General features: G+C 41.1%; 4 protein-coding genes across 5 annotated transcripts; 1 reads left to right on the top strand and 3 right to left on the bottom strand.

The window, feature by feature from the left end:
• Positions 1-7448: 7448 nt before the first annotated feature.
• Positions 7449-10595, bottom strand: CDX2 (caudal type homeobox 2). The gene is made up of 3 exons (XM_021541875.2): positions 10094-10595; positions 7810-7955; positions 7449-7616 (listed from the first exon to the last, which is right to left on the bottom strand). Exons 1-3 carry the CDS (start codon positions 10593-10595, stop codon positions 7449-7451), a joined length of 816 nt encoding a protein of 271 aa, XP_021397550.1.
• A 9933-nt stretch (positions 10596-20528) lies between these two features.
• Positions 20529-62583, bottom strand: FLT3 (fms related receptor tyrosine kinase 3). Its single transcript, XM_031506476.2, has 24 exons — positions 62454-62583; positions 49780-49904; positions 48060-48262; positions 47159-47274; positions 44833-44950; positions 43316-43452; positions 42605-42744; positions 42370-42523; positions 38723-38888; positions 34639-34745; positions 33310-33421; positions 31612-31790; positions 29183-29295; positions 28944-29076; positions 28750-28854; positions 26996-27106; positions 24997-25150; positions 24521-24651; positions 24008-24132; positions 23547-23669; positions 22776-22887; positions 22593-22692; positions 21175-21280; positions 20529-20765 (listed from the first exon to the last, which is right to left on the bottom strand). Exons 1-24 carry the CDS (start codon positions 62506-62508, stop codon positions 20631-20633), a joined length of 3060 nt encoding a protein of 1019 aa, XP_031362336.2. The 5' UTR covers positions 62509-62583; the 3' UTR covers positions 20529-20630.
• Positions 62584-70308: 7725 nt separating this feature from the next.
• On the top strand, positions 70309-150338 carry PAN3 (poly(A) specific ribonuclease subunit PAN3). Of its 2 annotated transcripts, none has more exons than XM_077781452.1 (20): positions 70309-70738; positions 83097-83218; positions 92060-92126; positions 94118-94188; positions 96266-96328; positions 104598-104759; positions 112775-112925; positions 120826-121073; positions 121509-121613; positions 122256-122313; positions 123405-123563; positions 123725-123841; positions 123949-124050; positions 132412-132577; positions 132993-133080; positions 138947-139086; positions 139837-139966; positions 143521-143585; positions 144297-144435; positions 147393-150338. In XM_077781452.1, the coding sequence occupies exons 1-20, from the start codon at positions 70309-70311 to the stop codon at positions 147531-147533; spliced, it is 2724 nt and encodes a 907-aa protein (XP_077637578.1). In that variant the 3' UTR covers positions 147534-150338. The 2 variants fall into 2 exon arrangements, with proteins under 2 accessions (XP_077637578.1, XP_021397660.3); XM_021541985.3 differs by having other exon boundaries at positions 123402-123563.
• A 2225-nt stretch (positions 150339-152563) lies between these two features.
• Positions 152564-267102, bottom strand: FLT1 (fms related receptor tyrosine kinase 1). Its single transcript, XM_021541982.3, has 30 exons — positions 266801-267102; positions 251962-252058; positions 251448-251668; positions 242510-242634; positions 236787-236949; positions 236564-236700; positions 234860-235034; positions 232787-232904; positions 230728-230897; positions 230171-230330; positions 208580-208694; positions 199930-200038; positions 192394-192684; positions 187466-187612; positions 185498-185629; positions 179262-179368; positions 175831-175969; positions 170825-170929; positions 168236-168349; positions 167372-167460; positions 165457-165610; positions 164942-165039; positions 164293-164415; positions 163091-163202; positions 161420-161519; positions 160003-160108; positions 159779-159909; positions 159305-159389; positions 158374-158465; positions 152564-153630 (listed from the first exon to the last, which is right to left on the bottom strand). The coding sequence occupies exons 1-30, from the start codon at positions 266856-266858 to the stop codon at positions 153426-153428; spliced, it is 3978 nt and encodes a 1325-aa protein (XP_021397657.2). The 5' UTR covers positions 266859-267102; the 3' UTR covers positions 152564-153425.
• Positions 267103-288358: the final 21256 nt, after the last annotated feature.

Raw genomic sequence — 288358 nt, 5'->3', positions numbered from 1 at the left:
CAGGCTCTCCCTTTGCTCTGGACCTCAGAGCTTATCCCAGACCACAGGAACCTCACAGGGACCTCACAAGCAGCTGCCAGGTCAGGGTGAGGGGCACTGCTGCCAACAGTAGCTGTGCCTGGGCTCCCTCTCAGCAGGGAGGCAGCAGGTACCACTGAGGGCATCCCCTGCCTCCAGGAGCACTTGGCACTGCGACCCCAACTCTTTCTCTTACCATGGCAGAAATAATTTCCTTATGTCTGAGACAGGAAAATTCCTTCCTTTCTTTTTCTTTTTCTTTTTTTTTTTTTTTTTTTTTTTTTTTTGTGCTGTCTCTTGCATAAGGTGGCAGCACCAGGGTGTTTGTGTGACAGCAGCTCCCAGCCCACAGACCATATAGGAGCACTTTCCTACACCAAGAGGGAAGGAGGCAGGTTTCCAGGTGTCCTTGGCAGTATGCCTGAGTAGGGATGTGCATTGGAGGAGGCTGAATCCCTCCAGACTCTGGACCACCACAGACTCTGGTGGGCTGCTGGCCCCTCGCCATGCCAGCCCCATCTACCCCCGCTTGAGCAGCTGCTTTCCTTGGGCCAGTGTCGGTGTTTTCCTGCTCCAATTCAGGAACGTGTGCCCACAGGCAAAGAGATAACAAAGGGCACGTTTTACCGGCAGCAGCCGTCAGCAGAGACCAACCCGCCGAGGATGGAAAACACCTTTGGAGCTACGATAGGAGATTGGTGAGGGAGTGACTGAGAATGAAAGAGTAAGTCCAAAGTGTTGCTCTGGCCTTGGAAGAGCAGGATGTCGTTACTGGGAACAGAAAAAGGATCATGTTTCTGGATTGAAGTCCTTGAGGAAGAAACACACTCCTGATAAGAGAAAGTCTCTTTTTCTTCTGAGTCACTACATTCCTAGAAACAGTTGCGCAAGATGTTTTCAGAGACCCCTTTTCAGACCTCCGTGGTTAGCTCTATCTCCACCTCTATGGATACATATAAGCTTCTTGATGGGGAGGAAAGAAGATCTAAAAAAATGAACATAATTTCCAGAAAAACAACATACACTTATATACTTAATATATATGAAAAATTAGTGGTATGATTATTCTTCAAATAGCACATTTGTATTTTAAACTGGAAAAAAGTTCTTTGGTATTATGGATTAAAAAGGATTCTCACTAATGTAAATTGCATCTCACCTGAAATTTTACAAATAGCAAAAAAACCCAAAAACACTCTAGATCAGATGAGGACTGGAATTTCCCTAAAATGCAATCAAAACCTCGAGTTATCTTTAAAGAGACCTCAGTAGTTAACTGTTGTACAGCTCTTTATATGACTTCCAACAATCTCCGTGACAAAATTGGCTCATTTTCAAACTGTGGAAAAAGGAATAAAAATCTTGGGTACTTATGCCTCTTGTATCTTGCTTGGTTTAGGAGTTTCAATGCCTTTGAAACTCAGAAGGCCTCTTGGTGTCCATGTTTTGCCCATGATGCACTCGGGGTGCTGAAAAGCAGAATTGTGATCTTAAAAATCCTGAGACCCACCTGATTGTGGAGTGCCCTGAATCATGCACCTGGTTTCCTTTTGAGTTCTGCATCAAGATGTTCTCCAAGGACTTAATTGCAAGGAAGCCTTTGTTGAAAACCCTTACTGGTGACACTCAGGGAGGGAAGAGACCAAGCAAGCCTTGGTTTTGCAGCCCTAAGTGATCTTCCTGTCTGCATGGTCACACCATGGCATGGAAAAATTAGATCACAAGCAATCTCAGTTTCCTGGGCTGAAAGTTTGCTTTGAATGCCAGCAGAGTAAGGGACAGAACAGTGAGGAGCATCCCTTTCCAAAGAATGCAGGAGATAAGGCAGCTTTTCTCTCCTGAAGGTCTTTGGGTCTATGCAAGTTATCTGTAAGACAGGCTGCAACTTTTTGGAAGGCAGCAAGACGTGTCAGGGGAACAGGATCTGACTCAAAAGCAAAACTGCATGAGCTTGCGACAGCTGCCCAAAAATACCTGAGTGACTAAGGGGAGAAGAACGCTGAAAGCAGGGAAGCTCCATGAGTTCTCTTTGGCTCATTCTCTCCTTTTGGAATAGCACTAAAAGCAGTGGTTTTCCCCCCAGTCCTGCCTGTTGCAGCTGGGTGTAGGGGCACTGAGGGACAGATGTTACATTTGGCATCTTTCTAATTTTCTTCAGTCCAGCTCAAGTGCTAGGGATCAGCAGGTTGGAAATGAACTGACAGAAATTTAAACTAAAGGGCCCTGGATTTAGACTAGATATAAAGAAGAAATGTTTACAATGGGGGTGGTGAAACACTGGAACATGTTTCCCAGAGAAGGCATGAAGAGCATGGATTGCCTAGAGAGGTGGTAGATGTCCCATCCCTGGGAACATTCAAGGTCAGGTTGGACGGGGCTCTGAGCCACCTGATCCATTTGAAGATGTTCATTGCAGGGCAGAAGGACCTAGGTGAGTTTAAAAGGTCCATTCCAGCCCACACCATTATATGACTCAATGATGCACACTTAAGAAAGGTAATGATGAACTTCCCTCAGTTTGAAAAATTGAATCAAACCACCTACCTGGACCAATAGGTTAGATATTACATGGAATAGATTATCTATAATACAGATTGCATTAGATAATTAGGTTAGTTAGTGTTTTAGTTAGAGGAAATTAGGAGCAATGAGAAAATTATTAATGTTATTTACCAGTGGCTAACTGGTCTGGAGTCTAATGAATGCCACAGATTGGTATCTAGACATCTGTGTGACTGTGTATTGAGAATCATCCATGAGTTTTCACCCTGAATTTTTCTGTACCTACTTTGAAGCAGGGGGATCCAGTGGGTGTCATCCCAAAATAGGTGATACCTCAATTTAGAAATACAGGGCTTGAAAGGGATTCCTAAGTCTCTAATTCCAATCTCCTGGCAACAAACTGTTTGCTTTTGTGAATAGCTGAAATTTTTCCAGTTTCTTCGCAAGTGACATTCTGTTGCCCTCTTTTACTCCTGAAAGTGTCAAAAACTACAAATGGAACGGGGGCATTGCAGGAGCTGAGACTTTAATTAGGAGAAACTGTCTGTGTTCACCTGAGTCACAGCGTGTCAGAACATGCAGGTGAGAAGGAAGCAGCCCCTCCTCATCAGCAAGGAGAACAGGAACATCCTGCTCCCTCAAAGAGCTGTTCTGGAGCAAAGCCCAGAAGGCTGCTAAGGCTTCTGGGAGAGTTTGTTCCCATCTGTCCCCAGAGGTTTCTGACACTTCCCTGCCATGGCTTTCTGACAGTGACCAGAGCTGTTTTGCTAGGGAGGTTCCTAGCATGCACCTCCGTGGCGCTGTACTCTGCTGCATCAGGCCACCCATCCCATGGCCTCGTTCTCTTGCTGAGCTAGCCCTGCAGCAGGACTGCCCTCAACAGACTTGTGTCCTGATGACTTTTGTTAGCATTTACAAGCTCTTTGCTTCCTGGAAGGCCTCCAGTGCTGCTTCTCTGGCATCAATTCAAGATTTGCTTTCAGCTCTAGCTGCTCTAAACTTCAGCACACAGTTCCATTACTTGCGTGGGACGGAGAGGAAGTATTTGGTCATGAATTTTGGCTATGACGAGCTGTGTCAACAGAATTGTAAGCTCCATTATTGCCTTTTCCACACCAGCTGCTAATGGAATAGCAAGGAGAAACCTATGGCCCCACACAGTCCTCTGGAGCCATGATTTCTGTCACCCATAACAAACCCCCACCTCAGTTTCTGAAGTATGGGCTCTGCCCTATGTTAGATAGCTGGGATATGTGCTTCTAACCCCTGCTTCATCCCCAGATGGAAACAGCCTGGACAGAGGTCACTTGTGTGGGAAAAATACTGGATGGAGAGTATGTCTCAAGTTGTTGCTTACTCCTAATGCAAGATCTTTATTTTTTTTTTCTTCTTATAAAAGCTTCCTGTCTTCATTCTGCACATCCAGAGTACTCAGCCATCAGACTGAGGACCCAAAAAGTGCCCCTAAAAGATACTTCAGATCAGAGCAAGCAGACAGTTGCTCTAGATGCCATCCAAGGCCTCTAAGGACCTTACTCTTCTTCCTATGATGGGCTATGACACATGTTGTCGCTTGCCCCAAACTCAAAGATCTTTCTTGTGAAACTGGTATTTGCCTAAGAGTTAATCCAAGAGAAGGGATACCAATTGGTTTGTTATTGTACAGTGATAGGAGCAGGAAAATCTGACAAGAGAGGGAGAGCAAGGGACTTCCATCTTGTAACTTTGGGGTCAAACCTTCTGATTTTCTGGATTTTTCTTTTCATGGACTCCTGCTCCAGCCCCTGTCAGGCAAGCAAGGTGCAGCAGCTCTGACCTGTTGAGCCCTACCAATCTGGGTTGTCTTGCTGCTGAAGGACTGCATGGAGCTCTGTGAGAATTGAAAACACGCATGGGTTGCTCAGGAGGTCACCACAACCAGCTGACCTCTGGCAAACAGAGCTTCTCATTCAATGTCATAATTCAGCTATGGACTGATCCAGGTGCCTGTAAATATCCACTCAAATAAGCTAGATACCCAGTTTGTTCCTTTTTACACTCCTTTACGGTGCATGAGGAATATAAAGAATGGTAACTTGATGGTTTGCTTGCTTGGGGATAGGAAAGAGAACATATTTTAAATTGGAGTGGATATGATTTGCTTGGTTACTTGCCTTATAGACTCAGACATCTGAGTTCTGTGTTGCTAGAGTAAAGAATTTGAGGAGAGCTCAGAAAATGAATGCTTGCTAATAGAGATCAAGAGATCCAGAATGGGGATGTTTAAAATGTGTCAGGTTTGTTGATGTATCTCTAATGAGCTTTTTGGAGAAAAAAACTTCAGTGAACATTAAACAGTTCACCTCAATAAGGGCAACTGTCTTTCTCAAAATCCTACAGGTGAGAAAGAAATTTTCACACTTTCAGCATTAAAAAACCCCCAACCCACAAAGCACAGGACTGAGAGATTACAGGGACTGTCCAAAATATTGACATGCCTGGGCTGGTCCAGAGGCAACTGGTGTGCCACCACTGTAGTAAGGAGTCCTGGATTCTGCCAGTCCCGTGTCACTCCAGCCCCATGGGCATGGGTAAATGCCAGCAAAACCACAGCAAACAGCGCCTCTTAAACCCTCAAATCCTTTGTGATTAATTTACTTATTGATGGTCTTTCATAACTCCGTGGTCATCTTTTTTCTCACTGCTATTAATTATTCCTGGAAGCAAATAAAAGGGCCCACCGATATCTCTCCCTCCCACTCAGCACAGCCAGCTTTTCCTTAGGGAGAAAAAACTTGTGCTCATTTGCAGTGGGACAATGCCGACTTTTGAACCTCTAACCACTAAACAAACAAACCTTGCGCTCTGCTCCACAATCCAAACAGGGTTTATTGACAGGCGTATCGCAGCAACGCGCAGCAGCCCCGGCAGCAGCGGGCTGGGATCAATGCTGGGGGCGGCCCCGGGCGCCGCAGGACAGCAGGACATCCTCGGAGGGGCGGCCCCGCCCGGGGCTGCTCCGCCCGAGACCCTCGTGCCCGGGCACAGCGCAGAGGGAGGAGCGGGACATGATGCCTGCAAAGCCCTTCTAGCTCCGAGAGCCCTGGCACAACTGCTCTGCACTGGTTGGGGGCTGGTGCTGCAGAGGCAAGACACTCGGTCTGGGTGCTGCTCAGCTTTGGCTGGCCCCAGCAGCTCCTCCAGAATGATTCAAGGACCCTTCAGGGTCACAGGAGGATGAATCCGGCTCTTGCCTCCCTCTGATCAGGAACAAACCATGGACATTGGACCCAGCAGGACGTGCTCTGTGTCAAGCCCGTGTGCAATGAGCATTACTGCTTTGGGACTGCACCCGTGTTTCCTGGCCAGGCCCACTTCAGAGATCACGTATGCAGCAGAAAATGAAGCAGGTTCCTTGCACTGGAGCTGCTGCCTCCCACCACGGTCTTCTCCTGGGAACAGGAACCCTGGATCATGTTTTTATGGCCACTTGTCCCCTCTTGAACTGCTAGCCCTGGCCCTGCAAGGCATGGAGCTACATGCAGACAAAATGCAGTGCAGAGGCTTTGGGGCTGAGGCTTTCTGTTTCCCCAAGTTCCCTCAGGCAGAGAGAGCTGACTCCTCAGGAGGGTCAGTCCCTGACCAGACCATTCTCCCCAGGCAGTTCTGTAGATGCTGCTAGCATGTGGCTTTGGCTTTTAGCAAAAAGATAAGAAAAGTTTCAACAAGGAAGAAACCAAAAGAAGGCAAATGGAGTAACTTAAATAAACTTGATGACCAAAACTGAACAGCATGGGGCTAAATCCTGGGGAAGTCAATAAGCCACATAAGATGTTTGGGGCTGGACAGTGGTCCCATCATCCCTGCTGGGCCCAGGCCCACATGAGCTGGCTTTGCACCCAGCCAAGGGCACTGACTGCAGCGTGGCTGCTCCAGCCTGGCCTCAATTCACAGTTGGACTTCTCCCGTCTCGAAATAAGAAGTACATGTGGCAAACAGCCAGGGTGATTCAGCCAAATCAGCTGGACATTTCTAGTTTTCATCTCTGCCTAAGTGAGCCTTTTGGCCTTTCCACCCTGATCCCCTCCATCTAGCCAGCCTGTGGAAATGGGCCACAGCCTGTGCAAAGTAGGCTCTGATAGAGCACCACGCTCTTCCAAGGATTTCTGCTTCTGATGGAGCTGTGATGATGCCTACATAAAGCTGATAAAATCAAGGGAACTTCGGAAAATCAACTGAGACAGACCCTCACACCTCCACCCACACAGAAATTGTAAGGATGTGAGAAACAGCACACAGTTTAACCAAAGGGACATTGCACATGCAAACAAGGCTCCTCACTTCAGCATGACAGGACACCTTTTTCAGAAGAGACTAAATTCTTTCAATTTCTCTGCACTGCAGCTAATAAAACAGGATGGATGACTATCTGCACTGGATTTATGGGCTCTTTTACAAGTGCCTAACATTAAGCAATTCACTTCTGGACGTTTAAACAGTGCCTTATCTTGTCTGCTCTGACCCTCAGGGCAGAATGAACATTTTGCATATTCATGGTTGCAATAAGAAAATAAAATAAAATAAAATATAAAATAAAAAAAATGTGCTTTAATTTTTTTTCCTGCTAAAATTCATCATTAGCCCAACAACATTGCAAAGGTCTTTTGGACCGATCCCTGAGATATACCGGGGGTTGACTGGCAGGCAGCGCCCCCACTTTATCTAACAAATTCCAGGGTAAAAAAAACCCACCCAAACACAATAATAATATTAATAAAGCGATGGACACGCTTTCCCCGGACGACGAGACACATACACTGTACACCTGTACACACGGCCGGCCCCGCGGGGCGGTGTAGTGCATCGGGGGGCCGCTCCTGCCGTGCCCCCGGCCCGGCCCGATCCGCTGCGCCCTCCAGCAGTCCCTGCGCCGCCGTCCCCGGCCGCTGTCACTGCGGGGCGGCGGGGCCCAGCCCGGCGCCGGCCGCCCCCGCCGCCGCACCCTGCAAGGAGGCGCTGGGGCTCAGGGGCTCCGCGCCGCCGGGCTGCGCCTGCTGCAGCTTCTTCTTGTTGATCTTCCTCTCCTTCGCCCGCCTGTTCTGGAACCAGATTTTCACCTGCCAGGAGGAGGACAGTGGAGTGAGGGGGGACAGTCCGCCGGGGATCTATGCCCCTCTCAGGGGCTCTCACCGAGAGCGCATCCCACCCCCGCGCATCCACCCCCGGGTATCCCTGCCCCCGCGCATCCCTGCCCCCGCGCAGCCCGGCCACACGTGGCGTGCATAGGGAGCGCCACTTTTTGGGACAGACCTGCCTCTCCGATAGCCCCAGGTTGGAGGCCAGCTCCGCTTTTCTCCTGATGGTGATGTAGCGGCTGTAGTGAAACTCCTTCTCCAGCTCCAGCCGCTGATGGTCGGTGTACACGACGCGGTACTTGTCTTTCGTCCTGGTTTTAACTGCGGAGCACAAAGCCAGGGTTGAGAAAGTCAAAGCCAAAGGGCAGAGCTGAGCGCAGCCATTCTGTCTGCGGTGCAGAGCGATCAGGAGCAGTCCTATCCCCACCTCCCGGGCTTGCTGCTCGCCTCCCCCTGCCCTGGGAACGTTCTGCTGAGCGCAGCAGAGGAGAGGAGACGTTCCACAGCTCCTTGGGGACATGAGACATCATTGCCAGGCATGCAGAAGCTCCCAGCCCCGGCCCTACCGCACACCCTTGCCTTGCACGGGGACAACCTTCACTGTGCACTTGTTGGCTTTTAGGTGTTTTTTTTTTTTTTTTTTTTTTTTTTTTTTTTTTTTTGCTTTCCCTAGCGACAACAAACTTCTTATAGAGAAAGAGGAAAAGGGAAAGAAAGAAAAGGCCCGTTCAGGGCACGGTGATTTCGTTTCTAAATGAGAAACAGACATCTAAGGGCGGAGAATCGGGAGCGGCCGCGGGGAACCACTCGTGAAGTGGCCAGCTCCCCCTTTTCTGTTACGGCACAGGGCCTAAAGGGATTTCTTGGGAAGCCTGGAAGTGTGACGTGCAACTTCAGAGCTAAAAAAATCCTAACAACAACAACCCAAGCCAAGAAACAAAAAACCAAAAAAACCCCAAACCAAACCAAACACCGAAAACCCAACGGAATCCGAAGGCGAAAGCGGGCTTGCAGCCATTGAGTGTGTATCGCCGCAGCCGCTGACCTCCTTTTTCCCGAGGGTTTCTTGTTTAACTGGTTGTGTCCCCTGCCCAGCCGTTCCCCAGGGAGCCGAGGCGGGGAGTCTCTGCCCCCAAGGTGCTTAATGGCTAGCAGGCTGACTTTGTTCAGGTAAACTTTCTGCAAACCACAACAAAAGCACCCTGTAAAGATACAAGCCTGATCAGAGAAAACTCCCCAGAGTTAGTGAATAGGGAACACAATCCCAAACAATGCAGGACAAGGAGATCTTATCAAAGAAAAACCCTTCTCAAAGCCTTAATGACAGCCACATTCTGTTTGAATTACCACTACTGAACAAATGGCGGCAGGCGCTTTCATCCCCCCAGCTCTGCACATTAACATAAACACTGGCTCCAAAGGCAGAATTTGAATGGAGACAAGGGACAGGCCACCACCGCACAAGCCCAAACTGTGGGAACACCACGGGCTGCTGTGGGAAGCGCGGTGAGCCCGTCGGTTCCACCGCCAACGGCGCCCGGGACGCGGCGGTACCGGGGCTCGTAGGCTTTTCCCCCGGGGCGCGGCGGCCGCTGCCGTAGCCGGGACTCCCGCTCCGCTCCGCTCCGACCCGACCGGGGTACCCGCACCGGCCCTGCTGTCGGTCACGCAAGGCAGAGGATGAGAGGGGAATGCCATAAGTCACTATTCACTGCGAAAGTCGTCGTCTTTTTTTAAAAAAAGAAAGAAAAATGAAAAGAGGAGATAGTAGACGTGGAAGGCGTATATCAAAGCGCGGGACACGCATGTCCCCTGGCAGATGCACGGTGGGAATGAAAGAGAGGGTCTGCGGGGGTATTAACATCACAAGGGAGCGAGGCGCCGGGAGGGCACGCCCTCGCACGGCCGGCCCGGTCCGGCCGGGGCACGGCCCGGCTCGCAGGGATCGAGCTGGCAAGTGGCCGCCGCTGTCGCTCGGGAGGCCTGGCCGCGCGGAGACCTTAATAAAGGGCAGGCGGCCAGTGACTCAGAAACAAATGCGGAGCGACACCGGCCGATGATTTATATGACTATAATTGGTTATAAAAATCTTCTAAGTGGCTATAAGCAGGAGAGCGGAGCAGTGGGAGGAAGAGCGAGCGTTTCCTCGGGATCCAGACCATTCCATCCTCCTCCGCCGGAGCGCAGCCCCGGTCACCGGGGCTGGCAGCGGCTGCTCACCGGCCGAGCGCCGCTCCTGCCGCTGCCGGGCCCGGCACTCGGCAGTGAGTGCGGACGGGCTGTTGGTAGCGCCTGGCAGCCCTGCTCGCCCGAGGATCGATCCTCGGAGGAGTTTGTTTCGGGGAGCTCTCCCCGAAAAAATGTTTTGTCGGGCTGCCCGGCTCAACGGGGAGCCGGTGGCGCCCCGGGGGAGTCGTCGGCGGGGCAGCCCCCGCCCGCTGGCCCCGGCCCGCACTTACCCTGGCTGCTGAGCGGGGGCTGCGCCGGCTTCCTCATCCACTCGCAGAGGCCGCGGCGCTGCCCACCGGGGGAGAGCGGCTCGGGGGCGGCGCTGGCGGCGGCGCTGGCGGCGTTGAGGGGCTGCATGACCCCGGCGGAGCAGTGGGGCGCGGGGCCGGCGTGGTGGTGGGCGTGCGGGTGGTGGTGGTGGTGGTGGTAGTCGGCGGGGCTGTAGGCCATGGGGGCGGCGGGGGAGCCCCCGTTGAGGCCGTGGACGGCGCCGGCGGCCGGCGGTGCCCCTTGGCCATAGGTGCCCCAGTCGTCGCGGAGCGGGGCGGCGTAGGGCGCGGGCCAGGCGGGCCCCGGGGACTGGGCGCCGTCGAGGTTCACATGGTACCCGCCGTAGTCCGCGTACTGCGGGGCACCAACGAAGTTCTGCGCCGCCAGGTTAAGCCCCCCCGAGTGCCGCACCGGGCCGGGGTACATGGGCCCGTCCTTCTCCAGGAGGTAGCTCACGTACATGCTGGCGGGGCCCCGGCGGCGGCTCTCCACATGCTGCTCGGGGCTCTCGCCGCGGCGCGCCTGCTGCTGCCTGGGGCCGGGCTGCCCGGGGCGGGGAGGGGGCAGGCGGAGGGGCCGCGGCCCCGCGCTGCGCTCCGCGCTCCTCCGCGCTCCCGGTCCGAATCCAATGGCCGGCAGTCCTTACATGATTAACGATTGTTTACAAGGCTCTATTAGTAATGGCCCAGACACACCAAAGGCAGGTGACGTGGAGAGGCGCTGGGTATATAGCTACTACCCCTAAAAGACGATTTGCATTTAAAAAGATAAGGAGAGGGCAGCGACCTGATCACAGCTAAATATTCAAGCCTTTATTGTTTAAGAGCTTCCTCCTTCCATTGCAACCTGGTGCACTTTAACCTCCAATCACAGGTTCAAAGGATGAAATCAAGAGACTTGCAAAAGACAGCGAGGGAGATCTAAGGGCGAGGGTGGGAATATGGGAGCCGTGTATCACGGCCGATCTGTGGGCAGCACTTTAGCCAGCTCTTCTCTGTGCTTTGGGACTGGGGGGTGGGCGGGGGGGGGGGGGAAGGGGCGGAAGAGGAGGGAGTTTTGATTAAAAATCCACAAAGCCATTTTGTAGTGGTTGTTTTGAGCAACAAACCCCATCGCGACGGCCTACTGCTTTTTGTAAAATGCTTCCCACCCGCTCCTGCTCCCGCTCGGTCATGGGCGATGAAGGCGAGGTAAGAGGAGAAATTCCCCCCTCCAAGGGCGCTGTCTCCTTCCTCCGCGTGTGCCTGCAGAACTTCGAGGTCGGGCGCGCCAGCAGGTCCGGGAAAGGACGAGGATTAGGGGTGCCTTAGTCTAAAACACCCTCTACCCTCAGACCCTCCACTGGAAGAGGCCGAATAATCCTGCCGCTCGGGGAGGCCTTGGGACTGAGGGAGGGGATGGTTCTCCTAAGGAGGGAACCATCAACCTCCTCCCGGAGCCTGTCACCTCATTGGGCGATTCCCCCGCTCTAGCGCAGCTGAGCCCGCGGGGAAGCCGACGGCTTGTCGCTCCAGGCACACTCACTTCTTCCCTCCCCAGCTCCTTGGAAACCCTCTGGAAATGCTGGCTCTGGAAGGGCGGCTCCCAGGCAAGCGGCAGCCGGCTCCCCCAGCCCAGCCAGTCCCCTTTGAAGAAGCGACCCCCTCTCAGCTTCCCCCCGCCGCTTTTATGCTTTTAACTTTTCACCCTGAGCGGGGACAATGCGAGACGATGTTTGCATATTCGCATCTTTTCCCATGACACAGCGAAGAAACCTTTCACCCGCCGAGAAAAAATGGATGGGGACGGGAATGTCCCCCCATTTTCCCAGCAATTTTCGCCGGAGCAGCGCAGCACCGTCTCAGCCATTCTCATCGGCTTTCCCGGTCCCTTGGGGCGGCTGCGGCTCGGTCCTACCGGGGCTCCCCAGACGGGCCCCGCGCTGTCCCGGACCCTCATGTCCCGGGTATTACATACGGAGATCCACGTGGTCGTGTCCCAAGGGTGCTTTTCCTTCCACGTGGGTGGCTGTTCTGCACACCGAGGAGTGTCACTGAGATTGGGTGTCTTGCAGCTGAGGGCATATTTCAGCTCTGCAAAGGCAGATATCCCGAACCCACTGTCTAAAAACCTCCCTCTCCTTCCCCTCATTCTATCGTTCCTTTGGTACTGAGCGTGGGGCTGACGCGGAGCCATGCTTTAACGCCAGCGCGGGTAATTCAGTGACCTCTCTCAAAATGTCCCAAGGGATCTAGTGTCAGTGTCTCTGGAAGACTGGGATGCTCAAGTAGGAAAGAATGGAGCATCTTTCCTTGGGAAGAGGCCACAGACGACCCTCTCGGACTCGCTGCGGGTGGCTTGGATGCGAGAAATGGGATATCCCCACCCCGCACATAGCCAGGAATGCTTGTGCCCACACCGTCACTTGTTCGCAGGTTGCCGCGGTTGCGACCCTAAGATAACAGCAGCACAACAGCAGGAATGCAGAGATGCTTGCCCGACGCTTTCTCGGGAGGGAATTTCTCTCTCTGTTGCTTATTCCCACCGTGATACTTTCCCCCCCTTCCCCGCCCCGACGGTGGGGTAACAAGGAGACGGGAGCGGAGCTTGGAGCTCCCAACGCTGTCTGAGCAGGAGGCTGAAATGTCACTCTGGAAAGGAAATGCTGTGACTCTTCAATGTAATCGCCTCCCCCGATAAGCGCCGACAGAGCCGATCTATGCAGATGTGAATTTGATGATGCCATAAATGGAGAAAGGGGCTATTAAAACGACAAAACTCTGGACATATTGTAATAAAACGCACTACAACCCTGAAACAGTGTCTAAGGCTCTATAAGTGCATCCCTGGCGGCCAGGTGGAAGCGTTTTGGGGTGAGACCCGACGGCAGTCCGAGCTGACAGGGCTGGAGGCCGCTGGCTGCGGGATCAAATGAGAGTCTCGCGGCTCCGGTGAAGGAGCAGGATAAGGCTCCAAGGAAGCCCCGCGAACACCTAGAATGGCAGCCAGAGCGCTGCTCCGCTACTTTGCCATTCTGACAGTGATTCCATTTGTCCCCCAGTACGGGGAGGACTTGGGAAGACCGGGCCCAACCAGCCGTACCCTAACTGGAGTCGGCGGCGAGATGGGGACAAGTCCCGCTTCCCCCGCGGATAAATGCTTTGAAGCATCCTCCGCCGCGCAGCTCCTCCCCGGACGCGACCCAAGGCAGCTGCTGGGAATGGGAATACGCTGCCCTGGGCCACTCTTGTCTTAAAATAAGAGGGATCCCCATCCACTCCTAGATTCCTTTGCGGCCCTTCGGGCTTCTTTCCATTGTGACTGGCACAGGATTTGTCCCCTGTCCGGCCCTACCCAGCTATCGGGGCTTCTCAAGGAGGCTGGGGAGAAAGGATATCTCTCTTGGCCGGTTTTCAACACCTTTTCTCCCCTCCATTCTACCTGCTCCCTCTCCTCTTCCATCTCGGGTTTTCTCGCCGGTTCCGGCCCAGAGCTGCAGATCCGGGAGAGGAGTAGGGACCCTGGGACCAGATCCCCACACGGGAGCCTGGGCGAAGGCCTGATCTCTCCCTTCTCGCTTCCTCCGTTTTTTTTCTTATTTGTTAGATTCTGAGCGAGGAATTGAGACCCAGCGCCTCTCAAGCTGAAAGTGCCTGATGGGGGACACGGTTCGCAGGGAAATATCTTCCCCCTCCCCTTCACGTTGACCTCGATATTCTCCCCGTAGGGCTTTTTCACCCAGGGCTGCCTCCTGGGCAGATGCTGGGCTCCCCGTCCTCCTCCTTCAGCCTCAACCTTACTTCTTGATCGGAAAAAAAATTGCCGTCATTTTTCCGGGGGGTAGCCAGGGCATCGTCGTGGCCGCGGGGAGGTGCCGGGGGCAGGGCTGCTGCCCGCTGCCCGCTGCCGGCCCTCGGACCCCGGGCAGGCGGTGCTCGGAACCGGAGCGAACCCCGCGCTTCGGGGCCGACGCTCATCGTCGCCTCGGCTACGGGGCTGGCGTGGATTGGGGGATAATGGGTCGAGCAGCACAGCCCGAGGATTCTCATCCCAGGTCAGAGACGTCCCCTAAGTCCCGGGAAAGGCTGAGCGCTGCGCAGCACCCGCGATCCCTCCTCCATAGACTGCTCCCACTCGGCGGGACAGCTGTGGGGACGCAGATTCACCGTCTTTATTTCTGCTTGCCGTGTGGTATAACTCCTTTTTCTGTGATTTAGGAGAATCTCAGGGTGGGGTGGGGGGAATCTTTCCGTCTCCCTCCACCTTAACGACACGGAACCAGGAACGTTGTTTACAAGGTAAAGAAAAAAAAAAAAAAAACCGCTTGAAAGCCCTTTGGCGGCCATGGAGAGAGAAGGGAAGGAGGAATCGTGTGTTAGTTAGTCCGACCTGTGGAATTTATGACTCCCCTAAGCACAGACATGATAAGGACTTAGAAAACATCTTGGATCTTTTCAAGCCGGCAGCCCCCGAGGCTTTGATGTAGATTACATTGCAGAATAACCCAATACTTTTATCGTGGGGTTGATACTCGTCTTGTTTAAGCGCATGCCTCTAGGAGGGGGTTAGATGCTGAACGCTCGCTCCCCAGCGGATTCGCTTTGCTGGGAAGAAAGCAGACGGGGAGGGAAGGTGGCACCTGGTGCCTGGCTGGGGCACAGCCACCCATACCAGCACCGCCACGGGCCGGCCCTGCCTCTTTGCACAGGTGCTGCCAGGCCTGAATTCTCATGGCCCTTTTCTCCTTCAAGAAACGGGAACGTAAACAGAGAAGAAGGAGAAAAAAAGTGGTGTGATACACCAGAGGCCTCTGCCAGCCAGAGGCTGGTGAGGGTGTTCCCAGCCTCTCAGGTCCAGTGGCTGGCATACCTCTGCTAAACCAAGGAAATACCCTTGGTTCGATTTTATTCTATTAATTTGTTTTACTTGACTTTACCTTACTTTGTTATCTTTTTAAAATGTCCCAGAGGAAGAAGGCCGCACCAGGGCGCCCCGGCTGCCCGCAGAGCGCTTGTGCCCGGCCCCTGCTGGCATGTCCCGCTGGGAGGGCCGGGGCCCGATCCGGTCACGGGAGCCGTGAGCCACCGCACCCGCACCGCAGCCCCGACGGCGCGGCCGGGCGGCGGCGGGGGCGCTCCCTCTCACGGCAGGGGAAGCCCAGGGCTCGGCTGTTGTCGCCCCTGCCCCCAAGGACACTCCCCGCCCACCCACGGACACTCCCCGCAGCACGCAGGGCCCGGGCAGCGCCCGGCACGGGATGCAGCGGGAGCGCGGTGCTCCCCAGCCTCACGCTTTGCGGCGAGGCACGGCCGGCACGGGAGACCCAGGCAGAGGTTGCCCCCGGTCTCCCAGACCGCAAGTCCCGGCCCAGCTGGTGGGATGGGGCCACAGACACGAGTGTCGTCTCCCGTGCCAAGCAAAACACTGAATATGACCTGTAAAATGGTTTGCACACATTTGCCAGCAGTGTGCCAGCCCCCGTGCTATCTCCCTCTCCCAAGGGCAATCTGAAGGCTGATGCCCTCACTGTTTTCCTCACTGATTAATCTTCTACATTTCTCAGCTCTGAAACCTTAGCAGGGAGGTGATGCATGCCCCTTCGGTGTGTAGTCCCCATCTCCACAACACATGCTAGCCTTGCCCATTTTTCTCCACTATTCCCTTTGCTCCAAGCCCTTCCATGGCAAGACACTATGGGCTGGTTGTCCCATACTACTGTCTCCCTCAGCCTTGTGTCCCACAGCAAACCCATTCCTACAAACTCATTCAGTGGGCAGAGGCACAGGGTGTTGCTGACCCATACAGATGGTCTGCTGTTTGCAAGATCATCATTGTACAGATCCCTGAAGGACCATGGTGCTTTATCGATAATATTTAGTGCTAGCAAATCTAGGAGCCCAAAGGAGAGAAATGTCAAGTGCTTCTTTGGCCTGGTAGGGAGCAGGCCAAGGCTCCCATGTGGGACCTTTCCTTATGATGGGGTTGTAGGAAGGCAGAAGACTCATCTTTCTCCCTGGACAAACCTTTACCCTCCAACCCAAACCCTTAGTTCTTCTGGCTCCAAGGAGAAATTGGTACCTCACTGCTCTCCACCATCTCACATTTGCTCCCAGCTATTTAAGGAGTCTCGCTACGTTTTGTTTCTGGTCTGAAAAGAAGCCCCAAAAGGAGCTGAAGGTAGGGCTAGGTAGACCCAGAGCCAGCTTCCCAGCTGAGGCCCACATTCCCCCGTGCCCCAGGCTCTCCTCCATGACTCAGCTCCCAGGGACCAACCCAGGCCTTCTTCAGTTTATCTTCACAGCCCCTCCTCACCCAGGGTAACTCTACACACAGGAGGCTTTTACAAAGGAGAACCCAGTACACATCACATAGTTACTTCTCCAAGAGAAGTATTTTGGAAACTTGAGCTAGGCATCAATTTCTTTTTATGATATGAAGCCTCCGAGCCTCTGAAGACAGGACAGTCACGGTCCTGGTGGGACTGGAGGGCTGTCATTAGAAGTAACTTCTGAGTCTTCTTCAGCCAGCGTATGCATAGAGCAAGGAGGGAGAGGAACCCTAGTGTACTTGGAAAGAGGCAGCCAAAACTAAGTGTCAAAGCTTAGCTGTGGTGCAAAGCATTGTGAGTAGGTGTAGGCAATGCATGCCAGCAGAAGTACGTCACTGTCGGGATCTCCTGTCTGTTTTCATCCAAGCTAAGCAGTGTTTAAATGAACTGGATCCCACACCAGTCTTTCTGTGCATCTGTGGAGGCAATCACAGGAGCACCACCACTTTTCCACCTCTCTCCACAATCAGGTCTTCAGAATTCCTTCTCAGCTGAGATCTGAACCAAACTGTGCCCCAGGGCACCCACACATCTTTAAGGAGTGTTACTCTATCAGTTTTCTGGCACAGCCTTAAACATGTAAATTTTAATCTGTCGGTAAGCAGCTGCATTATTTATCTCATTACTAAACATTTCAGGAAGCATGAATCTAGTCCAGGACTCAGAAAACTTGCCTGAAAGGACTCCTGCTGGGCCATTCCATAGTGCTAGGATGCTCACCAAGGTTGAGAAGGAGCTAGGCTCAGGCCATTTGAGGCCTTCTCAACTACAGATCTGGGTGGGTCTTTTTGTCTTTTTGTGGTTCTTTTTTTTAAAGGTGTTTTTCTTTGCATTGTCTAATTAATTAGCCATTGATGCAGGATGGAAGCCTGAGCCCTTGAGCACTTGATCTGTTTCTGTGTCTTGGAGAAGGGTGCTGAGATTTGGTGTATCCAGCTCTATGAGATCCACTAATCTTCAGTAAACTTCTATTTTTTTTGCCCCTGAAATAATTCCCAGCAGAAGTTCTGACTCTTAAAATACAACATGTCTGCAAATAGTTCTGGAGCAACTATGACTCTGGATTTCTTCATCGCCTTTCACAGTGCCCTCCATGAATATGTGGACTGGAAACTACTGCTAGCATGCATGGCAAGGTCGCTTCTGCTCTTCTCTTCGGGTTTAAGGCACGGCTAATTCCAGCTTCTCTCATAGGGGCCCCTACAGAGCCCATCCCAGGTATCCTAAACCCAAAAGCATGACGTATTGGAGAAGCACCTCCAATTTCGATCGGGACAGAGAAGGGTCTCTTGCCTTTTTGGTCCCTGCTGCCTGTGGGACAGGGACATGGTTGTTTGCGGGGGTGGTGGGGCGGAGTGGTTTGTGCTGGCACTGGGTTTGTCCCATCGGTGCTACGAGGTCCTGGCTACCGACACGCTCACCCCAGCCGCTCTCTCCGGGTGTGCAGCTCTGGTGCAGACGCGGCGGCTGTCCCGAGCCCTGTGCCGAGCCAGCCCCGCTCCGTCCCCGCCGTCACCCCGGGCGCCGTCCGGCCGCACGGCGGGGCCGGAGCTCCCCCTAGCGGCGCCGCGGCGGCGGAGCGGGGCCGGTGTGCCCGGCGTCCCGCGGGGAGCGCTCCGGGCGCAGCGCTGCCCGCTCCGGGCGCGCTCCTGCGAGTGGAGGGGAAAGAAATTCGGGCAGGTTCCCCAGCGCCATCCTGCCTTTCAGCTTGGGCTGTCGGATTATCTTTCTCCTTATTTCTCTTACTCTTGCGAGGAAGAGCTCAAATGTCCTTTGCCCTTCAGTGCTTTTAATTGAACTCAACCCTCCTATTGCTCTTCTTCCGGGATTAATGATTACTTTGTCAGTCTGTGCCTAACTTAAGGCATCCACCTTAGGCTGAAGGCATCTGTGCTGGAGGTCTTCAAACAAGCTTAACTCTCTTCATTCACTACAGGGGGCAATTCATCACTTTCTCCTGACAATGAACTTCTGGAGGCACAGAGTATGGGTCCGGATCCTAATGAAAGAAATGTGGGCATTTCCCTTCAAAAATCACAAAACTGATCCCTAACCATCACTGTCTGTGGCTCTGCACTAGCCTCAGGAGTGGACCAACACTTTGCTAAGTTGTGTTGGAAGCATCGTGGAAAGAAAATGTCCTAAAAGAAATTCTTTTTCACTCAGTACCTCCTGTAGCTTTGTTCCATCCATCTCTTCTGGGTGGAGAAGCAGATCATAACTTCCCACATGTTCAGCCCATACAGGAGGGTTTTTCTCCTGATTGCTCTTCCTCACAGAGTGCTGTGTTGCCTGAACTGCTTTTCATGGGTGAACCATGAGAAGTTGTACTTGCTCCAAGGTTCTCTATTTGCCTTTATATTCCCAAGTCTCAGCTCAGTAGTGATGATGGGGCCAGATGAGCTATGTCCAGTTCTTTTCAAGTCTTGTGGATAAACATGTGACATAACTTCCTGGCATGTTTTTAGGTACATGGGATTCCCATCTGCTCCTCTTTGAGCCAAGTTCACATCTGCTTAGTTTCTAGGGCCATCCGGGCTTGCAAGTGAGCAATTCAGCATTATGTTTCTCTAAATTTGAAGGCTGAAAACTCCTGCCTTCACAAGATGCTCAACTCCTACTGTCCAGCCACTGCAGGCTGTGTGCTATCACTGCTAAACATCTTGAAGAGGAACACTTTCAAACCATTATGGGTGTGTTAAAAATAATATACATTTTCCAGAGAATGTGACGTTAAAATTTATTTCTGTCTAAATATCTCCAAATTGCTCTCCAGTGGTTTGTATCTGATTAACAAAATTGATGATTCATTGATAATTGTTAATAACATTAACAAAAATATACAAATCATAATCACTGTATTACAACATTATTTTCAGACAGTGTTAGTAAAGAGCAGCTCAATTTCTATAATAGTATATTATATGCAAGTTACTATTTTATAAGACCTGCCTCTGAAAAATCCTAACTGAACTTAGCACCTTGTAAAATGTAAAAGAGAAAAAACCTATTTATCAATATATTTTCATCTTGATCCACTGTGATGTAGACAAATGTATCATATTAGTCATGATGAAAGTTGCATTTAGAAATTCCTAAACCTCATAGTGAAAATAGCTGTCTTTTTAAGTATACTGAAAATGCATCAAGCCTCTAGGTATTTTCCTGGGAGTCTGTGAGAAAATTAAAGAGGCATACCTTCATTTTAGTGCATCAGTGTTCATACACCCAAGCTGAATTCTGTGATTTGGAGTGATGATACTACACTCCTAAATTACAGAATGCAATTTTTTCAAAATTAAATATTTTTTTTTGCTATTGAAACACAAAATTCCCATGAATGGAATTCACATTCTCATGAATGGAATTAGCTGTAACTCAGCTGAAGTGAGACTTAGAGCTGGAGACTGCCACCTGGATTTTCCAAACCAGGGAGGTAGAAGGTTATCTCTGAATATCACTCTTCCTGGTTACTTTTTATGTTTATTTTAGGTAGAAGGGAATCCCTCCTCTGAGTGTCTATCTCTGATCAGCAGATTCAGAATGTAACCTGGCTGAGTAGAGGCCACATGAGTAACTAAATTGTGATAAAATGAACTCATCTGAACTGAACACCCACCACCCATACTTCACAAGCACAAAGATGTTCAGGGTAAGACAGTTACACTGAATCAAATTAAGAGCTCCTTGTAAAAGAAGACTGATGGAACTGTAAAATTTGGACATCTAAAATTGGTGACTCCTCTGGCTTTTTTCCCCCAACACTCCCTGACATCTGGAGATGAAGATGTGAAAAACACTTCTGGAAATCATACCAGCTCTCTTTACCTGCATAGTTGATACTTGTAAACATTGACTAAAAAAAAAAAGTGGATTCTGTCATGTTTGCTTGCAATGTGGCAAGAACAATATGAATTCAATACGTTGATTGGGCACTGTTTGCATAACACCAGGAAAAGAGGTACTCAGTTGCAGAGCGGCTGCAAAAAACCCTGTCTTGCTATAGATGTGTTTGCTGAACTCAAACAAATGAATTACACCTTCCTCTCAAAAAGTCCCATAAGTACTGACTGGCCCACAAGAAATACACAGTGCAGCAGTTGGTAACAATTTCCTCTCTTAGAGATGATATAAGGCACTTATCTCACACAGAGTGTGTAACAATACTGAGACCAAATCCACAACCCAGATTATTTTTCAATTTGAGGGTCTTCATGCTGGAGCACAACTGAGGACAGCAAAGATTCCTCATCCCTGCTTACATGAGGTTTAGTTTTGATGCTGGAATGGTGTGTAGCAAGGTTTTTCTTTGTATTATGGTAAACCTAGAATTGGGAAGAGGAAATAAAAGGTATCTTCTGTTATTATTTATTGTATTCGGAAAACTACTGTTCTCCCCAAGAAGCAGGCACTGTGTGTTTAGTCCAGAGTGGATACCCAAGTAGCAATTGGTAATATAGAGAGGAATTGTTTATGCTCCCTGAAGAGGAGACAATCATCTGGTATGGATAGAACAGGACTTCCTCAGATCATCTTTATTATTTTGACCTTTAAGAATGACACACAACATTGTGAGGACATGGCATGGTGATTCCTCATGAGACCCTGGCCCCAGGCGCAGTCTCAGGCTATCCCTCAGCTCATTGTGATCTGTGGAGCTACATATAAACCCCACAAAAACCCAAACCTAAACCCAGACATTGTTCACGTGTTCATTTCACTGCATTTACTTACTGCTCCTTCTGCGTCAGCCAGCTGACAGGCCAGAGAGGAAACCAGGTAAGAAAAAGAGGGTCTTTTCCTGGAGTCAAGAGCCCAACAGGACCGCATCATGCGATAGCTGCAGAAGGAAAGGCATGGCACAGAAAACATGTTAGCTCTTGGACTCTCTGCAAGTGACTATATGGAATTGCAGGACTTGAATGGGGAATCATGGGAATCAGAATGATTTTACAGAACGAGGCCAGAATTACAGTGTTGCATCAGAGGAAAAGAAGCAGAAGGATAAAGATAAAGGGTGAAATAAAATTACAGTGGCTTAATCAGAGTGCTTAATAATACCTTCATTGTGGTATGACACATAATAACATAATATTTGTTTTCCAGCTTCCATTGAGAAAAATATTAGGAAGACAATGCCTGTCTGTCATAAGGACTAAACCTGCTCCTTGTGGACAATGTAACCTTAAGTAAACTTTTCACACAGCAAGTCTTTTAATGTAATTTGACATCACAAAAATCTTTCTGAAATTGAAACATCATGTTAGAAATATTGCGGCTTCATCAGGCATCAGTGCAGTGCCTGACTGCTAAAGTCCCTTGCAAAGTTACTGGGACAATAAGCTCTCTGATATTTAACCACCCCCTGCCCCCAGCAATCTTTCATGCATTAATCTTTCAGATTCCCCAGTAATTTTAATGCCATTACAGCCTTTATGTGGTGAGGATAAGAACAGTGCAGTGTCGTAGCAAGGCACCCGTCCCTAGAGCATCTATGAAACGTCTGCCAGAAGAGCTCAGCCAGCCCAAAGTCCTTCCCTTTCCTCCATGTTCCAGATCTCATAATTCTCTGTCACCTTCTCTTTTTTTATTCCCTGGGACCCACCTCTAGGCAGAGTCCACCTAGGCACAGAGGCACAGGCTGAAAATTATGTGCTGAGAGCACAGAATTAACTTCCCCCCAACTCTTCCTTAGCAGGGTTTTTATCTAAGAGTGTCCCTAGCCACCTGGAACTGAAACAAACCTGGTAAAGCTCGATTAAATAATAAAATTTAGGAAACAACCCATCAAAAATTTAGTTAATATGGAAAACATAGCCATAGGGAAAAAAAAAAAAAAAAAAAAAAAAGAAAACCAAAAGAAAAGGGGGGAAACTCTGTAGTCAAATAACAAGAATTTCTCTGGGGAAAGAAGGCACAACTAAATAAATATAATAAATTAGTAATGTCAAATACACATAACTATAGTGTTGATAATTTCTGCTTTAGAACAAAACCTGCAGAATCAGGCAGCCTTTATTAGATTTAGAGGCATATCTCATTTTTGCAACTAATTTTATGTAAGATATAGTGTATAATAATAAAAGACCATTCAAACAGTGACCTAGTAAGTATAAATTCTCATGCTGTGCATCACTTGGAAATACACTTACACATCTTTTGTAGCATAATATGGTTGGTCCATTTTAAATCCACTCTGTATTAATTTGTAGAAATTTGTGTCAACCTGAATACCAGGGTAAGGATTTACACCTGTGGAAATTATCGGAGAATATGTGTTAATTCAGAAGCTGCCAAAACCAAACACTGCTCTTTTTTCCCACTGCAAAACATACCCAAGGAGAATATTTCCCACAGCAGTATTCCATACGACCAGACATCGCTCTTCATGGTGTATGTCCTCTCAAACAAGCTCTCGGGAGCCATCCATTTGACTGGCAGTCGAGCCTGTGCAGACAAGGGGATGGAGGCCAGCTCAGGCTGTGACACAGGCTGTGACACAGGCTGTGACACAGGCTTTCTTGGTGACTCACTGTGCTTCGCACTGCCAGCGTGATCGATTCATGTTTGCTGTGTGCAAACCTGTGTCTCTGTCAGCAGTCCCTGGGCATTCCCATTCAGAGAGAAACAGACACTCCTAATGAGCCAGAGAGTTAATCTCATCCATTTTAGATGAGTATTTAAGGAAGAGAGGAGTTCAGTCCTGGAAGAGCCACCTTCCTTCCTCTGACTTCAAACATAGAGTGGCCCAGATGGAGATGTCCACATTGTACTTCTTCATGAAGCCAGAGGCTCTGGCACATCTCCACACACAGGCTGTTGTCCTACACTGTCACTGCCCACAACAGTAAACAACTCCCAGTGCTTCCATCAATGGGTGCTTTAGAAACAGCACGGGTACCATCTCATTTACAGAACCAGCTTGATTATTTTAATTATAATCTAAGAATTTGCTTTTGCCAAGGGCAGGAAAAACTGAGATTTCTGCATTGTCCATACAGATATGCACAAAGCTAACAAGGAATTAAACAATTTAAAACTTTTCTTTCTTAGTTCCTTATAATTCTTACAATGCTGTGAGAACCAGAGAGCTCTCATGAACTTACATTGCCCCTGACGATGTAGTTGGAATCGTTCATTACATCTCTGGCAAGGCCAAAGTCACATATTTTCACCACCTTCCCATGGGTCACCAGTATGTTCCGGGCAGCGAGGTCTCTGTGAATGCACTTAGAAGGAAAGGAATGATTAACAATCTGCAGAATTTGGTATCAATGGTGGACAATTCCCTGCCCTCTGAGTTGGCACCTCCTTCCACTTCAGCAGTTTGGAGAATGGCTAAGCTGGACACTCCCTGGCTGCTGGTGCCAAGGAGACAAGGCCGGAGCAGGCACAAATGTGCCATGCAGTTGCTTCTTACTCAGGGTGATGCCTAAAACTGCAACCCAGTCTTTGCTGTTAAACCAGGGAAGGAGGTATAGTTCAAGCTTGCCACTGAGTGACTCTGTTCCTCAACTTGCCTTTTATGAACTGACCCATCTGAAAAATTTGCTACCTTTCACCATACCGATTTGGACTCCAGAAATTCCATTCCTTTGGCAACTTGATAAGAAAAGCAAAGAAGGTCTTCAAAAGTGAGCACATTAAAGTCCTCTTCTTCATCCATTGGTGTGCTTGCATCCTTAATTTTGCCTGTAAAAAATAATCAACAGTATGAGTTTTCCATGGACTTCCTCACTCTGATTAAATCCACTCACTGTTGTAAAGGATTTTCACAGGCTTCTACCAAGAACAATATCACAAAGGGTATTCTTCTTTTTTATCCTTTACTCAGATACAAAATAAAGGTGAGTATTTTTGTATTCAAATACTATGCTTTTAGCATGAGCGGGAACATAAGATCTCTGATCTCAACTGTTGTTGAATCCTCCTCCAGCAAAATTCCTGCCAGGACTGAAGAGAAACATGGTAGAAAGAGACCTTTTTTGTAATGGAATTTAGTCTACATCTGGTTGTATTAATAATACAAAAAATACAATAATAACAGAATTCCTGAAGATATAATAAATTAATCTCTTACCTTCCTCAGAAAACAACACAATCCCATTTGATCCCAGTGTCACATTTATGTTTTGGCTTCTTTCCATGGTTTCGCATTCATCCTCTCTGCACAGAGCTGTGTTCACACTGTACCTCAGGTGAGTCCCTGTCCTGGAGTAGGCAACACATTTTCAAAGGTTTCACACAGTGCATCACATAATCTTCTACACATAAACTCTTTTGCAGTGAAAAACATGAACAGTTACTACTGCTAAAAATCTGGACACAGACATGACTCTTCTCAAAACCAGGAAGAGAAACAAGAGGTTGTTTGTCTTTTGCAGTCTCCATAAGGAGAATCAAATCTCAGTTCCTCCCAAGGCACTGCTTATTCAAGTATGTGAAGGCACATTCTCAAGAATTCAATAATTTCACCAGTGAACAGCATAGGTGAGAATGCAGCTTAAAAAGCAATAGCAGTTTTTAAAAGTATCAAACTGGTACTAAATTCTTTACCTAGAGTTTTGGTCCTGATGGATATTGTGGTAAAAGCTGAAGTTTTGCTGTTTAAAAATATCTGTCAGTGTCCAGTGAAACTTTTCTCTCTTGCTCCTTAAGTAGTTCAGAAGGTCACCATAGCAACAGTATTCAAATATCAAGTAGATTGGTCCTGAAATAGTTGGAAATGTAAATGCCTGCTGCCATTTATAGAACCCTCCCCATTAAAGCCCTAATGCTGCTTCATTTTCTCTCAGGATTAATCTGTATTAAAACATCCCAAGCATTTTCCATTCCCAGGTAGATAAGCCGTACTGATAGGTGAGTAATGAGAGTGTGTTTACTGACTATAATGTGCCTTATAGTCTGTGTGACGTTGTTGTTGTGGTTCATCTCTCAAGGTATTGAAAACTCCTTATAGAAACAAAAATCCTTGCCTGTCCAATGGCATTGTGGAGGACAGTACAGACTATAAGGATGCAGCATATTTTCTAAACCATGTAGGGTTCAAGCAAAAGATGACTCCTGCTAATTATCTGGATAGTGTGCATTTGCATCCTTTAATGTACATTCTTCCATCTATCTGTGCAATTTCATGCTCTGGAAAGATCCTTTTTATTTTTCCCCAAGAAGACCACCTAAAACCCAAAAGTATTTGCTGAGGGGACCTTAATGAGGGATACCCCTTTCAAGGGGAGGTGTCTAGGTAGAGCACTGGTCAGGACACTTTCTCAATAAAGGAAAAATACATCCAATTCCTGACCCAGGCAGGCTTGGATAAAAACCATGACCAGCCAGCAGGAGCTCAGAGTGGTCACACATCACCCTGCAAAGCCTCACACTGCCACCACTACTTCTGGCCCAGAAAGACTGACCATGAATCTGTGGATATTTCTGTCACGAGGCCACTGTCAAGCAAGGTAGGGCACACTGGGAAAAGCTGTAAAGTCTCTCAGAGGATGGATGGGAAAGCCTTGAGAGCCATGCTCTGAAAATGGCACTTGGATAAGGCTGAAGTGTTCCTGCCCTACCCTATCAGACTAAGCAGGTCTTCCTGCAGCTCTCCTGCCTACACCATCACATCCTGCCTACTGTTCCAGAAGGCAGTGGCAGTATTTTTAAATCAGCTGAAGCTACTAAGAACAATCTATTTCTCTGCTTTCCTCTTACTCCTCACAAGTCTGTGCATGACAGCATTGCTGCTGATGTGAACTGAGGAAACAAAAGTTAACTGTTGTGTTTGGTCTTTGTGACTAATAAATAACCATGATGGAAAATCTGTCAAGCTTTTCAGTATCAGGTGTTACAGTTCATGATACAGACCTACACTGGGTGAAATCCTGGCATTTCCCCAAACTGATCTGTTCTTTACCCTCTCTTCACCCACTGTTGTTTACCAATGAACTGGCCGGAGAAGCAGTTCTTTGGACAAGGATAGCTGTGTAAATTACCTCAGTGATGACATGAGCCACACAATAATTAATGAGTGATAATATCTCACTACTTTCATCTTAGCCCACCCTTGCTTATTTTTTTCATTCTTCAGTTTTGTTTTTACATGTGGTCTTTTGAAAGGTTGTCACTCTTTCCATTATTTACTTCTCTCATTTCTTTTTTTTGATGTCCCTCCTACCCTGTTATTTTTCAATCTCTTTTGTTTCCTGTTTATATTTTTATCCATTCATTGGTGAGCCACATGAATTAAAAAAAACCAAAAACCTATGTGAAGATAATAATGTGTATACAAATGTCCCTGGCACCAGATAAATTTTTCTTTTTCACTTAATAAACTGTCTCATACCTGTGCCATCACCACCATAACAGGAAATCTTATTCTGCAGAAGTGTTGTATCACTTCCTGCCAGTATAATCAGAAACAACCTTTTCTGTACACGTGCATAGCTTTAAATTTGCTTTCAGTTCATCTTCATCTTATTTTGGGCTACCACAGAACAGAAAAATTAGTCCTCATTATTCTGGTGGTTTTAATTGGTACTTTTCCACAATTTCTATTTACCTGACAAAGTACAAGCTCCTAGTAGGTTCACGATATTTTCGTGGCTTCCGATATGAGTCATCATTTTCAGCTCAGACATTAGAGCATCTTTTTCTGCAGCATCAGGTTTTTCTGTGAAAGTAATAACACAAATTTGGAAATCTCTCGCAAAGAAATGAAAATTTAAATGGTTGTGATGCTTTGTCACATGCAAATCTTCATTTAAAATTAATTTCAAATTCATTGGATGCTTTGTCATGTGCAAATCTTCATTTGAAATTCATTGGACAGTACATTTGGGAACATCTTAAAAAAAACCTTTCCAAAGTATAAAAAGATTAAGTCAAAGGTGGAAACTAAATTTGAGTGTGAGTGCAGATCATTTGCAAGCTTGGAAAGCAGTCATTAAATGTCAGCATTTGTCATTCTTGGGCTGGCAAGGAATGACAGTAATAAATTAAAGTGTTCCCAGGCACAGAAAAAATGGCAGACAAGCCTGTTGCAGAGAAATGTTAAGAGAGGAAAATGGCAGCCATATAGCAAACAACCAGCTGCAATCCAGCAGCTGAAAAGGCCACCCTATATTTCAGTAACAGCTTTAGTCTTGTTTTTCAGTGAGCTTTTGCTGCTCATGATTTCAGTGAATTGGGTATGTGAACCAAAATGATCAAGTCGAGCTTTCACAAAGACAACCACAAAGGAGTGAAACAAGGAAGCATAAAACTGATGCTTATGTGGAAATGGGGGATGAAACCCTGAATGGCAGTGCAGGCAGGAAGGGGCTGTGTGGGCACACAGGTGGACAGGTTGCTGGTATCAGTGTGAAGCTCATTATAATATATATAAAAAAGTGGGCGGGGTGGATACCAGTCTCTTTTTCCAAGTAACAAGTTAAAGGAGAAGCATTTCCTCAAGGAGAGGAAATGCTTCAGTTTGTGCCAGGGCAGGATTAGATTGGATATTCAGAAAAATGTCTTCACCAAAAGGGTTGTCAAGCACTGGAGCAGGCTGCCCAGGGAAGTGGTTGAGTCACCATCCCTGAATGTATTTAAAAGATGTGTCACTGGTGTAGTGGTGGACTTGACAGTGATGGTTAACAGTGGGACTCCATGATCCTACAGATCTTTTCCAGTGCCAAGTATTCCAACATTCTGTGAACACGGACAGATCAGCTGGGACACAGTGAGCCCTCCTCTACTTGTTGCCAGGGAGGCTCACTCCTGGACACTGCTTTTGTGAGGACTCAAGACAGCTCAGAGAAAGGCCTGATCATAGCAGAAAGGACTATTCGAGGTTTGGTATCCTTATTCATAAGGAGGGATGGAAAGAAACTGTTTTTTGTCATCATCAAGAAAAAAGACTACAGGAAATTTTGCTGGAAGTTTTGGAAACAAGCTAGCTCAGACACAGCAGGCAAAGGGCTTGTCACAGCTAGGCAGCATTACAAGGAAAAGAGGCCTTATGCCAAAGGTCATATCACCAATATAGCCAGTAGGATAATCTGTGCTGGGGGTTTGCATTTATCCTCTTTAGCAGCTCCATACTTCTCCACAAAACACAGACCTTCTGCAGTGTGTGAGGCAAAATGCACTTCAGCAATACCTTTCCAAACTGAAATAGGGTATTGAAAGCACTTTGAAAGGATTTTGAAGCCAAGCATTTGTGAGCTGTAACTGCTGAAAGTTTTCTGTATAAGGGGAATTTCTAATGCCTCTTCTACTTTGGAGATACTGGAATACATCACTGCTTGTGGAAGGCACCAGAGTTTATCATACCTTTTAGCATTTTCACTGCGACCTGGACTGAATCTCCTGCACTGTTAATTCCATAAGCTGTTGCAGTCACTACTTTCCCAAAGGCCCCAGAACCAAGAACCTGTCCTACAAGACACAAAATGCCAGTATTATTTGCTGCTGGTATAGCACAGACTACTGCCCCAGTATTGAGATTTACCTTATGGATTGCTCACCAAATTCCAGATTTTCCCTGGGAAATTCCCATTTTATATCATATTCAAATTCTCTGAAGTCGATGTAGATGTATTCATTATCTGCTGGCCCTATCATCTGTATCATTTGCCACTGGCTTTCATATTTAAATTGCTTTGGAAGAAAAAAAAAAAGAAACAGAGCATAAAATAAGTTTTACAGAAGAATCAGCCTGGTAGGAAAAAAAGAAGGATGGTCAGGTATTTATGTTTGCTTTTACCTTTTTGTATTTTAGAAAAAAGAATACAAGCACAAAAGTGATCAAGAGGAGAAAAAATCCAACGGAGACATAAAACACAGCATTGTCCAGGTGGGAAGAAACAGCTCCTGCAACTTAAAAAGGCACATATTACTACCCACTGAAACAGAGTTTGTGTGTACAGGTGAAAATGCAAGAAGAGCCCATGGTCAGTTCTGGCAATCTGCAACCCTTTCACACCCAAGCCTCCTCTGCATGGGGAGCGAGATGCAGCCGTAGGCAAAGAAAGATGGGCAGTAGACATTAAGTTCTGGGTAATTCTGACATCTGTTTTCATTTAAAAAATAAAAGAAAAATAAAAGAGCTGAATCCATTAATAAACTGGAATGCATGGAGGTGTTGGATTAAATCCTTGAATGCATGGAGGTGATCCTTGAATTGAACTTAGTGAGCATAAACAGGAATAAGGTGTTGATTGGTAGATGAACATGCAAACATGAGACCTACCTTCATATTTTGGTTGTTTCTGAAAGAATAAGCATTATGATTACTTTCTATTCTAATTTCAACATGAATTCTCAAATTCTGACAGTGGTCACAGCTTCTGTCCACTGTAGACAAAAGCACCAATCTGCTTGTTCATCATGACAAAGGAAATCCCTGTACTGCAAATACCTGGGTGCTTCAAAGTAATTGCTGGTGCCATAGCATGTTCCCTCTAATTGAAATATTTTTCTCTATGGAATACATATAGTGCTACAAGTACAAGGTGCAGATAATCATACTGATTTTCTGGTTCAATGAGGAAACAATCTGTGATTCCCTTGACAAGAAGAGAGACTACTTAGCCAGGAGTCTGTCACCTGCCTACAGCAGTTTAAGGTCTCTTTCACAGTAGTCCTGCTTTCCAGACAGGGACTGACCCTTCAATAGGTCTGTTGGCTCAGCCATGACCTTGCTTGGGTGTGCAATGACTTCCATGGGATGAGGAGAGCTCCCATGGGCATTTCTGGAACACCACAGGCACCTACAGGAAAGCAGCAAGCGACAGCACATGCCATCAGCTACCAAAGTGCCTTTAGCTCTTGTCAAAGATGATTCTTCCATATTTCATGTAGGGATGACAAAAGTAAAATAAGAAATCAGCCTCAAACATTGCCATGTCTCTATCCTGCACTTCCTAATTTTTTTCTGTTTATTTTAATGAGGGAGGCCTCTTCTTTGGGTCTAGAGAAAAGAGAATTTTTTCTCCCATTCACCCACCATTTCTGATACTATGTACATACAGAGCTTGTGTTTTATCTGCAGTGCCATTGCACAGTCAGCTATTGTAGTGGTTTTGATTTGTTAATTTTAGATTTTTAAATTTTGACATTTTTTAAACTACTGCATTAATGAGTATGGTGGGTTTTAGTGTAGGTTAATTACTAATGTACTTATTTTTTGTTGTGCAATAGGATTAGGAGAAAGTAAAGTAGGTTTAAGACTTTAAAGGGTATAAAGAAAATTTTACTAAAGGTAACTAAAGGAAAAAGAGGGGGAAAAAAACAAAACAAACTCTTTAAAAGACCCTTTTTTCTTACAGTTTTTTCTTTTTTACAGACAATGTAAAGAAACAAAATTTAAAAGTTTTAGTCAGTTTACCACTTCTTATTTTTTTTTTTTTTTAAGTTTGTTTAGGGAGAGAAGTTTTGGTGGTTTTTTTTTTTTTTTTTTTTTTTTTTTTTTGTTGTTGTTGTTTTTTTTTTGTCGTTGTTGTAAGGTTATGGGACTTTTCTACAAGGGAAAAACAGTTGTTTGTGGTTTTAAATGTTTTTATGAATAATAGCTGTTTGGGGAATTTTGCTATTTTGAATTTTTTTTACAAGCTTTTTTACAGCTTGTTGATGGGCTATGTTGACTTATGGGGTATTGTTTTAAAGATGAGTTGTTTAAAAGCAAAAGTACTTATTTTTTTTTTTTTTTAATTACCTTCACCTCTGGGAATGGAGATTTATTTTGGAAGTATAGGATGTATAGGATTACTCTTTTTTCTTCTTCTGTTTAAACTTTTTATGGGATCATAGCTATTTTAACATTTGCTTACTTTAATATGGAGGCTTTTGCTCTATATTAATTGGAATACTTTTATTTTTTTATAGTTTTATGGGTTACAAGGAAAAAGAGTCTTTTTAAAATAGCTTATAAGAGTATTTCAGCTCTAAAAACAAGGTATCTCCTCCTCCCTCTTATCTGGGACTTAACTTTTTCTTTACTGACTTTGATGTTTTTATGGTTTTTTTCACATGTTTGTATTTTGTTTTTTTTCTTTTACTTAAAGGAGGATTGAAGCACTGACAGGGTTACATGTTAAAACTATGACAGCCATTTATCCAAATAAAAAGTATTGTAGGTTCTACCATGCCAGCTTTAGCTGAGAAAACCTGTGCTAAAACTCTGGTTTGTGGTACCTGACAGGTTAATGAAGCTCTTTTCACAGGCTGAACCAGCTGAATTATTTGCACAGCACTCCACAGAGAAGGTTGTTGCTGTCTCCTTTACATGTAAAGTACTGCTTGAAATCCATGACCCCAGGGATCTCCTCTCTGGCAAGAAGTTCTGAATCCCCTCTGTGATTTCCTCTGTGCAGCTGAAAAAGGAAGCAGACCAGTTCTGATTTTTAGCTCACAGTGACATTTGCCATGGGAGAAGGTGGGAAGTTTCAAAACATGTCTTATGTCTGTGCTGGAAGAGAAGAAGGGAAGGGGCTTGGGTTTTGTCAGCAATAGAGTGAGTCACTTAGCAGTCTCATTTTTGGTGAAGGACATGGCAGGGTTAGCAGGGACTGAGCTGCCTCCTACACTGGGCTCACTGCCACTCTCCACTGCTGCCTTGCAGAGTACTTGCACCCCCTGAACTCTGGAACCTCCATTGATTTCACAGCTGACACAACCCCCCTGCACCTCATCTACTCCCACTGGTTTCATATTTGCCTCAAAACATTCAAACCCCCGAGCAGCTGCAAATGAGCCACTGCCAAATCGATAAACATAATATGAACCCAGAGTAGAAGTTCTAGCTCCTTTCCCTGAAGGCATGTGACTTCACACATGAAGTTTCTCTCACTCATGATGGAGCTCCTCCATCCATCCATTAATGATTTATTTAAGGCCTGATATGTAGAAAGAGGGAACTTGACAATTGCGTGAAAAGTAGTCCACATAGATAATTTTGATTCTAGCTTTTATATAATTTATCAACTTACTGTCTAATTTTATACCCACATAAATAAATTAGGAGATAAGAAATAAATTTATTCATATCTACTCATAGCACTAGCTTGTACATTTGAAAGTTCCTCAGAAAATAAATGCCACAGCATTTTCTTCCCAGAAAGATAATTTAAGGAGTGTTTTAAACCCATTCTCTTCAAGGTTTATTTCCTCTTCCATTTCTGCACAGATTGATACAAGGAAGCCTTTTAAGAGGTATGGATAAGAAAATTGTCTAGGTATTTTTTTATGTCTAGCTAAAATAAATACTTGAGGGTTTATCCACAATCTTACAAAGGAAAATTTGACTTAGTATTCTTTTGCACCATGGGATTATTAGTTTCTTAGCATATCTAAAATAAAAATTGCAGAGTTCACAAATCAGGTCAAAGCTGTTTCAGAATTTTTTGAAATTTTAGAGCCTGACTCATTCCCCTAAAGAAATAGAGGAAATGGAGATCTTACTAACTTTACTGGAAATACGCTCAGTAACTTCACTGGAAACACTCTCACTGACTTTAGTGGTTTTGGTAACAGGTCACCATAGCAGGTCTTTTAACCAAAGCTTAACCAATTAATCAAGCCTGTCTTAACCAATGCATTCCCTGAATCCCTATAACTTTGATAGGCTGAGAGAAAAACTTAAACTGGACTTCATTACAACTTAACTCTTGATATAAACCCAGTGGGGTTTATTTTGGTGTAAAGAGCCCAAGATACACATCTTTATAGACTTCCCCTAATTTTGATTATCTGGTTCCTCTGGAGTAGGGCAACCAGTTAAATGCACACAATTAAATGTGCATTTTACATTTAGATTGTTATGGCTGGTCTTCATTTAATCAAAGATAGCTCAGCTGGTGTTTCCAATGAATAAAAAGAAAGAAAGTTGTTTACTTGGATGAATTCAGTTCCAGACAGGTCCTCCAAACCCAGGATGAGGCAGGGTAACCTTCAGCAACACAGGAGATCTGCTTGAACAACAACTGCATCCTTATTTCAGGCTTTCCTACAATAAGACAACACAAAGCTTAAGGACATAGCTTAGTGGTATATTTGAGAGTGCTGGGTTAATGGCTAGATTCTATGTTCTCAAAGATCTTTTTCAACCTAAATAATTCCGTGATTCTGTAAGACAATTTCTGTCAGTATTTCAAGTGACAAAACCCTGTACACTCAGGTGGCAATGTTATATCTGTTGAGACCAAGATCTGCTGCTGTCTTCAAAATAAAAACTGCATGTCCCAGTGACAGCTGGGTGTAACTCACAATCCTCCTCCTTCCTTGGTTTTGTGGATGGCAGTGTGGCAAGGCAAGGGGATCAGCCACTTCTCTGTATGGGCACAGCCAGACCAAAACAATGGCAGAGCCAAAATTAGAAGTCTTGACTTCTGCTTTTCTGACTTGGACTAAGCAGCTAGCCCTATGACTGCCCTGGCACTGGGGTTCTGGGTGGCCAACTCGTACAAAATGTGCACAGAAGACCCTTGTATAAATTCTATATCAAAATAAAGGCTCCAGACCCGGAGCAATGGAGAGATGCTGCAGTCATGTGGCAGAACAGAGATAACTGAGAACATTGGTGAAGACTGCATGTATGTGAATTGTGGGCAGGGGTGTATGAGGCACTGCAGCCCAAACATTCAAGTTACACACCAGAGGGTGTCCACACTAACTACATTAACTCATAAATGCCATTAGGGGAAAAATGTCATAAACATGGCATAGAAAGCTAATTCCTTATAGGGAAAGGGGTTTCTTCTCAACTCTGTATCTCATATGATTTCTGCAGCAGTCCCATGTTCCAGTTTTTTAGAGATAGAAGAGAGTTACTGTATTTTACTGAGATCATAGGTTTGTAATTTTCTTAAGAAGCATTATTTTTTCTCAGTATGCAACTGATTCCTCATAGTCTGTTTATGGTAGACTAAAGGGAAGAAAAAAACCTAATTACTTTCTCCTTCTTTCTCTGTTCTCCATCCCTAACTGACACAAGAAATACAACCCACAAACATCCAGCGTCTTTTTCTGACCCAGTGCCTGGCTTTCAGCAGTGTGATGCAGTGTGAAGAGAATAATGTTTTTGCCTTTTGATCTTTCATTTTAAACAATAAATCAATGTAAATTAAATAGTGAATACCAATGAAGAAAACCACAATAGCTCAATTTATACCAGTGACAAATCCCAGACTTTACCAAATCATCAGCAATAGTTTTGTTACTTACTTCTCACATATAGAGTGAATTTTTTTGTTGCAACTGCATCATCATTTTCAGCATAAAATACATATATCCCAGACTGGTGCTGATGGTTGCAGAACTTTGATGAAATGCTGTGGAACAAAGTCAAAAAAGGGAAAAGGACAAAATGTTGACTTGAAAAATATTTCAGATGCAGTCAAGACTCACATATAGGTTTGAAACAATTCTGCATCTTCTAATGAAGAATACAAAAGAGAATAATTTTTGCTTAAAGAATATAAATCCCAGAATCTAACAGTTCTGCTGAGAAGATATTTTTTTCCCTGCAGTATTGATTTAATTCTGCATTTTTTCTCTCACTCTTTGGGGAGTGCACACAGACTGTCAAGCTGTGATTTTGTTTCTAATTCATTGGACGACAAGACACACCCAGGCACATCTCTTAAGACCAGCAAAGGATCAAACTTTCTTCTCTCTGAGGAACTTTGATGGGAGTTTCCAGCTGATGTGATAGATTGTGTTAGGAAACAACAACAGGGAGGAACATAAGAGACAAACATCTCCAAATGGAAAGATCTCACATAGGTTCAGGAAAGTGATCATCACCGTAAGTTCACTGTCAATGAGATGAAACAGCAGCCCTCAATGTCATTCTGCAGGAAAAAAAACAGCCTTTTACTAATGCCTATGGCCTTTGAGCCAGTGGATGGCAGAAAACCAAGACCCAAACAATGCAGGAGACAGCTCGTGACAATTGAGATGGCCAGGAGAGATCTAACAAGTCTCTGGGCAGAAACTAAGAACAAAGAGCTGCAGAGACTTAAAGATTCATGCCTGACTGTCCTGTTGTGTCACTGATTTATGGGACACGGTATGAGGCAGGGAGAAGGGCATAAGCCATTTTGCAGTGATGGTATTGTATTTCTGTGTTTTCAACTAGGTTTTTGCTGTCAGGACAATTGTCAGCTTTGAATAGCAGATAATGAAGTTCATGAGCATTAGAAGAGCAAGCTAAGAAAAATCTCTCTTGAGTGTAATTGCTGAAAATTTGGGGTTAGATACTTTTGCTGACAACTCAATGGTAACCATGCTGTAGGTCCCCAACTCTATTTTAGTGATAGAGGCAAGCAGGAACATTAGAGAATTTGAAGAGAGAAGAAAAAAAAAAGCCACATAGCCCATAACAGCAATATTCTAAGTAGGAGAAAGCAGTAATGAGATCAATCTAGAGAACTGAAATTGGGATATTTCTCCTTAAGCAAGATACAAACAAAGGTACCAACTATCAGCTTCAAACTCTAAACAAGGAAAACTCCCCTTGAAGCAATTTTGTGTTTTTACTAAGGCCACATTTTCATATAGCTATTGACTTTTGAATGTCTTCATCTGAAATGGCCTTAACAATGTCACCAAACTCATAGAGTTTTTAAAGTCAGAACCCTTTAAAGCTGCCTCAAAAAAGATAGTGAAGACAGGGTTAAAAAAGGACCAAACCAAAAATAATTAGTTGCTTTTGAAATCCCAGGTTAGAAGGATTTTATCCTAATGAAATAATCAGAAAAGAAAAATTAACACAGTATCTTCAATACCTGACAATATAACAGAATGTGAGCTAAGTATTACAAATTTAACAGAAGACATTGTGTGTATGAAAAGTCATTAGTTCTTAAAGGGGAAGTGAAAATCAGCAGTCTGCTGAAACAGAGAGCCCACAAAAACAAATAGGAAATGGAAATTCTGAAGGAATGTATAAAAATACACTGTAAGCATAGTGACAGGAGAGATGGATCACTGGGTTTTGAAATGAAAAGCTGAATAAAAATAGAGAGTTAATCATTAAAATTTAATATGATCTGAAGGAATAATTTTACAAGAGACTGGCAGAAATTAAAAGAATAAAAACAGGAAATGAAAAAGGATGTGAAAGGAACAAAGTAGAAGTGCTGGGATACAGGATTACACAGAAATCGAACAGGCAAAGCGAGACTCGCAATGTGTTTAGATATGTGATGACCTTCTTTTGTGTTGCTTTGAGAAACTTTCTGCTTTAAAATCACATTGAATTCTGCAAGGCTACAGCTTGCAGAATCTCCTGACCTCCCTACCCTTTGCTGCTTCTGTGTGCTTCAAACAGAATGAAATATGTACCCCTACTCTTTGTCCTTAGGTGAGACTTGTCTATCCAATGCTTGTATTCAGAAAAAAATGGATCATTGTGAGGGAAGTCTGTACAAAAGAATGTACTTGTCAGATGCAATTATCAACAAATTCAAGCGTTTTCCCCTCTATTTTATTTTTCCATAGAATAAATAGGATGCAAATAAATGCAAAGAATAACTGCCCAAAATAAACATAAAAAATCCTATTTGTCCAACAGCACCGTCAGAGAAATGGCCGAGTTATGTGTTTGAAGAAGCCACAAGGCCATGCCCCAGCAATGCTCGGTGGCCGTGGCTTGTGCCTGTGGCTGAGCCAGCCTGGGCACGGCTCCAGGGACACAAGCTGGCCTTTCCCCCGTCCGGCAGGGGGTGATCAGCACTCAGCAGCTGCTGCTTTTTCTGCAATGCCTCTGAAGTGACTCATAAATCCCAGGCCAGCAGTTGCACCTCACCGACTAATGACAGCTGCCTAAACTATTTCAAAACTTCTCAATATAATTATTGTTGGCACAGCTTGTAGCACCTAATTCTTATCTGGATTGAATTTACACCCACTGTCAATCATCCAAGCAAAACTGGATGATTGGGACTGGATGAGTCCTGCTGGTACAAGCAGTGAGGAGGGGTGTGTATCAGCTGCAAAGCAAATCAACTCCGTGTTATCAGCTGGAGGGAGGTACCTATTGGTCAAGGATGAGCAAATGCTCCTGGCTGTCCCCTGAGACGTCATTTCCAAAATCAGTCTTGTCACAAGGCACAGTTCTGCCAAGCCCATGTCAGGCATTGCGGATTAGTCACCAACACCCACCCAGTGCTATCAAAGTTTGTTGACAGCCCTCACTTTATCAGCAGGGACAGAGTTCCTGTGGCCATTGCCAGGAGATGACAATTTGCTAACCTGAACTGAGCTGTCTCTGAACTTCACTGAGGTCTGACTCCAATGCACAATCTGAAGCAGATGAAAAGGCTAGTTTGTTGCAAAGATAACTTGACAAGCTAGTGGGAGAGTGCATGGGATGCTACACAAAGGTACCAAAATACTATGTTAAGAAATAATAAAAAGTGCAATCAAGGTTTGACACAGCTTTATGCAGATGATGACAGAAGTTTTAAGAATATGAGAAGGAATCAGAACAGCTGCATTAGCTCCCACCTACAGCCTGGACTTGTAAAAACTTTACAGTAAATCACTTTTAATGTAAAAACTTGAAAATAGCAGCTTGGCTTTACTTTCATTGAGGTGAGCAAAAGCTGTTACCTGCACAGCCATGGGGCTACTCTGAAAGAAACCCTGAAGGAAATTAGATAATGTTATCAAGAAATTAGAGAGCCTAGGGAATGGAGAAAACATTAGCCTTAAACAGGATTCATGCCAGAAGTCCATTGTAGGAAATAACAGAAAAGGTAGATAACCAACAGGTTTATTCAAAACATGTTTTGCTGCAGCAGCGGAAGAATCCATGACCTGGGTAACAAGCAGAACGACGTGTTTCTGTGACACAGGCACAGGCCAGCAGACCTAGCATAGGCCTGGGAACTACAGCACCCTGGACTTGGTCTGAGCTGTCTGAAAGACACTGGGAACATCATCAACAGCAGGATGAGAAAATGGAAACGTGCAGAACCTGTGATCCAGAATGAAAACTGCAACACATCTACTTACGTTAGAGAGAAGGGGAATGGCAAAATGCATATAAACTAAAGGGTTGCTGCATGCCTGACTTAGCAAGGGGTTTATTATAAGCAGAGAATAAAGTGATTCTACATGTTGTCTGTGTGAACTGTTGCTCAAAGTCAAAATTATGTTTGCATACCTTTCGTTAATAGTCTCACCATGAGGCCCATTCATATTTTAAAAACCAAAGTACAAAACATCGACAGTAAATGGTCCAAATGAGATATAAAGAAGAAACATTATTTTATTAAATTATTATAAAATATTCAAATACCTGTGTCCATCCACACTGTAACTTTGTACACATGGAAATGTTCTATTGGAATATAGCCACATGCATCTAACTGGAGGATATGCTGTAAAGTTGACTTCAAAGCAAAACTCTTCCTCACCAATTTCAAAATCTTCTTTAGAGTCAGTTATATTTATAAATCCCTTTTCTGGAGAAAAAAATAAAAGAAAAGATGTCTTAGAAAGGCTGGATTTTAATGAAGACATTTTAACATCTGTATGTTTTTCATTTTGGTTATCACAAGCAAAAACCATGTTACATCACAAAAGGTATCCTTTTAATCAAAATAAAATAATAAAATAAAATAATGCTTCAAAATAGCATATTGTCACTGTGTTCAGTTGCAGACAAATGATCTGAGCCTGATGAAGTTGCATATTTGGTCAGTTCAGAGCACTTCCAAAATGGTCTGACATTTCTCTTCAGTCTAACCTACAGTCACAGGGCCAATAATGTAATTATTTAGTTTGGTTTGGGAGTGTATTCCAGGTGTTAAGAGCTGCAATTCCTGGCTTTCTTTCTACAGGAACAAAACCAAGTGGCACCACCACCATAATCAGTAGTTCTTTCTTCTTCCTTGAAATAAGCTGAAGATTTGAATGAGTCCTGTAGCTGTTCTTTTATTTCTCCATTTAAATTAAATATATTTAATGCAAGATGAGAGCAACATGGAATAATGTTTTGATGAGGTCCGTGAACCCTGTGCTGCTGGTATTTGCCCTGCTAGGGTGTGATTTGTTTCACCTAGTGGAGATATCAAAAGCTCTGTGACCAACCTAAGCTACGTGTTTGGATGTCTGATCAACTCAGTGGAATGAAAAAGACATATTCATATTCCCATCCTAAAGCTGAAAATGACAATGATATACTGCACCGCTTCTGGAAATACTGTTTCTTGGCACTGACTGATGAAGGAGCCAAAGTCGTTGCTGGGTCAGTATGTCTCATGGCTTGGAATGAATCCTGCCCAAAGAGACTGAACAGCAGACATGTGTGGGGGGAGGCTGTCCTAAAGACACCACTGGTGCTAGGATCAACTCTGTAAAGATCACAGAACCATATACATTGGAAGAGATATGCAGTTAAACTCCTGCCCAGAGCAGGTCCAGCTAGGTGAGGCTGCTCAGAGCCGTGTCCTGTTGGTCTGGGTATCTCCAAGGACTGCACAACCTCTAGAAAACTTGTGGTGATGTTTAATCAGCTACATGGTGAAAAACTACACCATAAAAATATTGCTGGATCTGTTTTTTTCCTTTTGAGTGTTTTCCTTCTGATTGTAACCCTATATTCTGGTTGGCATGTTTTATCTGTCTTAGCCTACTTACTGCCTGGAAACTCCCACAAAACCACAAACATTTCAGTATTTCAAAACAAGAAACTAATGCTTTCATGACTATTCTCCTATTTTTTGATATTAAAGGCTTATTGATTTTATACATGGAGTCTTCATCTTTTGGTTCTCATCCTTCCAGGCAGAATTTAGTCTCTGAGTGTGCCATTAACAAGACAACCACCCAAGAGTGAAGGCTTTCTCTAGAGAGCATATAAGGACCTTGGAGCAGTGTATGCTGTTTCTCTGGAAAACAACTGAGAAAAAGTTTTTTTTTGGAGAAGAAAGAAAATGGCACATTATTGATTGGTTTATGATTTTTGGCAGACTTAAGTGTATTTTTGACTATTTACACTTAGCAATGACAAAGAAGTGAGATGAAACTATCAAGACTGAATAAATGTCTGTGTTCCTCATATTTCTGTATTTTTTGCTTTTAATATAATGTGCTGAAAAATAACTTACATATTACTGAACTAAGATTGTGTAGTGCTAAAAATTCTTTTTCTAATGCTGGTGGAAACTGAACGTAAGGCCTGCAGTAACAAAGAACCTTGCAGTTGCAGCTGTTGCCATGATCTCTGTTGTGCTTTGTAGTGGCCTAACCACCTTGCCTGACCTGACAGTCACACAAAATGGGATAAATTGGTGAGGTATCAATTACCAAAGAGCAAATCAAAGCAATCTGGCTGGAAGGCATTATTAGAGATTTGAAGAACACCCATCCATACAGATCTGATAGCCAGGCTCCCCAGGCAATGGAATGTCTGCCAACCAAATCAGTTTTCTCTTGGATAAATTTCACCATGACGATTCCCAGTGAAGCTACAGGTGTTGAATCATGCACAATAATGATTTGAAGGTGGGACACTGATTGTTTCAGAAACTGCTACCCTAACACATTGGCAACCGAGTGAAATCTGTATCTGTATCACTGCTGAAATGAAATCTGCATTGTTAGCATAAATTCACACCCACGGTGTTTGTCATTAGTGCATTAGGCTAAATGATGGGATGGATCAGAAGCACAGGATATTCCTGTTGAACCTTGGAGAGAGAAGCACAGCTGTTAGCTTGGTGTGACAACATCACCTGCTTTAATCCACCATGTAAGCAAACAAATTGATTTTTTCACCAGCAAAGACAATGAACCCTCAGAAGTTTTGTTGGGATGAAGGGGCATTAAGGAGGGCACAGCCAATCAATATAGGTTGGTGCATTGCAGTGAAAAAAATACCCTCAGAAATACAGCTCAGAAATACAGCCTTCCAGGGACAGCAACTCAAATACTCTCTCTGACATTCACCCATGCTCACACCTGATAGTTCACAGATCCCAGAAGCCACTATTTCTGACATATGCTACTGATTAAAAAGAGGATCTTGCCCTATCTCTATAGTACACCCTGACCTCTATGTTCCTGTTTACCAAGGAGATGTGTGTAGAAAAAATGCACAGGTATCATACATACTCAGTTACTGCAAATGATGAGAGGACTTCCTGCTCAGTGGTAGGCAGAAGCTGAAAAGGGGATATTGCACTGGCAAAGTCATTTTTGAAGAGACTAGGGTAAGTATTCTCACTTCCTACCATACCTAGACTAGGAATCGTAAATCCTGAGAGCAACTACATCTAAGGTCAAACATATGGTGACTGCTTCAGAGAGCCTTGTTTTCAGGGCTAGAGGCTTCAACTCCAAGCACACCAGCCATAAATTATACCCCTATACCTACTCCAGCAGAATGGTCCTACCTACAGCTTTCCTTTTTATCCCTTATTTCCAGACCTAGGCCTATTTGTATATTATTTCCATCTGAGGAACAAAGTTTGCAGTTGAGGCTGCTCTCAACTAAATTCAACACCACTGGCTTTCAAATCAGCATGTTGCTTAAGTAGAATGAGATTTGCTTTTTAAAATTACGTCTCTCTGGTACACGGGGTGAGAGTCACCAACATGTGGGATGAATTCCAGCCTGTGCTTCTAGAAGACCCCATTGAAACAGTCATACAGACTGTGTCTCTAAACACTGCCATTTCATTTCACCTCTAAAAGCACTGTCTTTTAAAGGGAATTCTTTTAAAAGCAATATAAAGAAAAGGTTAATTGTATTCAGGTGCCAGAATGACTCAGTTCAGATTAATCTCTTGCCTCTCCTGGATTGCTTGTAAGTGCAAATAGACTTTTTCCTTAGCAAGGGAACTACAAACATACACTGCATATCTGCAAGTAAAGAACAGACACATGGAAAACAAAGCAAAACAGCTGAGAGACAAAATTAACACCAGGGATTGGAATTACCTAGAACTGTGATCAAAGCAGTTTGATTCAGATGAGCAGTAGAAGAACAGGTGTAATGTCCACTGTCATTTTTTTCTGCTGCTGAAACAAACACATACTGGATCCGAATTGCTGAGAAGTTTTCTTGATATTCTAATCCTTCAAAGTGACAACCCTGGTTTTCAACAGAGATTCACATTTAATCAGTTGATAGTGCTCAATATAGACTATTTTAGAATATGCCCTGTATTTTTACCTGCTCAACTTCTCTGTTTTCAAAAGACAGTTGTATTCTGAATTTATAATTTTGGTGAACAGCTCTGCATCTGATCAGCAATGGTTCACTGACCTTAAGTAGTAGCTCAGGTAAAGGTGCTGCTTGTCTTTCATTTAAATCTAAAAAACCAAAACATAGACACTGAAACAACCATCATTTTGCCTAGAAAATGCTCAGTTAGATCAACATATTTTTCTGCTAATGCTGCATAGATATTAATTTTTACATTGTAATGATAATTACCATAATAATGAAATTAGTAATCTTCATGGATTTAGATGTCTCAAAACAAATTTTGTCGTGATTCACAAGATACCTCTAAGGCACAATGAAGCATAGAGCTTAGCTCAGGTTGGGTTTATTTAAAAAAAAAAACAAGCAAGTCAATCTGAGTGCATATATTAACTAATAATTATATATAAATACATATGTTTGAGAACACTTTGGAGAGCTTTTCCATGCACACAGTCCTAAAAGCATGAACAAAAAAGTCAATACAAGTATAGCAAATATAGAAAGGCAAGAGGCTTTTTACAGAGACCAGAAAGAGTTATTTGAATTAGGTGTTAGCTTTATTCCAGTGATTACGAAAAAGTAGCTTAAACCAGAAATCATACTCAGATGGGTAGTGCAACTAACTTCAGCAGCAGCATTGAGCTCACTTGAAAGTAAACTTTATAGGGAAGTTACCTATTGTAAAGAGGCTGGTGCATTCTCTGCCCAGGACATTAACTGCACAGCACCATATGTAAGTTTGAAATAATTCATGTTGCACCATCTGTTTGCCATCTATTTCTCCAGTTTCTTCATGCCTTTTATAAGGGCAACTGCAATTACAAGCATAATTATACATTGACTCATTTGGTTAACCGCAAGCAAATAAATCTGATAAATCTCTAAGCCATGAGAATATGCAAACAATAGTGGGAAAACTGGATTTCACATACTGAATAAAAAGGAACTAGGAAAGGTGAAGATAAGAAAGAAAAAATGTCACAGTCTGGGCAGAAATGTGAGCTGAAATGCCCTGAATATGCCCAAACTGGTTCTTAGACAGGTAATGATGTGATTAAAATCCAGACAAGAGTAAAATCATAGAGGCTGAGCTTTCACACTGCATCTCTGATTTCCTGGTGGTGGGAGGTGCTGCAAATCCAGTGGTATTATGAGATCCAGACCCCAAACTGCCATGCTGCAGAGAAAAGTTTTATTGCCCCTGTTAATAGAATAAACTTTATATATTAATACAATGGAGAAGATTATTTAGCTCACAAAATCATGACCCCTTGTCTTCTCAGCTCTGATACTCCTGGTGAAGCCCCCAGTGACTAGAAAAAGGGAAACTTTGCATCATTTTAAAAAAGGGTAGAAAGGAAGCCTATGGGAACTGCCAAGCTGTCATCCTCACCTCTGTACCTGGGAAGGTCACAGAACAGACTTCTAGAAGCTCTGCTAAGGCACAGAGAGGTGATTTGAAACCATCAAGTCATCTCGTGGCAGATGTACCTGCATATTGCAGTGCACTTAGACTCTAAAGATGAGCTTTTAAGGTCTTTTCTGATCTAAAGTGTTCTATAATTGTAAGATTCAAATTTTAAAACAACATGAAAAGCTAGGGGAAAACAATGCCTTTGATTTGTCTTTGTGTCATCAAAATATGAATCTGGAATAACATTTCTAAAGCCAAGAGCTGACAGTTTCCAAAAGAGCAAAATAGTCAAAAGTTTTAGGAAAGATGTGTTGCAGCACTCCAAAAGTGGATCACATGGACACAGGTTTTCAACCAGCCCATGAGTGTGCCAAACAGCAGAGCCCATCTCCAAAAATCCTGAATCAAATGCTCTTCTTCAGTTATATCCCCAGCTGAGTAGGCACAATAATCATAGAATCATTAACACTGGAGAAGACATCTAAGATTACTGAGTCCAACCATCAAATTAACTCTGCCATGTTCACCACTAAACCAGGTCTCCAAGTGCCACATTACACGTTTTTTGAACACTTCCAGGGATGGTGATTAATTTGCTTATTAGGCAGCCTGCTCCAGTGATTAGCAACCCTATAAGTGAAGAAATTTTTCCTAATATAAAATCTGATACCTCCCTCAGCACATCTTGAGGTCATTTCTTCTCACCCTGTCACTTTTTCTCCAGAAGATGGCAAACTTTCAGTCTAGAGATTCACCATGCGTATAAACATACACATACCTCTTTTCTGGTGTTTTGCAGAATATCCATTCCACAGAGGGCTGGGGGTAACTCTCAGATATGCACTCGATAGAATCTGATTTTTCCCTTTTCCTGAAATAGGGTTTGGCTGGTTTTTCTGATAAAAATCATGCAAAAGTTAAAGAAAGCTGAAATAATTTTGAAAGAGTGTTTTGCTTATTTTGTAGTACATAAAGTTACAGAGCTGCGATTTGTTTCAGGAGATTTAACACTGAGGGAACAGAAAACAATTTAGCCTTAGGTGGGTGGGTTGGTCTCATGAGCTTTTCAGCCTTGATTGCTAAATACACAGCTTCCCTGTACCAAAGGCCTGCCTCTATATGCCAGGGGATAATCCTGAATCTGAAAGGTGTTAATTTGCTGTGGTTGCTATTCATTTCACTGGGTGGGAACAAATGTGATTTTGAAATTACATGCTAAGCCTGTCCTTTGGTGGAGTATCTGTTGAGACTAAAAAATCTGTACACAAAATGGGGTTTGCTCATGATGGAGACAGAAGGGGTGATAAGGACTTCTGATAACCAGCAAACTTCTCTACCCTGCATCTGTGACCCAGAGAGAAATGATTCCTAGACAATTCCCAGCACCCTGAACCTCTCAGGCACAGACCTGGACTAGGAGCAAAAAATTTAATGTATTGAATCTGATAAAGGTTTGACTCAAAATGAAAAGCACTGTGTCCAGTTTTAAGTCCTGTTTCAATGAAATTGCAGCTGCCACATGTAAAAGTGACATTTTCCTCAGTCATACTTGCATTGTGGGCAAGGTGACGCACTAAGGTGAAAGTAATACTCATGGCTTTGTAATTTCTTTCCTCATTTATGTCTTACAGGATAAGCCTAAGAGGTTTTTTTTTTACCTACAGAGATTCATATCCAAGTTGAAGGATTCACATCTAGCCTGAAGGGTTTTATAAAAATGTAATTATGACATTAAATTCACAGGAGCAAAGAGAAAGCAATCCAAGCAATTGATAGGGAAAGGACCTTTTCCGACATTGTTTCAAGCTATTCTTGCTTGCACATGTAATAACACTTTTTACCTCTAAAGCCTAATTGATATAGAGATGGCAATTCTTAATGAAAGGTTTAATACTTTGTCCCCTCAATGAAGCTGTTAAATTTATAATTGAGGCATGCAGTAAGCTTTCAAATTAAACCAGGAGAGATTAGAGGTGACTTTTCTGAACCAGAGAGAGAGAAAAAAGTTAAACAGAAGAAATACTTTAAAAACAACTAAATAGAGAAAAACAAATGCTGATTAGTCACAGTTTGTTAAAATCAAGGCAAGTAATAGCACTTGTTAAACCTGATAGTGTTTGCTAGTCTTTTAGCTGTTGGGATTGAGGTTTTGCCTTTGAAATTTCTTTTTGCTGTTTTAAATTTTATCTTTAAATTTGTCCCTTTCCAGACAAAATAATATAATCTTTATATTCTGTTAAAAAATCATGTCACCATGTGTCTTTATGCGTTTTTTTGAGATGTTTTTGGACATCCCTAGTTAGAAACAGAAGCTTGCACTTTGTTGCAGCTTTTGCCTTTGCATCAGAGATGTCTCTTGTGGGAGCCTTGAGAAAACTCAATCAAATCCACTCCCACTGGGAGCCTTTCAAAAAGTTGCACCTCACAGGTGCTCTGCCATCAGCATTTAACAGCAGCTAAAACCTCAGCTTCTCGGGCACACTTGTGTGAAGCAGCTGCAGAACTGATGGGTTTTGGTTTAAAAGACAATGAACAAGTCAAAGCTGCCACTGAGAAGAGGGACTGTTTCTTTCCCCTTTCCTCAGTGTACCTCTTGCCACCCACAGAATTGCAAAAGGAAAAGCAATGAGAGAAGTGAGAGACCCAGCAGCAGGCGCAAGTGGAAAAGCAGCAGCAGGTTAAAGTGTGACCAGAATATAAAAGGGAAATCCTGATCTGGTCCAGATTACAACCCAGTTAGCAACATCAACAATAAACAGGCTGAGATTAAAAAAAAAAATCTAGCCTACAAGCCCTAAAAGCACAAAAAAACCCACAATCAGTGTGTCCCTTTTGACACAGAGAGGAATTTTTCACAGGGGAGAAGAAAGCTTCTGCACATTTACATCTTTATTTGTTCATTAGCATGGTTTATTGACTAGAGAAAGCTGACTCTCACATAGTTTGTGGTTCTGCCTTCAGCCTCCGAAGACAGCTCCAAGTGCTATGCTAATCTAGGAAGATGCTTGAAGTGCAGCACATGAAAGCTTCATTGCTTTGACTGAACTTGAGCTTCTGCCCTTGAACCTATTGATGGAATGACCCCTTTCATTAGACATACTTACTTTGGATGAGAACAGGCACAACTACTCTGTAATTGCCAGATTTACTTGTGACCAAGAGGGTGTATTTTCCAGCTTGTCCTTCTTTTATTTGGGAAAAAGCCAAAGATGTTATATATCTATAAAACAGAAAGTAAAGTTGTATTTGGCACGTTAATATGAAGAAGGTAATATGCAGCACACACAATTAAATTTTAGCCCTTTAGTGCTTGCAAAAACCCTTTAAAGGTTGTAAATAGTGGTTTTCATTATTTACATAGTGCCCTTCAACCTGAAATATTTCCTTCATGTGTCTTCCTACACAAGCAGCCCATAGGAACTTACAGCCACAGTACCACATACTGAATGCTGAGCATTGGCAAGGAGGGCTTTCCTGAGCTTGAGGCAGTTCAGGAGCTCCACAGACAAATGCTTTACCTACAGTCTTATTATACAAGTTTTGCATGAGGAGGCAATTATGGAGACTCAGGTTCCAGTCCAGGTTTGGCTGTGAGAGTTAGAATGCTGTTGCTGTTGTTCTTGATGTGCATTGTGATCCTAAAAGTCATATAACTCTCCATGCCTCTGTTTCTTTGACTATAAAATCACAATTTTTCCTCATGAGCATGGGAAAGCTCAAATCCATCAATGTCAGAGAGTGCCTGGAGACCCCCATGCAGGATGCTATACAAATTAAAAGAACAAGCTTATTTTAAAATATTATTGGTTTTAAGGTTCATATGTGTACATTGATCTAAATGACAATCAGTGATGTACTGCTGAGTGACAACAGTTAAGGGTTAAGAGATTGAAAAAGATAATGCACACATGAAATCAAACACAGGCACAGAGAAAACATTCAATTTGCATTCTAAAGGAAAAGATCTCTTAAAGGATCTTTGATCCAGTACATCCCTTGACTTACCTATTCTCTGAGTCGAAAGAAAGTTTACAGGCTTTGCTCTTTTTAAAGAACCAGAAGCATGAAATGATATTTGGAATACTCATTGTTATTCTTAATTCAATATCTTCAAATACATTGACTTCCACATTTTTAATTGTATGGTAGATATTCTCCATTCCTTGAGAATTCAAGTAACACCCAAGGTCTTCCAAAATAATAGGAACCTGCAATGCAGGAGGACAGACTGTTAGGTATTTATTAGCAGTTAGCTTTATTTGTCTTTTTTTTTATAATTTTTTTTTTATTCAGATATTTTTAAAGGATGCTCTTTTTTGATTGCTACAATCCAACCTACTAATAAATATGTTGAATTCTACTGCACGAGGAAACTCTCTAGGGTTCCTGTTGAATTAGTAAATGCTGTTCTCAAGACAAACACCACAGAACAATCTTAGCCAGCGCCATGATAATTTCTGGTAGTGATATGGGTTATTCTTTACACTTGATTTTGTTTCGTTTTATTTAGAACCATAGGGAGACACAGAACTATAATAAAACCTTTCTGTCTGCAGCTTGGAAGCAAAGGCAGGGTCAGAATGCTGGTTTTATTTTAGCATCTCATTGTTTGTCACTGCATCATCTGGCTAGACTGCTCCTCAACTACTTGGGGGCTTTATTGGGTAAGGAACATTTGGGCTGGATGCTGTCATATTTTTCATTTCCTCACCCCTGTGTACAATTAAAGGAGAATTGCAAACAGAAACAGAATCTTCCACAGTCATTCTGAAAGCCACCAATGGATTAGTGAGTCTCTAAGATTAGCTACAGCAAAAGGTCGTAAGTAAGTAGCTCCATCAGAAGAAGAGCCCTAAATATCTCCATTGCTTTGTTGGGTGAATTTTATCCAGTGTAAGTTTATGAAAGGACAGAGTTAATTGCATCCCCATTTTGCTTGTTTGGTTGGTTTTTCCATGACTCTCTCCTTTCTCCTTTCTCTTGACCTGAGAAGTACCCAGAAGTAAGAGCCATGTTCTGCCTTGTCAGATACCAGGACAGCACAGCTTTGGCTGCTATACCTTCATTTATTAGTTGAATTACTGATTCAGTTGTTCAGGAATGAAAAAGATTTCATAAGACTGCCTTGAAACAAGAATCCTCAGGAAATGTTTTAACTGCAGGTCTCAGATGATTTATAATTTAGTTACACATCACCTCCACCTGGTTTTTTACCATTTTGAGACAGAAGAGAAAAAAATAAAACTGTATTTGATTAATTGTCCAGCTTTGGTGTTGAAGTCAAAGTTCGGACCTGGCAGGGATTTATGGGCTTTGGTGGTGGGAATAGAGGGCAGTACAGCTTTCTGTCAGTCCCAGCAACAATGGCATCACACACCATGGCCATGGCAGTCTCCTCTTAAGGGCACATGTGTTCATATATATTTTTACACTGATATGTTGCCAACAATATCCAGCAATATTCAGGCATGCTGATATAACATCAAGATGTTAATAAAAAAAGCCAGTTTTAGAGAAAACTGGTACTTAACTATTCACAGTTTCAGAGTCTGAATATTCAGATATGTATCACTCTAACCTTCTGGAGCCATATTTGGCATAACCCTAGTGATTTTGTCTGTGATGTCCTCACATTCTAAAGGTTTAGGGTGTTGTAAGTTCCTGGGAAGGTATTCCTGGAACAGACAGGAACATTTTACAAGCAACTTGTTCTCTATTATATCACCTTAGGAGCTACTGATGTCTGTGGTGCTTCTGAACCTTCATCCTTCTGGCTGATAAACCCACACATGATCTCAGATGTATTTTGAGTCATTGTAGAAGTGAAAGCAACTGCTGTCATAACAAAAACTGCAAAACAGAAATAGAAAGCACATGTAATAAAGTCTAGATCTCTGCTATGGGATAGTAATTTTAGTTAAAATACAGCAAAACTGTAGAAAGATTATAGCAAAAAAAAAAAAAAAAGCCAAATTGGATATGCAGACATACTGTATGAATTTGCTAACTCTGCATTTGTGTATTGAAGCTGAATGGAAGCTCTATTTGGTGAGCCTTTCAAAAGCACAGGCACATCAAGGTTTACAAGTATGTCCCATAATACTGGAGAGAAAGTCTAAAGACAAAAGCCAATATGTGTTATAGAGGCTTCTTTAGAAACAGGATTACCAAACACAGATGTTCTCTTGCACATCTCTTTAGCATCCTTGTGCTGGAAAGCACCAAAGCTTCAGCACCAAACTCTGCAGCACAGGTCAGTGTTTGCCCACTGTCAGATGGAGGATGATCACACACCTTCCTTCCTTGAGAAGGCAAAGGCAAGAGCTGGGAAAATGAAGAACCACCTGCTGTAAGAGATCAGGTTTGAAAACATCTAAGGACCCTCAAGGTGAACAAATCTGTGGGACCTGATGAGATGCATCTGAGTATCCTGAGGGAACTGACAGTGGAAGTGGGTAAGCTTGTATCCATCATATTTGAAAATCTGTGTCAGTCCTGTGAAATTCCCACTGATAGGAACAGGGAAAACATAAGTCCCCTTTTCAAAGGGGAAAAAAAAAAGACCTGGGGAACTACAGGACAGGCAGTCTCAATGTCTGTTGAGATGATGGAGCAGATTCTCCTAGAAACTATAAGAAGGCACATGGAAAATAAGGAGGTGATTGGTGACAGCCAACATGACTTCACTAAGGGCAAATGGCACCTGGCAAATCTGGTGGCTTTCTATGATGGGGTTACAGCTTTGGTGTGTGAGGAAAGAGTGTGACTGACATAATTTACCTGGACTTGTGCAAAGAATTAGCCACGGTTCTACGTGAAAATTTGTGTCTAATGTGGACAGACATGAATTTGACAGAGATCAATCAGTGGATGAGGAATTGGCTGGATGGTCAATGGCCTGATGTCCAAGCAGAGAGCAGTGACAAGTGGTATTCCTGAGGGGTCAGAACTGGGACCAATATGTTTTAACATCTTTATCAATGAGGTGGACAGTGGGATCAAGTGCATCCTCAGCATGTTTGCCGATGATAACAAGCTGTGTGCTGCAGTCAACACACTGGAGAGAAGGGATGTCATCCAGAGGGACCTGGGTTGGTTGGAGGGGAGAACCTCATGATGTTCAAGTGGAGGGTGCTGCACCTGGGTCAGGGCAATCCCAAGCACAAACACAGGCTGAGTGGAACATTGAGAGTAGTTTTGGGCAGAAGGACTCAGGAATGTTGGTGGATGAGAAGCTCAATATGACCTGGCAGTGTACCCTTGCAGCACAGAGAGTCAACTTCACCCTGGGGTGCATCAAAAGCAGCATGGGCAGCAGGTCAAGGGAGGGGATTCTGCCCCTCTGCTTTGCTCTTGTGAGACCCTACCTGAAGTGCTGTGTTCAGTCTGGGGTACAGAAGGACATGGAATCACTGGAGCATGTCCAGAGGAGGGACACAAAGATTATCAGAGAATTGTCAAAGATTATTTCCTATGGAGACAGGTTGAGAGATTTGGGGCTGTTTAGCCTGGAGAAGGCTGCCTTTCAGCACCTTGTAGGTGCCTGAAGGGGGCTAGAAGAGAGTTGGAAGGGGATGTTTTATAAGGGCAAAGGGGAATGTTTCAACTGAAAGAGGGCAGGTTTAGATTAAATATTAGGAATTAGGAAGAAATTCCTCATTAGGATGGTGTTGAGGCATTGGATGAAGCTGCCCAGAGGAACTGTGGATGCCCCAAGTAGCAGAAGTCCTTTTACTTTATGGGTAAAGAGCAGTGTGGGAAAGCTTCTGATACCTCAAAGGCATTGTCAAAGGCATTGTCTCTCCAGAATGCTTCCCATAAGCCTTTCTACAGGACTGCAGCTTGAAAGGTCACCTTTTATCCTTAAAGGAGCTACAGTAACCATGTACCCACCACTACACCAAACAGAAGTAAGACTGTACAGCTAGCTAGGTGAAATGTGTCTGATTTCCATTAATTCCCAAAAGCCAGCCATCAATAGTACAAATAAGCAGTGAATCATAAAATAACATCTTTCTCCTGGCAACCTAAAATATTTCTGCCCTCAGGCCTTGGTGTTTTGCTTTGTTTTCTTTTTTGTTTTTCCCTCCATCCTGAGATGATTGCACATAAAGCTTGGTGTTGAAAGAAGGAAAGAAGGTAAATACATCACAAAGTATTTGAAGGATGAATGTGAGTCTCTTTCTACAGGCAATGAAGGAGCAAAACTGGAAGTAGGAAGAAACGAGTAAGTGTTGTTGCCATCTCCTCCTTGCCACTTGTATCTTCTGGAACTCTCTGAGCTCTGAGCTGGCAACACTTTGGCAACCTCTTCTCCTTGCCAAAGTGTATTAAGGCTGAGTCTTTCTCATTCAAGCACCCAACATACACTTCATTTTGGTTGCCACCTTTCCACAGCATGCACAGACAATGGTCTGCTTTTGCAGATGTCTGAGTAAAACCTTGCATGTTACCCCTAAGAAAGATGAACGTGATTTCTTTGTGGAGACACGTACCTCCATCCATTGACTATAAAAATAATAATGGCACTTCTTGAGACAGGGAGTGCCAGTGGGCAGCTGAAAGGCAGGTATGCATGAGGTATCTACACCAAGCATGCTGAATTTCTTCCATCAGTGCAACTCAGGTTTCTAGCTCCTTCCCTAGCCTTTCACCAAGTCCTTCTCTGCTCAGCATTCTCCGCTTCTGTTGGTTTGCTGGTTTCACTCTTTTCAAAACAGAGACCATTCACCTGGCTCGTGGCCAGGGATTTAGCTGATGGAAACCCACTTAAGTCCTCTGATTTCTAAACCACCTGAAAATAGATCTCAAAAGCTCAACTCATTTGGCTTGCTGAGCATTCCCTTGCTTTATGTTTCTGATATGTGAATAATTTTAACTTCTGATTGTACAAGCTAAGCCAGTGTATCCCAGCAGGGCATTACTCCACTTTGCTCATGCTGCTTGTCAGAGGGAGTCCTAAGGCCACAGCAGAAAAGGGAAGGGTGTATTTAAACACCAAGAGGGAGCAGATTTGCAGCCAAAACCTAGACAGCTGTAGCAAACAGACTGTAAGTGAGACATGCAAACAAAGTGTCTGATGAGCTGGAACTGCATCTGTAAAGGACAGTATATGGGACTATGCTGGAAGCAGTGAGTACCCTGACACCCTCACGTGTGAGTAAAAATGGGACCCCTTTTCATGTAAACTGCAACAGCTTGCCACTGCTCTGGTGTACCTTTATTCCTGTGAAGGTTTTTAGGGTAAGGAAGGATACTTTGAACCTGACATGATTCCAGATGCTATGTAGTGAAAAACAAATTAGTAACATGATAGTAAGAAGTATTTACATGGACTAAATTTGTGTAGGTCTTGAAGACTTGTGTAGGACAAAATAGAAAAGCAGAGCATGAATAAGCCTTTCAGAAAAAGTAAAATCAAGAAAAGAAACATTGGGAAAATGGTAATGTTCTGATTTGCCATCTTGATCTTTCAGCTTCTATGTGGTCTGTTCAAGGACTGCTGTTATGGTCTGCACATCAGTCATGCTCCTGAAAACCCAAATTAAGAACTGCACAGACTGAAAACACTGGGTAAAGAATATCAAATATGTAGCATGCATAATCATATTGTCTATTGCTGAACTAGAGTGAAGCTGAAATGAAAATAAATTGCTGCCTCAGAATGTTTGTTTATGCCTGCTTTCCACCTTCATCATCTTTTCATAGCTTATGCAAAAATAGAGGCAGTAGGAGAAATCTTGTTCTCACTGCAGTCAAACATCTAGCTGCTATAGACAGAGCCAAGACTTCATCAAGATATGTTGGCACATACTTGGGGAAATGCCTGTAAAAGGCAAAAAGGGAGCTTACAATAAAGGTCTGAATCTACTGGAGAGATACCAAACCAAGAAGCCCTGTTTAAGCTAGTTTAGCTTAAACAGATAAAGCTCTGTTTACCTACCAGATGGATGCAACTGCTCCCAAAATTTTATTTTCAAAAGGGGGTGACAAAAGTAGCCTTTGGAAGACTGGGAAAACCACTCCAAAATATGCTGAAAGTCTGAGTTAACTAGAAAGACAATAGCTTGGGAACTGGAGAATTGTGAAAGATGAAAACCTTTCTCTTCGTACCGAGGGATGCATCTTGTATTTGTGTTCAGCTCAGGGTGCTTAATATTTTACATAACAGTCAGGCCTTTCCTAGACATAGAACAATTTTACACTCTGCTTTACAGCTGAGAAGATTTACATAAAGCAAACTATGATTTGAGTCTCATTTGGTTTCTGACTATGTCCTCTGGGCATGACTCTCTGGATTAATTTTCCAAAATTTTCTTTGTGATCAGGGGAGGTAGACAGACCCTTTCTTCCAGGAAAACTGTTATGTCTGTCATGACTTATCAGAAAAAAAAATCTTTGAAATAGTGGTATTAAGCTCATTATTAAGCTAATGGATGAGCTTAATATTCATTCATTTACTCTTTAAAACCCCCACTTTTGCATGTTGTAGTCTTTTTCTCAGATCACCCCCAGAATGGCAGATCCTGAAGTGAGAATTGTACTCAATACAAATATGCTAAAAGTCAAAGAGAGGCAAGACAGGTAAAAAGAACTGATCTTAAATTAGTTTCTAGCTTTTAACAATATCTTATTTTTTCCCATCAAACTTAACTTTTTGTCCTTCCTCATCTTTTTGCACAGCTTCCTTCCTCAGCATCTTTACCCTTTCAGCTTAAATAACTCCCAGCTCAGAAAAATATGCACTTTGTGAGTTTGTTCTCATATGATGATAGGGCCAGAACTGGTGCTTTGTGTTTTGGAATAATAATCATATTAGAACAGAGTTTAATAAGTAAGGTGGGTGACAAGATGCCTCTGCTGCAGCTCATGGCAATTGTGGCCAGTTGTTGTAACACTGCCTGGGGTATGCCTGTGTCAGGAGCAGTCATTTATCTGGTCTTACCAGTTAGTTACAATTAATGTCACGTGAATTGATTTAATTATTCAAGTCGTGTTCAAGCATGATTGAGAATTGAGGTGGAAAGAAGCCTATAGAGTGTGGTGGCTCTGTGCGGGGGATTTAGAAGGAGGGGACAAGAATGTCTAGATTTGAACCTCTGAGCAAGACAGCAGAAAGAAAAATGGACTAGGCGAGGTCGTGTGGTTTCAAAAAATGCTCAATTTGGGTCTGTGTACCGAGTCAAAAGCTAATAATGATGTCCAACACTGACACTGTACAACATCCTGGAATGTTACCCTCACCTACCAGTCTTGTTTGCCATGGCCTGTAGCCCTTCGCACGGGTTATTTTGCCACCTGCATCTGCCACCACCACCTCCCCCGCCCCCCGAACTCCTCCCGAGTTCCTGCCACCTGCGTGGGCGCTGGCACTCGGCGCTGTTTGTCCCGGGGCAGTGTCCGTGCGGGGCAGTGTCTGTGAGGGGCAGTGTCCGTGTGTCCGTGCGGGGCAGTGTCCGTGCGGGGCAGTGTCCGTGTGTCCGTGCGGGGCAGTGTCCGTGCGGGGCAGTGTCCGTGTGTCCGTGCGGGGCAGTGTCCGTGCGGGGCAGTGTCCGTGTGTCCGTGCGGGGCAGTGTCCGTGAGGGGCAGTGTCCGTGTGTCCGTGCGGAGCAGTGTCCGTGTGTCCGTGCGGGGCAGTGTCCGTGTGTCCGTGCGGGGCAGTGCCCGGGCGGGACCGCGGCCAGCAGCAGCAGCGGCGGGGTGTGCGGGCGGCAGGGGGCGCTGCGGCCGCGGCTTCTTTCATGCGTTAGTTAAATCGCTGAGGACTGATTTTATAAATTTTTTTCCCCATGGAAGTTCCAGCAAACATTTTTTCTCTCTCTCTCTCTCTCTCTCTCTCTCTCTTTTTTTTTTTTTTTAATTGAAAGACAGAAAGCTTAAAAATACTTCAAGAAGTTAGGGAAGAGTCTGGAGCACAGGTCTGATGAGCAGCGGCTGAGGGAGTTTAGCCTGGCGGAAAAAAGGTTAATGGGGGACCTTATTGCTCTCTACAACTACCTTAAAGAAAGAGTGGTGAGCTGGGGATCAGCCTCTTTTCCTTGGTAAAAAAATCAGAGGAGAAAAGGAAATGGACTCAAGTTTAGATTGGATATCAGGAACAATTTCTTCAAGAAAAGTTGGTCATGCATTAGAAAAGACTGCCCAGAGAAGTGGTTGAGTCACTATCCTTGGAGTTATTTAAAAGATGTGCAGATGTAACACTTCAGGACATGATTTAGTAGTGGACTTGGCAGTGCTGGGTTAATGTTTGGACTTGATGACCTTAGCGGTCTTTTCCAACCTAAGTGATTCTATGATTCTATGATTTTTTTTTGGAAAAAAATTAGAAAAAAGTTTGGGTTTTCTTTGCGTAAGAACTACTCATACATTAAAATCTTATTTCTCAGAAGAACACCTTCATGTAGGTTGTGCCCATTTTTATTAAAGTGGTCTCAAAATTATTTATCCAGAAGAGATATTACATTAAAACTTGTCACAGTGAGTAAACTATTTCTATGCATCCAATGCAAGTCTCAGCAAAGGGTTCTGCTGGTTGATAACATCCATTTTATGTCCGTTTCTGTAGTGAACCACACTGCCTCTCCTAAGAAGTTTGCTTCCCTAGTTCTCCCAAATTTAATCTATGCCTTAATCTAAAAGATCTTCTTCAACATATGAGAAATGGAGAAGTTTCCTCAGTCTGCCTCAGAAAATTACTGCCAAGACCCCCTACTTATTCTAACAGAGCCTGACACAAGCAACAGGAAAACTCTGTCCACTAATTCATTTTCTGTATTTTAGATTTTCCTCATATTTTCATCAACCCTCCATTTTAAGGTCCCAGATGAAAACAGCTGCAAGAAATTTGCTCTTTCATGTTTTTTTTTTTTTAATAAATACCTAATAACTTGGTTAATAGGTATTTATTATTTATTTTCTATTTTTCCTCTGCCTTGTTATGTCCTAAGAAATTTTGGTATAGATTTCAGTAAGCTTAATCTTTTGGATAAAATTATGCTTTTCAGTGCTAATACCTGTCTTAGAGGAGGACAGTCAGCAGCCCAGCCTATGGCTCATTGCAGACAACTTGTAAATTACATAGAGATTTTATCAAAGAATAATTGAGATGGCTGAAGTTTTCAAATAAGGTATCACATAGGGCATATATTTTACACTCCTCTGTTGGAAAATCAGGCAAAAACTTACCCCAAAGAACAGGTAGCTGTGAGTCAGCAAATACTCCTGTTTTTACTGGTTACTTACAGGTATGTCAGATTCAGTGCCTTATGTAGCAAAAATAAGCTAACAATTAGAGGGAGTGCAGGAGTATTTTTCTCATGATACTATTACATATCCAGCGTTATTGATTAATTTTGCCATTTACTTTATTGCAGACTGATATCCAAACCACGCCTTGTGATAAAAATTGTGATTTCAGCATTCATTAAGTCAGGAAGAATAACAACCTAGTTTGACTGCTCAGGCTGGTGCTCACAGGTAGCTCACTGAAATACCTGCTGCTTTAGCCACATTTTGTGTGATTCCAGCCACTTGTGATCCAGTTTGCAAAGAACAGCTGGGGCTGCTGAGGACACTCTTTTTTAGGAAGTGGCTGAAAAGTGGCTGAAAATATAGTGAACCTCAGCTACCATGGCAACCTCTCTGAGGAAGAACCTATGGTGTGGCTGGTTCTTCTTCTGCTTCTTGTCCACATCTTCCATCCTCTCAAGGGAGCTTCTTGGCTCCCAATTACCTTTCCACCCCACTAAGTATGATGAACAATGAGCCACTTTAGGAGGTGTTTTGCCAGAAGACAGAGGTCCTTTGCCTCTACCCAGCACTGTGCCAAGCTGTGGGATCCTCAGTGTAAGAGAGACATGGGCATACTGGAGAAAGTGCAGTGGAGTACCACAAACATGATTATGGGACAGGAACATCTCTCCTATGAGGAAAGGCTGACAACCGGTACTGTTAGCGCAGGGAAGAGAAGGCTCAGATGTACAAACCCCTGAAGGGAGTGTGCAAAGAGGATGGAGCCAGGTTCTTCTTGGTTGTGCCCAGTGACACAGAGGCAATGAGCACAGACTTTTCCACCATATGGGTGACCAAACATGGACACACATTGCCCAGAGAGGTGGTGGTCTCTACCCTCAGAGGTACTGAAATGCTACCTGGACAGGATCCTAAGAGCTGGCTCTAGATGGCTTTGCTTGAGCAGTTGGGTTGGACCAAATGATCTCCAGAGGTCCCTTCCTGAACCCTGCTCTGATTGTGTGAACAACTGCACAATTTTGTGGGCAAAGAAGCACTGGTGTGATGTTACCAGAGAGGCCTCCCACAAATTAGAAAGTGGCATTGGGCTGTCCTTATCCTGGACTGTTCTCTAGAGGATGTTTGCTCATGGGAATGGCATGTTTGTACTATTAAGATGCTGGATAGACAACCCTGAAGTAAGGTAAACAGATCCATCTCATCTAATGACATAAGTAAGTTTGCTTTAACTCTTTTTTTTTTTTTAACTGCTCTGTGTTTAAGTACTCCAGTCTCATTACCCAACACACTGTAGCATTTCTCCTGACGTTAGTGGAATTATTAACTTCTTGCAAGCAAAGGCTACTTTAACATAAGTATCTAAGTGTAAAGGTATAAGGGTCCTCTCACATATTCAAGAAGAAGAAGAAGATCTGCCTGAAACAGAAATGAAAACAGAAGATGGCAGATAAAGAACTGATACTTCTTGTCATCCTAGTATGGCAAAACTTCCCTTTTAAATGAAAACAGGCTTCTATAACTGACTAGATGATGTTGTCCTTACTTTCCTGGAAGAGGGAATGAGGAGGAAACACAGAAGGCCTGAGATGTATATGGAGGAAGAATGGACAGAAAGAGGGAGAGTGGGAGAGAACAATTTTGCTGCAAAATAAGAAAAGACAAAAATAAATCTAAGATATTTGAAAAAAAAAATCACAGTTCCCATTTGGAACTAAATATGATAAAAATTAACAAAATAAATACTAGTTGTTCTTATTTGTCTCATTGGGAGGTTAGCATTAAAAATAGTTTCAACTCCAAAGCAGTTGTACAAATGTAAAATCCAACATATTCTTTATAGTGCATGTTCTAACAATAAATCACTTTTCAAACTAGCCCTTGTACATCACACATTAGAAATCTTATCTACCACCAAAGGAGTAAGCACTGTCTCTTACAACAGTAACAGTGCTAAATATCCAGGCAATAAACTAGCTTTTCTGTCTGTCTGCCCTGCTCATTTTTTTCAGCAGTTTTAAAGGAATATTTTCAGAAAACCAAAATCAACCCAGTGATCTAAAGCAGTTTCTCAGCTGAAATAAGAATTAAATGATGTTTCAGGTATTTTGAGAGACACATTTTCAGAAGCCTGTGACCAGGAGGTGCTCCATGCTATATTATTTTGGGGGTCATTATAGGAGGGGCTCCTGCAGCAGGACAGGATGCCCACAGCTCTGCTTTGCTGACAAACCTTCCTCTGCTGAGCAGCCACAACAGCAGCATCCACCCAACACTGGGCAGAGATGTGGGGCAGCCCTGGAAGTTGGGCTGCACTCTGGGCATCTTCCAGCTTCTCAGTACATTGAAATATGGATAACCAGAGGAATTTTCTGAAGAAAGGGAAAAGCAAATGGCCCCAAACCTCAAAAGACACAAAACACCCAGAGTTTTAAGTTGCATTTACTTCATCGGAAAACAACTATTTTCCTGCACAGTCCTTTCACCTTCGGGAATCTTCAGAAGTGATACCTTATCTTCTGATCCATGAAATATATGGTGATGGATGACCATGAATATGTGGTCTGCTGGGCACAACAGTTTCCCTGAGTGAACAGACAATGTACTGGCCTTATCCAATACTCAAAACCAGCTTGCACCCAAGTTTTTGCATGTTTTGGGAAAGAGACAAGATCAAACTTGGTTCCCCCTGGGGTGCTCATTGATTTCACCTTCCTGCCAGTGGCAGGGCTCAGTGCCTTAACTTGCTCTGGAATGTTTGTCAGCTGTTTTGTTGGAGAGAAATCCAATTTTCTGTGAGTTTAACAGATCCTGCAGGTGGCTGGGTCCCACACATTTCTGGGTTCTCCTCTAAAAGAAACATGCTGGCCCACCTCATATTTTCCACGATCTCTGTCATAGGAATTTAATGGACACTTATATGTTCTGTGAGGGAATTTTCAACAGTACTACTCTATAATTTTTGTGCAGTCAGACACACCATAATCTAATCTGGACCTTGTTGGAATCTGAGTTTGCAGTCCTTGCTCATATATGTTTCCTCTCATTTGCCAGCCACAGGGAGATCTTAGGCAGCTTCTCATATCTTCATTTCTCTCAGGTGCCCTGAAACTGGGTTTTATGAACATCTCTCAGTAAGAAAGGGGTGCAACTAAAAAAAAGGATGCAGGAGTGGTTGTCAGTGGAAAACTTTCTCTGATGAGAAAGGTCACTGAATGTTTCTTTTTACAAAATTCTTCAATTTGTAAAACACGAAACTACTACTGCATCTGTTCCCAGGCCCCATCCCTGCCCCATCCACTAATGCAAGGCTAATTGTATGCTAGATAACATTCCCTTTAGCCACAAACTCTTGTTTGGGATGACCAGAAGAATGTAAGATGAGAAACTGGAATAGTGTTTTTAATGTATATAGGTGTATTTACATATATAGTATTGTGTATATTGTTTTCTGAAGTTCTTGGGATTAAATTTCTTGCTGCTGGGGAGCATTTATTCACAAATAACACAGGCAAGATGCTTGTTCTTTCTTGAAACTTTTGCAGTTCTGAGCCTGTAATTTTAAGACTGACCTGCTGCCTTAAGTCTAAAGATACTGTGGAGATTTTCCTCCAGGTGTTATTATTCTTTAGCTTTCCTTTGCTGGTTAAGTGCTGCCATTTCTGATGACACTGGTTCATCATATGGATACCATCTGTTGTCTGCACAATTTATTACTCAATATTATCTCAATCAGAAAACAGATTCTCAAAGGGGACACGGGTATTTTTAAGAGATTGTATATAATTTATTGAATGCTTCACATTATTTACATCAAAATTGTTTTTAAGAGTGATCTGTTAGAGACATATATGGAACTAGCAGTTCTCAGGATTTTTGCTGTTAAGTCTGTCTCTGATGCTTCAGATCCTAACTGCTTTGTATGTCCAAAAGCACTTTTTCTCCTATAATAGCCAGCCTTATGAGAAGAAACACTGCCTCCCTGTGCACCTTGCCTTGACTAAATAATATCTCAGCAGAAAGAACAGCAGTCCTCCTAGAGAATAATCATATCTTGGGGCTCTCACACCTTTTTGCCTCTCTGCACAAATGTCTCTTACCCACACTGACAGGTCTTTGGGCACCATTACATTTCAGATGCTAGTAATTTTTATTTGTTTTGTTAGGCAGCCTGCAAAATAGCAAAACTCAGTCAAAGAAGAAAACACAGAAATCCCTCCTTGACAGGGTTTGCTTAGTAGTATCAGCAATCATGCAAAGCACAAGATCATAAAGTATTAATTTTCATTTTTACTCCACCTTCTCTTCAAATAGCTCATGTAGACTTTCAACCATAACTGAATAATATCTAACAATTTCTCTTTGAAGTAAGTATTATTATCTCTGTATATGGAGCTGAAAATGGACCACAGGTTGTTAAAAAACTTTCTCAGGTATGTACTAGAACTATATCAGGAGAAAAACATGCACCCAGTCCTGGATTTTGAATCAGCAAGATCATTTTAGATAGGAACAAGCCATTAATTTTAGAGAAAAACAGTTTCAGGCATTTGAGATGGAAGCAAATGCTATTTCCTTTTTTCTTAACAGCTAATTGCTGGGCTGATTTTCAGTAGAGGATATCAAGCTTTAAATTCCAAAACACTTCACTCTAACAGTAAGCAAAGAGTACTTTCTATATATTAATATCATGTTTTCTTCAATTTAGATCATTAAACAAAAACAACAAAACCTGAAAAGATAATGATACATCATTATATTTCACTCTACTAAGGTATCTGATTCATAGATTATTTATGTGGGAAATTGCAGGTATATTATTTAAAGTGCTCAGGTCAAGCTAGCACTAACAGCAGGAAATACATTTACATCAGAAGAAAGAGAACAAAAAAAAAATCAGTAATTTAAATACTTTTTGCCTTGAGAATAAAATGTGTCAGATGCAGTAAGAGAAAAAGCTGGGCTGGGCTGGGAGAGATTAGGGTGATGGGAGAAAGAAGAGCATCTCCAGAAGAGAGAAGAAAGGTGAGACAGAAAATAAAAGATTCAAGAGAAGAAGAAATCAAAGGAGAAAGGAAAGATGTGAAGGGGTGCAGTGAGAGTGGGGAATGGAGATGAAAGGGCCTGAGGAGTGTGATGAGAAGACCTCACCTGCGAGATGAAATGGAGCTCTAGTGGAGCAGCTGTGGGGCCAACTCGCTGTCATTGCTGGTGGCGCCCTGCAGTGCCCTGGCCCCACAAGTGAAACTGAGCCTGCAGGTGGTTGCCTTAAGGGTGCATGTCACTGCCCAGAGTGAAACCACTTCTTCAAATGAGAGGGCTCGAGACCTGAGCCACAAGGAAACGGCTGTGGGACGTGGAGAAGAGGGGCCTCTCTGGGGGTCGGGGAGCATCTTCCTTCTGTCACAGGATGCCTCCACCAAGCTGAGCAGCTGCCTCCACTTCAGCTGCTCAGTCTCAAGTCCTTTGCTCATGCTTACTAAGACATATTTTCTCCTGTAAATTTGTGCTGTCTCACTTCAACTCTTATTTTTGAAGCAGTTACAATTTCTGCTTTCACACACTGGCAGTTAGCATAATTTCTACAAGTCCTGATGAGGGGAAGAGCAAGTGTTTTGCCAAGCTGAAGAGCTCAAAAAAAAAAATCCAAATTAAGTTCGTGCAACACCATGGGAATACCCCACCACATCTGTCGTGGTGGGCCGACGGAGGTTTCCCATGCTTGGTGAGCCTCTGCTCTGCTGGTGAGAGAGGACCTGCTGCGGTCACCTCCAAGATCCTGGGGGCTGCCACCAAGGCAGGGAGTGGGCCTGTGGCATGGGGCTGTGCTTATACCAGGGGGAACAGGGAACTAGCACTGTTTGCAGGAAGGTTCAAAGCAAGCCACAGCTGTTCTGAAGCTGTTACACAGATTACTTGTCTAGGGGATGAAAACAAAGGCCTCCAGGCTGAAATGCAAACCTGTAGAGGCAGCATCCCTCTGCCCTTAGCCTGTCCCTGCTTGCCACCTTCCTTGGAGCATAGTGCTTCAGGAGCTGCCTCCTCATCGGCTCCAGGTTGTTGGTGTGTAAGAGGTGGAACTGCTCCAGGTGTAGGAGAACTTGCTGGGGCCAGCAAGCCCCACTGATTTGTACCAGAACAGGACATTGCAGAGGGGCAGACAGATCTCCCTGCCTTGCACAGCTGTGCATCACAGTCACCAAGCACAAATCAGTCCCAGTTCTAAGGATTAAGCTTGAGCTTCCCCTCTATGATTCCCCAGGACAGACTGGGGGATTTTTATTATTTGCTTGGCTGTTGTATTTTATATATAAAATGGTATTTTTTATTCATTCAGTTGTTATTTTTACTTGCCAAGGGCTGAGCAATGATTCTGCAATTGTTCAGAACCTGGATAAAAAGAATCCCTAAACAAATAAACTCAGTATTGGTAAAGTGTTCTCAGAAACATCTCAGAGACTATATTTAGATTTTTTTATTGATATCTGCCTTCTGCATTAGGGAAATAAAAAAAAAAAAAGTAGATTAATCAGAACTAGACAGACATACCATAGCTAAAAGAAGACACATAAAACATCCTGAAGGCAACTGCAGAGGCAATGGGGCACAGAGGCCAGCATTGTTCATGATATGACTGTATGATCTCTCACAAGACTGCCTTAGACACACTGAATGAGTCAGTACCATTGTACTGTGGTGCTCAACACAAGTTTGTGTGTTTTGCAGTGCAGAGGAAGGAGCTGAAATTATATGAAAATTAGGGAGGTACATATTTGCAAGGATGCAAAAATGAGAAAAAGAAGCATAGGATTCCATAGGCTTTAAAGAAATTGATGCAAACAGGAAAATACCATGCTGACAACAAGCTTTCTTGGCTGGTAGGTTGCCCCTTTTTTTTCCACTGCCCACACTGGTACACAGACCCTAAGCATGAATGAGGTATCAAGGCACCTCTGAAGATTGCCTAGTCCAGTGCTATACTCAAAACATGATCAGCTAGCACAGGCTGCCCCGGGGCACATCCAGTACAGTTTTAAATACCAACAGAGATGGAGAGTCCACAACTTTTCCTGGCAATCTATTCAGCACTTAAACAACCTCACAGTATAAAAATGTTTCTTGATATTCAGAGTGAACTTCCTCTTTTACAGTTTGTGCACATTGCAGGTGGTTCTGTCACTGAAATGAGTTGGGCTCCCCCATCAGATATTTATACACATTGATAAGGCTCCCCCCAAGCCTTCTCTTCTACAGGCTAAACAGCCCCAGCCATTTCACTCCCTTACCAGATACCCCAATCCTTTACCATCTTTAGGGAAAAAAAAAAAAACCTAAGGAACTACAGAGCAGTGTAGTCAGTTTTGCTGTCTGTCAAGATCTTGGAGCAAATTCCCCTAGAAACTATAAGAAGGCACATAGAAAATAAGGTGGTGACTGGTGACAGTCAGCATGACTTCACTAAGGGCAAATGGCACCTGGCAAATCTGGTGGCTTTCTATGATGGGGTTACAGCTTTGGTGAGAGGGAAGAATGCCTGACATAATTTACCTGGACTTACGCAAAGAATTGTCCACTGTCCTTCATGAAACTTTGTGTCTAAACTGGACAGATACGAATTTGACAGAGGCGCCAATTGGTGGACAAGGAATTGGATGGATGGTTAATTCAAGGAATTGTGGTCAATGGCTTCATGTCCAAGTGGAGAGCAGTGACAAGTGGTGTTCCTTAGGGATTGGTTTGGGAGACCAAATCAGTTCAACATCTTTACAAATTATGCGTTTTGTACTTTCCTGTACCCCTTTCAACCCTACACATATATAGAGGTTTTGCCCTCAGAAAACAGGGGTAGACAGTTTGTACTTCTGTTCTGAAAATAACAGACATCTATCCCAGCCACTGAGCGCTCACTGTTGGTAGGGTAGCCTGACAAAGACCTGTCTAAACACTTACATATGTACTAGGCAAGTGGATTCTTGTCCTCTGATTTAAAATTGGCAAGTGCTTTGTTTTTTCTTCCATCTGATGCACTCAGCACTGGTAGCTGCTAGGATTCCATTGAAGATATTTTGCTTTTTTGTGATTCTGACAAGGAGAAACTACTGTTTAATAATGAAAATCGGTTGCTGGTGATTCAGCTGATCTGGTATCAGAAGCCTTAACATATATGTCAGGTTTTCAGTGTAAAAGCTTCTGTGAAAGATCCAGCTAGGAGAGTTCACATCTACTGGACTAAGCCAAAGTATATTTATAAGTTCTGCCATATTAACTTATTCCTAAAGATGCTGGACTGGGGTCCAAAAGGGTTCAATTAATGTATCATACACATGTATACAATAGCAAAGCATTCTATGAGTAAGCAGGGCTTTTTTCCACCATGAGAAAATGGTTTCTGTTATCAAGTGTTTTATCCAGCTTATCCATCCTGGTTGGCCTTCACTGCAACAAGCAGATAAAGCCTAAGCCAGTGGGAGCAGCACCATGGTAAGAAATTCTCTAGCTGAACCATACGATTGGATTACCAGCACAGTGAAACTAGACTTGTATTTTAGTGCTCGTACTAATTTTAATTCTAGCTTAGGGCTAAGACCTCCCCCCATACATTATTAATATAAGGTTTAGCATACATTATTAATGTAGGTGTTAGGAAGAGCACTTCAGGGTCAACTCCTGATTTGTGACTTGATTTGAATTCAAAACTTCACTGAGTTGAAATGAATTTCTTTTTGCACATGAACAGGAGTCTGGTTAGGAGCAACACCTGGTTTCTTCGATACTCTTAGTAAAGACAACTGCCCAGTTAGGGACCCATGGGTATTGCCACAGCAGGTCACTGCATGCAGTCCAATATCCTGACTGCCATGTTAGTAATCCTCAAATATTTCAAAGGCAGATAATTTTGTGGAATAACCTCCTCAAGAGTGGCAATCTCCCTCTGACTTCAGACAGTAGCTGGTATATAGCCTGAAGTATTAGGCTTTATTTGAAAAAAAAAAAAAATAATTATTAGCAATTATGAAAAATTCATAAATGCTAAATTCTTTCTAATATTACTGTAGACCCTGATCACATCCGTTTTTTTCCTTAATTATATACTATAATGATAGACTTTAAAAGGTAAATTTGGATTATGTGCAAACTTTGTTTAGAAGTATTTCCTTTGATCTGTTTCAGCAATACTAAGGCCAGTTTTGTAAGTAGAGATAGTATCTTCTAATAGACCCAGCTGGTACTGTTGGAAAAAACCCAGCGTTCACACATTACCTTTTCCAACTATTTGGTTAAACAAGATTCCTACCTACAAAACTTGTCTCACCTAGACCTTAAAAAAAAAGTCAGCTACAGTAACTCTTTCCCTTAAAAAGTATTGCTATTCATTTGCATTATCTGATGCCAGCCTGCACTTAAGGATCTGTTTCCACATGATTTAATAAATAAGTTAATTCTGGGTTGATACAAAGAGACGGTGTCACACTCAATAGCAAACATGGCTTTCTCAAGAATGGTTCAAATGTTAGGGGGGAGTTGCTTGGCACTTGCAAGCTGATTTGGCTGGAAAAAAAGAGCTCTTGGCAGATGTTTCCTTCCCAAGGTTTCCCTCCCCCACCTCGATTTTTCATCTCATAATGTTTGGTTCTGCCTTTCTGGCACAGCTCATAAGAGTGACACTCTGTCACTTGGCCATGGCTGCAGGCATGCATACAAGTGGTATTTCCTCCTTTCTGGGTCAAAAAGCACACCACAGTTATCACTTAACTACAAAGTGGGACAAGACCCAGGGGTATCAATCTCTTTTGCCTTCCTCTTGCTTCCTGAATTTCATGCAAAGTACAGCAACACTCTCCACACAGGTGCCAGTTGTGGTGATCAGGCGACCTAGTTTTGTGAAAGAGGTAACATCATCAATCACTCCTTTGCAGGAATGCATAGTACATCCCCATGCACTACATGAAGCAGGGGAGCAAGCTGAAGCAGACAGAGAACGGTCTGTGGTCCTCCTCAGCATTTTGGCTGACCAGCGGGAACAAGCAATTAAAATCAGAATCCAGAGGGGAACACATGATTAATGAGAAGGTGTCAGGCTCCCATATGGACACTCACTTCCTGCTGGTCAGTCTTCAGGCCACATCCTTGTATATAGTGAACAGAAATGAAGAGAAGGTGAAAGATTGCCAGAGTCACAAAAAGAAGCTCATGCCACCTTGAGTGTCATCCCATTGGTTCTGCTCTGCTGGCCAAGACAATGTAGAAAAGGTGAAGGACATTTCCAAGTTGGTTTGCTGTTCAGTGGCTTAGGTACAGTACTTAGGCTGACTTCAGTGGGGGAGAACCCCAACATTCTTGGCACCATACTGCAGACGCCATTGCTAGCTGGGTACTCAGGCTGGCAGCATCATGCACTACTGCCTCCACCACCTCAGCTCTTCCCACATCCAGTGGGAATGTTTTGAACCTGAGCTACAGCATGTGGATAGAATAAATGTGGGTTGTGCGTACACAAGCCCGTTTGTGTCCTTGTTCCTAACCTCACCGTGTACATGTAATATTAGACACATGCAGAGATCAGCAAAAGAGCTGTGGGAAAAGCTGAAAACACAGGTTAGAATACCTTCAACGATGGGAGTGGCTATGCATCTCAAGTCTTTGCTTGGAAGAATAAACTTCATGTTCAACCAGTTTACCCAGAAAAGGTATTACCCTATGAGTATCATCAAATCTCTTGTAAGATAATTTGATACCATTAAATCCACAATACTAAAGCTCAAGACAAAGGGCCCACAGATCTTGGGAAAACTCTGGGTGAAAGCTGAGATTTTTCTTCTCCCTTACTAACATTTTTGTGTCTCCCTTTCAAACCACCTCACATGTACATACAACTTTTCTACCCAGTCCGATCTCTGGGGAGGGAAAGGATTTTTCCAAGGGACATCATTCTTGGAATAAGAGGCGATAAATAGACTACTGATAATAAGGCTTAAGCACAGAATGATATTGGGTTCCTGTCTCCTCCTCACACGTGGCACTACCTCAACACAACACCTTCTACCTCCCATTTGCCTCTATGAATTCGTGCATCCTAAAATCCCCATCTGCCTGAGACCTTCACCCTCTGCTGGCATTTTCCCTTGGCACCAACCAGCAGGACAAAAGGAGAGAAAACAATGCACTCCCAGACTCTCTCCTCACTGCAGCAGCTGAGGGAAGTGTCACCTGCAGGCACCTGTGTCTAGCTGCAGCAGTGCAGGGAAGCCCTTGTTTCCACTCCTCAGAGACATAACACTAATGCTGAGGGGGCTGAGTGATACACAACCAAGCAGCTGGGACCAATCTGTGCACTAAAGCAAAACTGATTTTGGTTATCTTAGAAGGTGCAAGCTGGGAGTGAATTGTTTCCCACGGTTGAGGCATTTATGCGTTCTTTCTCCCTTGTTGAATCTGCTGTGGTCTGTCTGAGCTCTGACACTGAGATTTTAATGGAGAAACCAACAGGGTCTTTTCCACTCTTTGGCTTACTTTTCAAGCTTGGAGGAAGACAGAAGCTGTGAGCTCTTTGCTGTACGGTTGAAAGAAAGTACAAGTTCTTCCCTACGTGAAAGAAAATGGGGATTCAGACTTGGGGAGAGGATGCATAATTTAGTTTGCAGCTAAAAGCTCCCATATGAAGGATGCTCTTCTAAGAAAGTTTAAAAAAATTGACCAAGCCCTGAATCTAAAGCAAAAACATTCAGAAAAATTGTTGGGGAATGAGAAAGAGATTATATCCTCACCCTGTCTTCTTGGTATACAGTCTAAAACTGAAGCCTGGACTGTTGCAGTCTTGTCCTTTCTCTAGTTTTCTGTCCAAAATTTTTTATCTCGAGACTTCAGCTTAAGGCACGTTTATTTCTAAAGGTCTTTGAACACTGTATCTGAGGAAGATTTTGATTTGTTCCATTGAGACAAGCTCAGTCATTATTTTAAAATTTCTTTTCATGCAAACTGTCAAAGCATCTTCCAGGCAGGCCCTGATTTTCTTTTCATTTTTAATAAGAGAGAAGGCTATGATAGACAACAAGTAATCTTAATTCTACAGTAAATGTTTTTCTTACCAAAATAATGTCAAGTACACTTTAACTTACATTTCCCAGCTACATATATACACGCTATTTCAGCTATTTCCTCACCACATGCTATGCCAACAACTGGACCGAGTAAAAATTGAAAAAAATTAAAGTCTTGAGCAGCATTGCAAGAGAGTCAGTTAAAATTCACGTAACGAAGTTCTCCAAGCTCCGGGGAAAAGACCTGAAGCATTTTCTTAAGAACTGCGTCTCGTCACCTGGAGAGGGAGAATCCCTCGGGCCGCGTTCCCGCCGTGCCAGCGGGCACGGCACGGCCAGCAGGCTGCCGTGCGGTGTTAGGGCAGGAAAGAGGCACGGAACTTTTGTGGAGGGAAACCGGCTGAGATCCTGCAGGGACGGCCGGTGCCTTGACGTCGGCCCCGCGAAGCGGGAGAAGGCTCGCGATCCAGCCTGGCACAGCGCTCCAGAGCCCGGCGGCCCCGGGCCGTGTGCCGGGGGTCACCCGCCGCCGGACACCGCCCGCCACGGGCGGTTATGGCCCCGGCCCCGCCGGACGCGGCGCTCCGCCTGCCGCGGCCCCGCGCTCCGCGCCGCCGCCACCCCTCCCCGCCTGCCTCCGTCCGTCCCTGCCCCGCCCGCGGCACCGGCTCCCCTCCGCCTCCGCCTCCGCGGCCCGACCGCCGGCGCTACCCAGCGTGCTCCGCGCCGGCGCAGGCGCGGCCGCTCAGGAAGAGGAAAATGGCATAAACAACCCCGAGCGCCGGGACCGCTGAGGAGGAGGAGGCGCCGCCGCCCCGGGCCGCGCGGCCCCTTTAAGAGGCGCGGAGTCGCCCCCTCCTCCTCCTGCCCCTTCCGGAGCCGGACCCGGGGTGACGGCGGTCCCCGCGCCCCTTCCCCCTGCCCGCCCCCTTCCCCATGGTGCCGACCCCGGCGGCGGGGCGGTTGCCATGAACAGCAGCGGCCTGCCCTGCTCGTCGCCGTCGCCGGTGGTGGGGCCGCCGCCGGGGGCGGGGGTCGGCGTGGCGGGGCCGGCGGCCGGCGGGGCGGGGGCCGGCGGCGGCGGCGGGGCCGTGAAGCTGAAGTTCTGCCGCTACTACGCCAAGGACAAGACCTGCTTCTACGGCGAGGAGTGCCAGTTCCTGCATGAGGAGCCGGGCGCCGCCCCCGCCGGCCCGGGGCCCGCCGCACCCCCCCTCGGCGGGCTCCCGCTCGGCATCCCCCCACCCGCCGCCGCCGCCGGGCCGGGCTACTCGGCTCACGGGGCCGGCTCGGGCCCGGCGGCGGCGGTGGTGGGGCCTAAGAAAGCCGAGCTGGGGGCGGGAGGCGGCGGAGGCGGCGGCGGCGGCGGCGGGGGGCTGGATGGCCCGCGGCTGGCGAGTGAGTGCGGCGGGCGGCCCGGGGGTGGGTGGGGGGCGCTGCCGGGAGGGGCGGCGGGCGGCGCGTTGTTCCTCATCCCCGGCACGCCGCGGTGCTGCCGGAAACAAATAACAACAGCCGTGGTGGTGCCCGGGGACCCCGGGCCGCCCGTCGGGGCTGGGCTGGCTGCCCAGGGGAGAGCCGGCCCGTGCCGATGGGAAGGAGCGGGCAGGTGTTTGCGGGAAGGGGTTCCTCCTGTGCGGCTTTAAAGGGGCTCCCGGGCGGCTGTCTATCCACCCCTCTAGCGCTAGGCTTGGTGCGGGTTCACAGGTATTCCCTGGCCGAAGTCGGGCTGGGAGCAGGGAGGCAGCGCTTTCCCGAGCGGTACCCTTGGCTAGGCTCTTCCGAACAGCGTATTTGAATGTCGGCTCTGGGAAGTTTGAAATGCTCCAGCTAAAATACAACGTTAAAATTGCGAAAAGAATTTATAAATTGCGATTCACTTCATCATGAGGAAAAATTGCCTTATGCTGAGGGTTGGCAGAGAGATTGCCCAGGGAGATTATGGAGTCTCCCTGTCTGGAAACATTCAAATCCCACCTGGACGGATTTCTGTGTAACCTGCTGTAGGCAGTCCTGCCTTGGCAGGGGGATTGAGCTAGATGATCCCGACATCCCTTCCAACCATAATGTTACTATGATTCTAGTGTTACTATTCTGTGATAGATGTCTACATTATATACTATTGTGAGTGGAAATTATCTCAAAATCTTTTTCTGGGATTTTCCAACTCTCAGGCCACCCTTTTTATTTTCACAGCCCCTTTTCAAATGGTGAGAGCTCAGATAGCTTGTATGTCGTGCAGAGCTGCACTGCTGTTGCTGCTCAGTGTTGCATCCTCCTGATGTGCAGGCCGGTAGTTAGATGGAGCTTGCAGTAAACTGATTTTAGTAACCATTTGTTTTGTAGGTTAAGCAGCATTTGGCAGGCTAGGAAAACATGCTCCTTGAGAAAAGCCATGCCTCTTTATATGAGTATATTAAGCTTGGCTGCGTTATTGATTTTTGACACAAACGTGGCATTTATTTACATTAAATGCTTTAGGTAATAAATGGTCACAACCATATTTTTTCTGAAATTAATATGCAACCATGCTGGACATCCTGTATGTAGGTTTTTAGTGCTTGATAAATCTTTCGGGATCCTGCAATTGTTGTTTTGCCAGGTGTGGTGAGCTTGTGCCACTGAGTATTATCTCTGTAGTTGGTAGCATCTCTGTGTCTTGCATTAACACAACACTGTCATGTCTCCCCTTTCAGGAAAAGCCTGTACTATACCACTGCATAAGACTTTCTATTAAAGTTTTTGCTGAACTTAACTTATTCAAGGTGAAGGCTCTCCTGCCTTTTTTTTTTTAATTAAATAGAATTATGTTGGAGGGATTCAGCAGCAATAAGACTTTGCTAATCTTTTGTTTGTAAATCTTTGTTCATTTTTTTTTTCTTTGGACAGAGTTCAGTGTGAAACACACTTTCCCTGGGGGAAGGAAAATGGTTAGGGGATTCAGACTTGGGAAGAGGATGTATAACTTAGTTTGCAGGTAAAAGCTCCTATATGAAGGATGCTTTTCCAAGAAACAGTTAAAAAAATTGCCTAAGCCCTGAATCTAAGGCAAAAGCCTTCAGGATTTGTGTGTGCTTGGGGTTTGATACTGCTGAGCAGTTAAATTATTTAAAACACTTGCTTCTGTTGAATATGCTTGCTGCAGTTGTACCCAGTTGAGGAGTGAGGGCACCAAGGATGGAGAAATCTGCTCTGGTGCTGTCAGTGGTTGCCTGCTGGGAAGACCACATCACTTGTTGGGGGTAGAAGCTTCCACTGGTGGATCTTGAGGGACACTAGTAGGAAAAAGAGCCCAGAAACAAAGGACAGGGAAATTTAAGTTGAAAAGCCAGGAATGGGCATAATCTCACTTCTAAACTTTTCTTTGGGATGAATTTGTGAAAAAAAAATAAGGAAAATAATTATTCAATATCTGAAGTTGGTATGTATAGGTACTGACAAGCTAATATCTAAATTCCTTACCTTGCTGATGACCTGTGGTGTTAACAGTATGATTTCCAAGTGGATGGAATGAAAGTTTTGTTTCTGTGGATGTAGGCAGTAAGATTCAAAGTCATATTAAAACAGTTTTGAGGTTAAGAGTATCAAAGTGGGAGTTGCCAAAAGTCGCCTGCCTGTACAGTCACTGACATCTGATTCAGAAGTATTTGGTAGTCTTAAATGTGGCTGTGGATGCCACAATTTCTTGCTCCTTCCTCACTGGGCACTAGTGCACAGAGCAGATAATGCTCATTGACTAATTAACTGGGTAGTCCTATTTATTGTTAAAAGTGGGTCAGTGCCTCATTCTAACATGCGTGTTACTCTAATCCTGCTTTGAGTACAGGATTATTAATTTACTTATAGGTTTTCCTGTGGTAATCACAAGGGCTCCCCAAATACCAACTTATTTTCACCACATGGGTGGTGGGAATGTTGAGTGATGAGGAAATGGTGAACAGTGAAAAGGTAAGAAATATTCCAGTGTAGAAGTGTTTCACTATTAGAGTCTGAAGAAGAATGAACAGCTGACATCCTCAGAGCTAACCAGGAGGAGTTTCTCAGGTGATGTGTGGTTGAGCTGTTCTGTGCCCATAGATGTTTTGAGTGCTAACATCTGACAGAATTCCAGAAGAAAACTCTGCTTGAGATTATTAAATACAAAAGACTTCCCATCTCTGCATCAAACTCATCTTCCCTTGCATATATATGGCTGAAAGCCTGCTGGAAAATCCTGCTTTATCCTTGCCTCGTACTTATGCTTTTGTCCACATAGCTACTGCTGTCCAATGCCAGAAGTGAGGTAGTGGGCTTAATGTGGCTTTGGCTTGATGATGTGGATTTTTTTTTTTGTTCCTGGGGTGCAAAACTGGCCGTGCCCATGAGCTCCACCCACTCTCAGAAGGCAGCGCTGCTGCTTAGTGCCCCCAGACTATTTGACATGGAGCACGTGTTCAAAGCGCCATTTCTGCTTCTTCCACCAGAGTTGAGTGCTCAGCCTTGTTTTTCTCCTAATTTCTTAGCTGCTGAAATTTGTGCATGGTGCTTTCCTAGTAGATGTATGTCCCATGTGTCTAAAGACTATAGAAGGAGCAGAGATGGGGAAATGAATGGTGCTTGCTATTTAGGGGAAAATATATGATCGAATAACAGGATTTAAGGGAGTAGCTTATGAGAGGAGAGCACAGTAGCATGAAGAGTTTTTCTTCTTGTATGTGCCCTCTGTTCTCTGTGGCACTTTGCAGCTTCTGTAAACAGCAGCCTGCTTTGCTGCATGCTGTGGGCTCGTTCCTAGCCTGCCATCCCTTCTCAGTGCTGCCTGAGGGAAGGTCTAGAGGGAAGTGTTGTGGTATTAAAATGTATCATGCCTATACCTAGGTCAGATAAGTTATAGTTGCATGGACAACTGCCATTGTACTTGTTAGCTTTTAGGTAGTTGAACAGGTGTAATATTCTTTTGCATGTAGATCTCATGTTATAGATTGATACTGAAGTATGGCTCCAAACATTTGCTAATTTCTGCCCCACTTTTTGCAGTGAAGTTCATAATACAAAGTACTCACCCTTTCTTCTGGCTTCTGATTCCTATAAAACACTGGGCTGAGGAGTGCCAGGTGTGCTCTGGGCCCAGTGGCAGTCAGGGAGCTGCCTGTGAGGAGCTGGCCACAGCAGTAGTGCTGCTGCTGTGTGAGTTTCCAGTGCCAGAGCCTAGCCCACCCTCTCACTGTGACATGTTTGCATCTGGTTATCTGCTAGAAAGCCTTTTTCAAAGCCCTCCTAGGAAATCTGTAGTTAGAAAACAGGTCTTTGTTTCTGCAAGGTGGCATTTTTCTATGGCTGCTGAGACAGCCCACCTGTGAATAGACTTTATTGCCAACCTGCAAGAAGGTGGAGAGGGTCATCAAGGTTTGGCATGTGTTGGGTTGGCTTAGTAAAAGCATTATGCTTGTTTTCACAGCCCTAATAAAAGTATTATTTCTGTTTTCACAGCCAACCATCTGCATGTTGTGTCCAGTCAGGGCAATAGTGGCCACTGCTGTAGCAATTCCATATGCAATTGCTCTATGGTTAGTTTAGTGAGCATTACAGCTTAGGTTTTGTGAGATCCCTAAATACACTAGGCTTGGAGTGGAAAGACACAGACGTTTGTGAATGTTCTGGTTTTTAAAGGGTGCTTGATTCTTTACCAGTATGGTTCTTTTTAGACAATATGAAGCAGCTGATATAGAAAAAATGGAAAGACAGCTATTCATCAAAACTGATACTAAAGGTAATCCGTTGGATTACATTTCTTAATGCAGTGAAACTGGTCAGGGTTATTAAATTTGGATTTTTCTTATCTTTGGTAGCATTTCAGTATTTACAGGTTGCAGTGTTTAGAAACAGTTACATGAAACTTCTAAGTAGAGCTGCCGTATGTCACTTACTCTTCACTTTTCCTAGGGTTTTTTCTTCTCCACTTCTTTGGAGAAAGTACATATTATAGTAAAGGTGTATGGTTGAGAATTCTTTTACCAAACATGTTTGTACTTTCTGTGAGTGATGCTGTATTAGTTGTGTACCTCACTTGGACTCTTTTTCCTTTAGAGGTACCTCCCCCTTTAATTTTCATTATGTGTTTTCCAGGATCATACAATCCATGATGGATCATACAATTTTCATCTTGTTTTGCTCTGAATATTTTTAAGAAATGGGAAAAAAAAAATTGGCATTTGGAGACTGATACAATGGACAATTGAAGAGTAAAACCAATAACCTCTTAGAGATGCATAAGGGGAAATGAAAGTTACTGAGTTCACTTAATCACTTTTTGTCTCGTATATCAGCTTCAGAAATCAGGCAATTAGACATAGGTTTTCTTTTTGCTTTTATGTGTTTCATGTGGGAATAACAGAATCACAGAATATTCTGAGTTGGAAGGGACCCACAAGGATCTGTTAAGTGAATGGCCCGTAGGAGGAAAATTATTTGGGAGAGCTAAGGAAAAAGAAAGAGAAGGAAAAATTTCTCAATCTGCAAAGTTACTTGGGATTTTGAGGGCAGTGAAACTTAAAAAAATACGCTTTCAATTTGCTTTCATTTTATGTGTTAATATACCTCATGTTTTCTTTCTTATTGTATAGGAAATCATTCAGTGTCCAAATATTTCACAAGAATTGTGGATATCTGAGGAGTATTGGTAGTTGTTTCTGGTAGAACCCACCTTGTATTGGGTACTGAAGAATACTGTAACACTATTACTCTTGTCATTGTTTTCTGGCTTCAGAGGCAAACATGGAAAAGAGTGTGAGTGTGGGGATAGTTACCTTATAGAAGCAAACTCTTTGCTATATCTTAGTAATGGGAAGCTTGTTTTTCAAAACTGAGGATGTCCCTCTTAATTTCTGTCTAGCAGGTATTAGAAACTGATTTTTTTTAAATATTGCTGTAGGAGTGGGCCTTCAGGAATGATTTGAATGTCCAGAAAACAGTGACTCTGAGGATTAGCTCAGAAAGGTTTCCATGTGTAAGGAACCAGTTAGAAGCAAATTTAGACTGCTGTGGTAAAAGTGTGCAAATGGTAAGTGAGGCTAGAGTGATGGACACAAGCATTTCTATCGAACCTCCATAGCAGAAAAAATAGTCTTGCTTGTGAGGCAGCTGATGAAAAGGGGTCAGTGTAGGGATTTAGATAGTAAGCTGATGTTTTCCTGATTTGTTGCTTTCTAGTCAAGATGTAATGCTTTATGCCATCAGAAAAATGGCGTAGTGAATCACTGTGTATGTATGGACATGAGTATCGGACCCGAGTTGGAATTGATCACACTCTTCTGTGTGTGTGTGAGCTTCATGAGTCTTTCAATAGTTAAAAAAGTTCCAATTATGTGGTTGCCTTGTTTGATTCTCAAAGATATTTTGTGCTTAGAACTTATTTGTATTTTTTAATTTGCTTTTTAACAAATTTACTCCTGACCTTTTTAAAATTTGAGAATAGAGTTATAGAAACAACACACAGATATATAAACATGAGAGCAGAGACCTGCATTATACAAATTGGTCATACAGTGTGTGATTCCTGTAGTTTATGTATAGAATCTCTAAACTTCAGTTGGTCTACTGCTGAGACAAATGGCAGGAAGACTTTTCCTTTCTTTTGTGCATTCTCTCCAGCTGCTGTGAAAAATATCCTTATGTTCTTTTCAGGTTATCTGCACATGTGTCATGCAATTATTTTTATAAAAAGTTGAGTTTTAGTTGGAGACTATTAAAACAGAAGCTTAAATGTTTGAAAAAATTGGTGCAGTTTATTGAATAGTTCAATGCAATTTTTTAGTAATTGTAAAAGATCTTGGAGAGGGTTAGCTCTGAAAGCTATGGTATTAAGTAATTGTATCACTTTAAATTGCTGTTTCTGATAACAGACTAGTTTTGATTACTCTTTTGAGAAAGTATCAACTTTAATTTGTATTATCACTGTGCTTTTGGACTTGGTCCATGCGGAGGAGTCCAGCTGCTCTCGATTTTGTAACAAGACTTTTACAGAGCAGAAGGATGGCACCTATGCTGTTTTTCTGTCTTCATCAGATGCTTCATCTTCACCAGATACTTCTATGATATGTGAGGTATATAAAAAAAAGATAGCCCAGCCATTTGCTGTTATGCTAAAGACTGCTGTTTTCCTTTGCTTTCCCATGAATATCTTGTCACATAGTGGGAGTGTTTGTAAATAAGGCAGCATTTCCCAAACTGTTTTGCTTCCTGTCTGCCTTTCAGCCAACTTAGTTCATTTGTGCTGTCTGCCCTCCAACTGCACTCTGTCACAGTGCCCTAACCCAGGCGTGTGCTTTTATTTTTGCCTCTCATGCCTGGAAGCATTGTTCATTTTCTTTGTCTGGTGCCTCTATTTCAGAGATTCCTAGTCTGTCTTTCAAAAACATTCCATTAAATGAGAGAGGCATAAAAACAACAGAGAATCAAATTTCCCTAACAAGTTCCAAGTAGGAGCACTGTAGAAAATGTAACACTGAGGTGTACAAGTGAGATTAGCACCACTAGCACAGGATTTTTTGGTGTACAGAAATGTACATGTCTGTACAAAAAGGAAAGTGAGTGTAAGCTCCTCTGACACCCTGGTGCTTCTGGGTGACTAAAAGGACACAAATATTAAATTACTTACTTAGATCAGCTGTGTATAAATGTTTTATTGTTTTTGTCTCAGCATTATGATAGCTATCTCTGTGAATTTCTCTGGAGATATGGCATTGTAGCTTTTACTGCTTTATATCTAGCTGAGATAGCACCTTGTCCTTAGGATGCATGTGTACACAGTGAACCTATGATTCAGTGTACCAGCATGTGAAAAGTGTGCTGTTGCTGTGCTGAGAGTTTAAATCAAGATACTATATAAACTTTTTACCCAGCCTAAAAATAATTAATACCTTTTTAGGAAAAAGGTATTAATAACAAAATGAATTATTTCAATCCACATTTTATTACCTTGCCAGAAGTCTTTAAAATATTATTTGGAAAATTGTCAGCTAAATCTGTTGTGGCCTTGCTTTAGCCCATTTACTTTGGGAGTAATCTATTGCATTATTGGGAAGGACCCTTTTTTGTGTTATGAGCAGTGTCTCATCAGTACTGATACTGGGTTCATAAAAGAAGTAGTCTAGGATAATACAGTATTTTTTTACTGATTAGCAAAATCATAGAATGAAAAATATCATAAAATCTTTTCATATAGTATTAGTGTTCTGATAGTGTTAGTATTAGACAAGACATGCATTAAACTAAAATTCGCTGAAATTGACCCCTTCAGTTGAAGCACATGTGCTGTGTGCATGGCAGTACTACTCAAGCATTGAAAACTGTGACGAGATACTTTGTTTCTGAAAAATGTCACTGTAATGAGTAAGGCAAAAGTATCTCTTTTTTTCCTCTCTGGCGTCTGCATCTGGCAGGAAGCCTACTTTCTGCTAAAATTCTGTGGGAGAGAAATTATATAAGAAGATATTTATTTTTAATTGCAGTTGTCACATTAAGCGGCAGTGTTACTCACCAAGCAAGAAAAGTATTAGATAATTGTATAAAAAGTAGAAATTTTTGTCTTAATTTCTCAAGATGTTCTATTTAATTTTTTTCCAGAATTGCCTGGATGTACCTTCTGTCTTGAATATTGATGGAATTTAGAAATTTGTTCTGTTTTCACACAGCTACTTACATAACATGTTAGCACTTTTTTCCCCCTCTGGATTCTTTGTTGCTCACTTACACATCTGTCTTTACTCAGAACTGCCTGGTCAGCCTTTCTGCTTTTATAAGGAAGAGTCTGCTTCTGTCCAAGAAGAACCTGTTGAAAATATGTACAGCTTCAATGCATGGATAGTGCTGCTACACAACAGAAATGCTTATTCCTTTAACAAAAAATAGCTAATTCAGGGTTTTCCTAAAATTACCTAAAATTACTAAAGTTGTAATCAATGTCTTGAAAAAGAAAGGACAGACATCAGAAGTTCATTGGTATTTTAATAGCATAGTGTATGGAATATTTTAAAGTGTTTGCTTGCAGTTGTTCTGTAGGAAAGATTTGGATGGATAAATCAAATGCAGGAACTGATGTGAATTAGTAAACACATATGAATAAAAACTTTATGAGGACTACAGTTTTTTTTTTCCAGCCTAGGCTTCCACTTTCTGTGGTAAAGTGTGCCCACTTCTGCAGACCTTTTATAGGTTGCTTATGATAAATAATTTTTCCTAACTACTGTGGTCTTGAAGAAGCAAGTGAGAATTTCTGATTTCCTAAATGTTTGGCAGAAGGTGGAGAAAGTTGTCTACTTCTCTTAGAGAAGGGCAGGTGACAAATACAGTAAAAATACTTTGGATGTTCAGGTATTTGCTGGGCTATCAGCAGTGTAAAAACTGAATGTCCCTTTGAACACAAATGGAGTATGTATTGAGCACATTTTTTTCATTCTATAAGTAAAGCAAGAATTACTTTTTTCTTTTCTGCAGGCATGATTTTCTTGGTAATTGCTACAGGGAAGTCAGTTTAAAGAAGCTAGTATTAAATTTTCTTTTGAAGGCAATAGTTATACTTGCCATGTCTAGAGCATTCTGTTCTAAACCTGAGCTACTGCCAAGAAAACTCCTCTGCTCCAATGAGTGTACTTTTGATGGTTTTCTTTTGATTTTGATCCTGTGGAATATGCTTTCTTGTGCTCTGAATCCCTCTGCTAGCAGTATGTTTCTAGACTGGGAGAGTACAATAAAAATCCTTGGTGTTGAAAGTAATTTTGAAGTTGCTCTGGTGCCAGTTGAACTTAGCGCTGTGTAGCTGTGTCAACACTGGAGTACAGCAATTTGTTGGAGTGGCACAAGGAGGCTGATTGGTATGGCCAAACCATAGCACTTCAGTACAGAGATGATCTTCCTGCAGCTAGATAAAAAGAAATGTTCTTGAGTAGCTTCTGCTGTTTGAAGTGCCCAGTTAGATATCACTGTGCCAATAGCCTAAATTGTAGCTTTGAGCAGCTTTAAGTGTCTTGGATAGGCTTGCATAGGAGATACCAGGAGTAGAAAGGCTGCAGTTTCAAAGATCCCAGCAGCAGCCTCAGCCTTGCTCAGCTCTGAGGTTGCTGCCCAAAGCCTGCTCCTGCCTGCAGCTTGACCTGCCTGGTACTAAGGGTGTTTCAGCCAGAGCAGGAGCAGAGTACCCGGTGCTATATCTGTGTCCTGGCAAGGTTACTGTCACAGATTCAAGTGCTTTGTTTGGATTTTGGGTGACTGAGCTGTACCACCTGTCTGGACTTACTGCAGGCCAGCTCTGGGGTTTCTCAGTGTGGAAAAACTTGCAAGTTTTCATTGGCCTCTTCCCAGTTTGAAGGATTATGTGCATTTAACTATCTTTGTTCAAGGGAGAACTGGAGGTACCTGGATTCTCATGATGACTCTAGCATAGTGAGGAGCAGTGGGAGAAGCAGGAATAATAGTCTTTTTCTTAATTCTCTAACAGAACCTTAAGGATTTGGAAAGCTGATGGTGTCATCTGAGGGAGTATCTTGCTAGTTTGTTAAAAATTGGATAGACTCTGTAATTTCAGGCAAAATCGTGAGATGAAGTAGCAGATATACTGCTGAAATTTTTTAGAGTACCTTGAAATGACAGTTGTTCCTGGAAATAAAGCAGTTTTTCTTGGTTAAGGTGTAGCATAAAAACTGGAGGAGTTTTTGATAACAGCTGCAGTATAGGCAGAGAAAGCTTCATTGGAAATGTATTTTTAGAATAAATAAAAAACACAGTTAAAACCAATTACGGGCAAACTGGACTGAAACTGTGTACAATTAGACATGGATTTGCTATCTTTTTTGTTTTCTCATATGAATGAGTCCTAGTATTTTTCGTGATGCCAGAAAACCCTATGTAAGATGCTACCCTTCACAGCATAAGTTAGGGACTGACTATAGCCGGAAGGATGAGACAGTAATTTGCATTACTGCAGACATTACTGTTTTCCATAGTACAGTAGTTGAACTACAAAATACTTTTCCTAGACTTCTGAATGTGATTTTGCCAAATGAAGGCAAAAGAGGAACAGTTATTTAAAAGACAAATCCAAAAAATCTTATCTTTTTTAGGGCTGTAGCACGAGGACTTCTGAAGTTTCTGTGTGGCTACTTACTTAAAATTATGAAGGAGGATCTGGAGCATGGCTAGTGGAGAGAGTTTTATTTTCCTATTCTCTTAGGTAACTTCTAAAATATTTGTAAAAAGAAGTAGCAATTAATTAATAATTAGCATATTTAAAGTTTCTTAGGTGTTTCCTTCAAACCTATAGAATATACAGATACTGTTCTAGCTTTGGCAGCAAATATTCAAGAATCTTTTCCCCTTGCAAAACTGATGTTTATTGCCACTGCGATATTCCATTTATTTGGTCTCTCACATATAGTTCTCCATTTGAACTGGTGTTTCCCCCAGTGGACTGATTCATGCAGCTCTAGTCTCAGGGGAGTGCAGCTGGACAGTGTTTCCTTCTGTCTGTGGTGTGTGTGCTACTCATCAGTCTCTTCCAGCCCTTCCTGTGATTATGCATGACTGTACTTCTTTTGCTGTTTCCTGTGCCTAGCACATGGAAATGGCTCACCAGGTTATGCAGTCTGTTTTGGAGGGAAAATTCCTGTTCTGTTGAAAATTGAGGGTTTATAGTATGCATTCCTTTGGCTGTGCCACTAAGTTGCATTTTATTTCCTTTGAGGATTAGGATCAGGATCAGGAAGTTGTTTCTGGGTGTCACCACCTGGCTGTGAGTCCTTCCAGAAGTTCAAGTTGGATAGTTTGGTACAGGATGTTCCTCTGAGTTGGATGTGTGCCTTCCTACTTTGAAGCTACCCATTACTCATGCCTGTTGGCTTGCAGTGGCCTGGCCATACTGATGAGCGTCTTTATAATTTACTGTGGATGCTTTTACAAGAGGTTCATTTGAACTGCAGCTTGCATACTATTGTAAATGCCTTTTTTTTTTTTCCCTGTCAAAGAAAATACCTGCTTGAGAGTTTTGTGTTACTTATGACAGCTTGTTGTTCTTTGTAGGTTTTTAGTATTGAACTTATTTATTTGTGGTTAAAGAAGCAATATGTGTCAGGCCCTTGTTTCTAGGCAGGATGAATTTCTTCTTGTATCCTTCACACTTTCAATCTAAAGGATTTTTTTGGCTACATTTCAGGAAATTGTTGCCACTTTACAAAGAATGAAATGATGAAAATTGTCTTAAGCTCTTAAGGAAACATTTAAAGTGTTTGTGCTTTCTGTGAAAGGGTTTGAGATATTTTTAAGTTTGCGTTTTCTATGTTACCCTTTAAAAGAACCAGTGCATCCAGTTCAAAACTCTACTTAACGCATATATTTCCAAGAAGGGCATGCAGGAGTATGGGTCTTCATAAAATAAGCTTGCCTTCTAGTTTTTTTAATTGATTTATTTTCTTTTTGATATCATTATTATCCTTGTTATTCTTGTTTCTAAAGTTCAGACTACTCATTGCTTCTTTCTGCGTTTATGCTGTAACTTCATGCTACAAATACTCTAATTTAGTAACTGCTTTCAATAATTTCCTTTTTCATGGTATGCACTATTTTGTTTTTTGTTGTTTTGCTGAGAAGACAGTAATACCATATTCTATTTCCTTGCCAAAAAAAAAAAAATATATATATATATATAATAGATACTAGTGAATAAACCCATGGCTAAGGAAGCTTTTTCTGAAGCATTATTTTTTTTTTTTTTCTGTTTTCCTTTTAGTTCCTGGAATGGATGGTGGTGGGTTAGCTGATGCTAATCTAACGGATTCATACTTTAGCACCAGCTTCATTGGCGTTAATGGATTTGGAAGTCCTGCTGAAACGAAGTATCCCATGATGCAGGTAATAGCAGTGATTTGTATAATGTTTCATTAGTTCCAGCTGGTGTTACACCAAAAAGAGAAAACTGCTCAAGAGGCAAGACAAATGGAGCCTTTTGGAATGTGTCATCTTGTATGATATACAGAGTATATCCTAACTTTAATTTTGCAAATGGAAATGAAGCAGTATAATGGCTTTAAAATTAATCTATTTTTACTTGCACTTACCTGAGCTGTTGTGTTGAGCTTTGCTGCATACCTTAGTTCTGTGTTAGATTTCTTTTCTGAACATGACTTTCTAGATTTCTTTTTAGGTTCATACCTTTTGATAGCCTTTTGCTAAATATTTAAAATTCAGGTTTTGAAACTTTTCAAAGATCCAAAGTCACTGAAGGAAAATGTGAACTGTCCAACCTGAAATTACTAGGCAAAAATTTCAGAATTTGTCAACTCAGATTCTGGTGGTGGTATGCTGAATTCATATTTAAATCTTCTGAAATGCTTGCCTGTATTTATAGTGTTCTGTAGAGGTTGGCATAGGAACTCCCATGAGGTGGAATTCATTGTGTAGGTAGTATAATGGAAAATTTGCAACAAAAGTCTGTCGTATGTAAAACCTAAATGAGTATCTACTGAATTAACACATGAAGTATTATAATAACTCCCTCAAAGTGTTATGCATTTTAAAAGAAGTACAGTCCCTGAAAGAAGATGGTCTGTCCTGTAGTAAACAAAGCAACTTCTGGTAAATGAGAGAGTACAAGTCAAACAGTTCACACTGAGTCCTGACAACAACTCTCTTCTTTTATATCGAGGAAACTCTCCTTGTGAGGTTACTTTGATCTCAATTGTGGCTGTATAATGGATTGAAAAATAACTCAGCAAAAGGTGGGAATTAATTAGGTGTGTTCCTTTTTTTCCTTTTGTTTGGTTGTTTGTTTTTTTTACTGCATGTTTTCAAGAAGGCTAGATTTTCTTATTTGACGAATTGCAGAAGTATGGAAATGTTTTCTTGACAGTTATGCATGATTTAAAAAGAACAATTTTAACCTCTGATTCCAAAGTGTACTATTGAAGCTGGCAGTTACAAATTTTTGTATAACTGAGGTCCTATAATTTTAACATAGTCGTTATGTTTTTTATCCTTAAACTGTATTCTACAGAAACATTAGTGTCTTTCTAAACACCCATTTTTAATTACAACTGTTTCTTCTAGAAAGACAAACAATGAGGCATGCATCTAACATGAATGCTCATGGGATTTTTAAATACTTTACTAATGCCTGAGATTACAGATAAGGCATTATTGTTTCTCTTTGAGAAGAAATCAATGTGCCTCTTGCCCATTGGAGGACAAGGAAAATTACTATGAAAGTAGGATTTTATTAGTGTTGAGAATGTGCTTACGGGCATCAAACTATGGTTTGAAAAGCATTCCTGTATCGATTTTTTTTCTTTGAATCTGTAATTTAAGTTCTTCTTTACATAGGTAATGCTGTCTGTTTTGATTGCATGTCAGCTTCTAGGTTAAGTACACACTGATAAAGTTTAGCCACGTGGAATGAGGTCTTCTGTGTCATTCAGCCCTGTGGAGAACAAGACAAAGAAATTGTAGTGGGTTTGACTTTAAATAATACTAGTCCTTTGTGATTTGGAATAGAGACTTTGAATTTGGTAGGTTGTTATATCTATTTGTTAATAGATCTAGTTATTGTGTCAAGGATATACCTCTTGCTTGCTTTCTCTGAACATTTGCACAGATTTTGTCAATTGATTAAACCTTTTCAGAACTGGTTTATATGGACCCACTGGAGACTTTCTAGATGTTAAATAATTTTCCAAAGATCTAAGCTGCACTGGCATGCTCTAGTTTGAGTACATTTTTGCAGATGCTGCTCTGGCATAATCTAGGCCTTGACTGAACTCAGAGCAGGAATGCTGATCAGCTTCATTTCCCTCTTTCCTTTTCTTCCACTTCTGTCTGAAGCAGCATGGAAGTGGATCTATGTTTAATGAAAGAGAGCTGTATCTGTGTTAATTAGAGCAGAGGGGTTGGTAAGGGGGAAAAAAAATATGCTGTGGGCTTAGAGAAGGTGAGCTGAAGATAGGTAAAGAAGAAACCAGGAAAGATTGAGCAAAGAGACTGAAGCAGAGAGGAGATTTTGGTGGGACACTCACAGAATGGGGACTGGAATGGCACAAATGCAATACACAGAAACTGAAAACAAGTTTTCATGATGTAAAGGTGGGACAAAGTAGGGTGGAGAGAACAAATCCGTGCTCCTATTTCTTTCCAGGTTCTTGAATCAAACTGAAGATACTAAAACTTTAGTGTTCTGCCATCAATGAAACATCAGATGTCTTCTGTAAAATTTTTCATTAACTCCCAATTTTGCTTTTGCAGATGGAAGTATCAGTTCCATCTGAGTGACTTTGTCATCTCTGGTGAACCTGTGTAGTTTGCAAATAGATGCATCAGTGATGCAATGAGGCAAGCTCTTCTGCTAGTTTTTTAAAACTGGGAAATTGCACAAACATGCAAATAAACACACTGATAGAAAAACAGTAGTAAGATGCAGCAAGATGTTAGGAAATGGTAATTTTAGGTTGCTAGTGCAGCCTTGAGGTTATATTTAGAGTTGTGTTTCTCATAATGTGTAATTTTTTTCAGTTGGAAAATTTAGTGGGACTTTCTCAGAACACAAGATGTGTGGCACATTCATGTGTATTGAGCATCTGTTTAATATTTGATTAAATGTTCATCATATGGTTCTGTGCTTTATTCCTGCATGCTGTTTGCATCCTTGTGAAGACTCTTAGTTGGCAGTGCTCTTTTGGGTGCCATTACAATTATTTCATCAAACTTCTTGCAGTGCTTTCTGTATGAATCAGAAAAGTAGTCTACATTTTATGGATGCATGGGATGGAAAAGGATGGCAATGAAATAAACAATACTGCAACAGTGCTGGCAAACAAGAGACCTGAGTTTTTGAAACTAATCTTTACAGTTGCAAAGTCATGAATGGAATTAATGACCACAAGTAAAATACTTGGTTGAAGTTGCTTAACTGGCCTCACTCTAGCAAGGATAGTTAAATATCAGTCTCTTCAGGGTATTGCTTATTTCTGTTACCATGAAATAATATTTCTGCTGTCCTTGTTCTATTCACTACATACCTCTTAAAATAATTGTCAGGTACTCAGTTGATGAGTTGTCTTGACTATTCCTATCTATTCTCCAGAATATGTTTGTCATGTGCAGCTCATAAAACAGAGGTTTGTTGAAAAGAGTATGTGGTTGTATATGTTTGGGTTATCATAATGCATATATAATAGAACCAGACTGCATCAAGCAAAGCTATATCAAAGTTGGCAATTGCCATATTTTTGTGTGCAGTGCCTGATCTCTGAGACTCAGTGTTAAGTAAGCAGCAAAAGGGAGGAAAGTGGATTATATCATGATGAATTGGGAGTGGATGTGCTGCTTTGAGCATAAATAATGTAGATGAATAGTAGTCAACATTTCCGTAGAATTGCTATTTCTCACTTTCAGATTGCATTTATATCTGTGGAATATTTTACAAGACCTTGAGCATATCTTTGGACTTAGATTAGTGGTGAAGAAGCAGTTAATAGCAATACTCACTTTGCAGTGGGGAAAACAGAGTAAAAGTACTTTGTACAGCTCAGAAGAGGCAAGATTTTTGAAGTGGCTGTGGCTGTAATTCTTCCTTTCTGAAAAATACCTCTTTGGCTCATCCTTCCATTCCTGTTGCTTCAAAGGTCTTTGCTGTTGGCCAACCTTTCAATACCTCCCATCATCGGTTGTTACTTAGTTTCCTAGTAGTTAATAGTCTTCTGTCCTCATTGGTTTGTGTTTTTCCATAAGACTGTTTTGTTTCATGCGTCTCTTCTTCCCTGAATCTGTATATTCTTTCATATACTATATTAATAGTTTTGTTTTCCATCTTATCAAACCACTTTTTTTCTGTTTTCTCCTTCTCTAAGTAATCATAACTGACTGCAGAGCAGGCCTGTGCAACACATGGCCTACAGGCTGCATGCTGTCCTCAAAGCTGTTTTTTTCTCTTTTTGGCATAGCAGCAGCTGGCAAGAGACAATCAGAGGTGTGGTTTGAAAAGCAGCTCACCGCTTTTGGCTTTCCCAGCAGTGGAGAGGCAGGAGCTCACTGGCTGGGATGCCTCTAATGCTTGGCTGTTTGCTCAGTGTGTGCCACTTGCTTGGCTGGTGTCACTGTTCCTCTGGCATTAGTGCTGCTCTTTGACTAACTTGATCCAAGATGCAGGTGGTTTGGAAAGAAAGTTTAATAATATTTTTGTGCTGTTCAAAGGGTATTATAGCAGGAGGAGGAAGAGAAATATCTTGATGTTAAAACTTTTAACATTGTATTAGAACTGATCAGCTTGGTTGTAAGAGCATGAAACAGTAGAAGGTGCCTTCTTCCATGTTGCTTCTCAGGAATCTGGTTTTCTTTATTTTGGTGGGATGAGATTTATAATGTGGATTCCATTGGACTTCAGGTTACATAGAAAGGAAGTATCCTAAGTTCTCAGTAAATCATTCTAATTGAAGTAGGAAGGGAGTAACAGTCTTCAGCATTAAAATTGGCAAGGCCAAGCAATAGAGAATAATTGGTTTTGCTTGCTTTCACCATGCAAATATTGGTGTACTAAGCATTCTTGAATAGCCTGAGAAGTAACAGCCATGCTCACTTCAAAGCCTTGCAGCTGAATAAACACAAAGACCTTTGTTGCCATTGCTGCATCTGCCAACAATCGAGTAATAAAACTCTCCTTAAAGCACAGAAGCTTGTAAGTGTCTTCAGTTTTTAACTGTTGAGAATGGAGTGAAACTACAGATGTGCTATTTTAATTATAAATGTATGCTGTTGTTTTCATAATGCTTTCTGAAGAAATCAAGTTGCTTGAGTTTCAGCAGTTGAGTGGGTCATTCTGTAGATGGTGCCACATGCACTGTCAAAGATAGGTTTTGGATTGTTTAAAAAGAAAAGCAAAAGGTATCACCCTGTGTAGGTCACAGAATCTGACAGCTAAACAATGTCACAGCCAAACAAATCAATCTTAATCTTTTGCAGAATGACTGTTTGTACTTCAGTCAACATTAATCTGAAAATTATAAAGAAATATTCTGATACGGTTATTACAGTAAAACAGTAGTAAGATGGAGACTAGATTGTGACATACTGCAAAATGTTTTGAGATGGTACACTTAGCACTGTGATATGACCATTAGGAAAATCCTTACTTTTTAGGATTAGGGCATGGAATACAGAGAAAAAGAGGAATAAATATAATCTCTTAGGTATTTTGGAGAAAATAAATGGTGGAGGAAATAAAGGGAAAACAGTCAGTTCAAGATAAGTCTTATAAGCTATGTAAAACTAGATCTAGTTGCTGCATCAAAGTTTTATTCGTGCTTTATCTTGATGAGAACTTTCTAATATACACTTGAGGGAGATGAAAGTAAAGCAAACTTGCCTTAAGTGCAGCTATAATTTTGGGGTTTGTTACTGAGTATTGAAGGGTGGAGGCAAGGTGGTGTGTTCCTTTTAGAAGGTGGGAATATTTGTTGTAACACTTCTCTTCTTGGTATACTGCATGGAGGAAGTGGACTGCCTGAAGCAGAACATTGCTAAAAGGTCAAAGGTGGTGATCCTTCCCTTCTGTCCAGCAGTGGTGAAGTCACAACTGGAGTGCTGGGCTTCTCAGTACATGAGAGACAGGGATATACTGAAAGGAGTCCAGTATAGGGTCACAAAGAGGATGCAGGTACTGTGAGGAAAAGCTAAAACAGAAACAACTTTTAAATTCCTTTAAAGGGAATGGGGCAGGATGTATACCAGCCATCCTAGTTGAATATTGAGCACTGTTTAAAGAACCTCAGAAAATCATAGCAATAGGCAGGCAGGCAAGGGAAGTGTGTGGAACTGAGTGTTTTACTTGGTTATCACAAAGTTGTCATTCTACATTAACTTCCATATGATAAAAATCCTGATGTAGTGAAACAGTATGAAGCTCTCATATGTGTGTGCTTACCTTTCCTGTCTGGCTTAATATTTAATTTTCTTCCGCATTAATGGTTGCTTTTGCCTTTCTGGAGCTTTCATCCTTTGGGTTTGAGGTGCCTACAATGTTAATGAAATTGAGTTTTTATGAGAAATAGTTCAACGTCATTAGAAGAGCTTGAGGAGTGTTATTTAAAATCAAAGCTAGAGAACACAAATAAAAACCAGCACTTGTGTGTTCTTCTATTTTTTTTTTTTTCTTTCAAGACCATTTTGGTAAAAATCAGATACAGGAGTAGCCTTCATTAAGATTAAGTGCAATTGGGTGGTGGCATATGTCTTAATAGTAAAATGGTTTAAAAAGCCTTTACTGATTACATGCAGGTCTTCTATGAATAATGTTTAAGGTAAAAAGCCTGTACATGTGTATTCAAAGAGAGCAAAATGAAAAATTCATTAATGTGGTGGAGGTTTCTAACTATTCAAGGTACAGGTTGCAAGCAGTTGTTAAGGCAAGAGCTGCCCAAGCTTTGGTTTTTCAAGATATGTTAGCACCTTGAATGGGAACTTTGTAAAAGCACAGTTTATGCTCACAGATTTGGGTTGCACTGTGCTTTAAGAATCCAGAACAATATGCTCTGTTGCAGTCTGCCTTGCGTGCACTGTATGTTCTCAGTGATTGTGTCAGCACTGGTTTTCATAATCTCAGGCTTCTGTTCACATTGAAAGTGGTTGGTTGAATGTTTAACTCCTGTACCTGAGGATGGTGAATATTGATGGAATAAAAGTACTTTGTTCCATGTTTAACCCATGTGTTTAACCAGCTTTGATACCAACACAGTTCTCAATATTGTATTTATTTGTATTTATTCCTGTTTCAACAAATCATAACTTTTTACATTAAAATTATTATTAAATCTGGTATTATAAGTGGACATTAATTGTGCAAATATGAAAGGTTCTCTTTAGGACATTTCTTCTTAGACCCCTTTGTTTTATGAGAATTGGTCTGGACATCTCAAATGCTAAAAAAACCACTCATAATAGGGATGCTTTTTGCGACAAACTATTCAATGTCTTTCCATTGCTTAGGAAGGGAAAATGGTGTATGATTACTTGAGCTACTATAATCCAGAAATTATTTTGGTGTATTTTTATTCTTATTTTGATGATTGTGAGCAATTGATGGGCCTCCTGGAATTTGGGAAAGTTTGTCAATTTAGTGTGGGTCTCTCTAAGGGGTACATTGTTTTGTAAAAATAAGTCGGCTTTGTTTCACTAGACCCATGCCTTTTGTGTATAGAATTGTTTATAACTTAAGTTAGTGATATTTATGTTGTATGAGGTCAGTATATTTAGGAGAAAAATATTATTTTGACTTCAAAATAAGGAAAGAGAACAAAGCAAAAAGCTTGCTTGAAGTCTTGACAAAGTTGAAAGTTTATGTGCTATTTACATATTGTAAGCATTACACATAAAAGCTACTTTACACCATCTATTCTTTTAGATACAAGTTTTAAAAGCAGAAGCTCTTGGTGATGTTTGTGGTGCTCTGAAAACTGCAAGTGATATGAGTCTTGAATTGCAGTTGTTGTACAATTCTACCATATTGGATAGCACTCCCACTTCTGTTGGTTCTATGTTCTTACCAAAATTATTCCAGAATGTTGATCTTTGTGGTCAACAATTAGATGAAATGGCATTGAAGTATAACACAGTAAGCTTCCTGCCCCTTGCCACCAACATTGACACTGGCTATGGAGAAAAAGAACTGTAAAGAGCAGCTCCAGTGACCAGTTTTGAGTCAGTCTGTGTCTAGACTACTAAATGGAACGTGCCTGGAAACTTTCCTTGATGCTCAGGGCCAGCTGGCACCAAAGGGCCTGTTTGTGCTGGTGTGTGCTCACCCACTAAAGCAGAGTCTGCATGCAAACCGTCAATTTGAAGGGTTCTCAAACCTTTTCACTGCTGAATAGTGCCTGGAAATTGGCTGGGAGACTCTGGGTTGATGTGGGCCAAAAGCATGGCAGGGAGTATTTTAACAAATTAGTGGTTGTCCTCTCAGTGATGAAGAACACTTCCTGACTTTGTCTGCCTTCTCACACTTTTTCTTCCTGTTGGGAAGCTGGTGAAAGAAAATAATAAGCAGGAGTAAAACAACACACTTTAAAACTTCTTTATGAAAGAAGCAGTAGCTCTTAGAGCAGCACTGCTTCACTTTAATCTAGTTTATTGCTAGCTGCTATCTCTAGAGGAATGTAGGAGAAGCGAGTGGAGCCTAGGAGGAATGTTAAAAGGGTTTCAGATGTCTTGCTGACTTGGAGGAATCGGATGTTTTGCTGAAAGGTCTCAAAAGTTCTTTTGTTATTAAAAAGAATCTATCAGATATTTAAGTTTTTCATTGGAGAAATTTCATTTCATGGTAGTAGTATATTAAAAGGAGTAGTTGTTTCAGAAGTGTAGTGTGAAAAACTGTTTTAATGAGATAAGTAATTGTCTTATCTAATGTTTTCACAACGTGTAGGAAGAGAACCATAGGCTTGGTAGATCCTCCTCGTTTAGAAGAAATTAATGAAGATAGTGCTTCATTTGAATATACAGTAATTTTTTGTTTGCATTTCTGTTGTGCAAAATCCTTTATTTTACTAAACGTTTTTGTCAATTACAAGTCTGTTTGCTTAGCCTATTTACTAAATGGGGAATGAGCACAAGTTTCATAGTCTGCCCTTAAAACTTTCTAAAGGTCATCCCCAATGCCCTCACTTAATCTGCTAAGGCTTTATTTTACATGTACACTTTAATCTTTTATTTCTACAGAGGATGACAAATAGCAGCAGCTCCCCTAGCCTTCTCAATGACAGTGCCAAGCAGTATGCAGGCCATGGTAAGTATATTTAAAGTAACACATATAAAAACTATGTTTGAAAATTTGAGAGATTCACAAAACTGAGGCTTAAGGGAGTGTTACTTGTTCTCTGATTTTATTTGAGGTACAGCACTATTTTTTTTTAATTGTAGTGTAATGAACTTATAAATGTTTAGCCTTCTCTTTGCTGTGGGGAAAAACTTAGTCATTATCACTCTTGTCACTTCAAGTGAAATGTTAGTTTGGATATTTACTGTGAAGCACTGATAGCTTAAGCATTTATGTTACTTCACTGTAGTATCCCTTTTTATGATGCTTCTTGGATAGGTTATTGTGTGGGATTAGTGTTCAGGTGTTTTCTGTTAAATTTAGGGTGTGTGGATTTTGTGAAACGTCACATAACTGATTTTTAATAGCTACTCAGTTTTGACTTGCAGGCAATACTTTTCCTCTTATAATTTTTTCCTTGCTACATGAAGATGTTTTATTTACATGGTTTTCAGTTTAAGAAAATGTCTTGATAGTGGAGGCCTGTGTACTCACTAAATTATTGTAGAGGCTGTACTGAGCTTTGTAATGAGCTCTTCACAATCATTACAGATTATTTCAGCTGTAGCTGTTAAGCTCTTTAAAGAAGAGTGTACTGCTCCCTTATGGCAAGGACATATATTTAAAATAAATTTCTGCTTTGAAAATTGCTGTGTAAATTATGCTAGAACTCTATTTGCATGTCTGACTGCAGCTAGTCTACTTACTAGTATTACAATTTTTTAAGCATGGTAGTAACTACTATAAAAATGAACTTGCTTGAAAGTCAAAATTTGTGGGTATTTTCTTGTTTTTTCTTCCTAGTCTATTTCCAGTAGGCTTTGATATTAACTCTGCTTCTTTTGTCCTGCTGAACAATTAGCTATTCAAGGCAGTGGAGGTCTCCAGTTCTAAATGCAGTCCGAGTTTGAGTGTGACAGGCCAAATAGTAATGGTGATGCGTGTCAAGGAGAGAAACCACACCAACTTTTAGAAACCATTTTAAATTTTGTCATGTCTCAGATCCTTCCCCCTCTCTCTCCCTGGCTCTGCCAAGCAGTGCTTCACTTGCAGAATTGCCCTTTTAGAGAATATTTACTGTTGAACAAATACAAGATAAATTCTCTGTTAAGAATTTAATGTTGAAGAAAGTGTTTCATCAAAACACCAATGTTTACAGCTGGCAGTCATCTGCTACTTTGACAGTTTTAGCTATGTAGTTTGGAGTTTTAAGTTGCATCTGTGAATGTTACGCAGGTTTTGATACTTCAACTCTGGAAAAGATGAATACAAAGAAATAGCAATAAAAAGTTATTAATCGAATGTGGACTTCTGCTGTCCTTGATTCTGATTTAAATTTGTTGTGCAGAACAGTGACAGGACAAGCAAAATCCACATCATTATTTTTAAAACCTTTTACACAGAAGATTGCAGGTAACCGGAGATCAGAGAATCATAGGATCTTTCATGCTGGAAAAGATTTTTTAAGATCCAGCCCAATTGTTATCCCAGTGCTGCCAGGTGCACTGCTGAAGCTTTCCCTCAGTACTACATTTACACAATGCCTCTAGGGATGGTGACTCATGCACTTGCCCTGGGCAACCTGTTCCAATGCTTGTTAAGCCTTTCAGAGGATCTTCTGGTGAATTGGAAACGTTGTAATGTATTATCTATGGGGTTAAAAATGACATGCAAATGTAAGGAGCACTTAAAACAGATTTTCTGATCAGATGAAGGCTGTGAAATGTTAGGTGGTCTTTAAATAGTGTCAACATCAATGAAACTTACTGAATTCTGTTAATGAGCACCATTTCAATTGTACCGTTGCACAAAATCTAATAAAAGCTGGGAGTTTTAGCAGTGGGATTGCTAAACTTAGGTTTGTCAAAAGGATTTTTTCCTTACAGAAATAAGTTAAAAATATACAATTTCTTTTAGAAGTGTATATATATATATATGTATATAACACCTTGGTTTTACAGATCCACTAACTTCACCAAATTCATCCTTGTTTAATGACTTTGCTGCCCTCAGCGTGTCTCAAAGGAGGAAGGTAGGCAACATCTAAATCATAACTAGCATATTTATATATGAGTTGACAGGGAAGAAGATCTGGAATAACTTGAAATGCTGCATGAAATAAGGGTAATTCTTCTGATGTTACTAGATTTATTTTAATGTGTTGTTGCTGATATAAATAAGATCTTACTTCTTCACTTTTGCTGCATCAGATCAGACTGCTGCTACTATTAAGAAATACTCCAGGCACTTGTAAATTGAAGTTTATGGAATATGAAACTTAGTGCGCAGCCCACTGAATTTGAAAACAAATTTTTATTCTATTAAGGGACATGTGACCTGCAAGCCTTTATAAGAGCAAGTTCAAAATGCATTAAGAATCAATTTTTCCATTAATTCGTATGTTATGCAATAATAATTATAACAGCTTGAAATGCATTTAGGGTAAAAGACACTTTTGTCATTGGGAAGTGAGGGTTTGGGGTTTTTTCCCATTCCTCTAATTTGTATTGAGAAATCTTTCTTTTGCTGAGGGCTAGACAGCATCTTCAAACACCTTTGGCCTGCAGCTGTGCAAGTTGTAGTGGTTTCCAGTTATACACTCAGAGGCTGGAATAAGAGACAAAAGTTTGATTACATGAGAGTTTTCTCATTTTCATGAACTGTCACTTACCAAAACCAGGTATTATCTTGTCCCATCCAATTATTAAGTTTTGCTTTCACTGATGACTTTCATGTTCTACTACTTATTAGCCACATTATCATGAGCTTTCCTGTAGTAAATAATGAAAGCAAGCTACATCAGCATGTTCTGTATTATTCCTGCAGGTCAAGATTGAGCTTAAAGATAATTGCTATAGTTGGTCCATCACACTGTTTTTTAAATATAAATGCTGTTGTTGAACATTAATTTTCTAATATTATGCTGTATCCCAACTTCATGGAATATCTGCATTGCTCTTTTCCTTAATGCCAGCAAAGTGTGCTGAAAGTTGAATGTAAAGAACTATAAATGTGTTGTTTATCTACTTGCCAAGGCTCGTAAAAATGAAAAATAATTGTGCATTCCTCCTTAACACAGGCTTTGAGAGCCAATATATACACATATGTATGTATATACCTGGGTGTAAACTTGTGTTTGTGTATGAACCACACGCACCAAAGGAAATAAGCTATCAAACAGAAGTATTGTAAGAATGACCACTATCTCTAAAAATACTTCAAAGTTAAGCAGCACAAAGTGAAAACAAACCAATTAATGTTTGCTTGTAAAGCACAAATACCTTGAAGCTCAAATAGTATTTCAGAGTGCTTCCTGACTTAATGTATTTTTTCTTCAAAAAAAAAGAAGCAAATTAAGGCACTGGCTGCTAAAATAGTATTAAGAGTAAGTTTTAGCTGTGAAATTGATTAATTTGTTTTTTTTCCTAGTTAGCATTTCAGCTATAACTGGCATTAATTGAAAGATGTTTGTGTTTTTCTTCGAATATTAATTTATATTTGTTATGACTGCTATTTTTTAACGTATGCTTGTATTAAAGGTTGTTAAATACTAGTAATGGGGAAGTTTTGATAAAATACTACTTGAGCTGTGTAAATCTAGGCATACAGGCTCCCTCTATAGTCAGCACAAGGGGATGAGTAGTTTAAAGAAACATATAGCTCTCACTGAGAAAAAGACTTGAAATAGCCAAATGTTGGTGATTGGTTTAAGTGGACAAAAATTGATGGCTAAAGTTACGAGAAATTAATAAGTTTTGTGACTGACTTTTGCTGCCAGTCAATGCATGGCAAGTAGTTATGATGTAGTTTTTTAATATTTTTAGTACTTTTATTACAATATCCGAATTGTCTGAAGTGATTTCCTTAAAAGCATTAAGTGCTTGAGTGCCAGGTATTTAAAACCTTGTGTGATTCCACTCTACCCCATTAACTGGAGTTTGTTTATAGCTTGAACAATGGGATTTATTAGGCCAGTGCTTAGTGCCTGCTGTATAAAGGGAGCCTTGGTGACTAGTTCAAATGTACATGTTTACAACATCTACTGTTTGAAAAAGTCTCCATTATCTTACTAAGAGCCCAAGTCTAAGGTTTTGTTTGTTCTGAACTAGCTGGCAAAACCAGCATTTCCTTCGTTTATCACTGACTTGGAGGACAGATATAATACAGTCCTGGTAAGTGAAAAAAGAACAATTGCTTTCCTTTAAAAATACCACAATTCTAATTTGTAATATTTTGAAGTATTAAGTTATTTGGAACGGTGTAAAAAACTATGCATGTTTGTGATGCGTAAAACTGAATAGTTTCTGTAAAAGCATGTGCTATGTAGTTCGGTTAAGCAAGTTTATTGATTGTCTGGATGTTGCTGGTCATGTTATGGTGGCAGCCCTTTAGCAATGGGCAAGCCATATGGAGAAATATTCGAGATCAATAAAATACTGAACATAAGTTGATTATTGTAATTTGGAATATCCTTACTTTTTTATTAGACAGTATTTTTGAAACTAATTAGTATGACTGAGCTATTAATTTGCTTTTGATTATTTGATGTTTAGAGGCATTTTACTTTCTGTTCAAAAAGTAAACATAGTCATTGAACTTTTATGAACATTCTCAAGATAATGATCTCTGTTTAGAAATTATTAAACTGCATTTCAATTTTAGATTTCAGGAAAGCTAAGATTACTGTTTAAAGACATTTTTATAGGATACTTAAAATGAAATCAAAGGAGCTAAGTATTTCTGTAGATGGAGCCTTGGTGGAGGTTCTGTCAACTGTAAAACCTTCTGGATTTACTGTGCGGTTGCTGTAACTCCACATGCAGTAAGACAAGCAACCTTAAAGTGAATTTCCTATATGAGATTTTTAGGTAAGTATTAATCTACAATGCACAAATAGGATTTGTGAAGCATGGAACAAAAGCTAGAGTTAGTAATAGACTAACATCCTTTCTCAAGGATAATGATGTCATGCTTATTTCATTTTTTTTTTTCCTTCAAATACATGTTATGCTTGTTAAAAATAGAGTGGCATTCTGAACTTGAACTTCCTAGGTGTTTTTCCCAAGTTGACTTTAGCCATTATCTAGAAAAGTGCTCCTCTAAACCTGAAATGATCTGTTTGGAAAAGTTCTTGCTTTCATTTTGGTGCTTCTGGTAAACAGTTCATAAAAACTTGTTTTTGACAACTGATCAGAATCTTCTGTGAAGGACATGACAGCTTAATGTACTAAGATGAAAATATATTATGAAACTTATGTTTAAATTTGTTCTGAGACTGTTGCCACCAATCCAGGCTAAAAGGTTCCTGTATTTGTCACTGGTCAGCCTTACAGAATAGTGAAAAGCATTTACTTTTACATTTTACTTTGTTTTTTCATACCTTCAATCCTCATGAAAACTGAACTCTTACAAAAAGTTTCTAACACTGACTTATTTCCATTTCATTTTTTTAACTGTTTGGTCACACCTAGAGGAGGTCCTTTAAGGTGAGAATAACTTCAGTTCACAGGCTGCAAGGGGTGAAATTGCTGTACTGAACAACTCTAAACATGATTTTAATGCTGCTTTTTATGTATTTTCAAGCAATTTTTTCTAGAATGCCTTCCACTGGTTTTAGGTGAGTAAAGGCAAGGACAAAACCTCTAGATTAGAAAGGAAAGTATAAGAGAGATTATCTTGACTTGAAGTTCACCCCAAACAGGGTGCAGCTGTTGAGTGCCATCCGTGGAGATTTACAGTGAGACTGGACAGCATACTTAACTCATTTACTTTGAATAGCAGACATAAACGTGCATAGAAAATTATTTGAAGCAAAGACTGCCTGTAAGCCTAGTCTGCATAAATCCAAGCTTTTTAATGAGTGAGAAGAGTTTGACCTCTCAAGTTAAAGGAAAATAATAAGGGTAATTTCAGGTCCTGTGGATATTAAATTCTTAAATGGTTGCTATTTTATTTTTGAGTGTCCTGCCTCCCATTTAATTTTGTTACCTTTTGGGAAGCTATATTTCTCTGCAACTTCCTGTTTCCATATAGCTCTATCTTGACGTCTCTGATAACCTGATCATTGTCTAGTTCAGTGGTGTTCATTGAAAAGCTTTATGTGCCATCTTTGGTCTTGCTGGATTTACTTTGAATGAAAATGTGTTGAGACGGTTTTCACCTTCAGAGCCTCCTTCATATGATCTCAGAAGCATGAATCTTGTTCTGATGAGTTGAGGGGTAATGATCAAGCATCATGTCACTGTGTTCTAAGAGACAGAATTATGGCTGCACAGACTCTATGATGTACCTGGGTGAAATTTATATTTCTAACCTAAATGTTTCCTTCTGGGATTTATACACCCATACTGCAATAATAAAACATAATAGTTGATGCTAAAATAAGTTGTTGCAGCAATGCAGAAGGATTATGCTTTATGAGAAGACTAATAAATGTTTGTAGGTAGTACCAGGTTCTAAAATCTCTTACAAGGATATAATCTGCTTTACATGTAATGTAATCGGCTTTACATCTTTTCTTTGAATAGGTAGTTACTGGAATTGTTCCTAGGTTGTATGCTCTTGCTGTCTTGGTTATTACTATTTAGATAAATTTGTATTTGTCACTTCTAAGTGTGTCATGAGAGAATATATTGTTTGCTTTTATTTTTGTGTGTGAATTTGTGATCATTATGATACACAAGTCAAACTTAAAATAAAAATAAATAAAAGCATTCCCCCTTAAAAATATGTAACACTTTTACATTTTGCTGCCTCATCCTTTTGTGTATTTGAAGTCAAATAACTTGAAATGTAACTGACGTGCTAGATGCATTTCTTTATATTTGCAAGCTTTGTTTGATTCTTGTTGTGCCAAAGTGCATGTAGTCTTCAAGAGTGATTTGCATAAAATAATTAAAATTTTCTTTTAGATTTCTGCACGTGTTAATTGAAGGCACTATAAAATATTTAAAGCAGCTAGAAAATATACCATGTTTGAGAAATCATGCCTATTAAAGATCAGAGTAAAAGCTGCATCAGCCTTTAACCCTCTTACCTATATATTTGGTAACTGCAGTGATTTTCCCACATTTTTGTAAGTAGCACAAAAATTTGTTCTATTAAAAGAAACCTTTAAATGTGAAGAAAATCTGTGGTTTGCCCATAGTGTTCATTTAGAAGTTGGGAGTTTTTGAAAGTACATTTTGGGGTGGTGGTACTCTGACAAGTCTTCACTATAGTTAGAACTATCTACTTCAATGGTGGTAGAAAAAAGTCTGCTTTTCCATCAGTTTACATCAATTCAATAGTAGTAAAGAAGTTTGTCAGTATAATTAAATCCATGCCAGGATTTAAAGTTGTGGTAATTCATCCCAACATAGCTAGGCTACAAACTTGATGAGAAAACATTTGACTTAATTATGTCAGTTTTGCTGCTTCTGAAATCTTCAAGATTTTCATGCCTTCAGCATATATACTCATGAAATAAACTTTTTTAATATATTCACCTGAAAAGTTTCCCTTAGCTATGGTTTAAAATTTCTGATATAGTGCCTGATCTATTTGATCTCTAAAGTTTGTTTAAACCAAGAATTTTTTTTTTCTGTGATCAGAAAAAAAAAAATGCTCTAGAATAAGACACATTTCCATGTCAAATGTTGCGCTTAAGTTTTCTTGGGGTAGAAGAATACATCATATTTTTCTCTGTATTATACTTTTCAACTAGTGAAATTCTGACCTCAGCCCAACCCAGGTTTTCATGAGCAATCTGGATAGAAGGGTGTCTGGTCTGTTAAATGCATGTAATATTGATGTATACTATTGTATACTCAAAAATTATAAGCATTATAAATGTTAGCATAGTCTTCTTTTTTCATAAGGGGAGAAATCCTCCACCCAACAACAAATACCAGCCAACTACACAATTATTTTTAATCTCCAGTTCCATTTTTTGTGGATATCAAAAATTTAAAAATTGGTTCCAGCCTACGGAAGCTGAGATATAAAAAACCACAAGTGTAGTCTGCCTGTCCACCAGTGGAAGGTTGTTATAAAAAAGGAAGAGTAGAGGGTATTTTGGTTAACAGTTAACCAGTCCATGTAAAGGGGTTTTGCAGCTTTATGGGCCACAAAATCTAAACAGTTTAATTTCTCTTAAAAGACAGCTTTTCTTTTTCGTATTTCCATCTTACAAATATGTCAGGATATTCCTGTTGACACTGACTCATGTTCAGGCGTAACACTTAATTTGGCTTACTAATACACAGTAACTGAGTTGTATTCACAATTAAGGTACTGCTTAGCTGATTGTGCCTGTAAATGGGCTCAATAACATATTGAAGTTCATGTCTATGATGTGGTGTTTCAAGTACTGGTTTATTCCAGCTAATCAATTATGGTTGTTGGGTGAAAGTAGCAATAATGACACCAAGAACTTCTATTTTGCTTTTAGCTTTAAAAGCATAATAAAACAGAAAGTTCTCCTTTTTCAGTAGCCTCTCAGACTAGCTGAGTCTAATGTTTAATGTCTCTTTTTCTAATGGTCTATTTTTCATTAATTTAAAAAAAAGTCTTTCAAAAGTCAGCACTGAAATTTAAAATTGTATGTCTCACATAATTTTGGTAGTCCAGTAAGTAGTACAAGGAAAGTGTGAATTTCTATAGCTTTTTAAAATTTTCTGTCTGATAATGTAATATTTTGTTTGTATGTGCAGATACAGTCAACTCACTGTACAACAGATGAGCCCTAGCTAATGCTGCTGTGATACTTTTAGCTATAGTAATTTAAGGTGATGCTGCTTCGTTTAGCCTGTGGTGGCGAAGGCTTAAGATGACTCCTATTTGGTTTGATAGTAGAAGCACTTAGCATTCCCATAGCTCAGACTCTTCACAATACTTTGAAACACAGCAGCCTTCTCATGTGTTTGTATGCTGGATTTAATTGGGTATGTTTTGGTACTAAAAAAGGCTTGTAAATCTAAAATTCAAAACCTGCTAGAGGTAAATGCACTTTAAGGAACAGAAATGTAATTTGGGACCTGAGTGATCCTGAAATAAAGCGAGTTGCACATCTTCAGTAGAAGAAAACTTTGCAATTGTGTAGTTTGATTTGTCAGCTTATCTAGACTTAAATACTACATGAAAGTCTTTACAGTTTGAATGTTTGTAAATACTTTCTTGGTTAAATTTATTCTTCTATGATAGCCATGGAACATCTTACGCTAGAAGTCAGTTTAATCCTGAATTTAAAAAAGGGAAGTATGATATTGCCCACTGACCTTGAAACAGGAGGAACTAGGGACAAAGACACTGTTACAGCAAACAGTAGGAAGAAAATATAATTGCTGAACACATTCATTCCCAAAGTTCTTGTTGAATGAATGAGAACCAAGTAATTAAACTGACTTGAGGAATACTTTCTAGTATTTCTCAAGTGGAAAATATAGTGGGCTATTGAAGTTAATCATCATTAGTAGAGTTCTCATGTGAAGATGCTACTTAGGAAGGACTTGTTTTGGGAATGGCTCTCTTTTTGTTTCAAGTGTAATGTTTTTCAGAATTTAGGGGTTTATCTTTCCTAATAATTGTGCTAACCAGTAGGCTCCTATCATTACTTGCTGGCATCAGCTTGGTTCTGCAGGGCAAGGGTTATGATTATTAGCTATGGTTGAAAATGCTTACCCTTCTTGCCCTGGGGCAAATTAAGCTGTTGCTAGCAATTAGAGGTTGTTAGCTGTTCCCTGCCTCATGTAAACATTTGCAGCCAGTAATTATTACATCTGAACAGCTTTTTTACCTCATAGACTGTAGGGAAGGCAAAAAACCAATTGTTTTTGTAAATATCCAGGAGAAATTGTCCCCAGGTATAAAAGTTTGGTTTATTAGTCCAGATTGTCATGCCCAGTGTTCTACGTAGATATATTTACCTATTTATATATATATGCTTAGAAATGATCAGTGGTTGACAAGTTCTGGCTCATTTTAAAGTGAACTGTTTATGTTACTTTATTTCCTGCTCTTTGTAGAGGTCAGGGAGATAGCAAGGTTGATATACTGCTTCAAACTTCTCAATCTATTTGTTTTTCCTTCTGTTTAATATCTCCTCTTGGCAGATACTCTGTTTTCTGCCTTTAAATTCAGATTGCATTTCTAACTCAGATTCAAGTTTGCTCTTTGAGAACAAGTGTTATTTAGAATTACTTTGGTGCGCATAGACTAAAATTTATTTCCAAATGCTAGTGTTGTCTAGTCTATCTTCTAATGTCTGTCTAAATAATGAAATCTTGACCTAGTAATCCCCTAATGTTTTATGATAAGTAATGAAAGAAGTGTTTCTTTAGACTCATCCAGTGCTTAATTTCTTTTTTTAATACAAGTATGTAAAGAACTATTGGAGCATGAATTCATATTGTCTCTCTATGATCTTTCATAAAGTCTAGAATACAATTTCATCTTGTTGTCTGGAATCTGAATCCTGTTGTGACCAAAATTGCCTTTTTCCAGATAGGCTTATTTCCTCTTTTGCTTTGGTTCTCCTTTTCAAAATATTTGTAGACAACCAGTTATTATAGAAGATTAGAAGAACCCTTTGTGAATGGAAGCATGTTTGGGCACTGGCTTGTGGTCCAATAGTCTGAGGCAGACTGTGCTCCTGCACTTGGAAGAGCATAGGAAAAGAGAGATAGGGGAAAGCTTCCAGGGAAACTTATTTTTCATCATATTGTTTACACTAGTCCCCCTAAGAAAAAGACATACTGTGTTCAAACCCTGCCCTACAGTCCCATGTTGCTTGAATGTCCTGCTTCTCAGCTCCAATGGCTTTGCAGGTTCAGATTTTAGTAGTCTTTCTGATTTACTGAGACAAGTTGCCCGATAGTTGAACGTTTCTCCTAATAAACAACCAATATTTAGATTTGCCATGATCAAGTGTGTGTTTGAACTGCAGGAGGACTTTGTGCTACCCATCACAGATTTCTAATTAGTATGCTAAAATTGTTTATAATTACTAAGTTTGGTTAACTCTTCCATAGAGTTTGTTGCCTTTGGTAGTTCATAGTCCATGTTGGTGTCCTTGGGGATTTTTTGTTGTTTTGTTTGTGGGTTTTGTGGGGTTTTTTTAGGGGTTGGTTTGTTTGGGTATTTTTGGCAATTGGGGTACTGTTGACTCCATTGTGTTTTAATTCGTTCCAAAGCTTTCAGCCTAAAAGGTTCCAGGGAAGTAGAGGAGATAATCTATTCAGATTTTGTTTTTCAGCCATTTTATGATAGTTTTGTTCTGTGTTTTACAAATTGTTTCTGTGTGAGTGGGAAGTCATCTCTAGTTAGATTTTTGCCTTGTTTTCTGAGTATATTTTCTAAAGTGTGTACGAAGGTACATGTTGCTAAGATTTCTAAGATGCTAGGTGAAATAGATACCTGAATAAAGGTAAGTTAAGCTTTGATTACTTAGAGTGATCTATATCCAGGTGATGATTACAATGTCACATAAAAATGCCCAAACAAAACCCCACAGCAAAGGAAAACCAGCCAACCCCTGCAGTTTCATCCAATTGTTGATATAATTGGTATAAAATTCCTGGTCTAAATATGCATAGATGCTAAAATATTTCTTCTGATGATATTTACTATCTAGGTAGATACACATAGGTTTGAAAGCACAGAGAAATCTGGAAAACTTTTGTACTTTACCTGTTTGAAAGTATTTAACAGATTTTCTTTTTTGCAGTGTGCCTTTTGAATTTGATGTTCATGTAATTCTTTATAAATAGTTCAATTTGTAGAGATCATTGCCAGTGTAATAGAAATGTCACTGTTAATGAGGTACAAGTAATTCCTGCATATTAACTTGCTCAAATATGTTTTATTTTCTCTATTTTATGACAATTCCCAATGCATTTGTCATAGTAATTCTTGTCTGTTTTCACTTAAAAGAGTAGCTGAAGTCATTTTTTTAAACATTAACCCGAGCAGAAATGCTTTTCTCAGAGTTCTGCTGCAATTGGCTACTCAGTTCCACCTGATTTTTAAAAGCAAATTTTCAGGAGATGAGTCATAGCAAATTTGAATTTAAAATTTGTTTTGTAGAAATTTCAAGGGAGGTGTTCATTATTATGATGTGATTGAAGGTATTTATTTTGAACATATGGATATTTATTTTTAAACAATTTCTCATTAGGACAGAATGTCCAAATTTATGTGCATATTTCAGTGGCTGACTTGTGATGGATAGCTTTACTTACAAATAATTAGTAGTCCCTGAAGTTTATTTTCTTTGTTTTTTATGCATTGTGTATTATAACCAAATAGTCAGGATTGAAAGGAAACAGTCTCAGTTAAATTTTACTTGCAAATTGTTTCCTATTCCACCAATCCAGAATCATGTCATAGTGTAATACCTATTTTAGTGTAGCTTTAGATGAGGGTTGTTAGGAGTGGCCTGGTTTCTCTCCTTCTTTTTCATAGCCCAGGAAGTATCGACTGGGAATGCTGGATGAGAGGATAGTTCCGGTGGGATCAAAAGCAAGAAAATCAAAGAACCCTATTGGCTGTCTGCCTGACAGGTGTAAAACAGGAGTACCCATCAATATGGTTTGGTGGAACAGAGTCACAGAAAACAATTTACAGGTAAAATTATTTTTTACTGGTCATTTTTCAGTATTTTGGATGTTTTATTTTCAGTTTTGGAAAATGTTGGAGGGAGTTACTCCAAGTATGAGTTAAAATCAAATCAAATATTTTTTTCACATAATGGGCATAGTGGTTCTCTAAGAGAGTGATTTGGAGATACTTAATTATCTTCACCCATTGCTGAACTATATACTTTACTTGATTTTGGTATAATCTGAGGAGAAGGAGCAGAAGTAATCATTTAATGTATTCTAAAAGCAAATAGCTGCAAACTTTTAATTCTTATCTGAGAAAGCTTTTTACTGGTAAAATTAGTGATTGTTGTTAAAATGATTGACACAATGAAAATAGATACCATCAGTACAGAATTTGAAGACATTACCATCATGATCAGGAAGTATAAATTCATAATTTTTATGTTGGAATAGTTTATACTTCTCAACTTGTTTGAGAAATGTATGCAACTCTTACCATTATTTTACTTTATTCCTGGATCTTCTTCAGCTCTGTAAGGAGGGGGGTGGTACAGCTGGATTTGAATATCTCTTTACCAAAGTAGCAGGTAATCCTTGGGATGAAAATTAAGAATAATTATAGCCTAGGATGAATCTGCTTTATATCCCTTAAATTGGAGGTTAGATGGAACTTATTGCAGTGGTGGGGACTGCACCACTGCTGCTAATACTATTTTCACTTGTGTAGTGCTTTTGATTCCTCAGAAATTGTTTTAGTCTTCATATGAGGGTTATGTTGTTTTTACTATTTTCTAAGTGAAGTGGGTAAATTGATAACAGACTTATAACTAAGACTTAAATTGTGGCATTTCAGGATTTTCTATTAGTTCACTGAATTTCTGCCATGTAAGGGCCAGCATGATGCTCGTATGAGCTCCTTTCCACACTGATACTAGTTTTGCTTTAGTACATCTTGGTGTTATTGAAATGAGCAGTCATGGGCAGTGTGATCTAGGTGGCACGATGCTATGTTGTTTAGGGACATTTGGACCTTCAGTCCTTCTTGCCCTTTTGCTGCTGGAGAAGCAGCATAGTCACTGATGGAGAAAAGATGAAGCTTAAAGGAAACATTTACATTTGAATGACAGTGGTGAGAGCCTGTATAACAGTACTGTTTTGAAGGGAGAGAAAATTGACAAACTAAATTTATTGTGTGTATCTCACAATGAATGTAAGCCATAATTAAAAGACAGTTTTGAGAAGAGAGAAGCAGAAAATTGATCTTTAGTTTTTGACATTAATGAACAAAAAAAGTCCTGTTTGCACTCCTGTCCTCTGTTGTTTTCTTGCTGTACAGTGATACAAGCTTTGTTGTTAATCTGCTCCATTTAGATTAGAAGCAAAAGAATTTAATGCTTTTGGAGGCTGGAGAGGCAGTAGCCTGAAACTTGGGGCTTCTTGCCAGGAGCAGTTGTCTTCTCAGTACCTGTGCACTCTGGAGTAGTGTTCAAAGTGTGGTACAGGGAAGGAAGCTCAAGCTCCCAATGTTTTCTGAGGTTGGCAGTGTTTGGGACTGGTTGCAGAGCACATAGCTTTTGAAGTATGCAGTTCCAGGCTCCTTTATGGCACCAGAATCCTGGCTGCATAATTGATTTAAAGTATGTGTGGCTTAAGATTTTACATTACATGATACAGTTGCGTAGCTTCCCGTGGAGATGTGGGCCTTAACAAAGCATGTATATGCACATGTGGTGGAAATACAAACAGAAGGATGTACCAGCCATAATAAATAGAATTGAAGGAGAAACAGGAGAGATTGAAGAGCAGCTGTGGAGTCTGGCAAGACTGAAGAAGCAAAGGTGTTAAAACTTGCATTGTAAAATAATTTAAACTGTTACTTCTGTGTGGCTATGAATTTATAAACCCAATCTGTTTTGTTTAAATATGGTGTTACAGTTACATGATTAAAAGTGAAGTCTGCAGAGTGAATTGTACTCTGCGTTATGCATTAAAAAAGAAAAAAAAAAAACACAAATCAAAGTTTGTTTTATGTTGATATATTCTACCTTATATTAGGAAATGTCCTAAGCTACTATACTACCACATGATATATATAATAATAGCAAATGTAATCCTCCTTAGAATAGTAGGAATCAATACATTTTAGTTATACAGGTTAGTTTTTATTCACTATCAATAACTGATTTTTTGTTTCTTGATCAAAAAATAATCATAGAAATTAATTTTTTCAAGTATGTTGCATTAGGAGCATAGACCTCTAACATTTTAGATGTTTTTACAGTACTTTGAAGGATTTTTATTAAAGAAACATGAAAATATTCCAAATCTAATTTTAAAGTTTGCTTTTTAGTGAGATCTACTTGTGAGTTGTAACAAGACTTCACTAATAGTTTTGTCTGAGTCTGTGGTCTGGTTTACAAACCAATAAATCTTTAGCCAACAAATTTTACCTAGTTTTAATGAAATTGACTCTTAATTCTTCTGCAAGAGCAGTAGAGTAACATAAATAATAATGGTGGCAAATTGAAATTTTTTAGAGCCTATTGTTAGAGTGATGCGATGATTTCTCACAGTAATTATAATAATATAGCATGTTACACAAATTCACTGTTGAGATAGAAAGATTTGCTTTGAAGTCCTTGGTGACCTCTCTTGACTTCTGGGTTTCTCTGACATCACAAAATGACTACTTTCCTGATGTCATGGCTCACAGGGAATCCTTGGAGGAATTGCAGCAATGCTCTGTAAAGTGGATCTCCTTATATAGAACCTCTGCCCATTAAAAAAACAACAAAGAAACCCCAAAACCCAACAACAACAAAATAACATGTTAAGTTCAAGAAAAACTTCCGTGTGTTTCTGTATTCTTAAGAGATACTATGAAAACTGTGCCAAAAACAGACTGGTAAAGGAGTGTCCTGCTTTATAGCATGGTTGTGGGTTAGTGGTGGTTTTCTGTAACCATTACACGATTATGTAATTTGGGATGCCAGAACAGATAAGCATAAATTTGGAAGTGAAGGAGAACATAAAAAGAGAACAAAGAAGCTTGTATCCAGTTTCTAGCATGTTAGGTACATTAGCACATCTTTTTGAAATCAAATGAGATTGGCCTACTTTTTGAGTTAGGTAGCAGGCTTTGGTTGAATGAGGAACCAGAACCAAGTTAATGAAGTACTATTACAGTCTCTGAGGCTGATGTGGTGTCTCTGCTGCTGCTGTACAGCTGTGTTGAGAGATGCTGAATGAGAAATGAAAGAGAGAGTGGTTTCCAGTATTCCTGTGGGATCCCTGCATGATTTTCCAAAGGCTTCATAACTTGTACATCCCTATATTCCAGCTCACTTCTGTACTTAAAGGCACTTTGAGGATTCATTTATTAATTAATGCAGCACTGGGGCCTAACAAGTTTATCACTGAGAAGCATAAAGAGAAATCATATGTATCAAAGTTTCTAGTTGATGAAACAGGAATTTTGATTTTATTTCTGGATTGCAGAAATCTGTTATGTGCAACTCCTTAACTTACAGTAATGCCACATGCTGCTGTGTAGTCCTTCTAGTGATGGTCTTCAGCTTAGATTCTTCGCTTCCTCTTTGCTTTCACATGTACATTCTTTTAAGGATCCTTGAATTGTTCTGGAGTGGTTTTTTTTTTGTTTGTTTGTTTTTTTGTTTTTGTGATACTCATAGAATATTTTGTTTCTTCCCCTCCATGCTATATTTTAATTTCATTCCCTTTTAATAGTAAAAGCATAAAAGTCACCAGACAAATTCTAAGCTGACTGGTAACACAAATAAGTAGTTTAATAGTCCTGGCCTCCTTTTGTACCTTTTTTGTTCCATCCTTAGTAACTGCATATTGGCTAAAATCAGTCTTCATTTGGACTGTATTGATAAAGTTTTTTTTCACTCTGATGTACATAAGTGTAGGAATTGTTTTTGTAAGTGGAACTGGATGGACTCAGTTTTGTGGTCTGTCTTTGGAAGTTTCTTTGCAAAGCTGACTGGTGTGGACATAAAGAGTCTGAGAACAGGGTATTTAGATGAAATTTCTTCGTTGAATCATTCTGAGAATGCATTATATAAAATTCAGGTAATAATTAGGGAAGTTGCTTTACTGCTTTAGTTTGACACATCTTTATTAATATACTGGAAGAAGGGGATGAGATTTCAGTTGGCAAGGTTGAGAGGAACAGGGAATGATGGCAATTTTAGCAAAGGTATCAGAAGTCACCATAGGTGGTTTGCTAGAATTACATAACGTAGCTGACACAGCTGTACTTCCTTCTCTTTTATGCTGTTTGTTGGAAACGTACTTATGTGCATTTTGAAATTTTGTGTGTGCCTCTTTATGGAACATTTACATTTGAAACTGAAATTAGACTTATTTAACACAGTGCAGACAGTGCTAGTAGGTTTTCTTTTGTTTTGGGTTTAAAAGTACTTTTTGACATCACAGTATTGCATAATCATTACATGATTCTTGCATGTCCATTCTTCTGGTTACTCTTGAAAATTAATAACTGTTTTAAATACCCATTTTCTCTACACATTTTACCAATCCTGATTTATTCTGATGTCAAATTTTAAGCCTCATATGACATGAATAAATTACTTTTTTCTGAGATGAACAATTAATTAGTAATTAGATTAAATTTGTTTAAAAGGTGTACTTGTGCAAAATTTAAACATAATACAGAATGAAAAAATGTTTTCACTAAAATGATATAGATTATTTTCATTCTTATAAAAGTTTAAATTTTTTAATGTCCTCTTGGGAAGTCTGGTAAGACACTAATGGAAAAGTCATGTTCTAAAGCATGGTTACCATTTAAACAGATGTTCAAGCTTACAATTGATCCAAATGTAAAGCTAAACCTGGAATTTATACTTTGTATTATGAGTTGACAGAGTGAAAGGCCAAGAATATAATACTTTGAATCATTGGCCACTAAGAATGTTGGTCTTCTAATTTTGGCATATTTGCATGGTCATTGCTGTAAAATAGTTATCTACAAAGATTCAAAACTAATTAAGATAGTAAATATTTAAGAGCTAATAGTAATATTAAATTCCCTCATTTAGTTTGGTCACTTAATCTAGCCTCATTATTTTAATTATTTTCATGGAAGAAAACTGTTTTCAGAAAAATGAGTATTTTACTTCAGATAAAATGTTTTCAAAAGCATAGACGTTTTTGAGAACTGCAGCTTCATGTAGAGGTAAGGAATTTAAATGTGGATTGGGGCTTAAGCTTCAAATTGTCTGACAGTATTTGCTAGTTTTGACCACCTATCACTAGAATTTGCCGTATTAATTTGATTAGTTTATTCTGGCTAGTGACTGTGGAACTTGATTATTTTTCTGTATTTAGAAAACAACATGAACATGGAAGGGTCTTTTAAAATTGCAACCAAAAGTTAAATCACTTTTTTTTTAACAGAGGAAAAAGTCTTGGATTGCAGCTTCATGGTGGTAGCATCACAGAGAAGTAAAACAGGCTTTGACAGTATAGGGTCTATGTTCATAAATCAAAGCTGTTTACTCATATACAACATTTTAATCAGTTATGTAAAAACAACTTAATCTTACTAGGCTTTGATGCTCATCCTGAATTGTGATATCATAAAATGGAATGCAACTGAATTTCCATCAGACTTGACCCATTGCTGTTGGTAATTCTACAGCATAAACCAGATCAGCCCTAGCAGATTCCTGGGTTAGACTCTTTCACTTGGATAAATTAAAACACCTACCAGTTAAGGTGGAGCTCTTTCTTAAAGTGAAGCTGCATTTAAAATTTTTGATGATTATAGGTAACTTTTAGTAAGAAAATACCTTTTTGTAAGTAAGTATCATAGTAGTAAATAAGTAACTTTTAGATGTGAAAACTGGTCTATGAAAGTTGGCCGAATGCATTTAGAAAGAAGAAGCATCTCTGTGCTGTAGGAGTTTGAATCAGTAGGTGAAAATGATAAGAGTTTAGCCAGAATACTATGGATGTGATTTTGGGAACTCTCTCAGTTGCTCTAGAAAGTCTGAGTTACCTTCCAGAAGGTGTCTTTTTCTGTGCTTGCATGCTTCTATGCCACATCCCACCCTTGTCGCCTGGTTGACACAGTATTTAGATGTGGTAGGGCTGTGGATGTGTCATTGCTACTTTTAGCAGTGAAAAAATGTACATCTTGTGGTTCCCTGGAATTTAGTTCTTTTAGCAAGATGATACAAATTCTGTCCCTTGCTCTCCCAGTTGTTCTGTTTGATGACTATTTAGCTCTGTCACTGTTTGGAAAAGTTGTACTTTATCACCTTTGTAATTTTCTCCAGTTTCAGTGCATATTTCACTGAATGGTTGTGTGCCAGTTTTTATCTAGAGGAACAATATTATTTTAGTTATTCCTGTACCTAAATTCAGATAAGTCCAGAATATTACCTTTTCAGTATAAATGTATCAGTTATGCTTTCAGTTCTGTATAATTCAACTCATCATTTGTTTTGCTGTATTAGTGCACATTTTAACATGTTTTCTTTAACTGTGATTAAAGAGTTTAAAAATTCATGTCAACTCTTTACCCATTTAATGTTTTACCTCACAATCTGCATATTTAGTTATAGCTGTTCCTTGAATATTCACAAACATGCACATGTAAGGTGATAAGGTGGAATCATAAAGTCGATGGTGGTTAAAATTTACCGTGTGATTAAAGGTAGAATATTTTTGCTATTTGCTTTTAAACCTGGTCATCTTTTTTAATTTTACAACTTTGAGAACCTTCTTTTTCAGCACACTGAAATACATTAATACTATGATATTTAGCAGAAATAATCAAATAAAGGTATTAAAACCCAGTTAACAGAAATTCTTCTGAAATGCTTTCTTTGCTGTCTAAATTGATGTTCACACTTCACTTTTAATTTGGCAATAACTTATTTCTCTAATTCCACTTTATATTGGTAAAATCAATATTGGTAATTTAACTAACAGTTGATATATTTGGTTATTTTAAAACTGCCTGAAACCAAAGTAATCCAGTATAATTTTCTGTAAAAATACCACTATGGATTTTCTTAACAGTATCCCTTGTCTATTAGGAGCTGTTGCTGTCTTCTTATTTTACCTAACTTGTTTAGACACTTTGGAGAGGTACTGTGCAGATTACTTAATAAACTAAATCCTGTAATTTAATAATCTTCAAGATTTTCAGTGCATTCATGTAATAATTGATCTTATTTCTTGGCTTAATGTAGTTTTTGTTCACTCCTGTAATTTGTAATTGGCTATCCAATTATAAGCTTTTTGCCTTTTGAGCTCTAACTGGGATTTTCTTTTTCCAACCCTCCCTGCCCCAAATCAAACAAAAACTTCACCTCAAAACTAAACATCATGATCCCAAACTACAAAACTGTCTGCACTGCTTTTAATAGAAATTAGAAATTGTTCATGTGTTTAAGTTCTAACAAATACTGTATGTTTGACCATCATTCTGCTTCTATTTTTTTCCATGGCACCAAATTAGACTTTATTATTAAGGGTGCTGGATAAATGAAAGAGGTAATTAAAGCAGTAGTTACCTTCACAAAAAAACTGAACATAAAGATTTATTTTAAATGGAGGCAGGAGTGACTTTTCTAGTAGGAATAATTTTTACTCCTTTAATTTGAAATTGCTGGTTTGTTTGAGATGAAATTGCTGAAGTCATGGGGGAACAGTCTGCAGCTGTGACAAAGCTTCCTCCAACTTGTCAAGTCTGTTCTCCAACTTGCTATGCTTATGGAAAGCCTTTTGCAAAATGTGGTATGAATTTGTAGACTAGCTGCTCATATGGGAATTTTGCTTATAACACTTCAGACATAAGCTAAAAACATGTCAAATTTGTTCATGCAGACCAGCTTCCAGTATTCTTTGTTCACTTCAGCAAGCTGTATGTACCTTAAAAATACCACCTGTACTAGTAGGCCTGTCTAGAAAGTATTTTCTACCAAATAAATCCCTTCTCATTTGAAAGAAACATTTGATTTATTGTATTTTAAACAGACACCAAATCCTTCTGCAAATGAGTTTATTCCTAAAGGAGGATCAACTTCCAGGCTGAGTAATGTATCCCAGTCAAGTATGTCTGCCTTCTCTCAAGCCTTGTTCTCTCACCCCTCCATGGGAAGTCCTGCTACTGCTGGGTTAGCACCAGGTAAGTTGAGAGTAATGATTTACAGTACAGTGATTTTTTTTTTTTGTCAAACATAACCATATATATATATATATATAGTTATCAGATTTATCAGGTATAAATGTAGCTACCTCCTACTTCAGCTCTTAAGGCAATCATTAAAAAGCAGAGGAACTTTGGATTTATATTCCAGTAGTATGGAAGTCACACTGCAGGCTGTGAAATCTGCTCAGCTACAGCAGCATTGAAATGACAACTTACTCTGCTCTTTTTGGGGTAAAGGGTTGCTGAGTTATCACATACTGTGTCCTAAGTGGTTCTTGCCAGAGCAGTACCTGAAAAGGATTTAAACTACCCATAGTCTAGAAATGCATTGTAGTATACAATGCATATGATCTTGGTTTACTACACACCAGTGTGCTCTTTTTATTTGTTTCTAGACTGTGTGATGTAGAAGTAAATTTTTCAGTATTAATGAGTGCATATGGGACTTAAAAATCTGGATTAAAAATACAAAGTAGAAGACAAGCTAATTCTATAATACTCTGCCTTGCAAAATAGTGTTAATTTTATTGTATCTGTCATGTGTAATCTCACTTTTAAGACCAATTTATAGTTATTTCCCAGGTTTAAAATTCTAACATGTTCCATGCAGTCATGTAATTGAGTGGCAGATTTTTTTACAGATTTAACAAGTTCAAGCCCTTCATGCATCTTTTAGTCTTCTGATCTTAAGATGTTAATTTAATGATAATAATTTCATTTAAATAAAATTAAGGTATTTTTAATATATAGCCATCAGAAAATCTGGATATTCACACTGCAAATTCTTTAATGAGTTTCTGTATGTACTTAAACCTCCGGCATTCTCTTGTGGCCACCAAGAAGCATTAGGTAATTGCCAAAAGGTGGACGGACAAATGCTATAAATGATTTTTTAAAATATCTATTGGCAATTACCATTTATTAAATAACTTTCACTCTTTCCTGATGGCAGTGTCAATGGGAAAGAAGCCAACATTTTACTTGCATGTATAAACATAGCACAGCAGGCTAGGAAAGTGATTGATACTTCTGCTGACCAAATGAACATGTTGTGGAACTGTCTGCTTGATCCTATATTGTGCTGTACCGTCTTATTGGAAAACTGTTGTGTTTATATGCCTCTCAGCCTTGTCACCTGGATTGAAAAGTGTGTAAAGGATTAAATAGAATACAGTAAAATGATCTACTTTTGGAAAGTGTCCAGTGGGGTCTCAGAGGGATCCTTCACAGTCCAATTTCTTTACTATCTGTAAGTAATACTTGAAAGGATAAGTAACACTGATCAAAGAAGTTCACACAACAATTTCAGCTCCTAGAAATAAATCTAGATAACAATGCTACATACTTTCTAGCCTCAAAGACTATTGTTTGTTTATGGACAAGAGGGATGGGGGAGTATTCATAGGAGGTAACTTCAGACAGAGTTGTCGTATTTCCCTTGCTCTTCCTGTATAACTAAAATGAAAATATAGTTCAATGTAGGGATCTTGATTGGATTCTCTGAATTTTTTCTAGAAGCTTTTCTTTTCTCACTGAGTGCAGAATTCTCTGATACTAAGTGTCCTATGTAAATACCACTCACAGACATTTATTTTTATTTAAATGTTAACATTAAAGCTGTCAACATAATCCATCCAGAGATTCCTGTTACCTCAAGGTCAGTTAGGAGGTGGTCTAAAAAATTTGGCTCTTAAATAAGAAAGCAGTATCTTTGTGTGGGGAAACGTCACCACTTAGATTATACTGGGTAACAGAGTAAAAAATTCTGAAGTTGTCAAGAAAAAATGGTTAAGATATGTTAGGTTTCAATAAGTGAAAACAATTTCAAACAAAAGCCATATAAGGAGTTTATAAGAATTTTCCTTTAAATAAAGATAAATCTCCTTCTAGTTAAAGGGTGCATACTGTCCTGTAGAATAACTTTGTGGATTTAAGTATTTATATGAGATTAAGTTTGCTTATTGTAATTTACAGGGTACTGGAGGCAATCAAAATTTCATGAGAATTAAGGAAATGTAGTAGGAGTATTTAAGACTTACATAGTTTTATTCACCCATAACAAAGTAGATAAATTATGAAAACAATCTTTTGGTTTCCTTCTTGATGATGAAAAAATGTAAGTTCTTTCACATATCTAATTTCTGAGATTTCCCTAAAGGTAGGTGCAAATCAAAACCACTTTTGAAATCTAATTATTTCTTGTCCTTGGAAAATAATTGTTCTGCCTGTCTTTTCAACAGTACTGCAGAAATAGTGAAAAATATGACAGGGGAAACCTCAAGTGCTTTAGTGGGTAACTTGTTAGATCCATGCTTGGTGTATCAATTAGGATGTAGCACGGAAGAAGATTACTCCAACATTCACATGTTCACTTATGTAAGTGCTTTCTAGGGTAATCTCAGTGCAGAGTCATGCTCATCTTAGTGGCCTTTAATAGAGTATGGAAACAGAGTGATATAAAATGCAGCTTACACAAGTGGTGGGAGAAAATTGTTTCACTGAAGAGTTGTAAACAGATCTCATTTACTGTTTCCAAACTCTTTTTCCATAAACTCACCTGAATGCTACCTTATTGCTGCTCCCTTTCCTTGCTAGCAAACACACCCTATTTGTTGTTTGTGTGGGAAATCTAGTAAGAAGTTGACAGTCTTCAAACAGCACTTTTGCTTATAAGCTTATCTTACAAGTCCTGCATAGCTGTATTAGAGTATTAATGTGATTAAAATATGCAACAAAGTGTATGAAAGAAATTAATGAATGTCATCAAAGTGATAAGACATTGCTGTGTTGAACTTGAGAGAGAGCAGATGTATAGCCCCCACTCTAGTAGTGAAAAATGTCAAGGTTATACATAAAGAATGATGCCTTTGTCACTGATAGAAGTGACAGCAAATTGTTGTTGCTTTTATAGCTAGTCCAAGTCAGGTTCTGATCTATGCAGAATGTAGGAGATCCCATTTCTGACATTGTGAGCCTGCAGGCTTAGGAGCCACGAGTGAGAAGGTGTTGTGCTTTGTGTCGAGTTGACACATCTCCATTGTGATGAGCTGCAGGATTGTAGTTCTCAGAACCCACAGCCCCGGCTGGAGATGGAGTACTTTCAGCTGAGGTGGCTTGTGTGGCTGAAGGCCCCAAGAGCTTGTTCTAGCTTCCTGGATCAAATCTGGTGCAGAGGAAGTTCTGCAGCCATTCCAGAATAATGTAAAAACAGAAGAAGGCAAAGAGACTCTAAAATTATCTTTTTTTCCTAATTGAAACTGAAGAGTGAGAATTGATGATTCAAATTGTTTAGGGAATGAAGCAGATTTAATTAACTTGAAAATACACAGCTGCAATGCTAATGACCTTATAGAAAGCTTAAAATAAAAAGAAATAGTTAATGAATTTAGGGATGCTACTTTAAATTCTTGAAATAATCTGATATTATAATTTACTTTGCTTTGTCATCCTTCAAAATTTACCTAGTAGTCTGGGATATCTCTAAAGTACAGAACATTAAAGTGATAAAATGTTAAATGTTTAATTTTTCATCTCTTAATGTGTTACAAGCATTAGAGGCATAAGGATATGGTTGTACACTAGTAAATTTTTAGGCAAAACTTGAAGGTTTTTTTAACCTTTAATGCTGTAAGCCATCTGATTTGCATACATGTGAGTATAATGAAATGCTGCCTCACTAAGTTGTGAATTCTCATTAAATCAAAAAGTTGTTGTTACTGTGTCATTAAGAAATCATGCTTAATGGTCTTTGATCCTGATTATCTGTGTGAATTATCAGATTCAAAATACAATCTAGCTTTTAATTCAAATACATTGTGTGCTACAAAGCTTTATTAGAAACATTAATCTCATAAAATGTCTTTGGACATTGTCTCAAATGCATGTCAAAGTCTACCATTTCCCTTTCCTTAGTCACAGTGAAACTTCAAAAATAAAAAAAAAGGCAATAAATGAAAATGTGAGAATAAAGAGGGGTATGTAAGCATGATCTCTCTCTTTACAGAATAAGAAGGCATCAGGAGTTGCCGGTGTGTGTAGGTAGCCTGCACGTTCACTGTTAATGTTGGGAAAAGATCTTCAAATCCCACAATCATTTCCCTGTTAGTGTGACAACACCATGACAGCTGCATACTGTGACACCTCTTTTTAGACAAAAAAGTGAAAGTAGCCCTTTCCCCTTGCAGTTAATCTTTTAAGATTGTTTTTGACTTCTTCATTAAGTGTATTAAGATTCCTCAAGACAAGAAATGGAGAGGGACAATTTGAAAAAGTCTTTTTGATGTCTGTCATAGTATTCCTGTTGGCATTTGAATTTTAATACAGAGGAATCTTGAACCCCCCCCATAAGGAAAGCTTAATATTATTTGTTGAGATCAGTGATATGAATGAGACATATATACATGTGTATATATATGTAAATCATAAAAAGTAGATTTTTTTAAAGCTCATTTTTTTCTTAGGCCCTTAAGTGAAATGGCATTTATATAAACTGTGTTGTTAAAACCAGCCTAATTCTGTGAGGTCTGGTTCCATTGTTACTACTGTATGTTTAGCAACATCTTTTTTCTTGATTATGAGTTAGTAGGAATATATAATCACTTGTTATTGAAACTGTTTTTATTTTCCTATAATTCCATTTGTTATGATTAGATATTATTATTAGTGTGCTATTAACTGATTGAAATACTAAGGAAGTTGGTGATATCTCCCTGAGTTTGTGCACTCTATTAGCTGCCTGAAGTACTTAAGTATGCATAGTTTCACTGTATTAAGAGGTTTGTTTTTGGTTTTTTTTTTTTTTGTTTGTTTTTTCTTTTTGTTGTTGTTATGCTGGGCTTTCAGTTGTTATTTAGATTGTGCAGAATGTAATGCAATCTCTCAGAAGAATCTGTCTCCTTCAATATTTGTTTTCTCAAACTGTACCCACCACAGCACTAGGAGCAAAATTCTTGTAGCATGTGTAGTATATTGTTCTAGTAGAATAATGCCGAACTAGTCAAGATTATTTTATCTCCTGAACTCACTATGCATATTGGCAAATGAGGAGGCCATATATTCTGCCTGCCAGGTGATTTTCACTGAACTCTCAATGTCCTTTTAAAATGAGGCCTAACTAGACTGGAAGGCCATCTGAAACGATTTGTGTAATGCTGTGATCTTTTTCTTTCAGTCTTGCATTAATACCTGTGCAAAGACATTAAGGATTTATATGTTTAACTGTTCTTCAGCAGGAATCAATTTTTTTTAAAAGTAAATCTTGAAGTGGAAAATTCTATCTATAAAAGTCACTAGAGATCTTTTTTCTTCTGTGAAACTTGTAATAGAAGGTCACAGTATAATTTTAGCGAGTTGTGAGTTTTCACTTTTCTGTGAGATATTACTTACTGTCTTGTACCTGTAGTGTTTATTTGAAAGCAGAAAGGTCTTCAGTTAATTTTCCATCAGTATATATTAAGGCTGCTGAGTTCATATTTCATGATCCCTACAGTTGGCTGCTTTATTGAGTTATTCTTGAAGCTATTTAGTCTGAGTTATGTGCTTGTGAGGACTTCAGTTAATACTGCTTTATTGGAATAGAGTGTAAAGACATGACAGTAACTTTCCATAGATGAAGAGAACTCTAGTTATCATTAACTGTAGAGTTGCTTTAGTTTAATGGCCACTTTAGTCATCCTTCAGCCTTTAATACTAATGCATTGTTTCCTTTGAAATTGATCTTTCCCCCCAGTAGATTAAGAATACATTTGTGTTTTAGTCTTTTGTTAAAAATGTAACAATATTTACAGAGCTGTTGAAATATTGAAATATTACTCAGTCACTTAAGGTAACTTTTACCATAGTGAAAGCTTATTTTTCTTCTGTAGCGTAAATTTGTGCTATCAAAATATGTAACATTTTACAGTCATATAGTTCATTTCTAAACAGATTTTTAGGAGACTATTTATGTTACCATTTAGCAGTGCATATTATTATTAATTTTTTAAGTCAGTGCACCAATCGGCAATATTCTACAATATTGCTTGTCTACAAGGTGTGTACACACATGTATGTGTATTAATACAAAGAAAAGTCCTAGCCTAGAAAAGTGCAGACTTTTTTCCTTTAATATTCTTATATTTTACAGTTTTATGAAACGAGTAAATGACTTAAAAGACACAATTAAAAAGAAAGACATATGATTTTATCACAGTTACTTTTTAAAAATCTTGTTCATTTGTTGGAACTATTCACTTTTGAGGAACAAAAGAGAATTTTGCTGAATTAATGAGCATGGTTTTTGAGATATCAAAGGAGTGAATGAGAAGAGCTAAATGAAAGGTTACAAATATTCTTTTAATATCATTAGGATAATATAGCTTCAGAGTAATTTTTCCCAGGGTACTACTTACTTGTTAATACTGAAACTTAGTTGCTTTTGTTTCAAAAAAGAAAAAAAATTAAATGTAGGAGGGATTAGATTACTTTAGGGACATGATACAAGTGTGAAATCATTCCTACACATTACTTATGATGCATTCTGAGAACTCTGCATGCAGTAACTCATGACTGAAGTTAAACAAACTGGTTTATGTAACTAAAAAGTGTGTATGCGAAAAAGGTTCCTCTTGCTTTCATTAGTTGGATATTTGCTTAAATTACTCTGGTTACTAGAGTTTACATAATTAATTTAATCAAGTATCTGAATAATAACTAACAATTCTTAATGGGAGCAGAATTCTCAGCTATCAGTAGAATGTTAAATATGAAAGCTGTGTACCTGCTATCCTTTCAAGGAAAAGATTTAGTATGACTAATACAATTCTGAGTATATAGAAAAGAAAGTACATCCCAGTCTGAACTGAGCAATAATACCTTTCAAAGATGTTTTCCTTGGTGTTAATCTGAACACCTGAATGTGTCAGATCTTCTGCTAGTAAGTAAATCTGCAAGGAGTTTTTTTGAAGGGTTCTCTTCCTCAGCAGCACCCTGGAATGTCTATTTTGCACTTAATTTTTATAAGTAAGCAAGTCTGAGAATTCTGCATGCAGTAACTCTTAAAGTAGTTAGACTGTTCGGTAACTAAAAAGTATATGTGCAACTAAAAAGTATATGTTGCCCTTGTTTTTCTCATTGATGCACTTTGTTTAGAAGCAGAGTTTCTCAGGCATTAGTGGGACATTCCACTGCCCCTATAATGTTGAAGGTGAACACCAGCCAATAAAATAATTTCAAATAAATTAGAATAATTCCAACAAGAATGTTTAATAGACTTCATATCATGAGATGTCACCTACTTTTACGTATCAAAGAGATCTTTTGGAGGATGACTTTCGAATATAATAATTGCAGGAAAATAGGTAATTACTCCCCTGAAGTTATTAATAGTAGCATTTGTATATTATTAGCACACTTATTTTTGTGCTGTATTACTGGAGACATAGCTGTGGAGTTCTAATAAAAGGTACATACATAATTAGGTGAAGTGAATTACAGCTAAGCAAACTCCGCTGACTGCTCATGTAACCATTAAGTAAACACTCACATACATAGTAATTAATATTTTATCTTTTTGCAGTTTAGTGAGCTATCTTTTAGACACAGCATTATTTTGACTTGTCTTCCCTTTTCAGCTACTTATGTTTTTCATTTCAGTTCTTCGTGTATATATTGTAAGTTCTCAAGCCCTATTTCTCTACAATAAGCAAAGATTTTGGGGAAAAGATACCTGTTCAGTCATGCTCTTACTGTTTTATCTCTCAAGGATTTCTATATCTATATGAGAGTTAAGTGTCTCACCTGCTCAGAATGTTGTTGGTAGTGAAGGCTGCTTTTCTGAAATTGCTAAATATTTTTGATGACAGATTTGATCAAGAACGTCTTCTTGTGTTTCTTTAAGGAATGTCACTGTCAGCAGGATCTTCTCCTCTTCATTCTCCCAAAATAACTCCTCATACATCTCCTGCTCCTCGAAGAAGAAGTCATACTCCTAACCCAGCAAACTATATGGTGCCTACTAGTGCCTCTGCATCTGTCGCTAGCGCTGTCTCTCAGCCTCCATCTACTGGCCAGGTGATCCAGAAAGAAACAGTGGGTGGAACAACATACTTCTACACTGATACAACTCCAGCACCTCTCACAGGAATGGTATGTTGGCTTCAATACACAACTGTCTGGAGTTTGTAAGTGCTGAGTTCGTTGATACTACAGATGTTATTTTTAATGCTACAAACCGCTTATTCTGTATGACAATGAGGCCTTTTAGTTATTTCAGTTGTGCTCCAAAAGTCACTGAAATATAAGGACCAGAGAATTTTTTATATATTTCTACAGCTGTATAGAGCTTTCTGGGGTTTTAATACAGCAATAGCAAGAAAGCATTCCATATGTCACAGTGAATACATTCATAATGAGAAAACATCAAAAAGTCAGGGCAGGGTTTTTTTGATAGGTTAAATAGCTCTTATATTTACAGTGATGGGAAAAAGGCAGTTACAAAACTGTGGAAATTACTATGTATATACATATATACACCTACACCTTAAGGACTTTAAAAAGCTTCTTGAAATATTTTATTTTTAGGTTTTTCCAAACTACCACATCTATCATCCAGCTGCACCTCATGTTGCTTACATGCAGCCAAAAGCAAATGCACCTTCCTTCTTCATGGCAGATGAGCTCAGACAGGTAAGTTGTTAGAGAGTTAAAAGGAAAATTTAATATCTTGGCAAAAAATATAAAATTATTAATGGTAGAACAGAAGTAGGCACTTGCAACCTGTGCAGTCAGTTTTCCCTGTGGAGAATCTGAAAAATCGAATCTTGTAATAGGTGGAGTACCACAAAGGGTGGGGGTGAGTTACAACATATATAACTGCAATCTAATCTGCATGCCATGATTTGCTCTTCAGCTCAGTAGTATTAATGATGTGGTTTTTTGGTGTGCATGGGTTTATTTTCATAGCATTATTTTAAGCTGCAATACTATTAAGTTTTAAAGTCTCCCACTGAAATGGAAGCGTATGCAGGTGTTAGTTGAAGAGCTGTTCTCAGGGTTCGTCATCTCAAGGCTGGCTGTGAGTGTTATTAATTTCAGCTTTACTGTAATAGTGCCAGCTATAGCGATCGTCTTCTGAAGCTCCCTCAAGAATTTAAGTATTTTATCATTCAAAATTTCAAGCTGTTGATCTTCTGACTCTCTCTGCCCTAGACACATCAATTCTCTATTTTAGTACAGGTAGCTAGTACTTCAAAGACAGTGTTTTCTTAAATTATCAAAAATAATGAGCTGAATTATAATGTTCTAAACTTAACTTACTTTTTCCTTCAGGAACTCATCAACAGACACTTAATAACAATGGCCCAGATTGATCAGGCTGATATTCCTGGTAAGTAAGTGTTCCTCAAAACTCTAAACAGTGATCATGTTTTTCTGCAACCATGTACATTCATCTATATTAACAAGCTCTTGCAAAAACTGACACCTGTTATTATTTTTTCATGGAGCTTTAATCATCAGCCTGGGCCATGGTTAACCAAATGCAGTGTTTCAGAAATATGAACTATTCTTTCTGTCTTCTATTGTAATTTTCTTCTATTTTGAAGCTCCATAATGGTTAGGAATAGTTAAAATTGCTGAGAAAGGAAAAATCATTAAGACAGTTAAGCCTTGTTAAGAACAGTTTTGTATTACTTTGTAGGTATTAGGTACCTCTATAAATGATCCATATATTTTTCAAATGTTGCATGTAAACATTTTGTTTGTTTTGAAGTGACTTGGCTGGTATATCAGAGAAGGCATTGTATTAGCTGTCAGGCAGAATAACCATATACTCTTTACTGTGATTTGGCTTTTGGGGAATTTACATTACTCAGCTTGATTTAAACAATTTTTGTATGCAGTATCTTCTCAAATATGTGCATAATATGATAATGATGCAGTTAAAATAGTGCAGTTTAGTGTTTTAATCCAGATGAAGTGTGAGGGTAATCTCTTAATCTGATTTGCAAACCTTCAGCACTTTTCTCTCCCTGTTTTATAAATCACTATATTAAAACACATAAGATTGAGACTTGCTTTTTTTTCTGATGAAAATGCGGGTCTTACTATGGTATGAAGTCTGCATGGAAATTGGTGTTTATGATTGAATCAGTGAAGGGAAAACACCAAAGAAATACCATTTGTAAGGGTGAGTTTCTAAGGTAAATGAGAAAATGGCAGATGGAATGGAAATGGTATCTATTCTGTTGATTTTGCTTGGTGTAACACTTTTTCTGAAGACAGTCACTTTAGTTCAGTGGGTTCACTTCTGGGAATATGTTGTTGTTAAAGCAAAAATAGTGAATTTTAGCTTCACATGCACCTAAGAGATGGTGGAGATAATTTATATATTAGTGAAAGTCATTTTCATTTTCTTTGCCACTCAGTAATTTTCTCAAAGTCAGCTGGGGCCTAATGTGTTTCTGTGTATTTTAGCAGTTCCTGCGGAAGTGGACAGCTACCACAGTCTCTTTCCTTTGGAACCACTGCCACCACCCAATCGGATACAGAAAACGAGCAACTTTGGGTACATCACATCGTGCTATAAAGCTGTAAATAGTAAAGATGACCTGCCGTATTGCCTTCGGAGGATACATGGTGAGAAAAATTGGGTTGTCTCAGTAGGACTAGCATTCCAAAGCATACCAGTCATCTTTTAGTGTCTGGTTGCTTCTTAGCAGTTGCAGATGAAATGCTAAAGTAAAAACTTCTCATTCTAAGCATTATACTTTAAACAATGGGTTTCATTTTTTCCCTAGGTTTTCGTCTTGTTAACACAAAGTGCATGGTATTGGTTGACATGTGGAAAAAGATTCAGCACTCAAATATCGTAACTCTGCGTGAAGTGTTTACCACTAAAGCTTTTGGAGAACATTGTAAGTTTTTCTTTTTAATTTCCCACTGCCCCTCCCCCTAGCTGATGTGTTGATGCTTTTTTCAAATATGCTTGAGTTAGTAAATATCACCTGTTTCTATATTTAAGCTTTAGTGTTTGCATATGATTTTCATGCTGGAGGGGAGACTATGATGAGCAGACACTTCAATGACCCTAGTGCTGATTCCTATTTCACAAAACGGAAATGGGGTAAGGAAACCACACTATGATATAATACTTCTATACACTGTTTCCAATACTTCAGCAGCAAACATCTGGTCACAAATAGTTGTTCACCTTAATTTTTTGGCTAATCAGTTCTGTCATACCGTAAGCTGATTGATATGAGAGAGTTCTTCTTCACCTCCTATTTGTAATTTTTTTTTAAATTATCAAATAAGTATAAAATTGATGTCAGCATGTAAGGGAATTACAGCTCTTTGAAAGAAAAGCAAGTTGGGACAAAATTGGGAGCCATGAGCTCTGGTGTCCTTATTGCAGGTCTGTCACCAGGTAACACCTAACATTTAATGGCGATGATTCCAAAATTCAAAAGATATGCCTTGCCAATTTCATGCTTACTGTTTAGGTGTCCTACCCTTCTGTTTTTTTCCTCACTGTGTATTATGAGGAATAATTAGACAGTATTTTATTTGATGACTGGAAATGTGAAGTACTAGTTAAGACAAGAAATTAATTGAAAAACCCCTGTACCATATTCTTTTCATACACCAACTTCACATCTTAGGTCTGAATTTTTTTATGATGTTTGTACATAGCTTCAATGGAGTCGCTAAAACTGCATCAATGTTCTTAGATGAGATCTGTCACAGAATGGTCTGTGGCTCAGCAAGTAGCCCAGTAGATCTCATATGCTTTTGGCTAAAGCCCTTTCCTCTCCTAAACAGTGTGCTGTCAATCTTTCTTCCTGTTAGGACCAGTTTGTGAGCCCTGCAGTCTTACAAACTGCAGTCAGGTGTTTGCAACACAAACAGTGCCATGCTGAGAAAGAGAGGTGATCACTGCTGAATTGAATCACATAAAGACTTAAGGTAGAAAAATACCCTGCAGAGCTTTTTGGACCAACTTCTTGCTTGATGCAGGACCAGCCCTGAAATTACATCCAGCACTAGGAATAACCAGATGACTGTGACATGGCTTGTTTTTTTTTTGTTTAATTAGAGAAGATCTTCCCTAAATGTCTTTAGGCTGCGAGCATATGAAGAGAAACAGAAGCTAAGGCTTTCTTCTTTCTTCTACCTTTTGAAATTAGAGCTTTTAGCTGTGAATTCAAACTCTTTCAAAAGCTGAGACCTAGAACTTCTCTTGGCTATCTTCTGCATCAGAGTACAGTGGTTTGGTAGTATGTGAATATGTTCAAAGGCTTGAAGAAAACCTTATATACACTGAAAGACCTGTGGATACCTTATATACTGCATAATTCCCACTGACTTTGTGCTGAGCTGACCATTATAAGTGGAGATGGAACTTGATTTCCACCACTGATTTTGGTGGTAGTATCTCAGATGGAGGAAACCCTAGTTTGATGTGTCATATCCTGTGGCAAATCAGAGTGCAATTACAGATTCAATGAGCCTGATGTAAAACTAATTTGGTGAGATAAAACTGGAAGATCTACTGCTAGGTTAATGACTGTTACGTGCAGGACTAGGCTTCTAAGTGTTTCCCAGTCAAGGTTCTCAATTTCCGTGTGAATCACTCCTTGTTATGTTTTTGTATCTCACTAGAGAATCATAGTAGAATGATGTCTGTTCTAGGTAAAATAATAAAAGTTACAACAAAATTCTTGGGAACACATTCTTTTGTCACACTGGAAAATAATTAAGTTATGGTCCTCTAAAGGGCAATCATGTCTCATTAATCTATCAAAGTTCTTTAAAGGAAGATCCAGTAGATAAGATCTTGGAATTTTCAATGAAGTCCAACAGAGTCTTTAAAAGAATCTATGTAATCACGTGTCAGAGAAGGTTCTCAGGTTAATGTCTGGTTAGAATATTGGAAACAGAAAGAGTGAACAATGAAGATCACTGATGGGTCTCACAAGAAGATGTCCTGGGAGTTGTATTTCTTAACACATTCACTTGTTTGCTCTGAAGATAAATGGTCCGTCAAAGTTTGCTGGTAACACCAAATTATTTGGATTGTTAAAAACAAAAGCCAATTGTGATTGATTGCCGAAGGATCTTACAAGACTGGAACTCCTACTGATAACATAGCAGGTGATATAATGTAAACCAATGTGATCAAAGGAAAAATGTAACTAGCTTTAAACATGAAGTGATGGCCTCTGTTGTGACTGTTGCCGCTCAGTGGTAGGTGTGGGACCACAGTTAAGCAGACTGACTAAAATACTGTCCTCTTGCTGAATAGCTGGAAGTAGGTTGATGTAGCTTATTAAAAAAAGGGCAGTGGAATGCTAGACATTGTATTCAAGATGTGTGTGCCTGATAGACTCTCATCTGTAGCTGTGTTACTCCTCATGCATTTTGAAGGGTGTAGAAGAGCAGCAAAGTTGAGATGAGGCAATGGTGATTATCAAAACTGTGAAACAGCTGTATGAAGAACAGCAGAGTGGAATAATGCTTTTCATGCTTTTAAAGATGGAAAGGACTATAATGGGGTTAAAAATGACAGGAATATGGTCTGAAAAATCATCTGGAATAACAAAGATGAACAAAAAAACTTTATTTCTTCTAGCCTAAAACCAAGGACTTAACAATGAAACTAGACAGGTGGCAAATTCAAAACCTATGTAATGATAATTAAGCCATGGAACTTTCATGGATTATTGTGGACATCTGCCTAGGTTCAAGGGGGAAATGGGCTTACTCATGGTTGAGAAATATTTGGGGACTGCATAGGGATGATACTTACCTCTGGGCTGCAAATCACTGGAGGCTAATAGAATATTCTACTTGTTTATGTTTATATGCTTCAATATTCATGGCAAGCTGATTTTTGTGTATGTGTCTCTGAAACAGGCTCATGGGTTATCTGGACCCTTTGTTTTGCCTACTTCATGTTCCTTTTATAGGCAGGAATAGTATGGGAAGTTGGAAATAAGACATCAATGTCTGTTCAAACCGAAGTATTACTTAATTAAAATGAGTAGATAAATTAGGGTAAAAGTCACCTGAATTCCCAAATTTTGCTAGATCTTTCTGCATATCTTTGCTTTTGGCTTTTTTTTTTTTTTTTTTTTAACTGCTGCTTTCTAGCCTGGTCCTCAGTAGAAGGAGCAATTTAAGAGAGAAAAATAAGATTGCATACCTATAACTTGATTTCTCAGAATTGCCTGCCTTCACGGATCCTTTCTCCGTCCCCTCACAGAGTTTCTTGGCCGTCTGCCTGCCTAGAGGAGACTCCCAAGAGAAGCAGGGGAATGGATGGAAGTTGGGTACTCTGCAGCATGAGGCCCAGATTAGTACAATTGCTTATAAAGGTTTTAGGAGGCACAACACTGTGAACCTGATCAGTGAACTCAGAGAATTTGATTTCAGGTATGCAACCTTATTTATGTTGAACACTTCAGTTGGCAACATGAGACCTTGATAGTTAAAAGATGAGGATTATGGTTTACATGGCTGTCTTGCATGTCACTGGTGTTAATGTGGTCAGTCTTGGGCGTTTTCTTCTTGCCATGTTATTTACAGACCCTCTTACATGACTACCTTGTTAGAGATTTGGTGTGGAGGAGAAAAATAGCAGCTTACATTTATTTTTATACTGTAAACTGATATCTCTAACTTCTGAATGCAGTAGAATTGGTTGCTTGTGTTCTTTATTCAGTGATGCCTATTCTTCCTTCAGATGATACAATCTAACATTGTTCTGTCATATTTTACTAAATTTGCACATATTTTAAAATCAGGAATCTGAATTTTCAGTTAATTGCTACTCAAAGTATATTTATTGGAAAAGTTTCTTCTTATGTTATTCTCACTTCTTATATTTCCTCAAAACACTTTTTGATGCTCTAAACATTAAATCTGCTGTTTTGGAACTTTTTGGTTTTACTCCACCTTTCTTATATTTCTTAGCTTCAGATTATAGCAAGTATTTGTTCATTTATGTCTGCCAAAATTATGTTCTCTTTGCATTAGCAAGTTAACCCAAAAGTACTGAAATGTTGCTCTTAACAGTCCAATAATTGAACGGTAAACCAAATGTATGTACTTTAAAACTTAACAGCCAGAAAAGCATGGGAAATTAACAGTAACTATTGACAGCTGCCAGAAAGGTTTGTCCTGATGACTGTTTGTGGTTGGCAGAGATAAGCATGCCTTTGTTATGTCCTTTGGTCTGCTTTTAAACACTGAGCAATTAAATGTTGGTGTACATGCTGTTAGTAGGAGTTTTCAGCAGCACAGTCTCTGTTTTTCAGCAAACAAGTACTTTCTGATAAAGATAAGCACGGTCTGGGAAACTTGTTTGCTTTTGACACATTAATAGTAGTATGTCATGCACAAAAATGGACTTCACTGCTGACTTTACAGTTTTTGCATCACCATGTGCCGAATATTTTTTCATAAAATACCGCTTCCATTGAAAAAGAAATAAATTTTGTGATGACTAGATGAATAGTGTGTGATGAAGAGTAGGAACATATGAATATTGAAAGTCAGCATGATGTTTTTGAAGACAAAGAATGTGACTAATAATTATCCTAAAATACCTTTGCCAAAAGTTGTAACCTTTTCAAAGTAAGTTTGAATTTTCAGTAGCTTTGGAATTTTCACAAAAATACTGCTGTGCTTTAGTAGTTCAGAACCTTTCTGTATATTGAAAACTGGGAAATGTAAAACTAAACCCCAGTTTTCCCTGAAGAAGAGATGAAGGCTACTGCATTTGTCTTGTTTTTAGTACTTTAACTTAGGAACACCAAGTAAACACTGAACAATTCACAGTTCTAAATGTAAAAGACTGGTTTACAAACCTGAGAGGTTCAATTTAGTAAACTGCTGAATCTTTCATTGTTTTGTTTTTTTTTTCATAATTGTGTGAGAATTGCTGTTTCTTAGCACATTTTCAGTGTTCCTGATGATGTCAAACAGGCCGTACTGCTGGTGTTCCTAGGTCTTACTTCCCACCCCAGGACTATTCCTGTATTCATACCTGCTCGGGAGAACAGAATTTCACTTGAATGCTTTTCTTAACTAGAAAAAACTTAATATAAGCATTCACACCGGTACAGAGGGTAATTTTTTTTGTTCTGTTGTCAACAGCATACCACAGAACTAAAAATAAGTGTCAGCATTTTTATTTATTTATGTTTATCCCAATGCGGCAAGGAAAAATAATGCATAACCTGTGTTTTTGAAATGGCCAGTTTTAAATTTTTATTTTTTTCCATTACTGACTGTGTTCTATATCACAGAGATGAAATTATTGGGAGAGGTGAATCTGCCATGCAGTAGATAGGATGAACACAGTCTGAAATTTTGCTTGTTGTGGCCATAGATTCAGCCTGTGGTGGGAAGCCTTTGCAAATCAACTGTGAAATCTCTTTAAAAAACCCACTTTTTCAAGTAATACTCTGATCACTTGGGTAATGTTTATTTATATTCTTGTGATATTTTTCCTTGTGTTCAGCACTGTTTGGAAAGCTTTCCAACTGTGTGTTACTCCTGAAGAGCAAGGTTTTGGGTCTCATCTCCTTGGGTCCTTGCTCAAGTGCTGTCTGCAGCAGGTCTTATGGGTCTCTTGGGACATACATTATAGCCAGCATTGAGCCAACTGAACTGCTTTTAATCATGCTTATTTTGAACAGATAGATATGTAAGAGAGCATTTCAAAGCTGATTCTTCCCATGTTTTAGTATGTTTAGCATATGTGAATGTGGGGTACAATCAACTGGTGTGAAAGCAGCAGCCTAGATTTGGCTGTAGCCTCAAGTAACTTTTTCCAGTAGTAAAATAATGTTGCTTGAGATATTCTGACAGATGAGGAGAAGCTGTGTCGAACTCTGGTCTTTCAGTGTATATTGGATATTTTCTTGGTTACATTGCCTTAATTTGAAAATCAAAGGGTAGGTGCTGTTATACATGCACAAAAATAACTGCCAGGTTTCAGCTTCTTTCTCTCTTTGGGATATGATAGCAACAGTTCTATTCTGGACTTACTTTATACAGATGTGACTTTCTTACGGTATCCATACACACCCATGTTAAACTTATTACTCAAGTTGCTGTTCACCAGATACAAAGTGCATTCTACAGCAAGTAGTAAAGAGAGTCTCAACTAGTACAGGAGATTGTATCTTCTCAGTCATTTTATATTATAATTTTTGTCATTTTGAAGGAGAGTTATGAGGGGAAAAGTTTGCTACATGAGACTTGGAATGATGGTTTTTGTGGGAAATTATTTGCATAATGATTCATCAGGGGGCCAGAAAAAACAAACAATATCTCATTATATTCAACTTTCAGTAGATATGCCAAGCTTATTGCTATTTAAAAGAGTCAGCATTTTGATCTTCATAATCTAAACCAAAGTACCTTAAACCTGGAAAGCAAACTAAAATTTCAAAAATTGACAAAACAAAGCTCAAATAAAAGCTTGCCCATCACCACAAAGTCAGTAAAATTTCTAAGTAAAAAGTTATCAGGAATGTGTACCACTTTTTTTTACTGTGCATATATTTTGTGTGTGTGTATGCATGCAAGTATACACATGCTTACTGATGAAATGCACAGATGTTGATATGGTCGTGTAGGAAAAGGGGAAAAAAGAACCAACCTCAAAAAACAACAAGAACAAAAAACAAAACTACCCAAAAACCTCAAACAAACAAAAAAACTCAAGCTAAAAAGAAATAAATGTTTAGTGAAGAGTGCAGTCAGTTCACGGCTAAACCAATCAGATGCTTACATGATTTTACATAATACTGATGATATTGATGGTCTCAAAATAAGCAAGATCAGTACTTGGGCAACCTCTTGAAATATCTTTTGTGGTTTGTAAAATTGAGATGTTCTGTTTTACTCTGGATGTATTTTCTTCTGCTTCAACTGTGCAAGGCAAACAATGCCAGCTTACTTGAATTGCACACATCATACTTAAAATAACATTTGTTATCTATACCTTCATTTTTTAATCTGTGACTCAGTATTACTCAAACTGTAATGTAGGATTTGAATTTGTGTTTGCAAAGATTGAGTTTTACTTTTGAAAGGAGAACTACAAATCCATTTGGAAGGGGAATAATGCATTTCTTTACTATGACCCATGGAATAGGGCTCATGCAGTGATGACTTGTCAGGGAGCTTGTGTCACAGCAGAACATAAGTGAAGCTGTGTTCAGTGATGTTGTCTAGGTTCGACAAGACAGAAATCTGCGAAGGAGGGCTAAAGCCTCCTGTGCAATGGAGAAGGTAAACCCCCTCCCTCCGAATTACTAGGAGTTTTAAATCAAAAGGCTCTCAGGCAAAGATATGGGAATGGGAGTAACAATTCTTTACTAGGAGAAAACTAGACAACAATTTAAAAAGGCAAATGCAATCGGTACAAACAAAACCAGTGAAAAAGTCCAGAACCTGAGGATTCGGGGTGCCAGTAGCAGTCCTGCTGGGACAATTGCTCCCCTTGCAGTGGCTGATGAACTGCAGCTGCAGTGGTGATCTTTAGAAGGGTATAGTTTTCCTCTGAAGATCTGGTAGCAGTGGGGCCGGTCTTCCTCTGCGCCGGGGTTGCCTCCGAGCTCCGCCGCCGCCGCCTCAGCGCGCTCCGGCTGCTTCGCTGCGAGTGCCCCCGAAGAGAGCTGCTTCTCTGGGAATCCCCCAAAGTAAAGAGCTGTTCTGTCCCCAAAAAGGTACCCCCTTATATCCAATAAAAGAGTGCTTGGCTTCCCCCTCTGGGTGGAACATCTCACAATAGGATGGTGTTACGTTACCAGCCCTGCATTGAATCAGTCAATGGCCCACTAACAAACCATTACCTCTTAGGAGCAAAACCGGTTCTTGGAAAAGATAACAAACCTGCCCAACAGGTTTGCCTTCAACAGATGGCAAATAGAATACAAGCTTATCTTACAACCCAGGACAGATGTTTAGCCTCCAAATCTTTGTCTGATTTGCTTATGTAAGTTGAAATTAGCTTGTTAGTATTTTCTTATTAGATGATAGAACATGTTTAATTGGGAAGCCTACCTGCAATAAAGGAGGTAAAATGTTGGAGCTATTGTGATACATACTCTTTGTTTCTGGATGTTGGTGTTCTTACTTCTGAAGTAGCTGTGTGTTTTGATGTACCATCTACTTTGAGCAATTTCCAATCAGTGCTCATTCTCAACTTCAAACATCATTTCCCTGAATATGAGAATGAAAATAATAATGCCTAATGAATTGTCAACATTTTCAAAAAACCACATGTGAAACCAACCAATGAAGAAAACTCACCCAAACTCACCTTTAAAGCAACATAGATGTGTGTTTCAAGGACTATTAAGAGTTAAATGAAATGCGTATGTGAGTTAATTGTATAATTCAAGATGTTGTACTTTGCTTTTTGCACTGCAGCATTCTATTGATGCTTGCAATGTTTTGGTTCTAGGTCAGCATGATGGGCCTCTGCCACGGCAGCATGCAGGGTTGCTTCCAGAGTCTTTGATATGGGCCTATATTGTGCAGCTCAGCTCTGCCTTACGGACCATTCACACAGCAGGACTGGCATGCAGAGTTATGGATCCAACGAAGATTCTGGTAACAGGCAAAACAAGGTAATGAAAGCATTCAGTCTCACTGTGTTCCGTGTTCCTGGCAGCTGCTAACTGTGCACTTGATACATAGAGAGCTACTAAGTTCTCTCAAATGGCCTGATGCAGTGTGCTAATGCTTGTAACTTTGTTTTTTTAGAGGTCTTCTATAACGTATTTTGGGAAGACTTATACATTATCCTCAAAATACAGATCAGACCCACTACTGTCAGTTTAGGAATTTGTTGATTTATTTGTAAACTGAATAGTGTCTGTGAATTTTATCAAATAGTAAAATCAGTCTTTTCTGATGCATATAAATTTGCTAAGTACTGATGACTTTTATCATATCAAACAATTCAATGAATTCTGGAGGGAAAATTGAGTAACCAATAAAGTTTTAATGGCAATTTTTCCTTTTCTCTTCTTGTTCCTAAAGGTTACGAGTTAATTGTGTTGGAATCTTTGACGTTTTGACATTTGACAACAGTCAAAATAATCCACTGGCATTAATGGCTCAGTTTCAGGTATGACAATACTGCCAGTTAGGTTGGTGGTGTGGCAAATGGATTACTACAAACCAGTGTGATTCCTTTTGGAAGACAAGTACTTTAATTAAACTGTACTCCAGTGTATCTATCTGTAAATGACTTTATTTTTTCATTTCTGATTTGGTCTTGGTTCTCCCATACACTATTCAAATTTGCTTGTAATTTATAAATGTAAATGCTCACTTTGATATCTTCTGCCTCAAAAATTTCAGCAAGCTCACCGAACAGGTTGAACTATAGTATTTAACAAACTTAAGTCAGAAAAGACTGGAAATAGAAATTTCTAAAGGGTGGAGAAGAAAAATCTTATATTTAGTGGTAGAGATAAAAATAATGATTCAGTAATAGTTTTTGCTCTGTCTTTTGTGATTTTAACATAAATAAATAAGTGTTGAATACCTGTTGAGAGGAGTAAGATCTTTTAATTAACTGCATTTAGACCCTCTCCTCATGCCAAAAAGATTCCAGTGTATCTTTATTTTGGGCTCCTAGTTTTTCCGTGCTCTCCTGGTGTTCTCTGAAGCGTGGACTCTGCATAATTCCTGAATTAAGAAGAACCCCTTTAGACTTAACAAAAACTGTTCCACAGTCATCTGGAGCATCACTGTGTACAGGAGTGCCTCTTTCCCTAACTTCCCCTCAGGGTAAAGTACATTACTTCAGCAGTCATCACATACCCTGTCTGTACTGGGAGTGAAAGACTACAGTAGGGAGTTGGATTTAATTTATTTTCATTAATTGACTTAATTCACTGTGAGAACTGCTTATTCAGAGTATTTAAGTAATAACTGAAATGTCTGAACTTTGGCCAGCAGAAACTAGCTTGTTGGAGTCCTAGAACATAACTTTTTTTTTTTTTAATGATACAGTAAAGCAGTTTTCAGTGCGCTTTGAGGAGTACACCAAAGGATTTCACGCTCCCACACACACACACACACACACACACTCGGCTATGTATCGGTGGGCTTTTGGTAATAATTTAGTGGAAAAAAGCTGAGAGAAGATGAAAATACATGTAAGTAAGGGATTCCATGCCTAAAAATGTAATGAGAGGGTTTTTTTTAACTCTAAGTGCTTCTCTATTTTAATTTCAGCTTGGAAAGGGATCCTCCTGAGATATTATGACATTCAAGTAAAGAAAAACATTTAAAATACTTGAAGATAGAAATCTAAAAATACTTGCAGGTACATAAGTCTGTCAAAAGCACTTACCACCATAGCAGCTCAACACACGGCATCTGACTTGCTTGATAATGCCTAGTTATTTTTAGGGGAATGGCTTTTTATGTTTTATATGTCGTTAATATTCAAATTGTTTAGGTTGCTCTGCTAAACCTGAAAATAAAAACTCCTAAATACTTAGTTTGGAAGATACAAACTGCAATTAGTAAATACAGTATGGCATTTTCTTTTGCTTTTTCTAGAAGTACTAGGCTTTCGCTGCCCATTTTCTTCCTCCAGAGGTGCCAGACTGGATCCATTCCTTGAAATTTAGGAGTCATTTCTCATGTTCTACCTTTGTTTGCCCTAGCCAGATAAAATTACAAAATAACAGCAGCTGCTCATCCTTTTTCCTTTCAATCCATGACCCAGTTCCTGAATTCCTCTGGGACTCCTGTGGCTGTTAAAAATGTAGGTTATCTCTTGGTTTACTGCCCAGCTAATATGCATTTCCTTGTTGTCTTCAATGGAGAAACCTATATTTGTTAGGGTTTGCTATTTCCTGACTATTTCCCATGGTTAATATAAAGAGAGATTCTTGGCCAAAACAGTGAACGGCTGTGTAAAAGAAATGCAATTCTTTTCCATGTCAAACCACGACACTCTTTACAATCTGTGTTAAATGCATTAATCTCTATGATCATTTAAGAATTACATAAAGGCAACAATAAAGGAAACTAAAAAGAAATAAATGAACTATGAATGGCCATTTACATTGAAAACCAGGGGTTAAACTTGGATAAACTGCAGCATGTGACTTCCTGCCCTGCTGTAGTCCATAAGGATTGTGTCAGTCATAAAGCAAGGTACAGATGGGAAAGGTAAATGGTGATACAGGAAACAGTAAAAAGGTTTAATAAATATTTCTGTATTTGGAATAAAATGTAAGTCCTTCCCTTTACAAATATAAGAGAATGTAAGTTTTACTGTTTTAACAAGGGCTATAAAGGTTACTTTTGTTTAAAGTAAATATTTTCATTTTGGCAAACCAAAATAACTTTCACATGCACCTCCCCAAATTTAAAGAAACTAGTTTGAAGAGATGTCTCAAGTACTAATATTGACTCTAAAATACCCGCCAAAATGTAGGAACTTGGAGGTCCTTTTAAGGACAATTCCAGAACTTATCCTTTTAAGTGAATCCACAGAACTGGAGTATGGATGAGCTGGTACTGATCCAAGCATGGCAGTGGATCAGGATAAACAAAATAAAATAAAAAATAGTGTTGGTTTCAGAGTGTTTCTGGAAATTGGATCCTTTCAAAAAGAAAGTTCTATTTGGATAGCTTACATGTCTGGCTGGTAAAATCAAGTGTATAAAATGTTGAGGTATCTCTAGGGCATTTGGCAGATACCTATTTAATAAAAAAAAAAAAAGAAAAGAGTACCTATGCAATTAACATTTGAATTACTCATTTGATATGCTTGAAATTGACTTGGTAATAAGGATACATTAATTTTCTGAGTTTATCCCCTAGTGCTGGTTTTTAGTGAATGCTATTTAGTAGCTCTATCAATGAACTAAATGCTGATAAAATTCTTACTTGCAAAGCTTTCAAGAGATAAAAAATTAAGTTGGTACAGGTTACAGTTATGAATTGAATGACTAATTAAATGGTTATTAATTGCATGCAATGTGCATTTTTGAACAAAAGGTTGCCTGTGCTTAGAAGGTGTAAAGATTTTCCTTGAAGTTAAGAATCAACTTAGTATGACTTCATAGTCACAGTTGATAGTTACCACAGCAGAAGTTTTCTGTCAGATCTGTGGCAAAAGGAATTTATGTGATCCATAGGAACTTGCAAACACAACAAGGAGTATAAACAAAGAAATGATTGTACCTAATATAGATCTGTACCTTGCTCTAGCAAGGCTACTACAGGAATGCAGAAAAATATATTTCTGGTGTTTCTGCTGCAAAGAATTCTAGTAGTTCTTGTGTGTCTTCTTTAACTTTTCTTTGCCTAGGAGCAGTAGGAGCTGAATATGCTGATATTTTTGCTGATAGAAGACAGGTTAGGACTTCTTAAGCATATGTGGATTGCTTCCTTACAGAAAGAATGGTGTAACCCAGTTCCTGGGAAGTCATGTACCTTCTCTGACTGGATAGAGTGGGTCAGCAGATGGTAGTTTAGTTGCCTCTAAAACAGTAATCTGACTTTCAGAAGTCCTGAACTTTATGGGATATTTCCAGCTTGTGATATACTGATTCTCCGGTCACACAGGAAGAATATTACCTTTGTGCTCTTGTAAAACTTAAAACATTGGGTATTGTGATAACACTTTCTTTCAGGGTTTCAGCTTACAATGAATAGTGAAGTGCCTCCAGAGACCAGTTCAGCTGGCTCAAAGTCTGAATTGTCTTACAGAATTACAGCTGCGTCTTAAATTGATCAGTCTCTTGACTGGATGCTTGAAGTTCCTAAAATAAGTGGGATGAATCCAAGCCACTTTTGTGCCTAAAACAAGCTAATCATTGGCTGTAATTTGAAAACTGTATGTTTGGGGGCGCATTGGGGTGTTTTATCCTCTTTTCTAGTTCTTCTGGTAGATGTAATTTGTGAAAAAAAGAAAATGTTAAGGTTGCAAGTCAAATGCTCAAACTCCACAAATCTCGAATTTAAAATTTCCTGTCTGATATTAAATGTAAGACTTTCTCAATAATTTCTGAAATCTAATGCAATCTGTATTATGAAAGCACCTGTGCAAAGGAAGACAGAATTTTCATAGGATCTTGCCTGTATATTTTCAGAGTCTCAGGGATGTGTGATGATACAGAATTTATATAGGATATATCCTTATGAATGACTAAAAGTTGAAAGATATTAAGTGTAAAGTAGAGGACTGCAGAAAGAAGTACAGCTGTGTTTAATAGAAATGCATATTTCTTCCAAGACTTCTTGGAGAAAATAATGATTAAAATGCCATTGTCTCAGGTGGCACATGTTTCTAGATACTGCACCAGTAAAAATCCTCTGTTTAGACTTATAGCAGTGTTCCCTGCTGCTGAAATTCACTACTTGTTAGTGGAAGCAAGTTCACACCAAAAAGCGGTTTATTGCTCTAATCAACATCTCTTTACTAAAGGAAAAAGGAATGCCAATACTCAGAAATTCTGTGTTGCTTAGGAAATAGTCTAGCAAATGCTAGTCCCACCTCCTTTTCAACCCCTTTGTCCTTATTTGTCTCATTTTGCACATCCTGTTTCTGTCTTCATTATGCTTTTATAATACACTTTTTAACTTCTGACATATTGTGTATCCTTGTTCAAATTGTGCTGCTTAATCATACTTGATACAGGAACAGCAGGGACATTGAGAGACCTGGAAAGGTTTGGTATTTTCCCCTTCCCCTCAGCACCTGGGAGATGTGGCTTCAGGGAAGGCTCTGCTCAGCTACTGCAGCCAGAGGCAGCAGGTGTGGTTATGCCTCTGGGTGGAAGAGCTGTGAGGGGCTGTGGCATGTTCACCATCACAGCACTTTTCTAAAGCTACCAAATTCTAACCAGAACTTTTAATGCTGCCAGATTTTTTAGCCTTTCTTACAGAAATGACAGAAGGTGGATTCCTTGTATGACCTCACTCTCTGCTAAATGGCTTGGCCTTGCTCTAGGCTATGGAACTGACATTCTCAATTACTAGTAGCTTTTATGTTTTTAGTTTTGTAAAAATATCTTATTTTCTCAAAAAAATCCCCAAAACCTCAGGAAAATTCTAATTTCATATCTATAGCTAACTGTTAAATTCACTCTGAGACATATCCAGCATGGAAGGCTGCAGGTGTTTTTAAGTTTAGCCAAACTGTGTGCAGCTGAAAGCCTTTCCATGGAAAGAATCAGTTCAGCTTTTCCTGTCTTCTACAGCTTTTCATCATTTCTCATGGCTGGCTATTAATACTGGCAGAATTTTCTGTTACAGCAAAGCAGGCTATATCCAGCATTTGTCTTTTAAGAGCAGTTCTGCTTTTAACATAAGTGTTTTATAATGCAAAGGTTTCTTCATAACACATGATGCTGTTTGGTTTGGCAGCCATACAGGCCTGTCTAGTTATTTTGCACAGTTCAGATCTTTTCACACTGTCCATCAGAGATAAAAATATTTGAGCAATTTGTTAAAATGGTGATATAATGTATATGAATGTGGTGTGGATCCCCGTATGGAATTCACACTGGATGGCTAGATTGAAAAGATATGAATGCAGAAAATGCTGGTTTCAGTTTACAAATAATCCTTTTATTTCTACATATTGAGAAGACTTGTTCTGTTTGCCACCAACTCCTTGACTTGTCAGGATTGGGCAGGTGGGTGGCTCAGAGAACCTCATTACAGAGCTTCTGCTCAGTACACAGTTCTCTCTAATACTGTCCTTAAGCTAAAAATAGGTAAATTTTAATCATTCAAAGATAAATATAGTGCTTAAAAATTGCTAGGTGTCAGGACAGATTTTCTTCTGTACATTTTAACTACTTGAACAATCATGTTGAACTATGATTTGAATAGTACTTTAGTTGCTCAAATTCTTCTAAGGTTATTGAAGAACTGTCTCTCTTTAACACCATCTAGTACCATAGGTAGTATTTATCTATACTAAGAATCTTACCTGTGTGTGTTTTCCCTACTAGCAAGCAGATCTGATCTCCCTGGGGAAAGTTGTGTTGGCTTTGGCTTGCAATTCTTTGTCAGGAATTCAGAGAGAGAATTTGCAGAAAGCAATGGAACTGGTGACAATCAACTATTCCTCTGATCTGAAGAATCTGATTTTGTAAGTTTGTTTAATAAATCTTTTAAAGGCAAATGCAGTATTTTTTATGTATACAAATGCAAAAGTCAAATGGTATTTTTCAATGCAAGAATGATTACAGATAAATTTACTGTTGAGTTGTCTTCATGGTCAGTGCAGTGTAAAACATTGATATAAATTTTTTTGTATAATGCTGTTAAAGGTCTTAGTAAGAATTAGGAGTGTAAACAAAACAAGCATTTTAGGTTGTCTTCAATACTGGGCTTCATTGAATGCATGTTCTCTGCAATAGCAGTATGCTAGTCTTATCTTACAGTTTCACAAGGTACTGAGAAACAGGCACACTGACTTTTTGGCTGAAAGGTTGAGTACTAGTTTTTCCTGGGTGCATATTCTTTTTGTGTTGTTTCAATATAGTCAGCCCTTTTCCCCCTTGCAGTTTGAGTGGGAAAAGTAGAAGTCTTTTCTCCTTTCCTCATTTGAAAAACAATTGCATTGCCATCTGAAACTGCATCCTTCTCTCTTTTTGTGTATGTTCTTGCTGTCTGCATGGAGTGAACTACACAATTTCGTGAAAGTATGCTCCTGTCTTGTATAAATAACTGATTCAAATTAATTGTGTTTTCTTGATGGCATCTTCTTCTGAGAAACATAACAATTGTCAACTTCGTGTATTAAATACAAAAAGTTAAATAGTTCTAAAATCATAAAGGAATATAATGTTTGGCATATGCAGAAAGTAATCTTTTGGTGGTTGGGTTTTTTTGGCAGGTATTTGCTGACTGACCAAAACAGACTTCGCAGTGTAAACGATATCATGCCTATGATTGGTGCACGATTCTATACTCAGTTGGATGCTGCTCAGATGCGAAATGATGTTATAGAAGAAGACCTAGCAAAGGTAAATCATTCAGTAATTCCTGAAGAAAGACCTGTAGTCAGTATTCCTAGAGCTGTACCTTAAAAGGGTATTCCTTAATAGGGAATGTCTTCTACTGGTTCTTGTTTCTGGTTTTATTTTTTCCTTCTGTTTGTTTATTAACCTAAATAATCTGCCTGAAGACTTGACAGCTCTAAGGTCAGGCTTTCGAAAGCTCCAAAGCTTCAAGAATTCCTAGTTCTAAGATGTCTTCAGCTGTGTTTTAACTGAAGTAGCATCTTCATTTCAACCAGTAGTTTTGGGGAAATTATGTTCTTTATAGCATGTCATGTAGATCATGTAATGTGTGCTAAAACCCCATACATTTTTAGGTTTGGATTTTGGTGTCCCTGGTCTCATGTTTTCCTTTCTGAATGAATTCTAATTCATGGAGGTACCATGTTCAGCTTTCCTAAATGTGCACTCTAGCTGTGGGAGTCTGTGGTGTTGAGTCAAGGTATCAAGTGCCTAACTATAAAGGAAATATATACTATGTATCAAGTCAGAGTGTATTTGTTCAACAGGAAGGAGTGTCTGTTAGTCAGAAGTGACTGGCAGCAGGATTTCTACCAGGACTGAGATACATTGTGGAATGCTTTCCTGGCCCTGAAAATGTGTGGGATAGGGTATTACACAGGAATTTACTCAAGTCCTGTGATTCTGCTCCATTATATAACCCCTTGTGGGAACTCAAAATGTCTCTCAGACATTTTTAGAGGTTCCAGGCCTTGGTCAGAAGCATTCTAGACCCTGGCAGACAACTGAAAAACAGCTGTGATTTTGAGTTTGAGCCATGGAATGAATTGCCAACTTTGGAGGTGGAACAAGCAATCACAAAAGGTTAGATAGTATAGTAAAAGTAGTTACAAAGTAGAGGAGAAATTTTTTTAGTATTGTACAGGGGAGTTTTAACACATGTACAGGGGGGTTTTCACTTTGTACATGGGGGTCAGAAGTTCTAAGATGGAGGAAAGTGGGCTGATCCTGTTCTTCCTCCTTCTTCTTCCTTACCTCCATGTTCTTGGTGATGTTGGCACTCACAGATTGGTTTAGAGTAGAAAAACACTTGGCAACGTAGGTAGTAGGTATTGGGGAATAATTGTAAACATGTTATACGTAATATATCTTATAAAAGATAGCAGCAGCCCTGGGCAGAGAGAGACGAAGAAGACAGCAGACAGAGAGGATGTCAGGGTGTGTGTGTGCCTCTACCCAGGCCACTGATCAAATAGCTGTAGTCCAAGAACATAATCTGTTAGATAACTAGCAATAAACTGCCTTGAGACTGAACAGCAAGAGCCTGCAGAGTTTTTCTTTGGAAGCACGGGTTGGAGGAGGAATTTCACCACCACATGAGGCCCCAAAGCAAGGCTGGGGTTCTCACAACTCCTCACTGAGAACTTTTTAAGAGATAGTAGGCCAGTGTTTGGGATTCTGATGGACTCAGTTCTCTTGATTTCTCCAGTATTGTCCTGTTGGAGAACAGTTTTCTCCTCCTTGATGAAAGATGCTGAAATCTATCAGAAGCAAGGAGCTGTAGAAGAGCCAGGCAGTATCTGTTGTACCTCTAGATGCTGGGTGCCCACTTTGTCAGAATCAACTACTAATTTTTCTCCAGAGATGTTTGAGCTCATTTGTTGTTAGAGTGGCTTATGTGCCTGCACAAAGCTGGGCAGATGGACTTTTTCCCATAGCAAAGATGGAGATTGCCCTGTGATCAGCACTAAAATTTCTTTATCTTTAGTCATGTTGTTTGAGCAGTTGCTTATCACTGGCAGGTGGCAGAGGTACTACAAATTCAAGTTGTTGCTCAGCCCCCAGTTTGGAAATAGCTATTTAACTGACAGTGATAAATGCCACTTCTTAATTAGCTGTCACACTGCAACTTCTTCCTACTATGACATCCCCTTCATTGACATCAGAGATACAGTATCCCTTAAGTCTAGGCTGGTGCCCTCTGTTCGTTTTTGTTCCAAAGCATGCTTTAGAGGGAGTATTAGAAAAAGACTACTGTATGGTTTTGGTTTTTTTTTTTTCCTCATATTCTTCAAGCACAGAGTCATCTGTAGCTTAGGAACTTCTGATGCAGGAAGTAGTTTATATGTAGTTAATATCTTTGTAGCACTCACTTGTCACACAGCAGTAACCCTTTTATGCTATTCATTTCCTTCCTCACTTTTACATTCATCATATTGATGTAATCGCAGTCTAAGCCTCAGTTTATAAGCCCTGTGGAGAGTATCTCCCTCCTTACAGGCTACTAGGTCTGCTGGGAGGCCTCTTGGAGACTTAGTGCCTGTGTTGTTGTTCAGCTGTGTCATCATTCACTGGAATCTGCAAGACAGTGAACTTAACACAGATGTAGTTTTGGCTTTTGAGTATTTGACCACATGCCAAAAATAAATTTGGTGGTTAGACCAAATAGTAGACCTTGGCTAGCTGGACAGGGTTGTTTTTCCATGTCAATCTCTTTAAGTGTAGCCACTGTTGTGGTACAAGCTGTTCTCCAGTGTGGTTTTAGACTATTAATAGAACTCTGCAACCCATACGTTGTCCAAGGTCAGGCTGTTATCACCTTGACCCACTTTATTTACCTAGCTGTGCACAGTAACCTACTCCAGACTGAATTCAATTGAAATCAGTGTGATCATGCATGGAATTAGCTACATCTTAACATGAATAATGTTGTAGACCTGAGCCATTGGAGAATGTCAATAATATTAGAGAGGATCTTTTCCTGACAACTTTGATTTACACTGTGAATTAATTTTTTTATTTAAAGTAAGCTGGGATGTTACTGTTTTTACTGCATCCTGAGTGGTGTGAGAAAACAAGCTAAACCAACTTTTCTGTTGTGTGCTAAGCAACAATTTTGATGTTCTGCCTCTGTGTGACCTTATTGTCATTGCTTTATGTATGTCATTTATGGACTCAGCATTTATACTTTTTTAAGACTTTGAACTGCTTTGAAAAAACTAGTTTAAAAATTATTTTTGCAATCAATTATCATTTGAATTCAATGGTATTGTTGCTAAATATTTACTAATAATGGCCTACAAAGCATTTCTGAAAAACAGATCTGGTAGATTGTTTCTTCTCATCTTTACCTGAAATAAGGTGGTGTACTGCATACCTCTGCATATCTCAGTAACTCTGTGTGTGTGTATATATATATAAAAAAACCCATATTCTCCTTGTTTAACTTACTGTATTTTAGCATTCCTGTATAGGCTGGCAGGAGATTAGACTTATATTTCCAAAAAGAAATAGATTGCCTGTTCCAGTTCCTGCTGGGACAGAGAGGTATTACTAGTTGCTGAATCTTCACATTATAATTTGAAGTGCTAAAAATGAGCACTGGACTACTGATACATAATACATTTGATCTCTCTGTGAAAAAATGATACCTTCTTCTCTGAGTAAATAAGTCTTTGTAAGTAATAGTGCTTCATTTGCATTATTACCATGTATCTTTTGCAAGTAAACATCTAAATTTTGTTTCAGAGACTCTTAATAACCTTTTTCTCGTTTTCTAGGAGGTGCAAAATGGAAGGTTGTTTAGGCTCCTAGCAAAATTGGGAACAATCAATGAGAGGCCAGAGTAAGAAATACTTGTTTTTGTGGTTTAGAGTATGTAAAACACAGTTTGCAATGCACTTTCATCCTTCATAAATTTAAGCTACATTTTTCCCCCATATTTGCCCATGGAGAAATTAGTATTTAAGAAGCCTTGAGAAAAATCAGATAAGCAACTCTGACCAAAACTTTAAGTAGGCAGGAGAAGGCTACAAGTAGATATGCCAAAGTTGCTTCATTGTATTTAGTATGGTTTCTCTTGTGAGTGGCAATAGTTTTGGAGGAAATCCATAGCTTGCTTTAACTGAAGCAAAGGATGTAGATAGTGGTTTTAAGCTAGTGAGTTTTCACCTTTTTTATTCACTAACTACATCTAAATGAAGTATTCATTGTCTGTTTTCCATCCTTTTGCATAAGCTTAGAGTTATGTTTATAATGCAGGTTTCTACATGTATTTTACATGGTAAACTTGTTGCAGATAATTTTTGCTTTCTTCCATTATTTTTGGTGGCTCTTGGAAGGCCTTAGCTTTAGGTGCTCAAACAGCTGAGAAAGCTTTTGTGTGTGATATCTTCTGTTTATGGTGGGGGGGGGTACTAATTTAATTGCAATTTATAGCAGGTATATTAGCTGTGTGATAAGATTACTCAGCTGAGATTGAAGTATCATTTATATCTGTGGGGTTTGATTTTACTTAATTTACTGAGCTTTAATATGAGAATTTGTTTTTCACTAGGTTTCAGAAGGACCCAACGTGGTCAGAAACTGGAGACAGGTATTTACTAAAGCTCTTTCGAGACCACCTTTTCCATCAGGTGACAGAAGCGGGTACTCCTTGGATTGACCTCAGTCACATTATCTCATGTCTTAACAAGGTACACTGTACTTCAGTTAGCTTTTGCACATTTGCTTGGGTTAGCTTTCTTTAAAAGAGTATTCCACTGCAAAGCAGTGGAAGTGCCATTAATTAATGCCATTGGCTTAGCTGGTGGTTATAGTCCCCATTTTGGATTAAAACCATGTATTCACTAAGCTAATATTCCAACATCTATGGATATTTTAAATAAAACTAGTACATGAATATTAAAAATTTGTTAATATAGTGTGAGATACAATATTAACTTTTTGTCCTAGAATGCATTGATTACTGTGGATAAGCAATGCTGGTCCCTTTATGCTACTCTGGTCTTTCAACACAGCATAAAGGATCCATAATACTCCTTTAACCGGGGGAGGTTTCTGCTGGTTGTTCTCACAAAGGATGGTCATAAGGCAAGATCCATTCCTAAACTGTGTTGACTCAAGTAGGAGACAGGAGGGAAACTGCAAAAGAAATTTGTGCAAAATCTTTGCCGTCAGGACAGTGCTGGAAAATTCCTGTGACTTAAAATGTTAAGTCCAGTTCTATAATAACTTCCCTAGCCTCTCCAGCCCTTTGTTTTCCAAGGTTGACTTAACAAAGCTATTTGCAGTTTTCTTAGAACTGCACCACTAGCAGAATTTTATCTGAGCACTCTCATGATTAATAGCAGGAGATGTGTGAGAGACCACAAGATCTTCGGTAGATGAAGAACTTGTCTTGCTCCATAAATTAAAAAGTATGTGAGCTGATTGTTTTTTTCATTGGTAGATTGGCTTTCAACTTCTTTTACATTGTTTTGCCAAACTTCAATAATCCATGGAAGACTAAGATACTGCAACTTTTTTTGTTGTTGCTTGTGTAGTTGCTTGGTAATTTCATTTGCTCTGTAGGGAATGGTGATGCAGACACTGACAATACAGTTTTAGTGCCCAATATTTTCTAGGACTAGGATAATCAACTTTCTCCTCCAAGAAAAGTAGAATATGTTCAGATCCTTTGATGTGTAATAACTGTGCAGTTAAATATTTTTCTAAAATTGTCAAGGTTTCTAACTCCTATTAGACCACTGCTGTGCATTTTTTAACCTCCTTTTTATCTTTCTGGTTGGTGTCTGTAATCACTTTAAAAAGGACATTAAAGGGATTGAGGCTAAATCAAAAAGAAAGCATGTTGACATTCAAGTAGGCATTGAAATGCCATCATGATTTGAAAGCAGTGACTCATACAGTACTGTAGCAAGAGGGGACAGTCCTGAATTCATAGGTCAGGTAAGAGACAATGTCAAAGAATGCCTTGTTCTATAAATGTTCATGGCTTACCTTTTTAAACAGAGGCTCTTCTCTTCTGTGGTTGTGGGCTCAGCACACAAAAAATGTAAGATTTACAGAACTCTGCTTTGGAAATACACTCTAAAAAACACTTCAGAAACTGTAGAAGTACTAGTAGGAGTTATATGGACTTTACTGGTACTTGTCAAACACATTCCTTTTGAATAAAAGCTATTCTGTTGTTTAAAAAAACCAAACCAAAAAACTTTCCTTTTCAATGTGGTGTTTTGAACATCTTTTCAGCTGAGAATATGGATTTATGCATCCACAGGAGGAAAGAAAGCCATAAATATTGATGTTTGTAGTTAGCAGCGTGGCTTTCTTAATAGAGATCTTCCATTAGGAAGACCTTCCATTAAGGTAATTCATTGATTTGTTGTATGATGCTAATGGGAATGAACAATGGACAATATTTCACAAACACCTTATTTGTATTAATATTTTGTAATGGATGTTTGAAGACACCGGTGGTTTTATCGTACTCTACAAAAATTAGAAGCTAATTGGCTTGCTTTCGTCCTTCTGAAACCATTCACAGAGCAGCAGCTTTAAAATGTGGCAGTTCCAGCTTTTAAGGTTACACTCAAAACATTACTTTAGAAGAGAAGTGCAAGAAATCGCGAACTTGCTGTGTTGCAGCTAGTGGAATATCTCTGTGACAAATTTCATTGTTTTTCTATTCAGTACAAGATTATAATACATACATTTAAACTTGCTGGGGTTGTATTTCCAAAGAATGGGTTGGTAGTGTCATATCTCACTTGTCTCTGCCCCACCTGTTGTATTGGAATAAGAAAGACTGTGATGGAACTATCTAACTATTGACCAAAACAAAACTACAATAATTCTGCATAATAAGAGAGTCTGACAGTTCTCTATTGATGAACACTTCTTGCACATTGAGAAGAACATAAGAAACAGTGATGTAATAGGCTTCAGCATGTAAAGCAGGATATTCCTCTGTTACAAATTAGGATCTAATGGTATATTAAAAAAAAGTGCATGTTGAATTTGAAAAGTCAGAACAAGCCATGACAAGAAATATGGAGCAAACGTTGATCTTCAACCCCAAATTATCCATTTGGTCGTGGATTATACCAAAGTAATTTTTTCTTTCTAAGGGATTAAATGTACCATACAGCCTAGTTTGTTTCCAGTACTGTCAAAAATGTGAGGTTTGGGTTTCTACCGGTTTTCAGGCTACCTGGGGTCTGATCCATCCATTATCTCATTTTGGAGTGGGCAAGAAGTACCTACCTGATGTTTAGGCTTGTGGATCATATGTGCAAATGTAATGTCAAATTTAGTTTTGTTCTTCAGGAAGTACATGAAAATTTTTCCAGGCTTTCTACACAGGAAGTATAGCATTACAGGATTCCTAGCTTTGTGGAAAGGGAAGAAAACAATGGTAATCTAGTCCTAAGATCTGGAATGTCCGTCAGGTTAAGACCAAAATGTCTCAATTTTTTGGCAAGGACGTTGTTGTGATGTGATTCAGATTCTCCCTTTGTGTCCTGTTAGTGGATTTGAACTGCACTATAACGATGTACTTGCCAAGAAATTGATTGCTTTTGTTGTTGGGGAAATGTTTTGCCATTTCTTTCACACTTCTTTTATTTTATCTTTTGCATTCTTGTTACAGTTAGATGCTGGTGTGCCAGAAAAAATAAGCCTCATTTCCAGAGATGAGAAGAGTGTACTTGTGGTAACTTACAGCGATTTAAAACGCTGCTTTGAAAATACTTTTCAAGAACTGATTGCAGCCGCAAATGGTCAGTTGTAGTATTTGCTGAAAGCATGCAGGACATTGCTGAGGAACTTAACCTATAGCAAATTGCACTACAGCTGAATTGTTGTTGTCATCTCATTTCACATTTGGGAAACAAACAGGAGATGAGCAAAGCTGCTTGCACTTCAGTCAGGTACACTGTTACTTGAAGGGAAGAATGTTTCACTTATCCTAGAGCAAAGGCTGCCATTGGAGGCTTTATCTGTGAAGAATTTATTTTAGATTAAGGAACACATCAGGTGCATGATGTTCCTACTTTTATTTTTTCCACTTGTATATGCACTAATTTTAATTTTTTTAAGACTTTTCTGATCTCTGAAGTTTTGCCACATTGTATACTTAAGGGAAACTCTTTGCAAGGACATTTCTGGGATACATTTTTGTCACTGAGGATATAGCAAAATTTATTCATTTTTGATATTATTTGCACCCAGAATAGCATAAAGGACCAGGTAAATAATTTAATAGAAATTGTGTTCTATTAATGACCGTTTAGTTCGTAACCTCTGTAAAAGTGTGTTGTATGCAAGCTCTGTATGCCACCCACTGTTAGCTCAAAGAAATTTGAGAAGGAACAACTTTTTAAAACCAGTCAAGTGAAGTATTGGTGAATTGACTAAAAAGGAAAGAAAGTCGCCCCTGTCATTCGATTTAAACTTTGTCTAAGCGAAGTGACGAAAACAGCATAATGGGAAACATCTTTCATTTAAGGAGCATATCAAACTTGCTCTAAACACAACCAGCGCCTTTTAAAAACTGTTTGTACATTTTCCTGGTAGTCAGAAGCATTTACATTTATGCAATTTTTTTAATAGATTTTTTTTTTTAAAGAAATTGTTTAAATGCCTGAAGTTTCAGGAGTGTATTACTTTAGGTTATTTACAGTATAGTTTTTGTATAAAGTTCTGTTCTTTGAACCACAGCTTTATTATGGTACGCTACACTGGATACAGATACAAAGACACTGTTAAAAGAAGATTAACTAAACACAGCAGTTGTCTGGCATCAAGAGCTTTTCAAGTTTTACGGCCTGAATCTGGAGGGATAATGATCTGCTGTGCCTTTGCAGTCACTGCTTAGCCCAAAGTAATATTACTTTTGCTAATACTCAACACATGAATATTCCTGAAGTAATTCAGTCTCAAAAGTCTGGAATTTTGCTCCTCAATTACCTTTCTAATTTTTGGACATGCAGTTGTCTCCAAACTTGGGTATTCATGGGATTTCTAGTTAAACACCTACACTTTGATACTGAAGACTGCCAAATATGTAGGAATTTCCTTTCTTAAAGCAGTAGTGAAGACTGTATCTATCCTTTCCCAGCACTGAATGTTTTAATAGCACTGGGTGCTCACCATGAAGAAAATGTGGAAACTCAAAAGGTCAGGACAGACTCTAAGCACTTGCAACTGATGTTACTGACATGAATTTTAATGATTCTCAATATTTGTAGTTTTCAGAGAAGTTTTTAATATTTCTCTGTCCACTTTTATAAGCTTTAAAATGATTCTCCGCCTTGAGACTTGCATCAAGAAAAAAGCAACTCTCTTCACATCGAAAGCTTTGAAGACTAGGGACATGCTTTACACATTTTAGAAAATGTGGTTGAATCCACATTAAGTAGCATCAGTTGTTGAGTTTAAAAATCAATTATTGTTGCAATTTTAAAAGGAACATAATGTTTAATATTCAAACGATAACAGTTGCCAGAATGTTCTTTTTAATCTAAAAGGAACAGGAACTTTGAAAAGTGAACATGCAGAACAGTCTTTTATCATTAGCTCATGTATTTGAGGAAGAGCAGCTGTCTTTTCTATGTTTTTTGACAAATCATATTGTAATTCTTTTGTACAAAAAAAGAAGTACTTGTATTCTAGAAGAAATATGGAATGCTTAATTTATAAGCGGGCTGAGGTTTTTTCCAGTATTGTTTTCTTTGAAAATGAAAGGGGATCATCTGTTCAGTTGTGGGGTTTGGGAACCTTTGAAAATTTAATTTGTGGACCAATATTTTGTGGAAGTGTAAGGCAGGGGTAAAATAGGGCTTGAATTCTCATCCTTTTTAGACCAGCACACCCTCTGCAAGACATGTCTAAATTGCAAACCTGTGTGTATTTGCATAATGTCAGTTTGCTTCAGCCCCTAGTAACCTCAGGACTTGGTTTAAAAATAAAAAGGTAGACAGCTAATAAGTTTTCATACATAATGTCAGCCAGAAAATATTTGGTGTCAGGTAATACATAAAATTAAAAAGAAGTTGAGCTATGTTTTCTATTTATTTTATTTGGTCTGTATTTGGGAATGATTTAAACAGTCTGAAGTTCAGCTTGGGTGTTTTTTTGGGGAGAACCCTTCTACCCCATTTTAATTCCATTTAGAAGGTTGTCCTAAAGTTGTAGTTTGATCCATTCATAGGAAGAACTGTGTATCTGTATTTAAAAGAAGAGTCACCAGGATGTGCCCTCCCAGATGGGAAATTTATTTCTGACCTTCCTATTTTTTACAGCTAAAAGCACAGAAGGGACAACCTTTGAAATCATCTGATGTTGGTCATTTTAATTTTTGTACCTGTTTTAAATTTTGTTGCTGTATTTACTATATTGTAAATATTTTGTTGAGGGTACCTATGTATTTTTGATTTGCCCTTGTTTCAGTAATTCAGGTGTCAACTGCTTCCCCTAAAAAGCACCAGTATGTTAAGTTCTAATGTCATGATCCCAGTATGTGTTACTCATCTTTAATCCTGTTTTCATTGTTCATGTGTACAGCAGTATTTTTAATAAAGAATACCAGAAGTAACGTGGCCTTATTTTTGACATTGTGAAGTTCTGAATTTGGATGCAGGGTTTTTCACCTTTGGTGGTGGAATTTTATTTCATTCTGTCTCATACTTCTTTTGTATTCATTCTGTCTGCAATGCAGAGTTTAAACAAATAGGAGTCACAAATTGTGTTTAGTGCTTGCCACTTAGAGTGTATCAGATGTCTTAAAACTGAGATATATTGTTCACTAGAATTGTATTAATGCATATTTCTGTAACTCCCAAGTCAAATCCCATCTGCATCAGTTTGATCAGGTCTGCTTTCCTTGACAAGCCCTATTTTTGAAAACTCTGCTCAAGTACCCTTACTTCCACGTTTCTTGAGCTTTTTTTGCTCAGTAACAAAGTGTATTAATTTCTTTGAGAATTTGCACATGGAGTCACAATAACCTCATTTCACAGATTTTTTTTTTTTTTCAGTATTTTAACCAGCAAAGGTTCAATGATTTTTTGGTGGGATAAAGTCTCCTATATCCATCCAATGCTGACCATGCTTATGGAAGATGCAATTTTGTGCCATACATTGTGGATTGTCAATAATCCCTTAATGTATTTAACATGGAGTCATTATTGCTAAAATTGCAGTGGTTTAGGCATGTTATTATAGAAGCTGCATTGTTTGATTGATGCACATATCCAGTCTCCAGTTGCCTCCTTAGTAATGTGCAGGTGCAGAACTCCTGCAGCAATTGATGATCCCATTGTGTTCTGCTTTCCCAGAGAAAGTTTCATCTCCACTTCCTTCCAGCACTTGGAGAGCGCCTCAGATGACTGAATGGTGTTTAGCAGAGAACACTTGATTAAAGATCTCTGTGGAGGCAGCATCCCCAGCTTTGGATGGATGGGACTGGGGATGTGGGGATTCTCTGAAGAGTCACTACCCAGGCCTAAGGTGCTGCCTGCTGTCACAGTAGCTTCAGACCAGGTTTTGGTGGGGACACCTTAGCTCTGTTTGCTGTCCTTTTCTCTGGTGTGCATCTTCTAGCTGCTGAAGAAACCAGGAATGGTAGGTGGTTGGCTGGATGTTTGTCTCCATGTGCTGTTTTGTTTTCCTCCACCATGAAACCTTGCCTCTCCCAGAGGCTGAGTTGAATTTTTGTCTCTAGACAGCAGTAAGCTCTTCCCACACAGGGAGCAGTGACAAGTGTCTGTCACTGTAGCTGGTTTGCTGTACGAGAAGTGTGCCTTCCTTCTTTGTGATTATTCCATGTTCTCCTTTGCTCACAAAATCAGCCTGTGGGATGGATGTGTGCCAGATGTTTGTGCTGACTTGTGTGCCACAGCAGTTGTTGACACTGGCAGAACTCTGATTTTATTTTTAAAAAGCAAACTTTATTATATGAATTTAATAGTCAAACACAGTATATAAAGACAGAAAATGCAAGACAAAATAGGAGTTCTTCACATCTGAAGACACTTGGGGGTTCATACAAAAGTAATCTTTGTAGTCCAGTTTTCTTAAATATTTATGCACAAAAGCATATTTATATATTTACACTGTGCAAACATGTCCTTTAAGATGCATCATCCTGTAACTATTCTTGCTCAGTTCTAGTAACAAAAGCTTACTGAAACTTTTGTCTTGGTCAAGGTCAAATATACTTTATCAACAAGAGATGGTGCAATAGATACTTAAAACTGATGATCTCTTGTGCAGAGATATTTAGCTCAGAAGGAGTAGTACATATTTATTTTGCTTGAATATCAGAAATAGTTTTTATTTGTAAATATGAAAAAGGTCATTTGCCTTAAAGTCTGTTAGTGGCTTACATTCACAGCTCTTTAGCTGAATTCTGAGAAAGCAAGAGATCATATAATATGTAGCATTTGAGTTAATACATATTTTAGTGGACCACAAGAAGCTGATATTGGGCTTTAATTCATTTGGCAGATATCAGTGCTACTGTGTTAAAAGTCCAACTCTCATTTTAGTACTGCCTTCAAAGGTGAAAGGAAACGGGTGCATCCTATTGCTTCTCAAGCAAAGAACACTCCTGACCTTTCTTAGATGTTATACAAAAGTCTGCTGCAAATGAATGATACATTTTTATTCTTCTATATACTGGTAACTTAACGTGGAAATTTAGGTGTCTTCATAGAAAAGCTGCCCTAACTTTACAGGTTGTCTTGTGATTTCTAACTAATCTCTTCAAACTCTCTAGTGATCAATTAAAGTTTGTACAGTCTAGTAGCCATCCTGTCTTTTCAGACAGATTCCCATAAATAAAATACAATCAGTGCAGTGTTAGAAGGTCTGTGAGGTTTTGTGGACAGAGATTGGCTTTAACCTATCTGCCTTGTGGTTTGGTTCCAGTGTGTGCATGTTGGCTTACTCACAAAGTGCAAAACTTCATTTTCTTGGTTTCAGCAGGATTGTCCAAACTGAATTGGTATGTATTCCCTGTCGTTACAACCCTGGATCTGGTCTCAGCTTTCCTCTATCCTTGCCAGTTGTGTTTAGCAACACATTTTAAATTCTTGTCTTGCAAGGTTTCCTACTGTGTATACCATCTGGAGCAGTAAGATCCATATAATGCCTCATCCCCAATTAGCTTATTCAGTTTCTCCAGAGCATCAGCTCTCCCACAAGTTTCTCAAAGTAGTTTTTATAAAAAATACAGTTTGTGGTCTGTTTCTAGTTTCTATCTTCTTGAAGGCTCCTTTGTTTTCCAGCACAACACATACTTCAGGCATGGGGTGCAAATACCTCAGTGCCTAGTGCAGATTCACAGCTCTCTAGGGCTCCCATCTGCCTCTCCCAGTCAGGACAGAAATGACTCAAGTCTGAGCAGAGGCTGTAATAATGGCCTTCCAGGTTTTCCTGGATGCAGAAGCACTCAGCATTTTTAGTGAAAGTTATTGGTGTTGAGCATTTGGGAAAGTCAAGGTTTATATTTTGCTGTATTTTGAATATCTGTGCTGTGGTCTGTAGAAAAGCAGACCACTGGGATTAAGCCAATGATAACTTTTCAAGTTTTATGATAATTAAAATAATTTGGGTCAGAGTTTTTAAACTGATAGTGTTTCATGAGAACCTGTGTGTTTAGATCTTGGCCTAGAAGTACTTAAACCGGTGGCTGAGAATAGTGGACAGCAGAATTGTAGTCGGGAGGAGGAGAACGGCTGGCAATCACTTTCTCCAGCATTGCATAACCACAGGTGTGTCTTCGCTTGGAGTCACTGAGCTGGTCACAGCTGAAACTGCAGAAGCTTCTTGGCTTGGTTATTCCAGAAAGCACTGACTCCTTGCTCCTGCTGGCACCTTTAATGCTGGAATAGAGCAGTGTGATTGTGAGCTTTCTTAACATGTATAGATTTTTGTTTTAGTGACTTGAGCAAAGCTAGGTCACAAGTTAATTCTTACATGGTGGCAAGGGCACTGATGCAGATGGACTAGCTCCATGGGAGTGCAGCACAGAGGAATGAAGGGGAGCCCTCCTGTGTTCCCTGTGAGTCCCCTTTAAACAGAGGTGCTGGGAGTGAACATCGCTGTTAGAAGTGTTCCTGCATTGTTATCAGTCTTGCTGCTTGAGGGGAGTTATGGACTGCTTAGCCTAAGCTCTACTTGCTCATTTGTGGCTTGTGCTGGGGAGTGAAACTTTATTGCAGGGTGGAGTAGTGGGGAGTGTCTGGCAGCTCTGCTGGTGTTGAGGCAGTGTATCCCCATATCTAAATGTTTCTTCGTAAGGAAACTGGGGGTTTTGAGCAGGAGTGAAGTGATGGAAAGTCTCAAACATTGAGGCAAAAATAGAAAACTACTAATGTAAGAGTTCCCAAAGCTTAATGCTGGGATGAATTTCTAATACAAAGGGCTGATGTTTGTGAGGAAGGGCATGAGGTCTGGCTAGCTGTTCTTTTTTGGCTTTTGTCAGCTGCCATGAACTGCTCCTTTGAATTAGAATTTTCCTGTCCCTTTGTGGGAACTCAAAATGTCTCTCAGACATTTTTAGAGGTTCCAGGCCTTAGTCAGAAGCATTCTAGACCCTGGCAGACAGCTGAAAAACAGCTGTGATTTTAAGTTTGAGCCATGGAATGAATTGCCAACTTTGGAGGTGGAACAAGCAGTCACAAAAGATTAGAGAGTATAGTAAAAGTAGTTACAAAGTAGAGGAGAAATTTTTTTAGTATTGTACAGGGGAGTTTTAGCACATGTACAGGGGGGTTTTCACTTTGTACATGGGGGTCAGAAGTTCTAAGATGGAGGAAAGTGGGCTGATCCTGTTCTTCCTCCTTCCTTTTCCTTACCTCCATGTTCTTGGTGATGTTGGCACTCACAGATTGGTTTAGAGTAGAAAAACATTTGGCAACGTAGGTAATAAGTATTGGGGAATAATTGTAAACATGTTATACATAATATATCTTACAAAAGATAGCAGCAGCCCTGGGTGGGGGGAGAGACGAAGAAGACAGCAGATAGAGAGGATGTCAGGGTGTGTGTGTGCCTCTACCCAGACCGCTGATCAAATAGCCGCAGTCCAAGAACATAATCTGTTAGATAACTAGCAATAAACTGCCTTGAGACCGAACAGCTAAGCCTGCAGAGTTTTTCTTTGGAAGCACGGGTTGGAGGAGGAATTTCACCACCATATGAAACCCCAGAGCAAGGCCGGGGTTCTCACATCCCTTAAAAGGACCAGTTATCCTGTAGGCTGCCTTTTATAAGATGGCCTTTATTAAGAGGGGTTTCATGTCTTCTGGACAAAACCACTTTTAAAGGCATTGTTTTCCTTACGGCACTTTCTCACCAGTATTCAGCGATCACAGTACTTAAAAGGGCTCTTTCAGTAATGAAGAAGATTAGGGCAAAGAGAATTTTTGCACCATGGAACTTGGATACCAAAGATTTATCTGTAGGCAAAGGACAAGCCAGAGCATTTATTCCATCACTGTTTACATCTGAAATCCTAAAGTAAACATGTTGGACCACAGTGTCTAAAATTAGATTTCTTCCCCTGTGTTTTTATAAGTTCATGGACAATCCACTCCTCTCCATTTATAAGGTCAGAAACGTTGGCAGCCCTAATCTTGAATGTCTTTAAGACATTCAAAGCATCTGTTGAGGCTTGCAGAGCCTTGTGGACTATCTTCTTGCCAATCTAGGAATGTAAATTGGAAACCGTGTTTAGTTGGTCTTTAATTGGGATTGTTCATTGGAGGAAATGGCTGCTGGTTTCTTGCCTTCTTCAGGACCAGAGTGAGGTTAGAGGCTGGCTGCAGCTTTTGAGATGCTTGTTCCAGCTCACAGGAGGTGAAATTCTTGCTGTTTTTTCTGGCTTTATAATTTACACTGACTCAAGAGTTTGCCTCAGCCCAAGGATTTTGGCTTACTTGGGTAGGGCTTTTTCACCACTACTGAAAAGCTAGAAAAGGGTTGCACTTGGGATCCTTTCTACCTGTGAAGGAGCACAGCTCAGAAAACTGCCCCGAGACCTTTCTGCTGGGGTCTTTTACCTGAGGCTTTATATTAGGAAAAACCTACTTCTCTTCCTGCTATTCAGAATATAATTTTTCATCTCAGTGGCATTAGCAAGTCCAAGACACGTTGCAACTATTTGTGTTTCATGCTCCTGGCCACCACCTGGGCCTAAGGAGCTCACCAGGGTTTGGGCTGATGCTCTTTCCTATAGTGAAACCAAGGGTGAGCTTTGGCATTAGTGCCTTTCCCTAGGCAGGAGAAGTGGAAGCCCAAGAGGAGGTGCCTCTCCAGGGTCAGTGGGGTACCCCTGCACTCTCAGGTTGGCTCCATGCTCTGCTCTACCCTGGGCCTGGCTCGCGGTTTGGTCACACTGAGGAAGCACTGCTGCACATGCTGGCTCTCTCCTGCAGTCAAATGATCAGTTTCCCCTGAAACAAACCCTTGGAGAGCTTCTGGAGACAGGCAGGGTGCTCTGGGTTTGGCTCCTTCCACACTATGCAGTTTTTCAGCTCTTCCCAGTCTGAATCTTCCAGTGTTTTGTTACAGCAAAGGGATCTAACTGTAGGTAAGCTGCTGTCAAAGGGAGGTGAAACCCTTCCTCAGCCTGGTGCTGGCACCAGCAGCCCTGACCGTGAGCTGCTGCTGCTCGCTCAGAAACTGTTCTGACAATCTGGCAACCTGAATAAGCTCCCTGCAAGAAAAGCCAAACTGAAATGTCAGCACAAGAGTGAGCACAGGAGCACAGAGCAGGATGCCTGCAATGTGAGGGAAGAAGCAGGACTGTATATCTGCTTAAATCAGTTTCCATGTCTCAAACCCCTCCAGGCTCCACCTTGCTCAGTACAAATTTTAGGGTTATTTACTGCTCCAATTAATTTTAAGTAAAGGATGCTTAGCTAAGATGCTACCACTTTTAGGAATGTGTGCAGACTGAAGGGTCACTGCCGGCATTCACATCCATGAGTGCGTTTTGGCACAGCGCTACAGTACCACTTGTTTAGCTTGCAGGCCAGATGACCTTGTATGATCTCAGTCAACCACTCTGTTTTCCCAAGGATCTACCTTCTAGCAGCCACTGTTCAGATCAATTATTTTTCTTATCCAAGCATTCTTTTTCCTTCTGCATTTGATAATGCCCCTTAAAGCATTTCTGGAGGAATGCTTGAGACACCCTCTATGCATTCTGTGCCATGCAAAGAAAAAGGTATTTCATAAATTTTGTCTGGGGAGGTTGCCTAGTTGTCTCTGTGGCTGACAGCAGCCTTCAGAAATACACAGAGAAAAAAAATGAGTTAAACCACTTCTAGGGATCACTATATCCTTTGGAACCCTGTAATATCCACATATACTCCAAGCTCTCTAGTTCCTGGCTCCTCCAAAGACAGGATTCCACAACAGAGTGGCATAAAGTACCATAAAACTGCTCAGGAGTGTATTTTCTGCAAGGTCGAGGCAGGAGAAAGGGTTTCCCAGCATTTGTTTGGAGTGTCTTGCATTGCCCTATCTTTGCCACGCATGAGCAGCTTTGCCACTGCAGGCTGCTGCCAGCAGCACGTTTACCCAGCCGTGCTTTCCAGCCCTGCGAGCGCGCGCGCTCTCCTACACGTATTTCTGTGCGTTCAACCAACGCCCTCTAAGTCGCTGGAATTTTTCGTGAAGCAAGGTCTCTGCCTTGACTGCACGTTTCAGCCAGCTCTGATTGTTCTTTGAGACAATGCTACACCTCCCAGCCTGCCCAACTGTAAGGCACTGACAAGTTTGGTGCTGGCAGGATGGCAGGCTGGCCTTGACCTCCTGCCAGCATGAGATGAACGATGGGCTGGGTCTGGGCAGTCTCCGGGCTGGCTGAGAGCAGTGAGCTGAAAGCAGGACACTGCCAGCTTTGCAGCGGCTGGGAACTGATACAGCGCCGGCACTGAGAAAATAAACACTTCCCATTTACAGAGAGTTCATGTCAGTGCAACTCATTTCTTAGAGCAGCCCTAGTTCCCTGCTTGGGCAGCTGTCAGGAATTAGGTGGAGGAAGATGGCCAATATATTCAAGTGCGTAAAGGCAGGAAGAGAAGTGAGGCCCTCACATCCATCTATTGTAAATTTGCCACTTTAGCATCCTGAGCCCATGGGTGTTAAATGGGCCGTGCTTAGCTGAGTCATGGAAAAGAAGGGCAAAAACAAGCACAGGGGGCCTTGTCCCAGCTGGGGTGCCCTTGGGACTTGCAGAAACAACTGCAAATCCTTCACAGCCACACGTTCCTCCTCCCCTATTATTAAGGGCTTGTTTCCTACGGTTACCTGCCTCCTACCTCAGTTCAGTGCTCTCTGACACTCTGGCATTAAATTGAGCATTAGGTGGATCAATAAGTGCTAATAAATCATATTGCTGATGTGCATCAAAAGGGTTGAGGGTTATTTGCTTCTTCAAAGATATAGGTGTGGAAGATGATTGACTGCTGATTAAACGAAGCAGGACACACCTCAGCAAGAGTGTTTGCAGGGACTGGGGCCACCTCAGCTACTTTCATAAGGCATGATTTAACACAGGACCTTGAATTCTCCTTTGCCATCTAAAATCTGAGAAGGGAATGTAAAATACAGACCCAAAGAGTGTCCGTTTCTGCTTGCTGCCTGTCCATGTGAAACGTTTCAGTTCTTCTGGAGCCAGCACCATCCCACTGTCTGCTTGACAATCCTTGAAGAAAAAAGAAAGATGCAGTCCTGTTAGGTGTTAACTGTATTTACAAAGGACTCAGTTCCTCTTTGGTCTGATTTCCAGCATCCTTCTGGTAATTGATACTGAGACAACTCTAGGAGGCAGCAGCTCTGTGCACAGCAGCGCACAGGTATTTAATGGTGGCTTTCCAAACCACCCGTGCGTTGGGGTGCAGCAGGCAGGTAATGTTAATGCAGATCCAGGGTGCTAGAAGCGAAGTGTCTACATGCAGTCTGAGGCTCTGGCCAGCCATCAGTTCAACCCTGTGAGGACCACTGTGCCTTTCCCACCTCCTGCTGCTTAATGCCTTCTACTGAGTCACTAAAAGCTTGCCCAGCCTCTTAGCGATGCCTGTCCCTGCCAGGATTGGGTGTGTGTCCCACTGTTAGACGTGGCTCCAGTTTGTCCATCTGTTAACAGGTCTTGTTCCTACCAAGAACCCTCGGATGGAAAAGGGACCCACAGTCCTCCTTTGTGCACTACTGTTCAGATGAAAATCAAGATTCAAGGGATTTTAAGTGTCTCTCTCACACTGGTGAGACTCAGGGGGGACTCTGGTAGCTATACCTTGCAGACCTACAGGAACTGCCACTTCTTGTCAGGAAAGGAGAGTTTGCAGCCCATGACATGGCCAGCAAGGATCTCTGACCCTAGTTTGTAGGTCAGTGGGATAACCTCTTGTTGCAAGCTAATCCTGGACCTTGTATCAGTTAGAGCTGACAAAGCAGTAACCCCCCCATCCTGATTATCCCTGTATAAACCTGTCACATAAATAAAAAGAAATACATGGCATATCATTTGGCCCAGGAGTCACTTACATTAAATACAAGTGTTTCCTTCATGGGAAGCTCTTCAAATGTCTTTATACGCTGGGGGGTGTTTATTTTGAAAGTGTTTACGTATCTGTCCAACAAGAGAAAGAGGACAATTTTTGGTGAGAGTGTGAAGTGCACAAGCAGGAAGTGTTGGGTATTTCTCTGTTTCTTTAGGCAGTTCCCAGCTATCTTTGTGGTAGGTTGTACAAAAGGGACTTTTTAACCAGACCCCATCCAAATCTCACTCCCCAGTCCCGGGGTACACACAGCTGTGACTCTCACAATGCTTGTGCCCTGTGACCTGCAGGCTCCTCTGGGCAGGGGCACTCCAAAAAGCCACAGCTGTGGGTGACTCAGCAACTGAGGGGACACTCAGGCTACTCGTGGGCTGTCTCTGAGTGTTTTCTCCCACCCAGGGCTATGCAGCGATCTACCACCCCCAACAAACAGACACAGTCTTAATCTTGCTGATCTCACCTGACATTTTCGGTGCTTCCACAACTTGAGCTTGTAACAGGAAAATTTTCATTGCACAAAGGATCAGATGCAGGGGGAGACCCACTTTCTGTTGTAAATATTGTGCTGAGTGGTATGTAGTCTTTACCTTCCTAAATGTAAACAAGAAATAAAAGCCTTATTCCTGGGTCCACGTGGCCAGTTGCCCCTGCCTTGGTGACAGCATGCAGTTGTGACATGAATACCTGCTGGACATTTGCTTGCAGCAGGTCGCCCAGCTTTTTCACCAGCTCGGAGAACCGTGGCCTGTCGTTGGGATTGCTCTGCCAGCAGTCCAGCATGATTTGGTAACTGTGAGGACAACAGCAAAGTGAGCACACTGGTACCACAGTGTAACCTACAGCTCTGTTTGATCCAAGGCAGCACAGTCTTTGACATTTTGTCATTGATAGACAGACATAGGTAGGTAACTCCTCAACCTGCTTGGTTTTACAAAGATTCTCTCTAACACCATTGAGCCCTCTTCCTAAAAGTAAAGCAATAAACTTTCCACAAAAAAAGAAAACCTTCCTGCACATCAAAAGGATAATTAAGGCAACCAGTCATACTTCCTTTTTTTCATTCCTAATTAAGCATTAGACCTTCGTATTAAACATCTATTAACTGGCAATGTTTAGGTTAAAGTATCCTAAAGGCATCCTAAGATGACTTATATGGATGTGTCACTTCCTTGTATTGGTTGAGCCGAGCTTTCCTTCCTGCAATAAAATATGTGGAAGAGACAAAAAAAAAGCTCTTATCTACTGTCACTAGGATAATAAAATTAGTCAATGGGCAATACTTCCAGATAGGCATGGCTGGCTTGCATCCTTTTCTTCTGCTAGAACTATTTTTTTGTAACTGTTGCTATTTAGAGTCATGACATAGCACTCGGGAGGCCACCAAGACACCCGCACGTACTTGATTTTGCCTCCAGAGATAAAATACCCTGGACATGTTCATGGTCCTCAATGATTTGTGTCACAGGGTGAATGTTCAGTGTGCTGAATGTGCCTCCCCAGGCAAGGTGCTCTGTCCTGACCCACCTTGGTCTCCAAAAAAAGGTGCTGGCCATGCAGTAGCAGCTTGAGACCACCTGAAGGCAGGGGAGCAGGGAGTGATGGCTGACGTGGCAGTAAGGACTCAGACAACCCGGGCGGGGTGGCTGTGGGTCCCCATCACCTTCCTCTGCCATCAGACAGGGTGTACAGGAAGGGTGGGCCCTCATTACCCGAGTGATTGCGAGGAAGCCTCCACTGTCACTTCCTAAGTCAAGATGATGTTAATAATGTCACATTTCTCCAGCACTTATCACTCTGCATGTCAGTAAATATTAAACCTAGCAAGGAATGAATGACCTTCCTCCTCCTCCTCCTCCTCCTCCTCCTTGCTCAGCTTCCCTCAGAGCACAGCTCTGGTGATGCACTGGGCTCAGGTCCTTGTTGCCCCCTACCCTCTGGGAGAGTCAGGGGCCAGGATGGGGCGTGCACAAGAAGATACCGATGGAGGATTGGATTGTATTTCCTTAGGCTGGCACAGGGTACTTTTAGAGGCTGGAACATCCTCTGCAGGGCAGCCCAGGAGAGTGGGCAGTGGTACACAAGGCAAGCAAAGGCATCTTACATCTCCGCAGTCGCTTGCTCTGGGGCTCGCATTCTTGTGCCTTCCTTCAGCCTGCTGCAGAAATCCTCGTCTATTTGGACTCCGGGGTAAGGAGAGGCACCTGGAAGTGACATTGAGAGAATAATACATGCCTTGGGTACCTGTGGCCTCGCTGTGGCCCTATGCATCTCCCTCAATTGCTTGGGGTGTGCATCATCAGGTTGCAGAGCTGGGGGTCAGGGGGTGCCCCCTGCAGGGTCTGGCCCTGCTGGCTGCCACAGGCAGGGAATTGCTGCTTTTTGTGCTCCAAGCCCCAGTCCTTGGAGGCGGGTGTAAGATCAAGGCCACAGCTACTGGTGGTGCTTTCCTGGCCTGAATAGAAAAAATGCACATGAATTTCATTCTAACACTATCCCTTGAAAAGCCAATTTGGACTACTCCAAATTCTAGTGAGCACAATATTAACAAACCTCAAATGCCCAAAATCACCTTGAAAAAATTGAAATAATTGTTTTAAATGAGGTCACAGTACATTTGCATTGTTTTTCTATTTTCTGTATTTTTCAGATGCAGCCTGATTGTATTGTTGGTCCTTTTTTTTTTTTTTCTGTAGACAAAAAAAAGTCAGGAAAAGGGAAAACGAAAGGGGGAAAAAAAGGACCTTTCATAGAGTCAGAGAGTCACTAGGTTCAAGGAGCTGGGGCTTTAAGAAAAAAATAGCAGGTATTATGAGGCTGACCATAAAATCACAAGAGTTGGCAGGCTGACCAACAACATGTATTTAAACTAATAAATGATTGATTGTCCTGAGAATTGTATGGTATTGTTTCCTCTGCTGTTTGCCTCTTTTGTCAGCCTCTGTGTTGAACTCAATTAAGATTCTTCTATTCTGACAGTCATTGTTGTTCCCACTCAGTGTACATTTTGTATCCTGCCTTTTCCACATGAAAGAAAGGGGAAAAAAAGGCTTCACCAGGTTTTAATTTCAGATTGCATGCTCTAGTTCATCCTGTGGCATCAGTGCAGATGCTTTTTGCCTGCTGTGTCCAGTAGCCTGGGTAAGGGGGGTGCTGGTTCCCTCCTGGACTCAGGCTGGAAAGGGGGGTGACAGGATCTGAGACATGCAAACTGTGGGTTTGGCTTCCTTGCTCCCATAAGAGGAATAAGAAGCTTTTGAGAGAGCACTCAGCTTATGGCACTTGGTGTCTTGAATGCTGCCTGTGGCACAGGAGATGGTGCCTTGGTCCTGGGCAGCTGGTGACCCAGAATCACAGCTCTGTGTTATCCCACAGGGTCGCACATTCAATTAAAATGCTTTAAAAATTGCCTGATTTTCCTGGCTAGTGCCATCAGTCAGACAAAGCACTGTGACTGCTCTGGCTATGCTACCCTGTGTCCTCTGCCAAGGCTTTCTACAGGGAAAAGTGGGAAGCTTAGGTATTGCCCATGGCAGAAGCAGCTGGTAAAGTTCTCAGACAGCTGTGCTATCCTTTGAGGCTTTCAGCTTGGCAAATGAACTTCAACACTCTTAAAAGCACCAAAATTTCTAGTTCACAGGGGCATGATAATCCCTCTGCTTCTGATTTAGGTCTTTCTAAAACACCTGCCAAAAGATCATTGAAGGTAATGGATGTTTTTCCCAAGCTGCAGTACCTACTCCTGTCAAGCTCCTGGGGTGCAGAGTTAACATACCCAAGGAAAATATCTCCCACAGCAAGACCCCAAAGGACCACACGTCGCTTTTTGTATTGTAGATTTTATCAAATATGGATTCAGGAGCCATCCACTTGAGAGGAAGTCGAGCCTGGAGTAAAAGGGACAAATCTGACTATTATTTTCAAAGCCTGAAAGATTTTAATCATAGATGAATCAACTATATATTGTTATGTAAATAATTACCATTCAGGCAGGAACCTGTGGGATTTCCTTACAGGCAGTCAAGATAAACCCACCCTCATTCATACGCTTAATAAATTGTTGGAGTAAAAGGCTTTTTAAAAAAAACACGTGGCACAAAACACATTGGAACATTGGAAACCTGTGACCAGGCCTTTTCTTTTCAGGGATGTGGGAGTGTGTAGGAGCAGAGGTCTCTTGCCAGCATCCTAGAGACAGGGCAGAAAGCCCTACATGCAAGCACCAATCATTCTGTAATGATATTGGAGATATTCTGGGGGAAATTTACAGAGCCAGAATTGCAGGAGCACATCAGCAACCCTTGAAACCCCCTCAGCACAGGTTGTTAGGGTCTCCTGCAGTACCAAAGCTGTGTGAACATTTCCCAGATAATTTGCAGTGCTGTAGAGCCTGGAAGCTATTTACAGATGTGGGAATAGCTGGCAGGTGGGTGAGACCTCCAGAAGGAGACTTTCTGCATGACTGCAACGTCTACACCAAATTCCCATGGCATGGTTGGGTGCAAGCACAGTTTGCTGGCCCAGCCCTTCAGGGCAGGGCTGGCAGGGCAGTCACTGCTGCTCTCTGCAGCGGGGGAAAAAAACAACAAATAGGTGCTGGAGGAGCAAGTCCTGCTCAGCTGCTCCACAAGGGTGCCACGAGCACTGGGGGGTACACACCTTCTTTTGGAGGGGCTGTTTTCCTTGAAGGAAGTCTACAGAGTAAGGGGGTTATGGTGAGCCAGCCAAGAAATGTCTAAAAAACGAAGTATTAACAGGGCAAAGCTGTGAAGCAGTTAGCATGTCTAAGCCTTATGGCTGAGAATTGAAATGCTTCCCAGACCCACAACACATCTGGACAGCTTATTGTCACATAAAAACCATGACAGATTTGAGTTCTTAAATTTGGGAAATGTGAATGTCTACAGAACGTTTTGGTGGACAGTTTGAAATGACATGTTATAAACATTTGAGTAAATAAACAGCATCTTGACTTACATCTCCTTTTCTCACATAATCAGGATTCTTATAAATATCTCTTGCGAGGCCAAAATCGCAGATCTTCACAACGTTGTTCTCAGATAAAAGGATGTTTCTGGCTGCCAGGTCACGATGAATGCACTATAATAAAACAGTTTCACAATCAAACTGCATTTCCTTATTCCTGCCCACAAATTTCCTGTCTCCCATATCCTTTTAAAATTTTATAATTATTATTGTTATTTTTATTATATGTAATTTTTTTAGAGACGTTGTCTGTAGTTTACATGAAGTTACTGTAAACAGCTGTAATTATTTTTTTAAAAATTAATAAGTCCAGAAAGTGACAAATTTGTAAGCCCTTTGACATTTGCAGGGCAAGAGCTGAATCATTTGGAGCTTCCTAATATATGTTGAAATTAAAGAAAACCTTACCACACCCAAAAGATCTTGCCCAAATGAATGAGCTTGACCCACTGCCTTCAGTCATGATCCTGTGTTTATGGACTATGGATACTTGGATAAACACAGTTATATTTATAATGCCAAGAGGAAAACGGCTCTTCCTTTGGGACCTCTCCCAAGGAAGGTGTCACTACAATGTAGACATGATTTCAACTCTGAGTCCTGTCCTTTGGCAGTGAAAAACCCTCAGTACAAAACTCACCTTTCTGGAGGAGAGGAACTCCATGCCTCTGGCCACCTGAAAGCTGTAAGAGATCAGATCCTCCATAGTGAGGGGTAACTTGTACAGGTCATCAGCATCTGCAGAGATGGAAAGCAGGGTTTGTAACAAAGATAGCTCACAGGCAATTGTTTTCCCCTTTTCTTACAGACCCCATTATTCCCATAAATTCAGTCTTTATGGAGGGGTATTTGAAGGTCAGCCCACTGTCACTGGAAACAAAAATAGTGCTTGCTTTACTCCCCATGCTTTGGACACTGCTGTGTTTTCCCCGAAGATAAGGAGCAGTCAGAACAAACAATCACACATTTTCCTGTCAGATTTAGTAACCCTGGAAATAATCTTTTTTTAAATCTTCTCCCCTCTGGACATGACCCTCTGAGCATCTCCCACGGATGTTTATTAGGGTGATAAATGAGGAAAAAAATTTCAGGGATTCACAGTATGTTGTAAAAATATCACAGTCCGTGTAGGAACAGGAAGGAATTAATACCTACCCTCCTCGTCCTCCTCCACATCACTCAGACTTTTATCTTCCTGGAACCCAGAGCTCGCAAAGCTCTCCCTGCTGGTGACACTGGCCAGCCTTTGTTTTTTGCTTTCCACTGACTCAACATCCTTTTTCACTGGCTCTCCCTGCAGAGAGGAGTCCTTCAGACAAAAAGAGAAGAGGTGCTACATCAGAGCAGTGGAGGGTGTGGGGAGGGACCGAGCTGGACTGCCGATGCCTTTCTGCCAGGCTGGTGGTCCCTGTCATGTGTGGTCACATCTCTCATGGGCAGGGGTGTCCAGTGCCACTGTGGCGTGCAGGTGCTGGTGGCAGGGCTGTGCTCCACCAAGTCATCATCCCCAGAGGGCAGAAATTTGGTGGCTTGGGAGCACCAGCACATGATTTTGGGGTAACCAGGGCAGTGGGCTATCTCTGCTGCAGTGAGAATTTGCAGGGTGTATGGATAGACCTGGCTGCTGGCTGTGCCTCAGCCTGAAATGAGACATCTGGAAGGGCGCATTTCTCTCCAGCAGACAGAGAAGGAGCATGAAGAAGTGGGTTGGGAAGGTTGTGCTCACAATGGAGGTATTCCAGGCCTCTCAGACCTTTGGTCCCAACCTGCTTAAGACATCTGTCTCTATGTCCCTGCACACATGGCTTGTAAGCCCTTTCCATGAGGAGCAAGGACACTTGGTGTTTGAAACAGCTGCTGTTGGAAGTGTTTGCCTCTCTTCAGTGCCTCAATCCAATGATTTCTTCTTATGGACCATCTTGTGATGGTTTAATGGAACACATGCAACACTGTTTGGAAAAAGCTCTCTCACTGCTACCTGTAGAGCAGCCTGGCTGCCTGGCCATAATCTTGCCCCCTCTTACTTTTTTTCTTGTCCTGCAACCATCTCTATTCCCTGTGCATGCTGATGCAGAGCCAAACTTCCACCTCCTTCCTGCCCAGGCAACCTTCCCAAGGGTGCTGGAGCACTGGATGTGGGAGCAGGGTTTGGGAATGACTCCACTCAGCATGGACCCTGCCCAGCCATGCTCCCTGCTGAGCATCCCACTATGTAGGAGGAGCAAGGTGCTGTGTCTCATGTGGAGTACAACATGGACAGCCTTGGGAACAGAGACTCAGCAAAGGCCGTTCAGAGGGGGATGTCCTCTCGGGGGGACTCTCCCACAGAGCCCTCCCAAAAAAAAATCCCTGAGATGCTGCTGAGCTTTTGGCACAGCTGAGCAGAGGTTTTGAGACCTGGTGTTCTGTATCCAGGCTCCTAAGTCTCATGTCAGAGCCCTGGATCATTTGGAGGATTTTTTCTGGAAAAATTGGAATTTTCTGGGGCATTTGGATTTAGGTTTATAATAAGAAACACATCATGAGTTTGATTCAGAGGGCTGTGGGATGTGAGGACAAGACTCTAGTCTCTTTTCCTCTTGATAGCTCTTCTCCTCACACAATAATAAGATTACTTGTAAATCTCTGAATATTGGGCTCTCTTGGGACATGAGATTTAATTGTTATTATCTTGTTTGTGCTCCCAGTAGTACTGAAATAAGTGGGCAAAACCACTTCCTTTGTCTTTGCTGACCTCAAGCTCACCAGGAATGGGTTCATCAAAAGCAGGGCAAGAGCACATGGGGACACTTTGGATAGGATCCACTTTCCCTGGCTGTAGATGGCTCCAGCCAAATTAGTCACAGCAGGCTCCTTGCACAGTCAGGGAGGGAGAGGTGAATCCTTTCTTGGCACAACACATCCCACACCAAATATTAATATAGGTCAGGTGAACTTCATATTTCATCCAAAAGTAATTTCTCTCCTTTGGTAGAAGAGAGTCTGAGGAGACCAGTTCAGAGCTGACATCTACATTACCAACACTTACATCAGGTAAGATGAACCCTACCAGGACCATCTGCCTCCTCACCTTGTTAGAGCAGAAAAGATTCCTTTTGCTCTTCAGATAATCTGATAAATTCCCGTACTTGCAGTATTCAACAATCACCATCAGAGGCCCTGGGCAATTAAATTAAAAACAAACAAACAAACAAACAAAAAACATTTTGAGCAGCATAAAGCAATAAAAAGTGGCATCAGTTCTGAGAACTGCCCATAATTACATGCCCATGACAACAACTTGAGTCCAGAATAACTGGAACATGTCCTAAAGAACTAGAAGGCTGCTTGAAGGACACTGCACATAATCAAAACAATACTGCTTCTGGAAATTAGGGCAGGGCCTAATTTTGGAAAGCTGGGTCTTGAGTCTGGGTCCTGAGGGACACTCTCTTTCCTCTTTGGGCAGTTCAGACTGGAGTCTCACAGCCCACACACACTTGTTGAACTAAAATAGGTGACATATCTAAAACAAACAATCTCCCATACTGGTCTTTTGATTTTCTTAGTGTGGTATCATGGAGGATTTTACAACAGCTGCATTGTGATTCAGGGCCAGCAGCTGATATCCCTTTTTCCCAGCCTCTCCAGATCATGTTTAACTTGAGTTTGAGCAGTGGAGTGAAGGAGATAAAGGACAGCAAGTGGCATATTCCTAAGTTCACACTTCATCTATTAATACTAAAAGAGAGTTTAAAGAGTGGAAATGTTTAATCACTCCATTAAATGACTGAAAATCTCTTTTTCTTGTCCTCTTTTTTTTTTCCCACCAAGTACGGGATTAACTTGAATATAAAAGCTCCTAACATGGCCTCTAGATGAAAACAACATGGGTCACTGGCTGTTATTGGGAGATAATCCAAACCCATTTTCAGAGTGGTGCAGATTTTTTTACCTCCATTTTTTGTGCAAGCTCCCAGCAAATTAACAATGTTGAGATGATGACCAATGTGGATTAGGATTTTCAGCTCTGTCATCAGTGCTTTGTACTCACTTGCTGTGGCCCCTTCTGTAAATACAAAATAAAAAGTCAATGTGAAAAGGCAAAGTACTGGTCCTGCTGAGCTGTACCATTTCTCGTTACTTTCCACTGAAATAATCTCCATTACTGGATGTATTGCTGTTCTCTCCCTATTCCTCCCTGCTCAGCATCCTCTTGGTTGCAATCAAACCCATAAAAAGAGTCAGGCTCAACTTCCTCCCAGTAGACTCCATCCTATTCAGAACTGAGATTTTTTTTTTTTTTCATTAATAGTTCTGATGTTTCAGCCAAAAAAAAAAAAAAAAAAGAAAGAAAGAACAAATAAAAAGGAATTTCAAGATGGTAATTAATTCTATCTAGAACTGGTTTTATCTGACCTGACTTCAGCTATCTAAGGGTTATATACTACCCGGAACTAATCAACATTTTAAGGGGTCAGTGGCAAGAGCAAAGTATTTCCAGAAGCTGCTGCAGCCATCAAGTTTAGCTGTCTGTATAAGAGAAAGATTAACTATCCCTGGGTGATGCCTGCCTGGTTCTGTTCATTATGTAGGAAGCCTGGAGATAGATTAAGGAAGTAAATATGAATTGATTAAAGTGAAGTGACTGCATCTCACCCTTACCAGTCATGATCAATAATAATAGGAATGACGTAAGAAATCCCTCAAATAGATCCAAAACATTCTATTTAGTGTTGAGTGAAACTTCTCATTTCCCCTGAGCAATTTTTTTTTCCTGCAGGATTTGATTTTGTTAAGAAAACAAGAAAAAACCATATTGCTTTTTGTAGGCCCAAAAGGAATTTTTCAGTTTAGTGACACCAAGAGCAAGAAGAACAATCCTGTGAAAAAAACCCTTGAGCTGGATCTTAAAGGGCTTAGTTTCAACACCTGAATGGAAAGTTTTTCTTGGCGTCCCTGGCAAAACTTGTCTTTTAGTTGGTGATCTGCTATTTGCTTGTATGGGTGGTGACACCTCTCCTCCACCACATGGGAATCCTGTGAGGATAAGGCCTAATGACTGACTGCTGAATTCCTGCATAATCTAGTGAGGACACAAGGAATGAGGCAGATCTCCCTGTGCTTTAGGTGAGATACTAAAGATACGAAAGGTCTGGTCACCACTGGCTCTCTTCATTGTCAGCAGGGCTGAACAGGACGCAGCTCTGTATACAGGAGTCTGCCTTAGGATGGGATGAGCTGTTGTCTCAGCACTGCCAGTGAAGGGCATTTGAGGGACTAACTCAGATACAAACATCTACTCTGCACGTGGACATGTGGATCCCACCAGGAAGACTTCTTGCAGCTGCCTTCTGCTCCCATCCATTCCAGGAGCACCCACTGCTCCTTGGTGGTGCTGGTGGCACAAGAAGCCTGTTCATGTACATAAAGAAACCCTGGATCCATCAATCCACTCCAAGGGCTGGAATTTACATGTAGACATCTCCTGGTAAGTGATAAGTAAGCATATGTGAATCTGGGAGCCACTGGCTAAGATGGATTCATTAAAACTACACCTGATCAGAGGCAGCAGAGAGCATTGGGGTTCCAAGCCATATTGGCAGAACAGGGAATGTGTCCTGGCAGAGAAACAACACCAGAAAGGATTCAGGGATTAAGACAGATAAGCAGTGCAGCATAAACTTCCGGGGCAATTAAAAAAAAAAAAAAAGCTGCTCTGATCCTTACACAAATAAAGAAGAGAAAGCTTCTTAGCTTTCATAGGGGGGGATGACAAAGGAAGGATGACACTGGGACTCTGAGTTTGGGAATTCAATTACAGCTGCAGCAAGCTATGACTGAATATCATCCTGCTTACTAACATCCCAAGTGCCCTCTTCAAATTAATGAGGGGGCTTTGTCCTTTCTGCTCCAATGAGAAAGGTGGCAGTGAATAGCTGGGGGATGATTTTACTTTCAGATGAGCACTGGTGTATGAACAGTGCTGGCAAATCCATTGCACAACCTCGGTGTCAGCATCCTAAGCACAGCGTGATGTACCTGTAGCCAGTTTGGAGGGGACACAGTTGCACAACACCACCAAGATTTAAACTGCTCAATGTGTTTAGCTTAATAAAAGGGCCTTCATGAAGAAAAATCATTATAAAACCTAATGGAGAAGGTTAAAATGAGATGCAAAAGTCAGGCATATGTGAATGAGACATAAGGCATCTGGTTTTAACAGTAAGGTGATAATTCCTTGGAATGAATGACCAGGGAAAATATGAAAGCTTCTATTCAAGTGTCTTTACATCAAGACCTTATACTTCAGCTAAATTTAATTTACAGCATTTGGTATAGAGTCAGTCGAGCATAATGGTATGACTTTTTACTGAGAATGCAGTTCTTATTTCATTTGTGGTGGTCCTGCAACTTGATTTGTACATATTTTGGAGGCTTCAAAAAGTTATTGGGGAAAGCTTTTGCTTTTGGCAGAATTCTATTTAAAATGCCCCACTGTATAAGGCATCATTTTTTCCAGTGCAGCTTTGCGGCAAGATACCTTTCAACATTTTCACAGCAACTATTCTGCATGTCGGTGATTTCCTTATTCCAAAGGCAGACGCTTGTACCACCTTTCCAAAAGCTCCATGTCCAAGAGACTTTCCTGTAAAGAAAATAAAGTGGAGAGATACATCTTGGTAAAAAAAAAGGAATCCCATCAGCAAATGTCTTCATAGATGATGAACTGAAAAATGCACTTTCCAATGAGTCCCATAGTTATATTTCGAGCATATAGCTGGTTTAGGTTTTTTGGTTTATTGGGGTTTTTTTTAAAAGTAAGCAGTCAACCTAGAAGACTGAGTCATCAGAGGGAGCAGGTGATATTAGTAAAAATGTCACTAAATGAATGCAACCATTCTGTGGAGGTACACTAGCTTCAAAGTTGATTTTTTCAGTCCAGCTCTGCCAGAGGAAGATTTAGTTCCTCTTTTCCCTGAGCACACTGCACCATGCTGCAGCCTGTGGTGCTGCCAGTTATGTCCTTAACAACACAGACCCACTTCCCCTTTTACAGAGTGTTCACATAGAGAACTCTGGCTGCCTCTGCCCTGCTACAGAGGCTCTCAAGCTTGGTCAGGGAGATCTTGTTGACATAGCAGCTCTAGCAATAAGTTTTATTCCCCAATAATTTTTCAGATTGCTTTTGTACTTCACTGTCAGCAGAACCCAGCTACCAAAGTGGCTAACAAGAGTACGGCAGCAGGAACTGCTGTGTAGAAAAGAGCAGAAAATAACAGTCAGCTTTTCATATAAAAGCAAAGGATAATGTACCATATATGTGTTTCTCAGATATGCACATGTGGCATGACCATCTCCACATGACAATTTCCTGTTCCTGTGATGAACGGGACCTGTTTGACTAGCTGTCATGTGAACATCTATCTTGTTGGTATCTGAGTGAGAGATTAATCCCACTCAGATACTTGCAAACAGAGAAAAAGAGCTGCTGTCTGTAACAGTTTAAATCAATACTGCCTTTTATGTCATATCTAAACTGTAATTCTCAGTATGTCTGTCAGTAGAAGCAAATACCATATGTTATAAAAGCAATGGAAAAATGAAGTGGAATATGCTAAGCTAAAAAAATACCCCAGAAAATTATTTCCACCCTAGATGCGCCAAAGTGTCATTTTTTACAGCAAATAAAAACCACAAACAACTTTATATATATGACTGAAAAGCATTAACAAACTGACCTTGGTTTGTGAAGAGCTTAGTGTTTGATAGAGAAATACAGATGAATCAGTGTGCATCTAAAAACCTACTGTCACCTTTTTCATTTACTGCATATAGATTCTTCAATCAGCAGATGTGCTAGGGAAGCATCATTAAGACTCAGGTCTCAGTTTTCTTAGTGAATTGGTGGTTTTAGTCCTTAACGTTTTGACTGTCCATGGTTTTTACAAAGAACTTTCAGTTTGAGGTCCTATGAAACCTGCCATTCCTTTGTTTAATCCATAGCTTTAATCTGTTTCCATCACTGTTAATTCACTTCCCACGTCGTGATAACCTACTTAGTCACCACTTGGAAAACTCACCAGCTCATAAAGCTGCACAAAGCTGCTAACCTTTCAGAAAGGAGAATGAGCTCTGGAAACAGCACTTCCTTCTCTAAACAGTGGTGTGATTCAATGGGAAACTGCAACAACACTCAGTCTTGCTGCTCTGCTGCTGTTTGTACCCTGCTGAATAGTAGCACAGGACAGGTCTGCTTTAACTTTACATCATGTAGATCAAAACACCACAGTTTAGTATGCAATTTGTGGCTGTGGTTGTTCTTGCATTGTCCTTCTGTGGACATTCAAAGTAACTACAAAATTATTAATCAGACTAATATTAAGTTGTCCAGCTGTCTGAGCAGTCATTTTATCATAGCCTTTGTGCAGCTACGCTGGATATGTTTGGGGTAATGCTCAGGTATGTAATGCTGCAGCATTTAGATCCAGACCAGTGAAGCAAAGTGCTCTACTTAAGTTTTCCACACTTGACTTGGATTTACTGGGCCACTCAGAACGCATTAAAGTGAACATACGCCTCAGTCAAGGAGTTTTGGATCAGGAGATTTTAGTTTCAGTCCTATTCTAGCAGGGTCCTTCAAGCATGTCAGTTGCTGGAGCCGGACCATTAGCAAAAAACATTTGCAGACACCGCACCCTATGTCTGTGGGAAGGCACAGGCTCGAAGGTGTGCTCATTTCTCAGATTCATTGCCACTTCTTGAGTCATCTGGGTTTTCCCCACGGGTGGCTTCATGTTTTCCATTATGTTTCACAGGACAGCTGTGCATGTGCAGGAGAGTGGGAAGTGCTGTGCTTGGTGCCAGCGCCGTGCGCTTGCAGCGCGCAGGAGGGAGCGGGAGCTCGGGAAGCCCACTGCCACCAGTGCCTGTGACACGGTGCTGGAGCCAGCAGCCACACTGCCCCGGGCCCTGATCCTGGCACCAGCACTGTGCCTCCCCTCCAGACTGGGCAGGTCAAGCCCAAGCGGGAGGGGAGAAGCACACGATGGCTCAGCTAACGCAGTGTGTTAGTGCCAACCACACTGACAGTGATTTACGGCACCAGCGGTTTTGTGCCTAGTGAAAAGATAAGATTTTATTCTCAGTGAGACTAATCTAAGCTGAATGTTAATTACCCTGACTTCAGTGATGCCCATATGAAATTTCCTGTAATGTCTGTACCTCTTACAGATGAAGGGAGAGTCCCGTTATATAAGCATTGCATTACAGCCGTGGGCTGTGTGTATGCATGTTGGAGGAACACACAGCAAAAGAGATGTAGGCTGAAAGGAGAGACTTCTTTGAAAAAGTTATAATAAATATGTGTCCTGGAGGATAAGTAGGTGGAAAGAGAAAAACAGTCACATCAGATGCTGGAAGGGTTGCATTTCTAAGTAAAAATATTTTTTAAAAACCATAGAAGCACATTTTGTGTTTGTGAGACACTAATCTTCAGGGATTGCCAAGGTTATTCAAAGACTGAGCCAACTGCCATGTAAGCAGGATTTGCACTGACCTAATCTAGCATACTGCACATACACAGCTTCTTCAAATCTGGTTCTCATTCATTGTCAGCATTCTTTATTTGTTTACACCAGTTCTTCCACTTTTAACTCATTCTCTGGTCATTGTTCGTCACCTCTGGACTCCAAACACTAACCCTGAAAAGCATGGGATTTTCTTTGGTGTTTACATTCCATTTCTATTTGTTTCTTTCCCAGTGGTCACACTGTCTGCACATCAGTCTCTTGGTCCATCGCTGTAAGAAAATAGTCTGAAGATTGAAGTCACTCCAGCACAAGGTTCCAGCATTCCCAGAATTATGTATGACAATTATAAATCGAGAGCAATATATTTCAGCTGTGCTTATCCACATCTGGCCACCTTGTGTCTTCTGGCAGGCAAATTAAGTGTGGTCCTAATTTTGCATATGTTATCCAAGCTTCGTCCCTGATACCCAGGAGACAGGAGGAATCTGTTACAGCTTCTAACTAGAATGAAAGGATTTTCTAGACCTTGCTGTAGGACAAATGTAATGCATGCCTGAAAGAACAAACAGCACTATAGCAACGAGGCTGTGCTTATCACTGACATTTTAATGTTGACCTTCTTGCTAAAATCTGTGTGGCTTCTGGAGGGATTAATCAACTTCAAAATAAGGTCCCTTCCCCCCTTCCCTTCTCATCAGCCCCACGCTAGGTTTATTAAAGAATGGTCCCAAACCCATGCCTTTTGCTGGGACATCTACTGGGGAGCTGGCTGTAGGCTTAAAGTTTTCAAGGGTATTTATTTATGGGTGGACTTACATGTCACATTCTTGCTCTTTATGATGCAATAACAGAATATTCATAAAACTGCAGCACAGAGGGAAAACAAGGAGGTTGTGCTGGAAAAAGAAGGAGAGGGAGAAACAGGAAGGGGTGAAGAATGAACTATGAGGGCCCATTTGTGCACAGGCTTTTTTCCAAGTTTCCAGGTTGAAGGAGGGGAAGAAAACCATAGAATCATAGAATATCCTGAGTTGGAAGGGACTCACTAGGATCGTCCTTGTGGATGATCATAGTCCTGGACAGCACAATTCCAAGCAGCACACCATGTGTCTGTGAGTGTTGTCTAGATGCTTCTTGAGCTCTGTCAGGCTGGTGCTGTGACCACTTCCCTGAGGAGCCTGTTCCAGTGCCCAATCACCCTTTGAGTGAAGAACCTTTTCCTAATATCCAACCTAAACCTCCCCTGACAGAACTTTAGGTCATTCCTGCAGGTCCTGTCACTGGCACCACAGAGAGGAGATCAGTGTTTGCCCTTCTCTTCCCCTCACAAGGAAGTTGTAGCTGCAGTGAGGTCTCCTCTCTTCTCCTCTTTTCCAGGCTGAACAGATCAAGCGACCTCATCTGCTCCTCAAACAGCTTCCCCTCTAGACCCTTCATCATTATTATAGTGAATCACCAAAATTACAGTAAATGCCAAAGGTCAGGCTCCTGATTCTAGAGAGAGAAACATCAAGGTTGTCAGTCTGATTTGGAATTCTTTGGTGGCTCTTTTTGTGTCATGTTTTAAGTAAATCAGTTTCCAAAATATAGAATGCATCATTCTTGTCTATATTCTCCTTCTGTGGCCAGGTGAACAACTTAATAGATGAGGGAAAGGCTGTGGATGTTGTCTACCTGGACTTTAGTAAAGCCTTTGTCATCATCTTCCACAGCTTTTTCCTGGAGGAAATTCATGGTTTCATTTCATCTTAAGGGTCTTTTCCAACCTAAATGATCTCGTGGTTCTATTTTCTCTTTCCTACATGAAGTCCAAACATACATGTGAAAAGTCAAGTAGACATGGTCAGTCAGTGCTAAAGGCTGTAATTCATTCACAGATCAGCACTCTCAGTGTGGAACAGATCACACCAAACCTCACAGTACATTGTGCTGAGTGCCCAGAACACATCCAGCTCCTCTTTACCCATAGTTACAGATACAATTAATCCAAACTCTATATGGACTATTCCAATATTACCTAGTTTTAGCCTTTCTCTTGCAATTTCCCACTTGCTGGCATCATAAGGTAGACGTTCACATTGCTCATCTAAGGGGACTTCATCAGGATCCATTATGATTGACAGGTAATGATTGGTCTTCATTTCAGAGGAACAAGGCTAGAAAACAAAGACATTGCAAAATGAAAACGAGGATTAGAGTATCTGTCAGCATCTTCTTGTTTGGGCCAAGGGCTCCAAGTTAATTTTGTTCACAAGTCTGAGTGTTTCACTGCACACTGGATGGTTTGCTTATGCTCTCTTTGGCTTTTCTATATATTGCAAGAGTTTTTATATAAAAGAAGCTCCTTCCTCTAGCTTTTCTCCCATCTGGACATACCAGTTTCTTCAATGAAATCCATGTGGGTCTTTATTAACATATGGTGTTATGACACAGGCCCTCTGCACCGTCAGGAGAAATACTTTCAGCAAGTGACTAAACATTGCTGATAAAAATAACTTTCCTTCATGATTGTGCAAAGCAAGGAGTGGCTACATGCAACAGATGGAGTTCTACTGCCAGTGTTTATTTGTTCCATATATCCCACAAAGATAGGTCATATGTGGTTAGAGATTGTGCAAGACAAGTCGTCAGGACACTGGACATTGTACACTTAACAAATTGCTGACAAATTTATAGGATTTTTTATTTTGTTGGTATAATTTCTGAAAAATTTGCTCAAACCATTTAAGTCTGGAGGCATTTATAAACAGCTGGACTCAAACACATATTTTACAACATAAATTTTCAAATTAATTTGCCAGTTTAGTTTCTCCTGAGAAAATGGATTATCTACTTCATGTGAGAAATATAAAGAAAGATGAATCTGATCTGAAAGTTTCCTGCAGTTCATCCATTTTGAAATATATGTTCCTTCAAAGAGCATCAAGATTTCCATTCTAATCTACTGGCCTTTTCTTGGCACAGGAGTGTCTTTCTATAGAAAAGGTCTAGTGTTTGCCATAATTTCCTGGCTATTAGTTGGAATTTATGGGAAATCTGCATAACTGAACCTGAAGGTGTTGCTTTTCCTAAACTTGTGGAAGTAGCACATGGACAAAGACCTACAAATACCACAAATATACAGATATAACCACATATTCTCTTTTCAATTATTTGTTTCAACTGCCTCCTCATACTTTAAACTTCCCTCCCCTACAGCTTGGAAGTATGTCCCTAATATCTGCATTTCTAGGCATGTTTTTTGAGAAGGATATTCCCAGCAGTGCATGCCTTGATTACAAACACAACTACATTAAAATTACATTAATTAACAACTGCTGTTCTAGTTGCTTTTCATCTGCCCCGAACCCATACATTTTGTCCCAAGAAGGATGCATTGATACTTGGGAAAAAGTTAGGAGGCTTAAAGCTTGGCTCCAAAGCATCCTCTAAGTGTGGAAACGACATGGATAAGTGTGGTATGAGTAGAAACAGAAACTTGTTTGGTGGTCCAGAATGGTAATTTCTAGATAGAGATGTGTGCACTGGAGTGCTCCTACCCATCACTTTAGAAGAGCTTTTACGTGGACCCATCCCAGAAAAAGCAATAGGTGAGTGGAAAATCCGGGCATTTTCCCCACAGTTCTTTCTTCAGATGCACTCAATATCAAATTTTTGGCACAAATAGAGATTTTAAGGAACATTTTCAATGATGAAAAATTGTTAAGGATATAATCTGTCCCTATGTGCATCACAAAGAGGTTTTAAGTAAATGCTCTTGGAGAGCAAAATTTTTCTGTTGTGGCAACATAATTTTAATACATAAAATTTAGTACATAAAATTTAATTCAGAGCCAATGCCAGACATAAATCTTTGAGAATAAGGGTTTATAAGAGAAACACAGAGAAGACCATAAGCATAGACTAACACTAATTGGAAAGTTGCCTCAACATGTCATTTAGTTAAAGTCCCTTGTTCTACATGGTATTTTTATTATCTGATGATATTTTTATTTTCTTTTAACAATCTAACAAGTTTCAGTCTCATAAAAAATAAAATTAAAAAAACCTGCAACCCCCTTGCTACACTTAAAGCTTACTTTTTCCCAAGATTTGCAGTCACGTTATAGCTTGCTTCATCATTACTGCTGAGCATTCAGTACTGGTCCCTCTTGCCTTGTAATTTCCCTTACAGCTATGAAGTTTCTCCACAGCTTCAGCTGACCTCTGCTTTCCTTTCCCCCTCAAACTCCCATGCATTTCTCCTCACCAAAGCTTGCAGCAGGAATGCAGGCAGAGTGACTGCTGCCACACTGCCCTGATTTGGAGGTCTAGTGCTGCTTTCCCATCAGTCAATAAAACTCCTTAGTACCCAGCCTAAGACACTGGCAGGCCGTAATGCAGGTTGAGATGACATGGTCTGTCAGGCTAGAGTGGATCTTCAGCAGCCATCCCTCAGCCAGCTGGGGCACACCCAGCTGTGGTGGCTGTGAGCAAATCCCTGTGGAGCTCTGTGTGATACCCCTGGGCTGGTGGTGGTGTGGGAATGAAGAGAGGGGGCACACAGCCATTTCTCAGCTCATGCCTTACAGTGCCCCAGTACCTTCCCTCAAATCCATCTGCTCGTGCAGGTGACACTGAGTTCTTCCTGCATGACTGAGGAGTTGTATTTTGTGCTCAGGAAAGCTGCCATGGCTTAGCCTGCACACACCATACAATGCAGACAGGGTGCTGTCAACAAAAAAGGGTTTAAAACCATCACAGTCAGCCTTGGACAAGGAGGGGCAGCTGCAGGGGCAGTTAAATTTGTCATGTTGGTACACGATCATCTTCTCTAGAAGCTGCACCATCAAAACTCCTTCAGCAAAGTATCACTTTGGAAGTGATGTAATTATACCAGACACTGTGCGAACCAGACCCCAGCACATTCCATGAAGATCTGTCATTCCCACTCACTCAAATCTTCAAAGACATTAGGATGCCAAACTCCCACAGTTTTTAGAGGGGAATGAGGATGCCTTTGGTGTGAGTCAGGCACCCAAGTTCTTGTGAGCCTCAGAGCCTTGTCCCCACCCGGGCTTTTCTTTCTGGCTTACTCATACTCAGGCTTGCAAGTCACAGTTCTGCAGCATCCATCAGCAGCCTGGTTATTTCACCAGGAACAAGAGTGAGCAGTATCAAAAAATCATAGAATCATAGGATATTCTGAGTTGGAAGGGACCCACAAGGATCATCAAAGCTCAATTCCCGGTCTTGCACAGGGCAGTCCCAAGAGTCGTGCCATGTGCCTGAGAGTGTTGTCCAGACACTCCTTGAACTCTGGCAGACTTGGTGCTGTAAAAGTGAAACAAAATTTTTCTTTGGTAGACTCAGCAATCCCAGCAGCTTGGGAAAAAATTTCTGACATGAGCAAAGGGCTGCCAAGGAGAGGCAGGCAGGTGCCACAGGGAGATCCCTGTCTGTTCTTACCCTCTTCAGCTTGCGAATGAAGAGGGTCAACAGGAGCCAGAACAGCGTTGCAGCCACACAGGTACAGGTCAGAGTTATCAGTTCCAGGTTTGACCTCTCTGATATGCCTGGGAAAATCAAGTAGGAAACATATTAGAAAATGACCTGCAAACCACGGGCACTTCATGGGGTTTTTTTTCCATTAAAATAAAATACCAGGAAGGGCCAGCTCTTTTCAATGGGGTATTAATCTCTGTTTGGACTGGCTCACAGAGCCAAAAAGAAAAGGTCTCCTGCAGGCTCAGGAGAGGACAGAGCTGTGCAGAGGGGATGGCTCTGCTGGGCCTTTCCCACAGGCGGTACTGTGGTGTGAGAGCTGCTGCTAATGTGCAGGAGAAGCTCCTGGGAGGGTTTGTGCTGGTGTAGGCACCAGTGACTCCAAGTGTCACCCAGGGCACGTTGCAGTGCTGCTGCTTGGGGTTTGCTGTCCAGGACCTGATACCTTTCCTTTTCCACTTCTCAGAGAGCTCTTCCCTGCTGGTGGCTGAGCCCTGCAGCATGCACCTCTATCCCAGACATGCTGTAAACCCTCCAGCCCTCACCAAAGCCATCACTGGGGGTGGCCTGGGGCTTCTCTTGGAGACTCATGGTCTTGCCAGCAGAAGTCCATCAGCTCTTCTTCCCATGGCTTGGATGGATCTGATCTGTCACCTAGGGGCTCAGCTCATACACAGCATGGTACCAGGGTCTTGACCCTCCTTCCCACTGGGCAGAAATCCAGGGAATATGGTTTAGCATATTCCCTCCAGTCCACTGCTCCCTGGCAGGCTCTGTGCCCTCAGGTCTCCTGTCAGTCACACCAGCAGCAGAGGGCCAGGCTCCCTGAGGGAACAAGGGACCCCCTCCTTCCCAGCAGCACCCCACAGAACCCAGGTGGCAGGGAGCTGGGAGAGCTCTAGAAACCAGGGAAGTGATTAAGCACAGAAAGAGAAAAAAACAACACCAGCAAGAACTGAAAATAAAGCAGCGTGAACATTAGAAATCTGGAAAGTATTAGAGCCCACTGACAAATCTTTAAAAATGCCAAAATAAAACTCACTTCAGACTGCTATTTAGGGATTTGTAAAATAGTTTCAGGGCACTTTGTTTTGCAAATCCTGTGATTGCATCAAAATCCAGCATTTCCCACAATATGTTTTCCATCTGATTGGTAGAAAATGCAAAAAGAACCATCATATCCTGCCTCTTATTCTGATATACCCTCTAGAGAGGGTAAATGAGAGGACAAGGAGGAGTAATTCTGAACATGATTTCACAGTAGTTTTGTCAACTGCACTTGCAGAGTTTCAGAGCCTGGCAACTTGGTGTTACTCCTAATAAATGAAAAAGGTGTTATTGTGTCTCACTGGTGAGTTTACTGGGTAATCCAGAGGGATTGTTCTGGTTTTAGGCAAAAGGCTACAAAGCTTTGTTTAGAGGATGTGTTGCTTAATTAGCATAATGTCTTGTCTCCCTAAAAATCAGATAACCAGATTTGTTTTCATGCCCCATATCTAAGATTTCTCTGGCATGTCCATTCTGGAGCTTAGAGAACAAAGCTCATTGAGGAAAAACATGACTGCAACAATGAATGGAGATACAATAGTCTCCGGAAATACCAAGAGAGTTCTCTTTTCACAAGTATTTTTTTCAAGTACTTGGTTTAGATATAGAATATAGTGATAGCATAAATAATACAGCATAATGCAGCTTGCCTACTCTCTGGCATCAGCATTTCCTTTTACATATGGTTAGTCTCCTCTTGCTTCTAAGCAGCACTCCTGCAGATGGCAGATAATAGTTTCTGATATCTATTCAGGAAAACCTGGAGGAGCTGAAGGTTCATTGGTTACCACAGCAGGACATGGAACACCCATGAGGTACAGTCAGGCCTGGGGTGGAAGACAGCAACCATCTAACCACTGCAGCAGCTGCCCAGGAGTCAGCAAAGAGATGCGAAGGTGCTGTCTTTGAAATGTCAGAGCAAATGTAGGCAACCAGAAAGCGTTTCTCCAGCTGGGCTGGGTTATCAAGTGCCAGAGTCCTAGTCTTGCTGAAAGCCTTGAAGTCAGAGCTCTCTGAGTGTCTCTCAGCTGGGTAGAAAAAGGTTTAATTTGAGGCAGAACAGGCAGAAACACTCAGAAGAGGCCTTAGGATTAGCAGAGTTTGGTGAGGATTTAATCAGTACTAAATCCCTCTCTCTGCCTGGTAGCTGAAGATTTCAGGCATCCCTTACACCTCCATCCCAGAGCTTTACTCACCCAGACACCTCATTAGACAAAGACTTTTCCCTGTGTGCAGCTCTGTCCCATCTGCCTGACTCTGCCCCAAGCAGCTGCCCCCTTTCTCCCCTGAGCCCCTCCAAAAACCACCCCATGTCTGCAGGACTGCAGAGGGGTGAGGAGGGGGTGAGTGAAGAAGTGCCACCAGCAGCAGCTTCTCTCTTTCAGTAGCAACAGAAGCCACCAGAACCACGCAAGGATGCCAGGAAGAGAGCCTGGATTAATCTGCCGGTCTCTCCAGCTACAAGCTCAAGCCTTTGGCTGGTATGGGCTTTCTCATTAGGATTTGAGCTCTAAACACATAAACATTGTTGTGCAGCTCAGGTGTCAACCAGGGAAGAAGCAATGCCTGGGGCAACAATGCTAATCTGCTGCACCTAAAGGATTCCTCACCCCTACCTCAATGGCATCTACCCTGCTTAATCCATGTGGTCCCACAATCACAGCACTGCAGCACTGGGATGGCTGTTCAGAGATGCTGAGGAATGTCCACCCTCAGAGTTTGTCATAAGTTAGTTATGACAAGACCAGAGCATTGGTGATGAGCCTTGTTTGAACTGAGCTTGAAACTATTGACCACCAGGATTCCATTCCAAACCTCTTTAGTGGGCTTCTGAGGTAACAGGAGTCTTAGTGTCTTCTGATGTCCACCTTTAATCTTGCAAACTGAAGTCATGACCCAAGCTGAATTTCATTGAGTAGCTGTGGGAATTCCAGGTAAACTTCATGGAGAAGTTCCTGATAACTTCAGCATGCCTCAAAAGGCACAACAACTTTTTGAGATAAGTCAGAAAGGTTAGGTAGGTAGATAGGTAGGTAGGTAGGTAGGTAGGTACCTAGATAGATAGATAGATAGATAGATAGAAATGTTATTTAAAAGAAGTAAATTAAATAAATATTATTTGAAAAGCTACCACCATCTTCATAGCATGAGAACAGTTTAGTGAGTATTTAATAAATGAGATATTTTCCTTTTCATCAGCAGGATTCACATTAAGTTATCAAACATCAGCTTTAAGACAGGGCTCATTGCTGTATTTTTTGCTTGTTATATGTCCATATTTTAGTGAGCATGAGCTGTAAAGGTGCTTCTTCCTTTATCAACACATCTCCTTCAAAGCAGCACCTCTGCAACTAACTGTATCCCTGGGAATGAGAGGGTCTACAGCTGGGGAAGCAGGAAATCTGCAAGCATGGTGGTCCTCCACAAAAAAGGTTCCCAAGAGTCTGTGTTCCCCACATGCCCAGCAGCATTTCTCCCTAGACTTTTAGGGATACAGTCCCTTCCACCTGCTGGATGCTCTGGTAGCCATTTGCTGTTTCTATTCTTTCCTTGCAGATCTGCTGCCTCTTTGGTTCCCCAGCCAAGAGTAAGTGGTGAGATTGCTCTGACATGCCCACAGATGTGGCCCTTCTTCTCCACAGACAGTTCAGCAACCCCTGGTTCCAAACCAAACACAGCCTGCAATTATTTAAAGACAGCCCTTTGATTCCACCATCCATTCATCCATCTCGGACACAAAAATAACACATTGTTTTATCTGTGAGTATAAGAATGTTTTTTCAGAGGAAATAAAGAGAGCAGACAGTTTCCTTCCTGACTCCTTCACAAACTACTTTTCAAATCTGCTAAACATGGCCATCGTCATGAGGCACTGCTCTGCTCCCTTTGATCTGCAGCCCCATATTCCAAGAGTCCCAGGACTGTGGTCCCAGGACATGAGAGGTGCTTGCCACAGCAGGCACAGGGCCTGTGTTTCTCACAGAGACAAGAAAGTGGAAAAGCTTAGAGAAAGCCACACATTCAAGCTCTGATCTTGTCCCTCCAGGCTCAGGAATGAGGTGGGAGCTGCCATTTCCTGGGAGAGGGACACTTGCTCCAGAGCAGTGTAGGAATGAGTAAAAAAACCTCTAGTGACATCCCTTCATGTAGTAGGAAAAGAGTGGGAAGACATTTTCCTTGATTGTAATAGATAAGACAAATTCTCTCTTTTCATCATCCACTCTCAAAGCCATAAATTTTAATGTGGTAGTCTTCATCTCCTGCTCCTATAGAAGTCGTACAAGAACATTGCTCCTGGTCCCTCAGGACATGTAACCACTGAAGAAGCCTTCCTGGCTGCTCTCTTTCCTCTCCTCTGGACTAGGATATATGACTTCCTAGAAACCCTCTGACAGAATGCTTGTGGTTGTAATAAACAGCCAAGCTTCAATTATGTTAAAAATCAATACAATAATGAATTACATTGTCCAGGACTATGAATTAGTAGGATGATTTGGACAGCAAGCAGCTGGCACAAGTTATTTATTTAGCTGTTACAGCAGCTGTAAAAGCTTTAGTATTATCAAGGCGCTTAGAGGGAGGTGATTCTGCCTCTCTACCATTGTTAGACCCCACCTGGACTGCTGCATCCACCTCTGGGGCCTCCAACATGAGAATGATGTGGATCTTCTGGAGCGAGTCCAGAGGAGGGCCACAAAGCTGAGCAGAGGGCTAAAGCACCTCTCCTATGAAAGCAGTTGAGACAGCTGGAATTGTTCAGCTTGGAGTGGAGAAGGCTCCAGGGAGATCTTTTGGCAGCCTTCCATTACTTAAAGGGGGTCTAATAGAGAGCTGGAGAGACTTCTTCCAAGGGCATGGGGATATAGGACAAGGGGGAATGGTTTCACACTGAAAGAAGACAGGTTTAGATTGGATATTATGAAGCAATTTTTTACTCTGAGCGTGATGAAGTCCTGGGTGCCGCATCCCTGTAAGTGTTCATGGCTGAGTTGGAGGGGGCTTTGAGAAACCTGGTTTGGTGGAGGTGTTCCTGCCTTCCACTAGACCAGGCTGGAGCTAGAGGATATTTAATGATCCTTCCAACCCAGACCATTCTATTATTCTATAATTATTCATAAGGGGATAAGTGTTTTACCTGCTCAATTTCACCAGTTAGTCCAGCCCACACGTGCATATACTTATCCCTGACCTTTTAAAGCAAAAACATCACCACCATTAACTCCGACTGCTAACACCCTCATGGCAAAAAATCAATACTGGTTGTAATTGTCTTGTGCTGCAGGATGCTCCAAATACTGAGAAGTATTCAGACACATTTAAAAATTATATGAGAACATCCACAAACATATAATCTCTGTCTAAGAGGCCTTGTTATAGTCAAATTGTGTTCTATAAGGAGCAACTAAATGCATCTAGGACATATTTTAGGTCAGTAAAATAGATTATGTCAAATTTAATACATGCACGACACTGACCTATATGGAGAAAGTCAACCTATTTCTCTAATCTCATAATTCATGAACTAAAAGGGTACTCAATGAAATTGAAAGGTCACTTAATAAACTTTATTTTTATTCAGTGTAAAATTAAATTATTTCACTACCACAGGCATGAGTCAGGGCAGAACAATGCTGGACATTTAAATTATTAGCATGATAACTCAAGTAGTGCTTACAGAAATAGCTAAATCAAACTACTTCCTTGTAGTAGTACCTTTGCATATGCAGCTATTGCTAGGCAAAAATCTTCCAGTCTGATTTGGCAGTTCACTTTACACAGAAAAATAAACAAATGAGAATATCCCAGTCCTCTAATTTCTATGGGATTAACCTGAAATGGGAAAATGCGTGGGTAGGAGAGTGCTACTTACCCTGTTTTTTGTTTGTTTTGCTGATACTAAATTTACATTTGTCTTCTACCCTGACCTGATCTTTGTTGAGTTGAAGCAATTCTTCTTTTTAGGTCAGTGTAAACACACTCTGAGTTAGCATTTCCTGCTGGGCTTCCTTTCCAACCTGGTATGCTTCCCTTGCTAGGACTTCCTTCAAATTGCTTCAGAGATCACCAGAGGAGTCCCAGGTCATGCCCCTGCCTTTCCAGCCTAAGAACATCACTCTGGAAAGTTTGCTCTTCCATTTAGTGTGGTGCTTTACCTTGTACTGTGACATACGCTGCACTCTCCACGGACCCTTTCAAGTTGGTGGCTATACACTGGTAAAGTCCTTCATCCTCCTCTTTTACTCTTTCAATAAACAGCATTCGGCTTCCAGGCCCTAAAATTATTCCTGTGAAATGAAATATTTTATGATGAGAGGGAGCCAGGATATAAACAAAACCTGGCCCTTGTGTAATAGTATCTATTTCAAGTTCTTCTCAGAAGACATCTGAGCCATAGACTGCACAGCTCAACGTTGTCTGCAGGAAAGCCAAATACACTTGGATGCCTTGTGAGTCTCTTGGAAATCAGCGTTTACAAAGCACTTGTGTAAGTCAAAAGCTCTGCCTAAGGAAATGATCCTGGAAGTACTTGGTACTGTTTATGTTGATAGCACTGTGCCTATGCTTTCAGGTGAGCCCTTTAGCATGTCTGAAGCTTTTGGAAAAATGACACTCTGATTACTGCACTTACAGGCCCAGGTCTGTCCCAGAAGCAGCTCAAGCTTAGAGCCCTTCCAAAAACCATTCAGACTGTCCCTATGGGAGCAGACTTGCTCCAAATCTCACCTGCCCATGCGGCATGGAACAATGGGCTCCTTTGCAAAGGGGCTCCAGATAGTGCAAAGAGAATGCCCATGAGGTGTATCCTAAAGCATAGGAGTTACCTGAAGTTTTAAACACCTTGTTTATTCCAGATAGGTCAACCCAGAAGACAGCCTCAACAATATTCCAAGAAGCAAGGAAGAGGCAGGAGCAGATTTGGCCTCAGGACTGCTGCTGAGGCACCTTCTAGAAAGGAAATGTGTAGTCAAGTACATACTTTTGTTTGGCTCCATCAGAACCACAGTCCCATCAAAATGTATTCCCATCATCTATTTCAGACACCTAACTGAAGTGCTCTGACCTACCCTCTGAAGACATCTCCCTGGGTCCCAGTTGTATCTGTTGCATTACACCCAAGTTAGGCACGTAACATTCATTTTGGAAGATAGTGCTATTAATGCACACTACAGCAATGTGATCAACTGCAAATCTTTATGGAATCTGTCTCTAGATTAAGCTTAGTGCTTGGGCTGCAAGTCTGCACAGGCTTATAACTCAGTTGGAGAAATCCTCAGAATTTTTTCCAGTTGCTTTTATTCATGCTATAGTAATTCCCAATAATTCAGGACACAACCATAGCTACAAACTTTCTAAAATGTTCTGTAGAAGACTACATCTTAAATTCGAGTTCCTATGGACCAGACCTCCTTGAACATCTTTGCTAGTGTTTTAACACTATCTCAGTGTGTGCTTCTGAACCAAATGTGCATTAATTGCCATGAGAAAATTTTGCCTTTTCCTCCATCAATTATTTCTATTTGAAATATCCAAGGAACACTTCCATGACTATGGTGCTAGCAGCTGGACATATTGCCTTAGCTGGTCTTTGAAGCCACATTCCAGAAACATCAGTAAACAGCTCCCAAAGTTTTCCTGTTCTTGCAACATGCCACCTGGGAAGCTGTTCCTTTCTGTTGCATGAGACCTGGATTCCTCTGCCGCCAGTATATGCATTTGGATTTTGGACACCCCAGACATGGATTTAGTCTCCTGGATAGTTTTTGACTCATTAACAGACTTTGAGTGCCTGACCACAGACTCCTGCTGGTACTTCCATATCTGCTGGCCAAGACACGTGATCCTTGGGCTCCCTCTATAACAAATGGAGGGAAATATGTTTCTCTGGGGATGACTCTTTTAAGAAGAAAAATATTTCACTGACTCCATAAAGACCCGTTCTGTCTAGATCTCCAGCCTGGCTCATGTTTTGGAGTGAGACAGAATTATCTGGAGCACCTGGGTTGCTGCCTGCCTTCCTTACATCTAGGTGCTGGGACCAATGACTCTGCAAATGGCTACCTAAGGCAGATGGGTAAATGAAAAGCCTGCTGAAGAGGCAGGTGAGTACACAAAGCTCTCACCTGGTTCTTGCTGTATTTCCTCATGGTTTTTAAACCAGGATATCTGGGGCTCAGGAATACCACGAGCCTGGCACTCCAACATGGCAGAGTTACTGGCGTTCACTGTCTGATCCGCAAGCTGCCGCAGCAGGGCTGGTGCCTCTTGAGCTATAAGACAAAACAACACCTTTGTTTTACATTCTCGTAATGGTGGGGATTTAATTATCTCCCCTACACTCATTTTACTGGTGTTAGAGATTGCTATGGCTCTTCTACCAAGCTCATTTTTCATTGATTTTATTTACTGTTCTACTTAGCTCAGGAGGGTTTGGTGTGTGCAGGGAACTCCCATTAGTCAGCAATAGCATGCTATGGTGACCAATGAACGCCCAGTGATGACAGTGTTCAAAAGGTTTTCTCAATTCCATGACCAACCACAATTGTTTATATCGAAAGCAATGACTTTCTATGAAAGCTCAGTGTTTCATCATCAAAAGAAACAAACTGTGACACCAAAGATTTGAAGAATCATCAGAACACCCTTGTAGCAGAGTATCTCTGTGTTGCTGATAGCACTTTGCAGCTCCAGACACCGTGATATCCATTAATATGCCTTTGATAATTCACTTCATTTAAAGAGTACAGTTACAAATCATGTTCAGTAATCTCACATAATCAAAAACCAGTAGCCATGAGCACAGAAGCATTGGACAAAGTCTTCATAAATTATTTCACTTCTGTGTTTCACATATTTGGCTGAACATAACCAGGCCTGGCCAAACCACACCACAGCATTTCAAAAACACACTACAAATATCATGTTAAAGTCATCTCTGAAAGAAACAAAACAATCTCATAATCATTTCAACCCTTTACCACTCCTTCCCTCATTTCATACAGTGCCCAAGGCTGTTCTAACAAAAGTCCAGATACTTACAACGTTTATGCACATTATATGTCAACATCTTTCATTCACGTTTGTAACTCTCGCATAATTATTTTTGATATTTTGGTCCATTTAAAGCAGTCACAGAGAATTCAGGGAGCTCCTGAGCAGTGTCACAGGAGGAAATACTCTGCAGACTCCCTCAGATTACCTAATTATTTTCAATATTTCCCTTCAAGAACACTGCCAGAATCAGCAATTACTAACATGGTACACAGATTACAAATATGAAACAAAACAAAAAAAAGCAGAAATCAACTATTTCCAAGTATTTTCTTTCAAGCTGCAACAGATGCCTGTAAACCAAGTTCAGTATCAGCTGAATTTCTGATATTCTGTGTTTGGGAGATTATTCTTTATCCTTACAGAAAAACTAGCCAACAGACATCTCCATCTTCATAATTATTCTGTTACCAGCCATAAATAAAAACTCTCCAGAAATATTAAAACCCTATGTACCACCAACTTTTTCAGTGTTCATGAGCCCCACAGCACTAAAAACACCTTTAAAGTGGGCTATCTTTGCAATACCCTTACCCCTTGAAATTAATTCCAACATAGTCATGACTGTGCAATGACTATGGTTTTTGGGCTTTTCTGAGCTGCAAGCCAGTAATTTTCACAGGCAGTGATATTTGTTGTTTACAGCCTGGTAAACAATTTGTTCTCTCTTCCCAAACAGCATTGCTTATGAGAGGCACTGTAAATTCTTCATCACATACCTACACCATGGCATAGTCAACTATATTTGCCTTGCAGCCAAGAACACTGCCCTCTTCTCCTTGATACCTCGCCTCAATTTTTGTTCAGTTCTCGATTTTCACAACACTATGAACAGGCACAGTCTGAGGTGTGTCCACATACATGTGCTGAGAAGAACTTGACATTTCTCAGCAGTCCCTGACAGACACCCCAGCCCAGACATCCAAAATGAAGGCAGACAAGATGACACAACAAAGGCAAATCACACGTTCTGTGAGTTGTGATTAATTTTAATTTGTTTATAGCCATACACTAAAGATGGGATTTCATATTAAGAAAAACCTTTTGCTTAAAACTTAAGCCATCATTCACATACTTTCAATAATTTCTCTGCTACAATCAGCTGATTTTTCAAGGACTTGGTCAACCTGAGGATTATTCTCTTTTGCAAACCACCTGTTTTCTCCCATTCATTTTTGCAGTGAAGCCAAGGGGGTTAGTTTCCAGTGTCCTACTCTGCTCACTCCAAAGCTGAGGGCCTAGCCTGGCCACCAGCACAGTGTGGGGCTCAGCTCCCAGGGCAGCTCCCAGACCTGACCCCAGCCTTCCTGCTTGCCAACAAATGCTGCCTTGCTGGCCAAGCTCTGCTCTCAGTTACTCTGAGGAACTTCATTGTAGGCAGAATTTGGTCCAGGGGAGTGACAGGGGAGTCGCAGAGGGGAGAAGAGGACACTGGTACCAGAGTACTTGTCTGACCTGGGGTGTTAGGGAGGGGAGATTTTAAAAGCAAACAAAGGGAAAAAATTACAATTGGTTAATTTTTGGGTTTACATTTGCATTCCATCCATTTTTACCCTTTGTTAGGATTATGTTGTCTGTTCACTTATTTTTTATTAATCAGTACAAAAATATAAATACAAGCTTTATTTTAAACACTTTAAAAAGGAAAAAGAAGAAATATAATTCACACCTTTCTCCCTAAATAATATATTACACAAGAGAAGGCAGAGAAGCTCCCCAAACCCATGAGATTCTCCAGTCATCCAAGGACAACAAAAGTGACATCAGTAGTTTTCATCCTGCCACCAAGAACTGCTTTCCTCAAAGGTTTCCAGTGAGCTTTCTCTTTGGCATCCAACACGGAGAGCCACATTGGGATGTTAGGACATCCTTGCACAGCGTGGCCCTCTAAGTGCTGGTCAAGCCCAGGCTGGTGGGACCTCCAGTCGGCAGTAACATACATCATTGCAATGCACAGCAACTTCATAGAACAGTCTAATTACCACATCTCCTTTTTTTTTTTTTTTTTTTTTTTGACCCAAACTCATATTGCCTGGCAACTGGCTGCTACAAATCATCGTGCTTCGGCTCCCAAGGCCATGGAAAATTCATAATGTCCTGTCATCACCGCCCACCTCACCATCAAATGTCTTTCCACAAAATACCCTAGGAAAAAAGGGGATTCTGTATTGTAGTTCTTCTGAAGAATTGCAAATGCTAAAGAGTGAGTTTGCTCCATTTTTAAGCAGTCACCAACTACCCCACTTGCATTTTAGGCATGTTTTACGAAAAAAAGAGAGCCTGATCCCTTTGCAAGAACACATTGTTTCTGGAAGCCATCATGCTAATAATGAACAAAAGAGTTACTGTATACAACCAGGCTATAGGTGACATTTCAAGATATAAATGATTATTCTTTTCTTTACTCTGACAACTTCCAGGTTATCAATTGTTTTCTAAGCATTTTAGGCTCCATGAAACTGGCATTATGGGGAAATGCTATTGTTTACCCTTTCACACTTGACAAAAGCAATTCCCACGTGAAAGGCAAGTTTAGCCGTGGGACAGGGTCTCGATACCTAAAGGAGGAAATAGTCTGTGAGTTCCCAAGCGCAAGAAACTGTCATGTTGTCACCCTCTATTTTAAAAACACAGCCACTTTGTTCCTTTGCTATAGCTATTTTGGTCATTGTGATCTGTTTTGTTATGGCTTATGTAAATGCTATATTAATGATCAATCATAAATGTAACCAAAAATAATAAAAGCTATGTAATTGTAAAAAAATAAAGTTATCAGATCTATTAAAAATAGTAATTTTTTCCTTACACAGAATTTATAGCACACAGAAACATCTCATAGCAAAATCATAACAAAGGAAAAGAAAAGGGGAAATGCTCACAAAGAATTCTTAGGCTGCCCTTAATTGTCCTTCAGCAGTTTTGCTGGTTCTTAATCCCCATAATAAATCCAATTGTCATTTGCATATCAAAAGCAATGAATATTTTTAATGGCTTCAATTTTGAATTTGTATTTTAAAAATGTATTAACTAACCATGCTGGCTAAAACCTTGTCAGTCATGTTAGTGTAACATTCCTCATTTAATAAAATAATTACAACATTACAAACTCCTGAATCTTCAGGCCAGAAGCAACACTCACACTTTTATCAGTAGTTTTTACATTAGTGCAGAACTGACTTTAAAAATTGACCAACACAACAACTGGAAGTCTACCTGGATTTATTTGGAGAAACATGGTTCATGTCTGTCAGTTGTAAAATCATCATTATTATAAATGATATGATAGGTCTGTGCATTATATCAACATTTTTATTTATTCCCTGCATACTTCTTTTAGAAGATAATTTCTTAAGATTAATGTACTTTAGTGTAGAAAATAATTTCAAATAAATAAGTATTAGAACTTGCTCAGCAGGTAATATTTATAAGTCCATCAAGATCAGATTAAAATAAAAAAAATGTAGTCCAGTCAATCTCAAACTGAATTGTGCTCATTCTGCACATTCAAGTTAGCTTATTAAATGTCCATTGTTGACTGAAAACAGCAGTTTTTAAAGTTAATCAGTTTATTCAGCTTTGACACTTTTGATGAGGCTGATATCAAAGCAGAAGAAAAGATTGATCCAAAGTTTTCCTTTTTGCTCAGTAGGAGACAGCAAGAGAAAAAATAACGGCATGTAAAATGTAGCACGGGGGATCTTCCAAACCCCAGCTTCCACGTGCCTTTTCAAAGCAGAAAACACCCGTCTGAACTCAACCGGAAGCTCACGCGTTAGGATTTTGTTTGCTATTCCTCCTATTTCCAACCCATGGGGAAATGAGCACCACCTCAGGGCTTGAAAGGTAGCAACAGTAATACAAAAATCAAGATGATATGAGACATCTCTTACTGTTTAATGAGTCCTTTAATGTTTTACATTGCTTTGTGTTGTACAATCATTCCTTGTGCTTTTATATTTGAGGATCCGAGAGTAAACAGCCTTTTTGTTGCAGTGCTCACCTCTGATTGTAACGTCTTTCGTTTGAAGCACTTCTTTCCCCGTGTATACGTTCCTTGCTCGGCAGGCATAGGTGCCTGAGTGTGCCAGGGAAACGTTTTTGATGGTCAGAGTGAGGGTGATGGAGTAGTCCCTGTTGTGAGACTTCTTCGCTTTCGTTTGATTGTTGATTGTCCTAGGCAAAATCCAAGCAATGTCTTTGTACAGGAATTTGTTGGCCGAACAGGACAATACCAAATTCTCTCCTTCAATGGGCATTTTTTCCAAACTAATATGGAATCCACTTGGTACATCTGTCAAAAATCAAGAACACTTTTTAGTTTATATGAAACTAATAAGCCAAAATTAACAGAGCATATATTTCCCCCTTTATCAAGAAGCCTTTGAACTAGTCAGTGTCATTGTCTTCCTGCTCAGGTGTATAATCTTTCCTTTCATACACTCAGCTCCAGCTATTCTTATAATTTTTCTTGGAGCTATGATACACTCGGCCTCAGACATCAGTTGTTGTAAACGGAAGCTGCTCTTGGAAGTAATGAGTTTGTATAAATGTTATGCCAAGTTATGACAGACTGGGGAAAGGCACCAAAAGCAGAATTACTTAAAGACAACATAGTGGGACTATGAAGAAGGATAAACATTCTGATCACAGCTTCAGCTTGTGAACTGCATAAGAGAAAAGGAATCTCAAGAGGGCAGTATAAAAATACTGCATTTTCATCACTTGCTTGGTTATACTGTTTTCTTATGATACACAAGTATTCAGATAAATTATGTCTATTTCTTAAAGATGCTTCATGTCCTGAGAAATTACAACATATATGATTACATGCCTGAGATTTGCCTTGGAGTAGAGGTGTTTACCCTCTCTGCATTTAAAGCCTGCCAGACACCCAAGAGGTAAGCAGAAGCAGTACTCTCTGCCCTGGGTGCCCAGCTGTGTGTGGGCAGCATTAGGATGGAGGTATTTTGTTTAGGTGGCTTGGCATTATCACAGGTGAAAAATATTTTCACCTGAGAGAAACCAAGGATTATTGCACTAAAAATTTACGAAGTGTAGACATGGTTTAAGTTTGCACTTCATAGCAGATGGTATAGGCAGGAGTAATTTAGCCAACAATGTAGAAAGCCCTACTTGAATATGTCCTGTTTGCAGTTGTTTGTAATGTCACTTGCAACTTCCTCCGCCTGGGGAGCGGTGCAGAGCTGTGGCGGTGTCAGCTGCCTCCCAGCTGCCTCCACCTGGGGCTCATCCCTCCAGCAAAGCGCTTACACCACTGACCTCAGTGAAAGTAGAAGTAAGTTCCTGAGAGAAAGCACTTCCAAGTTTTACTCCTAGAATGCAACCTCTCTTGGTTTATTTGTAGCCAATATTCTGATAAAGTAATTTCCTTCTTCTTGGTCAAGTGACATCGACTGTGGCCATTTTCAATTGTTCTTTCACAACTAATTGCTATGGCACTTGGCCGTAAACCTGACTTGAAATCCTAAGAATGGCTTCTTCTTTCATAAGGGAGAATTATACCTTCTTTTCTTGTTTCTCAGATCATGAAAAACTCAATGCTGACTTCCATTCAGCTCATTCTTGCTGGTGTTGCTTCAGGTTTAATGTCACTTCAGCAGGAATTTGCAAAAAGTACCTCTCAAGTGAATAATATCCCACATATTTTTTCATTATCCTCTCTCATTGGTTGACCAATCCAACAGAAAGCTTCTCCCTAAATCCTCACATTGCAAACTGACCTAACTTATCTTCCAGGGGAACCATGAGCATAACCTGCTCACTGCTCTCTGCCTATTGGAAGCCTCGCATCAGTTGTTCCCCTTAACATCCTCTTTTCCACAACTAGCCCTGAGCTAAATAGAGGGTAAATGAGCTCTTGCTAGTCCTGGATTGAAATTTCTCCTGACATTAGATGCCTCCCAGGGAGAGTCCTGATTTCTGCTGGTTGAACTCATTGTGCCCCTGCAGTGGGAGCAAAGTGTGTGCCTGTCATCAGCTGTAGTTCAAGTGTGTAGTCCAAAGATCAACCTAGTGGAGGCAGTGACACTAAAATATTAGACTGAATATTAAAGCCTGAGGCTTAAATTGTTCCACTTACGTTCCATTGTGTTACCACTTTTCTCTCTCTGGCAAACAAAGCTATAAGAAAAACTTCAAATTCCATGAACTCATCTATGAGTGACAACCATCAGGATCCTGCTTGATATGTAAGAGTGTGTGATGCCAGATTCTAATCTTAATTAAGAACATACTGTCTGAAAGTGCTATTAAGATGAAACACTTCTATACATGCATCATATTTAGCCTCAGCTGCCAAAATGTAGACGTCTACTTGAATGTAGATGTTTTGTGTTCTGTATGTGGGCAAATATTTACAGTCCATGGGGTGACACAGTCTTCTCCAGAGGGCAGTGCAAACCATTGCTTTAAGATGGGGCAAATTCCAGAGATTCTGGTCCCTCATGCTTAATTATGAAGAGATCCTACATGATCAGCTTAGGCTTAGGTACCTAACTGTAAGATTAAAGTTAGATTATGTGAATCCTATACGATTTTGTTAAAAAGCATTAAATTCAGACACACTTAAAAACAATCAGATGGCAAATATTTTGAATATGGATAAGTACTTGGAAGAAAGAAGATGCTGCATCTTACTCACAGTACATTTCAAATTGTTCTGATGTGTGTTGGGAAAAGCAGAAATAGTGTTGGCTAGAAATAGTGGTAATTTTTCCTTTTGAAGATGCCAGTACGCAGTAAAAGCTACGAAGAGCCAAGCAAAACTCTTAAGATGAAACTAAAGATCCCTGGGGACTGAGGCAAATGAACTATTTTTAGCTTAAAAGGATAGCATGCCAACAGAATAACACAATTACAACTACTTTTATGTTGTCAGGTCTGGAGCTCTTCCTCAATGTGCCTTCTGTGAAGACTATTTTCTGAATAAATGTAGGGACAGAAGCAAAATGCACAGAATTCCAAAAGAATCATTTGTTTAAAGGCTACGAGCCTCCTAATATATGACACCTATCTCATCAATTGTTACAGGCTCAGGCTAGCTAAATAATGTGGCTGGGAATAATGTAAAAGGGTTTTATTTACTTTAGTGATTTGAAGCTTCCTGTGGAAATAGCTCCCAGGTTTCCTGATGGAAGATTTTGTTTATCTTTGCCAAGCACCATCAGGAATCTCAAAATAAAATGCGCTTAGTGACATTGGGAAACCAGGGAGATAAGGCAGAGCTGTTCCTGTTTCACCCTCTGTAATTGCAAACACACCCATAGGCCTGCTGTGTGCCAGCAAAACAGACAAAATATAGGGAAAGGGGCAGCCTGGAGGAAAGGGTGCTAATACAATTAAATTTGGCATAAAGGTGTTGTTACAGAGACTGCTTCCATACCAGTGAGCAGGAGAGCTTTCAGAAACCACCTTTCTACATTGCTTTTATGTAAGTTTCACAGCTACTTTTGGGTCTTGAACAATGATTTCCTTTTAGAACTAAGTCAGTGACAATAAACCAAAAATGCCCTTTATTTGACAGAAGCCGTAGGAAAGCTACTCCAAAGCCCATAGCTTCATGTCATACACCCTCAGGCATAGTGTATAGAACCATGTATACCACTCTCAAACTTCCTAGGAAAAGGTAGGCAGGTTTCACTTTAAGCCCAGAAATGGTATTTACACTAACTAATGAAAGTGCTTGTTCTTACTAGGTTCTCTCTGGCACTAATTTCTTTATGTTCACCTTTCCCTGAAGGAATGGAACTTGTCAACTCCAAACTAGGGCTGCTGGGTCATGTTCTGCCTTACACCACCTTCCTAATGCTTTTAGCCTACAAAAAAAGAGACCTTTCACAGCACTGCCACCACTTCACTGGAGCATGTGCATTTTCTCTTCCCCAGGACAAGGGCTGAGGGATATGGCCTTCAAGGAAAGAAAATTCAGAAAATTCTTTGTCTCCATCTGCTCTTTGGAGTAATTTTTGGCGTGTCCCTTTTACAGAGGGCAGCAGTTCCTTTTCCTACAAGGAATCATCCCCTCCTGCATAGACACTTCTCTTACTTTCAGATACTTTTGTGTGGCTCAGGCTGACTTCAAATGGCGCCAGCAGACTCAACAACATAAGATAAACTAGCCCTAAGCTGTCACACAAACCCTGAAGTATTGGTTTTGGACTCATCAGAAGGAAATACTTTTCAGTGTCCTGTTCACATCCATCAGCATGTAAAGCTCTCAGGTTTTTACTCCCTCAGTGCATTTTTCAGCACATTCTGGACATGTTTGTTTCTTGATGTGAAACACAGGCCACAGCAGTTTGGTCTCAGCCTGATGGAGGAGAATTATGGTGAGCATAACTAGATTTTTGTAGGGACCAAACAGCAATATTGTTTACACTGCTTTCAATCAATGCAAGTGAGTGTCAGAGGATGATCAGGACTTTCCATGTCACACAGCTGAAGTGCTCAGCTCCAGGAACTGATAGGACAAATGCATTTCAACTCCACTACCTTATAAAGAATGTTTACCGCCAGTCAAGATGTTAAGAAATTCCAAGACATAATAAAGCTGACACTCCTCTTTCTGAACACCAGCAAATATAAGATTCTTTAAAGGGAAGTAATAACATTTGGCATGTTCTCGTGCCAGCTTTATTATCAAGAAGTATTTCCTTCCATCCTTGTTTAAGGTCTCAGAATGCTGGGTTTAAATAGGAAAACTACATCCTTCATCTCACTGCACTAAAATATTTGAAACCACCTTCAAAACTTTGAAAGGGAGATTTGGATACGGTGAATGAAGTCCATCAAAGTACAGCTTCATTGGTTTCAGGATCTTCCATTTCATGTTTTTAAAACTGAGGAGTAAGAGTTAAAGAAGGCCAAATTCAGCATCTTGCACATTGAAAGAGCAGCATTCTCAGTGAATGATTCTCGGTGACTTCTCAAAGTTTCATGTGAAGTACCCACACAGAGATGAAACTATCATTGGCATGTTAATTTATGGAGAACTATGTGGTGTTCAGCTTTCTGTCCAAACACACACAATGTGGAGATAGGGAAGAAAGCAAAACTGAGAGTGGGGACAAGAGTCATCTTCAAGGTGGCAAATGTTCTTGTCACTTCCATTAATAGAACATGGAGACATCTTTCTTGTTTCTGTACTTTAACAAACAACCTGCCTATGCGTCACTTATGTATTTATACTTCTCATGCTTCTTACCAATTTTCTGTATTTATAGATAAGTGGCACTTTCTAAATGTGAAAGTATGTTATGACATGGAGATTTAACAGCTGTAGACACCCACAAACAAAGTCTGCCAGGTGAAACTGTACGAGAAGCACAACAGTGGATACCTAAAAAAGAAATGATGAGTGCTTGCAGTAGTGCCCATCTGCTGGTATGACAAGGAGTTATGCTGCCTTCTGGCAGCTAAGGCCTGAAATGTTGGTGAGACGATGCCACAACTTGTCAAGAGCACTGACTACTACTCATTGCTACTCTTCTGCGTGGGCAGGAGTGATACTGCAAGCTGGATGGAAGCCAGATGGAATCTGGGCAGATTCAAGGAAGACTACAAAATCTCCTGGAGGTGCCAGTGAAAGGTATTGTATATTGTATATAAGGTACCCAAGCTAACTTTTCTTTTACCAGTTAGAGGAAAGGGCATTCCACTGGAAGCACAAAACCAGTTCATCCGTGTCAACAGATATACTCAGCTGGGGACCAACTTTGTGGAAAGGGACCTGTGGTAGACAACAAGCTCAGCATGAATGGAAAGGGTGTTGCTGTGGTAAGTAAAATTTCAACAGGCTGCTGGGTTGTAACAGCAAGGACATCACCAGCTGAGATAAAGAAGTCATTACACTCTACTCAGAACTTGTCAGGCCATTTCCAGAATACTGCATTCAGTTTGGGTCCCCTCTATACAGAACAGATGTGGAAAGTCTGGAAAGGGCCCAGAGAGCTGCCACAAAGAAGACCAAAGGACTGGAAAGTCTGCCGTATGAGGAGAGGCTGAGAGAACTGGGTTTGTTCAGCCTTGAGGAAAGGCTTAGGGGAGATTTTATCAACATGTTCCTGTATTTACAGAGTGGCTACAAAGAAGCTGGAGACTCCTATTTTACAGGGAGGCACATGGAAAATATGAGGGGTAATGGATACAAGTTACTCCTGGGGAGATTCTGATTGGGCAACAGACGAAATTTTTCACTATGTGAACTATCAGTCATTGGAACAATCTCCCCAGGGAAGTGGTAGATTCCCCAACACTGGACCCTTTTAAGATCCATCTGGACAAGATGCTGTGCTTTTCCCAGGACAGGTTGGACCAGATGTTCCTTGAGGCCCCTTCCAACTTGGTATTCTATGATTCAGCTAGTCAGAATACTTAAAAAATACAGAGTTTGGGAGGGGGAACATTTTTTAAAGTAGCTTTTCCTTTTTAATTTTTTTTTTTAACCAAATCTAGTGAGTGTGTGTCTATTCTCTTTTGATATCTCTCAGAATAGAAATAGAATTAATTTCTCTAAAATTACTCACCAGAATTATAAGCAAGAGAATGACAACATAAAAACCCCAGAGATTATGATTTGGGGATTAAAGCATCTAAATATTTTAGCTTTTTTCCTTTTTCTCATATTTTTGAATGAATTATGTTTCTTTAATGCTATACCCTGAAAATTGCCAACAGCCTAAGTTTATAAAACTACTGCTTTATAAACAAAACAAAACTTTTGACAAAACCCAAATCCTTTGTAATTGCATGTGCAGACTTTATGTTGCTGAATAATGCAGTAGTTATTCCCAAAGCCACACTGTGGGCTTTTTTCAGTAATTCCTGTAGTAAAACATTAAGTCATTTGTTTGTGAAAACTCCAAACACATCTCATAATGCAAAAATAACAAAAAGCACACTCATACATGAAGATAACAAGATAAGAATTCTCAGTGCCATGGTGCAAATGACATTCTGGGCTGTCTTTCTCAGAAGAGGAAACAAAACTCTGTAGTCTGTATCCTGACACTTTTCCACCCATAATTTGCCATTGTCACTGAGATCTGTGAGAGGTACTCCAGACATCTCTAGCACCATGCTGCCTGCAGACACTGGCACTGTTCTAGGCTCTGTGTTGTGAGATATCCTGGTGGGCAACAGAATGAGGGTCTAGATGTTGTCAATGTCACACATGAAACTGGCTTACTGGTGGTGAAAATACACTAAAATTTCATGCATGAAATTACTGCAGAGATGAACCAAAATGGGGAATACAACTCATTGCTGTATTTGTGAGTAATTTCTGTCATGCTTGTTGCTTGAGAGAGGGATGAATCATTCAACAATCTGGCATCCCTAGAAATCCAGACCAGCTGCTGTGAAACCTACCAGCATCACTCAAAAGCAGAGTATGAGTTTACAAGTGCATACATTACAGCAATTCTGAAACAGTGGTATATTAAAAAGCCACACAATCTAACAGTTATAATTCCAAGATCAGGAAACACGTTTGACTCTATAGAGGAGTAGATCTTACCTGTTACAATAAAACTGACATTTCTTTCGGATTTTCCCACTTTATTGGATGCCACACAGCTGTAGATTCCTGAGGATTTGGCTTCAGCTACAACAAGAGTGCTAGCAGTCTGCAAAAGAGAGAAGAGGTTTAGTTCTCCTTGACACAAGAACTCAGTTAAACTTGCATTCTCTTTTTCCTAAGTCATCATTGACCATCCCATGATTCACTCTTTCCATTTGTTCAGTGATGGGCACCTCTGGGGCTATTTAAAGGAGATGTCACTATAAACAGTTTTGCAAAGGATAGAAGAATAACAGGAAACAAGCTCCTTGGGTGACCCTTATATCATCAAAGCCGTCATGACCAAAAATCTTTGAACATGTCTTTCAGATTGATTTGTCTCTCACTGGTGATGTAATGGTAAACTACAAGACATGAAGCACGACACAATGTGCTTCACACCAGGAGATAAGCAGCCTGTAGGAGAGCCAGATTGCAAAGGGAATAGGTGAGGCATGCCTCAGGCATTTGGATAATCCTGAGGGGAAAAAAGGAGCTCAATTCAGCACTGAACTAATTTGATTTCTTTCGTTTTCCCACATATGTGTCAGGTGAGACAGAACAGTGTCAAAAGAGTTGTTTACTCATCCTCTCTTGTACTATTTTCTGTTCTTAGACTCTAATGTTTCTATTATCAAATAATAATATGTCAGTTTTATTTATGTTATATTCTATCACCATCTTAAGAAGTCCATCTCACTAAATATTTTCTCAGAGTTACATGACTTGAAAGATAAGACCTTGAAAGGCCAGGGACCAAAACTACCTAATGTGCCCTTAGAAACACAAAAACTACTGTAATAATAAGAGTTATACTTTTAGGGTGATGGAAAGCCATGGTCTAATGGCTTGGGCACTAGGCAGAAGGGGAAAGATTTGCAGAAACAAATGACGTGTCACTCTTTTATGGAGACATGAAGCATGGACATGGACTTCATCAGTGTCATGTGTTCCCAGTTACAACTTGGTAACTAAATTTTCTGTCTCCCTGTTGCCATTTTACTTGTTCTGTAAAACATGGTTTGTCTGGAGTTACGGGCAGAGCTGAGACAGTGATGAACGGAAATTGTGGGACTTCAGAATTCCACTGTTTGGAATTATTTGGCTTCTCTAAAAACCCAAAAAATAAGTTCTGTGCAATTAATACATTCGTTTAAGTCTGCCTAATTGCTGAAGTTCAGAGACAAGCACAAGAGGGAGAGGCAGTAATAAATAAGGACCAGTTATCTACATTTTTACATAAACACTGACTAAACATTTGCATTGCCTTAGTCTCTTGCTGGGACAAAGCTATCCCCAAACTCCTGTTGAGCCTCTAAATGACATAGCTCTTCTGGTTTCCCAAAATCATTCTTTAGTAGAAAGTGCCTATTACTTTTCCTACTACTCAAGCAAACACCGTTGAGGCAAATAATTTGGTTTTGACTTATTTGTTTTAGAAGACTTCACTATGGTAAATTCACCACAAGTAATGCTAAGAGCACCTCTACTCTGTTAAATTGTCTCAGTGGTCAACTACCTGTTCGCTAACACACTACAAAATATTTCTAGCTATAATTTTTTTAAATTACCTTTTGGATCTTCTGTGAGATGAGAGAGGATCAGTAATACCGGATAGATAATTACAGCCCTTAGGAAAAAAATCATCCTGTTTTTCTAAATTCAGTAGGCTGACCTCTACACATTTCTAATTATAAAGGGTGGGTGCAGCCCTGTCCATATTTTGTCATTCTCTTTGAATTTATTCCAGGTTCTAAACAAATTTTTTTAAAGTGTGGACACAGAGCACAGCACCAGGATTCCTGCATTCCTGAATAGTTTTTTCAACACTAACTCAGACCAGAAGGAGTCCCACAATGTCTACCACAGAAGACTGATGTGGGTGGTTAAAAACTGTTTCTGCTATGCCAGACTTTCCACCAAAAAACAGCCTTTTTTCTGCTAGTTGGTATTACCTCACAGCAACTTTGTCCAGGAAGCAACTGTGACCTAACATGCACAGCGAAGGAGAATGAAGCTCTTGCTCTGTGACTCCACGACATCTGTCTTTACTGTACACAGAGGCAAAGCATTTCTGAGCCTGAAAAACATGTGCTGCCTATTCCTTCCACAAGTACTCCAAAGGTTTGAAAGGTTTTTGGAAGTATCAGACTGCATTTTGTCCTTATATCATTAGGTATTACTTTTTAATGGAAAATTGTGCATACTATCTTGGGTTTTACTGCCTCAGCCCACTGTGATGTTGTTATTACTTTTGTCACACTGAGGATGGTGCATAGATCTAAGCTAAAGGAGTATGACTGCAGTGACTTACAGATGATGCCTTTTATTCTGCATTAAATTGCCTGAGAGAGCATTCATTGGCACTGAAAGCCAGTGATTTAAACTGCAGTTTTCCCCCCAGCAGTGTTTTGGTTTTGACCAACTTACACTGTTCCAAATACTTCTTTAGTATGGGCCAAGGATTCCTTCCAACAGGCAACTCCCATACAAGCAATGGATCTTTGGAAGGCAAGGGAATTAAATGCTGTGAACACAGGAGGCCTTAATTCTAGAGAGCACATGCTGGTATGTTTACTCTACTAAGGCAGAGAAAGTCAGAGTCTAAGAGGAAGCAAGACTGACTTTGCAACAGAACAGACTATTTTAGAGACAACCCGTCTCTGTATAAATCTTTTAGCTTATGAATTAGTCACAAGGATAAGATAACATCTCTTTAAATAGTTTGTGAGCCCTCCAGTGGTGCAGTCTGTGTTTTTCATTGTGGATGCCCGCCAAAACCCACCAGAGAAGCAGTGTGTACAAAACAAAGCCTGGCATATTGTTTTATGGAGAAACTATGGCTTTTTGAGATCAGTTTGTGCAGCATGGTCCCTCTGTACAGCTATTACTGCAAAAGAAGCAAAATTTTCGCAATCTTGTATCATCTGGCATCACAACAGGGAGTTTCAGTCCCTGGATTGGCAACCACATTATAGACAGAAAGTCTAAAGTGAATTGGCATGATCAGATGGAACAGGCAAATCCCTCTGGCAGGCTCAATATCTTCAGCATCATCTCTCCACAAATCCCATTTACCACCAAAGTTTTGGCCCTTTATGCCTTTTTTTTTTCTCTCATCATCTCTGTTGAAGCACCATGTTACAGGCTCATCTCAAAGTCAGGGACTGGGGAAGTAAGTCCCATACTGCTGCTGCTTTGCTGGGCAAATAAAAGAGGCATAAGGCAGAAATCCTAAGAGATGGAAGAGGAATGAACCGATTCGTTTGTGGTGGAACTGATGAGGAAAAGACTAGGGAGGCAAAGAGCATGCAAAGCAGCTGACAAGATCATTGCTGTTGGAGCCATGGTGGGCTGGTCTTTCCCCTGGAGGGTCTGCTCAAATTTCTCTCTTCTCAAAGTAGCTGAGATAGAGGATTCCCAGTGCCCCAGCTGATGGCAGAGAAGGAAAAAAAGTTTTCAGAAAATGTTTGGCAACCTGGCTCTTATGTGACTCCCAGAAGGCCTCTTAAGACACTGACATGAACTTGCTCTGTTCAGAGATTGCTGCCTTGACTTCTTGAGACAGCCCATGTATTTAAGAAGCAAAATACTGCCCTTTCAACATAGAGCAGGTTAGTGCAAGTCTGTCAGTTATTGCTGATTCTCTTCTAGTTGTGCTTTTAAGAAGAACTATTGGTTAGAAAAAAAAAAGAAATAAATGAAAATATGCTCTCTTTACGCTCTTGGATTTATCTTTGTATAATGGAATGTCATTTAGGAAGGTCCATTTCTAAATATTGATAATGCACTGCTGGATTGGTCTGCTTGTGCCAATACAATCTGCATGCCTCACATGTTGTCATGGAGCATCAGTGCAAAGCATCTGGTCAACACATTTCACCTTAAGGACCACCATAGGAGAAACACAAAAATACCATCAACAGGAGGACACACAGGGGAACACCCACTTTCCCCCTGGGAAAAATCTCTATGAGTTGCTGCTGTATACCAAGCAGAGCTGTGTTTTCCCTCTGCATCCCGTGCTGTCCCTCAGCTCAGCAGCAGCAGCAAGCCCCAAGTGCTGCTGGTCTTAATCCCACCAAGGGCTTGGCTCTGCTAGTACCTCCCAAAGATCCACTTAAAAGTGTTGACACCAATTCTAGTAGCACTCCGGAAGGCTCCAGGAGAAGTTACAATGTGCTGAAGAGAGGCAAGTGGGGCTCCCATGGCTATCTTCAGCCTGGGTTCTGAGGAAGATCTTACTGTCCTTATGTTCATCTGTCTGCTAGCCTGTCCATCTGTCTGCCGGTATCCTCTCCTTCTCCACATGCTCAGTAACTTTTGAATCCATTGTCCAGTTTCAACCAAGACTTATTGACAACTCAAAGCTCATGGGATCTCATGCATTTAATGAAAACCAGCTGTTGGGTAGAGGAGAGAGATCAAGATGATGCTGTAGTGAGCAAAACAGCTTTCTCTTCCTCTTCTGGTTCCAGATGGCCAATCTGCACAGAAATACTGGCCAGACAGCTGGCTTGTGTCAGGACTGAGAACAGACACAGCACATGCTTCTCCATCTCATCAGTAATGTGGAAACTCGGAAAAGAGGTCGTTTTTTAGGGCTTGGCATAGAAGATGCAGAAGAGATGGAACCCTTTTATTTTGCGTGATTAGACTTATCAGTCATGTCCAGGAAGGATTGACTCTTCTGACTATTTAGCACTCCACTTTGGAGGGTTACATTGTTTAATACTACCACCAGTCAGTCTGATCCATCTTTGCCAGCCAAGCCAGAGATACACATGGGTGAGTCTAAATTTCGTCTTCCAAAGCCATGTTACAGTGTTACAGGGCCATTACTTTCCATTTTCCATGAAGTTAAGTGGCTTTGTCATTCACAAATGCTGGAACCACTAAAAGCCTGTGTCAGTTAGGTATTCATGCAGTGGAAAACAAAACCATACATACTACATACATACATATATATATACTTTTACCCACACACACACACATGCATGGTGAGCTCCAATTTCATGCATTGCTACCCTTTATACACCATACCTGGAGGCATACCCTGTCACATAGACCCAGCTTTCTCAGTACCTGCTATTGGTCAGTGGTACTCCAACATATGCTAGCAGCAGAGGCATGAGACAGTCAGGGACATTTGGTTCCATTTCAGGTTCTCAGTAGGTTAGTTCCCAAAACCAAGAGCGTTTTGTCTCATTCTCTCCACCTTTTCCTTGTGCTCAAATGCCCTCCTGTCTACTGTGCCTTCCCTTGGATTTATAATCCTTTCTTCTTGGCCCACACTTTCTGCTTTCCCTTATCTGAACTTGCCTTCTTAATGGTCTTCTAAGCACAATGCTGCATGCTCAGGATCCTTGTTGACTTCTCCTACAGAGGTCTGTCCCTTGTACCCCTAGCAGAAGTACCAAGTACCAGCTGTATGCAAAGGCACAATGAATGCACCAGCTCTTTGTACCTTATTATTGCAGGTCCTTCACTGACTGACATTCTAATGAACACTGACCATGCAAAGAATAATAATCAGTGTTAGCCCTCAGTTAGAGCCAGCAGTCAGCTTTAATGGGGAATATTGAGAAGGGGTGGGCATTAGTTAGCTGAATGACAGGAGAGTGTCTGTGGCCTGTTCACACAACAGGCCTAAGAATAGCCAACTGTGTAGGAAGTCACTGGGATGTCCAACAAAACGAGAATCAAAACATTGGGTGGGGGAAACAAATCACTTAAAGAGCTGTCTTATGATTAAGTATTATGGCTTATGTTACGAAGTTCTTCCATTGTACCACTCAAGTTTCTCAATGTCTGCTTAGAGAGGCTTTAGCGGAAATGTTACTAAAACACTGCTGCCACGGTTTCTCTGTCACCAAAGAATAATGTAGAGCAGGCTTCCTGCACTAATTTAACTGCACAGACACAGGGCTTGAGTTTTTTCTAACTTTAAAATATACTTGTAGCAACCTTGATAACCACAGACAAACAAACAACCTACCACAGCAAAGAGCCAAACTAGAAGCACTTAAATGTTGCATATACAGGAAACATGTGGAACTGGCACAGTGTCTTTAGGAAAGTGAAAACAGCTACCCTCACTGCTAAAGAAACCTGTGGATCATTCCTTGTTCATCTCTTTCCTTGCTTACAATAATCTCATCCTGTGACCACACACATTTCTCCTTTCATGCTAACCCAAATGTGAAACTTTCTGAGTTTCTTCATTGATTTCCTACCTCTTTGTCTCCTACATCTTTGTTGTTTCCATTGAGCTCTGAGACTGTTTTTACCACTCTTGCTGTGTTGGGATGTGGAAGTGGGGTAGACACTCTGTTTATTTAGCAGGGTACCACCAATGTGGAAGTGCCTCGGAGAGCTGGTCACAGCTGCTTGCAGGAATAGAACTGCTCACAGTAGCAGTCCATCCGAGGCAGGCACTTGTGGTGACGTGCTGCATTCAGTGAGCTCAGTGCTATTAATGCTCCGACAATATCGCTGCAGATGGGCAAGGGTTCTGTCTGAGCTGTCTCTTTGAGTTTGCTCAGGGACACTGAGAGTGAGTCTTGGACTGCAAAGAGTGAAAACTCATAGACTCCCATGGATTTAAAATAACAATCCTGGATGCCCTAGAGCAGCTGTGTGTGCACTAATCATGCAACTCTCAGCTTGGCCAGGAGCCTGAGCTTAGAGAGCACGTTTTACTTACAATAGCAGTCCAGCTGTTCTTGAAAAGCTACAGAAGAGCAGCAGAAATAGAGAAATATTAGAAAAGCTGTGAAAAAGATGAGTACAGAGATTGTTTCACTAACCTCCCCCTCCACATAGGGACTAGGAGGAGTAAAGCAAAGCAAGGTAGACCTTTCTTAGTTGAAGTAAAGAGCAAAAAGACAAGGAATACAGGGAGGACCAGTAAGTTTCACTGCAAATCTTTCCGTGCAAGGACCATTCCTTGGTTCATTTCTGGGCACATTTTTAAAAAGGGCTGCTTGCCAAAGACTTGCAGTTCTGACGCAAGGACCCATCATTAGCATCTTCCTCCAGGGAGGAATTTATTTGCTGTTGACTGGAAGTTGCTTTGATATTTTGGCCACTCCTCTTCTGTTGTCTCCAAAATTCATGGAACACAAGGAGAATGAGATCTGGTTATTAGACAGCTCCTTCTGCATCCTGTGAACAGGTAGGACTGCACTCATAACATGGCTATATGACTGCTGGAAAATAATTGATTCTTATAATCTTGTTCATCATTCCCCCCTATGTAATAGACTCTGTCTCCCTGTGCCTGAAATTATTTCCCTTTGCTCCTTCCAATCCCTCCTTATGTTTCATTTTTCATGTGCTTTCCTATGATAGTGTTAGCTCCCATTTTTGCCTTGATCTTTAAGCACGTAGAGCTGGACAGCTAAATAGAGCAAATGCCTCCCTGGGATCCAGCCTGTTCCCATGCACTGGAATGGTGCCATGGACACCTGTGATACTTTCTAAATAGTAAAACAGACGGAGAAAATGCAGTCCCAGATCTAATTCTTGGCTGCACGTAAAACCCTATTTATTCTGTGGTGTGTGAAAGGCCCTTGACATGAGTATAACTACAGTTTATACCCATTTTCATATGCAGGAAACTGAAGGCAACCATCAAGGAAAAAAGACCTTTAACCCCAGTGCCCTTAGAATTACATGAAGCATTTTGGTGTAATTAAAAATGAAAGGCCTAGAGTAAGATAGGCTTTAAAATTTATAATCTTTTTAGCTATTACTACCACAAACTAGCCTATGAAAACAGACTGTGACAGTGTTATGACACCTGAGCTGCTCTGTAGCAGAGGCCACCCAGCCACACCAAATCAGTCTCATGTCTATCCTAGGGAAGTGCATTTGACCTAGGGGATCCTTGATTTGAGGCTTTAACTGATGGACAAACCTCCTTAGCCCTTGGCAAGTTAATCTCATGGGCTTTCTCTTCCACTTTAGATACCAATAGACAATAGGCCTACATGCCCTTCAGAATTATCTGCATGTCCCCATGACCCATAAAGGGATGCTTGGCTTGGACTATCAACTAATTTTAGATGGCTAACACTGATGGGATAAATCCTGTCTTGCTGTCTCTGACTGAGACTTCTCTTAAACTTTGCTTCCATAATCTGGATTCTTTTGGTTCTTTAGAATTTATTCCAAAAAAGACATGGCCATCTAATCAACTAGGACCACATCTGTGAATAAACTGACTAATGAGTGTACATAGTTTAATTCTCATAGGAAATAAAACAACATGAAATTGTGCAATTTCATAAAATGAGGCAAAGATGGCCTGGAACCCTGCCCCTTGCTCCTGAGGTACCCCAAGATATTCACACTGTGAATAAGAGAGCAGATATAGTGAATCCCACTGATACACTCTCTTGGCATGTCACTTACCTTTATATGACTGTCACCAGAAAAAAAAATACTCTGAGCAGATAAATACCAAGTATGAAACTTATCTACAAGTATGCAGGTCCTAAAATCTACACAATATCAAAATGCTGGCTTCTTCTCTGTTACCTTGATAGCATTTTACAGTTCATTTTCAATACATGAAAAGGTTATCTGCTCCTAGGAATCATACCTTATTTTTGCCCTCTATTACAGCTGTTCTCTCAGTGATGCTCTGTATCCTGTTTCCTACATTGCTGCCAGCTTTCAGGATGTAAGATCCTTCAGTATAAAAGCAAAATCCATGCCTAAAGACAACAAAAATTAAAATGTTATTGATTTGGTGATATAAATTGGATAGAAATTCAACACATAATACAAAACAATTGTTTTGAAATCAGCGATCAGTCAGGAAAACTACAGGTACTGTGATGACCAGGAAAGTATAATTGCTTTTCATTAAATTTTGAGGTTTAGAGCCTGATAATTGGATTCACTTCCACATTCATTCCTTGAATATTAGCTCTCTGAAGTAAATGTTCACATTTAAGCCACTGCAAACTGTGAGGCCAGAATTTACAGCCACAGCCTAAATATATAGCTGTACAAGATCAACATACCATTTCCAATGCTCCTGTTTTCAGACATGGCCAAAACATGAGTTCTTACTATTTTTAGCCTTTAACTCAAGACAAATTATATTTGTTTCAAGATGCATTCCATAGGGCATTGGATGCTCTTGTACTCTGTGTAGATTCTTTTTTGCCTTAACAAAAGATTATGCTGGTTTTCATTTCTGAATACATTTTTTTAGTTCAGTTTACAAAACTGTAAGATGTTAATACTGAAGTTCAATGATTACAAGACACACACTAAAAATAAGCATAATCCTGCAAATGAAAAAAATGAGGTTAAACAGAATTATACCCAAATGACAAAGGGATTTAAATGATAATTTTACTGGAAGAAAATCAAATGCATCTTAATGAATGGAAGTCCCAGGGAAAAAATGATTTTGCCTTATGCAACAAATCGGCTTGTAATCAGAACATTCAGGTGTGGTCATGGTAGGGATAATTTGTTTCTTAAAGTCTGATTTGTTACACATGGATATAAACACATTGGAATGCTTCTTAAGTGCTGCCTGACCCTGTTCTTTGAGAATATCTAGTTCAGTTTTTCATCCAGAATTTTGCTGTTGCTTGTTCAATTCCACATTAATTGGCAGAGATTAACCCTTCAGCTTGATGATGCTCTTTCAAATACACTGTGTTCCTTGGATTTGAAAGATAATGGCTGTCCTATCTGTAATCAAATAGTTCTGACTTGTATAACAGTTGTTTGGAGAAATGAACTTTAAAGCCCAGTGACTGAAAAACAGAATATGATGCAATCCTGACCAAAGAATCAGATTAATTTCCCTTCAGCCAACTGTGCAGTTTTCTTTGCACAGTAAACTTTGTGTTGTTTAGAATACCAAAGGTACACCAACTTTACATGCCTGTTTTTAATTGTACAGCTTTGCGTCAAACTGGCAATGACTTAGCAGATATTACAGCTTAAAGAAATAATGACATGGAAACTAACTTTGGCTGCCAAAATTTCACAATGCACACTGAAAGGATCAGTGTGTTGAAAAGACAGAAAAAAAGACAGGAGAAGGAATGGAGATTCATGCATGGAGAGAGGACAGGGAGCAAGAGCATGGCAGGAAAGCCCTATCTATACAACCATATCTTTCAGACATTGGTTTAAAGGCCAATTTCTAATAAAATTTTTTTTGAGACCATAGAGAATGAAAGACAGGTGCATTAATAAGGGCACCTGTTACACTCAGATGGGGAAAAATGGTTAAAATTTTTCAGAAAGGTAGATGCCATTTACTTTGTACATTTAAAGCTTTAAGAAGTCTGGTTCTGTAACAAGAAAAAAACACAGAAGGCAAGATAATTTGGCTAAGCTGGTAACATTTTCATGCCGTAGAAAATATCAAAACTCATTTTGTGATGCCAGGCATGCAAACAGGCAGCATCAAAAGCACATTTGTGACAGGATGCAATCTGTACAGGAAAAGAGAGACACCAAAATCCCACTTCATGCATATTAAAAGGTGCCTCCTAATTGAACTGTCCTGGGTTGTAAGATAAGCTTGTATTCCATTTGCCATCTGTCGAAGGCGAACCGGTTGGACAGGTTTTTTGTTATCTCTCTCAGAGACAATGGTTTGTGTATACACCTTCGACTGATTCAATGAAGGGGGTCCCACCCAGAGGGGAGAAGCAGCTCTCTCCCTCTTCTTCGCGGGACTCCGAGAGAAGCAGCTCTCTCCCTCTTCTTCGCGGGACTCCGAGAGAAGCAGCTCTCTCTCTCTCTTCTTCGCGGGACTCCGAGAGAAGCAGCTCTCTCCCTCTTCTTCGCGGGACTCCGAGAGAAGCAGCTCTCTCTCTCTCTCTTCGCGGGATTCCCGGAGAAAGCAGCTCTCTCTCGCTCTCTCTTCGGCGGCACTCGCAGCGAAGCAGCCGGCGCGCGCAGAGGCGACGGCAGCGGAGCTCAGAGGCAACCCCAGCGCAGAGGAAGACCGGCCCCACTGCCACCAGATCTTCAGAGGGAAACTATACCCTTCTAGAGATCACCACTGCAGCTACAATTCACCAGCCACTGCAAGGGAAGCAAATTGTCCCAGTAGAACTGATACTGGCACCCCGCAGGTTCTGGACTTTTTTTTTCTTTCACTGGTTTTGTTTGTACCGATTGCATTTGCCTTTTTAAATTGTTGTCTAGTTTTCTCCTAGTAAAGAATTGTTACTCCCACTCCCATATCTTTGCCTGAGAGCCTTTTAATTTAAAGATCCTCGTAATTCAGAGGGAGGGGGGTTTGCCGTTCTCCATTGCACAGGAGGCTTTGCCCTCTTTCACAGACTCCTGTCTTGTCGAACCAAGACAGAATTTGGCGCCCAACGTGGGGCCCGAGGGCATTGAGAGGGAAAAAGGATTAACAGTTCTTAAGTAATTTGGTTTTGTTGTGTGTAAAAACATCTTCAGCATCACCATGTGGTCTAGTTTACCTTGGTTTGGGTGGCATGTGATCGTAGCTATACTTTTCCCATTTGCAGACCCTTATCTAAAAATGGGTCCTATAACTAAGGCTACGGTGTCTGTTATCAAGTTTGGCTTCTGGGTTAATTGGGTGAGGAATTCATGGATCTTTAATTTCCTCTGGAAGGCAGGTACATGGATTCATAGCTATCACACGTTAACTGTATGTTTTTGGGGTTACTTTAATAACGGTACCTACTGCGAGGAAATAGCACCTGGGCAAACTTTCTCTCAACCTTTTAACCATCTTTTTGGGTCTGCTCCACCAGTTCTCAAAGGGTTAAGATCCTTTATAAGTGCTAATGATACCATACAATGGGTGGTGTTGCTGATAGTCCTGTTATATTTAGCATTCAGAGATAAGGGAAGATTAACCTGGATAACTACCCTCACACCTACACCACAGACTCGAGATGCTGCTGCTCCAGAGCCTGACCCTGCCCCACAGCCCACCTCAGAAATGAACCGCCCAGATTGGGTGAGGGTTCTGGTTAAGGAGATACGAGAGATGCTGAAGGAGTGCATTTCCCCAGCTGGTGAGAAACCGGCCCTTTGCCTTGAGGAGGGACAGTCTAAGAGTACAGCTGTGGAACCCACAGATGTTACAACTGTCCAGGTTCCAGCTGAACCACAAAGGCAGTCACGGTCAGCAGCAGTGGCCCCGGTAGAAACAAGGAAGTCTAAGGTGAAAGCAGAGCACCCTGCAGATAGGGACAGGAATGGAGGAACCTCACAACCCACAGGGGAGCCAGAGATTGCTATCATCACCGAGTCCCTGACGTACGAAAGTCTTCGCAATCTGCATAAAGACATTGTGCGACGAGGGCGTGAGGCTTATGCTACCTGGCTACTCCGGGTTTGGGATCTTATGGGTACAGGCGTGCAGCTGGACGGTGGTGAGGCAAGGAACTTGGGACCCTTGACCCAGGACTCAGGTATAAATCAGGTTTTTGTAAGGGAACCAGGGTCCCTTTCTCTCTGGGAGCGGCTCTTAATGAGTGTCAGGGAGAGGTTTATCCACAGAGAGAGAATGCAAGAGCACCATCATAGAATGCGCTGGAAGACCCTCGAGGAAGGGATCCAACAGCTGAGAGAAGTGGCAGTATTGGAGGTACTCTTTGGGAGGGATGGACGACACAATAATGATCCTGACAAGGTCAGGTGTACGGGACAAATGCTGTGGAGTCTGGCAAATCTTGGGCCATCTCAATACGCCACCTTCATTGCAACGATCAATGCTGACACCCACCGGGAGACAATAGGTTCTGTTGCCAACAAACTTAGAAATTATGAGAGTATGATTAATGGCCCAATGCAGGCTCATATCTCAGCTGTGATTAAGGAGTTTAAAGAGGAGATGAGGGAGGAGATAAGGAAGGTTAATACAGCACCCGTGAGAGTCACAGGCCCCAGAATCAGCACCCAACAATCCCCAGCTAGAGAGAGAGGGTACACCCCAAGGGCTAATCTGTGGTTCTTCCTGCGTGACCATGGGGAAGACATGGGGAGGTGGGATGGGAAACCCACTTCTGTCCTGGCAGCACGGGTCCGTCAACTCAAGGAGGGAAACTCTAACCGGGGGAGTTCCACCAAAGTGAAGGTAGCCTCAACCTCCCGTGACCAAGCTTGTGGGTACGATCTGTCAGACCCCCTTGAAGGGACCTCTAGTATGTATGCCCAGGGAAGGAATGATAACCAGTGTTAGAGGGGCCCTGTCTCTAGCCAGGGAGAGGCACGGGAAAACCGGATCTTCTGGACAGTGTGGATCCGATGGCCTGGCACATCAGAGCCACAAAAATATGATGCTTTAGTTGATACTGGTGCACAGTGTACTCTGATACCATCGGGACATGTGGGGGCAGAGCCTGTTTCCATTGCTGGTGTGACAGGGGGATCACAACAATTGACTCTGGTGGAAGCTGAGGTGAGCCTGACTGGGAAGGAGTGGAAGAAACACCCTATAGTGACTGGCCCAGATGCTCCGTGTATCCTAGGCATAGACTTCCTCCGGAACGGATATTACAAAGACCCAAAGGGACTCAGGTGGGCTTTTGGAATAGCCGCTGTAGAGGCAGAAGACATTAAGCAATTGAACACCTTGCCTGGACTGTCAGAAAACCCCTCTGCAGTAGGACTCCTAAGGGTGGAAGAACAACGCGTGCCAATTGCGACCTCGACAGTGCACCGCCGGCAGTATCGGACGGATCGAGATGCCGTGATCCCCATCCACAAAATGATTCGGGAGCTGGAGAGCCAAGGGGTGGTCAGCAAAACCCACTCACCCTTCAACAGCCCCATCTGGCCTGTGCGCAAATCTGACAAAGAATGGAGATTGACTGTGGACTATCGTGGCTTAAATGAAGTGACTCCACCGCTGAGCGCTGCTGTGCCGGACATGCTGGAACTCCAGTACGAGCTGGAGACCAAGGCAGCAAAGTGGTATGCCACCATTGATATTGCTAATGCGTTTTTCTCCATTCCTCTGGCAGCAGAATGCAGGCCTCAGTTTGCTTTCACCTGGAGGGGCGTGCAGTACACCTGGAACCGACTGCCCCAGGGGTGGAAACACAGCCCCACCATCTGCCATGGACTGATCCAGGCTGCACTGGAAAAGGGTGAGGCTCCAGAACACCTGCAATACATTGATGACATCATTGTGTGGGGGAGCACAGCGGCAGAAGTGTTTGAGAAAGGTGAGAGGATCATCCAGATACTACTAGAAGCTGGCTTTGCCATCAAGAAGAGCAAAGTCAAGGGACCTGCCCGAGAGATCCAGTTCCTGGGAGTGAAATGGCAAGATGGACGGCGCCAGATTCCCACTGAGGTCATCAACAAGATCACAGCTATGTCCCCACCAACCAGCAAAAAGGAAACACAAGCTTTCCTGGGTGCCATAGGTTTCTGGAGAATGCACATTCCTGAGTATAGCCAGATTGTGAGCCCTCTTTATCTGGTTACCCGAAAGAAGAATGATTTCCACTGGGGCCCTGAGCAGCAACAAGCCTTCACCCAGATCAAGCAGGAGATCGCTCATGCTGTAGCCCTTGGCCCAGTCAGAACGGGACCAGAGGTCAAGAATGTGCTCTACTCTGCAGCCGGGAACCATGGGTTGTCCTGGAGCCTTTGGCAGAAAGTGCCTGGGGAGACTCGAGGCCGACCACTGGGATTCTGGAGCCGAAGTTACAGAGGGTCTGAAGCCAACTACACTCCCACAGAGAAGGAAATCTTGGCTGCCTTTGAAGGAGTTCAAGCCGCCTCGGAGGTAATTGGCACAGAAACACAACTCCTCCTGGCACCCCGACTACCGGTGCTGGGGTGGATGTTTAAAGGAAAGGTTCCTACTACCCACCATGCCACTGACGCAACATGGAGCAAATGGATTGCCCTCATCACTCAACGCGCCCGTATTGGAAACCTGAATCGCCCTGGGATTTTGGAGATAATTACGAACTGGCCAGAAGGTGAAAACTTTGGTCTCACTGATGATGAGGAGCAGGTACAAGTGACAAGGGCTGAAGAGGCTCCACCATACAACCAACTACCAGCAGAAGAGACCTGCTACGCTCTTTTCACTGATGGTTCCTGTCGCATTGTAGGGATGAACCGGAAGTGGAAAGCAGCCGTATGGAGCCCCACACGCCAAGTTGCACAAGCTACCGAAGGAGAAGGTGGATCGAGCCAACTCGCCGAACTCAAGGCCGTTCAGCTGGCTCTGGACATTGCTGAAAGGGAGAAGTGGCCAAAGCTCTACCTTTATACTGATTCATGGATGGTAGCCAATGCTCTGTGGGGCTGGCTGGGAAGGTGGAGGAAGGCCAACTGGCAACGTAGAGGAAAGCCAATCTGGGCTGCTGATATATGGAAAGACATTGCCTCTCGGGTGGAAAAGCTGACGGTGAAAGTCCGTCATGTAGATGCCCATGTCCCCAAAAGTCGGGCTAATGAGGAGCACCGAAACAACGAGCAGGTAGATCAGGCAGCAAAAATAGAGGTGTCAAAGATAGACTTAGATTGGCACCATAAGGGGGAGTTGTTCCTGGCTCGATGGGCTCATGATGCCTCAGGTCATCAGGGCAGAGATGCCACCTACAAGTGGGCACGAGACCGAGGGGTGGATCTAACCATGGACAGTGTTTCCCAGGGTATCCATGACTGTGAGACGTGTGCTGCCATCAAACAGGCCAAGAGAGTGAAGCCCCTATGGTATGGTGGGCGGTGGTCCAAGTACAAGTATGGGGAGGCCTGGCAGATTGACTATATCACACTGCCCCAGACACGCCAAGGCAAGCGCTACGTGCTGACCATGGTGGAAGCCACCACTGGATGGCTGGAGACTTTCCCTGTACCTCATGCCACTGCCCGGAACACCATCTTAGGCTTGGAAAAGCAAGTCCTGTGGAGACACGGCACCCCTGAGAGAATTGAGTCTGACAACGGCACCCATTTCAAGAACAGCCTTATCAACACCTGGGCCAGAGAACATGGTATCGAATGGATATATCATATTCCCTATCATGCTCCAGCTGCCGGCAAAGTTGAACGGTGCAACGGACTCCTTAAGACTACCCTGAAGGCACTTGGTGGGGGAACATTTAGAAACTGGGAAATTAACCTGGCAAAAGCAACCTGGATGGTCAACACCCGGGGGTCTGTCAATCGAGCTGGCCCTGCTCAGTCAGAACCCTTACACGCAGTAGATGGAGATAAGGTCCCTGTAGTACATATGAAAGGTATTTTAGGGAAAACTGTTTGGATTAATCCCACCTCAGGCAAAGACCAACCCATTCGTGGGATTGTCTTTGCTCAAGGACCTGGTTACACTTGGTGGGTAATGCAGGAAGATGGGGAGACCCGCTGTGTACCACAGGGAAACTTGGTCTTAAGAGAGAACTGGGTGTAAGATTTCATGGTGTGCAGATGGAAATAGAATAAGGGGTGGATAATGTCCTGGGTTGTAAGATAAGCTTGTATTCCATTTGCCATCTGTCGAAGGCGAACCGGTTGGACAGGTTTTTTGTTATCTCTCTCAGAGACAATGGTTTGTGTATACACCTTCGACTGATTCAATGAAGGGGGTCCCACCCAGAGGGGAGAAGCAGCTCTCTCCCTCTTCTTCGCGGGACTCCGAGAGAAGCAGCTCTCTCCCTCTTCTTCGCGGGACTCCGAGAGAAGCAGCTCTCTCTCTCTCTTCTTCGCGGGACTCCGAGAGAAGCAGCTCTCTCCCTCTTCTTCGCGGGACTCCGAGAGAAGCAGCTCTCTCTCTCTCTCTTCGCGGGATTCCCGGAGAAAGCAGCTCTCTCTCGCTCTCTCTTCGGCGGCACTCGCAGCGAAGCAGCCGGCGCGCGCAGAGGCGACGGCAGCGGAGCTCAGAGGCAACCCCAGCGCAGAGGAAGACCGGCCCCACTGCCACCAGATCTTCAGAGGGAAACTATACCCTTCTAGAGATCACCACTGCAGCTACAATTCACCAGCCACTGCAAGGGAAGCAAATTGTCCCAGTAGAACTGATACTGGCACCCCGCAGGTTCTGGACTTTTTTTTTCTTTCACTGGTTTTGTTTGTACCGATTGCATTTGCCTTTTTAAATTGTTGTCTAGTTTTCTCCTAGTAAAGAATTGTTACTCCCACTCCCATATCTTTGCCTGAGAGCCTTTTAATTTAAAGATCCTCGTAATTCAGAGGGAGGGGGGTTTGCCGTTCTCCATTGCACAGGAGGCTTTGCCCTCTTTCACAGACTCCTGTCTTGTCGAACCAAGACATGAACTTTTTCCTATTCCCACAGCATGCACTTATGTTTCTCTGCTACAGTGCTGAAATTTTGTACTTTTTACCATAGAAGTCCTTACACATATTTTGGTAAAGGACAGAAAGAAGGCATAAGGCATATTCAGAAGCTGCTTGTGCATCTCTGAAAAGCATCTCCAATTTCCTTTCTTATAGCTCTGGAGCCTCTGGACTCAGTTGCTATTATTATACTTTTCCTCACAATTACTTAAAAAGACTATATATTTAGTTTGCCATGTCTTAGGGATGAGGACAGTGTTATGTCTTTGTTGATGTTTAGCACAGTGAGATGCTGATTACTCACTAATACTAGAATGCAAACCACCATCAGAACTACAATAACATCACAATAACAAGAAAAACACATGCAAAATGCTAGATTAGCCCTGGAGGCACATATATGAACTCTACTGATGCTACATTCCATTCTATATCCAAACTGGCAATTACAACATTAATGCAATTAAAGTAGAAAATTGAATACAGTTCATAGCTGTTGTCCACAGTTTTAGTAAAAAATGAGTCACAATCAAGCTGAGAATGCTGCACCCAACAGCACACAGCTGGAGGTGTGAGTACTGTTGTACACACAGCATCAGCTCCAATGACTGCTGGATCAGCAAACGTTTACGGATCAGCTGCAGCACGGCTGCCAGGCAGAGTCTAGGACAAGACTCAGACTCATCCCTTTGGATGTAGAACCAGATGCTTCCTCTCATCAGCTGCCAAATCCCTTCACTGTAACCTCAAATACACTAAAATAACTCAGGGACGACACACGAGCTCTGTCCACTATCCTGAGCTGGCTACTCTGGTTAATACTCCAAGTCATCCCACCTGTTACTGTTGCCAGGGGTGGCACATGAAAGGTGCTGCCTAGGCCAACAGCATCAGGTAGAGATGGAAAAAAATAGTCAAAAGTCCTGCCTCTTAACCCAACCTCAGCTTCTGACAACTGGCAGAAGTTTTGTAACAGAAAGAGAAAAGGTTCTGCTGAACTTAGATGTAATCATCAAACGAAATGTTTGTGTTAAGCACAGATGCTTGGAGAGAGAGACAGAAAATGAAAACACAAAAATCCATGCTGGCTGGAACCAAAATAGGCAATCATCTTCCTGTTAACTCGACTGATGTTTCATAGAGTGTGTCCTCACATAACATCAGCTGCATATTTTTCTGATTTCAAGTAAATTACCAATTTCTTTAAACTACCCACTCAGTAAAATAACAAGGGTATTACATTTTTAGCAAGATCTCTCTGTGTTTGCAGGGAAATCCCACTGCATTTTAGGTATTTGAATCTTACTGCAGATATCTCCAGAGTACATGAATTCCTGAAATGTTTTGTTGTGGGATGAGCCTCAGTGCTTTGCATCTTCAGGAAATCTTAGAGCAGGGTTACCGCCGGGTTAACGAAAGAGCACACAGCGTGTGCAGGGATTGATAAACAAGCTGATTTCTGCCAGCACATTTCTATGCATTTCTTTCATCTGTGTCCCTGCAGCCCCCTTCACGTTTCTACTTTGTGGGTGCAACTCTGCATGTGTAGAGATCCCACATAACAAATGCTAACAGGGGTGTGCACAAACCTAAGCTTACAGAAGTTACACAACCTCATAGTGAGGTAATCAGACTCAGCTGCCTTAGTGGAGTGCTGGTAGAAGCAGAGCACTCAGGTTAATACACCCTAAGTAGTTTTTCCCATGTGCCTGCATGCGTGCTGGCATGCACATTTGCAGTTATGCACTCGCACCAGCATGCATCGGCCTTTGTGTCAAGAGCATGAGAAAAAGGCTATTCTTTTGTAAAAACAGGAGCCACTAATTCTCTGAAAGGTTTTCAAAGAAACCCAGTACAGAGGGGAAGAGGGTGAGAGTGGCTCTGCCTGTAGCAGGGAGAGTTCTGCTCTCAGACCTGCTCCTCACCCAGAGCTTTGGGAATTTACACTAATTTGGAGAGGCCGGGGGAGGTTTATGCAACAAGAAGTAAATCCAGCTTTATAAAATGTCTGTGATGTGCGGAGTTGGCACCCATGAGGGCCCTGGAGAAATGGCCGGGGGAGGGGAGGCAGCCTGCTACTCGAGAATACATCAAGCCCTTGAGGAAGCAGAGTGTGCCATGTTTGAAGATGCAAAGATAATCACAGTGCTGGGAACCGTCTTGTGTAGCGGAGGAAGCCAAACAACAAGAGGAAAGCAGCATATGCTCGTGATTTCGCACAGGAAGCTAGCAGCACCTCCTGCCAAAGCGAGATAAGAAAACTCCCATGGCCTATTCTGGACAAGGCTGTGGTGATCAACCTTCGCTTCATGCTGTCCTCACTCTGCTCCATGGCCCGTTCCCTTTCCTAATGAGTTTCAGAGCCCTCACTTCTATTACCATGCAGCATGCCAAGCACAATAGCATGGTGTATTTATAACTATAAACAGGGAAAAGTTTCCAGGGTAAGAGTGTACTTCATGTCATCTTGATGTATTTCACTGAAATCACACTACAGACCAGCTCCAAGCTAAAGTCCTGCCGATGAAACGACTGGTCTCAGAAGAAAAGCTGCTTGATACTTTATAGCAGAGCATGGGAGCTGAGGTAAGCAATTTGTCCAATTATTTGTAGGATGGTTGGACCTCATGTATGACAGTCAGTTCTGAATGAAAGCCCCACATCTAGCCCACCCAGAAACATCTTCCCCATGCCAAAGACAGTCCTGCAGTTTTCAGTTCAAGCAGTGCAACAACAAATACTACTGAAAGAGCCATAATCAGTTGGAAAAATACCCATCTTCTGTCTCCTTGTCTTCCCAGCTTCTTCCCAAGCCCTCCTGTGTGATTCCAGAGGCCATTGCAATCCTTACCTTGTGTAACATTTCATTCAACTCTCTACGCAAGCATTCCTCTTGGCAAAGTCCCTGGAAGCCTCACTCACACTCATTCATTGGGGTAATATTTGTTGGGAGGGAGAGGAAACCATCCTGTCACCAACAGTGCCCATTTTTTAGAGTGATTATTGGCAGTCACCATAGTTTTCTCAGCAGCTATCGTTTTTTTAGGGCAGCAATTCCTAGCAGCGTGAGGGCAATGTTACTGCAAACTTAAGTTGGGCTGACTCACGTCTTTTAAGAGGCAATGGCAATGACACTAACATTAAGACAGGAACTCTGGAAATTCCTGGAATTGTAAAGAACACATAGGAACTGTTTTTTATTTGCAAGTTACCAAAAAAAATCTGAATGGCATGGGCCATGACTACTCTGGGCCTCAGCATCCAGTGCCATGTGATTGATAGCACAGGGCTGGTGCAGCCACGTGTCCTTGGGAATATTGAGTCAATTTGAAGCAGGAAACAGAGAGGAAAAATAGTATCAGGGAGCATGTTCAGTTTGTAAAATGTGCTTAATGGGGATAGGGGGAAGAGAACATATTCTGGCCCCTTGCCAGCTTTGTCTATGCATGTGTTTCTATGATTCTACGAAGCTATGGTCCAGGTGCTCCTGCTCTAGGTCAAAACCAACCACTTAGAGTTTGAAACACTGGCAAAACTGTGGCTGGGAGCTCATCCCGAACACCAATATGTGCATTGGTGGAACTAGGAGGAAAACTACAGGTGGGAGGAACTGAATATATTTTACATTGCTTATTGTTCATTTGTTTATTTCTATTTATTTATTTAGGATCAGGTCCTTGATGTTACAAAAGCCTCATTCTCCTGGGGGGTATCTTTGAAAAGAGTAGGGTAGATGGCATTTAGAGCTTTGTTGTGTACTCTCATGGCTCTATTGAAAAAGGAGGCATTTGATAGCTGCACATTGCCTTTCTTGCTATTACTGATATGCAACCAGATAAGTGGATGGTGTTTCCTTTCATACTCATCCTTTTCAAACATTATGACTTGCCCTTAACTATTCCAGTTTGCTGCCTGGAAAGCTGATTGATCTGAGCTATCTCAAAAGAAGCAGCAAGATCAACAGCAATGTTACCTACCCCAGCTTTCAGTATTTCATCAGCCCACACTCAGATTTCCACAGGAAAAAAAATCACTTCTGTAACTGCCCACCTGAGCATCTGCCAACACCAGTTACTTGCAACAAAACAGCAAATGACTGAGGCTGAGGGTCACAAAAAAACCACATTTTGCTTCCAATTTGCCTCTGGCCACTAGGGTACATAATAGCATTTTTCTGGTGTCTACACATACTGAGGTTATCTGAAATTTTCTCACCTTGTCTTATCAGAAAACTATATTTTGCTTCTTTATCCTTAATTTTCTGCTTCACACTGCTTTGCATTCTTCATCAACAAAGAATACCATCATATTTCAACCAAACCTACCTTCCTTCCTTGTTACACTACTCTCTTCCCTCCTTTACTAAACTGTGTTCACTCTCAGCTCCCATGAAGCCACTGTGATTCAGCCTCCACTTTCTCTGTGCAAAAGCAAAAATCATGTCCTGCACAGAGAAGTAGGATATTGGCTGGAACTATAGAATTATCACATGAGATTTTCACAAGCACCTAGAATTTCTTTCAGGGGAAAAAAGTGTTTGATTTTGAGAGTCTGCAGTACTGCAAGGAAGATGGTCTTGCAATTTGGTTGAACAGTTAGAATCCTAAAGAGGAAGTCCACGAAACCTCTATCTACAATGTCCACTCTTGTACTCAGTTTCTTTTTATTTCTAATTTATGTTCCCTATAAATAAAATCCAAGATATTGTTCAGACCTTTCTAGTGTAAGTTATTTTCCTTGCACAACTAATTTCTAATAACTCACTCACTTCTAGACATAACCTTACATCTATAATATTCCAAGATCCATGTATCCACAAATCCTTCCTTCTCAGAATGCCAAAATTCCCCTTTTTTCCTTTTCTGTCCTATCTGGATCCTCTTGGTTCTATATAGGAATAACTCTTTAGTAGCCTATTTACACAGTCCTTCACACTGCCTGTCCTGCTGACAAGCTGGAAGCACAACTCTCACCCTTTCCATTTTCCAGTGATTAGCAAAGGAGACAGAGGAACTGTTGATCCACTAAGGTTGTATTTTTCAAGATTATTTGTTTTCAACTTCTCTTCAAGTAGGGGTCTGAGAGCAACTGTGGGCTGACTGGAGTGAAGGACTGAAGTCCAGACAGAAAGCAAGGAAAGGATGAGAAAGAATGGAGGGAAATATTTCTGAGAGAGGGGAGTTGATTAGAGAGAAAACAGGAAGAGAAAATACTGACAGGCATGGATGTAAGACCAAGGATCCATCTACCCCATATCCTGTCCCAACAATGACCATATGCAGATGGCAGGGGATGAGTAAGAGCAGGATAACTTCAGAAATTCCCTTCTAATACTCCCCCAGTCACCAATTATTATCAGCTCAGGAACTCCACGCAATATAGACAGTTTCTATACTTCTCTTCCAAGACTGTAGAAAGTCTTCAAACCCCCAAAATCTTCTGGCAAGGAGATTCACAGATATCCTATCCCCTACATGAAGCGCTATATCCTATTTCACTTCCAAATTCTGCTCCTCCTGTCTTCATCTACTGGCCCCTACCTCTCGAATTGGAAAAGATACACACAACTGATCCTCAGACATGTGCCTTTCACAAGTCTGTAAGTCTCTATCCTGTAGCTCCCAAGCCATATCTTTTTCAGTCTGCAAGAGTCTTAATCTCCCTCCTCACTCATCCTTCACACATTCCTCTCATTCTCTGAAATTCCTTTGATCCTTTTAGATGCTATTCCTGGTGTACCTCCTAGTTTGACTGAATCCTTTGAAATGAAAGGATCAGGAATGCTCATAGCATAAAGGACGTTGATGACTTAGGGATTTGTGGAGTTATCATGGTGTTCTGTGTTGTGGTCTTTATTTCTTTCCTGGTAATTCCTAATATTTGATTTTCTTTTTGAGTTGTTCATGGCGCTATTCACTTTCACAAACTCATCTATCACAGCACTCAGATCCTTCTTTGTAGTAGTAATGATCAGTCAACAGCTTTTTAGCATGTATTTTACATACGAAAGCAATTTTTTTTCCTGTGTATATCATGCACATTTATCTCTGGTGAATTTCACCTGCCACTTTTTCACTCAGATACCTGGATTCATAGAGTTCTGCATTTCATTGCAATCGGCCCCTCATCCTTACAAATCTGTATAACTTGTCATCAGCAGCAAACACTGTCACCTCCTTACCACCTTTTCCAGGTTATTTCTGAACGTGTTGACAAGTACAGACCCGAGCACCAGCTCCTGAAAAACTTCACTGATCACCTCCCTACACTGCAAGAACTGGTTGTTCCCGCTTAACCTCTGTTTTCTATTTTTTAACAGAATATTTTTTTATGAGCACAATCCTACCTCACATGCCTGTTCAAAGCCTTCTGCAAAGGCTTTTTGAAAGGCATACACATAAAAGGAAAGAGGATGCTAACTCAAGTTTGTATATTTTTGTAAAAGGTGTACTCGATCCAGTAATAGTACTCCATTCATAATCACTCCTAAGCACACACAGAGTTTGACCTGGTGCCTTCCTTTGGCCAGGAGCCCCTGCTAGTGCAGGAGCAGGCTGCTGGCTACGGGCTGGGACTCCCCACTGGCTCGGACACGGCCAGCGTGCGGGGCCTCGCTCACGTCGTGCAGTCCCCACGTACAGCCTGTCACACACTTCGTTTCCTATGGGCAGGGCCACACGGGGCAAAAGATCAAGCACACACATCCCACCATCTACGTGACCCTTAAGTGTTTTTCCTTAAGGCTGGGTGTCAGACTGCACATAGTAAAGGCAAGAGACCACCCTGTGAAGGCAACAAGAAGTAAAAAAAGAAACTGGGAAAAAAATAAAAGGGAGAGCAAGTGAAAAAAAAACAACAGAGGCAAGTGAGAATAAAAGCATGATAATAATAATAATAAAAACAGAGTATCCCTGACGATCTGGATCCTGCTGTAGGTCTTATGTTTGAAGATTGATCAATGACAAAATAAATAATACAACGCTTCTTGGTTTAATTTTTTAAGAATTTGATTTAAAGTGATTTGGAAACTAGCAATATTGAAACTTGAAGGCTTAAGGTTCTGATTCAACTAAGATCCACAATGAAGTAATTTATATTTGCAAATAAATTCATCTATGTGTAACCTTCTGGACAGCCTGAGGCATACTGTACTCAGGATAAAGCATGTATTTGTCAAGCTTATGTAAACATATGGATGTGCCAGATATTATTCAAAAGGCATTTTGCAAGCAAAATATTAAACAAACAAAATATTAAAAAATATTATAAATTCCATAATAGTGACTGAAAACAAGGACTTAGCTCTACTCGGAGGAAAGAATGTTTTCATAAGCAAGCATTGGCTTTTAGCTCGCAGTGAAAGTGCAGAATGAGACACTTGAGCACATTCCTTATTCAGGCTGAAGCAGATCAGGTACTGTTTCACCCCTCTTTTTCCTTTGGTTTCAAGTTCCCTGTGTTGCTGCTGCAACGCACACCCATGACAGTTCCTATGCATTTTTTTAAGGTTATGTAAAAAAAACACAGTGTTTGACTTTTATTTACACTAATCAATTTCCCCAACCACAACAAAATAAGGGAATAGCTAGTATGATTTCTGGTGCACCCATAAGTACCTGTACATTACTAGATTGCTTTAAGACGATTTTCTTGTAGCACAGGGTGGAAGGCACAAAGGCCACCAGCCAGATCCTCAGCCAGTGTGAAGGTAGAGCTGAGGATTCAGCCACATGTCAAATTAAACAAAGGCATTTTAGAACTACCTGTTTGTTAATGGCATCTGACCTACTTATACCAGCTCCAAAGACTCAGCCTTTCCCTTCCTGAAAATAGATGGTAGCACAGGGAACAAAACCAGTTGCTGTGAACAAGCTAATGGGCATCAATGTTTGCAGACATCCAACAATTAAATTTGGGTGGTTCAGTACATTCCTAATTAAGTACAATTAACATTTGTTCTTTACTTGTTCATTTTACATACCTCACTGATGTCCCAATTCTGGTTTCCCCTGATCATCTATCCAAGCACATCCTAATGATTCTGCCTTTTAATCCCTTATTAATACCCTGACACAAGCAATGCAGAAATGCAATTAGACTGCTAATGCACACATGGCCTGCTTCCTCTTTCACTGAAACTGCTGGAAGTCTGGCCATGCTCTGTCATTATGATAGTTTCAGTATCTCTGCAGAAATTTCAATGAACACCTCAAGTTTTTTCCTCTCAGATACTTCATGTATTCAGCCCTACATCTCAAATCTCACCATCAGGTGGTTTTACCACCAAGTAGAGTTCATATCTTGACACTGTAGTCAGGAGAGCAGAGAATCATGTACCAGTGTCCCCAGCTACTTTGTTTCTGTAAGCAGCTCCATAGTGCTGTTATATTTCTCTCTCCCTCAAGCAAACACATACAGATGGGGAAAAACCCAAAGAACAACAAAAGCAAAAAAGCCATAGGTTGATGTGATGGCAGGGCTGTAAAATAATTACATAGCATTCAGTCTGGGGCTAAACAAAATAGTTCAAGAGGAGGGAGGCAGCAAGGTGATGGGAGAATTGAAACACCCATGATAAAATTTCAGTGTTGTAACTGTCTGCCGTTTCTGAAGGGCCAGTCAGTCAAACCTTGGGCAAAGGTTGAAGATCTCTCTTGATCTACTCATGTAGAAATGTCCAGAAAGAAAAACTGGCCCCAAAAAACACTGCACAGCTGCTGAGCAAGCCAGTGCTTCAAGTGAGCAATACCAGTATCCCACATGCCTTTTCTTGGCAATTCCTGACAGGTCAGTTTAAGATAAACAAAAACTACTGAAGAAATTCAGGTCAAGAACCGTTAACATCAAGCACGTTCCCAGCATGCAGATGCTTGTCCTGCAGCCTCAGAAGTGATCTGTTTTAGGTGGATCCCAGCCTGCCTGGCTCTGGAGACTCTCAGCAAGCCCTGCTGCTGTCTGCCCCCATACACCTCTGCTGACAGCCCAGCCTGAGACAAATTCAGGATGGATAGGATGGCTCCAGAGTGGTAGGAAAGAGGCTAAGGAGACTGCTGGGCACTTCAGGATAAGTGTCCCACAGGGCTGTACTCTTCTATATCCACTGAACATGTGGCGGCTGCCCAGCCTGGGAATGTGTCTGCTATAGAGCAGCAGCATACACTGCAGTAAGATAGCCCTGGAAAAGCAGTTTATCGATCATTTAAGAAATACTTGTAGAGTTGTGTTTGCACTGTATATCCCCTCATAATGGTTTGCCCTCCATATCCCCTCTTTGTATCTGTTCGGTTCATCCCAGCTTTCCCATCAGCACCTGTATGTCCATCAAACCCCAACCCATCCCCCTGTCTCCTCCCAGGGGATGTGTCCATCACCTGGTGACCCTTCCCCTTTGTCCAGATCCTTCTCCCAGGGTCACCAGGTAACTGGACCCTGGCTGGAACTCCTCCCTGACCCTCCTCAGTGGTCACTCTGAGGCCTTGCCCCCTGAGAGCCGCTCCCATGTCCTTCCCCCATTGCCTGCTCGGGTTTCCCTGCCCCCCTATATCTGGCTGCTCCGGGCAAGGACACCCTCTCTCTTGCTCTGGACGTCCTTTGGGGTCAGATGTGGCCTGGGATCTCTCCAGGCTCTCATTAAACTTTGGAACTAATCCTGAGGGAGAGCGCCTCTTTCCTTTGCTTGTGGGACCAGCTCGTCTTTGGACTCACACGGGAGCTTCTCCAAGCCCCCCGGGATCCAAGGAGAAGTTCCTTCCCTCTGCCCACTCACCCAACTGCCCAGCTGGCCGGGCTCCACAGGGGTTCTATCCCCGTGGATTCGAGGGAGAGACGCAGCAAATACTAATTTTTTTTTGTTTTTAAAATTACTTTTAGTTTTATTTTGCATTGTGTCTTCTACTGTCTTTTGGCTGCCATCTCTAAATTTAATATCTCTGCATAAGCTTAAAAAAAAACCCAGAATATTGCTTTTTTGCCCCAGACAGATTTTCTTTACTCTTCTATGCTTCCTTGTTTTGGTGAACATCAGAAGAAAAACTTTCTACCTACTATCTAGCTAGTTAGCTAGCTAAAAAGGTTGATTCATGGCAAGAGTTGGTTTATGCAAAGCAATTGTAACAGAAAACAAAGAACAGGGAATTTTTAATTATGTTGGTCTTTCCATATTTCAAAAATTCATATTTGTTGAGTAATTTTGCATTTTTTTATTATTATTTGCTACAAGGAAACTATGGAAATTATTTAATTTGGTCAGTCTCCTGTTACTGGCCTGAGAGAAGTAGAGAAAAGAGTTATGCAAATTGATTGTATCAATCAGAAAGCTTTATCTGCATTTAAAAGCAATGCAATTCATTGAGGTATTTTTAGATTTTTGTAACTTCTTGGAAAATAAAGTGAAAGAAGTATCCACAAAACCTAATGGTGGCTATTAAAGAAGGCCATAGGCAACAGTCCTTCAAAAATAAAAGCATCTAACTTAAGCAGTCAGTCCCCAGCTTACAATGACAGTGCTCAACTGGTGTGAAGTTAAGCACACATATAAAGAAATATTGGGGAAAACAGATCTTGGAGCCAATAGAGCACTGCAAGGTCTTTGCAGCAACAGCATCTTTTTTCTGAGAGTGCACACTCTGTCCTATGACATGGGACTCAAAAATTTCCTGAGAATGTCCCACTAAGGGATAACCCGTGGGGGTTCTTTGAATTAAAGTACAAGGTTCATCTGTGTACAGAAACAAGCATACATGAGCACAAATAGAGCAACATTTTAGTATTGAAAACCTAATGTTGGGCAGATAAATATAAAAAAATGCTGTAATGGCAGAATAAGATATGTTTCTTATCTCCTGCACAAGGTACATGTCCATTAAATCTGTTGTTTAGGCAAACCTCCCATCACACAAAGAGGGACGTATATTAAAATAGGTGGGATTAAAGGGTTTTCCAGTTCATCAGGGGGAAAACCTGAACCTGCACAGACATCCGCCTGAGCAAGGTGTGCCAGCTGCTGAGGTACTCCACTCTGCTCCCTTCCTGAAGCAGGAGACAAAATGTAATTACTCATGTATTTCTGCCTTTCTGCAATAGTTAATTGTCATATTATTCAGAGGGAATCATCCCGCTCCTTTTAGTCAAAGCCTTAAAAATGGTGTTCTGCAGGCTACTTCTTCAATGAGTACTTAAAGGAGAAGGAAGGGGAGAGGGTTAAAGGGAATCATCACAGAACAATTATGAAGGCAATTTGGAAGCCAGTCTGGAAACAACATTGTAACAGAGCCAATAGCTGACTCAAATTGTTACATTTCTCCTTTGATCACCTGCTCAAACACACTCCTAATTAGCATTTAATGGAGTCTATAGCTCAGCACATTACTGAACACCTGCATGCATATGTCCATTCCTCTTTCTGAAGACTCACTGCACTGCTGGAGTGCAGACCTGTGATTGCTAACAGAAGGAAATACCTGACAACAGATGAGCACCACCTCGAGTACCAAGGAAGAACCAACTATTTCTTCAGTGCTGTGTTGGGTTTCAATCCAGATTATTCATAGCTGTATAAACTCTTGAAAGAAACTAAGACTGAAAATTTTCATATATACCTTTCTCAAGGTTTCTCTAGTTAAAAGATGTTGTGATTTCTCTTCTCTTAATGTTTACTAGCAAAAATAAGTTCTTCAACTTGTCCTTGTAAGGTAACATACCAGACAGAGGAAATGCAGCTCTCACCTGTCCTTGAAATGGATAATTTCAGGTAATACTTATTCTAGCAGGAGGAGAGATAGCTAGTGCCACCTCTTGGTGAGAAGGGCACAGAAAGACAGTCATTAGAATAATCCCAAGGATATCGCAGGAAAAATAACTTCTGCTTGTAGGAAATGCTGACCACTATCTCACTGATATCAAAGCACTTACAAGTATCTTTAGTTTGACATTTTTAGTATTGAGACCCTCAGTATTGAGATGTCCTATTTAGTTGAAGGAAGTGTCTTGTACCTTTGCAATTACGCATGTACTTAAATATTTGCCTGGTGCTAAATTCCAATTCTATGAAAGCATTAAAAAAGTGAAATCCTGTGGAATGTAATTATTCTTCAACTGGAACTGAGAAAATGTTGTGTATAAAACTTGTCAGGTTTTTAAATATCTTCACTGGGCTGTGATCCAAGTACCTTGCCTGTTTGAACCCCTCCGTAGCAACTTAATGATAATGATGTTGTGGAGGTTGAGTGTTAATCATTACGTTTGTGATAGATTTCATTATGCAGGAAGATCTGTGGATAAGTGAGTCAACACAAACTCCTAATCATAAGAAACAGAGTTCAAAAGAAAACAAAACGTAAAAACAGGATTAGTTGAGCAATGCATCAGCGTCAAGTAAGATTGCATGGTGGTATTTATTCTTTACCCAGTTTAAATATCATCTGGAAAAAATGGTGGGCACATTTAGCTTGCTGAACTGAATTTGTGGCTAAACATATCACTTCTTCATAATGGAAGAAGTTTCTATGATGTTTTCTGTTGATTTGAAAAGAAACCACACACAGGAGTCACTGTGCATGAAGAAAAGCATGGAGGAAAACTCCATGTGAAAGTATGTGAACTTTGCAAGACATTGTCTTCTCTCATGAAAATGCAGAAGCAATCATCACTTCTGGGCTAATATTACATGCATGAATAGTAGTGAACTGTAAATAAACCCAAACAGCAATACCAAGTAACCAGTCTGCCCTCCATTTTCAAGTAATGATGGAGAAAAATTTGCATGTCCACTGAAAAATACATTGATAAAAAGTAGACAGTTTTTATTAACTAAGAAATGTTTACAGCAAGCTTTACTCTTACAAAAAATATTTAAATGTAGTAGTAAAAAAAGATATACTAAATAAAAGTAAAGATGTTGTCCTACCTTGTTTTAGAATGGTTTTGTTTACAGGGATACCACATCCACATAATTTTAGGTGGAGGAATACCATACACAGTGCATGTCAGCACTTGTTTGCTGCCTAGTAAATGCAGATTGGGATCAGGGAATGATGACACAGCCTTTTCGTATATCTGTGGTTTCACTGTAAAGGGTAAAAATTGGAAAGCTATTAAAGCCAGCTTATTTCCAACGTATTGCACGATTATAAAAATACTACATTCTTGCAGTGTGAGTAACAAGAAAAATCCCCAGGAGAACAAAGGAAAAAAGCAGTCCTAAGTCAGATGAGTGCTTAGTAACACATTTAAGTCATCAGGAGCAAATATGTGGCTGCAGAGGATAGAAACACTTCTAATGAAAACCATCTTCTGGTTCAAAGATGAGTCTTTCACTCTACATTTGAGGCTTGGGTTTGGGTCCATGAAGTCAGTAAGAAAATTGGGTCCATGAAGTCAGTGCAAGATTGGTGACAATCCAGCTTAAAGAAAACTGAGCACTTACATGCTGAGGGGAAGCATGGGAACATGTTGTGAACTTACCATTTACAGTAAGAGTGACTGTAAGATTCTTTGACAAGTTCCACTGTCGAATGCTCAGTATTATGGTGTAGTTTCCAGCATCCTCCTCAGCTACATCCTTGATGACTAACGAATAGTCTTTAACCACGTACCGAGCACATTTTTCAGCAGCAGGTAGCCCATCTTTTAACCTGTTTCATGGAATTCCAGAAATCAAAATTCTGAAAAATATTTCTGCTTAAACCATCCATGTTACATCATATCCCTCAATCTTTGGGAAGAGATCACCAGTCTGAGATTCTGTTTACCACAGGCTTGTCCTTTCCTTTCAAATAAGATCGATGATATTTGTAAACCACTTTAGAGAATATTTTAGATATTGTATATCTAAAATTGATAAGAATCTGACTGGGCTCTATGGTATTTGAGAGTTGCTGAAAATTGCCACTCTATCTCTGAAGATCCAAGTTGTCCATGGCTGTGACCGCCATTTAGTCTAAAAGACAACCATTTTGGCTAAGGGTTGGCCACAGTAATAAAGGTTGCATCATCTCGCACTGGCCATTTCTCTACGACCTCAAAATACATCCTGGGACAAAGTATTACAGTACCCTAAGCACAGCTGTGATTTTAGGAAGAGGAAGAGTAAGTAGATTAGATAAGCACTTAAGTATCAGATATCAAGTGAATGTTTTTAAAGATAACAGAAAATCAACATAGAAAGTACTAACTGTTGCTCACATGCAGATTCCTGAAGCAAAAGATTTTTCTTCGAAGTCTAAAATACAGCGTAAAGTGCGTTTTAACAAGCTGCAAGAAGGTTAACATGATGTTAGTAGAAGGGTGCAACACAAATTCATTAGGATGATGGATTCTAAATGATTCACAGCTTTTAGTAAATTTTTAGAAAAAACTCTTACTGTTATTAGAGGAGCACTAAAATTTGGTCAAAAGACTTTTGGATTTAGACACTTCACTGTATGTATATTTTACAGAACCACAAAATAGCTGCAGTTGAAAAAGCCTTTGGAAGTCATTTAGTCTAATGTCCTATACAAAGCAAGGTCAGAAGGTTTCCCAAGACCATTTTCAGTATGGTTTTTTGTATCTCCAAGAATGGAGACTCCACCACTACTCTGGATTATTTATTCCAATGTTTGACCAACTTCAATTTTAAATTAAAAAAAAAAAAATAGAAATTTGTCACAGTGTTTGAAGATTCTTTTAGTTCAGAATTTTGGATCTGTATGTGTGGTCAATAAACCTGAACACTGGAAAACCAGAAAATTATGTATAAATGGCTAGTATCAGCATCACACTCACCACGCAGTTTTTCACATGAAGCCATAAGTATAAAAGTTTGTAAAACAAAACAATGCTTTTGGAGCAAAATTAATTCTTGGCTGTAACCTGAACTCCCACTGTTGATGCATGTATAGTTTGTGTTCTTAATCAGTCTTGTCATAGACCCTTTGTTAAAGTGCAACTACTTGAGCCAGAGCTACTGGTGTTTTAAATTAAATAATAACACCCTTGAGATACTGAATAGATAACATTGTTGCATATGAAAATTGGATTAATAAAAAAAAATTTCTCCAAAAATTCTTAACACAACTTACATGAGACAAAATGAATGACACAGTGAATGCTGTGCTGAAGTAAGTCTACAACCTGCAGATCACTGCATAATAATACCAACTTCCATTTTTTTTGCAATAGTGCATGTCTATATGGCTCAAGTAAATAATTTATTTTAATGAAAGCCTTCTTTTCTTTCTCTTACTGTCTGAAAAGCAAATTCAGATTTCCTATCTATGTCTGAGTAAAGCTGGATGCAACACTTCAGTTAAAGATATTCAGCTGTAGAGCATCCATTGATTTCAAGAGGAGATATATCCAACCTATTTGAGAATCTCAGCTTTAAACTTTTCATATCTCCTTTCTCACACCTGTGAAATGGAAGTAATGTTCTCATAACTTGTTAGAACCCCAGGCAGCTCTGAAACTTCAAAGAAATCCTCCCCAACTCTACTATAAAAACAGGTCCGGGATACGTATGTGGAAGTAACTGTTGTCCTACCATATAACCTCCGGAGAGGGAAATGCCTTCACTTTCATTGACAAACGATAGGATTTTCTTCCAGCAACAGCCTCCAGCGCAGTTTTTCTTCGACGTTTCAAATTAATGAACATTTTATCTTAAACAAAATAAAAAAGTGCTTTGTATTACAGATTTTCACCCTGCAAAAGGAGTATCTCTACTAAAGAAAATGTGACTCCAAATGAAAATTATCTTTAGTAATTTTGATGCTCCCACATGTTAACAGCAAGACTAGAGCCTAATCTCCTAGAGATCTATAAAATAGAAAAGAATACCACAAATATACAAGAAACTGAGAGGCAGTTCCCAGGGCATGAATCTGCTTGGAGAAGATACACTCTAGCCAAATTCACATTGTGTCCAGCCAGAAAAAAAGGCACAAGATATAAAGTGGTCTGCAGTATGTGGGAGGCTGAACTGAGGATGATCAGATAACCTTTCCACTCTCAGAGGCCAAGAATCAATGAATGTTCCAAAAGAAAATATTTTTCCAGAGAGGATTTAAGGGACCTTCAGAGAAATAGCAAAGGAAAAAGCAGAAAACTTCTGTATCACTGGTAAACAGCTGTTTCATCAAACCAACAAATATTTGACACTTCACTGGAATAATAACAACCTGCTGGAATTAATTCTTTTCCATTTGCTCTGCCCCCTATCTCCAATTCTCTGCCAAGTTGATGGCTTTTACCAGAGGCAATAAAACATAAAATTCATACAATACATTGGAAAATATCTCTTTCTCCCCTGCAAAATAAAATAAAAGTGTGCAAAATAGAATATTCAAAGTATAAAAAATGTTTGAGTGTCTTTTTGTTGGTACCTATGGTACAGTATTTACTCACATGAATTGCACAAGGATGATGGACATCCATTAAATAAATTCAACATTTAATCACACTTACCATGTACATTGAAAATAATATGCACAACACAAATAAGTAGTTTAATTACACTATTCGTGTTAGAAAGATACAGGCCTGATTCGGCAAACCTTTATTTATACAGGCTCTTTCTAATATGGGAATCCTATAGATGGGGCTGCTTATGTGAATGCAGGATGACTTCAACAGTCCCAGCTTCTCTGACTCTAATTTTAATCTCCGACTTCTCTGACTTTAATTTTCATCCAAACCTCAGTTTCTGAAAGATGAGGTTTATCTGTTTAAGATACAGTAACTGGTTATCATGATTCATCCTATGTTTCCAGTGCCTTATTCCAGAGCTTAAACAGGCAAAATGAGATGAAATTCTCTCTAAGAATACCAACACAGAGTGCTTAGTCCACACTTCCAGATAGGAGAGAAAAGATAAACCACTGAAAATACATAATAAATGCATATTCTGATCATGAATCATCTGTTGTAGAGGACACCCACTAGCCACTTGGTCTTTAACACAAATGGTGGTGCAAAAATCCTGGATAGTTCTAATTGTAACAGGGTGTCCCAAAGAAGTTATCTTCCCGAAGAGTCACAATGCAAAAAATGGCCTTATTCATATACATCTGAAATAATATCAGAAATTTCCAGATTTCACAGAAGGCCCAGACAAACCATAGGGAATTTGATCAAGGGTCCTGCTGTAAAACCGTATTAATGATTTGCATTTTTTGAATGGTCTAACAGTTACCAGATCTGTGTAGAGCTAGGGTATTTATTTCTTCTTTATTTTGTCATAGAAATGCATAAGTACCATAGAAGAGAATGTGGGTTTCCTCTATTTAAATTATGCTTGCACCTTCTTTTTTCCCCCCAAACTAGAGTTTGACTGATTGTATCTGCTAAAACTGACCGAGGACAGCACCATCACAATATTTAGCAGACAAAACTGATGAAATCGAACATTAACATGTCTATTGCCAACAGCAGAAAACAGTCATGGAAGAAATGGCACATGGCTCCAGGCTCCAGGCTCCCTCCTGGAGTGCCTCTCTCCCTTATTTGTCTTTTTCTGCTCATGATGGCTTCCACTTTGTGTCACAATGTAGAACTATCACACACTGACCTTGGTACATGAGCACTGAATGTGCCACAAATGGGCATCACTTCTTACCATAAACAATGACTGTTGAGTTGACAGCTTTGATGGATGGCCCACTCTTCACGTGGCAGGTGTACTGGCCTTTATCAATATCCCGCACTCTGTCGACAACGAGGATGCTGTAAAAAATGTTGGCCTCTGAATTCTTCTGGTCAATACGCTGCGTTATTGAACCTCTTTTCCTTGTCTATAAGAGCCAAAGAAATGAACAACAAAGAGCTTAATCAAACCATTTTTCATGATTAATAGGATTTTTATTTTCCTGTACTGCCACCATAACTTAATAAAAAAAAAATCCCAGATATCTTTGTAGAGCACAGATAACAAAATATACTTAACATTTCCAGAGGGTCAACAATAAAAAATATAAGCAGCCTTATAGGGCAATTCACCCAAGGTGTCATGGCATCCAAACTAGTATTTTCCAGAAGAAGATCCTCCCTTTTGTATAGCCTGTCATATCAACATGCCCAGCTCCCCATTGTCATTGTCCAGCACTGCTCCTAAAAATCCCTGAAGCCATGATATGAAGAGCAGCACATAGTTTGGTGCCTGGATTCAGTGCCATAGGGAACAGACACACAGAAGAAAAGGACATTAACAAAAGGAGGGGAGAATTCTGGAAACGTTACAGACAGAAAAGGGACTCAATTTGGCAAGGGAATAGCAGGGTGGAACTGAAGATAATGTGACTCTGAGGAGTTATTTCCTGCAGCTCCCTCTCAGCATTTGCCTCCAAGTTTATTTAACCCAGGACATTGTTGATGTCTTATAAACACTGAGCACCCTTCAGTTACCATCTAAATAAAAACAAAACACAATTTCACAAGTGTGGTGCCCAGATAGAGCTTGGTAAGGCAGCAGTGAGCAATATAATATATTTGGAGCATTTTTTGTTGCTAAGTTGTTTATTTCTGAGGTGAAAAAATGCCAGGGAAAATGGCTACAGTAAGCAATAAACAATTGCATTAATCTTCCCTATATAATGCAATCATAATTTCAGCCTGTGATTAGGTACAATGAGTGACATAATAAATGATCTTGACTTGAATCACCAGCATAAATCAAACTGACATGAAAGGAATGGGAGTTGTAAACCTTAAGCTAATGTCAAATTTCTTATCAGTTTTACACGGACTCCCTGGCAGTTATTCTGTAAGTGACAAATATTTATGAGGATGCTCCCAATGTGGGGGGTGGAGAAGCACATTCAAGATCATTCCTGTAGTTGTCAAAACAAGAGGATTGTTCATGTGACACTTAACAAATTAGATTTTGGCTAGCTAAATCAAAATATCTTTTCTAAACATGCTCGAATTGGGTGCCTGACTGTCTGCCATTCTTTGAAATGAATGTGTTGAGCAGACAACCTCACTGAAGACTTTTTTGTCACAAGAGAGAGCCCCTGGCTGGGACAGGGTGATAAATTTCTCTTGTTTCATCAGGTCAAAAAGAAGCTCCCAGAGATGAAGCGATTCTAGCGTTTGCTCGTGATTATGCAATATAACCAGAGCACATTGTGTAAACATGTTTACTTATGAAATTAAGCATCAGAGGGGAAAAAAAAAAAGAAACCTTAAAGACATGTCAGCAAGGGTCAAAATGATGGAATGCAAAAAATGGCAAGCATTCCAAAGCAGAATTACTCCTGGGATGCTAATTGCAGCATGATCTGTGGGAAACCTCTGGTTTCTTCTTTCCAACTACACCACTCACCTCTCCAGGGTAAGTCCATGTCATCTGCACTCTGGTGTTCCAGGCTGCAGTGACAGTGCAGTTAATTGCTAGGCTGTCTCCCTTCAGCATTTTGACGAGACGTGGGGTGCTTAACTGAACATCAAAAATGGTGTTGGCTGCATGTAACAAAGAGGAGAACAATTAGTAATGCCATCAGGGCAGGGTGCTTTCTGAGAGACAGGGAGTGGAGAATGAGACCTACTTTCTCTGTGTGTTAGGTACTTGGTGCTGTATGTGTGCCCACCAACAGTTGTCTCACAGCTCAGGAGCCCAATGAATTTGTAAGTTGCCTTAGGTATTCTGAAGCCTTGCATGCTGTCCCAGATTATTGTCTTGCCATCAGGAATTAGGGTTTCTCGTGGAATCTGGAAGTGCCAAACACACATCAGGAAAAGAGCTCATCCTCATGTCTACTCTCTAATCAAAGCAGCCTAGTAAAAAAGGGATGAAGGGAAAAGCACCCAAAAGAATGCCAATCAACATGAAAAGGATGGCATTTAATGATGTGGGGTTTTCAAGTCACATTTTCATTACAAAATAGATGAAAAACCTGGGTGAAGAATGTGAATCTTGCATTTGTTTCCAGGATTTCATTATTTATAACAGGATGTAATTTGTGACACAATAGATTGACACTACCATTAGCTTCAGCAGTTGGGCTGCTATTCTGTTGGCTCCTGGTTGGCAGCTAAAGTGCTCATCTCCAGGAACCTTTGCAATTAAGTATCCTGGTTTAAACACAGAGAAAAAAATACACACTTTTCCTTGGAGATGACAAATGGTTTTAATTTGCTGTCATTTTGTGGCTTTAAGAAATTCCTGCCAGGATTCAATTCCATGCATGTCATTTATTTTGCCTAAAAGACTTAAAAAATAAACAAAAAAATATTGCCATGTGGGATCAAATGTTCACTTCATCAGCAGTATGAGTTATCTTTTACATTATGATCTTTTGCACTTTAAGCTCCATTTTAATAAGGTATCAAGAAAACGCTGAAAAAGTAAAACCTAACATAGCCATTGAAGCTCAGAAAAAACCTCTCATTTTCAGATCATGCTATTTTGTTGCACCTTATTGATGGACTAAATGCCACTATTTAGATAGCACAGAGATCAGCCATGAGTACAAAGCCGGGATATGACTCTACTTTGATAACACCTGTTTTAATGGTAAAAGTAAGATATTTTTAAAGAAGGGACAGAGTACAGTTTAAATTAATTACGGTCATAAGGAAAGATCCCTGGATCAGCTAAGCACCTTACAACCCATCACTTCCCACTGTGCACCAGGCTCACCTTGTCCCTTCATCCTTTCTTCCCCTTTATTTAAGCAGAGGACTTATGTTCTGGACAGCCCTTTCCTTCCTACAAGCAAAGCCAGCATAGGTGGCTGTCAGGGGCTGGGGGAAGCATGAATGTCTGTCTCCTTCCCATGTGGTGCAGCTTCTCCCTACAATGGGGCACCGTCGATGCTGCCTGCTCACCCTATACAGACAGACACCCTCGAGATCACACTCGCTCATCTCATGCCATTTCCTCCAAAACAACTGAGTTCATGATGAATCAAATGAGCAATAAATACAGAGCACAAAATGACGTGGTAGATTTCCTTATCTTTACAACAGCTGATAAGATGCTATAATAAGCATGCAAATCACAGGGAAGTGTGTGCAGCACACACACAAATAAAGCCCATTACGTTACAGCCTGCTGGCTACCATTCAACAATATCTTGGTCCCTATGAGCTCTGCTGCCATTCCTATTCTAAACAAAACACATTTTCAAGTTTGGTGTAACTAGTTAATTGTTATGTTTTAATGAGCTTCGATTGGATTCATCCTCTTCCTGCTTTGGTGAAAATCAAACTATTTCTGTACAAGTCTTCATGAAGAAAGTGAAGCCAGAGGGTGAGAGCCTTCTGGACTGGTATTTCCCATTGAATGCATTCACTGCAAATTCATTACTTAATTGATGTATTACTGACTTTGTATTTGCCTTACTTCAGGAATGCAAAAGTAACCAAAACACCCAGAAGAGTCCTATTTTGCAACTTGTAATTTTGTGAGGTGTCTGGATATCCACTAGGCTTACTTATCCTGGAGGCAAATCTTTGTCTGTACAGTTTACTCATCTGACACTCAAAACCACCTAGAGTTACATCTTTTTCATATAATTTTTTTGCATCTCTGAGACTAAGAAGTTACACCCCGTCACCTGTGAAAGCATAACACAACACTAAGTTATGTGAAGGAAAACGTCAGAAAACTGAGGTCTTTGACTAGCAAAAGACCACTGCGACATAGCTGGTCTTTGACCAAATCTGTTGGAGGGGAAAAACCCAAGATGTTGCAGCAAGTCCCTTTTGGAGGATGGAAATAGCAGTACTTTGCCTCAGATGAGAAGATGGATGGAGGCTGGGTGCTCAGCCTAAAGCCCTTCACAGCTCTGCCCTCTCTCCCTGCTTGCTTCAGCTCCTTACCCAGCTATTCTCCATGCTGTTCTTGGCCAACCTCACTGGCTCAGATTACCTGTTTCCCACCCTCAGAGAACCACAGCTGTTTTGCTCTGCCTAAACCAGCCTTCAGACCACCAGCTAGAAACATGGTATTGTCATCACCATACTGATCACTGTGTAGATTGTACAAATCAGAGGATCCAAGAATAACACCGTTATTTAGGCTGGAAGGGACTTCCAGAGGCCATCTGGTCCTGCCCCTATGCAGAGCATGGCCAGTGCAGTTCAAGGCCTTGTCAAAAATCTTGGCCATTTGGTCATCACAGAGAGAAGTAGAAAACCTATGAAGAAACACTGTGCTATAACAGTGAGACTTCTACTGAAGTAGCAGAAGATAAATTCAGCCACAAGAATAGCTTTCAGATGAGAACCAACAGTGAGTCAGAGGCATTCAAAGAATCAGCTTGTTGCGCTGGCTGCAGTAAACATGGAATTTATTGTCTACATACTAATCTCTGTGAACCCTATCACTGTGGCTCCCAGTGCATTCTTGGCCTTTTACCTTCTTTGTACTTTGTTTCAAATGCAACTATTTTTGGTATAGCCTGTGCCTCCTTCTTTGTTCAATCTCTGCTGAATGTTTTTGGTACCTGGTGGCATTAGCACAGTACAGCCACATACTGTGTATGTAGATATGGTCAAGAGTTATAGTCAAGCTGTGGTTCCCCACATGTCCAAAGGCAGATTGCATTGGAAAGAGACAAATAAAAGTTTAATAAAAATGAACATTAGCTTTTTGAATGTTTGGATTTTCTTTCATGTTTCCCCTTCCACCAATTTGGGAAGGATGAGATGTCATTATTAAGAATTCAGATTGTCTGCCTATGTGATTCACAACATCCCTTGGGGTTTTTTGCACTTTTCATTCCTTGTACTGAAGCTTATTTACTTCTATTCCTATGAATGTCACTGTCTTTATGATAGAGAGGCCAAAAGGATTCTCATTAAGCAAATGGATTAAATCATTGTATCAAAAGGTTTATGATTTCCATTTATCAAAATAAGAGCAAATGAAGAGGTAAGAGAAGTGCACAGTTTACTTGCAATAAAGTTTATCTTATTTTATGGATCCTGAATGAAACTCCCAGAATCATGTTGATAGGAATGATGGTTTCAGCGGCTCTGAATATCTAACTATTAAGCATTAGATCAAAACTATTAATTGATTTCACAATTCTTCATATGATAAGGAAAAGGCCATCAGCTGCTGCAGATAAAGTTTATACTGGGACTTGAAGGCTGAATTTGAAATAGGAATTAAAAGCTTCATCCCCATTTCCCAGTTTGTGTTTTATTAACTTCTTGATTTTTGAAGACCCACCAACCTATGTGATTGCTATGCTATAAAATACAATCTGCACAAATGTTCAGCCTGAAAATGAAAGAAAGACAGTATCTAAAAAGTTTTGACTAAGGTAAAGATGAAGTTTGAGTACAAAAATAGATTGTAGTGTTGAACATGGATAATAAACATTTCCCACATTGGTCCACTAAAACTAAGAAGTAACACTGCAAAGAAACAAATATTGGAGGCAATGCAACTGTATGGAGTCCTTCCAGAAGAGAGAGATTATCAAAAATATTTTGTATTTTTACTTCCTGGTAACATAGAAGGCAGATGACACTAAAGCTGGTATTTTCTTTCCAGTTCCAGAGAACTGCATTATAGGGACACCAAATTCTTCCTTTGTCACTGATGGAAAACACAAAATAGCTCTTGCCATTTCTCCAGAAGTAGCATGCCTACAGCTGTGGAATGCATTTAAGACATCTCTTAATTGCTCTGTGAGTAAAACTGTGCTGGAATCTTCATATAATGGTGTCATAGAAGATAAATAAAGTAAGATGTGATGTAATGCATTGCAGCTTACATGCTTCAGGAAATTCTAGGATTAATTAGGGAACACATTTATTTTTCCTGGAATGCAAAACATGTAAGCAACCAATCCTTTCTTTCAAGACTTGGCTCTACCTCCTCTTTCTCCTTCTGAGAGTATTACATCTGTTTTTGATGGTATAAAGCTGTGCCTTACACTACAAGCCCAAGCTAAAGGCAAGTTGATATGAAAAAAGAGAGTAGATGTGTTTCAATCTTCTACAAATAAGACTTTTTTTTTATTTGTTTAATGAGAGAAACCTGACAGGAATTTTCTCAGCTAGAAATCTAATATGCCGAGATTTCAGATGCAACACTAAAGTGCCCAAATAAATTCCCACTTTACAACACCCCTTCTATGGAAAGCTAAGTCTCACTCGCTTTTGATTCTATTGCCACACAACCTTGTGCATCTTCTTGCAGGAGAACTGTGTGTGTGTTTGTGTGTGTGTGTACCTACACACGTAGGGTAACATCCTGGGTCAGATCACTTTCTTTTCTCTGCATTTTGTTCTTTTTCATGGGATTTAACAGGTGAAAACCAAGCAGCAAAATCAGTATCTATATTAGCAAAGCAGCACCTGAAAGAATTGATAAAATTTGTGGCTGGTGTAAAGCTCTGCAGTCAAAGAATTATCAAAGACTTGTGTTGGGCTAGATAAGCATCTTACGGTGGTATTGTTTGGCAATTGCATGCTATTCTATAAAGAGACAAACCTCTTTTCCTTTTAATAGTGCTGAACTTTCATTGCCACTATGTACATAACTCCCTTTATTTAGAAATAAAACTTCTTTACCACTTCCACCTAATTTTTCAGAAAAAAGAAAAGTAATTTTTAAAAAAATGCCCCAATCTCAGTCTTGATACTAGGTACTTTACTACATACATTCAGTTAGCTGTTCATGTAATTCTTAAGGCATCTAAGAGACAAATGTTTTCCCAAAACATGGAAAAATCTTTTTTTTCCCCCAAAAAACTAGTCCCATCACATCAAACTTTGTCATTTCTCTGCAAAGTTTTCCCACAAAGAAAAGCCATCCCTTCTCTAAGTGTGCTCATATGTAAAAGGAAGCAGCAAGGTCTTTAGTGGGAGTAGAGGTAGGGCAAAGGCTTGCAAAGATCCTTGTACAGCCACAGCAAGTCCCCAGGGACTCACCGGCTGTTTCAGAGGACAGAAGAGGAAAAGGGAGGAAGGGCAAGGGAAGAGGTGGGAGGAAATCTCTTCTCCTAACAAGAAATTCCTTCCTGGGCTTAAGAAACCTTTGCCAGTGAGGGTTTAATAAAATAGTATGAAAAGTTTAAGTTTCTTCAGAAAATCCCCAGCCTTTGTAGGAGATTTGATGAAGCCCTTCTGTGCGACTCAAAATGAAGCCTCAAGGGTTGAAATATTTCTGAACACATTGACACCCATAAACATTGCATAAGAAATATTAAATTGTTAAAATATTTCAAAAGCATGACAATAGCTGTAAACAAATAAACAAAAACATCGTCCACAGTAACACTTTCAGAGCATGTTTGGATAGAAGTACCTTTTTTAAAGTAACAGAAATGTTTGGATCTGTGACTCTGCATGGAATGATCACTTCTCGTCCTACAGCCATGTTTATTATTTTAGGGATATCACTGTGCATCTCTACAAATGGATTGCTTGTATCTGCAAAAGAAGAAAAATAAAGGTTAACACATGAAATCTTAAGGCAGTGTACAGGAATAGTAACGTTGCATACAGACTTAAAAAGACAGACTTGCCCTGTTTGTAATGAAAGCTAAACAAAGTCCTGAAAACAATCTTCCATTTACTTTTGTCTAAACACGTTCATCAAACTATTACTAAGTATTTGAAGATGTATATATCATTCAATAACAGTATCGCTACTTTGAAATCTTCTTTAAATTTCAGGGCAGTTGAAGTCCATTTTTTCCATTACAGCAACATCTCTACTGCTGAGATATGTGCGTCTTATTTCATGGCATTTGTATCTTTTTATCACCAGGAAAAGTAAATATATGGGAAGCAAGCTGAAATTCACTTATCAGGAACACCCTATAAAGCACAAATTCCTGCAAAGAAATTGATAGAAAAAATTCACACTGAGTCAATCAGGGGAAAGAATCTACCATGATTATCCAGTTATTTTTTCACCTCTGAGAATATGGACTAGAAAGAGTTAATTCTTCTCCTCCTTCCCACTATCACAATACCTATGTGTCTCTTTTTTATGTGACAAGGTAAATGAAAATGCCAGGAAAACATTAATTCCTCTTGACTCAAAACTAAAGCTTGGCAGAGTAATTTACCGTCCCTTGAACAATCCCTTTAACAAAGGGCATTGTCATAAATAGCTTGCGCTGGGAACAGGGAACATTGCTGCGGCTATTGTTTGGACCACTTAACAAAGAGGGGCTTAAGCCACAGGCTCTGGCTCCAAATCTTCTTTGCAGGTGTTCAGATCTGAAGTTTCAGTTTGACTCATATTGCAGATAGACTACCTCCAAATTCACATAAGGTTTGTTTTTTAACTCCTAAAAAAAGCAGAACATTAAGATCTTTATTCTGTGCTTATCTACAGCTCTAATGTTTTTTCAGGCAAATCCCATTATTTTAACTCAGTCAAAAATCTTAGAAATAACAATGGAAATCTTTCTTGGATAATAAATGGTAAAGTAAGCAAGAACCAATCCCTTATAAAACCTCAAACTGCAACACTTGATTTAAGTGTTCTGGCCCCAAACTTCTGCATGTTGACCTATGTTCACTCAAGCAGTTCTTCAACTAAGTTACTTTTGCTTGTCTTTCAAAAGTATGACATGCACTTCCCAGGGTCATCAAAATGTTCTGCCCTTAGGATCCTCTTTCTTACTATATGCAATAATATTTTTGTTTGAGACATCAAACAGGAAGATAAATGGATTCTGCTCTAATTTATACCAGTCAGAATCCTAAGGCAGAGGATTTCAAATGTACTCCAGGATACAGAAAAAGTTTTGCTAAGGTGGTTTAATGAAACAGTTTCACAAACTTTCTGAAATGAAACCCACAAAGTATTATTTAATAGTAGGTATTAAAGGTTCACTGAGATAGCGAAAGGAACTTATGACTAATAGAGGATGCACATGTAATAAAAAATGCCCTGAGGACCTGTTAGGCTGACATTTCCTCTGCAGGACGATTCAAGGAAAGACCAAGAATGAACCTGTTTGTAGCACAGGGAAAAGAACCTTTTTTGTTTCGGGGACTGCAGCCACAGAAGAGGTCACCTGCCCCTTAACATGACCAGACAAACCGAATTACTACTCCCTGAACACTCGTTTGTCTTTGTCACAAAATTAAGAGTTTCTGCCCAAAACCAGCAAGCTTTGCAGAGTGGTTTCCTGTAGCATAATCTCCAGATCATTGTAAGTGTGAGGAAGAGCCATTCTGGGGACTGCCGGTGCTGTCCGCAGACAGTATCACCACTGACTGATGCCAATATCGAGGCAGTGGGGGTTGTGCAGCTCAGACCTCACAGGATTCCTGCCCATCCAAAGGCAGGGACAGGAAACCAGCATAAAACACTATGTTTGGCTTTTCTTTCTTCTTAGTGGAAATGCACGTCCACATGTGAAGAAGCCAACAAAGTGCTGTATGAAAGTGGCCAAAGCACTCTGGTTGCCCTTGGTGGGCTCCAAGGCATGGTCACAGCCTCTCCTGGTACACTCCCTGCCGTGTGCGCCAAGGCGTCGCCGTGCCCCCGCTATTCGCGTGCAGAGCTCCCATTGACATCACCGGGGACTTCCGCCATGGGCCAGAGGGCAATTGATGGCCCCAAGTGCTCCAAATGTCTTCCTGCTTTTGATTAAAAGAAATACGCATCATGTTTCCTAGCACAGTTTTGTTTTCATAATGAGCGTGGAGGCTTTTCCTGATTCCCTTTGATTTTATTCTCCTTCCATCATAAAGGCCCGAACGAAATATTCTTGGTGCCTCAAGATCAAAATCTGGTGCAGGCTTTACCAGTGTGGATCAGGCAAAGCTGAACACACAGCAGAGCCACGGCAGATTATACCACCTTGGCAGAGTTTGCCAACAACATGGAATTCTTCTGTCCCCCAAGCAATAGCTCTCCTTGCCTTTTCTTTTCCTCTTTCCTTCCCATCACAACCCCAGCTACTACCCTAGCCATTAGCTCCCACTACATTTCCTCTCAGTTTCTTCCTGAGGGGAGGTAAATGAACCTTCCCCACATGGCTGATTGGCAGCACATCTGGCATGACTTAATTTCCCACCAGCAGTCTTTTGGGCCAGCTCCACTCTATGTTCAGAAAACTCTACATTACAGACTGACCTATTTTGAAGACCACATCCAGGTTACACATTCAGCTTCACTGAGACTTGGAATGGAAGATCTAAGGGGTTGACTTTGTTTTTATGAATTATTGATCTGGGTTGTTGGTTTACTTTTTTGGTTTTTTTTTTTTTTAGAGCTGCCTGTAAGGTTAGAAAAATGAAAGCTGGATAGCCAGAATATTTATGTGTGTTAAAGGTTACTTTAAAAATCAGTTTAGTGTATTTTTAAATTATGCCTAGAATGAATGACTGTGTGCTGGGTTGGCTGTGTTCCTTACAATATCTCTCAGTTGCAATCAACATGAAACCACAAAGACCACTCATGAAATCACAAAATCCATGAAGGTCATTTGCTATATTGTTAAAGAACATAAATAGCAGCTTTTTTGCTAAGCTGGTTGGCAACCAGATAAAAATTTGATAAGAGACTTAGCACAAGCAATATTATGTCTGGTATCAGTAACCTGTCTAGGCTATTTATGGGGTTTGCACAAACAACTAAATTAGCCAACACTGAAATGCCAAATTCAGAAATGATGGAGAGGGTTTTTCTTTCCACAAGATTCAGCTACTGTTCCTGGGTTTGTTTTGTTTTTAATAATCTGAGCTATGTAAGTCAGAGGACTTACACATACATTTGCAAGAAGAAAAGTCTCTGCAGGAAAATCTAAGCTCCTTGAAATCTCTAAAAGCTCTGAAGTACTTCCAAAATACCTGATTACATTTGGATCATCCTTAAGATTCTTTTCAGGCTAAAAGAGGTGAAATATTTTCATCACATTCACATAACACCCTTTTCCCTCATGTGAAAGGACCACAGTCTTTAGTAAAGAACAGACATGCAGACTTCATTGAAGTTCATGGACCAATTGCCACATTCCCTTTCCATTGAAGGGATTAAGCCTCCTTAACTTTATTTATCCCAGATAAATTATTGGGGCTGTTCAGAAATAATTCCAAAAGAATCTTGCACACCAAGAGTCATTCCAGCCTCACTTGCACATCTCCAAAGCAGACATTTCTAACTGAACTAGGAGCCAAACCATTAGTGTTGTCCATGGTGAGAAAAGGGGAATTTTGCAATGGGATTCATCTGACCTGTTTTAGACATCTGCTTTACCATGAGCTTAATCATGCCCTAGGAAATGTGTCTGTTGAACCGGCTCATATGCCTAATTTCCTTAAAGAAAAACAATTTCATTTTGTATGTCTTATTCTAGAAGAAAGGTTGTTCAACTCTTGCCTCTTGTAAACCTCCTAAATAACACTCTTCAAATACAAAATATGACTAAACCTTGAAAGAAAACCTGAGACATAAAGTATTCCCCTCTTTTTTTGTTTTTCTTTCTTTTACCTGGACTTAGATGATTATTAATTTATATCTAGAGCACATTCTGACACAAAGAATTTCTAATACAATTGTACAACAATTTTTAGGCAAGGTTTGTTTTACTTTGAGACTAGTTACACTACGCTATTGTCAACATAGAACCATGACACAAATAAAACATTGTTAAAAATCTTCAGGAAAAATAGTCATATTAACCAGGAAATCCACGACAGAGCTATTACTACGTTCAGCAAGCAATCCCTAGAAAGGCTAATGGATGTTAGGAATGCTCCTTCAGATGTATCCCTCCATTTGGTGGATCACAGTGGAAAAGTGTTTCAGTAGGAGCTATGAGCCTTGGTGAGGGAGCAGGACCATGGAGGGATCAGTGCAGAGTGCTGGATGCTGCCAAAGTGTCCGCACATGCTCTGCTCCTCACGGTGTCCTGTGATACTGAGTCCATGTACACGCAATGACAAAAGCGCGGCAATTATGGGCCATTGACGTCAGCAAGTCCTAGAGGTCTCTGTTTTGTAACAGGAACCTCATTAGAAACTAAAAATGTGTCCGCATACTTGATACAGCTGCAACATCGTTTAATTCCAATGAGTTTCCTCTTCATAACAGAAGCGCTATCATAGTATTGACTCCGACGGTGTAAGCCAAAACCATACTGCTCATATGTTAAAACTGTGCCAAAAGCAAAGACAAAAAAAGGCATGGAGAGGAAGAGTTTCCCAGGCCTGAGCAGGTTCTTTTATCAGTGTGTTATTTATACATAAGAAGAAAAAGGAAAAAGAAGAAAAATCTCCCTTTCTGTTAGCTCTCAGGGTGTTTTGTCTTACTGCTTTTTTTACACTTTGAATTATTTTGACTGTGATGCTTCTGATTTAAAGAGACCCTTTTGCAGAACTCTTTGGATACCCTCCATGTTCTTCAACAATAGTATCTTTAGGATTACAGGAGTCAATCCATTCAAGCTAAATCTTAAATACATGTCAGTTCTGGGTCTGGATCCAGCTATCTGTCAGCAGGAGGACCTCCCAGAGAGGTGCCCAGGAAGTTCTAAAACACTCAAAATCTGCAGCATACAACTTTACTGTTAGAAAATGAGCTTAGAATCCCAGATGTTTTTGGGATTTCGAAGGCTTACATTTTGAACAATTCCCTAATGATAAAGCCCTTCATTTTGGACTGCTGAGCCCAAGACACACATCAAACCAAATACATACAGCTAGTGGGCATGTTTGACATTCTAGGCATTGGTGGGCACAAGGACTCTCAGGACCTGTACCTTTAATTATACAGCTCTGATTTTCCTCACCTTGCTTAAATCTTCTCAAAGCAATAAATTTATTCTAAGGTTGTTCTCCAGATTTCTTGAAAAGTGATAGGTGATGAACAGTACATACCAGAAGATTCTTTTGTTCTCTGTTAAGTATAGAAAGAGAATAGACAACTAACCCAGCCTAGAGGTTTCATTTTAAAACATGTCTCATTCTGCAAGGAAAAGTAAGTAACCAAAAGACATACACTACAGGATTATGAGAAAAGACAAGGAGAGGGAGAACACTGACTAGGAAATGGGCTACTGCCCTAGAGCCAAATACTTTTACTTTGAGAAGTATTCTGTTCTGTGTTGCAGAAGAATTAAGATTTCACTCTTGTATATTACTAGCCAAAAGCAGTTTTCATCACAGAAAATAGCAACACTTCAACTTGAATCACAGTTTGCTTAAATTCATGCAAAAAATCTAACTCTGATATATCAATGTAATTGAACTGACAAGATTTTCTCTGTCATACAATGGGAGTAGAGAATTAAGAGTACTACATATTTTTGAAGACATTGAATGAGCTCTAGCAATTGAAAAGTGCCTTGGAGATATTGGGACAAAGCAGACAGAAAGAAAAGCCCTTAGTATTGTCCCCAGGGAAATTTACATGGGATTCAGAACAGCCTGCTGATAATTTGGTGTTTCTTAAATGTCTTTATTCCATCATTATCTCTTTTCAAGCAGAAAATTCCCCATGCCTCACTGCAATGTATGCAGTGAGTGTTCATTGCAAATCTTTCCTTTTTACTGTTAGGCTGTATTTTCCCTTACAAAACAAATCTCTGAGCAGTTTTGGGTCCGAGACAGGGGAGAAATTGGCAAAAAGGCTTTGCTTCATTTCAGATTTTTTCCATGGCTCGCGGGGAAAGTCAGGCCATCAGTTTTCTGGAGGCAAAGATGAAGACTCTTAAGAGAATTAATTTCCCTTGCTTAATGTCTCAATTCCTGAGCTGTGTGGGGTCAAGAGTTGACGAGACACTGTGCACTCACTCCCCTCTGCAACTCAGTACTGACCTCTCCAGCTGAAAGAAGGGTGGTGTCAGGACTGGCTCCTCAAAGGCAAGTCACCAGCCTCCTTCTCCTTGACCCCCAAAAGCAGGACTTCAGAAATGCTTCAAGTCATCCTGGGGCCTATGGGACTTGCAGTCTCCTTCTCATTACCTTGTGTCTTGTTTTTGTCTATACCAGATATTTTCTGCTGTAGCATATGTTCATCACTGAACCAAAGAACTGGGTTTATTGTGGTCTGGTCTTTGGGCCTTTTTTTTTTTTTTTTTTTTTAATCCAGTTCATATTCAGTATCACTCCAATTACGGAAATGAAGAACATTTTTAAAACAATAAGTGATGACTTCCTGTACAAACAATATCAACTTTCCTGATTCAGATTCTGTGTTTGTAAATAGCAACTATTTGTTCTCATCTGCAGCATGCTAAGACATGGGAAACAGGCACCTTGGTGATCCACATGGAGCTAATATGGGAAATGGATTGACACAACGTCCTGTCACAGGAAACAATACAAAACTAGGAGGGACCCAAATTTCACAAATGTTTATTTCCTAAACACCCACAAATTAATGCAAAGTAAAACTGAACTCGGGAAAGAGAGTCTTCACAGAGGATTTTGTTACCCTGGGACACAACTAACACTTCAATGTTAAGAAATTTGTTTTCAATAAAAATTATTGTCAAATCCAGAAAATTAACATGCCAGGGTAGTCTAAGGTTGCTACAGGTTTGTTCCTTAAACATTTTACTACTTTTTTGGCAATTAAGGTAGGAGGAGTTATAAAATCTAGCCTTCTCTTCAACAGTAACATCAAGATTTGTAACTGAATGTCCTTGAAAAACCAACAAAACCAAGACACTTAGGCAGCCTTCTTTAAATTATAAGAGGGGATGGAAGGACAAGGGTTGGCATGGGACTGTCATAAAACAATTTCTGCAATGATACATTTCTCTTCCATTGCTGTGTGAATTCTGCAGATAACCTTGGTTTACAATCATCTGATTGAAGGTGCCTTTTAGATGCAGGGAAGCCACATGCAAGTTGGGAGGCAGTGAAGAGGTAGAAGATAGGTTGTGTCTCTCATTTGTAAAAATTAAGGATCCAGAAAAATTAACTCTTCAAACAGGTGAGAGACCAAGAGAATGCAAAGGCATCCCTTGTATGGTAGGGATAGCAGAGAGGTCCTTCTCATGGGGTGAATGGAGAGGACTGTGGGTAGGTCTCAGACAGGGATAATATCTGAGGTGGGAGGTTCAAGAAGGTCCCGTGATAGGAAACTTGCAAAAGGCATCCAAGGAAATTGTACATTTCCCTAGCCTGCAGGCTGTTGGTCACTAAATGAATATCCTATTTTGGCTATTCTTCCATGGATGCATCTGTTGTTGGATTTACAGAGAATTATATGAAAAAAGTTGGGTGATGAAAACACTCTGCAGCATATTTCAGATGAGGAAAGTAGGATGAACATCATGAACAGCCAATAGTGCTCAAAAAAGCAACACACAGTAATGTGGAAATCTGCCTTATTTTCTATCAGCGTAATGAGAGGTCCACTTCATTCTGTTTTTTTCACAGTGCCAGTGTCGCTCTTCATATTACAAAATTAAAACAAAGGCTAATTCACTCTGATGTGAAGTCATTTGATGCAGCAGACCCAGAATCTGGAAAACTTCCAGTTGCACATTCTCTGTAATATGTGCTTTCAAAATTTGTGAGTCCTGAAATACTACAGTAATCTATTAATTTTACTCTGTAAAAATAAGGAAAAACTAAAGTATTAATTAAATCCCTAAAGTGTCAATAATTAATTATTCTATTGTTGTGTCTATTGAATTCAACTCTTCTCAGAAGTGTCTGATTAATACCCTGGAAGGAAACAGGATCAGAATGAAGTTTCTTTTATAGTCTAACTGATCTAATTCCAGCACTTCCTATACATTGCATAATGCTTGCTTGCTGAACACAACTCTACGCTTAATTTGATTAAATTTATTCTAGATTTTTTCAATCTGTGTAACATGGATTACAGAAGACATTTTTAAATATGACTTCACATGCAAATAGTAATTTTCTGGAGAATGAGGCAAGTCAGTGATCTGACAGACAGCTTTAGCATACTTCAGTTGCCTAGAAATGACATCACATCCCATCACATAGGACATGGCTTCTGATACCTATTTCACATATTTGCTTGTAGTCCACTTCCATCTGGACTTGTGTTTTCTCTAGGCAGATGGATGGATTGGGTCTGTTTTTTCTTCATTTTTTTTCTAACAGATAAAAGACTAGCATTTGTATTTGCAAGATCTGAGAAAGCAGATTTTATACATTAATTGTCAAATTAACATTATGCAAGGCTGAAAATATTATTCAAAACTCAGCCACAGCTGAACTGCCTTCCTTTTCCACTTTGCTGTATTGCAGAACAAGTACCACGAAGTGTTAAAAAAACTTAATCTTACCGTTAATAAATACATAGACTGTAGATTCCTTCTTCTTTTTTGCTGGACTTGTTGGGTATTTGCAGCTATAATTTCCAGTGTCACTTGCTTGAGTTCTGCTCAAGGTCAGACTACTGCAGGACTGCTTCCCATTCCTTCCACAGGCATATTTAATTACTTTCAGCCTTTTGCTATCCTTGCTAAGAGTTTCAGGCAAAGACCATGAATGAACCATTTCCCCCCTGCAAACACAGATAAGGAAGCAGAAACAATTATGTTGGGCTGCAGTTATATAGCTCCAGTTCCCAAGCTTTCTTTTTTATTATATCAGGCTATTTATGGGGTTCTCTTTTATCTTGTTTTCCAAAAACAACAACAGAAACAACAAAGAACTATTAAACAATTGCCATTGAAGTTCACTCCCCACCTTTCCCCACAACATAAGGTTTAATTTTTTTTCTAATTTCAGTTACAAAAAAAGAAAGTGTCAGGTGTATGAAGTCCCTGCCAAATTATTATAATCCAACTCAGTTACCTGCAGGTGAGATTTAAAGTCTGGCCGGCTTGAACAACGTGCTGTATGCCATTTATACTCAGCTCAGGAACTTTTAGTTTTGATCCTGAACTAGATCCTAGAAAAACAAAGAAAAAAAAAAAAAAAAAAAAAACAAAACATTAACAAAGTTGAATAATTCTGCTTCCAGTACACTCACATTTATGCTGTTATACTGGAAAGGAAAAGAAAGCTGCCTCTCTCATCACACATATTCTCTTCCTTTGAGCAAAGTCCTGTTGCCCTGACTCAGGACTCAAATAACCTTCCAGCAACATTACTCAGGAAAGAAAACAGAATTGAAAGCTACCAGTCAATGACTTTGCTGTCAAATTTTTCACTGAACATATCATGAAGAAACTTGAGGACCTCATGGATCCACATCTAACTGAGGAAATGTGCCCCCAGCACCACTGGCTGCATTTCCTCAGGAAATATGGCCATGGCAGCCCCTTCAATAGGAAGGGTAAATTCAGCCACTCCCATGGCAAGAGCCACATACTGATACCTAAGATACCAAAATCCCACTGAAACAGCTTGCTGCAAAGCTGAAACTGATGTGGAAGGAGTGAAATGCCTTAAGGATCTTCCCTTTCTGACTGAAGGTGACAGCACACTTACTTATGGTCCCTCACCAGCTGTGGGCTTCCTGTCAACAAAGTAGCGTCAAAAGGTAGAGCTTTACAGTAAATTTTGAGAACAAGATCAAGACACTCTCCAGACTATATTTGTTGCATATTTGAGAAAACAAGCATGTTATTGTGGTCAGACCATTCTGGCATAGGTGAAACCTTTAGTGTCAGTATAACATGAGCTGGCTTAGGACAGCTGAAAACATCCAGGTGGGCTTTGCAAAGTCTACATGGAGGCATTTTTAAGAAGACCATGAAAAAGCCCCATGGTCAGACCACCAGAAAAATATGAGATCTTCCCTCTCAATAAGTGCTGGCTGGAAAGACATAATGATTTATCTTTGCCCTATAATAGGCTATGGCCACAAAAGCTTTCATGGCAAGCTGACAGAAGAACATGCCTTAGGGAAGAAGCACTGCTTGATCCATCCCACTGCCCTTACATTGACAGCAAAATGTTCTAGAAGCTGGGAACACAATGTAAAAATATTTCAAAACAGTTAAAAGTTGAAAACCAGTTGTAGTCTAATCAGGACTCAAGTGTAATTTATAAAGATTTCAGCGTTGAGAGAGAGCAACAGCAACTAACCCAAACCACTTTACTCCAAGAGAAAGTATAGCCTTGTCAACATATGGGAGAAACCCCATCTCATAGTAAAGGGTAATGCAGATTTTTCTTCTATAACTCAATAGCTAAATTTCAGCTTAACTATTTTAAGTCCTACCAAGAAGTCTCTGCCACAGCCAAGTATGAAGAGCTGTATGCACCAAACATAGTAGAAATACATAGCCCGTTTTTTTGGGCTACATATCACCCATCAGGAATGCCTCCCTCTTTTGTTGACTAGAGAAGGAACTTCCAGATGCCAATTCCTGCTGAGACTGGTGATTAAAATTTGGATGCATAAACACATCAAATTCAATGGCTGTTCCAAATTCAGGAACTTTCTTTTAGCCAGGATATCTTACTTAAGATGTGGGTCCAGTAGATTTTGATATATTCTATCATCTGTGCCAATTCAAAACAAGATTTAAAGGGTACACTGGAACACAGATGTAAACAAAATTACAGCTTACTTGTACAAGCTGCAAGCAAGGGCATAACAACTTTTCAGGATAAAGAGGTCTTCTGGACTGCACCTCAAATAACACCATAGATTTGAAATATGAGACTATATGTATACACAGACTTCCTCTGCGATTTATCTAGACAATCATATTTCTAACTAGAAATTAATATATTCTGGCAGCTGGTAAGAGGGGAGAAAAACGGTGTAGCAAATCTTTGAATAAGTAATTGTTATGTGATATGCATTGCAAACATACATTTCTCATGCCTGCCCTTTAGGAATCTCAACTCTCAAGGGCTGGTTCCCCCAAAGAGTGCTCTGTGCTTTTATGGGATAGTCTCCCATAGATGCTTACAGTCTCTGAGTCTTCTCATTCACCATTCTGAAGGAATGCCTCTGAGGCTAATCACTGAGAAATTGAGATAAGATGTTACAACAGCCTAGGCAGCTTCTTGGAGAGCAACCCAGGCACTCTGGTTGAGAGGGTTTGTCAACATCCTCAGTTAAACAATCTGATGGTTTTGTGAAACTCCCACATTTCCTCATTTCATTTGCATTCCTCTTGTCATCCCAGAATTGAAGGGTCAGATGCTCTCCCAAGAAGGCAGAGTTTATATTCAGCTTTATGAATCTTGGTTTTTACTTCGGGGAAAAGTTGACCTCAAGCTTCCCTGAACTGCTCCTTATTTGAGGCCCTGGAAAAGCTGAAAGCATGCAACAGTGTTTACAAGCAGTTCAATATGTATGAAAAAAACATCAGTGATAGTCTGCCAGAGGAAACAATTGGGATCAAAACCCAGCTGCAGCTGCTAGAGCTGCAACACTCAACCTAGTTGATAGAGAGCAACATGTAGCTTTCTTCCTATGTAAAACTGTTGGGAAAGTGGAAAAATCCATGTGAGTGACAGGTGTTGACATCAAGACAGGAGAGTGAGTCTGCAGTGCCTGGTCATGCCTGCAGTGCTGAGGGATTGACTTTGCTCGGCACTGGCGCTGCACCGTGCCCAGGAGCAAAGCCAGTCCTGCAGCACCATGCCCATGCCGAGACCAGCCCTGGGAATGTGGGCTGCTGCTCTTTTCAATGTCTGCCAAAGGTGACGAGCAAGAAACCATCATAAATGTTACAAGGTTTTTATCTTCATAACTTTACAGTGATATAAACAAAGATGTGAAAACCTTAAGATCTAACTTAAATGAAGCATATGAAACAAGTCAACCTGGAAGCCTAAATGTCACATCTACCTCAGAGTTACTAAAATCAAAGAAAAAATATAACAAAGCCATCTACATTTTCACTCCATCTTGTAGACAAAAGAGAACCCCAGATATACTAGACACATACTCAAGCTTTTGCCCTTCTACACATTTTACATATATCTAAAAGACAGCACAGTATTTATAAATATTGTGTGTGGGATCTTAAGGAGTGCTTAGTGTTTGTCTAACATTGACACAACCTAGCATTTCATCATTGATTTCAAGTACATTTTAGACACTTAACTCTAGTAGTTAATCGTATTCACATTCAAGACTTAATGTCAGTGTCTTTGGCAAGATCTACAAGCCTGGTTATTTATTAATTTATTTAATTTTTCACTAACAAAAAACAGAAATCCTATTTCAAGCCAATGTTGTTGTTTTTACAAGTATGGGACACAATGCTTTTACCAGCAAGATGCTATGTCTTAAAGAAAAATAGCTTTATTTGACATCCTATCTATTCATGGGTCATTAGCTTCCTTACGTATTTAAATGCTTCAAAACCAATGCAGAGTACAAATGCAATAGAGTTTGACGTGTTTACCAGGAAAGAAAAAGGAAGGAGAATAGCAGGGAAATTCCTACTGTCAATATTTAGAAGCAGATTATGCCTTCTATGTACCTTCTGTGGGCATTTTACTTGACACTGTCTTTTCTGAAGGGTCATGGCTCAACAGGACACATTCACTTATCATTGTGCCTGTCACTAAGCGACCATCAGCAGCCTACCCTCACACTGACCTACATTGAGGAGTGCAGCTTCTTTTCATGTGACAACAAGAGAACTAATTAATCCTGATAACTGAGGAATCTCCTCCCATGGGGAAAGGGGTGATTTTTTTGGACGCATTTTATTTGTTATGGAAGGCTTATTAGATGCATGTGAAAGTCAGTCCATGGGGTTGCTTAATTAATGAGCAAATGTTAATTTAGATTGCAAAAGTTAGCCATCCTATGTAAAGTAAGGGGAGGATAATTTTTTTTTATGAAAGCAGAGAATAATCTGTGATTTTTCAAGGAAAAAAAAGCTTTCTTCCATTAACTTCTACCCCACAAAAAAGCTGTTCCTCTTCCAAATTAAGTAAAGAAAAATATGAATTATCTGATAACCAAAAACCCCTCTGATCACAGGTCATGATAAAAAGATAAAATAAATGAACATGCATGTATTTTCCCAATATGATATGTGTCCACTTCCATAGACAAATGAGTAACCATGCACACATGATGAACCTTCCACTGATTTCTGCTAAATCTTGGATTCTCTTAAAAATGATAGACTGGCTGAACTCAAAATTGGGCCATCATCTGGTTTATTATTCCCATTACAATTTTCCCAGTTTCTACTTTTAAATTTCTTTTCATACACATAGAATTTCTGCTACCTTTGACTAAAGAAAGGAAATCCAAAAGCTAGCTTTTATGACTAAATTTTAAAAATTACAGTATTAGAAGTCAGTATAAATTTCCCTGAAGTTAAGATGACTTCTTAACATCTTTTCCATAATTTGGGACTGTGACTGTCCTCCAGCCACTTCTGTTATCCTCAACATGTTGACTAATTTTTTTTTCACCTGCACAATGAGAGGTTGAGGAGAATGATCAGTTTATCTTTGCAACTTCAGTGTGTACAAAGAATCTGACCTTCTGGGTTTCAAGTGCCATCTGTGGGCAATAAAGTTATCCATCATGAAATAATTGTTTCAATCACTGTTGGATTTGCAGATGTTTTACCCCTTGTGAAACATAACTGAGCCTTTGAGGGTTTTACCAGCAAATATAATTTCCTTCTGATTCAAACGTTCAGCAAAAATGTACTTTGTAGGGGACACTCCTGCACTGGAAGGAGAGGACAGGTTATTTCTTAACAGGGTCTCCACCTCTCTGTGCTGTTTAAAACATCCATCATTCAATTCAGGTACAGCCCAGGACTTTACTCTTGCTTCTGAGCATTTCCCTATGAGTCATTCTGCTGAAGGGAATGGGAATGCCCACATGTGTACAACTAATAAGCAACTTCAGTCAAAATGTAAAGGAACACAACAGTACCCAGTGGGTTGACATTTCACTGAAAATGAGCTGACTCTGCCTTGCAGCAGCACCTTAACCAGAGCATGGCCTCTAGCTAACCTCAAATGGACGATATGGTTTTACTCCATTTTGTAAGGAAACCAGGAATATAGGTGTTTTTCTTTTTTTTCAGAGCTATTCCCAACAAGCTATTGTATTACCATTGCTTTATAAGTTTCTTCAATTAATTCTGTAAGTAAATATAACTATTTTTTTGGTCAAACTGTTCTACCTACCCACAATAATTGCAATTACATCATGATGAACCAATTCACTCTATTAAAAAAGAAAAGGTATATATAGAGAAGAAGAACTCATGGTCAACTCTTAAGAGCCACCGAAAGTTTCAATTTACATCTGACTATATGAAGAAGTCTAGACCAACAGGTCCTTCTAGTTTAATAAACACTGAGTCTCTCTTCAGCATTAATACTTGCATTTATAAAGACAGCATAAAAGACAGGAGAATTTTTAGGGAGAGTTGTCTTAAAACTTGTGTGGTGAATGGAAAAGAAAATCTGTTTTCCTGTTTGATGTGTAACTGTCTGTCCTGGTCCAGCTGCAGAACTAGAGGGAGAAGGGACCACCCTGGCTAATGAAGATTTCTGCTTCTGTAGGTGCTGGTGGCTAGGAAGAACTGCTGCTGGAAGGAGACACTCTTCTATCCCCATAGCATCAATAGCCCCCATCTCACCTGGGTTTCTGATGCTCAGGTGCAGGCAAAGAAGGCAGCACAGCCTGGTTCCTGCTCCTAGGGGTAAAAGCACCCTCTCCATTGCCTGTACTTAGAAACAGGTTCCAGAAAAGACCTACAGTGCCAAACCATGAGCCACCCTGAGACTCAAAGTTGTATCTCCAGGTCTTTCAGATGCCATCTAAGTCCCCATTCTAAAGGAAATCTCACTGTCATCTAATTTCACAGCATTTCTCTGAAGTAAATCCAAACTTCACACCTGAAGCCTGCAGAAGAGAAACTAGGGCAGCCTAACTGTGAGAGACCAAGGAGGTGTGACTTTGTCCCAGGCTGACATTGACAATGGTCCAGATGAGCAAACTCATGATCTGAAGCAGGAAAATGTAACCACTATTTCTACTGAAGCAGAAATCTGCATGCCAATTAAGCACCATGGGGATTTGCAAGTGTTAATAGATACAGGTCCCTGGACTCAGAGGTAGTTTTGCATTTGTTTTCTTTTGGTTTCTGTGCAAAGAGAGGCACCATGTGTGCTGGTGCATAGCTAGCAGACAGAAACCCACTCAGGCTCAAGTTCTATCACTCCTTAACAGAGCCATCACTTGCACGTATCCCTGTGGTGACTGAAAGTTTCCTTTCTTTTGCATTCAAGACCAAGAAAACTATTGCATGTTATTTACTTAATACGTACACCGTACACATAAAGGCACAAATATTACCAGTTCATTGGTTCATCCCTTTCAGGTCCAAAAGAGACATTCCATTCATCTAGTCTGATGTTTTGCAACACATCCAAGTGATTTCTGGATCAAAGGTTTATGTTTCATCAATCTCAACTATAATGTAAGAATTTAAAGTACAATTTGGACATAAAAGTCAGCCAAAAAAAAAAAAAAAGGTTAGGCAAAGCTGGGATGCTTTATAATACACACCATTAGTAGAGTCTGAATAGCATAAGGTTGGTAACAGTAGATTAAATGATCTCTGGGCAGACTAAGAGCCTTGACCATGACTCCATGCTGTGGAACTAAAATCAGTCAGTAGGGAAAATAGATGTGCAACTGCCCAAAACAGACCTTCACAGGCATAGAAAGGTATTTGAACAAGTGTGTCCCTTCCTTTTTAGTTCTAGATCTCAGAGCAAGTTAAAATTTATTTGTTCTCTATGCATTTGCTGTTCCTAGATGACTATACAAGCTGCTGTAAGACTAAAAGTTATAGAGCCAAAGCAAAACATCCAGTTGCTAAAAATAATGCAATAGTTCTGTTCTTCATTTACACTTGTGAGCAGTACACACTGTCATGCCAATACGGCCAGTAGCTGCAAATGTAAACAAGTATCTATTTCCCCAATAACTGCCAAATGTTTTGTCAACACTTGCCCTAGTTAAGTCAGGTTGGTTTTATAGACATTTGTGGTGAAATCTTTCTAACAAAGAGAAGGGAAAGATTGTTCATTTAAAAAACGTAAATGCAGAAATTAAACAAACTGAAACCTCAGCCAGTTATTTGACATAAATCTCATTCCAGTTACTACCAATTGAAATTATTGACATTTCCCATCATATCTGGGCAACCAAGGCCATGCAGTTCCATGTTTTGTGCCCCACAAGACCCACTTGAAGGCCCTTGCTTCTCCAGCTCATAAAATCAGCCATAAGTGCAAACTTTTTCTTTCCCACTGAGGACATGGAATTGAAAATGGATATCCAAATGCACAGTCTGACACATCCATTATGAACCCTTGTGGGACCACTTTGGTAAACCACACCCAGAAGGCAAAAGACACACATAAATGTGATGTGCATTGAGACAAGAAGAGAAATACCACAGTTGCATCCACCTTAGTCTAGTCTTCACTCCAATGGAGTAAATGCACAGCTTAAAAACAAAACAGGTCGGCTGAAGCTGGTAACACCAGAGCTAGCCTATAGCAACACTTCAGTACAAATCCAGGTGGCTCTCATACCCCTCCACACCTTGTTGTGCCTGTCCTGGCCCCTGCATGGAGATCCTGCTCAGGCCGTTCAGATGAGAAGTGGCTGTGACTCCATCATCTGCCCAGCCAAAGGGATGCCATGAGATCAGCCAGTGGCACTCACCCAGGAGTGCCGTTTTGTGCCTCCACACACAATTCAGCCTGTGCTTCTCACACAGCGCAGAGAGCCCCAGAGCCCCATCCAGACTATGACTGTAAGTCACCAGGTCAACCTACTGACATGTGCCAGCAACCATGGTGCTTCTGCTCTAATGCTACCATGACAGATCCTAGCACATAATGTGCAGTTCAATATTCGTCAGAAAAGCTTATCCCATTAATAAGTGAACAGGAAAGTATTGATATGGTATAAAGAGAAAGCAAGTACACTAAAATTGACAGAAAACCAATTTAGAATTCCTAGGCATTTAGTGTAAAGATGTAGATTTTCTTGGCCAAACTAAATCTCTTTACCAGTGTGAAACTTAAAATTTGTAACAGATTACCTGGCAGGACATGTGAAGCAATATAATAGGACTGAAATGGAAGGCTTTCATAAAGCCTTCAAACTGCCTACCTGCCAGTAATCTACCTGCTCAGCCAGCAACACAGGCCTGTCAAATTCATCTGGGGCTGTAGTAATCACTAAGCTGTAAGCACAGAAACAAATTAGGAACTGTGTAAAAGAAAATATAAAGCAAATACACTTTGCTGAAGGCTGCTGGTTATTATTTCCATTGTTACAGCTGAACTGTCCTGTAGTGCTCCAAGACAAAAAGAAAAGTCGGGAACCAACTTTCCATCCACCCCACAAAAACCTATAAAGCAGAGCTATAAGTAAAGCCCCTGGGTTTAAAACAAGAGCAAGTAAATAATGCAGCACAACAATTTAAAATAGAGAGGTGAGAAGAACTGGAAAAGTCTGCGCAGAGGAGTCCCTTGCAATGTCTTAGGAGCAAAACCCACTTTGCTGTTAAATGACATCTAAAGCACCCAGTCTACGGAGGTAGATGCAGATGCAGAAATCTTCTGGCAAGATTGCTTATGGCTCATGCTTATAAAATAGATAAGGATTATCATCAATTGCAGCACTGCATGAGACAAAGAAAGGTGTCCCAAACTCTTGCAGCACAACAGAACAAAAAAGTTCTGTCTTATATAGTTTAATGTGATTTATTTCCACCATATAATATCCACTTGCATAAACATTGACAATAACTAAATTTTACTTTCCTTGACCCTCGATCCCATGGTTTCTTACGAAATACTATTCAATTTTAGATCATACTACCAAAAAAAAAAAAAAAAAAAAATCCCCTCTTAAGAATTTTTATTGGATAACTGCTTCCTGCAAGGCTTCATGAACCTTTCCTGAAGATGAGATGCTGGACACCACTAAAGACATTACATGAAACTAAAAAAGCCCTTGAATGATCCAGGATGGCAACTCTTACGCTTCTGTTAACATTCATCTATGGTGATCCTGATCAGAGGTTTTTCCATAGAGGAATGACAATGGGAACAAAAGGGGTGAATTCCTTCATTCTGTGTCAAGGAAGAATCCCACAGGAAGGACGCTTAAGTGAGCTATGTGAAATTGTGAAATTCCTCTCATGAAACGCCCTCAAACTCATCCCTTTTTGCACCCCACGCACTAAGCAGGGGGTCTGTTCCCAGAGCACAGGCTTCCTGAGAGAACATCTGAGGAGCAGAGACATCTGCTCACAGGTCCCTGGCTCTCAAGAACCACTGTGCCCTGCCTGCTTCACCCACTTCCAGCCATGGAGTGGGAATAATGGCACCGCATTGCTACAGCATCTTCAACACACTGAAGTCCTAGAAGCAACTGTCCTCTAACCCCTTGCCCATTCTTCAGCTGCTCCAACAGAAAAGAGAACCTTGTCTCAAGGCCATAACTCCAAAAGAAGGAATACAATTTAAAAAGAAGTTGTATTGCTCAAGTACTTAGTAACACATACCAGTGCCTGCTGGAAAAGCAGACCCACAACTCAGAAAAGTCATGCCAGGAGAAGTAGGTGTCAACCACATCTCACTGAATTATGCTCTAAATATGTTACAGGGATAAATTAACATTGTGGATATGGATTTCGGTAATGAAAAATCAACTGCGATTTGAGGGGAAAACAACAAAGGGAGTAAAACTAGCTCACCATGAACATGAACCTTTTCCTTCAGCATTAACACAAGACAAACCAAAGTGTGAGAAAGATGATAATTAATCTATTAACTGTTGCACAAACATCTGTAATGGTCTTGAATACACTGATGCACCACTAGCTAAATTATCCTTCTCTTCATCTTCAGTCTGGTATATCTCCACTCACTGTGCCACACAAAAAACACCCCAAATGCAAGCATGTCAATGCATAAGAAACAGTCATCCACATTCCCTGTCCAAATTTCTCCATACATCTCAATGGCTCAAGTTTCAGAAAAAAGTACCACTGAAATCTATAGGGCAAAATCTCTTTGCCCTTGTTGTTAGTTTCTCAATCTGTTAGCATTTTGCTTAGTTCCATCATGAGCTCATTCTGCTGGTCACAAAGGCACGATATTATGCTATGCCTGGCTCTGGAGAGAGCACTAATGACTGCATTTTCACTTTCCAACTCCTGCTTGCAGCACGGTTCTTTCCTTTAAGCTTTCTTCTAAGTTCTTTTTTTTAAATTGGGATTTATGTAGAACTGATCTCCAAACATAGGAGAATTAAATTGAACTTCTGCATCTCAGTAAGAGAAAACTGTGTGGGCACCTCCCAGACAATCACTGGACCAATTTTAGGATAAGCAGTTCCCCATGATGCATCAAGAAGTCAGACCATTTCCAGCTGAGAATGCTTGGGAAAGGTTGCTTCCCAGTTGCAGGAATATATGCAGTGAGGATGCATCATAAGGGCAAAGAGAGAAGAGATGGTTCTGTCTGTGGGTAGAATTGATGCACAAATATGTACAGAAATGCTTCTTTACACTCTCACAAATATTGAAAAAGGGAAAAAATAAGATACTACTGAGGGCAGGGATGAGATCTAAAGATGAACCATGTTGTTGGAGGGAGCAGATTGCTCCTTGAAGGTCTCACACCAACAGGAGAGACTTGTTTCCAAGAGCAGAGGTGACTGTGATTGGGCATTTCATGCAAAACCTACTCTTGCAGCAGTCTTGCTTTCCATTCCCTCTGGGCCTGCAGCAGGAGGTCTCAAACCTGACTCTGGGGGATTCAAGGGAACAATTTTGCCGCTAAAGTCCCACCACAGCCCCTCTGCACACAGACTTCTTAAACACTGAACCTTAACTCTCATCTGCTTCTGCTGAGATTCTCCTTTTCCCAGTCGGACATGAAAACTAGCAAGCTGATAAAGAGTGTGCTGGGAGTTTCCAAACCAAACCACATTAAAGTGTAAGGACTTATCAACTGTCCTGCAAATCTGGACAATTTCCTTTTGTCCTATACACCCACACAGTGTGAAAGGCTACTGGTTTCAGTCTTTGAAGCATCTGACAAAAAATAGACATCTTGTTTGTTATTGTTTGGATGTAAAAAAATCTCAAACACCACCAAAAAACCTCTCAAATCTCCTCAAAGGCAAAGTTTTAGGGTTCTAAATATATTGAGGGCTTCTGGATATGAGGATCTTTACTACAGCACATGCTAAGTCCTGATTTCATCCAACACAAAGTGTAATATAGAAGATGATACCCAGCCTAAAGGAGTTGCACCAGATTTACACCAGCTGTAAGATAGTGAAATCTAGTTTTGTGTGGAGCTTTTTTTCTTTAACTATATCAGAAAGTTTGATGCTTTAACCCCATACACACCATACATTTTTTAAAAATCTCTGTTATATTGCAGTCCCTAACTCTTCTTTATGTGAATACAGTTCAGAATTTTTTAGGGAGCCCTGTTGCTATGAAGAAGAAGTGGGAAAGACAGTTTTTCTCAACTTTGTTAATAACTCTAGCCCTTATCCCAAATCAGACCATTCCATCTGTGTTGGCTTCAGCAAGTATTCAAATCAAATTGAAATCTTAATATATGAACTTCCATCTGAACAGCACTTTCAGAGAAGTCAGGGTTAGTCATTGCAAGAAATTAACCTCAGCACTGATTAGATTTGACCTGGAATTTCTTCCTTCACTTTTTCCTTCTGGCCATGAAGTTGAAAAGTTGGGGATTTTGATGTTCTAGTTGCAACTGAAATAACGGAGATCATACAGTGCTGTTCACAGATAAGACTGTAGTAGAGTCTACCATCATTCTAACTGCAAATTGTGGGGTTCCACTTGTGTGAGGAAAGCCAGAAATACAGCCAAGCCATCAGTTTATGTTTCTGGAAACATGGTGTATAAGCCTTGATCCAGGCTGCAGAGGCTGATGTTTCCAGAGTTTAAACACAGTCCTTCACAATCCCAAATGCTAGTGATTAAAATGATAGCAATACTATAGTAATAATTATAATTATGGCAATAAAGTTGAGGACTGGGAGATTGAACTGAATACAACAACCGCATATTCATGTTGACTGTTATGTGTATAATCATTAGCAAGCATATGCAATACAATTTGTGGAATAAATAATTATAAGATATAAAGAAAACATATTTGAATTCTATGCAAAACTGAGAAAAAAAGTATTGTTCTTTCCCAAGTTAACAAAATATGTGTGTGCACAAGAGAGCTGAAGTGCCCAACACTCACATGTCAAATGCATTTAATTTCCTTAATCTCATTTTTCAAATGGGTACTCTCAAAGCTTGTAGGCTGCATGTTGCTTTGGGTAATTTTAAATTATTAAGTAGATTTATATGAGCTGAAAGACCTCCTTCTGTCTCCTCCTTGTGGAGGTATATTTAGGTTCTTTCTGAACCACTGACTATTTCTGAGAGTCTCCCCTAGAACCTGTCAGTAAATTGAAGCTCAGCAGGCACCTGCAGAGATTGAATTACAAGAGGGGACCAGTGATTAATTGAATTGCATCAAGAGCACTGGAAATGGAAAGTGCTGGGCAGCCTGAGTAAGAAATGTAGGTAAATAAGCAGTGAAGGAGGGTGAAATAGGAGGAAAAGTACAGAGATGTATGGTACAAAACATTCCCCCACTTCAACAATAACTTTCAAACTATCCATGCAAATGCAACTATGGAGAGTTCTGCCAGTGGTCCAGAAGAAGCATGATCAACCTATTTGAGATGTCCAAACAAAGCTGAGCGAGAATGCTTTTCTAGAAAGCAAACAAAAAAACCCAAGAAAACCAATGAGTCTGAAAACATTTAAATTCTGATTTGAGCACAATCTCTTGTACATGGGGCAGATATGAACTTCCAGGAGAATGGTTGTAAGGGCACCCAGACAAACTAGAGAATAAACTTTCCAACACCTACAGCACCTGAGCCAGCCATTGGGATGTTTGTCCCCAGTACCCAGAGCCCCTGGCTGTCCCCTAAGCAAGCCAAGCTTTTCCCACTGGGATTGGTCTAGGGTACACATGAACAGGAAGGTGAAGCAGTGTCTCTCTCACCACCCCTGGCGCAGAGAGTCCACCCTGTCCCTGGGCAGTGGGCTTGCCATGATCTGCACAATGGAAAACCTTTCTGACAGGAAGGAGGAAGCCAGTCCCCTAGCAGAGCTGGTCACTGCAGGAGCCCATGCAGGAGCAGGACGCCGAAGTTCGGACTCAAGCTGTGAAGGAAGCCTGGCAAGGATCTCAATCCACATTTCCTGTATCCAGGGTGGGTGTCCCATGCCTGTGCCTATTTCATCTTGGGCATGAGAACCTCCTAGGCAGAGACAAATAATGTGGGGAAATTAGCACTTTCCTGGGGAAAAGAAAAAGGAAAGAGAATGTAGAACACCTATATATCTGTATCAAAGCTGATGAATCAGCACTTCCCGAGCAGGAAAACGTCTTGTCGGAGCGGCCCCTCCAGCTCTCCTCCCGGGCAGCCTCAGGCAGCGGGACGGCTCCCGTGGGCTCAGCGGCGCGGAGCACACCGAGCCCCGGCCACTCGCGAGGGACCGCGTGGCCGCGGACCGCAGGAACGCTGGCCTTGACGGCTGTCCCGCGGGGAGCCCGGCTTTTGGCTTCCCCAGCCGGGGTTTGTGCTTGCTCCCCGCCGGCCCCTTTCTGCCGAGCGCCGTCCCCGCGGGAGCGGCCGCGGCCGTGCGCGCTGCCCGGGCGGGACACGCGGAGCCCGTGCGCGGACAGGCTGCGGGAGCGCCCATCGCCTCTCTCCGCGGGGCATCCCCGCAGGTCACCGGCCCTGCCGAGCCACGAGCCCACACGGGACCGGCCTTTGCCCGGCCACCACGCACACCCCTGCTCTCAGGTGACCAGCCACATAACGCTGGGGCGCACTGCCCACCGCGGCGCTCCGGCCCACGGAGACTGGCTCTTGGCTCAAAGTAAAATAAAACTCAGTTAAGAATATCAAATCTGCAATGATCCATCCCCATCAATGCGGGATGCAGGCACCGGAGAGCAGCTCCACCCCACTCTCCAGTAAGACCCGGCAGCCAGCCCCGCACGGAGCGCCACCGGTGCTCCGCCGACCTGCTCAGGCGGGAGGCAGCAGGACCTCGATTTTTGCGAAGAAAAGGTACAGCTTTGCCGCTTCACGGGCAGAACGGGGACACTTGAAAACAAAATGCGGAGAAAAGAAGCGTGCCCTGGAACCAAGACATGTTCTCGTTCCGTGATGCACTGGTTCGGACAACTCCCAATGATGTACGGCGGTGCCCTGTGCCCGGGAGAGGCTGGCCTCCACGCCACCACTGCCTTGCGGGAGAAGCACCACGGCTCCGCACCGCCGGACCGTCCGGGGAGCTGCTCCCCGGGCACGCCGATGGGGATCCGGAGCATAACGACAGCTCGGGAATGCGGCGCTTCTCCGCTCCCTGGAAAGCAGGGATCACTTCCCCGGCCCTGCTCAGAGGAGAATGGCGAAGGAGAGGCAGGTGCCCGCCGGCTCCAGCCGACAAGCGGGGTGTGGCGGGACCGGTCAGGGGCGCGGGAGGCGCAGCCGACGAGGCTCATCACTGGGGGCCCGTCGCGGAGATCTCGGCGCAGAGCGGGGTCTGACCGCGTACCAGCGGTGCCTTACCTGCGAGCAGGAGGGCGGCTCCCAGCAGCACGGTCCCTGAGAGCAGCTGGCGGGGCATGGTCCTGCCTGCGGGAACGCAGGGCTTTTTCCCTGCCGACGGCAGCGAGGCAGGGGCAGAGGCGCCGGCTGGGATCCGACGGGCTCTCCTCGGTCCCGGGCGCTTCCCGCGGTGGAGGAGATAGCGGCAAAGCGAGGCGCGGAATCGGCATCCAGCAGCCCCCGAGTCCTGCCCGCCCGCCCCGGCCCGGCCCGACCTGCGGAAACGGAGTATCCGCTGCGGGCCGCCCTGCCAGCTTCACCTCCCGCGGGCATCAGATACCCGCCAGCCCCAGCATCGCTGATTTATAACTTCTCCACCCCTCGCCGCGCACCCCTCCGCCCCCCCGCCCACATCCTCCGCCGGGAGCACGCCCTCGCCGGGACGCGTCCCCCGCCCGCTCGCCCGCCCGCCCGTCGGCGGGCACGGTGTCGCTGCCCCGCGGGTCTCCCAGTCCCGGACACCCCCGGCCCCCAGGGAGCCGGGCCGTGCCGTCCCTCCGGAGCCCGGCTCTGGGCTGCTTCCAGCCGCCGCGGCCGCCGCGCTGCTGGGGCGGGCAGCGGGACTCGTCGCTCGCACGTTGCCGGGCTCCTCTAGGCAGGGTGTGAAGCGGCTTGGGATTCCTGGATGAAATGCTGAGCGGCGGGGTCCCGGTGTTGCGGAGACCCTCTCCCGCTCCGCAGGAAAACTTCGACAGCGCCACGTCCCGCCACCGGCTGCCGAGCCCGGTGCCAGGTCGGGCGGGGGCCATTTACAGCCCCTCCCCGGCTGCCCGGCGCGATGCTCGGAGTGCCCAAAGCGCTGCCCGTGCCCCAGGCGCCCGAGACTCCATTCCCCACCTTCCTTGGGGAGAAGGAGCCGTGGGGCAGATCGCTCTGTGCGGGGCCTGACCCAGACCACCACGGGTCCCCAGCCAGCAGCACTGAGAGCGCTCAGAGCAGGGAAGCCAGGAAGGGGCAGCACTGGCTAAGGATGCTTAGGAAGTCTGCCCTGCCAGCTCCCCTGCTGTCCTTCACTGAGTCTATAACATCCAGGGCAGCGCTGGAAATATATTTCTCCTCTCACCCATGCACATACCACGTTTCCCATACATGTTTTATTTTGTGAAAGATCAGCAGAGAGCCCATGACCGCAAAGTTCAAGGCCCGTGTTTCCACTTTTCCCCTGTTGAGCCAGAAGAAACGCTGTTGCATGAGCCAGATCTTCAGTTTGACCCACTGTGGCCCTTTCTATATTTTTATACTATGAAATAAGTCACAAGAATATGTTGGGGCAGGTAAATGTGGTCATCCCCTTCTTACAGAGAAGGAAACGGAGGCGCATAGAGAGGTTAGGCAGCTAGTCCAAGGTCATAGGAAGCTGGTGACAGAAGACATAAATAGAACTCAGACCTCCCATGTCCCACCAGACCATCCTGTACAAGAAAAAAAAAAAAAGAAGTTGATGTTGTTTTTAACTTGAGAAGTGTTTAACTTTAAAGTTTAAAGTCTGTGAGAATATTTCCTGCACGCGTCTGTTCAACTCCTATTCATAAATTACGCCCTAAGCTACAAATTTTAGTCTGTATTTTCCAATCTTCCTGCCCCCAGCTGAGACCTTGAAAATAAAATAGCTATGGATACCTTCCCCTCAGCTGCTCACACCATGGGGGGAAGAACCCAGAGGTTTCTTTCCCGAAGAGAATGACTCACACAAAGTCACCTCCTCCACTGGAGAGGATAGCAGCTGGGAAAACAGTCAGCCAGGGAGGACAGGCCAACAAGAACTAGGACACTGAGCATCCTGACAGGTTAGACCCCCTAGGAGCAAGGGCTCCCCTGTAGAAGGACCTCAGGGAACAGTTTGTGCCTGCCTTTGGCCAGCCTAGTGCTGAGTCTGAGATGATGTGAACCTAATCACAAGCTCAGCAGCCATTCCACACCAGTTCCTCCCCATCTTCTTCACACCTCCTACATCACAGCTGCATTCAGTCATGGCCCTCCAAAGACCACATTTCTTTGGCAAGCTATAGCTTCTTCCTTCTCCAACAGATGTCATCAGCTCGTGATCCACTCAAGTGACCAGGGAGGCCAAACCTGAAGATCTGCTCCTAATCTCTTTTCACTCTTTTATATGTTAAGGTCAGGGAGAGATGAGATGTGGAGCTTGTAGAATGGAAAGATCCAAGCAGAGAGATACAAGGAAGAAAGAAGAAGCAGATATTCCCATAAAGCAGAAGGAAGGTATAGTAGGAAACTTGTGCTTGGAACTGAACAGTCTAAACACATAAATTGGAACATCTGGACAGATGGAAAATGCATATGTGAAGGGGAGGGCCGCATGGAATGTACTTGCCTATTTTTTTTGTGTGTGTGCCTGTGTGTGTGTGTGTGTGTGTGTGTGTGTGTTTGTGTGTATGTGTGTGTGTGTGTGTGAACTACTACCATGCAATTTGCAACACCCAGTAGGATGCAAACTACCTTTGAAGAGTAGTTTAGATGCTGTGGCTGGACAAACGCTGAGACAGCCATAGGTCTGTCCCAGGCATAAGTCTATACTGCAGGCAATATGATCTCTTCATACCAGAATCTTAGGCCTTAGTTAGATTCTAAGTAGTGGGTGGCATATGTGAGGCCAAATTTATCATTGGCATTCAACCATTACTTACTGAGGCAAACAGCTCTGGTACAAGCACATCTCACAGCAGAGTAGGGGATCATGGAGAACAGGGCGAGTTTCTAGAATGAGGGGAAACCCAAGAGAGGCTTACATGGAATCGGCAGCTTGCACAAGAGAGGCTGACTCAACATAGGACAGAGCCAGGAGCCCCCTGGGGAGCATGAGCATGAATCTGGAGACATCCCACTCAGCTGGAAGCTGGCTAATATCCTAGGCTTCAAGGAGGGCAAGAAGGATGACCTTGATAACTGCAGGTCTGTCAGGTTCTGCTGGAGAGCAGCACCATAGAAAGTGTCAGTGGCAAGCTGAATATAAGTCTGCAGTGTGACTCACATTAGTGACTCGTACCAGTGAGTCCTGGTAGCCAGGAGGTCAAACACCCTGGGAGGGTGTCAGGCACAGCATCACCAGCCAACCAAGGGAGGGGATTGTCCCACTCTGATCTGCACTGGTGGGCCTCACCTCAAGTGCTGTGGGCAGTTTTGGGTGACACAATATAAGAAGGACATCAAACTATTACCGTATGTCCAAGGGAATGGGACCAAGATTGTAAATGTCCTCAAGAGCAAGACTTAAGAGGAGGAGCTCAAGTGGCTTGTTTGTACAGCCTAGAGAAGGGGAGAGGGGGGGAGGACTTCATAGTGGTCTACAGCTTCCTTACAAGGTGAAGAGGAGGGGCAGGAGCTTTTATCTTCTTGCTGGTGACCAATAGTAGGCCCCACGGGAACACCACAAAGCTGTGCCAGGGGAGGTTTAGGTTGCATATTAGGAAAAGATTATTCACCCAGAGTGTGACAGAGCACTGAAACAGCTTCCCCACCACACCAAGCCTGTCAAAGTTCAAGTGTTTGGACAATGTTCACAGGCATATGGTGTGATTCTTGGGATATCCTGTGCAGGGCCAGGAGTTAGACTTGATGATTCTTGTGGGTCCCTTCCAACTCGGAATATTCTATGATTTTATGTTTCTATGAATAATGGATACATAACAGTTGCTATGTTCCCTTCAGCTCTGAAATGTGGGAATTTTCATTTTTCTAACATTTGTTAAAAATACTATTACTAAATACTAGGAAGGAAATCAGCCAAATTTAGCAGCTGAGAGTAAGCCCTCTGAAATATATCAGGCAAACATTTTGCAAGACTGATCATCTGCTCAATCTCCAGCACTACAGAAGCTGAAAAAGAGAGAGGAGAAACAGCCTTCACAGTAGAGAACATTTGTTTTCAGTGTTCATTTGCAGCCCAGAAGTACCTTGTATTGTTGAATTTTACTCTGCAGGAAGATCAGAGTAGAGATTTTTCTTTAACAACCCCCACATATGACACTATAATCATCAAGCTGTCAGGCAGCAAAAGCACCAACCCATTTGCATCCCTTGCCTATCCCTGACCAGCAATAGGAAATCTAATTGAGAAGGTAATCAAGGCTCTCAGACTTTAGGTCCAGGTTGAGCAGCAGACTACCATGACAAAGGAACAGAGACGTCATCCTGAGCATATTGGACTTTTCATGGCTGAATACTCAGCCAGCTGAATACTCGTTGCCTCTTGTCTCTTGCATGTCTGGCTTCAGGAGTTAGATGGAGTGGCAACGCCCTTATGGATATGACTTAGTCAAGTCACTGGGACACACTCTGAGGTTGTGGTTTCTACTTCCTAATGGACATAGGACACTTTGAACATCCTTGGTTAAGGCTTTAGCCAAGTCTTCTGGGAAGAATTGCTTGGACAGCCCCTGTGACCTGGCAAAAATAAAGAGCCTGGAAAATCTCATTCACACCAGAAGTTGATATCCTGCTAACATGACCCAACTATTTCTAGTCATGGCAACAATTTCTTATTTGCACCAATACCCAGAATAATTTTGTGGCAGTGTTTCCAATGTTCAGAGCATTATACAAAAGGTCACCAGCAGAACCTGCAACAGCAGGTGCCTGCCCGCAGAATAAGACTCATGGGTCAGGGTTACAGCTGAGGGACCTCATGATGTGTATTGTAGTCACAGCAGAGGTAGACGCCTCACAGGAATAGACTAGACTGTCTCTGAGATGTTCCCAAGCTCTTGCTGTAGGGAGAGAAGGAAAGATGTCAAAACAGAGCAGACTGGATCTCCCTCTGCAGATCTTCTGTAGAATTTGCATCTGCCAACTTAATTTGACTGGATGCTTCCAGGATTGAAAATTCAATCAAAGCAATATTTCAGATGATCAGCTGAAAACATTAGCATTTTTGCAGAGCCACTGTGAAGGGTTCCAGTGCTCCCTGTCTACCATACTCCATCTCCATAGTCCCTTGTCAATTCCACTGGCAGAGCTGTTTCTGAGGCTTAGAACTGTTTCTGGGACTCAATTTAAAACAGTTTGGTGGAACAACCCAGGATGTAACTTGTTTTCTTTCTATGGAGAGTCACTTATAAAGCAGGTCATTTTACTGGTAGAGCTTTACAGCAAGCACATCCATACAATGGGAGACACAGTAACTGTGAGGACTAGAAGAGTATTGGTGTTTTCTGTATTGATTTAACTACTAGGGATACTGTAACCTGGAGCAACAGGTGAGGTGAGATGGACTGGCCTACCCAAGATCTTCCTCTGAATCTCTTTTCCTCTCTCTTTTCAATGATGTGTTTCCCATTACCATTATTTTGACAGCCTCTGGCAGGAACAGAGATCAAGAAGAAACCTATCAAGGAAATCCCATTTATCATCAGCATTATCCTTAGTTTTCTCAAGGACTGTGGGAATTGGAAGCTGAGACCTCTTCTCTGTACTATGGTGTTTGCTGGGACATCAGTTTATACCCTGCTGCCTGGGCACATGCTTAGGTAAATGTGTGCAGAAGCGTAAACTACAGCCAGTGGTGCTTCTCCTCAGCAAGGCTGAGTTTTACCTTATATTGTATAGATTCCTGACTTTGTACCCAGTCAGTGTTCACCTGCAACACACTTCAATTCATTTCTGAGGGCAGGCAAAGCAAGAAGCTGTCTAACCATAACAAGAAAGTAGAGGCAATGGGAGCAAGTAATTTGATGTTGCTCATTTTTATTTTAATTAGTTAACTGCCATAAGCAATTAATTAGGTTACCTGGTATTTTATTGGGAAGTTTGGAATACTTGGGCCTGTAGAGTATCAGTCTTCCAGGATTTGCAGTGGCTGGATCTCAGCTGGCCCAGTACAATGTCATTGCCTTCACTGGCAGTAGGTCATGTGGAGAAATCCAGAGGAAAGAGTCTGCCCCTCCTGTTCCTTGGAAGCTGCTTTGAAACAGAAGCTACACCACTCATCCCTGCTTATGCTGCACCACGGCTCATCCAGGTACATCTGTGCCCAGTCTTGTACCACTGCTGTGGCACTACTGGGCAATTACTACACATGGTCTGACCCTGATCATGGTCTCTGGACCCGATCCTGACCCAAACTTGTCATTCCACATTCTGGCTCCTTGTTGGTTTAACAACTGCTCTTAGTTCCAATTTTACTGCCCTTGGCTCACTTGAGAATCAGTTGACCCTCACTGGTCTCTGGCACATCTAACATGATTTTGGCTCTGCCCACATTTCCTCTTCTGGTCAGAACTATACAGCAGAAAACCAGTGTTTCAACACCTTATTAAAAGCAAAATCTACTACAATGCACATTTTCTTACAAAATACTACACAACTGGTTTTATGTGTACATCCAGCAATATTTTACTGAACAACAACAAAAAAAAAAAGTGTGGAAAGTGTGGAACAAGATTTTTTTTTGACCCTGGAAAACACAAGTTTAACAGAAGGATGCTAGTAAGCATTTCCACTGTATGCTGGACCCCATTCACATGCGCTCACACCTGCATCAATATGGGAGTGACCTACTTTCAGCATAGCAGGGTTAGTGTGGTGGTGATTAAGCTCTTGGCTTAATCTCCCAGGCGTCTGAAATTTAGTTCCCAACTATTTCTTCTTCTCTTTATCCAAGAGAATATATATGTGCCTTTCCTGGAGCCATAAGTGCATGAATGTACCAGAATAAGCATTTAGAAAGAGTCAAGACCACATGAAAGGATCAACAGCATATCCTCCCTGTGGCACTGGGCCAAGGTCACTGCCTTTCAGTGGGAAACACAACCAGAAGGTCAGCAAAAGAACCACAGAACCAAACCAAAACACGTCAAAAAGAGAAAACTACCCAAGAAAATATTGGGCCATGAAAAGAAAACCAAACTTACAATGAAGAGCTCTTTTCCTCTTACCACCCCAAGCACTAACCCCCAGAGGTTTAGTGTTTCCCTCACCGCAACACAAACCAGGCTCCGTGCTGGGAGCCCACACAGCTGCTGCTCCAGAGAAGCTGGTGACTCAGTGATGTGCACAAATGCCTATGCCCTGATTGTTTTGGAACAAATCAGACACAAAATGTGAACAAAGGCAAACAGTTATCTGGCCACAGAAATGGTGTTCACAGGAGTGTCTTGGAAGCTGTTCTGGGAAATGTGGGATATATACAGCACTGTCAAGGTCCTGCAACATCATGCATATGGTTACACCACATGTGCCCCAAATAGCAGGACCAGTGTACTCCATGCTCCATGTGCTGCTTCACTTACACAACCACAGCAAAAGGCATTTCAAGAGACAGGGTTCAGGACTCAAGTTTGGAGCTCCGGGTCCAGGGCTAAACTGGGCTAACTCAGTAGCAATGAAAGTTTACTGGATAGGTGGAAAGAAAGAAGACTCAATGCAGTGTATGCCCAGAACCTCACATAGGTGTCTTTAGCTGCAATGTTTGTCCAAAACCATGTCAGAGATATCTGCAGCTCCATCTGCAAGTAGCAAGAATTATATTGTACATGATCTCCACTGGTCAAGTGGGAGTAAAAGCTTTCCCCAAAATGCACTAGAATTGTCTTTTCTTTCATTCTCTGACATTTTAAAGACAACAGTTTTAAGATAGCTCTTTTCCACAGAACACTTCCTTGAAAATTAGCAAAAAAGGTAAAACATAAAAGTGTTTAAAAAATTGAATTAGCTGACAGGAATAGTTAAAAAATTGTTTCACTTCTTAGTTCCAGGAGATACTCATACTATTGCATTCTGTGATGTAATAGTGTCATTTCCATGCTGTGAAATGAATATCATTGCTTCCTTCAGTGCAGGAAACCCTTTACTGGCAGATCAGCATGAATGGGGGATGCAGAAAAGGGTTGCCCACCGACTCGACAAGCCTCTGAGCTGCCCAACTGGTGCTTAGAAATCTCATCTGGAAATTCTCTCTTGTCACTAGGTGCTGAATCCATTACAGGTCTAGGAAGGAGAATGATCTGTGCACAAATTAACCTCACAAACACGAGGACCTGCTGATACGGTTCATGTGTGTCTTTACCTTGCAAAGATAGTAAGTCATCCCCTGAAGCTAAGATTTAGGTTGTTATTGGCAAAAAAGGGGGAAGACAAATAGAGCAGATCAGAAGATTTTGGTGATGGGAGTACTCTTAAGATCATCAGTTTGCACTGATGTTTACTCAGTCCCAATAGTGCTCAGAGGGAAGATGAAGAAGCCAGAACTGGGCTGCATTCAACTTTGCCTGAACACCACAAGGCAGTGAAGACCATAACATCATTTGAGGAACAATTTTGCAATGTGTATTATATTTTACACACACACAGTCTTTCTGAAGTCGAATTTGCCCCAAAGATCTATGTCTATACAGAGCTATGTATTTTTCAACCCTATAATGTCTCCCGGGGAGAACTGGGTTAGAAAGACATTCAAATGCTCTATGAACAAGTGTGTGGCTTTTCTGGTACAGCCATTGTGCAAGGGCTAAGATCCTCAGAAGAAACTGGTTAAAACCTATTTTGTGGAATCGGACTTTACAGGTACCGTGAGCTGTCAAAGGGCAGAGCTCTCCGTTTGGGTTTTTTAACTCTCACAGAAGGAAACAGACCATTTTTTTTCTTGGTGGCTTTCGTTTGTCTGTTTGTTTGTTTGTTTTGTTTGTGTTTTTTTGTTTGTTTGGGTTTTTTTTTTCCCTTAAGGAGATAAGCAGGCTGCGTTCTCACGGAGCACAAGCTGTGTCGCCGTACCACCCTCAGCCCAGGGCAGCGGAGGGCCGGCGGGAGCTCGGGGCGCGGGGCAGCGGCGCCGCCCGGCACTCCCCGCCGCGGCGGGCGGAGCGGGGGCGGCGGGGCGGGGCGCGCTCGGGTCTCCCCCTGCGCCGGGGAGGATGCGGAGAAGAGGCTGCTGCCGCTTCCCTTCCCGAGAGCCTGCGAGCCGAATTTCCCGGGGTGTGTACGGTCAGCAATAAAAAGAGAAACGCGCGGTTCAAGTTAATTTTCCACCCCCGAAAGGAAATGCTGCTTCCTGTATTATGCAAGGCTGGTGCCAACAGCACTGACACAGGAGACTATTGTCCTTTTCACAAAGCCGTGGTGGGGAAGGGCGCCTGAGAAAATAGTCCTTTTGCAACAGCAAGGAGCTTTTGATCTTAGGGGGGTGGGAGGGTTGTGGAGAGAAAAATGGGTGCGGCTGGGAGCAGGGAGGGATGCGGCGGTGAAAAAGGGTACCAGGGTGTCCTTCGCCGTTCCTCCAGCCCCGCTCAGGAGGCCAGGATGCGCAAAAGTGCCTGCAAATGTCTTTCCTCTTCCATGCAAAGCGATCACACTACTTCGGTCCCGCTTCCGATGTGTGCAAGCCGGAACAAAGACACCAGGGATTAGGAGCGTCTTCCTCTTCCTCCTCCTCCTCCTCCTCCTCCTCCCCCTCACTTAACCTCTCGGTCTAATTGTAGATTACAAAACCTCGGTCACCGGGAAGGAGCTAATGCCTTCCCCATTGTGCTGCTGCTGCACGGCGGTACCGGCGCTCCCCGGTCGGACCCGGCGGTGCCGGCACCTCCCGGTACGGGCGGCCGGGGAGTCGGGCGCTGCCAGCCCGCGGGGCTCCGGCGGGGCCGGATGCCTTGATCCCCTTCGCGGACGGGCGGGCTCCCCGTGGGCTCCCTCTCCGCACCGACCTGGGCACAGGGGACGCGGCGTTCACGCCAGCTGCAGCTCCCAGCAGTTTCTTAGCAGGAAAAGATAAGTAACATCTGAGGAAGAGCCACGGTTTTTCCAAAAGTAGTTTGAGACACTTTCCTGACCCAATGCTTTCCTGTCCCAGGCTTTAAAAATATCGTGGCTTGCTTTCCCTTAACTAACTAATACAGACATTTTACTCCTACTCTAAAAGGATTTTGTCAGTCCAAAAGAGCGGGCACATAGATTTTTTTAGTTATACGGATAGACTCCATGTTGCTGATGCTATCCCTTTTTAGACAATTCTTCAAGAGTTAATCTTTCCTCAAGAGAGGATCTGAAAGAACAATTCTTATTCTTAAAATAGTTCTTATAAACTTTCTTATTAGCTCTTATTAAAGGCGAGTTCCTGCCTTTCTTAATGGGATACCAAACCCATTTCGAAGGGAAGTCTATGTCCAGTAAGAGCAGCAGAGTCAGTCTCTTTCTTTGAGTGTTTTCTGGCATCTGGCTGCCTGCAGGATGGAATCACTTTGGCCGACTAATGACTGACATGGCTCATTATGAGAAAATGCAAATAATTTTCTTTAAATGTGCCTGCTTGCAATCAAAAAGAAAACATAATGTTCCTCTTCACACATGTAGATAGGCTGAGTTAAAGGAATTCTAGGGAAAGAGGATATGAGGAACCTTCAAGAATGATTTAGAAACTTTTCTATATAAAAATAGAACGGGATTTCTTATGTCCAAAGAGCAGAGTCTTTAAAGAAAAAAAAAAAAAAACAACAAAAAAAAAAAAACCCACAAAAAAACCCCAACCAAACAACAAACCCCCACCAAACCTAAATGGTACACATTTTCTGTGTCTTCTTAGTTGTGAAAGCATAACAGACCAAAAATCCCAATTTAAAACAGATCATCCGGGATTCCAGTAGCCTGCAAGGTGCTCACGGCTGAGTACCGCTGGTTGTGAAAAGTGCTGAATGTCACTGCTGGTCTTGCAACCCTACAGCTGTGCTCGTTCACATAATCCTTTGCCTCCCTTCACAAAGACACAGGTTTGGGTTTTGTTACGGTTTGCAACACCGTGTCCAACTCTGGTCCGTGGACCTTAGCTCCCGTCTAACGTGAGATATTTTTAATGTAGACAGCATGTCAGCTCTCCATGCTCCTTCCAGGCTTTCTGTAAAGGCCAGGAATGCCGCAGGCAGGAAAATCTGCTCTCGTTCTGCCGGTGGTAGTGCCTGCCCTTCCCCCAGCCCTTAGATGTGAGCAATTCAAGTTTATCTCCCACCAACTCCGCCATAGGCTTCTGTTATCTGGAAAAAGCCCCAGAGGCACAAATCCTTAAAGGCATTGAAGTGCCTAACTCCCATCAGAATGAGGGATGTAGTTGTCTAAATACCGCTGATAATCTACAAAGTTGCTCACGATTTGTGTAACAGAGATCACGTAAGTAGCCGCAGTCTGACACAGGCAAAGCGCTAAACTTTCTTTTATTACTGCTGCTGCTGCTGTCGCTACTGCTGTTATTCAGCATCTGTATAGTCACAAGTCCAAGTTGGCATTTAGGAGCCCACTGGGAGAAGGACCACAAGGAGAAAAGTTTCTGCCTACGAGATTTCACAGCCGAGAAACAGCTAAGGAAACAGCAAGTACGTCTGACACAGAAGAGGAGGAGATTGCCATGAACACATGAGCACACCAGCCACCTTCTGCTTTCAAGGGGTTTTCAGGCTTGACCAAAGAAGCAAATTTGTAATGTTAAAAGTATATCACTCCTGGCCCTCTGGTGATGGCTGGTCAATTGAGTATCAGACAATGCCTACAGTAACATCTGTCACCAAACCATGGGAAAAGAAGTTAGCTGCACGAAAACGTCTGTCACCAAGCCATGGAAAAAGTAGTTAGCTGCCTGCTTGGGTCTCTGTTGGGAACAGGTTGGAAATGGGAGGGATCATTTCCTTGCACTCACCCATGCCTGTATGCGCAGGACCTCGTCATGGCAAAACACAAAGTGTGCTTGTGATTTCAGAACCTTGGGAAATGGCCAGTCATCCGCTTTACACTGGACTCAGCCAACACAATGAAGTTTAGATGCCCATCATTTTTGAGAGATGGATGAAGCTTATTTAGACAGGAAATAGGCACAGCCCTAAGGGATAGGGCATACCAAATTAACACCTAAAAATAAACACTTTGTATTTTCTGTTCCATGAAAGATATTGTTGAAGTTGCCAGAGAAATATTTAATAACTGTGAAACAGAAATATATCCAAAGGTGATCTCCCCTCTACTTGGAATTCCTCAGAACAGTATTAACTTTTTACAAATTTCAGAGTGTTTGGAATTCAAACACTTCATTGCATTCAAATGGGGCAGATCCATAACTGTTCATTAATATGACTAAAAAAAAAAATCCTGCTGTTAGTAACATATCTAATTCAAACACTTTAAAATGTGATTCAGCTGAAGATGTCAGCTTTGTGTTTGACTGCTTTGTGAAGGGTAAATATAAGAAGTTCATATAAAAATGAAATTATGTGTCTATTTTCACACAGCACGAGTGACTGGGACAGAAAATGTTTTTTCTTGGTGAAGTCATCAGACCCTCTTCAGACAAGCACATTGTTCAAACCCTTTCACTGTGTAACAGGCTCCAGTGTTAGAAATGCACCACATGTGAGCAGAGGAACTACTGAAAGCAGTAGTAGTACTGAAAGCATGTAGCAGAGGAGCTACTAGTGTAGCCTCACACTACACACTAGTAGCCTACTACTACTGTTTTCCAGTGTAGTGTGAGGCTCCTGTGTTTGAGAAAGTCTAGGCTCTGCTCCATGCCTTTCCCATGGTGTTTAAATGTGAATGTCCCTGAGTGAGCTCGGGGATATTCTGCTGACAAAATGACCATGAATTCAACTAAAGACTTTCCCTTTATTGCTTCTCATTTGGGTTCTCTCTACCTAGCCCTTATTTTCATGAAAACTTCAGGAATATAACTACCTTTAAAGCCTATTCCTTTGTATCAGCTTTAATTCAAACAGATCAATGGATTCCAAAGGGAGAAGAAATTTTTGTAGAGGTAGGAGTCATGTAGGTATTAGTGTTGCTCATACAACTCTCATTTCTTCAAAAACAATGCTAATTGCTTAGATTGTTTGCTTTCACAGAACATTATTCCCCTACTTTAGAGAATTTCTTCCATTTGCCAGCCTAAGTTAATTCCCACTAAGATTACATTTTCCTGGTTTCATGCTGACTTTTTCTTTCAAGTGTAACTTCAATTTACAGGTATTTATTCCTTAATAAATACTTATTTTAGTCACAGAATCAACTTTATTTTTACTATAATTGACTCTTCTCACAGGACAGAAATACCTCCATAGACATACCCTACACCTATTCCAGTTTTAAATCAGTTTAGTCAAACATGCAAAAGCACCGTGCCTTTTCATGGCATTTTCACACTGATGGGTCACGACAACTCTGAGATTCTGAATACATCATTTTTCCCCCTATCTCATTGCCAATATGCGATTGCCAAACTTTTCTTCTTCCTAGTTCCATGAAGTTGTGATTGACTCACAGGCTGACTCACAGATCACTGTAAGTTATTTTAAGCATTATGTACAAAAATACTAAATGTTGAAAGTTGGTTTTATTGGGGATTTTCTGCTTTCTCGTATATATATACAGATAACTTTGTGAGACTTGCAAATATAAGAAATTAAACCTAGATCTGGCCAAGGAAATAAATAAGGGCTTTCTGCAGAAAAGAACATTGCAAGATAAACCAAAACAAAACATAGGGTTGTTGTAGAAGATAAACCTCTAAAAATGAAACTGAAATAGTGTTTCAACCACCAAAACTGGCAATTTTTTCAAAAGACAGCTGCACAACAGAAACAAAAAGCAAGATACTTGCAAAAATCCAATCTATTCAAATACAAATAGAAGGATCTGAAAGTGAATGCTTTGGTTTGTGCTTCACAAGAAATGTACCTGTTTGCATTTTTGTCTCTCCTCTACAGTAAGGATCCTGCAACTATTCCAAAAAAATAACAGATGAACTTTCGCAACGTTTTGAAAATGAGACACATATTCATTTCTGAACCAGTCTGCTTCTCCACAGTGACCACAAGTACTGAGGGCATGAAAAGTCTTTGCCTGCTCTGTCTGACCAAGACAAATTGCTCCTTGAAGACTCATCATGTGAAATATTTCTTCCTTCGGCCCTGCTGAGGAGAAAAATCTCCAGATACTCCTTTATGTTCCTTAAGCAACCCTACCACTTTAGCCCCCACACGGCCAAACACAGGTGTCTAATTCTACCTGTAATAACCTGTGGCACGTGAGCTGTCCATCCAGAGATGAATGGCTCCAGCAGCCCAGACCTCTCAGGAGCAATGGCCAGATTCCAGAAGGGATTCCCTGGTGTGGTTTACAATGACCAGATGCCAATGTTTGGAAAACTGAGTTCTCCCTCAGGCTTCTCTCTTAGCAGGTGTCAGATATTTCTATCTTCTTTTCTAGCCAAGACATTGCTGAATGCTTAATACCTAGTGTTTTTTAAGGAATTTACTTGCAAAGGCATTTAGGTCACCAAATCCTTGTAATTGATGTCTTCTACTGTCTGCACACCTCCGAAGGCCTGGAGTGAGCCAACAGAAATCACAAGCCACATGGACCAAAGTGGGAACCCAACCATAACTGCACCAAAGGATGCAGACAGACCTCAACTCCTCCTGGTAGCATTGTTAACTTTTGAGGTGGAAATAACTAAGAAGATGAGTTGATTTGACTAAATAAACCCAGCCTAGAATCTGGAAACAATACAGTCATGTTTGGTTGATGTTATTTCTGAGCTAAAACACCCTACTGCAAAGTGCTCCATGGACTTGGTCTGGTTTCCACAAGGAGGATATACCTTCTGGGTGCTTTTATCTTGTAGAGATATAATCTGTTTTTCCTTAAGATGTTTTTCTAAGCAAAGATGGAATATCAGTTAAGTTGGACAGCCTTTAGGCTGCCTACTTCAGCAACCAAGTCTTGCTGAAGATGGTGAATGCACTTGCTTCATTGTCAACTAGAAACATACTTCTCAGAAGGCAGAACACTGAAACACTTTCTGAGAAAATGCTTTGGTTTAAAGGTTCTGATACTGGTTCTATGGTCTTTCTGTAGAGTGGTGAAAACCTTCTTCGGTCAGTTTATTATGCTGTGTTGCCAGGACAATCAAAATTTTCTGGAAGTATCCATTCTGTGCCTATTCTTTTTTACAGTGAAGTAAGCAAAAATTCAAACCAGAAGGAGTAAGTAACTGATATGGATTTCTACTGCTGAAATCTAAATCGAACACAACTTCTACTTCCTTACATAAACCTTTGATGAAGTTCCTTGTTATAAGTGCTTATCATAACACCGAAGGTATTCCCAAACACATTGGTGTGGTGGTTGCCTAAATGCTGTCTTTAAACCTATAAACTGAATGAAGAACATCTACTGCTGCTTGTTTTCTTCCCTCCCATTTAGCACTCTGTTTCAGGGCTTGTCAGTGTTTTCTAAAGCAAAGAATGCCCAACCTTTTAGGCAGAAAAGACAGTTGCTAGTGGGGTTGTTTCAGAGCTTTTCACTTGATTCAGTGAAAAGTTGGATAAACTCCTTTTATGGGTTTTTTTTCCTCCTGATTCATTTTGCTTGCCTGCTTGAGTGCAGAATGCTTGTATTTTTCTGGCTCACATATGGAAATTAAAATTGCTATGTGGTTTACTCTTTCCAAAACCAAAGTTAACCCACAAGCAGTAGCTTGAAGAATTGTGGATGAGGAACTAATATTCGTTTAGAAATTGAATTGTTGCTTCCCTTATTTGTCAGCAGTTGTTTTTTTTTATTCTGCTTTGGGTGGTACTGTAGAACGCCTGTCTGCCTCTGAACAGTGTGTAGCACACAGTCAGATGCCACAGTCGCTTTGGTCACATTTCTTTGTCATTGTGTTTACAACTTCCTTTTATTTCAGAGAACAGAGACTTAATGATGTTTCCTCACCAAAACCATCAGGACATTTAAGTATTTCTCCATAAGTTAATCCTCACCTGCACCTTTCTATTTTTTTTTCTTTTTGGCATCTTTCACTTCAATTGTGCTGGGAAACGTGACAGTGTATAGTAAGTACATTGTTTCATTTTCAGTTGGCACTCTTCAAGAGTGTTTTGTCTACAGTTTCATTCTGTTGGGTTCTATTTTTAACCATTTCCAAGGTCCCATCTTGTTTGGTGTGAACTGCAAGTCAGAAGACTGCTGATCTTTTCTCTCCTTCACAAGTGACTTCTTCTTTGAAGTATTTGAATTCTGTGAATTCACAAGTGAATTCTTATTGAAGCAGCTGAAAGGAACCTGGCATCTTCTTATCTTTTTAAAGAAATAGAAGAACAAGAAATTGAATATAATTCTATAATTTTTTAAAAAGTCTGTTGCAGAATAGAAAATAGAGTCCTTGCCACTTGGCTTAAGTATCATAACTATAAATTTATCTTCTCTTCAATCTCTCCTTCTAGTTGCTGCAGTTACAGAAGAAAAATGTCCAGGTCATAATTCACTTCAGTCTTTTAAATGTTAATGTTTTAAATATATAAGCCTTTAAAATTGTTTTTAACAGCTTTATAGAGTAGTTTCTCAAAGTTATCAAACAGACCATTTTCCAGAACATACCAAAACATCATTTTGTGCTTTTCTACTTTGTGTTTCCAGCTACTAATTAAAAAAACAAAACATGAATTGTGTTGACAGACAGCACTGGGCTTGAGCACAATGACATAGAAACAATAGTAATGTGATTGCTATAGAAATTGAAGCAGTCATTAACTAATCACAGAGCAAGAAAAATAACACGAGCACCAGAATCAGAGGATATAACAGGAGTTAATGCTGTAGAAACAGGAAAGATCTAAAAAATAGTCCCACAGAAATCAACTGATTTGGTGATTTGACAATTAACAGCAGGCAGATGAACCAATCCTTTGTCAGTATATTTTTCTGAGAAGAAAGATGAAGATAACTTAAAATATTTTTACTCTACTTATCCTACTGGAAGTTGATGGAAACAACTAAGAAAGAAGTCATATTTTTTTTCTATTCCAACCCCAAAATTTCATTTAACCCATTGCAGTTAGCAACACACCATGGAGCACCATAAACAGAACTGTCAGAACAGGTTACCAATACAGGACAAGAGAAAATTTAGGAAAAAAGTTCACAATTTATACAAACATGGATTATTTTAATGCCTTTTTGCCTCCAACCATTTAACTTCTCCTGTTTTTAAAATTATCTTCGAAATTATTTTTTTTTACTTTTAGAAAAAACTCAAGAACAAAAGCTATATACCCCTTTCCAGCCAAGAAAGACTGGAGTCATTCACAGACCCATTTTGCTGTTGAATCACCTCCCTTAACCAAGCCTGAGTTTCTTATTCAACAGGATTTTATTCAACCAGCCAGAATCAAAGCCATTATTGAAAGACAAAAACACAGCTCCTGTGTCTTATAACTAAAACGAGGTTATGGCAAGCCCAGACCTCAGTAAATACAAAAGATGATAATAAACTTGCCTTACTGTCTCTATTGCAATGTCTCAGAAGCTGATTTAGCAATGGATCTTTAAAGCACTGGATCATAAAGTAATGCTGGATATTCCTCTAGGTTCATGGACTTTGGTGGAGGAGCTGGGAGTCACAGAGCACAAGAAGTAGCCATATAGAGAAGAAAACAATTGTAACATGCACTTCTGTATCCTGGAAGGATCTTGTCAATGACCAAGATGTCCTATGTCAAAATGCTTATTCAGGAAAGAAACATGCCTATCGCAGACAGAATTTCCACCACTGAAGAAGCGGTGGAGAAGTGTGCCACTGGGCATCCTTATCATAAATTCCCAACAAAAATGGATTAAGTGGATTTTAGATCTGGTTTTCAGAAAGCAGCAGGGTTTGAAATTCAAGACTTCTCTACACTGGCATGTAAGCTGCCCACAAAATTAGGCAATGAAATAATATCTGGCAATTAGTAATAGTAGTAGTTACTTCATCATTTCTTGAGTAGGAATGACAGGGGAGCCAGAGATGACAGTACTATCAGGAGATGGGACTGCAATAGTGGGAAAGGCTGTAAACCACAGAAATACTAGTGATAGCATAAAAGCTGTTACACTAAGGGGAAGAAACTTGAGGGGAAGTATAAAAATTCCCTCCCAGCCCACGCAGTGACAGTAGAATTGCCCAAAGAATCCTGCCACTGAAAGTAGTAATTGCTTGATCTCAGACTTTCAGACCATTAACAAAATAAATAAAAGCAAAAGGATACAAGAATGAAAATGGAGTGTACAAGTTTTTTAAGGGAGCTTAGAGGCTTTTGTTTCCCTGATCAACTGTTGGATACACCATAAGTAGCCTCACAGCTCTCGGATGTCGCAGTCAGTCTCCAGCCCTCCCCAATATCACAGCGAGATGCATCCCAGCCCACTGAGTGCAGAAGTACCTTGCACCAAGCTCCACCTGCAGCTATCCCCCGGGACTAGCAAGATGTGGTCTTCTGTCCTGTAACACGGCTGCAAAAGAACAATGTTTCTTTAACCCTGATTAAACTTTTTAATTTTGATTTTTTCCCTTCCTGTACTGCTGATCTGAAGATAGACCAAACACATTACATGCAAAAAGTACATTTGTTAGAGGAAATTGGGAAAAGTATTGTCAAAAATTTACAGTATCTCCTGTTGATTTTGTGATTATATTGACTTTATTTTATACTATTTAGTTTTACTTCATTCCCTATTCCCTTTCACTCTAGATAATATAACTTACTGTTCAAGATCTATGATGATTTCATCTTTCTGTACACTCTGTAGCACATGTAAAATTGTGTGACATCTCTGTGAACACTTTGGCAAAACTCTAGCAAGTTCACCTTTACATTACTTTTCCCATTGAAACTCATCCTTCCAAAACCTTTCAGAGCAACAGTGCAGTAGGGATGTAGTAATATACAATTATTTGGAAAAAAAATTACCATCAAAATGTTGGTTGTTTTTCTGAACAGAAAGCAGAAGCACAGTCTACTTAGTAGACTGTGAGAGATTAATATGGAGTATATATAACTTTTTCTGCTTGTAGAGTCTGCAAGTCTTCTGACAAAGACTTATAAGCTTCTTTATAATCCTTATGACATAGGATAAAGTTTGTACTGAGGTTTTTGTCTTAACATCAATACAAATTTCCTTGGTTCTAAAGGTGCCAAGAATTGACATTGTTAAATGAAGTTAATGGAAGGTACAAACATTCCTCCTTTGGAACAATAGGACATAGCCACCTACTAGATTATCTGGTTTTAGATTCCTGTGGTTGAAGCAATTTTACATAATATAACTTTTGGGGTCAGAATGAAAAGAAGGTAAGCCAAAAGGAAGTGGGAGCTGAAGTAAGAGGTAGGATATAGCCTCAGAATAAAAGACATCAGCAGCGCGTATTTTTAGATGCTTGGGAATGGAGCTCAAAAAAAAAAAAAAAAAACTGAGCAATCAAGGACACTGCTTCCCCTTCCAATCACACACACAGTCTCTATATTGTATCTAATCACTTACAGTTATGGAGTCATTTCCTTAGTTCTAAGGGAATCAAGTTTGAATTCCAAAATGTGTAAGCAATGCATTAATTTGATACTCTAGAAACTTGCATCGGAAGTCCTTGACCAAAACATTCAGCACTACGAGTACAGTGTCATTCTTTCAGTCCCTTCAAAGTTTTCTACCTGGTATGTTTTTCAAGGATGCATATTAGCTTAGAAAATCATGAGAATAGATATAAATCAAATCTGCATAACTTAATTGTCACATTAAGAAATGTATTTCAAGACAAATAAGAGGAATCTTGACTAATTTTATTGTTTCTGAGAAAAGGTCTGTAGAAGGAAGAGTGGGTGGCTGAATAAGATCCCACAAAGTATTCAGCATTTATGACAAAGGCAAATGCATTGACAAGTGGAATGAAAACTCAGTGTGTTATCATTGAGTCACACACTGAGAAGCACATCTGCTGACACAGAACATAGAAAATATCTCAAGTGTATCGTATAATGACAAGTAAACCCTTACAGAAGCAGCAAAATGTAAAAGGATTTGAAATCATTACACATAATCAGAAAAATCAGGTAACACCCACAGAATCTGGCATTCATGCTGTCACCAGGATGGACAGAAACAGAAAAAATATTAAGTCATTTGAAAAAAATCACTTACGGACTGAAGTGTAACAACCAGATATTGTACTTTGTTAGTATATCTGAAACTTCACCTTATTTGAAAAATCAGTATAGTTTTCAATGGCTGCCCTCTGTATGAGTGATAATCCAACTGTACATATGTTACAACAATACAGGCACTGCAGTTATATGGAGAAGTAACGATTGTTATTTCACTTTTAAAAGTCACTATGCCCTAGGGCACAATTAACAGGCAATAAATTCCTACGTGCTACTGAAGTTCAGAGATTAGTGTTTGCCTGTCAAAGCATGGAAACACATTTACACCTAATAAAAAGGGACTAATTAGCTGTTTAAATAATAGGAAATGTCAGTCAGAGGCCACAAAAGGCTATGAACAATAACTAAACCCACCCCCCAAAAACTGACACGTGTGTTTACAGACAAATATAAAGCATTCAAAAGAGCCTTAAATGTTTGCCAAGTCATCCAAAAGAGAAGGAACTTTATTTAAATAGTGAAAGCAAAAGTTAGTGCTAGAAACTCACTGGAGTAGGGCATGTATCACTCCAGTCTGTGCAATTCTCCACAGATTGATTTAGCAAAATTTTGTACATACTGGTCAGAAATTCAATGAGAGTTTGGAGCATTAGAGATCATTAGAATATGTTTTGGCCTTGTCTGGAGTTTGGATTACAGGTGAATCAAAGAGCATGTCTGAACTCCAGGACAGGAAACTCTTATTTGATAGTGGTCAAGAATGAAAAATTGGATCCCAGCTATCACTGACGTTGAATTTATACATCCAGATATCTGATTAGTTTTTTTAAGAACACTATAAATACTATTATGTTAGCTTTAACATCTTCTAGTGTTCCCCTATCTTTTTTCCTATTTTTCTCTAACTTTAAATGTCAGAGAGATCGAAGCGGTCATTAACCAGCTACTATATAAAGAGACTAATAGCATAATTTCTTATTGATTCATGGTTTGATCTTCCACGCAGGGTTCATAATCTGACAAAATGAAGCTGTGTCCCTGTGCCTTCCCAAGTCTCACCTAGCACTAGTGCCTTTGCCGGGATAACTGGGGGGAAACTTAAAACACACCCCAGCAAAGCTGTACCACTCAAAATTGAACTGACACCATGAAGACATGCCTTTTTCTGCTGGTGTGAACCCCCAAATGTAAAACAGGTGCATCACAAATTGATTTTTGTCTGAGATATTTGAGTTTGCCAAATTTAGCTGAGCACATCCCTTATCTAAGGCATTCAGCACCTTTCACAAACGTTAGTGAGAAAAATTTGTGGCTCAGTTGGGGCACTTGGAAGGCATACATTAAACTAATATGTTGCATTAAGCAGTGACAAACTAATGCATAAATTATCAAATGCAGTTTTGAAACTAAACGGGTTTTGAACCGAAGTTCAAAGGTAGTCAGTGTTCGCTGATTTGTGGATCTTTCCCATTCTGATTTTCTCTTTGTTAATGGCAGGAGTCAGCCCTCAGGCAAAGAGCAGAAATGATCTCACATGGTTGTAAATAAGTGCAGAGCCTGCTTAGTGCTTGTGCTTTGTGCTCTCTCTTCCGTGTTGCTTGCTCTGCATCAGTATTGC

Source organism: Lonchura striata, chromosome 2 (genome assembly GCF_046129695.1).
Source record: "Lonchura striata isolate bLonStr1 chromosome 2, bLonStr1.mat, whole genome shotgun sequence".
Taxonomy (NCBI): Eukaryota; Metazoa; Chordata; class Aves; order Passeriformes; family Estrildidae; genus Lonchura; species Lonchura striata.
Note: the sequence above shows the minus strand (reverse complement) of the source record. Positions and strands in the feature narration are given on the sequence as shown.

Coding starts and splice junctions, on each gene's coding strand:
- FLT3 (XM_031506476.2), bottom strand. CDS start 62,508: ATGACAGCGAGTTGGCCCCACAGCTGCTCCACTAGAGCTCCATTTCAT. Junction 49,905..62,453: donor AGCTCCATTTCATCTCGCAG/GTGAGGTCTTCT, acceptor TCTGTTTTGCAG/TTTTTGTTATGACAGCAGTT. Junction 20,766..21,174: donor TGGCTGACGCAGAAGGAGCA/GTAAGTAAATGC, acceptor TCCCAATTCTAG/GTTTACCATAATACAAAGAA.
- PAN3 (XM_021541985.3), top strand. CDS start 70,309: ATGAACAGCAGCGGCCTGCCCTGCTCGTCGCCGTCGCCGGTGGTGGGG. Junction 121,614..122,255: donor TGGCAGATGAGCTCAGACAG/GTAAGTTGTTAG, acceptor TTTTTCCTTCAG/GAACTCATCAACAGACACTT. Junction 122,314..123,401: donor TGATCAGGCTGATATTCCTG/GTAAGTAAGTGT, acceptor TGTGTATTTTAG/CAGTTCCTGCGGAAGTGGAC.
- CDX2 (XM_021541875.2), bottom strand. CDS start 10,595: ATGTACGTGAGCTACCTCCTGGAGAAGGACGGGCCCATGTACCCCGGC. Junction 7,956..10,093: donor GCCCCCGCTCAGCAGCCAGG/GTAAGTGCGGGC, acceptor TGTGCTCCGCAG/TTAAAACCAGGACGAAAGAC. Junction 7,617..7,809: donor TGGGGCTATCGGAGAGGCAG/GTCTGTCCCAAA, acceptor TCCTCCTGGCAG/GTGAAAATCTGGTTCCAGAA.
- FLT1 (XM_021541982.3), bottom strand. CDS start 266,858: ATGCCCCGCCAGCTGCTCTCAGGGACCGTGCTGCTGGGAGCCGCCCTC. Junction 236,950..242,509: donor TTTCTGTTACTTTAAAAAAG/GTACTTCTATCC, acceptor TGGCACTTCCAG/ATTCCACGAGAAACCCTAAT. Junction 158,466..159,304: donor AGGAAACACTTGTATTTAAT/GTAAGTGACTCC, acceptor TTTTTCTTCAAG/GATTGTCAAGCAGACAGTGG.